At 45.7% G+C, this 288,358-nt stretch overlaps 2 protein-coding genes, 3 long non-coding RNA genes, 22 other non-coding genes and 7 pseudogenes across 49 annotated transcripts; 2 read left to right on the top strand and 32 right to left on the bottom strand.

Annotated features, from left to right (window-relative positions):
- Positions 1-43,650: 43,650 nt before the first annotated feature.
- Positions 43,651-59,545, bottom strand: LOC147822868 (uncharacterized). Of its 2 annotated transcripts, XR_015445178.1 has the most exons (3): positions 58,671-59,545; positions 48,769-58,580; positions 43,651-48,584 (listed from the first exon to the last, which is right to left on the bottom strand). It is a non-coding gene; the product is annotated as an uncharacterized LOC147822868 (long non-coding RNA). The 2 variants fall into 2 exon arrangements; XR_015445177.1 differs by having other exon boundaries at positions 43,651-58,580.
- Positions 59,546-102,355: 42,810 nt separating this feature from the next.
- Positions 102,356-222,638, bottom strand: LOC101698669 (uncharacterized). Of its 5 annotated transcripts, XR_015445174.1 has the most exons (37): positions 218,153-222,638; positions 214,091-214,160; positions 213,866-213,990; positions 210,619-211,920; positions 204,307-204,413; positions 203,519-203,590; positions 200,804-200,875; positions 200,285-200,388; positions 197,644-197,726; positions 193,284-193,362; positions 191,074-191,160; positions 178,299-178,385; positions 176,126-176,309; positions 174,646-174,721; positions 173,159-173,233; positions 167,421-172,825; positions 164,196-164,246; positions 161,067-161,151; positions 157,741-157,799; positions 157,424-157,508; positions 156,142-156,170; positions 154,962-155,048; positions 153,136-153,225; positions 151,190-151,274; positions 141,412-150,215; positions 140,068-140,131; positions 139,124-139,216; positions 136,752-136,829; positions 135,903-135,980; positions 127,832-135,316; positions 126,968-127,044; positions 125,994-126,063; positions 122,419-122,504; positions 115,338-121,662; positions 107,527-115,233; positions 106,487-106,538; positions 102,356-103,025 (listed from the first exon to the last, which is right to left on the bottom strand). It is a non-coding gene; the product is annotated as an uncharacterized LOC101698669 (long non-coding RNA). The 5 variants fall into 5 exon arrangements; XR_015445172.1 differs by having other exon boundaries at positions 127,832-134,426; positions 135,192-135,316; positions 139,124-150,215; XR_015445173.1 differs by having other exon boundaries at positions 140,068-150,215.
- Positions 113,755-113,821, bottom strand: LOC147822867 (small nucleolar RNA SNORD113/SNORD114 family; annotated as a pseudogene).
- On the bottom strand, positions 114,761-114,832 carry LOC147822866 (small nucleolar RNA SNORD113/SNORD114 family). The gene has a single exon (XR_015445255.1). It is a non-coding gene; the product is annotated as a small nucleolar RNA SNORD113/SNORD114 family (small nucleolar RNA).
- Positions 115,905-115,975, bottom strand: LOC147822865 (small nucleolar RNA SNORD113/SNORD114 family). Its single transcript, XR_015445227.1, has one exon. It is a non-coding gene; the product is annotated as a small nucleolar RNA SNORD113/SNORD114 family (small nucleolar RNA).
- On the bottom strand, positions 117,694-117,762 carry LOC147822864 (small nucleolar RNA SNORD113/SNORD114 family). Its single transcript, XR_015445229.1, has one exon. It is a non-coding gene; the product is annotated as a small nucleolar RNA SNORD113/SNORD114 family (small nucleolar RNA).
- On the bottom strand, positions 118,660-118,730 carry LOC147822863 (small nucleolar RNA SNORD113/SNORD114 family). The gene has a single exon (XR_015445257.1). It is a non-coding gene; the product is annotated as a small nucleolar RNA SNORD113/SNORD114 family (small nucleolar RNA).
- On the bottom strand, positions 119,766-119,833 carry LOC147822862 (small nucleolar RNA SNORD113/SNORD114 family; annotated as a pseudogene).
- On the bottom strand, positions 121,928-122,001 carry LOC147822861 (small nucleolar RNA SNORD113/SNORD114 family). The gene has a single exon (XR_015445254.1). It is a non-coding gene; the product is annotated as a small nucleolar RNA SNORD113/SNORD114 family (small nucleolar RNA).
- On the bottom strand, positions 122,885-122,963 carry LOC147822860 (small nucleolar RNA SNORD113/SNORD114 family; annotated as a pseudogene).
- Positions 126,567-126,637, bottom strand: LOC147822859 (small nucleolar RNA SNORD113/SNORD114 family). The gene has a single exon (XR_015445228.1). It is a non-coding gene; the product is annotated as a small nucleolar RNA SNORD113/SNORD114 family (small nucleolar RNA).
- On the bottom strand, positions 127,447-127,522 carry LOC147822858 (small nucleolar RNA SNORD113/SNORD114 family; annotated as a pseudogene).
- LOC147822857 (small nucleolar RNA SNORD113/SNORD114 family) lies at positions 127,992-128,066 on the bottom strand. Its single transcript, XR_015445258.1, has one exon. It is a non-coding gene; the product is annotated as a small nucleolar RNA SNORD113/SNORD114 family (small nucleolar RNA).
- Positions 131,243-131,303, bottom strand: LOC147822856 (small nucleolar RNA SNORD113/SNORD114 family; annotated as a pseudogene).
- Positions 132,648-132,726, bottom strand: LOC147822855 (small nucleolar RNA SNORD113/SNORD114 family; annotated as a pseudogene).
- LOC147822854 (small nucleolar RNA SNORD113/SNORD114 family) lies at positions 136,375-136,447 on the bottom strand. Its single transcript, XR_015445253.1, has one exon. It is a non-coding gene; the product is annotated as a small nucleolar RNA SNORD113/SNORD114 family (small nucleolar RNA).
- On the bottom strand, positions 137,320-137,392 carry LOC147822853 (small nucleolar RNA SNORD113/SNORD114 family). Its single transcript, XR_015445261.1, has one exon. It is a non-coding gene; the product is annotated as a small nucleolar RNA SNORD113/SNORD114 family (small nucleolar RNA).
- On the bottom strand, positions 139,672-139,743 carry LOC147822852 (small nucleolar RNA SNORD113/SNORD114 family). Its single transcript, XR_015445249.1, has one exon. It is a non-coding gene; the product is annotated as a small nucleolar RNA SNORD113/SNORD114 family (small nucleolar RNA).
- Positions 147,763-147,834, bottom strand: LOC147822851 (small nucleolar RNA SNORD113/SNORD114 family). The gene has a single exon (XR_015445250.1). It is a non-coding gene; the product is annotated as a small nucleolar RNA SNORD113/SNORD114 family (small nucleolar RNA).
- Positions 150,069-150,143, bottom strand: LOC147822850 (small nucleolar RNA SNORD113/SNORD114 family). Its single transcript, XR_015445262.1, has one exon. It is a non-coding gene; the product is annotated as a small nucleolar RNA SNORD113/SNORD114 family (small nucleolar RNA).
- On the bottom strand, positions 151,609-151,678 carry LOC147822849 (small nucleolar RNA SNORD113/SNORD114 family). The gene has a single exon (XR_015445224.1). It is a non-coding gene; the product is annotated as a small nucleolar RNA SNORD113/SNORD114 family (small nucleolar RNA).
- On the bottom strand, positions 154,553-154,623 carry LOC147822848 (small nucleolar RNA SNORD113/SNORD114 family). The gene has a single exon (XR_015445251.1). It is a non-coding gene; the product is annotated as a small nucleolar RNA SNORD113/SNORD114 family (small nucleolar RNA).
- Positions 155,767-155,839, bottom strand: LOC147822847 (small nucleolar RNA SNORD113/SNORD114 family). The gene has a single exon (XR_015445252.1). It is a non-coding gene; the product is annotated as a small nucleolar RNA SNORD113/SNORD114 family (small nucleolar RNA).
- On the bottom strand, positions 156,480-156,551 carry LOC147822846 (small nucleolar RNA SNORD113/SNORD114 family). The gene has a single exon (XR_015445223.1). It is a non-coding gene; the product is annotated as a small nucleolar RNA SNORD113/SNORD114 family (small nucleolar RNA).
- Positions 158,282-158,350, bottom strand: LOC147822845 (small nucleolar RNA SNORD113/SNORD114 family). Its single transcript, XR_015445256.1, has one exon. It is a non-coding gene; the product is annotated as a small nucleolar RNA SNORD113/SNORD114 family (small nucleolar RNA).
- LOC147822844 (small nucleolar RNA SNORD113/SNORD114 family) lies at positions 161,605-161,675 on the bottom strand. Its single transcript, XR_015445226.1, has one exon. It is a non-coding gene; the product is annotated as a small nucleolar RNA SNORD113/SNORD114 family (small nucleolar RNA).
- On the bottom strand, positions 163,390-163,461 carry LOC147822843 (small nucleolar RNA SNORD113/SNORD114 family). Its single transcript, XR_015445260.1, has one exon. It is a non-coding gene; the product is annotated as a small nucleolar RNA SNORD113/SNORD114 family (small nucleolar RNA).
- Positions 166,772-166,845, bottom strand: LOC147822842 (small nucleolar RNA SNORD113/SNORD114 family). The gene has a single exon (XR_015445221.1). It is a non-coding gene; the product is annotated as a small nucleolar RNA SNORD113/SNORD114 family (small nucleolar RNA).
- LOC147822841 (small nucleolar RNA SNORD113/SNORD114 family) lies at positions 174,267-174,339 on the bottom strand. The gene has a single exon (XR_015445230.1). It is a non-coding gene; the product is annotated as a small nucleolar RNA SNORD113/SNORD114 family (small nucleolar RNA).
- Positions 177,659-177,734, bottom strand: LOC147822840 (small nucleolar RNA SNORD113/SNORD114 family; annotated as a pseudogene).
- LOC147822839 (small nucleolar RNA SNORD113/SNORD114 family) lies at positions 184,917-184,988 on the bottom strand. Its single transcript, XR_015445222.1, has one exon. It is a non-coding gene; the product is annotated as a small nucleolar RNA SNORD113/SNORD114 family (small nucleolar RNA).
- On the top strand, positions 222,585-229,922 carry Rtl1 (retrotransposon Gag like 1). The gene is given in 5 exon segments (XM_004837470.3): positions 222,585-225,971; positions 225,973-226,379; positions 226,381-227,117; positions 227,391-227,477; positions 229,684-229,922. Coding segments are annotated over 5 exon segments (4,857 nt in total).
- A 13,380-nt stretch (positions 229,923-243,302) lies between these two features.
- Positions 243,303-277,625, bottom strand: LOC101698902 (uncharacterized). Of its 18 annotated transcripts, none has more exons than XM_021244251.2 (8): positions 277,528-277,625; positions 275,089-275,195; positions 274,171-274,919; positions 272,513-272,619; positions 267,770-267,907; positions 258,666-258,750; positions 258,205-258,373; positions 243,303-243,617 (listed from the first exon to the last, which is right to left on the bottom strand). In XM_021244251.2, the coding sequence occupies exons 3-8, from the start codon at positions 274,349-274,351 to the stop codon at positions 243,536-243,538; spliced, it is 762 nt and encodes a 253-aa protein (XP_021099910.1). In that variant the 5' UTR covers positions 274,352-274,919; positions 275,089-275,195; positions 277,528-277,625; the 3' UTR covers positions 243,303-243,535. The 18 variants fall into 18 exon arrangements, 4 of the variants coding, with proteins under 4 accessions (XP_021099910.1, XP_021099918.1, XP_021099932.1 ...); XM_021244259.2 differs by having other exon boundaries at positions 274,195-274,919; XR_015445163.1 differs by having other exon boundaries at positions 258,283-258,373; positions 268,034-274,919.
- Positions 277,626-277,782: 157 nt separating this feature from the next.
- LOC147822838 (uncharacterized) lies at positions 277,783-280,279 on the top strand. Its single transcript, XR_015445171.1, has 2 exons — positions 277,783-277,950; positions 280,131-280,279. It is a non-coding gene; the product is annotated as an uncharacterized LOC147822838 (long non-coding RNA).
- The last annotated feature ends 8,079 nt before the right edge of the window (positions 280,280-288,358 follow it).

The raw sequence follows: 288,358 nt of genomic DNA, 5'->3' as shown, positions 1-288,358 counted from the left end.
CCAACAGAGTGAAAAGACAACTCAGAGTGGGAAAAATTTTTACCAGTTATTCCTCAGACAAAGGACTAACATCCAGAATATATAAAGAACTCAAAAAATCAGACCCTCCAAATTTAAAGACCCAATCCAAATATGCACATCTGAAATGAATACTCATTTCTTAGATGAAGAAGTACAAACAGCAAATAAATACATGAAAAAATGCTCAACATCACTGGTTATTTCAGAAATGCAAATTAAAATAACACTGAAACCCCATCTCACTTCAGTATAAGTGGCTATTATCAAGAAATCAATGAATAACAAATGCTGGCAAAGCTGTTGGGAAAAAAGGACCCCTCTCCATTCCTGGTGGAGTGTATACTAGTACAAACAAATACTAGTACAAATGGAAATCAATATGGAGATTTCTCAAAAAAACAGAACTAGAGGCTCTACTTGACCCAACTATTCCCCTTCTACGTATCTTCCCAAGATACCTATGTGCATCATACCATACTGATATATGCATACCCATGTTTATAGCAATTTATAATAGCTACATCTTGGAAACAGCCCATATGCCCATCAAAAGATGAGTGGATAAAAAATGCATTTATACACAATGGAGTACCACTCTGCCATAAAGAAGGATAAGCTGGTGTCATTTGCAGGAAAGTGGATGCACCTCAAGACCACAATCTCAAGTGAGATAAATTGGGCACATAAGTTTAAATATCATATGGTTTCCCTTGTATGAGAAACCCAAAGGGTAAATAAGGAGCATAATGGAGGATAGATATTGGGAAGTAAGAAGAACATGTTCAAATGGGAAGGAGAACATGGGAGCAGGGAGGGGGAAGGGAAAAGGAAAGAAAAAGAGAATGGAGGGGAAGAAATGGAAACAAAGCTTTTGTAAATGGGAGAGTGCTTGCCTATATCTATAACTTCAAGTGTTATTATTTTATCTTCCAGTAGGTTCATGGTTTCTATTTTAATGTTAAGATCTTTGATACACTTTGATTTTAGTTTAATACAGTGAGAGATATGTGTCCAGCTTCAATCTGCATATAGATAGCCAGCTTTCTCAGCACCATATGTTAAATAGACTATCTTTCCTTCAAGGTATGTAAGGATGCTTCTGTATTCTCTGTTCTCTCCTATTGATCCATATGTCTGTTTTATGCAAATACCATGCTATTTGTTTTTTATCGCTGCTGCTTTGCAGTATAACTTGAAGTCAGGTATTGTGATTCCTCTTGCTTTGCTCTTGTTTCCCAGGACTGCTTTTCTTTTCTATGCTGGGTCTTTTCTGGTTCCATATAAATTTTATGATTATTCCCTCTTGTCCTGTGACTAATGCTGTTGGTATTTTGATTGAGATTACATTAAGTCTTTACATCAGTTTTGGGAGTACGTCCATTTTGACAATATTGATTCTGCCTACTCAGGGTCAGGGGACATCTTTCTGTTTTCTCATGTCCTCCTCGATCTCCTTTTTCAGAGTACTATAGTGCTTTGTTGCAGAGTTCTTTAACTTCCTTGGTGAGATTAATCCCTAGGTATTTAATTTTTCTTGATACTATTAAGAATGTTATTATTGTCTTAATTTCATTATCCTTGAGTTCATTATTGGTATACATGAATGCTATTGACTTTTTGAATATTGATTTTGTATCCTGCTCCTATGCTGAAATTGGTTATTAATTCTATGATTTTTAGTGCAATTCTTTGGGTCTTCTCTATAGACTATCATTTCATCTTCAAGTCATGATAATTTGACTTCTTCCTTTCCTGCATGCAGCCCTTTCACTTCTTTCTTTTGTCTAATTGCTCTGGCAATGTTTCAAGTACTATGTTGAACAGAAGTGGTGATAGTTGGCATCCTTAACTTATTCCTGATTTTAGAGGAAAAGCTTTCAATTTTTCCCCATTTATTATGATGTTGGCTATTGGTTTGCTATAAATGGCTTTCATCAGATTCATGTAAGGTCTTTCTATATCTATTTTCTTTAGGATTTCTATCACGAAGTTGTGTTGTATTTTGTCAAAAGCTTTTTCTGCTTCTATTGACATGACCATGTGTTTTTTGTCTTGCCTTCTGTTTAAGTGGTGTATTACATCTATTGATTTGTGTATATTGAACCATTCTTGCAATCCAGGGATGAAAGCTACTTGATCATGATGTATAATCTTTTTGGTGGTGCTTTGCATTCTATTTGCCAATATCTTATTGAAGATTTTTGCATCTGTGTTCATTAAGGAGATTGGCCTGTAGTTTTCTACAGTACTCCTTCCCTGTTATAGTTTGTGTCTAGATGTCCCTCCAAAGTCTCATGCAGTCAAAGGTGGGGCTTTTCAGAGGTGGCTGGATCTAGAATGTGTGATGCTGGGATAAAGGGCATAGTTCTGGGTAGGATTAAAGGTGCCTCATTCTGGGTGTGAATGCTATCCTCCCTAAGGTTGGGTAGCCTGGATAGAATATAAGAAATGGTAAGAGGGCTGCTGTGCTTGCTTGCTACTTGTTGCTTCTTAGCTACTTCACTGCTTTCCTGCCTTCTGCCTGCCATGAACTGTTTCTTCTCTGTGATACCCAACTGCTGTGCTGTGCTACCTCGCAGCCAGCCAACTATGAACTGAAACTTCTACAAACTGAATGACAATAAATCTTTCCTCCTTTAACTTTGAGAGTTGGGTGGTTTGTCTCAACAATGAGAAAAGTAACTAAGACATTCCTTTTGAATTTCATTGAAGAATTTGAGGAGTATAGGTGATATAAAATCCTTAAAGGTTTTGTAGAATTCAGCAGTGAATCTATCAGGTCTTGGGCTTTTTTAATTGGTAGGAATTTTATTTCTACCTCAGTTTCATTGCTTGTTATTTGATTGTTCAAAGATTTTATGTCTTGTTAGTTTAGTTTTGGTAATTCTATTCATCTAAGAATCTGTCCACTTCTTTAAGGTTTTCCAATTTGTTGAAATACAATTTTTCACAGTAGTTACTAACCATCTTCTGGATTTCAATGGTTTCTGTTTTGGCATAATCCTTTTAATTTCTAATTGCATTAATGTGCATCTTTTCTCTCTTTCTTTTGGTATATTTGGCTAAAGGTTCATCTATTTTGTTTATTCTTTCAAAGAAATAGGTCTTCCATTCATTCATTCTTTATATTGCTTTTTTCAGTCTTAATTTCATTAACTTCCACTCTAATTTTTATGATTTCCTTCCATAATTATGGTTTAGGCTTGGGTTGTTGTTGTTTTTTTTTAATATCTTGAGGCTCTTCACTGGCTTATTTTTTTTAGCTCACTTTCTTAAAATGCGAGCATTGATTGCAATAAGCTTCCCTCTTAGGATTGTTTTCATTGTGTTCAATAGTTTCTGGTGTGTTATACTGGCATTGTAGCTGCTTCTAGAAATTGTTCAATTTCTTCCTTAATTTTATTTGTTACCCACTGGGTGTTCAAGAGCGTGGTATTAGGTTTCCAGGTGTTTCTAAATTTACTGTGTTTTTTTCTGTGACTAATTTCTAATTTCATCCCACTATGGTCTGCTAGTAAACATGGGGTGATTTCAATTCTTTTATATTATTTAAGCAGGTTTGTGGACTATTTTGGAGAAAAGTCCATGTGCTGCAGAGAATGTGAACTCTGTTGTAGCATAAAACAATCTGTAGATAACTATTAAATCCATATGTTCAAGGCTGTGGTTCAGTTTTTATATTTCTTTATTGATTTTTTGTTTAGTTGATGTATCTGTGAAAGCTGAAGGTTTCTCAAATCTTTTTTTTGGTACCAGGGATCGAACTTGGGACCTTGCACTTGAGAGGCAGGTGCTGGAACCGCTGAGCTAAACCCCCGGCCCCGGCTTTCTCAAATCTTGAGAGAGCTGCATGTATAGATCAATGCATCTCAAACACACTCAAATAGATTTAACTTGAAATGTTGTTTCTGGGGCTTATTATAATCTAACTATTAAAAGTTAAAGATAGAATTTAAAAAGCCACAAGTGAAACATGTCAAGCCACATTTAAGGTAATCGTCATTTCCCCATCATCATATTTCTCAGCAAAAACTTCAGACCAGGACCCCTGGGGAAATGGTGGAGTGGTAGGCAACAATAACTCAGCCTCTCTGAGATTCAGAATTCAGACACTGGAAAATAACTACCTGGAGAAGAAATAAGACAGAGAAGTAGACCCTTGGGAACCAAGAAATATCTGACAGGAAAATTAAAACCTACAGAGAAATTGAAGAGGCAGAAAACACTGTGGAGAAGAGAAGGAAGAGAAGGAACAGTCTGCACTTTCTCCCTGGCTGCTGGCTCCTGGCTCACAGGAAAGATAGACTAAATCTACAGAGACAAAGCAAAAGCTGGGGACTCCAGGGGGCTTCAGGAAGAAATGTGATGGTAGGGCAGATCAGGGGTTCTGTAGGCTGCAGAGAGAGTGTCGGATTCTACTCCAATGTGAGTCCTCTGATAGGCAGCAGGCGGTGAGTGGCTTCAGTCCACGCACCTACCATATCCCCTGGCCTGAGTGCTTGGTGGGATGGCATTCAGGAGGAGGGTTGTGAGCAGCCTTGGAACAGCTTCAATTCAAGGCTCTGAATTAGAGTTCCATGATGCCTTGGTGAGAGGAAGCCATGATAGACACCCATGGCCAGGGGGCTGAGTCACCCTGGACGAGACCACCTGAGGGATTTAAGCTACAGGATGCGGATCCTACCTCCACAGACACAGGCCGGGCTCAGCCCACATTGCTCTGGCTTTGAGAGTCATGGCATTCATGCACATAATAATCCTACTGCCTGCTGGTGCTTGCATCCCGCGCAAATCTGGGGTCTGACTTGGACACTGCCCCAAAATGATAGATCCTAGAAGAAACACAGGAGTTTGAAATCACAGAGAAATTTTTTTGTTTTTTTGTTTGTTTGTTTGTTTTTCAGTACCAGGGATCGAACTCAGGACTTCGTGCTTGCGAGGCAGGCTCTGGCACCACTGAGCTAAATCCCCAGCCCTACTTTTTGTTTGTTCATTTTTAAGTGTTTTTGCTTTTGCTTCCTGTGTGTGCATTGTTTTTAGTCTTTTTGAATTGTGTTTGCTTTTTCCTTTTTTTCTTCTTTTCTTTCTTCCTTTCATCTTTATCCGTTTATTGAGGTGTGAACAATTTTCCTTTGTCCTTTCTTGCTTCTTATTTCTTTTGCTTCTCTTTTCTTTCTTTATTTTGTATCTTTTTTAAAATTTTTCTCCATTTAATTTTTTCCTCTTTTGGGTTTACTCCCTATATAATTTATTTTTACCTTTATTTTCTCTTATCTTCTATTTTTTCCTTTTAACTTTACCTAATTGTATAAACATTCTTCTACTGCCTAATAAGATCCTTTGTATAAGATCATATAGCTTAAGATTTCAAATTTTTCCTCTTGCATTTCCCCATTTCCAAACTCTATATCTTTAGCAGTGTAGCTTTGAAGCTTTGCTAATCCTTTGATTGCTAGCTAACTGTAAAATTATTGTGAATTTTTTTTCTACCATTAGTAGAGATATAACTGTCATGTTTAGTACATATTAACTGTAAGTCAATACCTGGGTTATCTTAATGTTTACAGCATAAGTGTGGATTTCTCCTCTAGGTTTAAGAGTTTTACATAATTGGTTCTTGTGGTATATTAATATTCAATTTTTCTGTGACAATACTACTGTGGTTGATTTACTTGATATTACCAGAGTCACATAATTGTCACTATTTGTGTCTAAGCCAACAGTCAGTTTATCTTTTTCACATTAAAAATACCAGAGAATGTTCCCAGAGAACTCAGTTGTTGGGCTAATTACACTGCATCCTTTCCTCCCAAATGAACCAAAGTGGTTTGATCTTAGGGCTGAGGCAAAGGACAATATTGAGCCACACCCAAAGTACATCACTGTAAAGCAGCTAAAGAGATTTCTATGCTAACAATGAAGTCTTTACACAATAAGCATCCACAAACCTCAGCACAAAACAAATACCCAACAAAATAGAAACATGAGACAATAAGGGAACGGAATGCCTCCTTAAACTCCCAACTCATCTGAAGCCAATACAAGGGGCACCTAGGGGCAGAATAGCATTAGCCATACACCTGAATTACTCAAAAGGATAATAGAAGTTAGGAAACAGATCAAAGAGATACTCAGTGAGATCACAAAAGAGAACTAAACAAATAATGAAAATAATAGCCAAAGTTATCCAGAGCACCGCATGCCCAGAACAATCCTGCAGGCACCAGCAACCCAGGAGCATGCTGTGCAGGCCGCTGGGTATCTGAATCCACACTTCAGAGGCATTGGGGAGGCCATAAAGGCCATGGTTATGAGCTCCAGAAGATAGAGCAAGAGTGAACAACAGAGAGAGGGCCTCTGTGAGGCTTCTCAATGAAAAGTGCCCACTGGGAAAGTGAAGAAAATCTCTGCAATAAAGGCACACTGGACCACCGTGGTTGGTAAGTTGGTGGGATCAGCACCTCCCATAGAAACCTGGAGTCACTTAGCGGGAAGGACAACTGGAACCTACAGGAGAACCTTGCAGAGTTCAGTCCTCCAGGAGGTCATGGACCTCAACTTGGCCCTCGCAGCCAGAAATCAGCCTGAATGTCAGTGGACTACAGCTGGCTTGCTAAAACTGACCAACTTAGATTTGCACACTGATGCCCATGTTGTCTACCAGGACAACAGAAACATACCCTGAGGGAGGTCCTTTTATATATAGATAGACAGATTTCTTTTTTTCTCTCTCTCTCTCTTCTTGTTCTGCATTTCTCTCCCTCTTAGTTCCTGTTACTGTCCTAGATCAGATTGCTTTTTCTCTTTACTTCTCTCAACTGTCATTATTCTTTCCTATCACTGTTATTTTGTTCTATTCTTGTCTTCCTTCACTCTATCTTTCCCTCTTGTCTTCAACAGTTTCCCAAAATTTGTGTGATCTTCCTGTGTCCTCTAGCCTCACTTCTAACCTTTTCCTCTCCTTCTATCTCTCTATCCCTTCCTCCCCAATTCCTTCTAAATTCTTATCCTGAAGGGTAAATCTGCGATATTGAAGGGTTTATTTACTACAAACACATTTTGGGCTGGTCCTCAATTTTGATCTAGCTCACTTGGTTAAACGTGGCAGATTAATTTCTACCACAAATTGTCATTTTCTAAGCTGTGTATGATGCTATTGTTGATGCTGATTATGTCAATTGGGCTAAGGTATCATGATTGATCTAATCAGATGTCCTCCCTGGTATACTGAAAATGAGATTGCCTAAGAGTCATTACAGACTCAAAGCCTAAAGACCAGCTATACCTGGAAGATACCTCTGAAAAGCAATCTTTCCATAAGGGTTCTAAATACAAGCAATAAAGAAACTCACAATAAGCAATATTGAAGTATAAGCCCAGGAATTAAACCAAAAAAGAGCACCAACAACAAAAATAGAAATGAGAAGACACCTTAACATGGCACAAACCCAGACTTCCAGCTCACCACAGGCAAATTCTGTGGGGAATGAACTGGAAAGATCTCATAATCAACCACCTGGACACCCTGAATTGATAGCATGGGAAGTAACAAAACAGATGGATGAGGCTCTAGAAAAATTCAAAACAGAAATAATTTCCCAGATAACTACAGACATGTTGAGCAGAATGAAAGGCATGATTAGTGACTCTAGAAGAGAAATAAATAAAAAATAGAAGAGCTCAGGACCATGATGGAAACTATGAATGCCCAACATAGGAAAGAAATGGAAACCTTGAAACAGATTCAGACAGATATCCAAGAGGTTAAAAACTCCATTGAAAGTATTCAAAGCAAATTGAGCCAATGTGAAGATAGAATGCCAGATGTAGAAGACTGTTTTAAGAAATCTCTCTTTTCATGGTCACTAATTGCAAGTGATACCTAAAACTTTGAAAAACTCAATTGCTGATCAGCTGGAGACTGGATAAAGAAAATGTGATTTTTAAAAATAAAATGGAATATTACTCACCAATAAACAATGAGAAGCTTAGGCTGGGGATTTGGCTCAGTGGTTCCTCTGCCTGCCTCGCAAGCACAAGGTTCTAGGTTTGATGCCCAGTATCAAAAATAAAAAAAATATTTTTTAAATAAAAATAAAAAACAAAGCGGGGTAAAAAAAAAAAGAATGAGAAACTAGAGACATAGCTAAATGGATGTACATTGAGGCAATATTCTTAAGTGAAATAAATAGGACACACATGTGTAAATATGGAATAGTTTCTCTAGCATGAGACACTGAAAGTGTAAATAAGGAAGAAAAGAGAGATTTCTTAAAAATAGTAAGATCCAGCAGCTAGATGATGCAAAAAAGAATAACATGAGACTAATAGGAGTCCACAAAAAAGCAGGAGAAAGTACAAATGACATAAACTGTTCACAGAAGTAATGGCAGAAAACTTCCCAAACAGAGGAAAAGAATTAGACATACAGATAAGTGAGGCATATAGGATTCCAACTAGCCATGATAAAAAAAATCTACACCTAGACAAGATCCAGAAACCCAACAGAAGAGCAAAATCCTACAAGCAGTTAGAGAAAAGAAATAAATCAGATACACAAGAAAGCCCATCAGAATCACAGCAGACTTTTCAACATAAACCCTCAAGTCAAGGACAGCCTGGAACAAAGTTATTCCAAGCCCTAAAAGAAAATAACCTCCAACCAAGACTGTTATATCCTGAAAAATTGTCTTTCAAAATCAATGGGGAAAATTGATACTTCCATGACAAAGAACATGAGTAACTTCATGAATAACAAACCAGCACTCCAAATAATTCTAAGCAATATCCTAGAAAAAGACAATGAACATCATAACTCCATGAGGCATAAGAGCAAAGTCATCAGGCAACACAAGAAATTAAAGGGAAAGGGAGAAAAACAAAAAAATAAAAGAGACAACAACAGTAAAATATCATGACAAGGATGTGTTAATACATATCAATAATAACCATCAATGTTAATGGCCACAATTCACCAATCAAAAGAAACAGACTGGCAAAATGGATTAAGAAGCAAAATCCAACAATATGCTGTAAGAAGAAGCACACTTAATTAAAAAAGAAACTCACAGACTGAAAGTAAAAGGATGGAAAACAACTCTCCATTTGACAGGAACCTGGAAAAAAGCAGGGGTAGCTATTTTATTTGCAAACAAGGTAGATTTCAAACCAAAACTAATTAAGAGAGACAAAAAAGGTCACTACATCCTTGAAAAGGGAACAATCAAAGAGGAAGAAATGACAATCATAAATATATATGCACTAAATACTAGTGCTCCCAACTATAAAAAACAAATATTAATGAACATGAAAAACCAAATAAGCAATAAGACAGTTGTAGTGGGGGACCTCAATACCCCACTATCACAAATAGACAGATCATCTAGACAGAAAATCAACAAAGAAAAACTAGAACTGAACCAAACTTTTGAACAAATGGCCTTAATTGATTTCTACAGAGTGTCCCAAGCCACAAAATCAGAATACACATACTTTTCCACTGCACATAGGTCATTCTCCAAAATACACCACATGCTACCTCATACAATATGTTTAAGTAAATGCAAAGGAATAGAAGTTATCCCCTGTATATTTTCAGACCATAGTGCAATTAAACTGGAGATCAATAGAATAAGAAACTGCAAGAACTTCGCAAACACAAGGAAATTGAATAACACCCTCCTGAACAATCAATGCGTCACAGAGGAAATTAAAGAAGAAATTAGAAAGTTTCTACAATTAAAATAATGCCAATACAACATACAGAAACCTATGGGACACAATGAAAGCAGTTCTATGAGGGAAATTAATAGCAATGAATACTCATACTAGGAAAACAGAGTGAGTTCAAATAAAAAAATCTAATGCTGAACCTCAAGCTCCTAGAAAAATAGAGCAAGACAAACCAAAGTTCATACAAGGGAGGAAATTATAAAAATCAGAGCAGAAATAAAAGCAATGGAGACTACAAAAAATCAACAAATTGAACAGATGGATCATCAAAAGAATAAACCAAATTGATAAAAATTCAGCCAACCTTATCAAAAAAAGAGAAGAATAGGCTCAATTCTATGCATTGAGGAAAAAAGGGGTGAAATCACAAAATGTCTCACAGAAATCAAGAGCATCATCAACATCTACTTCAAGAACATATACTCCAATAAAATGGAAAACACAAAAGAAATGGACAGCAGCCTACATACATATGAATTACCAAAGTGCAACCACTGTGGTGATTAATATGGAGATACCTCACAAAACTAGGATTAGAGGTCCCATTTGACCTGGCTATTCCCCTTCCTGGTATCTTCCCAAAAGAGTTAAAAGAATCATAGCACAGCAATGTATGTGCAGCCATGTTTATAGTGACATGGTTTGTAATAGTGAAAACTTGGAAATAACCCAATTACCCATCAAGTGGAGGCTGAAAAAGAAGATGTGGGGTGTTTTTTAATGAAGTGAAGAACTACTCAGCCACAAAGAAGAAGAAACTAGAGTCATCATGGATAAATGGATGCACACTGAGGCGGTACTCTTCGGTGAAATAAATAGGACAGACATGTAAATAGTGAATAGATTTTCCGGTGTGAGCAGATGAAAGTATAAGTAAGAATCACAATGTATAATAATAATCACAATGTGTAATCACAGTGTATAACCCCGAGTCACAATGTATCATGTGAAAGAGGAAGAAAAGATCTAATGGGAAGGAAGAATTGGGAGGAGTAGGGGAAAGGAAAATATAGGAGAAAAGGAAAAAATGGAAACAGATTTTGTAAAAAGGGACGGGTGAAAGGGTTGAAGGGGGGCAGGGAGGTGGGGAAAAGTAAGAACTAAGATATATCATGTAAAGTTACAAATTCCCACTGATGTATGTCATCACATTGTACACCCAAAATGAACCAATGAACTTAATGAAAAACAATCCAAAGTGATCCAGGAGCTTTTAGAAGACACAAATAAAAAGCTAGATGAGCTAACCAAAATGATACATAACATAAATGATGAGGTTAGCAAGAATTAGAGTCCATGAAAATGTTTCAATCAGGAATCCAGGAGATTCAAAATTGTACTGGAAGTATGGGGAGCAGAAGGGACCAATATGCAAACACAATTTCAGAACTAGAAGGACAAAAAGGCCTTCAGAGAACACCTACTCAAAACCCGTTAAAAATCAATACGAGAAATAGAAGATGGATCCAACAGCTGCTAGATGATGCAAAGGACACTAGGAATAACTGGAATAAGTAACAATTAGAAGACAACATATATGGTGTAAAAAAGTTGTTCACAGGAAAAAATGGCAGAAATCTTGCCAAATACAGGACCAGAAATAAACATACAGATAAGTGACACATATGGAACCCCAAAAGCTATGGCCCATGGAGAAACTCTCCTTGCCATAGTCTACTCAAAGTACCAGACGTGTATCACACAGACAAAATCTTAAAATCTGAAAGAGAAAGACAACAGATCACATGTAAAGGTAAGCATGTTTAGAATTACATGGGACTCCTCTACAAAACGTAAAGGTGAGGAGGGCTTGAAGTGAGTGTTTCACGGCCTTAAAGATAACAACTTCCAACACCGAGTCATATATCCTGCAAGACTTTCATCCAAAATTGACAGAGAAATAAGTTACTTTCATGACAAAAAGCTCCTCAAGCAACCCATGACTACCAAACCAGCATTACAAAATGTACTCAAGGTTGCCCTAGAAAGAGACATAAGGACAACAATGTCATTCAGTTTGAATCCAAAAGGAATGCAGAGAGGCCCACCCCAATACCATCAGTAACTGCATGGAGACGCCAGCCAGAAGCCCACGTGAACAACAGCAGCGTGAGTGGCCAGGTCCCAGCCAGAGCCCCACCCAGACACCAGCTGATTGGGTGCATGAACCTCAGCTGAAGGTCTGCCTGGAAAACAGCTGTGCAGGTGCTTAGGCCACAGCCAGAGGCCTGCCAAGATACCACTGGTAAGTGCAGGCCTCCCCAGCCAGAAGCCCGCTCAGACAACAGCAACTCAGGTGCACAGCCCCCAGCCAAAAGCCCTCCCACACAACAGCTATGCGGGAAGCATGCCAAGATACCATCCTAAGTGTGTCCAGGCCACAGCCAGAACACTACCCAGACCACAGCCCAGTGCAGGGATCCTGAAGGGCACCATTCTGAACTCAGTAATTGGCACAGTGGTGAGCAGCAAAGGGAAGGCTGCTCTGAGGCTTCCTGAGAATTGAAATTCACCGGGCAAGCAAAGAGTCGCCTCAACAAAGGTGCAGCAGGCTGCATCTGTTGAAATGAGAAGACATGTAAACAAGACTCCAAAACAGATTCCAGATTACCTAAGGAAACCTAAGGGGAAATGAGATGGAGCAATCTGATACTCAACCATCTGGACTCATTGAACTGGCAACGAAAGAGGATCTGGAAAAAGTAAAATCAGAAGTTATTTCCCAGATAACACCAGAGATTCTCTCCATAGTGAAAGACATGATTAATATATCTAGGGCAGATGAAGATTTAAAAAAAATGCAGGAGCTAAGGAACATGATGGAATCCCAGCATAGGAGATAAATGAAATCCATAAAACAGATGCAAACAGATATCCAGGAGATTAACAACTCCATTGAATTTTTACACAGCAGTATAAGACAATGTGTGGAAAGAATATGAGATATAGAAGACAGGACTGCAATTAGTGATCAGGAAAAGAAAAATTTACTTTAAAAGGTGAGGGATCACAAGAAATCAACCCAGCAGCGGCTAGATGATGCAAGGAAGAATAACATATGACTGATTGGAGTCAATGAAGAAAGAGGAGAGAGTGCAAATGACAGGAAACAGCTGTTCATAGATGTAATGGCAGAAAATTTCCCAAGCAGGGGAAAAGAATTAAACATACAGATAAGTGAGGCACATAGGACTCCAAATAGCCGTGATCAAAAAAAATCTACACCTAGGCATACAATTGTCAAGATTCCAAAAACCCAACAGAAGAAGAAAATACAACAAGCAGTTAGGAAAAAGAAACAAATCACACACAAAGAAAAGCCCATCAGAATCAGCAGACTTCTCATCACAAACCATCTAGACAAGAGGAACCTGGAGTGAAGGAAGTCAAGCCCTAAAAGAAAACCACACCACACCCACATTGATGTACCCTGCAAAACTATCTTTCAAAATCGGTGGAGAAATAAGATACTTTTGTGACAAAGAACACCTGAGGAACTTCATGAATAACAAACCAGCACTCCTAAAATTTTTAAACAATATTCTAGGAAAAGACACTGAAGGTCACAACCCCAGGAAGCCCAGCAGATTGAATCCATCAGGCAAGACAAGAGATTAAATGCAAAGGGGGAGCACCCAACAACAGGAAAAGGTCATGACAAGGATGAGTCAATGCATAGTAGTTATAACCATCAATGTTAATGGTCCCCATTCACCAATCCAAAGAAATAGACTGGCAGAATGCATCAAGGAGCAAGATCCAACAACATGCTGCTTACAGGAAACACACTTAATACAAAAGGAAATTCATAGGCTGAAAGGGAAAGGGTGGAAAACATTACTATGTGTGACAGGAATCCCCCAAAAAGCAGGAGTAGCTATCATATTTGCAAGTAAAATGGATTTCAAATTAACACTAAGAGAAATTAAGAGAGCCACTACATCTTTCTAAACGGAGCAATCCAGGAGGAAGGATGAAAATCATAAATATATATGCACTAAATACTTGTGCACCCAACTTCATAAAGCAAATATTAATGGACATTAAAAAATCAAATAAGCACTAATACAATAATAGTGTGGAACCTAAATACCCCACTATCATGAATAGGTAGATCAACTACACAAAAAAGAATCAACGAAATTCTAGAACTCAACCAAACTTTTGAACAAATGGACTCAACACTTGATTACACAGTGTTCCACCCCACAAAATCAGAATACACATTACTTTCAGCTGCACATGGGTCATTCTTCAAAGTAGACTACATACAATGTTGCCACTCATACAACATTTTTAAGTAAATTCAAAGGAATTGAAGTTATCTTGTGTATATTATCAGACCATAGTGCAGGGAAATTGGAGATCAATAGCAAAAGAAAGCACAAGAGTTTCATAAACATGGAACAACAGAGACATGGAACAACCCCCCACCAAAAAAACCAAGGGGTCATGGAGGAAATTAAAGAAGAAATCAGACAGTTTCTACAATCAAATGACAATGCCAGTACAACATATCAGCATCAAGGGAACACAATGCATTCTTATGAAGGAAATTCATATCAGTGAATACTCATAGTAGAAAAACAGGAAGAGCCCAAATAAACAACTTGATGCTGAGCCTCAAGCTTCTAAAAAGAGAAGAGCAGGACAAACCCAAAGATTATACAAGGGAGGAAATTACAGAGATCACAGCAAAAATCAATGTGATGGAGACTTAAGAGAATGATACAAAAACTCAATGAAGCAAAGAGTTGGTTGTTCAAAAGAATAAACAAAATTGACAAACCCTGAGCCAACCTTCTCAAAAAAAAAAAGAAAGAAAAGACCTAAATCCATCACGTTAGGAATGAAAAGGGTGAAATTACAACAGACTCAGCAGAAATCCAGAGGATCATCAATACTTACTTTGAGAACCTATATGCGAATAAGATGGAAAACAGAAGAAATGGACAGCTTCCTAGGTACATATGAATTACCAACATTGAATGAAGAAGACCTAAATATTTGACACAACTCAATATCCATCAAGAAAATGGAAAATGTAATTAAAAACTTAATGACTAAGTGCCAGGGATTTAGCTCAGCACCGTAGCACCTGACTGGTACAGGTGAGGTCCTGAGTTCCATCCCCAGTACCAAAAAACCCACAAAAAAACCAAAAAACTTGCCAAGGAAGAAAAGCCCAAATCGTGATGGCTTCACTGCTCAATTCTATAAGACATTTAGGGAAGAGCTAATGCAACTACTTCTCACACTGTTTAATGAAATTGAAAGGGAAGCAATACTCACAAACTCTTTCCTGGAAGCAAGCATCACCTTGATCCCAAAAACTGAGAAAGACCCAACCGAAAAAGAGAACTACAGGCCAATTTGCACCAAATGAACATAGGTGCAAAATTCCTCCCTCAGATACTGGGAAACAGAATACAGAGGGTCATCAAGAAGATCATACACACTGACCAAGTGGGATTCATCCCAGGGATGCAAGGATGGTTCAGCATAAGTAAAACAATAAATGTAATACAGTATATTAACAGAGCAAAGGGCAAAAACCATATGATCATCTCAATAGATTCAGAAAATACATTTAACAAAATCAAACGCCCATTTAGGATAAAAAAAAAGATACAGAAAATGGGAATAGATGGTCTCTATCTCAGTCTGATAAAGGCTATCTATGAAAAACATACAGACAACATCATACTAAATGGTCAAAAACGGAAAGCTTTCATGCTAAAATCATTAACAAGACAAGGATGTCCACTATCCTCACTCCTATTCAATAGAGTTTTGGAAACATTAGTCATAGCAATTTGACAAGAGAAAGAAATAAAAGGGATAAAGATAAGAAAGGAAGAAGTTAAGCTGCCAATATTTGAGGATGACACAATACTCTACATGCAAGACCCCAAAAACTCTGCTAAAAAGCTTGTAGCCTTAATTGACAGATTTAGTAGAGTAACTGGATACAAGGTCAACACTCAAAAAACAATAGCCTTCCTGTACACAAGCAACAGACTCACAGAAAGAGAAATTGGGGAAATAATTCCTTTCACAATAGCATCCAACAAAATGAAATATCTAGGAATCAATCTAATGAAGGAAGTAAAAGGACCTCTACCTTGAAAATTACAGCACTCTGAAAAAAAGAGATCAAATGGGATATCAGAAAATGGAAACATCCCTTGCTCCTGGGTAGAAAGAATGAATAGAGTGAAAATGGCCATACTTCCTAAACTGCTATATAGATTCAATGCAATCCCAATTGAAATCCCAACTGTATATTTCACAGAACTAGAGAAAACAATCCAAAAATTCATTTGCAACAAGAAGAGACCTAGAATAGCAAAAGCAATTCTTGGCAACAAAGACAAGGTAGAGGATATCACAATCCCCAACTTGAAACTATACCACCAAGCCACTGTGATAAAAACAGCATGGTACTGGCAAAGACACACACCTGAGGATCAGTGGAACAGATTAGAAGATGCAGACACAATGCCAGACATATTCAGCTGCCTCATCTTTGACAAAGGAACCAACCACCCTCACTGGAGGAAAGATAGATGGTCTTTAGTAAATGGTGCTGGCAAAAGTGGATTTCAACCTGCCACAGATCAAAACTAGACCTATATCTCTCACCATGCACTAAACTAAAATCAAAATGGAGCGCCGCGAATTTAGCTCAGTGGTTCCCACACCTGCCTCGAAAGCGCAAGTTCCCGAGTTCAATCCCCGGTACCAAAAACAAACAAACAAATAAAAACATCAAAATGGATCAAAGATCTAAATATTAAAATAGAAACATTAAACCGGCTGGAAGGGAGGTTAGGTAGAACTCTTGAACACATTGGTGTAGGAAAAGATTTAATGAAGTAAACCTCAGTAGCATGGGAACTAGCACAAGGTATCAACAAGTGGGATCTCATCTTATTAAAAAGCTTCTGCACAGCAATAAAAACCAACAATCTGGGACGGGGATTTAGCTCAGTGGTTTCCCCGTCTGCCTTGCAAGCGCAAGGTCCCGAGTTCGATCCCCAGTACCAAAAAAACAAATAAAAACCAACAGTGTGAAGAGATAACCCACAACATGGAAAAATATCTTACCAGCTGTTCCTTACACAAAAGTCTACTGTCTAGAATATATAAAAAAAGTCTTGAAACTCAGACCTCCTAAATTTAAAAACCCAGTCCAAAAATGGGCATCTGAAATGAAGAGACATTTCTCAGACAAAGAAATAAAAGCAGCAAAGAAATATATGAAAAAATATTCAATATTACTGGTCATTTGAATGGTGTAAATGAAAACAACACTGAGATTCCACCTCACCCCAGAAAGAATGGCTGCTATGAAGGAAGAAAACAATATCAAATGCTGGTGGGGTTGTGGGGAGAAAGGAACCCTTCTCCAATATTTATGGGGCTGAAGAGTGGTGCAACCACTGTTTAAATCCGAATGGAGATACCTCAAAAAACTAGGATTAAGGTCCCATTTGACCCAAGTATTCCCCTTCTGGGTATCTTCCCCAAATAATTAAAAGAATCATACCACAGCAATATGTGTGCATCAATGTTCGTAGTGACACAGTTTGGAATAGCCAAATCTTGGAAACAGCCCAATTGTCCATTAACTGAAAACTGGATAAAGAAAATGTGGGGTTTTTTTAATAAAATGGAGTACTACTCAGCCATAAAAAAGGAGAAACTGGAGTCATTTATCACTAAATGGATGCATATTGAGGCCATACTTTGAAGTGAAATAAACAGGATGCACATGTTTAAGTATCAAATACTTTCTCTGATTTGAGAAACTGAAAGTGTGAATAAGGATCAAAATGTATAATAGATAATGTGAAATAGAAAAAAAAGGTCCAAAAGTGAAGGAAAGTGGGAGGGTAGGAGAAAGAAAAGAAGGGAAAGGAATAAAGATGAGGAAAGGAAAAAAATGGAAACAAAGTCTTTGTAAATAGGGAGGGATGGTGGAGTTGAAAGGAGGGCAGGAGAATGGGGAAAAATATGAACCAAGATATGTTATGTAAAGATACATATTCCTAATAATGAATGTCAGCATATCATATATTTATAATTTACCAATAAAATTAATGAATTTAAAAATGAATACAGCTAAGCAAAAGGAAAAAAACTTAGGAAATCAGCAACAGGAAAATAATGTAATGTCAGAAATAAGTCAGCATCTCTCAGTAACATCTCTCAATGTGAATGTCTCAATTCCTTTTGAAAAGACACAGATTGGCAGAATGAATCAAGAAACAAAACCCAATGATATGCAGTATAAAAAAACACATTTATTTAAAAAAGACTCAGAGACTAAAAAAATCAAAAGACGGAAAAAACATCCCATGAAATGATAACATGGAAAAAAGAAATAGCGGCTATCCTAATTTCAGATGAAGTGTATTCTGAGCCAAGACTGCTATGAAGAAACAAGGATGGTCCCTACACATTGGCTCAGGGAACAATTTAACAGGAAGAGATACCAATTATAAGCACATACACACCGAATACTGGCATGTCAGACTTCCTGAAACAAACACGAATGGACATGAAAAGTCAGATAAACACCAATACAATCGTAATGGGGACCTCAGTTACCACACTGTCACAAATGGCAGGTCAGCTAGAGAAAAATTCAATGAAGAAATATCAGAGTTGAACCAAAGCTTCAAACAAAAGGAATTATATCTACAGCATGTTCCATTCAACAAAAAGGAATACATATCCTCAGCAGCACATGGGACTTTCTCCAAAATAGACTATTACTGCTTAATATTAGCCCATTAAACATGCTTAAGTAAGTGTAAAAGAATCAAAATTATCCCTCCGTATTATCAGATCACAGTGCAATGAAACTAGAAATCAATAGTAAAATAAACCACAGAAACAATGTAAACAAGTGGAAATTTTTTGTTTTTGTTTTTTTGAGACAAGGTCTCACTATGTAGTTCGGGTTGGCCTTCAATTCACTATATAGCCCAGGGTGGCCTTGAATTCACAGTCATCTTCCTGTCTCAGCCTCCCAAGTGCTGGGATTACAGAGGTGTGCCACCATACCACACAAGTGGAAATTAAACAATGCACTCTTGAATAATCAGTGGGCCACAGATGAAATTAAAGAAGAAATTAGACAGCTCCTACAATTAAATGACAATGGCAGTATGCTATACTGGCACTAAAGGACATGAGGAAAGCAGTCCTAAGAAGGAAGTGTACAGTGGTGAATTCTCACATTAAAAAAAACAAAACAGAGTGAGCTCAAATAATCAAACGATGCACCGCAAGGTCCTAGAAAAATAAGAACAATCCAAATGTAAAGCTAGTACAAGAAGTTATAAAGGTCAGAGCAGAAATTAATGAATTTGATAGTAAAAAAAATACAAAGAATCAATGAATTTAAGAGTTGATTCTTTGAAAGAACAAACAAAATAGATAAACACAAACCCTTAACAATCCAACCAAAATAAGGAAAGAAAAGATTCACATCCATGCAATTAGAAATGAAAAAGGTAAAATCTCAACAGATTCTGTGGAAATCAAGAAGATCACTAGTAACTACTTTGAGAAACTGTATTCTAATAAAATGGAAAGTTCAGAAGAAATGGACAGTTTCCTAGATACATATGAACTACCAAAGCTGAACCAAGAAGATATAAAAATCCTGAATAGTCCAATATCAGTCAATGGAATTGAAGAAGTAATAAAAAATTACCAACTAAGAAAAGTCCAGGTCTTGATGGATTCATTACTGAATTCTACAAGAACTTTAGAGAAGATGTAATGTCAATGTATCTCAAACTCTTTAATGAAATTGAAAGAGAAGCAGTACGCCCAAAGTCATTCCTGAAAGCAAGGCTTACTCTGATTCCAAAATGAGAAAAGGACCCAACCAATAAAAAGAACTATAGGCCAATGTCTTTAATGAACACCGATGCAGAAACCCTTAATATGATACTGGCAAGCAGAATGCAGCAAATCATCAAAAAGACTATACATCATAACCAAGTAGGATTTATTCCAGGGATTCAAGAATTGTTCAACATATCCAAATCAATACATGCAATAGACCACATAAAAATAAGTAAGGACAAAAATCACACAACCATCTCAATAGATACGGGAAAAATATTTGACAAAATCTAACATCCATTCATAATAAAAAAATGAACAAAATAGATATAAAAGGTTTTTATCTCACCTGATTAAAAACCATCTTTGACAAACCAACAGTCAACATCATACTAAATATAGAGAAGCTGAAATCTTTCCCTCTAAAATCAGGAACAAGACAAAGATCTTTGTTATTACTACTCTTGTTCAATATAGTTCTCAAAACATTAGAGCAGTTAGATAAGAGAAAGAAATAAAAGTAATATGGATAGGAAAAGAGGAAGTTAAATTATCATTATTTGCAGATGACATGATTTTCTACATAGAACACCCCCAAAGAGGCCTAGAATTAGTAACCAAATTCAGTAGTATGGCAGGATACAAAGTCAACACTCAAAAATCAATAGCTTTCCTGTAAACTTTTAATAAACTCACTGAGAGAAATTAGGGAAACATTACCTTTTACAGTAGCATCAAGATAAATAAAATACTTAAGAATTAACCTAACCAAGGAAGAGAAAGAACTTTATCATGAAAACTACACTGCTCTGAAAAAGGAGACTGAAGAGGATATCAGAAAATGGAAAGATAGCCCTTGTTCCTAGATAGGCAAAACCAATATTGTCAAAATGGCCATACATACAAAAACTTTTATAAAGATTTAACCTAATCTCAATCAAAATGCCAAAAAACATTCCTCACAGAACTGAAGAAAGAAATCCTAAAATTCAAATGGAACCAGAAGAGAACTAGAATAACAAATGCAATTCTGGGCAATGAGGGAAGGCAGAGGGCATCACATTGCTAGACTTCAAGTTATATTACAAAGCTACAGTGATAAAAACAGCATGGTATTGGTAAAAGAACAAAGTTGTGAAACACTGGAACAGAACAGAGGGTGTACAAACAACTTCAGGCACACTCAGCCACCTTATCTTTAACAAAGGGGCAAATATTTTCACTGGAGGACAGACAGTCTCTTTAACAAATGGTGCTGGGAAACCTAGCTATCCACATGCTAAAGATTGAACCTAGATCCATGTCTATCATTAGGCACTAAACTGAAATAAAAATGGATCAAAGACCTAAATATTAAAACAGAAACAATCTCCTGGAAGACAAAATATGTAGGTAAAATTCTTGAAGCCATGGGCATAGGCAAAGACATTCTGAACAGAACCCTGATTGAATAAGAAATAATACTAAGAATCAACAAATAGGATCACATCAAATTAAAAAGCTTCTGGGGTCGGGAATTTAGCTCAGTGGTTCCACCACCTGCCTCGCAAGCACAAGGGTCCAAGTTCGATCCCCAGTACCAAAAAAAAAAAGCTTCTGAACAGAAAAGGAAACCAACATAGTAAAGAGACAACCTACAGAAGAGGAAAATTTTTTGCCAGCTACTTCTCAGACAAAGGACTAATATCTAGAATATACACTATAAATACTATATTTACTTTATCCATTCCTATATTGATGGACATATGGGCTGCCTCCAAGGGTTTGCTACTGTGAATTGTGTTGCTACAAACACGGGTATGCACACATCACCATGTTATCATGTTTTTAATTCTTTTCGCAAGATATCTAGAAGGGAAATAGCTGGCTCAAATAGAACCTCTAGTTTTAGTTTTTTGAGGACTCTCTGTAATGGTTTCCACAGTGGTTGTACCAGTTTACACACCCACCAAAATGAAGAAGAGTTTCTTTTTCTCTGCAGCATCTCCAATATTTGTTACTGGTTGATTTCTTGATAATAGCCATTCTTACTGGAGTGGGATGGAACTTCGGTGTTGTTATAATTTGCATTTCTAAAATGGCTAGTGATGTTGAACACTTTTTCCTTTATTAGCCATTTGTATTTCTTCATCTGAGAAGTGTGTATTCATTTCAGATGACCATTTCTTTATTGGTCTTTAAATTTGGGGAGGGTCTTATTTTTTTACTTCTTTACACAGTGAACCCTTGACTTCTGAACTCAATTCATTTGCAAGGGCTGGTTGTAACTCAAGTTGGTTGTAAGTCAAGACTGTTTTTCCTATAAGAAATAATGGGAATACCCATAATGGATTTTGAACTTCCCAAAGCATCCCTCAGCTAACCTTTTCATAATAAAAAGGCTGTATAATGTGCATAATTTACCAGAAACATCAATAATTTTCCTAATGTATTCACCTGAAAGTTATAAAATGTGCCCAGCTTACCAGAAACAACAATTTCATATTGTCCTCACCATTCAAGTTGACATCTTTGACTGGCAGGAAGGGAGGATGAATGAAAGGTGGTTATGGTTTGGAAGGAGAGATACCTTCCATTAGAACATCGGGAATCTGGCTCACTTGGGAGTCTGAAGCCCACTAGGACCTGCTTCTGGCTCAGTAGGTCTCAACCTTTTCAGAACTAAAAACTGGTCTAAGGCTGTCTGCTTCTGTCTTTTCTTTAACACTGTTCTATAGTATGACATGACATTGTCATTAAGCAAGTGAATGCAATGATTGGGCTTTTCTCTGTCTGGGTGGGTCTTCTCTACAAATGTTTGTAACTCTGTCCATTTTTTCAAAATTTCCTTTATTTCAGAGGAACTTTGCTGTACTGATTGTTGATGCTCCCCCTCCTCTTCAGAAAGCTCCTCAGCTGCCATTCTCTGCTGCTCAGCCAGGAGTTGCTGAAGTTCCTCTGAAGACAAGACAGTTCCTCTGAGTGTTCCTCCACCAGGTCCTCAATATCACCGCTGTCTACCTGCAAGGCCATGGACTCTGCTACAGTGACAGTGTCATCAACCTCAGGGTTAACTGAAAGCTCAGGCTCCTCTACACAACCTTCAAGGTCTCCCTCCTGTATAATATTAAGCCATGCTTTCTTATAAGCAGATCTCAGTGTCCTTAGGAGAGACTGGCCCAGGATTTCTCAATTAACCCCACACAGGAAAGGATGTTGTAATGTTCCTTCCAGAACTCTTTAAGGGTTAAATCTTTATCTGAGACCATCTGGAAGCACTTCAGGAACCATTCCTTGATGTATAGCTTCTTAAACTTAGCTGTAACCTGCTGGTCCATAGGGTGTAGTGGAGGGGAGTTGTATTGGTGGGAGGAACTCGACTGAGAGCCATGGGAATTCTTCAGCCAATTTTTCTTCCAAACCTCATGGGTGAACAGGAGCATTGTCCCTGATGAGGAGTACCTTGAGTAGTAAACCTCTTTCCTCTAAATATTTCTTTTTTTGATTGTGTATTTGGTTTAATACTTACATTGTTTCAATAGCACAATTATAGCAATATTTAAATTTAGTTTTCATTACAAATATTTGTCAAGTTTTGTTTCAGAAACATTTTTCCTACTCTCTTGCACGTGCACCCAGACACACTATAAAAAATTCATTCATAACATGGTAAGGGCAAACATCATTCATGTAAACATCTTCCATTAATTTCTCATGATTAAAAAAACCATAGACTTACAGATATTGAATAAGGCTCATGGATTTAGCCCAAATTGCACAAAAGACCAAGAATGTTTGTTGACTCTGTTGGGGTTCACTTTTGGTTGCAATGAATGCCAAAAGCAGATCCCTGGCTTCCACTCATGAAATGTAACCGCTCAACCCAGTACATGCAGTTTTAGGATAAAAAGAGAACATAGAAAACCAAGGAGGAAAAATTTTTGCTGCAGGGAGCTTAGAATCATGGACGTAACTTTCTTATGTGATAAGCAGTCATTTCATAGTCCCTGTAGTTTTTCCATACGTGAATCAAGACTAATTCTAGTGTTACCCAAAATGTAACTGAGTAGATGGGTTACGATACATTGGCGTGTGTGTTCATATTGCTAGTACACACAGTGAAAATGTCATCATACTCATCATTTCATTATATCCAGGACCAAAGTGAAAAAACCAAAACAAAGCAACTCGCTCAAGTCAAATATCATTAGAAAGTAACTTTTTTTACCCCCCAAGAACACAAGTCAGGAGAGTTGAGAGGTATGTCTTAGGGACGCCATAGTGCTGATATTCAAATGACTTCAGGCTGTGTGTCCTGTGTCCAGTCATAGGCAGAGGCAGCGTGGGGCTCTGTGACCCAAGGAAGTATGTGTCTCTCTGTTGGAAGTTTGGTGTCAAGGTGTGTGGTCATCTGGGGAGGAGACAGGAAGCGTGCTGAGGGCGGGCTCTGACCAGCAGCAGCTGCTCCTCCTTCCCCCTCTCTGGAGGAGGGTGGCTGGCAAAGGTGGCTGGCACGACTGTGAAGCCCCCCACCCCTCAGGTTTGGATGCCAGCTCCACCGAGGGCAGCCTCCCTGTGGCGTGGCTGGGCAGGAGGGTGGCAGGTGATGGTGGCCAGGGAGCCACCTCCAAGGGTCACAAGTGCACCTCTGTTAGCACCAAGCTGACTAATAGGCAGTGGCTGAGGCACTGGGGATGCTTACAGCTCTCTCCACCTGGATTGCCACCAGTTAGAGGGACTTGCAGGCTTTGATTTTTAAAAATTGAAATTGATTTGCATTGTAACTCAATAGACTCAGAGAATTCTCACCAAAAATGTTTGTGATGTGTTTAAATAGCACTGGAGTAATTCAACTTCATTTAAATATATTCATTCTACCATGAAAATATTTCATACAAACATCTATTTACATACAAACACATTAAAATTTGTGAAAAGGATTTCCAAATCCTTGAAATAATTTGATTGCTCTGAATATGTATACACACAATTTGGCCAAAGAAAACTTTGAAAATTTAGTATTTTTTAAATTAAAAGCAAAACAAAACCTGGCATCAAGGCTTCAAATTCCTGAAGGGGGAAAAGATCCAAGAAAAAAAATCTATCCAGGTTTACCTCAAGTAGATATAAATTTATTTTGTGAACCTGTGTCCTCTAGATATTTCTTAACAGTAGGACAGAAAGCCTCCCGGATCCACTCGAGAAGTACTCTTGTTACCAGGCTTTTGTGTTAGATCTCCACATAACCCCAGGCCTATTATTCATGGCGTTATGTTTTCTGAACACTCTGGGGCTCTCAGGGTGATAAACCAAAAGAGACTTTATCTTGAGGTCACCACTTGCATTGATACATCAATAAGTGTAGCCTATCCTTCACAGGTTTGTGGCCTGGGATTGTCTTCTCTTCCTGGGTAATGTAAGTTGTCCTGGGCATTTTCTTCCACAAAAAGCCAGATTAAAAAGGCAGTTTAATCACAATTGAAAGCTTGATGAGAGCAAACGCCATATCTCTGTGTCATGTTTTTGAAGTGGTGTTTGTAATTTTCAGCAGTCCTTTTTCAGCACTGGCTGCTTCACTATGCCTAGTTAGACTATGAGTCCCAGTTCTTGCTTTAAAATTGTGAAACCACCCCTTACTGGTACAAAGTATTTCACCATTATCATTCGTTGATGGATTGTCCTTTACAAGTTCTGCATTTATAACCCTAGCATTTTCACAGATGATAGACTCAGATAGGCTATCACCTACCACCTGCCTTTCATTTATCCACATTAATAGTAGTCTTTCTACCTCATCTAACACTGTTGATTGTGACTTACTAACTTGAGTAACACCTTTAGCAACACTAGCTTCCTTATACAAATCTTTTCTCCATAAGATTGCTGAAATGGTGAATTTCGACATGATGTGCATATTAGCAAGATTGATCACATTAACACAACTCTCATATTTCTTCACAATTTCCTTCTTTTTTATTGTGATTGCTTTCTGTACCTTCCTTAGCTTCTTTACTAGCTTTTTTGCTGGGGACATTTTGATAGTAGTAATCAAAGTGATTGCATAAACCACTGACTAAAATCATGTCCACACACATGCACAGCCAACATTCAGGTCATAACTCAAGACTCTGGTCATAAGTTAAAACTAAAATTCCAGTTGTAATCCAAGGTTTTCATATGTGAGGCCGGTTGTAACTTGAGGGTCCACTGTATACCATGGAGTAATAATAGTAGTACTCTTCCACAAATGATAAACTCAAGTCATTGTAGGAAAATGGATGCACCTGGAGACCCTAATGATAAGTGAAGTAAATCAGACACACAACCTTAAATATTACATGGTTTCTTTTATATGAGAAACTTGATATATAAATAAATACAAAATAAAAGACAGAGGATAGAAAAAGAGAGAGAAATAGTTAAATAAATAAACAAAACTGACAAACTCAGCTAGACTAACCAATAAAGAGAAAATTCTAACAACATACCCAGAAGTGTACCTTGATTTAATAGTGTGGCTGTTAATTTGTATTTGAGATAATTATCTTGATAGGAACTTATAAAATAAATGAATTAGTCTGATGCTTGCAAAATGTTTAAACATGGGGGTGGAGAGGAAGGGGATAAAAAGAATTGTGACATGTAATGTACATGTACTAACTCCCCACAATAAATATAATCATTATGTACTGCAAATATGTACTAATAAAATTAAAAACTTGTAAAAACAGCTCCAGACCAGGAGAAGATGGGAGAATATACTCAAGGTGCTACAAGAAAAAAAAAAAAAAACCTGCCAGCCAATGTTACTCTGCCTCACAAAATTGTCTTTTGGAAATGGAGGAATAAGTATTACACAAGGTAATGCTGAACAGATTCATCATTGCTAAACTGGCCTTACAAAAAAAAAATGCTAAAGGGAGTTCTTCCTCTGGAAATGAAAGAACAATAATTACTATCATGAAAATATATAAAAGCATATAAATTTCTGGTAGAGGTAAATTGATGGTCAAATCCAGATTATTCCATTACAGTGGTGATACATAAATCTTTCAGATCTGCAGGATACAGTTGAAAGTCAAAATGGTCAGGCTGGGGACTTAGCTCAATGGTTCCGCTGCTTGCCTTGCAAGCGCAACGACCCAAGTTTGATTCCTGGAACCAAAAAAAAAAAAAAAAAAAGGTCAAAAATAACTAAGCTGTCAAGGACATAGAGTATAAAAAAGACAAGTTAAGGCAAAATATCAATTATGAAAAAGATTAGTCTATAGTATTTTTATATAGTCAATGTTGTTATTAGGTTAAAATATCCATTACAAATTTTTTAATTTTAACCCCATAGTAATTGCAAAGAAAAAACTTACAACAGATGCACAAATGAGAAAAGAAAAGAAAATACATATCAATACTTCAGAAAACCCTCAAGCCACAAAGATAAACAAGAGAGGTTGAGAGTAACAAAGATCTGAAAAACAACCAGAAAATAAATGATAAAGTAGTAGGAGTAAGTTTGTATCTATCACTGTGATATTAAAGACATGCATAGACTGAAAGAGAAAGAATGGAAAAAATATATTACATTTAAATAGAAAAAAAAGTGAACAAAAGAAGCAAAATTTATATCAGATAAAATAGACTTTAAATAAAAAATCTAAAATGAAATTTTTAAAAAGAGAAAGCAGTCATAATACAATGATAAAAGGATCAATTTAGGAAGATTAACAATTTAACCAATACCAGAGCACATAAATATATGAAGCAAATATTACACCCAAATGGAGAGATACTGCAAAGCAATAAGAGTAGAGCACTTTTTCTTTTTGGTACCAGGGATTAAACTCAGGACCTTGCACTTTCAAGGCAGGTGCTGGAACCTCTGAGCTAAATCCCAGGCCCAAGAGTAGAGCACTTTAACACCTCACTTTCAGTACTGAGCAGATCATCCAAACAGAAAATCAACAAAGAAACAACAGATTTAAAGTGCACTCCAGACCAGTGGGACCCAAGAGACATTTCCAGAACATCCCATCCACCAGCTGCAGAACACATACTCTTCTCAAGTGCTATGGATCACTCTCCAGGATAGACCATATGTTTGGCCACACAACAAGTTTAACAAATTTAAGATGATAAAGATAATATCAAGTATCTTTTTGGAACACAATGGCATAAAACCAGAAACCAATAACAAGAATGTTTGGAGACCTAATATATACATGGAAATTAAAAACATGCTTCTGAACAATTACTGAGCCAATGAAGAAGTTAAAAGAGAAATTAAAATTTTTTCTTGAGGCAAAAAAATTAAATAAAAGAAGCCCAACACATCAAAACCAATTCGATGCACAATAGCAATTCTAAAAAGGAACTTGTAGTGACATATGCCAATATTAAAAAAGAAGAAATACTTCCTTCAATACTCAGCCCAACATCACTCAAGGAACAAGAAAAACAAAAGCAAACTAACCCTTAAATCAACAAAAGAAGGAAATAATAAATATCTGAGCAGAAACAATGAACTGGAGATAGGAAAGCATTACAAATGATCAATAAAATAGTCATTTAAAAAATAAACAAGACTGACAAACTCAGCTAGCCTAACCAATAAAGAGAAAATTCTAACAAATAAAGTCAGAAAAGAGGTTGCACTACAACTAATATCCCAGAAATACAAAGTATTGTAAGAGAATACTATGAGTTAACCAACAAATTAAATAAGCTAGAAGAAATGGACAAATTTCTAGAGTCTGAACAGATTAATAATAAGCAATGAGGTTAAATTGGTTATAAAAATCTCCCATCAGAAGTAACAAAATTTTTAAAAAGATGTGATGGCTTCATTGTTGAATTCTACCAAAATTACCAAATACTTAGTAAAGAGCTAACAGCATTCTTTTTAATCTATGTCTGAAAATTGAAGGTGAGGGAGTCCTTTCAAACTCATTGCATGAAGTCAGCATTAGGCTGATAACAGCACCAGATAAGGACAGAAGAGGAAGAAGGCAGAGGAGGAGGGAAAAAGAGGAGGCTGGGAGAAGAAGATAGGGAAGAGAAGGAAGAGGAGAGGGAGGAGAAAGTAGGTAAAAAAGGAAGAGAGGAAGAATAAGAAAAGTAGAATAAAGAAAGAAGAGAGGAGGAGGAGAGGGAGGAGAGCAGGGGACACGGAAAGGGGAGCAGAAGGAGGGGAGGAGAAAGAGGAGACTGGGGAAGAGGAAAAAGGAGGCGAGGAAGAAGGAAAAATAAGAGAGGAGAAGAAGGAGGGGAGGAGCAGGGGATGGAGAGGGGGAGAGAGCAAGGGAGAGCGGAATGAGGAAGAAGGAAGAGAAGAAGAGGATGAAAGGAGGAAGAATGAAGAAAGAGGAAGGCAAAGAAAAGGGAAGAGAGAGGAAGAAGAGGGTGAAAGGATGGGGAGAGGGAGGGGAAGGGGAAAGGGGGAGAAGGAGGGCAGATGTAAGAGGAGGAAGATGGGAGGAGGAAGAGGAAGATGGGAGGAGGAAGAGGAAGATGGGAGAAGTGAAGGGGAATGGCTGGTGGAGAGGTGGACGAGGAGGAGGAGGAAGAAAGAAGAAGAAAAGGAGGAGGAGATGGAGCAGAGGCACAGGAGAGGAAGGGAAGAGAAAGAGGGAGGAAAGGAGAGGTGTAAGGGAAGGGAATGAGGACAGGGGGAGGAAATTGAGAGGAAGAAGAAGGAAGAAAGGGGAAAAGAAGAAGAGGAGGACAAGGAATGAGGAGGAGAGGGAAGAAAGAGCAGAGGTGGCGAGGATGAGGGGGCAGGAAGCAAAAAGGGAAGGAGAAAGGGAAGGAAGGAAGAGGAAGGGGGAAAGGAAGAGGAAGAAGCAAAGGGGGAGGAGAAGGAGAGGATGAGAGGGGAGGAGACGGGGGAAGAGGAGGAGGAAAAGGGGAGAAAATGAGAGGGGGAAGAGAAGGATAAGATAAAAGGAAGAAAACACAGGAAAAGCAAAGAGAAGGAAGAAGGGAAGAGGAGGAAGGAAAGAGGAGGAAGAATAGAGAAGGAAGCAGAGAAGGAGGAGGAGGAATACAAAGAAGAGGAAGACAGGGAACGGGAGAGGAACAGGAGGGAAAAGAGAGGGAGAAAGGTGAGGAGGAGAAGCAGGAAGGAGAAAGGGGAGAAGGAAGAAAAAGAAAAGGGAGAAGAGATGGAGGAAGAGAGTGAGGAAGAAAAGGAGGGGAAGAGGAGGGAGAAGGAAGAAGCTAGAGAAGAAGAAGGCCTGGAGGAGAAGAGGAGGAAGTCGGTGAAAGGGAGGGAATGAGGGGGAAAGAGAGAAGAATAGAAAGAGAAAGAAAAGAGGAAGAAGAGGATGGCAAAAGGAGAAGAAAGAGAAGAAGAAAAAGGAGGAGGAGGAAAACAATGACAAGGAAGATGAGGAGGAGGAGGAGCAGGAGGATAAAGAGAGGATGCATGGGGGAGAGGAGCAGCAGGAGGAGGAGGAGGAGCAGGAGGATAAAGAGAGGGTGCACGGGGGAGAGGAGCAGCAGGAGGAGGAGGAGGAGGAGCAGGAGGATAAAGAGAGGATGCATGGGGGAGAGGAGCAGCAGGAGGAGGAGGAGGAGCAGGAGGATAAAGAGAGGGTGCACGGGGGAGAGGAGCAGCAGGAGGAGGAGGAGGAGGAGGAGCAGGAGGATAAAGAGAGGATGCACGGGGGAGAGGAGCAGCAGGAGGAGGAGGAGGAGCAGGAGGATAAAGAGAGGGTGCACGGGGGAGAGGAGCAGCAGGAGGAGGAGGAGGAGCAGGAGGATAAAGAGAGGGTGCACGGGGGAGAGGAGCAGCAGGAGGAGGAGGAGGAGGAGCAGGAGGATAAAGAGAGGGTGCATGGGGGAGAGGAGCAGCAGGAGGAGGAGGAGGAGCAGGAGGATAAAGAGAGGGTGCACGGGGGAGAGGAGCAGCAGGAGGAGGAGGAGGAGCAGGAGGATAAAGAGAGGGTGCACGGGGGAGAGGAGCAGCAGGAGGAGGAGGAGGAGGAGCAGGAGGATAAAGAGAGGGTGCACGGGGGAGAGGAGCAGCAGGAGGAGGAGGAGGAGGAGCAGGAGGATAAAGAGAGGATGCATGGGGGAGAGGAGCAGCAGGAGGAGGAGGAGGAGCAGGAGGATAAAGAGAGGGTGCACGGGGGAGAGGAGCAGCAGGAGGAGGAGGAGCAGGAGGATAAAGAGAGGGTGCACGGGGGAGAGGAGCAGCAGGAGGAGGAGGAGGAGGAGCAGGAGGATAAAGAGAGGGTGCACGGGGGAGAGGAGCAGCAGGAGGAGGAGGAGGAGCAGGAGGATAAAGAGAGGATGCATGGGGGAGAGGAGCAGCAGGAGGAGGAGGAGGAGCAGGAGGATAAAGAGAGGGTGCACGGGGGAGAGGAGCAGCAGGAGGAGGAGGAGGAGCAGCCAGAGAAGAAAGGGGAGGATGAAAGGGAGGGGAAGAGAAGAGGAGGACAGCAGTGGGAGGAAGACAAAGAGGAAGAGCAGAAGTGGGAAGAAAAGAAGACATGGAGGGGGAGAGTAGGAGAGGGAGGAGGAAAAGGAGAAGAAGAGAGAGGGAGGAGGAATAAAGAAGAAGAAAGAGGAGGGGAAGGAGAAAAGGATGAAGAAACTCAACTACACACAACAGGCTTCATTATCATAGGTGTAAAAAATTGCAACAAAATACCAGTAAGACAAATTCAACAGCATATTAGGGATTATTCACTGCGATCGATTGAGGTTTATCCCACGGATACAAGATGATTGAAATATGCAAATTAACACATGATGCATCACATTGACAGAAAGAAGTAAAAAATTATACAATCATTTCCATAAATGAAGAAAAACATTTGACAAAATTCAATATCACTTCATGATAAAATCTCTAAACATATTTGGCATAGAGAGTACAGACTTCCACACGATGAGGGATTAATAAAATCAAACCAGAGCCAGCCATAATGGTGCATTCCTGTAATCCCAGCACTCCAGAGGCTGAGGCAGGAGGATTGCTGCTAGTTTGAGGCCAGCCTGGGCTACATATTGAGTTCAAGGCAGTGAGAACTTATCTCAAAAAAAAAAAAAATCAACCCGCAGCTAACATACTAAATAGGGACAAACTGAGAGATTTTCCTCTGAGATTGGGAACAAGATAAGGATGCCCACAGTTATCTCTTCTATTCAGCATAGTACCTGAAGTTCTAATCAGAGCAAATAGACAGGAGAAAAAGATGAAGGATCTAAATTGGAAATCAGGAAGTAAAATTTTCTGTGTTAGCAGATGACATGATTTCATATGTAGAAAACCCTAATGACCCCACCAAAATGTTAAAACCAACAGATTCAGTAAAATTGCAAAATATAAAAGCAATATACAAAAATCAGCAGTGCTTCTATAGGATAATAATGAACTAGCTGAAAATAAAGAAGAAAGTTAACCCATGTAGAAGAGTTACAAAAAGCAATTTATGTAGGAATAAATGTAACCAAAGTAGTAAAGAACTTTACACTGGAAACTATAAAACACTGATGAAAGAAATTGAATAAGACATAAATAATAGAAAGGCATTCAATGTTCATGGATTGGAAGAATTAATATTATTAAAAATGTCCATATTTCCCAAAGCTATGTGTAGATTCAATGAAATCTCCATCATGACATTAGTAACAATCTTCAAAAAAGTAAGAAAAATTACAAAATTCCTGCAGAACCACAAGAGACCCCAAAATACCAAAGCAATCTTGAGCAAAGAGAACAGAACCGAAGGCATCACAGTAACTGCCTTCAAAATATACTAGAGATGTGGCCCCGCTAAACTCAGCTTGAACATGCCCCCATTGACTGCTGATGGAATGAGCCCCCATGGATCACAGATGGAATCTGCTCCTGTGGAGTTTGCCTCCATCAACTATGCATACATGGATTCTGTACCCAGGCTGTGGCCAACAGCCAACTCCAATCCTGCTGCATTTTGATTCCCCTTGGCATGGGGTAGCAGAGGCACTGAGAAATCAACTAGCCTGATTGTGGATGAAGCCAATGCCTCCAGAGAGAAGGTAAGCCCTGGTGAGTAAGCAGCTCCAGGGAGAAATTATGGAGCAGGCCTCTAGTGCTACCCCTAAGCAAAGCCCATATCTATTGTAAACTACAAAAACAGCATGAGGTTTCACCCTGAAAGTGACTCCTGCATGGCAGGCTAGAGTTAGAGAACAAACCCATCATATTGCTAGAGAGGGTTTAATCAGTCACCAATTTGGGGAAGGATTAATTGTTTAAGGCTGAACCACAGAATGACTACAGAACAACTCCACTTCAGGTTTTCCAGTGTTATTTTTCCATGGTAACTGGGTGAGAGACAGCAATGGGAAGACAGCTACAGAGAGGATGCGGGCTAGACATAGACCTCACAGAGAATCTTAAATTCAATCTGGGAAGGAAACTGGCCCTCTCCTCTGTGGTGAGAAATCAGGCTGAGCATGTGTGGCTTTCAGAGATGGTAGGATCTGAAAGTTCAGTCATAAAGTTCACCAGTCTGCTTGAACCCCTGCCCTACTGTCAATATGCAGCATAGATCAGTGGTCTGATTGCTTTCCTCATTTACCAGTGTAAGTGAGGATACATCTGCACATGGATGGTTGCCACACTCTGGGGTGCACGGATAGAAGAGCCTTGGAGCAAGGGGAGAGGTACCTCACAAATACACAGACCATAAAGCTAGGCAGAGAAAATCATGATTTGCTCAATTTCAAGACTGCGGATCCCAGAAAGAAACCACTTATTGAAAAAGACAGAAGAAGTTTTCTTTGGGCTCATTTTTTTCTTTCATCTTCCTTCATGTGTTTTTTGGGGGGGAATTCCTTTCTCTTTTTTCTCCTTTGACTTATTTTCTTCCTTCTTTTTTCTTTATTTTACTTTCTGTTTCTCTTTTCATTTGTCCTTTTCTGTTCATTTTTATCTAATGTTAATACTAATTTTTATCTAATACTAATTTTATCTATCTAAAAATATTAGTTTTTATCTAATACTAAAGATCCTCAATGGGATATTTTATCTCATTTTTCTCCTGTTTATTATCTTCCATTGCTTAATCTTTCAACTTCTACATTTTTCATTCTCCAGTTCCCTGCTCCTTTTATCTTTACTAATTTAACCATTAAGCTTTACAAATTGTTAGATAATTAACTCTATGCTATTACTGTTTAATATTGTTCTATTGCAAAAGTATAGTTGCTACATTTAGTAGATATTTCCCATGTGTCTATATTTGGTTTGTTTTAGTGTATATACTACAATTATAGATCTCTTTTCTATGGTGAAGGGTGGTACATTACTGGTTCTTAGGGTTTGTAAATATCCAGTTTATATTTGATGATATTAATGTTTCTAGTATTATTGCTCTTGCCAAGGTGGTGTAGCTGTTGCTATTTGTTGGTTTTCTCTGTGTGCCACTATCTGTACTGCCTTTGGGTCATTAACGATGCTGAGTCCCATTATCAGAGAACAGGGTGCTGGGTCAAGTATACTGCACCCTCCCCTCCAAATAAATGGAGGTGGTTGAATCCTGGGACTAAAGCAAAGACCTATATTTATCCTTGTCCAAAGTACATCACTGAAAGGCAAAGCCTAACTACAGAAGTCTCTTTTCTAGCAACAAAAATTTCCATTATAATCAGCCCACAAATTTTAACACAAAAGAAACAGAAAGAATACAACAGAAACATGAGAAGACAAAGCAACAAAATAACTCCAAAAAGTCCCACCACACCAATGCTGATCCATGGGACATTGAGGAGGAGGAGGAGTCAAAAGCCACATAGCTGAATTATTCAAAAGGATAACAGATGAGATTTAAAAATAGATCAATAGGTTGCTCAACAGCTTCATGAAGATACAACTGAACAGATAATAGACTTATTGAATAAAACAATAAGCTACTTTATAGAAGACACTAATAAAAAGCTAGCTGTGCTAAACAAAATGATACAAAAAATGAATGACCAGTTTAGCAAAGAATTAGAGTCCAAGAAAAGGTACCAAACAAAAATTGAGGAGGTTAAAAATTATTTTGAAAGTGTGCAGCAGAAGTGACTAGTGTGAAGACAGCGTGTCAGAACCAAAAGGCAGGGATTCTTCTGGAGACCAACTGTTGAGAGATATCTTAAAAGCAAGAAAAGAGCAAGAAAAATGGACACAACGTCTGCTAGATGACACCAGAAAAGACTAATTAAGATTAATTGGAATTAGCGAAAAATCAGAAGACAGCATGAATGGCAATGAAAAGTTAATATTAGCAGGAAATAATAGCAGAAAATAATAATATAATAGCAGGAAACTTTCCAACTATGGGGACATAGAGATAAGTGAGGCATATAGAACTCCAAATAGCAACATTAAGAAAAGCACCTTTCCACAACATATCATAGTCAAAATCCCAGAAATCCAACAAAGGAGAGAATCTTAAAAGCTCTTAGAAAAAAAGCAATGAATTGCTAACAAAAGTAAACTCATTAGGATTACAGCAGAATCTTCATCATAAACATTAATGGTCAGAAGCCCTTGAAATGTTTCAAGTCCTACAAGAAAACAACATCCAACACAAACTATTATACCCTGAAAAACTATCTTTCAAAATTGATGGAAAAACAAGGTATTTCTAAGACAAAGAACACCTTGAGAAATTCATGACCATCAAATCAGCACTCCAAAAACTTCTTAAAAATATCCTAGAAAGGCACAATGAAGCTAACAATGCCAAAAGAATTATAGACTAAGTACACCAGGTGTGAGCAGTTGAGTAGAAGGGGGAAAAATGGGAATCACCAAAAATAATGCAATAACAGGAATAAGTCAATATCTTTCAGTAACAACTTTCAATATGATAGTCTTAATTCCCCAATCAAAAGACATAGATTGGCAGAATGGAACAAGTAACACAATCCAATGGTATACAAGAAACACATTTAACCCAAAAGGAAAATCAGATTAAAAATCAAAGGATGGAAGACAACATTCCATGAAATGGAAAAGAAGCAGGAGTAACTCTCCTGTTTTCAGAAAAAGGAGAATTCAAGCAAAAAATTATCAGAAGAGGCAAATAAGGTCATTACATATTGGTTAAGTGTCTTGGTTACTTTTTCTTGTTGCTGAGTCAAAGTACCTGACACTCAAAGTTAAAGGAGGAAAAGTTTATTTAGCTCACAGTTCATAGAGGTTTCAGTTCATAGGTGGATGGCTCCAAAGCAGGGTGGCATAGCAGAGGGGTATTGCAGAGGAGAAACAGTTCACAACAGTCAGAAAGCAGCAAAATAGTGAAGAAGCAAAGCAGCAAGACACAAGAGACCTCAGAAGCCCTCTTTCTGTCCCTTATATCCAGACTACACACCCTTAGGGTGGGTAGCACTCACACCAAGTTTGGGCCTTCCCATTATCCACACTCAGAACTATACCAAACCAATCAGTGAACTAATTTAGCAAACACACACCATTAATCCCAGCATCACACACTTTAGATGGAGCCACCTCTGGGAAAACCTCAACTATGACCTCATGAGGCTTTGGGGGGACATCTAGACACAAGCCATAACATTAAGGGAACAATTTAAAAAGAAGAGATAACAATTATAAACATACACACACCAAATACCAGCAACTCAACTTCATAAAACAAACACTACATAAAGGATCAGAAAAGCATCAACACAATTATAATGGGAGACCTCAATACCCCACTGTCACAAATAGACCAAACACAAAAATTCAACCAAAAAATATCAGAGTTAAACCACACCTTTGAGTAAGTGAACTTAAGAGATATTTACAGTGTTCCATTCAGTGACAACAGGATACACATTCATCTCAGCAACACATGGAACCTTCTCCAAAATAGACTACATATCACAATAATACATGCTTCACTAAATTCAAAAGAACCAAAATTATGCAATGCATATTATCAGGTCATAGTGCAATGAAAGTAGAAATCAATGATAAAAGTGCCACAGAAATTATGCAAATCCATGGAAATTAAACAATACACCCTTGAGTAAAAATGGGTCACAGAAGAAATAAAGAAAGAAATTAGACAGTGCCTGTAATCAAATGATGATGCCAATATAACATACCAGAAAATAGAGGGCACAATGAAACCATTCCTAAGAGGAAAGTTTATAACTGTGAATGTTCACATTAGAAAGATAGAGCAAGCTCAAATAAATAACTTAAGGTCCTAGAAAAACAAGAACAATCTAAATCCAAAGCTAGTATGAGGAAGGAATTTATAAAGATCAGGGCAGAAATTAATAAAATTGAGACTAATGAAATAATACAAGGAATCAGTGAAATAAAGAGGTAGTTCTTTGAAAGAATAAACAAAATAGACAATCTCTTAGGCAATCTTACCAAAAATGGGGGAAAAAAGACCAAAATCAATGTAATTAGAAATGAAAAAAAGCAAATTCACAATGGACACCGCCCAAACCCAAAAGATTATGAACAACTACTTTGAAAACCTGTACTCCAATAAATTGGAAAATTCAAAAGAAATAGTTAGAGTTCTACATACATATTAATTACTACCAATTACCAAAACTGAATCAAGAAAATTTAAAGTCCCTGAATAATCCAATAACAGGCAATGTTTGAAGCAGTTACAAAAATTCTACCAACTAAGAAAAGCCTAGTTCCTGATTTCCTGCTGAATTCTACAAGAACTTGAAGGAGATTTAACACACACTTCAAACTGCTTAGTGGAACAGAAAGGAAAGAGCACTCCTAAAGTCAATCCTATAAGCTAGCAGTACTCTGATTCCAAAACCAAAGATCCATCAAAAGAGAGAACTACAGACCAATCTCTTTAATGAACATAGATACAATAATCCTAGACAAGATACTGAAAAACAGAACAGAACAAATCATGGTAAAGATCATATATCATGAGCAAGTAGGCTTCATTCCTGGAATGCAAGGATGGTCCAACATATGCAAATCAATAAATGTAATGTGCCACATACAGAAGCAAGCACATAAGTCACATGGTCTCAAATATATGCAGTAAATGCTTTGGACTAAATTCAACATCCATTCATGATAAAAACCCTGAAGAAAGAAGTGCTAAAGAAGCTTACAGACCAATATCTCTCTTTTCATTTTAGTACGAAACCAAAGTCAAAATGGATCAAAGATCAAAAAATAAAAAATAAAAAATAAATGGATCAAAGATCTAAATATTCAAACAGAAGTACTTAATCTGCGGGATGATAAAAATGGATAAAACTCTTCAAGACATTGGTGTAGGCAGACTTTCTGTCTTGTTTTGTTTTGCTTTGTTTTTTGGTACTGGGGATCAAACTCAGTACCTTGCGCTTGTGAGGCAGGCAGTGGAACCACTGAGCTAAATCCCTGGCCCTGGCAAAGACTTTCTGAACAGACCCAGGCTTCCACAAGCAATAACACCAAGAATCAACAAATCAGATTATATGAAATTAAAAGGCACAGCAAAAGAAACAACCAAAAGAATGAAGAGACAACCTACAGAACAGGAAAAAATTTTGCCAGGTATTCCTCAGAGGAGTAGATTATATGAAGAACTGAAAAAAAATAGATTACCTCCACAATAAAAGACCTAGTCAAAAAATGGGCCTCTGAAATGAATAAACACTCCTCAAAAGAACAAATGGATAATAAATGCATGAAAAAGTGTTCATGATCTCTGGCCATTAGAGAAGTGCAAATTAAATCACCAAGATTCCACCTTACTCCTGAAGGAATGGCCTTCATCAAGAAATCAAATAATAAGAAATGCTGGTGAGGCTGTGGGGAAAAGAAACACTTCTACACTGTTGCTGGGAATATAAACTAGTACAACCACTATGGAAATCAGTGTGGAGATTCCTCCAAAAACCAAAACTAGAAATTCCCTTAGATCCAGCTATTTCCCTTCTAGGTAGCTTCTCAAAGTGTTACAGATACCATATTACAGTGATGCATGCATAGTCATATGTATAGTAGCACAACTCACTCATATTAGCTAAATATAGGAAGGGCCTATATGTCCACCAACAGATGAATGGATCAAGAAAATGTGGTTTTTATACAGAATGGAGAACTGCTCTGTCATAAAGAAGGGTAAACTTGTGTAAGCTGTAGGAAAGTGGATACACCTTGAGACCATAATGTTAAATGAAATAAATCAGACACACAAGCTTTAATGTTGCATGGTTTCTCTTATTAATAAATCTCAAAATATGAATAAAGAGCAAAATAAAGGATGGAAAGTAGAAATAAGGAGTTCGATCTTTCACAAATGGGAGAGAGACCAAGAGATAGAGGGAAGGAAAAGCTAGTGGAGGGGAAGGGAATGAAAAAAGAACTGAAATGTGTTATGTATATGTACCAACTCCCCACAAAGAATGTAATCATTATGTGCTGCAAATATATACCAATAAATATGAAGACTGAAAAAAATACTACAAAGTTATAATAACAAAACCAGCATGGTGCTGGAATGTAAGCAGACACAAAGTCCAGTAGAACTGAATAGAGAACCCAAAAATAAATTCACATTTCTACAGCCAACTGATATTCAAGGAAGATGCCAGAACACAAGGTGGGGGGTGGGCAGCCTCGTCAATAGGAGGTTCTGGAGAAAATGAATATTCACATGCAGAAAAATGAAGAAATGTACACTTCAGAATAGCTGGAAGAAAAGGTTTTAAATGTCCTCACTACAAAGAAATGAACAAGTTTGAGGTGATGTATATGTTAATGACCTCAATTGATCATTGGACAATGTATGCTTGCATTAAAACATCCCATACCACCCGTAAGGCCTTGGATTCCCGCTCCAACACAACAACAATAACAACAACAACTTACACATGGTGCTGTGATGGTGAGGACATGTCACACATTAGTCCAAACCCACAAGATGTGCAACAGGGAGAGTGAAGCCACATGTCAACTGGGACTCGGGGAGACAGTGACATATCTGGAAGTGCATCCATCTGTCCTGTCCAATGTACCACTCCAGTGGCAAACAAGGATAATGGGATAGGCTGGGGTGGGGGCGTATGGGAAATCTCTGTTCCTTTAATTTTTCTGTGAACCTAAAACTAATCTTTCAAATCTTTAATAAAAAACCAGTGAGACTTAGCAAGCCACCTAATCCCAGGATGAATGGCTTCTGACAGCATCCAATCTGAAGTGAACCCCCTTAGACCCTTTCTAGTGCTTAACCAGACCCAGGACACTCACAGGCTCTTTCTGACCCCTGTGAGTACCACTCCAGGGTCCCCCATGGTATGTGTTCTTCCGCAGAGTCATAAGCCGACTTTGCTCAACAGCAAGCATCCTAGTGGCCTTGCCTGGAGGGCGGTGGTGGCAGCTGGGTGGCTCTGTGTCCATGCTGCACCACTTTGGGCTCGCGTGGAGTTGGGTGAGATGTATGCGGACATGGAGGCCAACCCTGAGGGGCACCTGCATATGGGGCCACCCTCCTCCCTGGGGACCCCTGGTGTGGCTGCTGGTCAGCCCTTGGGGACAGCATGAGGGAGGGTCTCCTGAAGCTCTCTTCTGCTCCCAGGAGCACCCTGGGCAGGGGCCCTGCCACCAGGGAGGCCAGGCACAAAGCAAACCTGAGTTGTGGCTGCTGCTTCATTTTGCACTGTGAAACTGAGCTCCAAGAGCCCCCACTCTGGAGACCTAGAGTTGAATGATGTCTCTGAGCAGGAACAGTGGGGTCCCCTAGAGATATTTAGGCCTAAGGGCACACAGGTGGCTCTTGGTGGTTCTTGGGGCTAGCCATGCACTCCAGACTGCTTCATTTCAAGCATCAGGAAGCCACTGTCCCGACCACTGTCATTCACAGTCCCGTTGATACTGGGTCTGGTTTCAGAAGCCTCAGACAGGGAGGTCTAAGTTCCCCTTGGCTTTAGGAGGTGGCCACTTCCCTGCGTGATGTCAGGAGTAACAGGGGGCAGAAGAGGAGGCCCATGGAGACCCTCAAGGGGGCTGGTGGGGAAGCTGGAGACAAGCGTCTGCCTCCCTGGCCTGCTGTGTGTTCCTCAGGGTTGAGAGGAGTCCAGCAGCTCTGTTCTGGGAGACCTGGGCCAGTGGAATGGTAGGGGTGGGGTTTCCTGAACTGCCTCAGGGAGACCACCTGGAGACTGGAGGCCCAGCGAGGGCACGGCCGCTCAGGGTCCCCCAGCTAATTCCCGGGGAGCCAATCGGGCCGCAAGTCCTCCAACCTGTGTCCCAGGACCCGGGCTGATGCTCCTGTGCAGTACAGGGCAGGCTTTACCTTCCCTGCAGCTGGGCACCTGCTCTGCCAGGTACCGGCCCCCACCGAACCCCGCCCAGAGTCCAGCGGGCGCATAGTGTGTGGCTCCTGGACTTGTCTGTCTCCCCCTTGGGCCATGGGCGCAGATGTCAGAGACCGCAACACCCCAGGGTCATTTCTCCAGGAGCCCTTTCCAGAAGTCCTCACCGCGCCCCCCATCCCCCGCCCCCAGCCAGTGTTTCTGGGTCCCCTGCATGCAAGCCTGGTCAGGACCTCCAGCAGCCCCGCCCCGCCCCCGGGGCCGTCCCTCGCTGTCCCCCGCCCCCTCGCTGTCCCCCGCAGCTCCGTCCAGTCCTCACCTGGAGGCCGCGCGCACTTCATTAACTCAATAGTTCTGGGCCTGAAAATCACCCGGCTAAACTGCATCTCATTTTCCCCAAGCCCATTAGCAACCGGCGGCTGAGGCTGCCGTCCCCTCCTCTCCTCTGGCCCCGGAACAGTACCAGCTTTTCTTTCCGGGCCCGAGGAAAAGAGCTTTGTCCTTAGAGTTCTCGGGGAAGGGTCTGCGCTCTGGCGGCGGGGATACACCTAGCTGAACCCAGGCCACGACCCGCAGGCTCTGTCTAGACGCTGAGGACGGGCGCCCACGCAGGGCACCGAGCAAAGCTCCCTGGGTGGGGACGCCCGCGGTGCGTGGAGACCAGGGTGCTGGTGATTACTGTTCCTTCCAGGTTAGGGCGTGGCCGAGCAGGAGGGAGAGGCTGGGCCCCCGGCTGAGGCCCCTGTAACAATGTCAGGCTCTCGGAGAACCTAGGGAGCCGCAGGGACAGCTGCCCGCCCTGCAAGCGGCGCTCGGGAGGGGGCGCTACCTGGGGACGGCTCAGTGCCAGCCGGTGGGGGACTGAGAGCCCCCGCCCCAGGAGGCGGGCGGCTGCGTCTCTGCCCCAGGCCCTCAGCGAGGCTGAGTCTCAGCTTCCTCCTGGACCCAAGGAAAGGTCAGCGCTGAGGAAAACGGCAGGGGGAGGGTGACTGCAGAGCGCTGAGAAACAGCGCCCCCAGCCCTGGCTTCCTGGGGCCGAGCCACCGGAGTCCTACGGGCCCAAGCCCATGGCGCCTCCGCAGGGAAGAGGCCAGCGCCCAGAGCCGTCCTCAAGCGCAGGGGTCTGCCCTGTAGCCCTGACATCCCGGGTGCCTACCCCAGGCCAGGGGTGGAGGAGCACTAGCCATCCACAGGTCCTCCTCCCAGAGCCCAGCCCTCTGGTAGAGACGCTGGAGCTCAGAGGGGTTAGGTGACTTTCCCAAGGTCACCAGTGCATGTAAGCAGGGCTGGTGGCTGGGTTACGTTGAAGCAGGGGGCTTTGGTGGCACCCATGTCTCCTTTCCCGAACCCCACTGCTAAGAGTGTTACCCCAGCCTCCTCGTTGGGACTCAACACTTTCTCCACTGCCCGACAAAGCTGGGGTAGGAGCGGCTGCCCGGAGTCAGCTGCTCTGGCCGCAGGAACGGCTGGTGAAGAGCCCACCCCAGAGAGCCAGCCCCACTCTGACCCTGAACCCCCACCTGGGGACACTGACTGGCTGAAGTGTCCCCCTTCCTCGGATGCATCTGACTGTGTGCACACTTGGACGTACCCAGGTCACTCACAAACATGACATTCCTCAGCCCTATGAAAGTTCGTGCTCATGCTCATTTCACAGCTGAGAACACTGAGTCCCAGTGCAGGCCAGTGGCTTCCCGGGGTTACCTGGGACCGGGGTCCTGATGAGCTCTGTGTCCAGGTGTGTGGGGACTTCAGGATCTGGGGGAGCCTAACCAGGTGTGGGAGGGAACCCTTCAGAGGGAAGCGGGCATGGCCAGGCGATGCCTCGAATGCTGCTGAGGGGAAGGGTGGTAAAGGCCACTTTGTAGATAGGGAAACCAAGGCTCAGAGACAGATGGCCACAGTGCTGGCAAGTGACAAAGGCAGGATTTGAACCCACGTCCTCAGACTCTGGAGAAGGGGCTGGAGAGCTGAAGCCCAGTGGGGCAGCCTGGGGCTTGGGGGAGTCTCCCAGGAGCTGGGCTCGCCAAAGGGTCCCCCATGCTGGTCACTGGTACCTGCCAAAGCCACGTGCTGGCCATGGGATCGATGGAGCCAGGAGAGAGGCCCCCGTGCCTCAGCTTCCTCCTCTGCTGTCTGCAGCCACCCATCCTGAGGCCACTGGGGGGCTTCAGAGAGAGGCTGAGGTGAAGGCTCCCCCCAAGCCCTCCGTGTTTGCGCAGAGCGGGGGTGGCAGGAGAGCAAGGCCGAGTGGGGGCCCCCTCCCTCTGCCCAGCCAGCCCAGGCGGAGGCGGCTGCACGCGGGCGGGCTGGCGGAGGCTGGGGAAACAGTGAGTCATCGGCGGGAGCATGTCCCTCCTGCTGGCTGGCGAGCGGGCTGCAGGTTTCCTAGGTAATTATGTAATTCTTGTGGCTCTCACCCGGGGCTGCGTCTGAGTCAGCCCGGCTGTGTCGTGACCAAGCAGAGGCTGGCAGCACCGAGTCGTGGGCATGAGCTGTGCCCTGGGCCCTGGCCTCTGCCCCTCGGGGGCCCAGCAGCCAGCCCCAAGCCCAGCGTGGGTGGACAGTGGGCAGCCTCAGCATGTGGGGCTTGGAAGGGTGGCAGGGGCAGGAGCGAGCCCTGCCTTTCGGGGGTGCTCCCTGCATGCTGCTGTCAGGGCAGAGGCCAGGGACCTCTGGGCCGTTCCTTCTGCAAGGCAGATGGACCCTAAGGCTGCACCTCCCACTTAACAAACCCTCTCTGAACACAGGACACATGGCATATTGACATCGTGTGAAGCGCGTTTATTATCCAAGTGGCTCCACAACGCTCAGCGTTTGAAAGCAGGGGCAGTGGGAATTCCTTCCTGCCTCCCCAGGCCTCTGCTCCAGAGGATAGCAGGTCACCTGCATGGTCACTGTCCTCTGCTGTACCCAGTGTCCATCCCGCAGCCCTCTGGTCCCCCGGGGAGGGCTGCTGGTCCTGCCGAGCTCCCATCTTCAATTAGAGTCCTTTATATATGGCAGGTGGACACGGTGGTGGGCTTCCGTCTTCCCAGGACCTGGGGGGCACCGTCCAGGGTGGACCCCACCTCCTCAGAGAACAGGAACAGCTTGGAGTCATTTGGAGCAGGAGGCTAGAGATGGGTCCAGGGACCGCAGAGCAGCACTGGAAGGGGAAAGAGTGTGTCAGAGGAACCCCCCAGTTTTCCTGGGGTCTCCCCTAACGTCCTATGGCTCTCTGCCTTAGTTTCCCCATCTACATGGCAGCCACCTCCCAGGACAGGAAATCCATGGAGATCTGGGGCTGCTGGGGAGTCGGGGTGTCAGAGGAGCCTCTCTATTCCTTTCTTCCAGCGTTTCCTCTCCCAAGCAACCCCTTTCCCTCCAGGGTCTCCTTTTTATTTTTCCTGACTGAAACCACTGCACTGGGAAAAGAGATAAATAAAAGAAAAACAACCTCAACTGTGAAAAGCAGCAGTCCAAATCAAAATTCTCTTCTGGCCTGCGTTAATTACACTATAAAATGGCATGTTTACTGGCGGGGTGGGGTTTGAGCTAGCAGAGACTGTGTCCCCTTCCCAGCTGCTTGTACAGTAAGCTCGGCAGGCTGGCGACTCCCCCAGGCCTTGGCAGGCCCTGCTGCCCGCTGCCAGCCGCGGGGCAGAGCAATAGAGAAAACTACGGTAGATGGCTGGAGCAGGGTGGTTTCCCGGCCTGGGCCTGGAGGCCCTCCGCTAAGGTTCATGCCCCTGAGGATGGTCAGAGAGACTCTAATAACAGGCTTGGGGCCCCCCTACTCCCATGAGCCCTGGGAAAAGCCCATCCCTGCTCCCAGTGGGGGCTGCCCAGAGGGGCCCCATGTGGTCCCCAACTCATGGTTGATCAGCTGCAGGCTGTGCCCCTCCCAAGTCCAGCCGACTTGCAAGGGGAAGACAGGCCCACAAGCGCTAGGGGGCACATCACTGCCCACAGAAGGCCCAGCAGCAAGTCCCCAAGGGCCCTGCCCAGAGGTGAGCCTCTGCATGCAGAGGGAGCCAGCAACCTGTGGAGGAAGCAGGGAAGGCTGCTGGGGGCAGGCCTGGCGGTGCTCTTGCCGTGTCCCTCCTGCTCCCTGCCGGCCGCTCGGCCCAGGGCCTGGTCCCTGGGGCAGACAGCGCGGCAGGGCCCAGGTGATCTCTAGGATAATGGGAAAATGACAAATGCGCCTCCATCAGCCCTGTTCCCGGCCCGAGTCGAGCTTGCCCGTGATAAACGGCTCCTCCGCCTCCACAGGGTCCTTTCAGTGGCCTCCTCTGTACAGCCTTGGCAGCTTTGTGGAGATTTATGTCTGTCTTCACTGGGTTCTTCCATGTCCCTCGGCCTCTTCACTCCCTCCAAGAGTGTGGTTTTTACTTATTCATTCCACAGACGTTCCTAGGACCTCTGAGAGCTTTGTCCGGTGATAAGCAGTCTGGATTCATTACCCCTGGCATGGGAGCAGCTACTCTGCACTGGTGTCTGTGGCTGGAGGGGATCCTGGGAGACGCGCTGTCACATACTGGGAGCTGACACTGCAGCTCCCAGAGGGTCCTGGCCAAAGGGGGCCCCCAGGCCGGGGTGTAGATGTCGCCCACCTTGACTTGGTCCCTCGGGCCTTCTGTCTCCACAGCAGAGCACCTGCAGACCCACTGTCCTGCCTGCCCAAGGCTGGGAATAGAGGGAGAGGCCTAAAGTTTGGGGTTCTCTGTGTCCTTGAGGACCCCGAGGGTGGTGAGCTGAGTGGGGGCCCCAGGACTGCACCAAGTGAGTGCACAGGAGGGAGAGGCATGGGTGGGGTCTGGGGTCCCCCACCCTCCCGATCCCATTCACAATGGAGGGACATGGCCAGCACTGTAGGGCAAACCACACAGGTGGGTGTGTGTCTGTGGTACCCGGGCCCTAGGCCCCTGACAGAGCCAGCAGCTCTGTCCCTGGGTGGGACACAAACACTGGCACCCATCTCCAACCACCAGTTTGGAGAGACTCCAAGTGGATACAGAAAAACCCTCAGGAGAATCCTGGAGCCCAGACTGGGGCAGAGCCTCGGTGCTCTTGTGGGAGTGGCTCTGACTCTCCGAGCTCCGTCTCCAGTCTGTAAGCCAAACCTCGACCGCTCTCCCTACCATGGCTGATGGGGCCCAAGACCCAGGTGGACACCTGGCAGGACACTCTTGTGCTTCCTCTCTTCTCAAGTAGGAGAATCAGGATACAGGTCCAGCTGGTCAATTTCCTGGTCATGTGCAGGAGATGCGGTGGGGCATGCTGGGCCCTTGCACATGATGGGCACCCAGGAGATGACGAGCACCCCCTGCACTTGGACCGTCGGCTGCGTTTACACACGGCCTTGGAGACGGGCCCAGGCTTTGACCCTCCGGCTGAAGGGTCCAGTGACTTTCCTCCAGCTCCCTGGGGGACAAACATTTTCATCCGGTTTGTTGGACCAGAAAGGCCTTTTGTTTATTTTCTCTTCTCTTCAAACAATAGATAAATCAGTCATTTTGCTTTTAATGAAATTCTGTACCAAACAGCACAGGGTCACCATCTTTGGGTCTAAAAATGCGTTTGGAACATGCAGGCTTCTGACTGCCTGGTAGTGCAAGCTGACATTCCATCTCATGCATAATTCCCCAGTGGCAGATGAGGTACCCAGCCCTCTCCCAGTCAGCAGCAGCCCCAGGGACTTGGCGGTGGCCGTGCCTTCGATCCCTGTGGTGTAGCTACGGTTACATTGGAGCAATTAGGTGAGGCTAATGTCGGTCTCCCTGCACACACGTTTAATATATTCTGAGGATGTGTCGGTGCATTAACAGCAATTTTCATCTCCAAATGTTCCCATTTAGTCAGCTCCATGCATAATCTATTAGCCTTGACACTGGGCTCTGGCCCATTGCAGACAGGGCTCCCCAGAGCATCCAGGGTCTGCTGGAGAGGTGTGGGGTGGCGGGGGGCACACTCCAGGGGCCTGCTGGGACCTCCGGTGGCACAGTGGAGAACAGATCCCAGACCTCCTTGACCTGTCGCTGCTGCTGCAAACCTCAGGCTCTCAGGTGTCACCCTGGAAGGGCTAGGAAGGGCTGGGAAACCAAACAGCTTTTAACAAATGTGAAGAATTTCTGAAAACCAATTACCATATTCATGTGCTCAGTCACCATGTCTTACAGAGTTCTTGCTTCATGCCCAGCACTTTTCTGGGGATTAACCTAATATGGTCTATGCCCTTGGAGACTCTATTAGTCAATCAACAAATATTCACTGTTCTGCTACTATGGGCCTGGCCTGAAGTCCTAGGGCTGGGAACACAGCAAAGGCTAAGACAGAAAAAAAAAACAACCCTGCCCCGAGAGTTGGGGGGTGGGGTAGGCAGCTAAAGGAGCAAGCAGACATTAACACAGGCAACTCTGGAAAGCAGGGGCAAGGACAGAAGCAGCAACAGAGTGGCTGATGGACTGAGGGTGGGCTGCTCTGTCGTAGTGCTCGGGGGTGGCCTTGTTGTTGAGGGACATTCGATCCCCTTGGGGACCTGGACCCTGAGACGGGGATGTGTGGGACACAAGATGGAGAGGGTCAAAGAACAGGACGGCCCTGGGCCTGGAGCACAGGGCTGGCCACATGCAGTGACCCAGGTGGCCCTTGCCCCGGGGAGCTGTCCCCGCAGGAGGAAGAGAGGCCGGCGTGTCCCGTGCGGTGGTCTGGGCCAGAGTGGTGAGGCTTGCCAGGGCTGTGGCTGCAGGGCCAGCGGAGGGCGGACGGAGAGAAGGAGGTGGCCTTCAGGGCTGGGGCTGGGAAGTCTCTGTGGGCATGGAGGAGCCTGGCAGACTCTGCCAAGGTGGGGATGATGCGCGCTCAGCTCAGAAAGCACCTCTGTGGTCTGGGAGACAGTAAACACCGAGCAGCTTGAGCTCAGCCCTTGGACGCTCCCTTGGCCCCTGGGCACGGGGAACCACTTTCTGGAGGTCTAGAGTCTCCAGGCCACTGTGGTCATCTTGCCAAGGTGTGGACAGAACCAGGTGCAGATGTGCGAAGAAGGGCAGCGTGGGCCCTGCCTGCTGGAGCAGGGGCGCAGGGGTGGCACCATGCCTCCTAGACCAGGTGTCCTCTTTCCGACCTTCAGAGGGGACCAGGTGACGGGTCTCACACAGAATTCCGGGGCCAACCTGAGCAGCACGGACGGCCCTGGCATGGGCATCGAGAAGCAGAGGTCGACTGAGGTGGGATTCGATGCCGGAAAGAGGTTGACTGTATAATATTCATCGTATAAAAAGTGAACACCTCACAGGCAACCTATTTCAGGTACCACCGAGCAGTGCCGACTCCAGACAAGAGGATGCTTCCTCCAGGGTGGCTCCCGCCTCGCCCAGCCAGCTTCCCTGGCACATGGGACGCTGGGGTCCCGGCTTCGAGGCAAGCACATGCGGGGCCTCCGCCCTCCCAACCCCAGCAGCACCCAGGCAGCATGCGAGACGGGATCTGGTACTGAAGAGAGGTCAACCGTGTATTGTGTATCATGAAGGGTGCGAAAGTGCCAGGGCCGACCTCTCCTCCGGAACCACGGGGAGCGAATGCGCAGCTCGGAACCGGCTCTGCCGAGGGTCTCCACGGTGCGGGATGCGGGGGAGGCACCCAGGTGCGGGGCAGCAGCTGGCTGTCAGCCTTGGAGGCCGCTGGAGAAGGTTAGGCTGCGGGAGTCCTCTGTCTCCATGGCACTGAGCACAGAACATGGACAACGCCGGTCATCACACACTAGGCCAAAGCTCCCGACCAGCCTCCCCCAGTGCAAAACCCCAACCTCTGCCCAGTGGAGGTGACCCCCCGGCTCTCCTGGTGGATCTGGAGCTGAGGATGGCGGAGAGGGTAACGAACAGCACAGAGAGACCGTGCATCACATACCCTGTGGGCCGGCACACGCCGCTGTGTGGAGGTGGTACTGAAAACAGGCCATCTGTGTTATATTCGTCATTAATAAAGCGAACCCATCACAGACAACCTCTCCTCAGGTACCCAGAGGGACGCTGATCCCAGGACCTCGGTCGCAGTCTTCATGGTGCTGGTATCACCTTCCAGAGCTGTCCTGAGGATGGATTGGATGGGAAAGGTGAGAGCGGATGGGGTAGGCGCCGCACACCCCACCCAGCCCACACAGTGACCAGGCCTCTGTAGGGTCCCCTCGGAGATGACTCCCGGCCTCATCCCACCCAACGCCCAAAGGGCTGCATCTCCAAGAGGTCCTCCAAGGTGAGATTTGGTACTGAGAAAAGATCAACCATGTATTATTCGAAGTCCAGAAAGCGAATATAACACGGTCGATCTCCCATCAAATACCAGCAGCACAGGCGACGAGCTGAGTGGACCAGGTGAGGAACAATTACTTTCCAACTGGTCAACCATCCATCCCGAACCCTGGAGCGGAGCTGATGGTGGCATTCTTCTCCAAGGTGCCCAGCCTCTGGGTCAGCCTCCCTGGTGGAATTTGATACCGAAAAGGGGTTCACCGAGCAACATTCGTCATCCAGATGCAAAGTTGTTCGGGTAACCTTTCTCCGAGTACCATGGAGAGGCTCGGATGCTCAGACTAAAGCAGATGTTTTGAGGTGGCCATGCTTCCAGGAGAGTCTCCTCAAGGGAAGCTCAAATGCTGGACATTCGGGGACCCCAGCTTCACCTGCCCAAGGACCTCCCCTGTGGCACCAATCAGCCCATCACCTCCCTGAACGAATCTGTCAGTCCGTTCAGCCAGAATGAACACTGGGACCTTCCCAGAAGGCGACCCTGGGACCCAGGCGGGGCACCAGAAGGAGGGCACCCATGCATGGGCACTGCTGAGGGTGAAAACAAAACCCTGCTCACACCCAGCCCCCATTCCCAGCCCTAGAGCGAGGCGAGGCAAGCCCTGCACATGAGCACTGCCACTATCCTGGAGAGGAGCCCGTGGGGCCACAATACCAGCAGCCAGCAGCGTGACCTCCTTGTTCCCCCCAACCCACCTCCTGCCCCGCATTGCGATCCCCAGCCCAGAACCCCTCAGAGGCGACTCAGGATGTAAGTCACTAGCATGCGGCAACTTGATCAGCCCCATAAGGCAAAGGAGGCATCAGAGTGAAAGGGGTTAGGGAGAGGAGAGGGGGAAGAAGGCAGAAAGGGCAGAGCAGCCCTCCTGAGGCCAGAACCCCAACTGCCCCCTGAGCTGCTGTCAGGTCCAGACATCCCCACGGGGGATGAGCAGGCCAGGCTGGCCAGGGAGGGTCCAGACCAGATGACATATGCCACAAGCAGAGTCCGGATTCTGTGCCCACCACCCATTTTGTGAACTTTGGAGTGGGACCGAAAACAGAATACTTTCCCTGATGTTGGCACCAGTTTGGAAAGCCCGCAGAGCCTTGCTATGGGTGGAGCAGAAGACCAGCCGCTCAAGCCTGTGACAGAGAACAGGGCACAGGCAGTGTGCTCCTGGGGCCTGTGGACACCGACCTGCAGCTCAGAGGCTCCCCCCAAGCCGGCTTCGCCTCCTGGAAGTGCTCCTGAGAACGGCCCGGGCAGCGACGGCCAGTGGACAGGGTGGCATACGTCGCCAACATGCTCAGGCAGTCCAGGGACACTGGCCTGCCTGCCCAGAGAGGGCTCCAGGGAGACAGCCCTTGACTGCATCGCACCCAGGACATCCCTGGGCAGGGAGGGACAAGGCCAGGCCGCCCACGTCACTGTCCTGGCACATGCTCGCCTAAGAACACGCTCCAGCACAGCTCAACGGCGTGGCATGCTGAAGTCAGCACGTCTTTCCGGGAAGCTCCCTGAGGAGTTCGGGACAGAAAGAAAAAGGTTAGACCGGATTCCTACTGTCTGCTTCAAAGACACAATGAATTTTGCCATCAGAATGGATACTGCGCCAGCACTGATTTTCATAAAAACAAGTTTTTCAGGGTGAATTCTATTAAACTAATCCAATTCCCTGTTTAGCTTCTTTGACGGCACTGTTGAGTTGTTTTCATTTCTTATTTCCCTTGTTATTTTCCCCAAATAATTTTCATTAGGATCAATTCTTTTCCATTTAAAAATCTGAATGAAGATTTGATGTCTCCATGCGCTTTTGTCTACATCAAATATTACTGTTTATAGCAGCAGCTGCCATGAACTTCCTCGATGGCCACCATGTCTACAGTATTCCATTTCCCCGGATCAAAAGTCACAGCTGAAATGTCCTCAAGAGAAATGGATTCCTCTGCCAATTTGTAGTCAATTGAAGATATTTTCTTCGGAGTGATGTCAGTGGTTTCTACTGTTACTTTGTATAGATGATTTTTTATCACTGCTATTTAAGACACATGGGAGAAAATACTGACCCTCTCGATCATTTCCTAACCCATCTGAGTATTAAGAACCATGCTTGGTGAGGGGATAGAAAGAGAAAAGGTGGGGCACAAGAGGAAGCCGAGAGAGCCACAGTGCTTTAGTGGGAGAAGGGAGGTGCGGGAGAAGGAGGGGGAGGCTGCAGCATCACAGTGACATTGTTCAGCGCGAGCCCTAATTTACCCACTCTCTGTGGAGTCAAACTGGAGGGTCCAAGACGGTGATGTGAGGAGAAAGGGTCCAAGGAAAGAACGAAGCTGAGCCGCCACCGATGCCCTCTTCCACAGGCCCGACGACCCCCTTTACGAATCAAGCTTGTGTTCTCTGATCAACTTCCGTTCTTGTCCAGCTGTCGACCCCTGTGTCCACACCATTCACTCTTATTGTGGCAGAGCTTGCCACTGGGTCCCAGAAGCCATCTCAAGCAGAATTTGATACTCAAACAAAAGTTGCCTTTGTGTGATTCAACATAAATAAAGCGAATTCACCAAGGGCAACCTCTACTCAAGGATCAAACATCAGCACGCCAAGAACACCGACAGGACGCCTCTTCATCAAGGCGGCACTGCCCGGCGGTCTGGCTGTGGGCATGGGCTGCTCTCTCTGGAGAGGCTGGCACTCCCTCCAGGGAGCCTGAGGTGTGGTCAGAACACGGGCTGTAGTGGGCCAGCTCCCGGGGCTTTGGAAAGGTGTGGGGAGAGTGTGTAGCTGCTCACTTACCCCGTGAGCACTGCAGCCCTGTCCCCACAGCTTGCCTCCCCTCCAGAAGTCCCTGAGGGGCGCTTCCACAGGAAAGGGAGTTGCCTTTTTCCTGTGACCGAGGCATGGTCCATCCAGCCCACTGGGGTCTCAGGAGGGCTGACCTGACGCCAACAATGCCTCCACCAGGGCGGCATCCTGGGGCAGCAAGGCTGCAGCGGCTGTCCACCAACTACTCTGGCTTCCTGGAGGCCTCAAAGAAGATTCAAAAATGAATACTTGGGAGGCTGAGGCAGGAGGATCACCAGCCTGGGATTCATAGTGAGTTCGAGACCAGTGAGACCACATAGCGAGACCCTGTCTCAAAAAACAAAAAAGAAAAGAAAAGAAAAAAAGAATACACGTGGAGCTGTCACCCGCTCCTTCATTCCACATCACGTCTACCACGTGCATGTAAGGGAACAGTGTCGAGGTGAGAGACAGAGATTCTTCCCTCAGGGAGCTGGCAGTGTGCATCAGAATAACAAGTACCAATATCACTCCACTTTCCTGTGTGCCTGCCACTGGGTGTACGCTGAATATTCATAACAGCATCATAAGTAGTGTTAACCCTATTCTACGGGTGAAAAAAATGAGGCACAGGAGATGACAAGGTAAGTGACTCATTCAAGGTTGTCTCACTAGCAAACACCAGATAGTAAGACATGCTATGAATGATTTTTCTCTAGCACCAGGGACAATCGTATCATGTCTTCAAATGCCATTGATTCTCCCACACCAGCGGCAGAGCGGGCTCTGCTCCCGGAAGTTGCTCTGAGGAGCAGGAGGGAGTATAGCAGATGAAGTACAAGTGTGTGCTCAGCATTCAGCCAGGCACAGCCAAGGAAAGGCACAATGTTGCCCCTCTGTCCACGATGGCTTCACACCTAGAAAGAGTAACTCAGTGCGCCTTACTGCCTTAGGAGTCTTCAAGGAAGAGAGGTAACCACGATGGGAAACCCACAGCCTCAATTGAGACATCAGCCTCTGGGAAGTCTTCCTCCTCCAACCACTGGGTGACATCAGTCAGACATGAGCCTGACTTGGGGAAATGACCAGTGACCCATTTCCTTACCCTGTAAGGGTACCAGCTGCAATTTCCCCTTGTGAAGTTTTCCCAAGAAGATCTGAGTACCGAAAGGAGATTGGCCATGTAATACTCATCATAAATAAAATGAACACACCATGGACAACCTCCATTCAAGTACCTGACTAGCGTGCTCACTTCACTGTGTCCCAGACAGCATGCTTAAGGGCAGGACACTGAGGTTCAGGAAGCTGGTGACACACACCACTCAGAGAACACTACTTGTGCTTAGCACCACGCCCAGGAAGCCATTCAGACAGGTCAACAAGGATGTTTTCCGAGCCCATCTGCAATGCATCCCAAGAGAGTGGGGAGACCTCTGGACAGAAACACGGTGACTATCCAAGGGAACTGCCACCTCTTCAGGGAGGCCGGTGTGATGATTAATTAGCAAGCCCGGAGGGTGATGCCACGCAAGACAGGGAGGACAGGAATGGCCTGCACGGGCAGAGATGCACACTCTTGGCTTCAATGTCCACCAAGTTGTGTGGTTGTCGACTCTGGTTCCTGGGCTTGGGATTACCCCATAAGGGTGCTTTATGGCCGGTTTTGATACTTAAGAAAAAAGCCAGCTATGAATGATTTATCCAAAATTAAGATGGGTGTACCATGGAAGACCTCTCCCCAACTTCTGCCCAGTAGCTCTGGTAAGAAAAGCCCCACTTCATCCTGGAAGCTTGCACCACCTTCCAGGAATTCTCCAAATGTGGGTCACATGTAGGGCTGGGACCAGGCCATAGAGCCTCAGGAAAGCACATGCTCTCTGGTCAGCTCTGGTCATCAGGCTCTCCACTTACCCTGGAGGGGAGCTGGCACCAAGGTCCTGCCCTGAAGTGAGACTCCCCTCCAGGAGTCCTCCAAGGAGGGATCTGGTACTGGAAAATAGGTCAACCGTGTATGATTCAACACAAATAAAGCGAAGGCAACACGGATAACCTATCTTCAAGTACCATACATGCACTGGCTTCTTCTCCAGAGTTGGCTTCCTCCAGGAAGTCCCCCTAAAGACAAAGTGAACACTGAGGGTTAGCAGACTGACTGCAAGCAGGCCAAGAAGATAGCATATGCCCATCCTCAACCATTCCATCCTAGATTCCACAGTAGTCTAGACTGCAATGCTGCTGCCAAGGTTGGCTGGGTATCTAGGGAACATTCCCAAGGGGGGTGGATGTTAGAAAGGTCAAGTGCACAAGAAGTCTATTATTTTGATCACAGCAGACAGTATTGCTTCATTTTGCATTAGCCTGAAGGCCAGCAGCAATGAACCTTTCTTTAGATAGGCCTTGTATCCCGGAAGCCCTCCAAAGCTGGAATCTACCACAAAAAGGTTTGACTCTGCAATACTGATCATAAAGAAAGGGTTAGGATTGAAAGCAAACCTTGTTATACCATAGCATGGCATTAACCTCAGAACTATGGCCTCATCCCTGATGGTGTCTTCCTAAAGAGATTGTACACTTAGGGTCAGTGGCCCAGCAGACATGTGAACAATTACAACCACCAAAAAACTTCCTTTGTCAGTAGTAAATTCACATACCTGCCAAATGTTTCTGGTTCCATGTCCATCCGGGAAGTTGGCAATACAATAAGTTATCTTGGTAATGTAGCAGATGACACTGAAAAGGGGGTATTTGGGCATCATCTTCTTAAATAGACAAATGCAAACAACAACCGAAAGACTTGAATGGGCCAGATTTCAGATTACACAATGAAATAGATCATTTAATCCAAGAAAAGACCAACACATGGAAAAGTATTCATAGAAATAACAGAAGAAAATATCCTTGAATGAACAACTAAATCTAATAAAGACAGAATAATATGATTTAGAGAAAAATAGTGACTGACTTCATATCTGATAAAATCACCAATATTCAATATTAAAGAAAGAATTAGGATCTATAAATAGAAAAAAACCAATTCAGATATCCAGGGGAAAGCAGACTGTGCTCAGGCTTGTCCACAGCAATGTTTCAGTGCCAGAGTGTAATAGAACAGAGCCTACGAAGTTCTGAGATAAGGAGACTGGGACAGATAAATGTCACCCCAAATTAATCCATTGTTAATCCAAAGGCTTGATCCCAATAAGATCTGACAGGAAAACGTCTCCACCACAAATGGAAAGCAATGTTGGATAAAATTCAACCACAGTCAAAATCAATTAGTAAATAAATGCAGAGCTGAAAGAAGTAAGGGAAGAAAAACATCAAGTGCAAATGAAGACAGAATTTGATTCAGAGCAACAATCATTTAATCTGACCCAATGGGCAGAGAGGATACTGTACTGGCTGAAGGCTCTCAGAGTCTGTAATTATAAAGTTGAAGGACAAGCAAGAATAGGAAATGTGACCTTGGGCCCAAGAGAAGAGGACCTGTAACAGGAAGAGAAACCAGAAAACCATAATGGCTCAGGGAATTGGTAATAGAGTTTAGATCTGCCCAGGTGTTAGGTTGAACAAGGTCTCCTATCAAAAGCTCTAGGGCAATGGTGTGGCAAGGACTTATACAGCAATAAGGCACAGGGATCCTTGAGCCCACAAATTGAGCAGGAAAACTGGTGCAGGTAGTGCGATTCCTGAAGTGCACAGAATCAAACATAAACCCATGATATATGATTTCTATGCTTAGGGAGCAAAGCAAAAACACCTTAATCCTCAACTGAGAGTAACCTCACAAAACCATGGAGAAAACCATATGAGAGATGGTCTCAACAAAGAAAGACTCAACAAAGAAAGGATGTGTACCCATAATGCTGAAAAAAATTATATAGAAAGTAGTTTTAAAGTGACTGGATGCAGGGAACAGGGGAAGGGGACGTTACCAGAACCTCTGCAGTGAGTCCTGGTCTCCTGCGAGCCATGGCAGCACATGGAGAATTACAGGAAAGGTAGAAAAATGAGACTGAGAAGAAGCTGAGCTTTGGGTCTGATCAGTGCTGCTCAGGGCAGCACAGACAAAAGCCCCCAGCTTACCTCACCTTTTATTTAGTACTCAGTACATTGGGAGAAACAAAGTGTAACAAGTGACTTGCAGAGAGTTCAGTACATCCTGTGTAAATAAGATGTAACAATCCAAGAACAAGGAGGAACTGAGTAGATGTTTGTTCCTCCCAGGATGTTTTCAGCTCCCAGGATGTTTCTTGTCCTGCAGAATCCCAGCATCACCGGATCATTGAGGTCTCAGTTGTGACCCGAGGCCAAAATGCAATTATGTCTCGGAATTCCATAGCTGGGCTGTAGACAGGAGAACTAGGCTAACCAAATGATTTTTCCCTAAAATTATGTAGCATTGCTCCTGACAACTGGAGAGATTAAAGAGACTCAAGGAACTTAGTATCTCGAAAGCTAAAAACAACAGTGTGGAAACAAAAGGTAGGCAAGGAAAGCTCCCAAAGTGGAAGCCAAACATTCTTAGAGATGAACGATCTCACAGTGTAATCCAAAGTCTCTCCAGTAGAGTATACAAAGATACACCAGATATGCCTGGGCAGGTAGCTCAGTGGTGGCATACTTGCTTATCATGCACAAGGCCTTGGGTTCAATCTCTAGCACCACACACCTATGTACATACACACACACATACACACACATAACAATACAGTTCAGGTAAGTAAGAGTCCCATCAAAAGGGTTAGTGAAATGCTCAGTGCAGAAGTCAGTGGAGAAGTATTGTTAAATTTCTGAGAAAAATTTTAAAAATAGGTTGAGAATTTTATACCTAGCTAAATTGTTCACTTTTTAAAAATAAAAATAGAACTTCCCCCAGCCAGACATGGTGGGGCACATCTGTAATCTCAGCACTTGAGAGGCTGAGGCAGGAGGATCGCCACAAGTTCAAGGCCAGCCTGGGCTGCACAGTAAGTTCAAGGCCAGCCTGAACTATATACTGAGGACCTGTCTCAATAATATAAAGTACTAAAAATAAAGAAAACTGCCCCACCATCACATTTTGCATGGTCTCAGACTAACAGTTGTGGTGAATCACTGGCTCACCCCAAAACCTAAATCACCCCAAAAACCTGCCGAACAAATGACCCCTCCCTAACTTTGCCAATATGTCTAAGAAGCCCTCCTCCCAGAATAAGATTTAACAGTAAAAGGAAGGGGAGGTATTCCTTGTTTTTCTTTTTAAAAAAGAGCCAGAAGCACAATGGGGACCACCATGTCCTTAGTCCCCGAGGATATTAAGTCTAGGTCACAAGCTATTTTCCCTTCTCCATGCATGGCGTGGAGGAGGACATGGAGCGTTAGAGCACCTGTCCACCAGCCCCAGGGCCAGGTGTGTGATCAGATACACTGGGGTGGAATCCAGAAAAGCATGGCTGAGTAGCAGGTCCAAGAAGACTCCTGGTGAGATGTGATACCGAAAAGAGGTCGACCGTGTATTGGGCATCATTAAGTAATGCGAACTCACCACGGACAACCTCCCTCCGAGTACCAGGAGGTGGCACTGTGTGTGCAGCATCCTGCATGTTCCACTGGGCCACTGGGCAGCTTGGGAGTGGCCACTGAGAGTGGATGGGACCCTGAGGATGAGTGGACCATGTGGCTCAATTCCCCAATCAAACTCATAATTTCCGGCCACCCCTGGTTCACCACCCTGAGACGAGCGGGGCCAGGAAGGCCAGTTACTGCCCCTGGTCGGCCATGCAGGCAAAACTTAGAAGCACAAAGGTGTCAGCGCCACACGAGTCATTATAAATGAAGCAAGTCACACGTTTGCCAAAGCATGTTTGCCTCCTTGGTGCACCTGGGATTCCCTTATAAGAGCTTCCTGCAGGGTGGGACTGCTGTGGGTTAATAAACCAAAGGTCACATAAACCCTGGCTCCTGTTCTCTTCTATATTCTGAGGGCTCATAAAAGATGCTTCTGGATGCCCCTCCATGGTTAAATTGGACAGTAATTAAAAGGGAATTAGCAGTGTAAGTCAGGTCACCCCAACAACCTCTCTAGGTTTTCCTAAAGCTGGTAGTGCCCCAAGAGGTCGTCTTAGGGTCAGCTGGGACACTGGGGATGCAGGTCAGCAACATGCATCCTGGGGAAGGCACTGGTCACAGGTGCAGCCATCCAGAAACCCACCTGGGAAACAACACTGGCTCAGGGAGCCCTCCGAGGCAGAATCTGACACTAAAAGAGAGGAGAGCCATGTATGACTCGCTTTGATGAATCGAATTCATCACGGCCAGCCTCTCTCCAAGTACCATTCGTGAACACTGGTGGGAAATCCACTGCCTCTCTTGCAAAGCCGGCTGCTCCTCTCGGAAGTCCTGTGAGGGATGGGTAGAATGACAGTGGGTAGTGGGCCGACCCGAGTGACATACCCCTGCGTTAAGTGCATGCTCACCCGAGGCGCACTTACGTGAAGGGAGTGCTGATGACACTGGATGTAGTTAGACCTCCTAGACAACAAGATGTGCCATTTCCCAGCCACCATGAAGTGTGCACATTCTGGTCTCTCGATGTAGTGATGGAGTAAGGCTGTTAGTAGAATGACAGCCGCTTCTCAAAGCTGGCATCAACTCTATAAATTCTCCTATAGAAAGATGGGATGCTGGGGTTAGAGGAGCAGGAGATACAGCTAATAAATAAAGTTGAAACTCAGAAGGACAATTCAGTCACACACCCAGGAGAGGAGCTGACCCACTTCTGGTCCCTCATGGGAAGTCAACATCATGTCCAACATCTGCAGTCAACACTTCAAGGATGCTGTGATAGTGATGGAGGAGCTACCAAGGATGACTTATTGCATTTTATGCAAACATACACCCCAAGACCATGGTTCATCCTGGTCCACTGAGCAGTCACAGCCAGCAAGTCCACAGACATTTCCCCACGGTCAGCAGGATCTCCAGAAAGTCTTCCTGAGCGAGATTGATGCTGAGGGTTGGTGACTAGGTGGCTCACAGGGTGAACAGAGTGCATGCCCCTCTGGTCAACCAGTCACACACCCTGGATGGTGCTGGCACCAACATCTCTTCTGGAAGTTGGCCTCTTTTCAAAGTCTTGCAAGATGGTTGATGACAGACCACAGCTGTCTCCCCAAGGCTGGCATGGCCCACATGGAGGCCTCCCACAGATGGATCAGATGCTCAGGTTATCAGACCAGGTGACTTACAGCTATGTCAAGCATTCAGTTCATGGCCAACCATCCATATTTGGCTTCTCTACATGGTTGACACAAAGATCATCTTTCTTAAGTTTCCATTGTGTCCAGGAATTCCTTAGAGGTAGCATTTGGTACTGAAAAAAGTGTTGTCCGTGAATGATTCGTCATAAGTAAAGCGAATCCACCACGAACAACTTCTCTTCAAGTACCACAGAAAAGCAGAGACAAGATAAAAAGGGCCCCTCCCACTTCTCCAAGGGCCATGGCCTCCAACCTTCATCCTATAGGCAGAGCAGACAGAGCATTAGCAAGGCAGGAGACCCGTGTCCTGAGAACACAATGGAATGGGCTGCGGCATCCACTTACCTCTCCCGCAGTGATGCATGTGTGCACAGTGCTTCTGCCCTGGCCCTGAAATTTCTTTCTGAGTCCAAACAGGCAAGACTTGGAAATGAGAAGAGGGAGGGCAGCTACCTCAGGTCTGAAGTCCCCCGCAGCTGTGTGGCCCCCAAGGATTGCGAAGTCCAGCAAGCACATTAAGGCACCAGCCACGCTCCTGTGGGGCCCACTGAACAGAGCAGGCAAAGTCCTGGAGAGAGCCCTCCAAGGGCTGCCACTACGAGGGCTCCTGGACAGTCCACCCAGTGCAGGCCCCTAGCTTCCTTAGGAGGATCTGAGGTTCACTGAGCTCCTCACAATCCCAGGAGACTCCTACTCCCTTCCCCCTCTTCCACTCCACTGCCATCTTACCCCCCAGAGAGCAAATAGCTCACCCACCTTGTGCCCAACAACTTCACTCCAACAAGACTGAGTTCCATTTCCCAGGTTCCAGTAGATTCACCAGCAGAAGCTGCTCAGTCCCCCACGACCTGGTTGCAGTCCCCAAGAGATCACCCCAAGAACCCATCTCCACCCTCCCATGTCCTCCCTGCCTCTACTCTTCCACAGGTCATCTGTCACCAGCAGAGCCCTCCCATCCTCACTTCACCAAGAGCCCCACCTTCTGCCCTGATGGAGGTCTGGCTCTTCCCGAGGACATGGGCTGCCTCTGTGGAGGCTGTTTATCTTCTCATTTGCTACCCCACCTGGGGGTAGACCATGGCCTGCCCCCCTTGCTTTCTTCTTGGTAACAACCCCCATGTTGATGTGCCGCTCCCATCCATCCCAGCATTGGCTGCCTGATGACCTCCACTGAACCTACCTGCACCTTTACCCCAGTGACCCTCTAGACTCCAGCCACCACCTCAGTGTGAATCATGGCAATATTGGCCATGACACCTTCTCCACACCCACGGACTCAGCAATGAGTGTACTTCAGAGTCCCTGACCCCTTCTCTCCCTGCCATCTCATGGCAGACATTGGCGGGGCTCACCCGAAGCTTCAGGACACCCCACATCTTCCATGTCTCCAACCTCCATGGTGGCTCCCATCCTGGTTGAGGCCTCCAAGAGTCCCCCACAATCTGCACAACAACCTCAGACAGACTATCGACCTCCACCCTTACGGCTGGCGGGATCTTCTCTTCTCAGTGTTAACCACACATTGCTCCCCGCTTGCCACTTTGCCCTGGCTCCATCTCAGAGCAAAACTCAAGTCCTCCTGAGCCCCCATTACCTGCATCTGGGCCACCTCCTCTTCATCCCCATTTCCCTCCTCAAAAAGAACTTTCCAGAAGATGCACGGAACACAAGTGTCCTTCTGTCTCTTTCCGGCACCCATGTTTTCCTTTTCTCTGTAAAACTTAATGAGAAAGAATTACGTGTCATGATTCATTATTTCATCATCCATCTGTCCCACCAGAACGCAAGGTCCACATGGGCAAGGACTTCATCTGGTTTAGAGCTATGAGAATCATCTACTCATCCAGCACACAGGTTGCCCTCAACCAGGATTTGTTCCTGTTGGTCGATCAATTCACGGACCACACACTTAGGATTATAAGAAATCTGATTTAAAAGAGGAAGGTTATCCAAAAGCATCCTGGCAACCAGATATCACTTCCCCATGGCAGGTACAATGACAGGGTGGACATAACTCTCTTGTGCAAGTAAACCAAGGGCAATGCTCAGAAATAAAACTCTCTTCACACGCACAAGATGGTGGGTGCAAGGCTCCTGACAGGGTGGCTCTGCTCTCAGAAAGCCTTCACAGGCAAGATCTGACACCCAGTCTCTTCCTGGAGCAAGGTTTCACATTGGCATGTCTCTGGGGATTCATCTTACCGAAGGACCAGGTTGGCTTGGAGCAGGGGTCACCATTCTGTGTGAACAGGATTCTCACTGGTCAACCGCCCATCAGCATTTGGTGTGGACACCAACACCCTTTGCAGAACACCACAGCCTCCCTAGGCAAACATGCTCCCTGGAGATTAGATGCTGGTGGTGTTGCAGCACACCAGAAGCGTGTCACTGTAGTCAACTGTCCATAGACATACCTGGGATGGGTACTGAAGCCAAGGCCTCCCCTTTGAAGGTGGGTACCATCCAGGAAGCCCTCCAAAGCAGCATTTGATACTGAAAAACTGGATGTCCCTGTATGATTCGTCATAAATAAAGCGAACACAGCAGGGATAACCACTCTTCAAGTACCGAAGGCGAACAGTGAGGAGCCAAGTCTTCATCAGGGTCCTCCTGAGGATGAATTGGGGACTGAGGGTTAGGAGAACTGCTTGATGAATGATGTAAAGCAAGCCCACGCTCTCTGGCCAAGCATGCACTCCTGGCGTGGAGAGCCTCTCAGGTGAGGTTAATGCTCACAACTGTCCCTCACAAGATTCACCTTAAAGAAAGCAAACCCTGGCAGGAGATGCCAGGAAGCAGCTCCAACAGCGGCACTGCTACCTCTTCCTGTGAGCTGGTGTGGCTGCTGCATCTGTCCCGAGAAGTCACTGGATAGGTAGGGACTGTGGATCAGTCGACATACATCACTTGTAAAATGTATGTTCTCTGATCAACCATCCACTGCCCTATCATGGACACCCTGCCTCTGCTCGTCTTGCCGAGGTGTGTCTCCAAGGAGTCTGTCCTGGAAAACGGAGGCTCCGTGGGATTAGCCACAAACACCGTGTCGGCCTTGGAGCTGGTCTGGCCGTCCCTGCCCCAGGCATCCCATGCCTTGACATGACAGCCAGGGGACTGCGAGGCTGAAAACTAAGCGCAGGACCGGGGAGGACCGTCCATCCAAGTTCTTGGAAGCCCTCTAAAGATGGACTGTACAGGCTGGGGGTCACGGGCCCCCAGTGCACAGGTAGACCCTGCCCTGTGAAGGCAGATGTGGTCTCCTCCCCCTGCAGCTGGTGCAACCACACGTGGCCCTCCACGTGTGTGCAACAGGGTCCCTTGTTTGTTCGCTGCCACAAATGCCACAAGAGCACCCTGGTGGTCCCTCATCAAGACCCATGTGGTGACACTGGTAAGGACATCAGCATCCTGTCACCAGCACTTGCATCCCTTCGCGCTTCTCCCAAGGGTGAGTGGACCAGGAAATAGTCATCAGCACGGTGCAGGCCCAGGTCAACTCTGCACCGCATACATTCGGCAAAGGCTGCCGGTTTCCTTACTGTAAAGCTGGTGCTCCCTGCAGGCGTCCATCCTGACACTCCCTCCAAGGACTCAGCCGTGCTGATCATTGCAAATAGAACCATCCAGACCGTGGGTAGCGGGGCTGTGTGGCAGTTCCAAGATGTCAGCCTCCACAGGGAGGATGTCCTGAAGGTGGGGGACCCAGGGAACACTGTCTTCCAGCAAACTGGAGCTCTGGGCTGTCCCCCTTTCCAGTAAGCAATGGACATCCTGAGGGCTGGGCTCTCTTCCCGAAGCAGACACCACATGCCAGAAGGCCTCTGCTGTGACACCGAAGACCCACAGCAGGGGACTGGCTGTGTGGTCTCCATGAGGAAGGAGAGCAGGAAATTGGGGTTTCACATGCCGCAGGGCAGCAAGAGGCTCAGGGGGAAGGGGGGTCGGGGCTTCCTTGCGCCTGGGGAAGGAAGTGCGCACTGGGCCTGTGGACCTCAAAGTGGAAAGGGAGGACAGCTCAGTGGGCCTGGCCCTCGGCCACCTGGGGAGCCACTGAGCCTGCATTGCCAAGTTCTGACCATCGGAAACACGCTGTCCTCAGAGGCGTCTTCATGGAGGAAGAGGCTGCTCTTCCTCGAGAGCACACTGGGGCAGAAACCCTTGTCCTCTCACCAGAACACCATCCTGCAAAGAACTGGGTGCAGAGATCACTACTGGGGCCCCAGCTCTGGCTTGGCTCACCCATTGGGTGCAGGTGACACCAAAAGGGGGTGGGGTGCGACTTCATGCAAATCAGAAAAACAAAGGTCACTGCAAACAGGCCACAGCCGCAAAGGCTCTTCCCCCACCGCCTCACTTCCGGGAAGCTTCCCTAATGTAGATCAGACCCGGCACCAAGCACACACTCGCGTGTCCTGTGCAGACGGCCCTCCGAGGCAGAGTCTGATATTCAAAAAGAGGTTAACCATGTATTATTCATGACGAATGAAGCGAACATATCACGGATAACCTCTCCTCAAATATCCTCGAATAGTTCTGACACGAAAAGCATGGCCTCCGGCCCACTATCATCTTGGCCTCCCATGGATTCTTCAAGGATTCACAAGCCGAGTTGGGGACGCAGGCTGGAGACCTGCACAGAAGGCACATGTGGAGCATCAGCCGCATCGCAGTCTCACAGCCTGGGCTGACCCAAGCTCTGCAGGTGGAACCGAGCTCAGGAAGTTTTCTAAGCCCGCTTCTATCCCAAAGAACAAAACAAGCTCTCCTGCAGGCAGTCCCAAGACATGGGATTTGCCAACAGGAAGTCAGCAGGTGAACTCGGGTCGCGGATGCGCTGAACCTTCCTGGAAGATACCTTGTTGATCACATGGGACAGCACCGACCCCTGCAGACAGGGTCCACCCCAGAGATGGTCTTCTTATGACCAGCTGGAAACAGAGGGTTACAGAGTCAGATGGCCTAAGGCACGCTCTGGAGGACCAGCCTCTGACCACCTTGCAGTGACCCCAGCAGCCCCTCCCTGAAGGAGGCCTCGTTTCTAGGAAGCCCTTTGAGGCCTGATTTAATTTCAAATAAGAGTAATCTTATGCCATTTATGCAGAAAGTGAACCCATCGCAGATAATCATGGTTCAAAAACCAAACAGCAGCATGCTGATGCCAAGAAAGACCCTCATGATGGATGGCATAGGGAATATGGAGAGACAGGAACACATGTCACAAATAAAGCACATCCTCTTCAGCCCCGAACTGCTACAAGTGTTGTCCACAGACCAGCAGCATTAGCATCACTTGAGAACTTGCTAAAAATGCAGAATCTTGGTCCCTGAATCAGAATCTGCTTTTTAACAAGATCCCTAGGTGATGAAAATCTAGAAGCATTTTTAAATGTGAAAACCACTACTCTAGCCAACAATTCATACACAGGCACACACCCCGGCCCTCTCCCAGAGGTGCTGTTGACCCACATCTTATTCCTGATGAGAGTCTAAGATGAGGTAAATCTTAAGAAGGTGTGAGGCCACCTCATGTCCACCCAGGGTAAATATATATATAATACATCGAGTACCTGCTTACAAATGATAAAAAATAGTCATGATGGGAAATGGAGCCATTAATGTTTGCATCCCCTACAGGAAGTTGTCCATGCTCACAGTGAACCCCGGGGATCAAGGGACACTCGACTCAGATGCCTTCTGTCTGCCTAGAGAGACACTTGACCCCAGCATCTTCCCAAGGGATTGCTCATGGCTAAAATTTTGTAACAAGACAGTTGAATAGTTGTCAATAACTTCCAAACAAAACACTATGGCCCCAAACCTCCAAATGGTGCTTCCACCCCAAACTGGCATTAGTCCAAGGAAATCACACAGGTGCTTGACATTTCTGGGAGCACTGAATTAGTCATTACAGTTATTTATAAAGTTGCACTCCGTGGTGGGGCAGGCGTTGATGTCATTCGCTGAAGGCAGCACTGTCCTGGAGAACCCTTCTGAAGCAAATTTGGGTACTAAAACAATGGTTGTCCGATATTAATCATCATGAATATAGAGACCACACTACGGACAGCCATTCTTTAAGCACCAAAGAACTGCACCATCAAGAAGATCTCAGTTCTTCTCCAAAGTCAGAGTCTCTTCCAGAATGTTCTTCTCAGGTAGTCCAGGGCATGAAGGAGAGCAGGTCAGCCTCCCACACTGAGGCAGACACATGCTTGGCGCTGAGCCAGTCTCAGGCAGAAGGGCTCTGAACCTGATGACCTGTCCTAAGGTTTCCATGTCCAAGAAGGCCCTCCAAGCAGCAGGATTTGATAAACCATGAAAGCAGGGTCCCCACGGGACACGCCCATGACCAGGGCAGCCTGCTGGCCCCTGCCAAGCCTGGCCCCGCCTCCAGGATCCTGAGGTCAGAGCCCAGGTGCCCCAATCACACACCAGCTCCATGTTCTCATCCCGCCCCTGGGCAGGGCTGGCACATGTGATTCTTTACAGAACCCAGCATGGCGTCCAGGAAGTGGGCCGAGGCAGGATTTGATACTCAAAAAGAAATTGTCCTTGTATGATTCATCCTAAATAAAGCAAACACACCAAGGATAATTTCTCCTCAAGTATGAAACAGCAGCACAGACAGGAACACCAGCACCTCCAGGTCTCTGGTTCGATGTTCAATGGTGCACCCAGCTACACACATGCATGCACACACACACAAACACACACATGTACACACACATGCATGAGGCATGCACTGTGGATGATATCTCCTAAGTACCAAGGAGGAAGACACCACAGAATCCACTCTCTGCTCGGCTTGGCAGTGTCACTCACCTGTTCCTCAAAGATGACAAAGGATGAGGTCAAGAACCTAAGCACTGTCTCTCTTAAGTGAAGCAAATGGTCTTGGTGGTCCTGCTGACCCCACTGCCCTGGGCGCCATGTTCCAGAAGCCCCTGGAGGATGGGCTTAGCAGCTGAGCCAAAAGAGCTTTGGGACCTGTGGTGAGCACAGCACCGTGGGCTCCAGGATCCGTTCACACACCTGACAGAGGACACAACCTCTGGGCCTTCACAGGGCCCCAGAAGTCCAAGGAGAGATTTTAATAACGGCACCTCCGCCACCGCCAGTCATATTTCCTAGCGCACAAGACCGTGGTGACCACCTAGGGAGGGCTGAGTGCCAGGCTCTGTCATGAGCTGTGTACAGTGTGGCCTCATTTCACCCCCGAGGCCCTGTGAGGCAAACGCTGCTGATACGATCCCCTGTTGACACGAGAGATGGGAAGAGCAGCGTGATGATGTCCTGGCCCAAGGCTGCACAGTTAGGGAAAGGCAGAGGCAGGATCCGAACACAGGAAATTGGGCTCCAGAGTCTGCGCTCTTGATACTGAAAAAGTGGATGACCCTGTACGATTCGACGTGAGTAAAACGAACAGGACAGGGATAACCACTCTCTAAGTACCGAAGGTTAGCACGGAAAAGAAAGCCACTGCCTTGGGTGGACTTGCAGTGTCTTCAAGGCGGGGTCCTGGAGATGAATTAGACGCCAAGGGTTAGTGGACAGGTCACGTACACCGAGCATAACATGCGCACTCAGTCGCAGTGGACAGGGAAACCAGTGCCCCACAGCAGTGTGGACCCAGCCGCCAGTCTCCAGGTCCGGCCTGGTGACTGCCCGCTTCAGAAGCAGGGACCCAGAACACACACGGCGCATGCATTGGGACCACCCAGGTACGATAGGACGGGGACCTCCCCAGGCCTTCCTTGTGTTGTCCCTGTGTCCTTGAAGCCCCCTCTGCACTGGTGACCCATGAGCCATCTGCCACACACAGAAGGGACGTGCACAGTCATGCACACACATACCATGTCCCTTGCTGAGTGCAGCCTGGGCCCAAGACAAGGTTTGATACTCACAGAGAGCTTGCCCTTGTATATTCTGTGTCAATAAGCCGAATATACAAAGGGTAACCTCGCTTCAAGTAGCAAACGGGCAGGCTCAGCACTATCATTCCCAGGGTCGGCCTCGGCTCCCGGGTTCATCCTAGGGATGGGTGGGAAATATAGAATCAGCAGACCAGGTGGCAAACACCCCTGCCGGGTGTGTGCCCAATCGCCAGCTCTCCATCCCAGGGAGCCTAGGGAGGGACAGACTCTGGGGCCCTCCACTGACATTGTCATCATGTGCGGGTTTCCCTCAGTTCAGGACTCACTCTGCCACCCTGCCGGCCTCCCTGCAAACATATTCAGCTCAGCTTCTTGCTTTGGGCAGGGAGACCCTGGAAGGCCAGCCCTCAACCCCTGTACCCCAAGCATGCCACCAAGTAATGAGAAAGTAGCCCCATGGTTTTCCTCTCCGAAAAGAGGCCCTCAATTAAGAGAGAAGCAGGTGGGGACTGTGCCAGGTGAGATCAGCAGGTGATCCATCACCAGAGTGTGCTTGCCTCATGTCCCAGGACGGTCATGTTCCTCAGCACCCCTCCTGACTCAGGCTCACGGTCCAGAAGACCTCAGGGAAGGCAGGGTGAGGAAAACAGAGTCACATGCGGCCCTAGAAAGGCCACCAACACAGGATCAGACTCAACCTGAGCACCCAAGGTCATGCCGCTGTCCTAAGGGTGAACGGAATGCGGGCCATGAAGGGCGAGACACAGACATCCAGATGCAGGCAGGGGCCCTCCAAACTTCCAACATCCGCACCTGGCGCGGGGTGGAGGCCCCCACAGCCTGTCCCCAGAGCTGGCTTCCTGTGCGGGACACCACCCCAGGCAGGACTTGAACAACAAATAGCTCCAGCAGATTCGTCTCATGGACCCTGTGCCAGAGAGCATCCACCAAGCATCACAGAGAAGTGTTGAGGAGCAGACAAAACTCAGACACTTCCCAAAGCCAGATGCCACCTGCAGGGAGCCCTCAGGATTTGGTTGGGGTCATCAGGGCTATACAAAGGCAGTGCTCCGAGGCCCATCCCCACTTACCTTTAAGTGGTCCGGTATCGTGGTTTCTAAGGTTCATACCCTGAGCAGGTTCCTCCGGGTTCAGCTTGGTACTGAGATGGGCAGGTCCACCGGAGATCAGTCCTTTAAGAAGCAAAAGCCACATCTGCTTAGCAGAGGCAGTTGCATGCACTTGTGTTCCCTCTCCTCCCCTGACAGTGTAGTATGGCATCCAGGGCCTCTTCCAAAGCTGGGACCTGGCACGGAGGGCCCAGGAGCACCAGGGACCAGGAGCAGGTTCTGGCACTGGGAACCAGGACATACCCTGGGGGCGGACATTGGAGGCCTGTCCCAAAGCTGCAGCTGGCCCAGGCGCCTTCCCAGACAGAGTCTGATATGGAAATAAGTCTCCCCTGTATATTCGCCATTAATAATAAAGTGAACATACAAAGGGCATCCTCTCTTCAAGTACCAGAGCGGTCAGAGAGCGAGTGAGCAGCGGGTGGGTGGTCATCAGAGTGGAAGTCTCCATCTGTGGGCCTGGGATGGGGATGGGGGCAGGTGACAGGTCTCATCTGGTCAGCCCCGGGGCTGGGCCCTGCACCCTACATACTGTGACCCAGCCCTGAGGCTGGTTTTCCTTCCCAGCATCCTCCATGACAGGGCTGGTGTCTGACATGCAGAGTCACCCTGCACACTGACATCCCCACTGGCCCAGAGCCACTGCCTCCAGGAAGTCCTCCAACCTACAGGGGCAAATGTGCACTAACATGCAGCATTTGAAGAAAAGAAAGAACAGAAACCAACACTTCATGCCCACCACCCATTTGCCAGCCATATAGCCACGCTAAGGCAAGGGCATCTTCCACCTGAGCCTGGTGTTGCTACCAGAGGCAGAGACAGAGGTCAGCTATCACACCAGAGCTCTCATTTAGTGCCAGAGCCTGGAGAAGGACAGGAAATCCCCAGGGCCAACTCTCTCTAACTAAGCAGATGATGACATCAGCATGCACGGACACCATGCCAGGGCACCTCTGGACAAAGAAAAGGCCTGTGGACTAAGGTGTAGTGGTCCCACTGGACTTTGGTGGCCACTCTTAATCAGGACAGGCACCAACAGGCCCTTCTGTTAGGTGGGCATTGAGGCCAGGTAGGGCTGGGCATAAAGTGTGGAAGGGGCAGCTGACCCTTGTTAAAATGTGTCCCTGGCTTCCGGCTGGCCAACTTCCGTGTGCTGAGGCTAAGCTGTGCTCCTTTCCCAGAGGCCAGGGCCATATCTGGAAAGGCGTGGCCAGGCAGCAGCCCTACGGATGCGCTGTCATCCATGAAGCCACCAAGCATGGTCCTACTTTCTAAACCAAACTATATCTACATCATCTCCAAAGTCAGCATCTGCTCTAGAGTTTTCAGAAACATGCATGGGCTCTGGAGGCACAAGGAGGGCAGGGCCATAGCCCCAGGAAGAAAGGGGCCTGGCCCTGGGCCCGGGGGTCGGTGGTCAGTGTGCGTGGCCCCAGCGGGCAGCCGGACCTCTCACAGGCCTGTGCGGTCGCATTGTTCTGAGCACCTTCCAGGCTGAGTTTGCTCCTGGCAGAGAGCTTGCCCTTGCATATTCAGTGCAAGTACATCAAACACACAAAGGATAACCTCTCTTCAAGTAGCAAACAAACAAGTGGAACTGGCGGTGGGAATCTCGTCCTCCGGAGCGGGCCTACCAGACAGATGGGACAAGCAGAGTTAGGAGCACGCTGAGGGGAGAGTAGGTACCACAGGGTACATCCACACCCATGCATCCTCCCCCTCTGTGTCCCTCGGGGTGCCATCCTCTGCTCCTGCCCCTTCCTGTTATTCCCCAAGGTGGAACAGGTTAGGTTACAGAAAAGGAAGTCGATTACAGAGAACGCTTTGTAAACACGGTGAACGCACAGACAGCAGCTTCTCTCAAGATTGCTAAGCACAGCCTGGTCAGGACACATCACGCGCCTCGGGCAATCAAGCAGGTGCCACAGATCACCCAGCATGGCGCACTGTCTGTCCTTTCCTGTGCCCGGACAGGCGTGGCTAACATCCTCATTTCCGTGGGGACGTCACATCCTTGGTGGTTTCCAAAGCAGCATTTGATACTGAAAATGTGGATTTTCCTCTATGATTAATCGTAAATAATGTACTCATAGAAGGAGAATCTACCTTTTAAATACCAAAGAACGACTCCATCCAGGAAAACGTGAACCTGTGATCGTGTCGTCGAAAAACGAAAACTCCCTAGAGCGTTCAGGCTTCCCGAGTGGCCGGGGCGACAGACCCTTGTCCAGTTTCCCACGGTGGCTGCTCGAGTGCCACCTGGGTGACCCCAGTAACAGATGAAACATGGGTCTCAATGGTCTTCCCGCGCCCTGGTGTCTCTTGGAGAGATTGTTCCAAAGCAGCATTTGATACTGAAAACATGGATTTTCCTCTATGATTAACCAGGAATCACGTAAACATAGAAGGAATATCCACCTTTTAAATACCAAAGAAGGAGGCCTTCTGGAGACGACAGATCTGTAGCAGGGCTCTTCCAAGGCAGACAGATAGCAGAGCGACCAACACCACCCAATCTCTTTGCCGGGCGGCCTCCTTCACGAGGGCAGGGGGCGGTCCCAAAGGTGATGGTCAGCAGACATGCGGCCCGAGGTCAGCACATGTTCCGCGGCCCACCAGCTTTCCACTGTCCCCAGGGCTGCGTCTGGCCACCTCCCGTGGGAGCCCAGTGCACCCCCCTCCCCCAGCAGCGTTTGGTACTGAAAACGTGGATTTTCCTTTATGATTAACCAGCAAACAGGTAACCATGAAAGGAAAATCTACCTTTTAAATACCAAAGGAACCTTCGTCCTGGAAAACATGACCTGGGCACTCCATCAGGAAGCAAAGTGATGTCGTGCGGGACGACTGCGGCACTGTCATGGAGAGACTGTGCCAGGACCCCTCACGGATCAAGCACGTGCTCCGGGGCCCCGCACTGCCTCTTCCCTGACAGAGGCTTCAGTCCAGGCCTGTTTCCCAGCAGCATTTGATACTGAAAATGTGGAATTTCCTCTATGTTTAACCACAAATGACATAAACATCGAAGGAATATCCACCTTTTAAATACCAAAGAGGGTTTAGATCCGCTTAGCACAGTCCATTGAACCTGAAGGTCACTTGGGCCAGGTGGCCTCAGGGTGGGGCCCTGGGGCTGTGGGAGTTACGCCGTGCCCGTGGACACACTCGGACCACAGCCCTTGCTAACGGAAGCCACATCCTGGATTTGCCTTCCATTCGCTCCCCAGGGTGGGCATGGAGGGTGAGAAGCTTCTTCTCTCTTCCCTGAGGGATTTCGTGTTCAGAAATGTAAAAGCAACTCGAGATACCAAAAATGTAGATCTTCCCTATGTGGTCAACCATACATCTCATAAGCTTCAAAGGAAGATCCACTTTTTGGTTTTAATTTTATTTGTTTTGGTGGCACAGGGGATTGAACCCAAGGCTTTTGCACTGAGCTACATCCCCAACCCTTACTTTATTTTTTATTCTGAGACAAGGTTGTGCTAAATTGCAAAGCTGTCCAAGCTGGACTCCAATTTGCAATCCTCCTGGCCCGGGCTTCCAGGGTGCTAGGATTACCGGTGTGCGCCACCATGCCCACCTTGACTTTTTGAACATCAGAAATTGAACCTCTCTGAAAAGCCAGGTACTGTTTATCAGCACCAGGAGTCGAGAGCTTGGGAGCCTGTTGTGAGTTCCGGGCAGGGACTGTGACTTCAGGCCACAGGCAGACTTGGGACCAGAGAGAGTCCTTGGGGTCTGCCCCACTGTCACTGATCCTGCAGGAGCCACCTTTATGTCTCCCACAGGGAGAGCTCACGACCAGGAGTCTGCCCAAAGCAACTTTCATTCTGGTAAAGCAGTTGCATCAAATGTTCACAGCAAGTTCAAAGCCAGCCTGGATTACAGTCTGAGACCTTTTCTCAAAAACAAATACACGAACAAACAAACAAGTTCACTGTAAATGACACAAACAGACTAGGAATTCTATCCTTTGAGTTTCCAAAAACATCAGACGCAAAGAGGAGCCCCCACGAGATTCCCGGAGCCAGGATTGTCTCCACACGTGACAAAGGTCCCATCAAAGCGTGTGCTGGAATATTCCTTCACAGACCTTGGGGGTGTGCACATCACAGAACCTTCTGGAAGCTGAGGCTTGTGTCCAGAAAGCTCCAACGGGCAAGGCTCAGTACACTGATAGATAGGCCTCTAGGAGCCGGCGAAGAGATCACAAACAGCCACCCGACAAATACCACTGGGTCACCAGCACAATCCCCCCTAGCCACGCCACACCCCCTGCACCCCCAGGTGAGTACGGCTTCTCGAAAGTTGACTGTGTGGAATCGGGAGCAGAGGCTCTCAGGAATGACTGCTGTGGCCCCTTGGCCGCCTGAAGGAGAGAACTGAGGCACCAGAACCCCAAACGCGGTCCCTGCCGGCAAGCTTTACCGTCACCCCCAGGAAGTCCTCCGAAAAAGAGATGAGTGCCCAGCAGGCCGGAGTCCCCCCAAGCACGCTTCACTCTGAAGAAGCTTTCTGCACACACCAGCAGGGGCAGAGCAGAGCCACTTCCACGTCTGCAGCCAGCCGCCTCAGGAAGCCCTGTTTGAGAACAAATGAGACGGGGCAGGTTAGAGGGTCCGGCAGGGGCGAATTCACTTACTGGTATCCAGTAAGTAGTCTCGGTGACCCAACACCATTCACGTACCCGGCAGTGGCTCTTACTGTTGAGGGGTAGTTTCTGTTGAGGTCTTGGGGTTGTGTGAAAAAAAGCAGCAGGAAGAGGCTGGGCAGGTGTGGTGATAAAACTCGGGGACCAAAACAGGGCTTCTGCACACCACTCTCCCGCAGGACCCGGCGAGGCGGCCTGACGGTCCACCTGAGGCTCAGTGTCAGGGGGCAGGGTCCACTCCCTGGGCCATCAGCCCTGAACGTCACTCAGCTCAGAGGCCCTGGGACCAGGCTTCAGGCACCTTGCAGGGGACCAGTCTGAGATCCCCGAGCTGTGCCTGAAGCTCCTCCTAGAATGGCCTGGGGCACTGAGGAGCCCAGCTTTGCCTCAAGAACAGGGGCATGGGGGGTTGAGCTGGAACCCAGGGCACCTGAGGCCTCTGCCCAAAGACCATGGGGACTCTCTGCCAGGCTTCTGGAAATTCTCTCACATGCTAATAGGAATTTGACCATTTCTTTAAAAAAATTAAAGTTTTCATTAAAATTAACATTAAAATACATGTTTGCAGCCGTTACTTTTTCAGTGTCTGTCTGCATCTGACCTATTTCAGAGGCCAAGCTCTGGAAATCAAAGGACTGCACAGTGCATGCACCAGGATTTTTTCTTAATTTCAAAAACCACGTCTCAGGTGTTTCCCCCCCATTTCTCCATCAATTCTTGAAAGGGAAATTGGTGCTGCAGAACCTAATTTTTTAATGTACAGACTCACCTCAAGAAACAGGATTCCAAGGTGCTTCATCCAATCAATTCTCAAAGTAAAAAAATAAATAGAGGCAAACACCTGCCATCTGGCTGGCCATCTGCTCACAGCCCCCCACCAAGGGGCCGACGCCCGCCTCCTGTTCCTGCCCTCCGAGGAGGCCAACCTTCCTACCTGCCAGGTAGCGATGCCCACGGACAAGGTCGCCTTGAGCCTCTCAGACCAGCTCTCGCCCCTCCTCCTCTGCTGGCCCGTTCTCCCGAGAGTGGGTGCCCAGAGGACACTACCGTCGAAGACACAAGGCTCCCCTCTCAGGGCTTGGCTGAACCTACCTGGGCTGGTGCAGGAGATGGTGACTCTTCCTGGAGGGGAGGGGAGGCTCCTTCCGAGAGACAACGGGGCCTAGCAGGTTCCCTCAGGCGCCGGACCAGCGACTCACTGGACAAGCGCTCTTCCTGTTCTTTGAGGGACTAAGGACCAGAAGGTCCATGGGCTGAGGGCCCTGGGCCAGTGGCACAGTCTCACGTAGAAGCTGGTGTTCTGTTGGCCAGGCCTCACGAGCTGCAGCCGGGCCACCACTCCACAGGCAGCCTTTCTTGACGGGCCTCCTCCATGGAGATGGCTGCTGTTTCTCTAAGGAGACACAGACCCCGTGGGTGAAGGTATGCTCAGGGGCCCCACAGTGCGAGGGCTCAACTTGGGGCTGCCATTAGAGCTCTTCCTTGAAGTCAGTGCTGGCTTGGTGACACTCTGCACCTATAATTTTTGTCATAAACAAAGCAAAGATACACGGATGACCTCTACTAGAGTACCACAGCCCCAGGCTTCCTCTAGGGATGGCTCAATGGACCAGGAGGCCAGTGCTGTAGACACACACAGCCACCCACACACTGGGTCTCCTCCCTTCCCCACCCCTCTCCAAGCCGGCTGTCATTCTGACAGGAGGTAGCTGAGAATCCCTCATCATCAAGAAAAGGAATCCACTGAGGGAAACCCGTATTTGGGTGCCACAGAACAGTGCCCCGGGCCCAGCTGTGCAGCATCTGAGTGATTGAAGTCAGCATGCTATTTCCCAGGCCAGATTTGCAGTGAATACCAGTGGCCACCTCTGATGGTGGCATCAGGGGCATCCTGCTGAGACATGGCTGGGACTGGGTGACCATCAGCTGGTCTAGGAAGCTTCGTCTCCAATGAAGTGACCACTTTGACAAAACCCCTGTCCCCTGTGATTCTACCCCAGGATCACAGCAGCAGCTGCCTTCTGCCACAGTGGGTGTCCCCAGGCAAGTCCTCTGTGGGTGTAGGGTTGACAGTCCAGGTGTGACACACCCTACTTAACACATATGCAGCTGATGACCAGCCACTCACATCTCTGGGACTGGTGATGATTCCCTTGTTTCCTGGCTTCTGCTGTTGCTGCTGCAGTTTAGTTTTACTGCTTTTGTGATGTCCTCATCAATACTTTTTCCTCAAGTTGAGGAAACTTCACAGCAGACCCAGAAGCCCGCTGCCACCCTCCAGGGAAGTAGGGAGTGTGCATGGGACCCAGGTCTGGCCGCCTGGGCCACTGGAGAGGTGGACATGGCCTGAGGATGGGCAGACAGCGAGTGGCCCTGAGCCCAGTGCCACACAGAGCTGCCTCTGGGTACATCCTCCAAGTGTAAATGGAGAGGTGGTGACAGCCAAGGTCCCTTCCCCCCAAGTTCCGTCCGGGCCAAGGAGCTCTTCAAGGTGACATTTGATACCGAAAAAGAAGTGCACCATGTTTGTTTCGTCACCTATAAAGCGAAAATAACATGGGCAACTTCTCTTCAGGTACCAGAGGTTGGCACGCTCTCCCCTCCCGCAGGACACCTGGCTGAGGAGGGTCCCCGAGGGCAGGTTCAGAAGAACAAGCTGCACCTGGGATGTGATAAGACTCTGCCCCGAGCTGGTGGTTCTTGGGAGAATCCTCTTCTTGGGATGGGAAAACACAGACACTGAATTCAGCGGCACAAATCCCAGGGTGGCTTTAGCTCACAGCCAATGGTCCATCCATGTTCCTGGCATGGTTCTGATCCAAGACAAGAGTCTCCTTCTCATTCCTTGGAGCCCAAGTTTGCTTCTCAGACACTGGCAGTGACTTGTGATGAAAATGGCAAACCCATCTCCGACAGCAGGGACATCAGGGACAAGGAGAGGACACTTTCCCACAGGCAACACCACTGGCAGGAAGCCCTCCAGGATAGGAAGGATTCTGAGGCGAGGGGAGACACCCTGCGTGCGCTGTCCTTCAGGTGACCTGGAGACAAACACATTCACTGTGCCTTGGTGCTCATAAATGCAAAGATTGTGACAACGCATTTGAAGTTGAGACACAGCAAATCTGCAAGAACTCACCGTGGATGGGACAGGGAGGCTCGCTGCTGCAGAGAATGAGATGGCTGGAAGAAAACCAGGCACACGACTGTAGCGTGGGGTCCTCTGCACCCAACGCAGTAAGATCAACTCTAGCACAGACTGTCTTAAACAATGAAGCGGTGTATAAACAAACATAGTAAAAGGTACAGGGGCAGGGGAAGCTGCAGGCAGGGTCAGACCTCATTCCAGACCCATCCCCATTGCCCAGGTCCCCATCTTGGTCCCTCTCCAGCCCTCTAGTCTGCCTTGCATGGTACAAGCCCCCTCTTCTGTGTTGCCCAGCCACATGCACTCTCCTCTTGTCCTTAAAAGGCTGTGAGAACAGAGAGGATTTAACCTGATAATAGGAAAGAAAGAAGTATTTCCTTTCCCAGCAGCCTCAGTAAACATTTCTTTACACCTCATTGGTCCAGTGGAGTCAGGGCTCATTTCTAAGCCAATCACAGTTACAAAGAATCACTTACAAAGAATCAGGTCCATGTTCTGATCCACTTGAACCTGGGCTAGCAGAGGAGAGGAGAGGGTCCGTTCAACCCTAACCACAGAGCAGGAAGAAGTAAGTTCCACCCCGATAAGCAAAGTTAGGGAAAATTTTAAAAGGACAAGGAGTGGCAAAATCTTCAGATACCGTTATGCCTTCCTTGAAGATGGCAGCACAAGCAAGAAGTCTTCGATGCAGAATAGGATACTGAAAAAGAAGTGCACCGCGAATGTTTCGTCACAAATACAGCGAAAAAAACACGGGCAACTTCTCATTAAGCACCGCACGTCAGCACCCATCTGTGGCCGCCGTCCCTGCTGAGCAGACTTCCTGGGAGTGAACCAGATTGTCAGTATATAGACAACATAAGACCAAGACACAGCCTAGCTTTGAGGACAAGCCCAGCACACCTTTGTACCTTGAAGTCTCTGACAGGTATGTTCCCCCTGCCCTCAACAGACAGCACTGTGTCGGGGTCCTCCTAGGCAGGATTTGTAGGTCATTGGCTTGTTTGTAAGTCTCCCCAGATATCACAGAACAACGACACAGAAATGCTGACTCTGCTTGCCCTTTGGGAACAAATGAAGGATGAGGAGAATCATGACTTCTCCCACTGCGGCTGACCACCTACTCCACGAGAGGTGGCTGGCAATGTTGCACCCCTGGGCCAAAGAAGCCTCCAGGAGATGGCACCAGAAGGATGTGCTGATGTGGGTCAAGACCTGTAAGTATCTCTGGACACTGCGGGGAGCAAGAACAAACTCTGGTGAACAGGATGTTTCAGTGACATAGGATGGCTACAGCCCCAGCACAGGGTCAGGCCTTAGCTGGAGAAGTGCTCCCCAGGGCAGGCAGGGAACTGGAGGCGAATGAGTTGTGGATGATGACTAACACCAAGCACACCTAGCCTCTACACCAACCTGCCCCCATACCTGCATGAGACCTCCACAGGGTACAGCAGGCCACCCCAGCTGGGTCCAGGGCTTGGCCCTGGGACGTGCTTTGGCTAATGACCAACAGGGGCAGGAAAGTGCAGCTGTCAGTGTCACTCGTGAGGATTCTGCTTTCCACTTACTTTCTTTGCCTCTGTCATCACTGTGAGAACATGCCTTCCGAGGCACCTGGGGGAAGGTGAGGGGCATGGAATGGCACCTTTGCCCTCAAGAGTAGGCCTTGTAGCTGTCATCCTAGATATGGAAGGGACATCTAGGATCAGTGGACCGGGAGACACACATTGTAAATGCAGTGCTTGTTCTCAGTCATTAAAATGCTGTGCCTCTCAACTGATGATGACACCAGTGTCCCTCTCTGAGGCTGTCATCTCCAGAATACATCTGACCCAGAGGCTGGTGGTAAGAAGCACCCAGTGTATCTGGGTCCTCATGACTCAAGCCAAGCTGGACCAACAGATAGAGATGCGGGATGACGATGGCGTCTCGTCTACCAGCAAGGCGGGACAAGGGCTGGGTTCTGAGTGACAGGGACCTTGGAGGGTCACATGGTCTCTCCAATGCAATGCACACATCCTGCAGTCGACTTGTGCTGTGGTTGGGAGAATAGCCTCTCGGGCAGGATGGGACACTGATGACTTTAATTTTAAAACGGTGGGCAGGGAGCCTCTTACAAGACAGCCCCTCTCACAGACTGCAGGTTCCCCCTGGCCTCCAATTCTCCCACATCTTCTCCAGTATTGCCATGCGCACCAAGATGGACTGGGTGCCGATGGATAGTGAAACGGGTGACCTACATCATAAATGAAGTGCACGTCACCGGTCTACCATCCCCTCAGCTACCCTAGAGCATGGCTGGCGCTACTGTCCCTTCAGTGACGCTGCTGGCACGTCCTGAGAGCCGTCGGAGCAGGGCCTCACACTAACAGCCACCACCCACCAAGAGTCAGACAGAAACCATAGTAAGCAGCCTCCCTCCATGACAGAGACCCTGGCCCTTGTCCAAACTTGACTTCCTTTCCAAGGAGCCCTCCATTGGAGTGGAGTTGGCCATGTCCCTTCCCTGAAGGCTGCATCAGGAGCAGGAAGTGCCTCCAGGGTGGGATTTGATACTAAAAAAGAGGTTTCCCGTGTATGTTTCATCATAAATAAAGAGAAGACAACACGGACAACCTCTCCTTCAAGTATCGAAGATTAGCACTGATCAAAAACCAAACAAAAAGAAAACTGCTGAATCTTCATCGCTGCTGCTGCCTCTCCAGGGAGTTTTCCCAGGACAGGTCTATGCTGCACCAGGTAGACCAGATGTCTTACGTCTCATCTAAGAGGAGGGTCTGGTTTTGGTGTCTAGCTTAGTGGTTTCTGGAGGTCAGACAGACCTTTAAGACTTGATATTACAAAGAAGTCATCGCCCTTGAAATGTGTGCTCTTGTTATAGAGCCCATCTGTTTGTAACCTCTCTCCAGGTATTGGAGCTTTCCAGGTGTGGCACCAGGGTCTCCTGAAAATCTGATAGGGCCCCTGGGATTATTAGTTTGCATCCCAGAGTCAATGCATCAGGAGAGTTCTGGAATAAATCTTGAATTCTGTGGTCCAGAGGCAGGTGGGTGGTCAGGAGCGAACCAGCAGCCAGGCCCCTGGGTGGAACTGGGCGTGGGTCCATGCAGTTTTCCATGCCAGGTATGATTCTAAAAACAGATGTATGGTATGGGTTAGCTGGATGCAAGTGCATCCCTGACAACCTCCTGCCCCTCCCCGGACCCAACAATGAGAAATGCCTTCTGCTGCCTACTGCTTAATTCAGTGGAATTAAGAGATAAAAAACAAATTTCCTTTCCTGAGGATTGCTTGCCAAATATTTGTGCCAAACCGAGGTGGCTTTTCTGTTTGCTATAAAACCTTGCTGACCATAATTTTTTCAATGTAGGGGAATATGGATCTCCCCAGACTCACTTTTATTACAACAGACAGAAGTTGTACAATTTGAAGTACAGCCACCAAACAGGTACTGTGGGCTGGGATAAACACAAGCCCATCACAGAAAATGGAAAAGACCAGCCATGCCCCAAAGCAGGGATGGATACTGAATGAGGATGGCCATGTATCCTTCAGCAACAACAAGTTGAATGCAGTGGCAGATGGCCTACCAACATGTTCTGGGGCTTGGAGACCTCATGGCGGCCACTGTCTTCCCTCCAGCTGGCATCCCAAGTTAGTCTAGAAGTCCTCCTAAGAAAGGAGAAGACATGGAGGGTTAGTGGAATAGGTGACAAAAGTTAGCCATAGGGGACAGGCTTTGTGGTAAACCATTTATTCATGTACATTTATTAATATCCCCAGCTAAAGCTGAGGTCTGGACCCCAAAGCCTCATTTGTGTGATCTGATACTGGAAAAGTATCAGATGCCAACCATGTGTTTCACCCTCACTAAAGAAACAGAAGCCCAGAAATCTCTCTCCTGCTACCACCAATTAACACCGACAAGACCACCCAAACTTGACATTCAGTCCTGGCAGTCCCATTAAATATGGATTGGACAGTGAGGGTTAGTAGAAGAGGTGATATTAGAAAAGGTAATAAGGTGCAGGCTCCATGGTCAGCCAGAGATTAATGTCTACTGATGGATGCTGACCAATAATGTCCTCCCCTGAAGCTGAGGTCTGGACTGGAAGGCCTCCGAGATGGAAACTGATACTGGAAAAGAGGTTGACCAGGTGTGTTTCATCCTCATTAAAGAAACAGAAACCCAGAAAACCTCTCTTCATGTATCACCAATGAACACTGACAAGACCATCCAGTCCTGGTAGTCCTGTTATATATGGAATTGCACACTAAGCATTGATCAGTTTGCTGGAGGAAGCTATTCATCCACTGCACACTGCCCACCGACTGTACTCCCAGCACCCAGTACAGGAGACTCACATAGCATGTTCTTGAAGTTGGCATCATGGCCAAAAAGTGGTGACACTGTGGACAGAGGCTGGTCCTAGGAGCTGTCAGGCTCATGGTTATCCACCAGGGCAATCTTTCCTGTTATGAGATGCCCCAAACCAAGGCTGACTCCACCAACGGTCCTCCAGGGGAATCATTACAGAGGTGCACTGGGCCAAGTGACCTGTGTCACCAATAAACTCCACACACTGTGGCTGGCAGTCCCCTCAGGTGTTCTGGGATGGTGTAGTCAGCGTGTGCCTTGCCCAGAGTGTGGATGACCCCACATGAAGGAAGCCCTCCAAGGAAAGAGCACTGAAAACACATCCAACTCTGTCACATTTGACATGTGTCACAAACACCTCGAAGACAGGAGTTCTCTTCTCCGAGTCTAGCAGAGTGCAGCTTATTGTCTCTTCCCCCAAAAGTTGACATCTCTTCCAGGAATTTCTCCAAGGGAGGAGCAGATACTGAGGGTTAGTGGACCAGGTCACAAACGGCACAAATACAGCGTGTGCTCTCTGGTCAACCATCTCATGTATCCAGGCACGTGATGATGCCACTCCTTGTCCCTGCCCTCGAAGCCACCAAGCCAGAGCAGAGAAGAAGGCTTTGCTGAGAAGAAGGCTTCCACATGAGGGTTACCATCACACACAAGACAAACAAGTCACAGATTGGCACTAGTGCAGACCTAGCGTCCCCACCCTGCAGTTGCTGTTAGCTCCAGGAAAGCTTGCCAGGCGGGATTAGATACTGCAAAGAGGTCGACCGTGTAATGTGCGCCATAAATAAAGCGAACGCGCCACGGACCACCTCTCTCCAAGTACCAAGCAGCAGCATTGTCACCAGGACAGTGGCTCTTCCTCAAAGCTGTTATCGCCTCCCGGAAGTCTTCTAAGGCGAGATGTGATATTGAGAAGAAGTAGACCATGTGTCCTACGTCATAAATAAAGCGTACACACCATGGTCAACCGCATCTTCAAATACCATGAGTGACGCAGACCCCACCTCTTGCCCCTTAATTTAGTATCACCTCCAGGAAGCCTCCTGGTATGTGTCATGAATAATCAGCAATCACAATGTGGCAATGATCACAAGGCTGTGTCCAACACCACTACCACTTCCAGGCTGCCCTGTAAGGCTGGGACTGGAGGCCAAGCATTCGTTGAGATAAAGTGGCCAACGTCAGAAGGAAAGAACATGGTCTACAGACAACTACCTGGTGACCTGTGCCTCACAGCACCTAACACAGGCTCTGCTCACAGGTCGGCATGGTCTACCTGGAGCCCCTGAGACTGATGCTGAGTTGAGTGGACCACATCACATACATCATAAACAGCATGTATACTTTAGGGTCTTCCTTCTCTCCAGGTACTGTGGACTGGTGCTGGAGCCAGACCAGGGAGCCTCCCACGAAGTTGGCTTGGCCTCTGGGAAGCCCTCTGTCATTAGATTTGATATTGAGAAGACGTGGACCATATTACATACGACACCGAGCTAGCGCATGTCCTATGGTCAACCATCTTTTCAGGTACCGCAGAGAGGGCAGACATCAAAACTGCTGTCTCTTTTCTTGCATTAACATCACCTCCCAGAATCCCTCTGAGGCTAGGTGCAGTATAAGAAGAGGCCACCATGCAGTGTTTGCTATAGATGCAGTGAAGGCAGCAGAGAGGAGCCTCTCAAGGATGCAAAGTGGAGAGGACGCCAGGACGAGAGCAAAACCTGATATTTAGTACCACCTAGAAGAAGCCCTCAGGTGCATTTGCTGTTATGAGAGGGTGGCCCAGTGACATGCATTGTAAGTGAGGCTTCTGAAGTATGGTCAACTTCTCCTAAGTGACCCAAGGCACACCCAGTGCTAGAACTGGTGCCTTGTCTCCTGAGGTTAACATGACCTCTATGGAGACCTCCAAGGCTGAATTTGAAACTTTACAAAAGTAGACCATGTCACATAAGCTGTTAATAAGATACATACAGTGTGACTAAACCCTCTTCTGGTACCGTGAGGTTGTTGCAGGTGCAAGATCCAGTGCCCTGTCTCTGGGGCTGGCTGCATCTTCAGCAAGTTTTCCAAGGATGGACTGGAGAAAGGGAGGAAGCAGGCCAGGGGTTGTGCTTCATCTGTAAATACACATGGTGAGGACAATCAGGTCTTCGAGGAGGATCAGAGCTGAGTGCAGAGCTGGGACATCTTCCTCCATATGACTAGACTTGATAGGGGAAAAAGATACTGAACACCAATTGCCAATGACAAAAGTGACTGGGTCTTCAAGTACCTGGAACAGCTCCATCTCGGGCACCCATATCTGCCCCTGCATGGGTATCATGTCCTGAGGTCATCTGGGCAGCACTGAGGATAACGAGAAGCAGAGCGTGTGACATCTCGATTCATGGACATTTGCACAATCAGCTAAGGCTTCTTCAAATCTTATGGGGGGATGCACCATGACTGGAAGCAGGACACCTTCTCGGAGGTTATTGTCGTCCTGAGAAAGCCCTTGGAGGCTGCACTGGACACTGAGGAGAAGCCCATCGCAAGCATTAACAGATACAGCACACGTCTAACGGGCTACAGTTCTGCGAAGTATGTGGCGTGTCGAGGATGCTGACACAGCATCTCTTCTCCAACTTCAAGCTCTCTCCAGGATGCTTCAGATGGCTGGGCTGGATACCAAGAAGCGGTTTACCGTCCCACATACATACCCAAAATGTATGTGGGACGGTAAACCATTTCTTCAAGTACCGCACAATGGCAGTGATGACCCAAAGAAAGCTCGTGTCCACCAATTTGCCTCAGGGCCCTCTCTGAGGCTGTGTTCCACAGAAGTGGGTCTTGGTGTCTACTGAACCGCAGCTGTGTGGTCAACCATGCCACTGAGGCCATGGACCGGCGCTCATCACAGAAAGAATTAAGGTCTCCCCAGAGATGGTGAGACTTCCCAAGGCAGTGCTTGGTACAAGAAGAGGGAGCTTATGTCATTTCCCGTCATACAGGAAAGATTACATGCCCTGGGGAAACAGCTCTTCAAGTTGCGCGGAGAAGCCCCGATGGTGGGTTCCATGGTGCCTCCCCGCAGACAGCGTCGTTTCCAGGAGCCTCGGGGATGGATTTGATACTGAGGGTTAGTGGACCGTGTTACATACGTCACAGATAAAGCGTACGCTATACGGTCTACTATCTCTCCAAGTACCACACAGAGACACCGAGGACAAAGGTGGAGGACACGTCCCGAAAGCCCTCTGAGGCTTAGAGCTGGCTGGTGAAATCAGTGGGCAGGTGGAGCACAGCACATGCATCATGCGACAAGCACACATCAGGCTAGGAGTCTGGTCTTCAAGGGCAGGGTCGATGCCAACACCGGCACCAGAGACTCATGCCCCAAACAGGCAGCTTTTCCAGGAAGCCCTCCATGGCTAGGAGTCCCCAGAGCAGCTGTGGACAGTGTTATGTATTTCATCATTCCAGGGGTGCTGAGGCAGTGCCCATGCCCATTTTGGAGGGACAGGGAGGTGGGCACAGCAGGAGGGAGGGCGGCCATGGCATGGAGTGGACAGAACTGTGGGTGGGGGAGTAGGGAGCAGCATCAGAAATATAAAATGGAAGGCCAGTCAGGCTCAACTAAGAAAGCCAAGCAAATATATCAGGGTGCAGGAGGCCCAGGCCTACCTGTTTGTGAGCCTTTGTCTTAGGCATAGAAAAATCATGCCACAAGGAAAGGTTGATGGCAAGATCTGCCTCAAAGTCAGGGGCCTAGAAAGTTCTCGAAAGTTCTAGAACTAGAAAGTTCTCTTAGGTTGGACTGGAATCAGGGCAGCAAATATCATGCCATCTTCATGAACAAAGAAGGTATTGCTCTGGCCAATTGCCTCCCCGATGTGAGAACCACCCTCCCAGAAACCCTCTGGACGGAAAGGAATCTTGACAAGAGGTGGACCTTGGTGCTACCACAGGACACATCAACAGAGGGAAGCACCTCTCCAATGCCAGAGCAGGAAGGAGGCTGGACAGCTGGGTGGCCTCAAGATTTCACTGGCTCTGGGAAGCCTCCAAGGTGGCCAAGCTATAGGGATGTGGTAGCCCTTATCACACAAATCATTCCTTGTGCATCTGCCACATGGAAGACCATCTCTTCAAACACCATGGCTGAGGCTGGAGCCTCCAGAAAACTCCCCAGAGGGTGCATGGAATGCCCAAAAGAGACAGGACTTGTGAGGGAACTGGATCAACACAGGCAACAGGAGTTGCACAGAGCAGAGGCAAAGCTGAGCCCAGCGTTCTCTTCCCTGTCGTTGGCAACACCTTCAGGTGCCCTCCGAGGATGGATTGGATACTGAGAGTTAGTGGACCATGTTACATAGGTCAAAAATCATAACGCCTACGTTCCATAGTCTACCATCTCTGCAGGAACCATGAAATGGTGCGGACCCCAGAACCAGGGCCTTGTCCCTGATGTTGGCATCACTTCCAGAACTTTCTGAGGCCTGACTTGGCCCTGGGAAGCAGGATGTGGTGAGCACGTACAGTTCCCTCTTCAGCGTGGGTGAGTGGTGCTGAGGGGAGGAGGTGCCTCCCCGGGGAGCAGCATCCCCTCCAGGAGGGCCAGGCCAACTCGGAAAGATGGAGAACAGGCTAACTGCGGTGCCGGCCCTCGTGGAGTCAGCCCCCTGGGAGCCACAGTGAAGGGCAGTGGTTGGCTGTGCATAGCAGAAGGGGACGCTCTGAGAGCAGAGCTCACTGCATGAGAAGTGACGACCTGCCCAAGCTCACCTAAGCTGCAGCAGTCTTTGCCACACACCGTGCCACTTCCTAGATGAAAATCATGAAGCTGAGAGGGCAGGGCCTCCCCATTCCTGGTCAGAGTCACCACAACCCGGCTGTCCACAGCAGCAATCCACAGGAAGGGGACACAAAGCCATGAGGTTGCCTCCTTCCCCAAATCAGCCTGAGTAGGCTCCTCTGGGGCTTGCCTGTTGTCCTGCAAAGCCCGGTAGAGACTGAGTGACCAGGCCCGAGATCCAGATGTTGAAGTACAAATTCCGTACATCGGCCTTGGAAGTTTCAGTGTTCACTGCTGTCATCCTGCCTTGCTCCCAGCATGCACCTGACAACCCAACCTAGCAGATCCTCCCTTCCCTCCCTTGCTGCCAACCATCTTCTGAAGGCCTCAGAGGCATCTCATGCCCAAGCCCAGTGGATGCTGCTCCTTCATCCACAGAGGCACTGGAGCAGTGGACAGGGGTCCCTGCCTTCCTGTAGCTTTGAGCTGAGCATTTAACAAGAGGATCTCACTGACCAGGGAACCTTTTTGGAAATATTGGAGTAGAAGATGAAGGATGAAGAGACAAAGCCAGGAAGAGAGGTGACAAGAGTGGAAATGCAAGGACAGAGGAGGGCCAGAGGGACATGGACAGGGCAGAGCACAGGCTAGATGCAGAGCCCTGAGCAGAGCATGGCAATCAAGGGGCATCAGTGTGGATGGTGCCAGGGAACCAGAAATGCCTGGTAAGAGTGGGGAGTTGGGGATGCAGATTAGGCAAGGCCTTATAACAAAGGTAAAAGACCATGAGCTTCATCTTCAGGCCAAGAGGGAGCCATTACTAGCTGGTAAAGGACATGGTAAAATTAACATTGTTGTGATTTCTCTTGCAGACATGAGAAGAAAGGGTGGCTGGGGTCAGGGAGGCAGGAGGGAGGAGCACCAGAGCCCAGAGCCAGAGCGTGCCACCCAGACAGGGCAGAAATCACAGAGATGGGCAACTGGACTATTTAGGAAGCAGGGCCCAAAGAGCCTTGACAGTATCCACTATGTGGATGGAGAATGATGAGCAAGGATAAGAAACCATCAAGAATCCACGCGGGTGTCAGGCAGGGAAGCTGGCAGAGGGGTGCCGCTCAGAGTCGAGGTGGAACAGGGAGTGCTGGGTGGGCAGGAGGTTGGGGAGGAAACCTCAGTGGGGAGACCAAGCTGGCAATGGGATGAAGTTGCTGGGGATTTCACTTTCGGTGGAAGGATGAGCTCCAGAAGGCAGATAAAAGTCAGGTTTGGAGACACCACCAAGAGCTAGAGGGAGGTAGCCAGAGTGGACTTTTTAGATTTTTAATTTTAAGGGGTCTGTAGCATTGTAAGACTCCAGAAGAGAGGGGAAGGACCGCAGTGTAGGACCCTGAGGAGCTGGAAGATGGAGCCTGAATTTGGGGTCAGCAAACCAATGGGCTCACAGCAGGAATCACCGTGGGAATTGGGAAACAGAAACAGGGCCAAGAGTGGTGGTGTGCGGCTGGGGAAGTTGTCTTGGTCTTTGCTTTCTCTGCAGCCTCATTAGCCAGGAAGTCACAGCGTGTCTGCTCTGGAAAGGGAGGGACCACATGAGCTCCAGCTCTCCCCTGCCCACCCCAGGGCAGGCATCCCACGCAGGCATGAGGAACAAAGAGAGCCAATTCCAAAGGACAGATCAGACTCCAAAAGCATGTTTGTTCTCCCAGATAAAGTGTCATGGGTCCCTATTCACTTCAGGGGGTCTGGAGAGGTTAGGGAGCCCAGTGTCCCACCCAGCATCCCAACATCTGGGCACCAGCCGAGGTTTCCCTCCCCTCTGTCCTCCCTCCACCCTCCCGTGGAGCATCGTGGCACCCACGCATTCCATCCCCTACAGACACGTTCCACCGCACACTCCTGGACGCCTCGGCGACTACTCTCATTGATTCCAACACTCAGCCACCGAACACGTGGCTCTGCCTTCCAGGAGCTCACATTCTGCACACAGAGCGATGGCTGCCCAACCTAACACCAACGAGTAACAGGAGAGGAGCAGCAGCTGTGGCACAGGGGTCTAAACCACCCTCAGTGCCAGCAGGAAGGGGGCAGAGCAAGGCCCTTGGGGCCCCACACATGGCCCAGGCTGCAGGAGGGAGGTAGGGAAGGCAGTGAGAAGCCCTTACCATGTGGGAGCATGTGAAGGGGGACTGAAGGGAACCCACAGACCTACATTTCATCACTGCTCTTAGGGCAGAGGCACAGAATACGATTTCATTTGTTACCATAGAGAAATATAGATGAGAGCCTGGCTTTAAGAGGCTGAAATGTAAGCATGAACAGACTTCAGGAGATGGCTGTAAGCTTTCTGAAACACAGGAGAAGATGGAAATAAAGAAAAATGCAGTCTCCATGATATAACAAAAGATTGCGGGGGGAAAAAATAAAACAAGCATGAAGAAAAGGGAAAAAAAAACCTTTTGAAAGCCCAAACGTGTCAATCAAGAAAACAAAATGCAAATTAGGTTATATTTTCTTACAAAAAGGATTTTCAATTAGGGTCAAAAGCCTCAAATCCAAACTATATTCTGTCGATTTCAGACACATTTTAAACAAATTAACTCAGAAAATTTCAAAGCCAAGGGATGGCACAGAAAAATAGGAAGGCCCCAATTTTCATGCATTTAACCTTCAGGCAGTGCACACAACCATGCACGGGCATTTCGGAAACCGCGGAATGGAGCCGGCAGCTGACTGCCAGCAAGTCCTTCTCATCAGCAGCACACCCAACTCGGCACGGCAGCGATCTGTTCAGTTTGCTCGTGCAGTTGTTGGAATATGCTATGGCAAAGGTTTTCTGGGCATGCTTGGGAGCAGGTCGCACGAGGCGCTGTAAGAAGGGTGGTCAGCTCTCACACTGGGCATCACTGTCTCTGCCGCTTCCAAGCAAGGCAGCTCTGCTTTATCTACCAATCAACTTCCGGGTAACAGTTGGTCTCATAAGGAGTCTAGCAGCCTTTGAAAACCAGTATTTAATTAATTTTGCTTGTGTTTTTATAAATAAGTATAAAATGAAAGAATAACATTGCTGATGCCTGTGCTGAGAGCATACATCTCATGTCTACAGACTTACAGGCCTGAAGCAGTGAATGTTTAGCTTCAGTAACTGAATTTAAGGCAGTCAACTGTGTGTTTGGAGAGAGAGAAACTGGAGGACATCCATGGTATGGTAGACTTTGCCTGGGGAAGGTGCAGAACGGTGGTTCTCAAGGGCAGAATTCTCTGGACATGCAAGGCTCCAGTTCAACCTTCAAACAACACTTTACTCCATTTCAGGGTTCCAGAAACAATTCTATGAGAATTGGAAAGTTAGCTACCTTAGGGATACGAGCAAAAGGAAACAGATGTGCTTCTGCAATTTCAAGTCATTAAACAAATCAATGGAAACCACTTCTCAGAGAAGGAAGGTACAAACCTTTGTGTGATACAGCACTCTCAAACACTCCCACTGGGAATAATAAAGCATCCCCAAATTCAGGGAAATAGAAGAAGTCTCAGGACCCCTGAGTACTAAAATTATCAAATAGACCAAAAATAAAAATGATATACATACCTCAAATCTAGAAGCAACATCATACTTAACAGAAAATGAGAAATAAAAGGTGCTCACTTCATCAATATTGTTATACTACCCCACAATTTCTAAGGCATGTAATTAAACAAACAAAAAATAGATGGATGCTATCAACTATTAGAATGAGATTAAAATTAGTTATTGATTTCATAATCTTTTACTAAGAAAATCCAAAAGGATCAATTGAGAAGCCGATAAAACTAAACATCTTTACATTCAAATCTGTACCCTATAAACAAGTAGTACATCTTACTTCAATGGCCCACAAATCATTTACAAAACTGATTTTATTATGAGCAAAAGAAATATCAATAAATTCCTCTAAAGTGGAATTTGTATGTCCACGTTCTGTAGTCACAATAATATGACTACATTTGAATAAAAAGTATAAACAACAACACACAACTCAAATAAATTAGAAGTCGATTTGAAAATGAGTTCTAGTTTTTCCCATTTGATTCAGACAATCATCTCTTCTAAGAACAAGAAGAAATGAAAAACATAATAACAAATACTTTCAGATACTCAAAAGACTATATATTAAAACGTAGGAAATGCGGTCAAAAATTGCAGCCAGAGGCAAATTCATACCATGAAATGTTTGTGTTACTGAAGAAGAATAACAACAGAGAATATATGGAAAGATCCACTCTTAAAGAGAGTAAAGAATCAGAAAAGATAAAAGCTGATATTATCAAATTTGAACATATACAAAAAGTTGAGTTGATCAATTATTTCAAGAACTGATTCTTTGAAAAATCTTTAAAATAGATAAAATCATCTAATAAAAAAGATAAAGTATGCACATACAAAATTAAGGATGAAAAAAGTGATATCATAAACTAGATAAAAATTATATTACAACAGAACACTGTTTATATCTCTATGCTAATATATTTTTAAATCTCAGAAAAATAGTTTATTTTCTAGGATTAATCATAGCTAAAAACAATTGATGAGCATGATTTATATGTCAGACAGTGCAAGATACTTTATCTCTTGTTCCTCATATTGGTCCGCCTGGGCTCTCACTTTAACCATGGAACAAATGAGGAAACTAAGAATTTAAGTTGGATACATGATTTTATAAAAGTCACATGGGAAAGAATCTGAAATCAATTTATCTGATTCCAGTGCCCATGGATTTAACATTGAAAATGAAGCCAAAATTCTAAAGATGGAGGAAATCTAAAGACTTCAATAAATACAAAAGAAATAGAGTAAGTTATCGCAGGACAATTCTTTCAGTTTTTTATGAAATATATCATTCAAATGATATTCATATATGGTACAGAATATAGAAAGAGATGGAATGGTCCCTAATTCATTTTACAAATCAGCATAACTTTGAAACCAAAATCCAGTAATAGATTTGAAAAATCCTAAATGAATAGGAAAACAAACCTTATAAAAAGACAATACACCACAATCAAGGAGAATTTGATCCAAAACTGTTTCAAAGTTATGAAACATGATTATAATTCATTGTTATCAGCAGAGAAAAACAGAGCAAGTATCTTTTAGACAACAAAAAACATAAAATTCTAAGTCCATTCACAATTTTAAAGTCATATATGAACTATGAATACTTCACTAGCATTACAAAAATCTAGATTGATAAAATGATTTGTAATCATTCTTAACAGTGAACTAGAAGCAAGACAAGATTTCTATTATCACAAAGTTAATATTTTAGAACTAACCAATGCTGTAAGACAAGAAAGAGAAACTGACTAGATAAAATGAAGAGACACAACTTGTGTTGTACAGATATAAATGATTCTACCTACAAATTCCAAAACACTCAACTAAAAGCTTTTAGAATAAATAATAATAATTCAGCGAGACAGATAGTAACTATAAATATATAAATACTTCCCTACATACCCATAACAACTGGTAGAAAATATGAAGGGGATGGACTAAATTTACAATAGAAGCAACACTTAATTTCTTGAAATAAACTTAATGACAAATTGTAAATTTGCCAAATTCAGAAATAATTTTTATGTAAATATAAAACTATAAAATATCATACAGCGCCATAAAAATATCAACCCCTTTAGGTTAATTGACAATTTTATAAAATTCTACAGAAAATCTATAGGGTTTTTAACTTATAATATTATCACTAAAAGAAGAAATGAGACTAACCAAGAAAATTTTAAAAAATAAAAATGAAGGAAGACTATTGCCATTGAATTATAAAACATAATACCCACATAATATATTAAAACAAAGCAATATTGGTGAAAAATTAACAAACAGATGTAATAATAGATAGCCAGAACAAGAACCAAAGCTGTAAAAATATCATGTGATAGATGTGGAAATAGGACAAATAGTTATTTCTCACAATGGTTAAATTGATGGATGAAAGTTTCAAATGTAGAAGAATAAAGAATTAGAAAAAAATTAAGTTGACTCTTTATATGAATTCTATTTGGGAAAAGACTTTCAAAGCAGAAAGTAAAGTGCAAGTGAAGAAAATATAAGAAAAAAACTAATGATAGATTTTTTTTTTTTTTTTTTTTTTTTTTTTTTGGGTACTGGGGATCAAACTCGGGTCCTTGCTCTTGTGCAGCAGGTGGCGAAACCACTGAGTTAAATCCCCGGCCCCAATGATAGATTTTTAAAACAAAAAAAATCAATAAACAAAATGGAATGGTAAAAAAAAAATAGGAGAGGAGAGGGAACACTGGTAATATGATTTTAAAAAAAGAACTGTTGTTCTTGGGGGGTTTTTGTTGTTGTTTTTTTGTACCGGGGATTGAACTGGGGTCCTTGCACTTGCAAGGCAGGTGACAGAACCACTGAGCTAAATCTCTGGCCCTGTTGTTCTTGTTAAAAAGGAGTTAAAAAATAAAAATAAAAGATGAATTCACCAGCCAAGAAAAATGGGGAAGAAAGTTCGGAGTCAAGTAGTGAGCTGAATGTAGATGTTACCCTGGAACCTGTGCTGAGTGAGAGCGAAGAGATTTCTGTGTGAGCACACACATGTGCAGGAGAAGAAACACAACGAAGAGGAGAAGAAAGAGGAAACTGAAGACTCACCTAGCAGCAAGGAAGGCTGAGCAAAAGCCTAGGTATTCACTGAGCCCCCCTAAAATGTCAGTAAGGGACAGCACCACCAACCTGTAGGTGTGGCAGAAGATCTGGGCCCATGTAAGAGCAACTAGCTGAAAGTGCATTAAAGAAGGAAGACCCATATAAAATAGGAAGACCCCATTTTCTTCACCCACTGCGCAGAGCCCTCCCGAAGCCTGAGTAGACTGAGAAAGGAGGACTTGGAGTAGGCAAATCAGAGGGATCTGGAGCAGACAGCAGGTGCCTTGAGGACAAGGGTTCCAAACCAAAAAGAGGAAGAAGGCAGAATTTTATCAGCTAGATGTTGAGAACAACAATTATCCTCCACTCATCACTCAGAGCACCAACAGCCAGAAATATATTCTAGGTCAGAGATGGAAGAACCATCATCAGAGTGTGGGAACAGTCCAAAAGAAAAGGCTTAAAAGTGATAAAACTTGCTGGGCATGGTAGTGCATGCCTTTAATCCTGGTACTCTGGGAGGCTGAGACAAGAAGATTTCAAGTTCAAGCCCAGCCTGGGTAACTTAGTGATTTAGCAAGACCTTGCCTCAAAATTTTAAAAAATAAAATAAAATTTAAAAATAAATAAATAAGGGCTAAGATCCAGCTCAGTGCAGAGGCATCAGTTCAATCCCCAGTAACACACACACACACACACACACACACACACACACACACACACCTGCTAAAACCTGGAGTTCTTGGTGGAAAGATAAGCTCACATTGTGATAGAACAATGTCTAAAGTTTGATAAAAATTACAGATAGGAAAGCAGAAATAAAAACAGGCTAAAGGGAATTCTCTTAGAAAGAGAACAAGAAACTTAAGAGTGGAAAATGAGAAGGAAGATATGCAAATATTAAATAAGCAGTCAAAGAGGCACAACATGCAAGCAATCAAAGTGTTGGGAAGATCAGTCATCCGATTTGGGAAAATTAGCCAAGCAGTTGTTGAAGAAAAGAATTTTCTGATACAAATTTTCATATCAAAAAGGGCCTGGCAAATGGATTCATGGATCCACATTAAAATCAAGCACATGAAATCTTGAAACAATAGAAAGTCCTATAATCACAAAGGCTCATGACTTCTTACCAATAACCATGGAAACTAGAAGACAATGATTTAGGGTTTCAAATTTAGAGGGTAGCAGTGCCAACTTAGAATTTCATACCCAGCTAAATTATCATTATCAGTGCAGACACTTTCCTATTCATATCTGTTTCCAAAATTTACCTCCCATGAGCCATTTCTTCTGAAACTGCAAGGAGATACACGCCAGCAAACCAGGAGTAATGCAAGAAGAATAACACGATCTATGCAAAGTCAGAGGTCTACCCAGGGGGAGAGGACTAAGGGGATCCCCAGGGGGAGAATGTTGAGAGGTCCCCAGGAGTCAGCAGGAAGCATGAAGATCAAGTAACCTACATAACAAACACCAAGAAGATTCCAGAAAGAAATTTCTTCAAAAATATAAAATGTATCTCATAAAACAATAAGCAAAGCAATGCATTTGAAAATAGAGGCTTGGAATACATATGAGCTATATACAGAAAAAAAAACAACTGATGAGAAAAAAATGCCCATGCACTTATGGGCGCACACACACAGACATACATACTCAGACACACACATGGGAGAAGTATTAACTCCAGAAGAAAATGTAAAGGCTGTACAGAAGAAACATAGTGCTATATTGTTTAGCTCATAAGAGTGTTTATACTCATAACTATGCAAACTCTGAGTATCGAGCAAACCAAGAGTTTGAAATAAGTGTATTGAGAAGATAACACACAGAGGAATGTCATAGGGTGAAACCAAGGGCATATGTAAAATCCTTGCCTTTTATAATAGAAAAGATAATGCCTAAGTTTTTAAAAGGAAAAAAATGAGGAAGTAGAAAAATAATAATGTTCCTCAGAATTACAGATGCAAAAATGTCAAGAGAATCAGTTAAAGTAGTTATAAGCTATTGCTTCTTAGTACAGAGAATTCGGGTGGGGCTGAGAGGGCTAATGCTTCCAAGACTATCTCACAGAATTATTTGACTTCTAAAGTGATGTGTATGTATGACTTTGACAAAAAATAAAAACTAAATGAAAAGTAGAAAGTACTTGATCTGGCAATTTAAATACAAATAACAAAAAGAAATGGGGAAAAATCTGCTATGCCACAGGTAACAAAAGAACTGCAAATGAAAGAGTGAAATGCCATGTTTTGACAAATTGGCAAAGGTTAAAAACTTTGATAATTCCCAGAGAAGCAGGCACCTCTCAAAGTAGTTCTGAAATGTAAGCGGGCATGAAGTTTATGAAAGGTAATTTGGCCATAATATGCTCATGCCTCCTGACAGGGGCACTCCACTTTTAGAATAAACTGCAGGAAATGAGCCAATATGCAAAAATTAATAAACAAAGATGCTTGCCCTGACACAATCCAACTTTTAAACATATCTAAGTACCAATAAAAGGAGGCCAATTAAAATCAGTTACGATACAGTCATTTGCTAGAATTCTGTGTAACCATTAAAAAGCATAAGATAGAAAATTACTTAATGGCGTGGGAAAATGGTTCGGATACATTGTTAGATGAAAGCAGCATGAAAATGATGAGCTCGATCACACACACAATCACACACACACACACACACACACACACTCACACTTTAAGCAAACTGAAGGCCAGAGACTGGTTACTAAATGTTGGCAGTGGTTATTATCTTTGAGTGGTGAGACTTGAGAGATTCTTATTCTTCTATTTGTTCTTTTCCATATTTTACAAGTTTTTGCAATAAACAAGGATGTCTTTTTTCATAAAAAAATTAATTTTAAAAAATTATTGAGTAATAAATTTACTGGCTTAGGCTCTTTGGTGGGGAAAAGCCACGTGACTTCTGGTGACTGCTCTCAGTGAACAGAATGCAGTTGTCTGCATCACTGTGAGAAGAGACTCAGGGCAGGGGAAGGGTGGTAACCCCTGCGGCGCAATTCAAATGCTGGCAGTGGGGATGCTGAAGGGGTGCTGGTGTGTGGCGAGCCACAAGGTCCTCGTGGTCCCTGCACTGTGGATGGGGCCGGAGATGAGGGACTTCTCCGGGCAGTGCTGCTTTCCACTCGGAGAACGGGGTTCTGGCCAAGGTGCAGCCTCTGCACTTGGCTGCCCTGGGGAGGGCATGGCTCTGGCCTCACTTGCTCTGTGACCCTCATACCTGCTCAGCCCTGCTGACCAGCTTGTCTTGGAAGCCATCAGCCTTTGCACCTTCCAGCCCCAGTCTGGCCCCCGCCCCAGGCACACAGCATCACTCGGCCCAACCTGGAGATGCAGAGCTCACTCAGCAAGGTGGCGGTGCCCCTGCAGCTATGAGCCTATGGACACCCGCGCTTGGCAGCCAAGCCTCCGGGCTCCTTGCGGGGGACCTTCCAAGACAAGAGAGCCAGCTCACAGAACAGAAGTCCCGCAGCCCCAGAGCATGTCTGGTCAGCAGGCCCACGGGGTCCTGTCACATGTTCGGAGAGGGAATTCGGAGTGACAGCTGTCTCGGCACCGGCTCCACTGGCCAGATGCCATGAGCAGGAGCTCAAACCCGGGGAGAGGGACATGTGGGGCGCTTGGGGGCTCTGCCGTGAGCAAGGGTCCGTGGGACCTGCAGAGTGGCCCAGGTTCCAGGAAGTGTGAATTAGGGCCTTGCAAGGATCTCAGCGAGTCAGGAGCAAGTCGGGAAGGGGCAAGGACAGAGGGGACAGCAGGATAGGGCCTGGGGGCCACAGGAAGTTTCTCTGCAGGGTACAGTGGGAAAGGGAGAGCAGATGAGGGCACGGACCTGCGGGCACAGCTGGGAAGAAAGGGGTGGGGCGGGAGGGAGGCTCGGGACGGCACCGGCAGGACTCGGGCCTGTGTGAGGCTGGAGGAGAGGCAGGAGGTGCAGCGGCCAGGACGGGGAGGCTGAGCGAGACCAGGGCCCCACAGGTAGGACAGGGTGGCTGAGGCCCCACCCTCTCGGGCCAGGCCTGTCCTACCACCACGGCCACTGTCCCAGCCGGACACAGAGCTGAGCTGACCAGGGTCCTTGCTGATGACATCAGTCAACTGGCTTACGAACGGCTCCTCCAGGGCTTCTGCCCTGGAAAACCACGTATCCCAGCCCCTTGTTAATTTCTATTTTGAGACAGGATCTCCCTAAATCAATAAATTGCCCAGACTGTGCTCAAACTTGTGGTCCATTCTCCTGTCTCAGCCTCCCGGAGTGGTGAGATTACAGCACCATCATGCCTGGCTTTCATCTGACTTTTTACGGAGGCAATGAGCGTCTGTAAACCCGGCCCATAGGTACCTGAGACGCACCCACAGGACTGCTCCCTGGCACAGTGCTTCCCGAGGCCTCAGAGGTCTGAGCCCTGCCAGCTCCACCTTCATCCTGGATGCGGAGCCATGCTCGGCACAGTCTCAGTCTCGGCTGCATCAGGCGGGCTCCTGCCATGCCACTGGGCCCTGGAGGAGCCGGGCTCCTTTCTAGGGAAGAAAGGGACAGCTGTTAAGGACTGGTGGGCACCGCCAAGGCCTCCAGGTGGGCAGAGGGGCAGCCCTGAAGCAAGTGGGCACCAAAGGCAAGGTTCTGGGGCCGGCTCAGCTGGGCCCACAGTGGACCCACATGTCCAAGGAAGGAACAGGGGGTTCTGGTGGGCAGGACTGGCACGTGGTGGCTGTGTGCTCCAGATGTGTCCTTGCGGGGCTTTAGAAAAGCTGGTCAGGCTCCGTCCTCCTGATGAGCAAGCCATGAACTTGTGCTATAGGGCTGGGGACTGAAAGTTCCACTAAGAAAGAGGCCCTCGAAAGGCAGCAGCACCAGGGACAGTGGGGACACAGGACACATCCTGCATTGGGCTGGCTCCCCTTGCTCATGGGAAACCTGGTGCCCTTCACTGGTGACACTGGGGCCAGCTGCATGGCAGGGTTGGGAGGGACACACTCTGGGAACCCACAGGGTCACACTCAGGGCCTCTCCTCCCTCCTTCCTGGGTCACAAACCTTCCTGGGGGCCCATCTGCACCCCAGAGAACAGCCACCATCAGCCAAGGCCTCACTCACTCCCCTGCCATCCAAGCCTGTCACAACACAAACCTGGGCCACACAGCAAGTCCCCAAGACAGGGCGGTGAGGAGAGCGAGCTCTGGGGGAGCAGCCAGGTGGCCTGAAACATGAGGCCATCAGACTGGGCAGACCTGTCCTAGGCAGCCCCTTCTCCTGTCCTCTTATAGGTCTGCAGGGGCAGAGTGGGAAGTTTGGGGTACAGTGCACAGGACTGGGACAGCAGGGTGGGCAGGGTCACAGCAGGAGGACCCTATGAAAGAGGGGTTAGGCAAGCTGCCTTGTAAGAAGTCTGACTTCTGGGGCAGGGTTCCCCAGAGAACCCCCCAAGAAGCTCCATCAGTGAACAAGGCCAGGAGCCGGGAAGGGCCACAGGTGACCAGCTGGCCTCTGGGCGGCACTGTCTGACGGGATGGGGCTGGGCGCCCAAGAAGCTGGGCTGGCCTTTGTCCTGTTGAAAAGAGCATAAGCTACTAGGAGCCTCGAACCCTAGGGAAAGTAAAATCCATCAACAGGCTCCAAAATTAGGAGCGAGGGTCGGGATGGGTGTGGAAGGACAGTGAGGAGGGGTGACAAAGCAGGTCCAGTGGTCAGAATGGTGCAAGAGGACATCACCTCACCATCCCTTCCTCCTCTTACAAAGGGAGAAACTGCGGCTGTGGTGGGCAGTCACTGGCCAAGGCTCAGACGAGGGCAAGAAGGAAGTGTCCTGTTCAAGGTCAGTGGGGACACTGAGGTCCCGTGAACCTGGGAAGTGGAGGGACTCTGACTGGGCTGTGGGTGGAAGGAGCCAGGGACATGAGACTGTCACCTCGGACCAGGCATTGTCCACCTGCCCCCTCCACACTGGTCCCAGGACAGAGTCCCATGTCCTGGCCACATGCTCCCTGTCCCTGTGTGGCCCGTGGTACAGCAACACTGTGATAGGAGCCAAAGAAACCAACTTCCCTTTGGTGGTGAGGGCCCAGGAGGGTTCTTCACGGGCATCCTCCTGGCAGAAAAAAAAAAGTCAAAAGAAAATAGGAGAATGAGATCTCCCTGGCCTAGAGGCCACTCAAGGCCCCTGTCCACGCACTGCGGACAGCAGGGACAGTGGAGCAAGAGTGCTGCCGGCCAGGTGTTTCCAGCCGCCTCAGCTTCGCCTCTGCTCTCTGGCCTCCTCGCTGGCTCTGCCCCAGGCACCACTTGCAGCCTGGGCCCAAACTCCACTCGCACATCCATCCCATGGATTTCAGGACGAAATCATACTCCCTGCTGGATTTGGGTGGAATCGAGACTTCAGCCAGATGCTTGAAAGAGGAGCTGAGGAGGGGATGGAGCTCGCTCGAGTTTCAGCAGAGAAGCAAAAGCTAACCGCAGGATTCTGCTCTGCGAACAGCCCGCTGCTGAGAGCCAGGCCTGTGTTTTCCATCTTCCCTCCCTGGCCTTCGTGAGACAGAAGCCCCAGCGACCCTGCCAGTCAGACTCAGCTCTGGCCAGTGGCCATGGGGTTTCAGATTTTGAAAGAGGCCTTTTGCAAAATGTTCAGTTTCAAGCCCTCGTCCAATTGCCCACATCCTGTCCAAGCTTCTTGGGGGAGTGAGATTTATTTGAGAAGGGAATGAAATCCCCGTGTTCATGCCACTGAGTGAAAACATGCTCTGTCCCAGGCCATTTCAAGGGTTAGGGTTACATGTCTCCTAATGAGCCGCAGGCAGGGGATAGAGTGGGGCTGGCTGGGAGAGGAGACCAGCTCAGAGGTACTGCTCCTCAACGCCAGGAACCTGGGTCCTTGCCAAGGTCATGAATTGTTTCTAGTATGGCTTCACAGTCATGCTTTTGTGCATTCACTCATTCCTTCACTGCGCCAGCCTGCCTACTTCTCTCCCAGGCTCTGCACTAGACATGAGGGTCAAGGATCGAAGACCAAGCACCTACCTGGGGGCGCGAGGTCAGCTCGGGGTGGCAAGCAAGGAGATGTTCTGAACAGGACTCAAGTTCATGGGCCAGGAGCGGCTGTGAGTGTGGGTGAGAGAACAGGTGGTGGCAAGAGAGGCCGAGCCAGGAAGAGCTTGCAGAAGGAGGCCAAAGAGCTCGGACCTCATTCCTGGGTCCTGCAGGAGTACAGACACCTGGGTGTGCATTTCAGGGAGACTCCACCAGCCCAGAGGAGGGCAGATGGGGGTGACTTAGATGGCACAATGGTGTCGGTGGTGATGCTGGTGGCAGAGCATGAAATGAGAAAAAGGGACTCGTGCGTGGGCTCCCAGGAGACGCTGAAGGGAAGGGGGGGTTCTGGTGGGGAATGAGCTGCGGAGGCCATGCGAGGAGACACTGGGGGTGACGGCTGACACGACGCATGCCCGATGGCAGGCTGGCACAGAATGCTACAATACCATTGCAACAGAACTGTTTCTCTGGCAACCATCTGAAGAATCTCACAACGAAATGTCGTAGAGGGAAAAGAAAAGGTCAACTCATAATCTATTCTACCCTTAGTCTGTCATCTGGCAAAACATCTAAAACAAATACTTGAGAGCTAAACCAGGGAAGATGAAACACTTAGTAGAGCCTGCTTTCCTCTTCATCCGCACAGTGCTCGCGTGAAGTGCGTGTGTGGCTGCCCACAGCTGCTCCAGAAGAAAGGAGCAGAAACCCTTTACACTCATCTGTCTTCCTTCCAAGGATGTCCCAAGACCCAACCGGCCTAACTCCAGAAATCCAAAGCCAGTGGTGACTTCCAAGCACAGCTACACCCTTGTTCCTCTTTCAACTCCTCCTCAAAGGCATGGAAGCAGGGAATGGGACATGGTGGGGGTCAAGAAAAGCGCCCCTGGCCGGGTTCACAAAGCCCCCAGCACCTTAGATTCATAGCACTATCACCAGTGTAATTAAATAATTTTTACATGGACCTTTGTTTAAAATTTAATTCCTACCCAGGACTTAGAGCTCCCTGAGGGCAAAGTTGATGTCTGTCTTCTTGCTAGTTGCTACACAGACTCTAGATGTTAGCGAAGACCCAGCATTTCTGAAATAAATGAAAGATGGCCAAGCATCGCCTGATGTCCAGACCTTCAAGAAGATCCTGTTCTCAGGAAGTGCAGAGGCCTCTGGGAGAATTGGCAGCTCACAGTTAACCACGTAACATGGGATGAATGAGAATGGGTGGATTTACACAGAGGGATTGGGAGCTAAGAAAGAGGGCAAGGGGCTGTGAAAGTAGGAGAGATGGGTGGCTCTGGCTTAGGCTGAGAACAAGCAGGGCTGGGTAACATCGGGGGGGATCCAAAAACGAAAATTAACTGGAGGTCGCTGAACACTGTAAGGGCGTTGTGGTTCCCTCACCTATGGACTCCGGGGGTGAGCGGGAACCTAACTCCTCGGTCTGCACACTTTCCAGCTGAGTTGGAGATTCCAGTGGAAGTCCTCAGTACTGTATTGCTGTCCAGCTGCAGCAGGCAGAGGTGTAACCTGCCTCCAACTCCTTCTCAACCCTTCTCCAGAGGAGCTAGAACTTGCCCAAATGGAAAAGAGCCAAAAGTGACAGGAGTCCAAATGAGTCTTGGGTGTTCAAAATCAGCACAGGGGCATCTCTCTGACTTGTTCTGAAGAAGGAAGACTCGTGATTTGAGCCCAAATCATAGTTCGTGGAGGAGTCAGCTGCATCTCATATCAGATGGCTGAGCCCCAATCACCGGGCTAAAGGAAGGATGCAAGGTTGGGTCAGAAGCCAGCCAAGGCAGAGAGGAAGACGGATGGTCAAGACCGGGCACATGTGGTCCTGGACACACATCTGCTCTCAGCATGGGGAGGGCGGTAGAGAGGGATGAACAGTGGGTGGGTCTCGGGCGAGTGCCTCTTGGAGCCAGGGTGTCGCCAACTCACTTTTCTTGTCGTCTGCTCCTGGTAAAGCGACAAGTTATACTGCTTCTGTCAGGGTGCATGGCCTGATCAGGCCTGGCTCATCCAAACTGGCCTCCCTCCCAGAACTGATTTGAACTCTTCCGTCATCCAGAACAGGAGAATTTGGGAGCGTCTAAATAAGTGCAGATGAAATCATCAGATATAATAGCTACTTCGGGTAGAGATAGAGAAGGGTGACCTGTACCATTTCCCAGGTGCAATGACATGTACACGACAAGGATCAGGTCATCTAAGGGCCTCAACGATAAGCTTCTGTTAAAAAAGGCACAAGCCCATCAGATGGGCTTCCTCTGGCAGATGCTTAACCTGAAGTCCCCCAACAGGAGTTGGGGGCAGGGGTCAGTTTGCTTGGAAAAGCAAGGACTGGGCCCACTCACTGGAGGTACATAAAAAAGACAGCGCTATTTTTTATCTGTCTTGGCAGAGGCAAAGGCAGCTTTCAGGAAGACCCAGGGCTTCCATTCCTGCATGCCAAGCCAGCACTGCCCAAGGACGGGCCACGGGCCAGGGCAGTCTGGACAGCCACTATTCCGTCTCATCGCCAGGCACAGGAAGCTGGACTCAAGCATGAATCTGGATTCCAAGGGAGGATGCTACAGACCATCTGACACACACATGCTTCTCCAAAGAACAGCTCCCAGGCCACGCAGGTCCCACCAAAGCACTTGTATTTTTAGTTACTTGCTCATTCATTCAGCAATAATTTACTGGGCGCCTACCAGGCTCAGAGCTGAGCAGGAGCTAGGGAGACAGATAATTTGACCCAGTTCCCGGTCCTCAAGGCACTTCAGCTCAGCGATGACAGGAATACAAAGGTCCAGAGTGGAGTAGGCGGGTGCTGGGCTGGGAGTGGCTGCGTTCTTTGTAATATTGGGATGGAGTGGAGGTGCAGGAAGCTCACGCACTACTGCCTTGCACGTGACCAGTGTACTCGCTCACCCATTTACTGAGTCACACTTCCACTCACGCATTCACACTACAGAGCACTTATGCTTGGTCACACACACACTGACTCATGCACTCCCCACTCCGTTCTCCCTTCCTGAATTGTAATGCATTCATTCATCCATCTACATGCCTACTCCTTTCATTCATTGCTGGATTTATGTCCTCAGTGGATGTAGTTAGCTCTTCCTCTTCCACTTATGTGTGCCTTCATTCACTTACTCATCCTTGACTTAGTCGCTCATTCATTCATTTGACATACATGGACTCATTCCCTCATCGATAGACTCATACATGGGCATTCCTTTATTTCCACTCCACACTCATTTTTCATTTCCTGACCCACTGATCTATTGGTCTCTCATTCATTCACTCAGGGACTCATCAGTCCTCATCACTCAGTGTCGACCTCTTTCTGTACACATGACCTCATCCGCTCCCTAACTCACCATGCCGTCATTCACTTCTTGATTTGGTCACTGGTGAACTCATGGATTTGCTCATTTGCATCACTCCTCACACTCCCATTACCACATTTATTCATTCCTTTGTTTCTCAAAGACTCATGCATTCCTTAATTGACTACTTCACTCATTTAGTCTTCTTTTATTCTTCTACTCATTCTACAAATGTTATTGAGTGTGCTCTATGTATGGGGCACAAAGGGCATGGTAGTGATTCAGGTCAGCCTAGTGCTTTTGTTATTGGCTCAAGATTCATCTCTTCCACAAAGCATCCGGAACTTAAAACTCAGGCAATAGGGCTCTTTCTGCACTTCTGGAAAGCACATCCACAATACTGAATTGTTGGCTTTGTAAGCAGGTCTCTGTCTTATCCGCTAGAGCTACTTGAAGACAGGATTAGATGCATACGTGAACTCCATGCCTGACACAGGATCTGACAAGGATTCAAGACAATAGCTGTTGAGCTGAAATTAATCCTGTAAAATCAGTTATTTTAGCATTCTCTCTGATACCAAGTGCCAGAAAATTTTTTTAAAAATTTAAAATAGGATACAAAAGCCTCTTACCTGCAAATAAATAAGCTCAGTACAACTAGTGTCTGAGACAGAAAAATAATAATCCATGTAATAATCCATGAAAATACCAAGCAAAAAATTTCATACTAGCATGGTACTCTATACTATCTCCTATTAAAACAAGGATACAAAACATTAAGTGTTTCTTTCACGGTGGGCTGGGGATTTAGCTCAGTGGTTCCACCACCTGCCTTGCAAGCGCAGGGTCCTGAGTTCGATTGCCTGTACAAAAAAAAAAAAAGGTTCTTTCACAGACGTCAGTGGTGTGGAACTAATAATTATAATTCTTGCTTTAAAACGCATTTGAATCTCCGGTCTATGATTTGACCACTTCTAATTTACTTTTTTTTTTTTTTTGGTACCGGGAATTGGTAATTTACTTTTTTTAGATTGATTTACTAAATAATGATAATACAAGACAATGAATTTTTAACATGTGTTTCTGACTTCTTTATATACAGAGGTAACAGATTAAATCTTTTTGGTTAAATAGATTTCAAAGAAGCAAAATTAAGTTGATCATTAGTCTTACTTCGTGAAAAATTTTATTATTAGAATAATCTGTCACTGAATTTTCTCTACACATGAACCTTTCTTTGTTTATTAAATTAATCATTTTCAAAAGCAAAGTCAACATTGGTGTAGCTTTCCTCTACACCAATGACAGACTCACTGAGAGAGAAATAGGGCAAATAATTCCTTTCACAATAGCATCCAAAAAACTGAAATACCTAGGAATCAACCTAACGAAAGAAATCAAAGACCTCTTCTCTGAAAACTATGGCACTCTGAAAAGAGAGATTGAAGATGATATCAGAAAATGGACAGACATCCCCTGCTCCTGGATAGGAAGGATTAATATAGCGAAAATGGCCATACTTCCAAAACTGCTATATAGATTTAATGCAATTCCAATTGAGATCCCAGCAGCATACTTCATGGACCTTGAGAAAACAACCCAAAAATTCATCTGGAAGAAGAAGAGACCTAGAATAGCAAAAGCAATTCTAGGTAACAGAGACATGGCAGGGAGTATCACAATCCCCAACCTGCAACTATACTACAAAGCTACTGTGATAAAACAGCATGGTACTGGCAAAGAAACAGACCTGAGGATCAGTGGAACAGATTAGAAGATGCAGAAACAATGCCAGACACACTCAGCCATCTCATCTTCAATAAAGGAGCCAAACACCCTCACTGGAGGAAAGATAGCCTCTTTAATAAATGGTGCTGGAAAAATTGGGCTTCAACTTGCCAAAGATTAAAACTAGACCTGTATCTCTCACCATGCACTAAACTAAAATCCAAATGGATTAAAGATCTAAATATTAAAATAGAAACTCTGAACCAGTTGGAACAGAGGTTAGGTAGAACCCTTGAAGACATCAGTGTAGGAAAAGTTTTTATGAACAAAACCTCAGTTGCCCGTGAACTAGCGCAATCAACAAATGGGATCTCTTCTTATTAAAAGGCTTCTGCACAGCAAGAGAAACCACCAGCAGTGTGAAGAGACAACCCACAATGTGGGAAAAAATCTTCACCTGCTCTTCCTCAGACAAAGGTCTACTATCTCGAATCTATAAAGAACTTAAAAAGATCAGACCTCCCAAATTTAAAGACCCAATCCAAAAATGGGCATCTGAAATGAACAGACATTTCTCAGACAAAGAAGTAGAAATAGCAAATAAATACATGAAAAAATGTTCAACATCACTGGTCATTCGAGAGATGCAAATGAAAACAACGCTGAGACTCCACTTCACTCCAGAAAGAATGGGTGCTATCATGAAATCAACCAAGAACAAATGCTGGTGGGGCTGTGGGGAAAGAGGAACCCTGCTCCACTGCTGGTGGGAGTGTAGACTGGTGCAAGCACTGTGGAAATCAGTATGGAGATACCTCAAAGAACTAGGACTGGAAGTCCCATTTGACCCCGCTATTCCACTGCTGGGGATCTTTCCCAAAGAATTAAAAGAATCATACCACAGTGATATATGTGTGCCCATGTTCATAGCAGCACAGTTTGTAATAGCTAAAACTTGGAAACAGCCCAAATGCCCATCAACTGGAGACTGGATAAAGAAAATGTGGTTTTTTAATAAAATGGAGTACTACTCAGCCATAAAAAATGAGAAATTAGAGACATTTATAGCTAAGTGGATGCACATTGAGGTGATATTCTTAAGTGAAATAAATAGGACACACATGTGTAAATACCGAATAGTTTCTCTGGTGTGAGAAACTGAAAGTGTAAATAAGGACTAAATGTATAATAGGTACTGTGAAATAGGAAGAAAAGGGGCAAAGGGGAAGGAAGTGGGAGGGCTAGGGGAAAGGATAGAAGGGAATGGGATTAATATGAGAAAATGGAAAACTAGGAACAAAATCTTTGTAAATAGGGAGGACTGGAGGGGTTGAAAGGAGGGCTGGGCAAGGGTGAAAAATAAGAACCAAGAGAGACTATGTAAAGGTGCAAATTTCCAATGATGAATGTCATTATATTGTACACCTAAAATGTACCAATGATTAGAACGAATAATCAATAATGTAAAATAGGAAGAAAAGGTCCAAAGGGGTAAGGGTAGTGGGAGGGGCAGGGGAAAGGAAAGAAGGGAAAGGAAAAATGATGAGAAATGGAAAAAAATGGAAATAAAGTCTTTGTAAATAGGGAAGGGTGGAGGGCATGAAGGGAGGGCTAGGAATGGGGAAAAAATAAGAACCAAGATGCATTATGTAAAGGTACAATTCCCAATGAGAAATGTAATTGTGTTGTATACCTACAATGTACCAATAAAAGAATTTAATACAAAAAAAAAAAAAAAAGCAAAGTCAACAATAAAGAATCTATAGCCAAACAAGATGAAGGATATTGACTTCCTAAGTCTTTCTAGGGACTCTTTGCCCAAAGTTAAACAAATCCTACCTTCATGATATAATCTCATGACTGCTGTTACAGCTTGTATCTCAGTGTCCCCCCAAAGCCGAATGCGCTCATAGGTGGGAATCTGGGGAGGTCACTGGATCATGGGGGTATGATAATCAGTGGAGTAGCCCACTGATGAGTTTATAGTTAACTGATTTGGGAGGTGGAACCTACTGGAAGGGGAAGGCTCAGTGGGGGGTGGCCTGGAAGGCCCATCTCTTTCCTTCCTCCCGTGATGGCCCTGCTTCCTGCCTGCCATGCCATGAGCTGTTTCTCTTCCACAATGCTGCCCTGCCTTGGAGTCAGCTGACAATGCACTGAAAATTTTACACACTGAGCCAAAATAAACCACTCCTCCTTTAACTTGTGGGTTTCAGGTATTTCATCCCAGCCAAAAGAAAGTAACCCTAAGGGGGCTGGGAACTTAGCTCAGTGGTGCTGTTGCCTGCCTTGCAAGCGCAAGGTCCTGAGTTTGATTCCTGGTACCACAAAAAAAAAAAAAAAAAAAAGAAGTAACTAACTAAGATGATTGGCCCCAATGAACAGCATTTTTACTTGTTTATGTATTATTTTCAATAGAATCATAAAACCCAAGGGAAACACAAGCCAGGAAGATCTGTGGCTAAGACTAGAATCTGTCTAGAGTCTTAGCATTAGACATAGTCTAAACCAGTTTTTTTTCATGGATCTCAGTTTATCAAAATGAATTAAACGTGATATTTGTCAAATCACATTCTTACGATTGGACTATACTCACCCTTGTTTCATCTTATGATCACATTGAGTCACTTATTCTTTTTAAAGATGATCTGTAATAAAAAGGCCAACCAAAAATAAAAATGTACACTATTATTACGTAACCTGATCTACACAGACCTTCAACCTTAAACAATGATTAAAGATGACAAGATGCATCTGTTCTGTAGGTGCAGAGCAGATACAAAAGAGAAATTAAGTATCCTCATCACTGGGATGTGCTCTGCTTTCATTCACTTAGTTTACCATTCATTTGTTTAACTGGCTTTTTTTCCCTTATGAATCAAACACCCAGAAAACGACACCAAATGAAGAAAAAAACATTAATTATCGAATATACCCAGCTGCTTGTTGCACCAAATGCTAACAACTTTAACCTGCTTTTCCTTCCCAGTAGACTCAGACATTTCTGAACTGAATTCAGAGAATTCCTTGCTTTCTTGTTTGGACCTCTTTTCCTTATGAATATATGTTTATCAGTCCATTCATTAATTATTCATCATATAAAATCAATTTCTATGAACTCTAGAAATAGATCTTTGAACCCTCCTGAAATCATTCCCATCAAAGTTAGCCACAAATTCTTTGTTGCAATGGACCTCAATTCTCAAAAGATGATTGACTGTCATTTTCACTCAGATACGCTCCACTTGCATCACAGATCCAGAGGAGGGCCTCCTGCATCTAATCTGAACAACACACAGACGTCTCAGTCAGCAGCCAGGAGCCCACTGTCCCTCAACCATGGGGGTTCTGACTCTCTAAAGGACTGACAGCCCAGATCCTTATCGGCAGAAGAATGTTTAAATAAATAATCAAGAAAAAAATCTTCACTTCTCAAATTTAATGAAAAAGCTGAATTTTTCGCCTCATACTTCATTTATATTAAATTGGATTAATTTTAGCTCATAACACATTCTCATCCCAAGCCTATATGTGGGCTCCTGAAATTTAATTATCTTTTGTAATGACAGTGGAGACCATGAGCTAACGATCCAAACCAAGAACTTTATTACTTACAATACAAGGTATTCTCCTTACCCAGAGGGACAAGGCAAAGATCTTCATGATTGGAGAATAATTTAATCAGCTATGGTGCACGGATCCTGAGGAATATAAAGAGGACATTAACAAATGAAAAGCCCAGATCTGGGCTTAATTTAGTGAACATGAACTACCCATCCCAGAAATTAATTATAAACAATGATTTATGCCACATTCTTATCTCTGGCTCATGGAAAGGGGCCTGCATTTTATTACTTAATGTATGCAGTTATCCATTTTAATAGCACTGTGAACACCCTGAAAGGAGCCACCCAGCATGAGAACAGTGAGTGTTATGAGCCCCTGACGCCATGTCCCCACCTAAGCTGAGTGCACAGAACTTCTGCCAAACAGCTCCTGCTGGGCGAATCTCACGCTGGGCCTCTCAGGCCTCCAGTGAGCATAGCCCATGCTCAGATCCTACCCTGAGTGCCCTAAACAGACCAGCCCCGAGAGACAGAAGCATGGGTTATTACACTGATCCACAAAAGACTTCATCACAGTGGTTATTAGCTAAAGTGTGTGGAGTTAAAATTAGTTAAAGTGTGTGCAGCTAAATTCTGTGGAGTTGAAAGGAGATGACGAGAGAGGAGAGAGAGAGAGAGAATATAAATCCTTCATGACTTTAAAAAATTTTAAACATATATCCAAGAGTACCTCTTCAAAAAAGGGAGGAGATCCGAGTTCGATCCACAGTAACAAAAAAAAAAAGAAAAAGGAGGGGAATCTGGGGGAGTAAGCTAAAGTCCTCCATTGACCCATATTTTCCCCTTAGTTTACTCAATTGGGTGTGGATGAATTCATGAAATTATTTATTCTGGGTTCTCTGAGTAAACTTAAGCTCACCTGTCTAGATCAGGAGACTGTTACTGTTCTTTGTCTACATGACCTTTACCCGAGCAGGGAACGTCCCTAATTGATTAATTTGTTAATGAACCTGAGTGCTCCAGGATGCTATTAAAATAATATAATTCCATAGTTATATGAAGGCAGTCATCCTGATCTTAACCCTTGGTGTGTAACATGTTTTCATCCCTGATTCTCTTCAATGCTGTGTATGTGTGGAGACATTTATCCAGCTTTTTAATGACACAAAGAATACCTAGGAACAAACCACCCAACCCAAGGACAAAATCTCTGTGCATTACTTACATGGGTCTCTCTGCTTTGTAGCCAAGGGCTCACAAGCCAAGATGTTAGTCACCAGGGTCCAGTCTGGAGAGTACAAAGCGTTCAAAGGAATAATCCAACAGACTGCATTTTCACTTTCACAGTCTAGTGACTGCAAGGTAAGTGGATTTACATGAATTGTAAATTTTCAGTCATACCCATTTGCAGCTGGCCAAAAAGCAGCCCCCGCTTTTTTGTCGAACTTACCCAGTTATCAGTTTTGCATTAAAAGTGGGACACATTTGAATCCACTCATCTCAATCACAACCAAGCAGAGTCTGAATCCTCCAGCTCCAACCCCTCCACCATACACACAACCACTTAGCTCTCTCGACCCTGCATGTGCAGAACTGCATTCATCTCAATGATTGCTTCAAAGAAATTTTGTGCCAATGAACAATATCTCGTCCTATTGTTTTATTCATCCATGGATGAAATAATTTGGCCATCAATTTATGCTTTTTTAGTATATGTGCTGCCGAAGCGAGCACAATTTATGCTTTTTGAAGAGGTAAAATGATGTTTAAACTCCGAGAAACCTGAGACATGAATGATTGTGCATAAATCTCTGCATTCTTATCAAAAACCTTGTAAGAGCCAAAATTTTGTCTGAAAAAGAAAATAATCTCAGGAACTGGTTAAATCAGAAACATTACTTCAACACATGCTCATTATCCCCCATATTGTCTTCCTTTTAGCTTTCTGATTATTACACTTACTCATTTGTGCACTGTGAAGGTAAAAATCAGGGTCTTTTACATACGGAAGACAATAGCACAGACAATGGTACCGCATGTACAGCGCTTCTTACTGAGGTGATAACAGACAATGTCACTTTGTAAGGAAATTTAGTGAGCATAATCATTCTTGTTATCTAACAAATTTTTGTCACTGACCACCTTTAATTTCAATAATGTTTAGTCTTTTATCATGTAAATGACTTCCCTATTTAGTAATAACATAACCAGCCAACCAAAGACAACCAAAATATGAACAGTGAGGATTCACACACCTGTCTACATGTTCCTCATTCTGAGAAATTAAAAACAACAAAAACACAAATGTCAACTCATGAAAATCAGATTACTCTAACAACTTGTCTCTTTAAATGTGTTATGGTTGGGCCGGGCATGGTCATGTTCTTATTCACTTAATCCTGTTTCTTGAGCTCTTTAGGTACTAAGTCCCTTGTAATAATATAATCATCCATAAACCATACAAGTACAAGAATAGGTAAGTGGGTATTTTACAACTGGCTACAGAGGTTGTTTCCGACAGAATAATAGCCTAGGTTTCTTTTGTGCTACAGCTGTACCTTCCTGAAATACAGCCTTGCTCACCCCGACTCACAGCCAACCCTCATTACCACTCACCCACGATGATGAACCTTTCTCTTCAGTAATACTTTGTTTGCTATTTATTCATTAATTCACTGCTTCATACTAAAACAATATATATCATTTGGGGCAAAAACAAAACAAGACCTATGATATTCCTGACATCTTTCTGTAGATCATTTGCCACCAGAATTTGATCTGTTTTTCGATCTCAATGTTTACCAGGTATTACTCATCATGATGTTTCATATTAAGTCCAGGTTCATGGGGGGCCATAGTTAGCCTCTTTGATTATATTTCCTACCTGTTCGCAACATCCAAGTGTTGTGGTTGCGATTGAGATGTGGCTCCACAGCCTCATGAGTGGGGTTTGGGGAAGGTGCTTGGATCGTGGGGGTGGGATGCTCATCAGTGGATTAGTCCACTGATTATAGCTGACTTCCTGTGGGGAGGTGGGATCTGGTAGGCCAATGGAGACATGGCCTGGAAGGGTCTGGCTCTTCCCTGCTCCTCACTTCCCTCTCTCTTGTGCTTCCCCACCACCATACAGTCCCTCCTCTGTTATGTGTCTCTGCCATGCCGCTCTGCCTTGGAGCCAGCTGACTGTGGACTGAAACCTCTACAACCTCGAGCCAAAATAAATCTCTCCTCCTTTAAGTTGCAGGTGTTGGGTATTTTGTCCAAGCAACAAGGAAAGTGACTAAGACAACTGGAAACTCGTAAATGGCCCGAACCAAAACAAGAACCGTGACAAGTCCTCACCAACAACCATGGCACAGTGCCTCAGTGGCAGTGCCCATTCTGACGTGCACAAGAGAGTGGAGATAGAACCTGAGTTTTGAGTCCCCCGCCCCACCTTTCCTTCAATTAAGTCAGTTAGTGTTCATTTATGATAATAATTGCATATTTTTCTTATGGGAAAAAGTGTTGAACTTACAATGGATCCACAGCAGTAACACTGATTATTACTTAACAACAGTGTTTACCAGTGTGACTCTTAGCCAAGAAGTAAAGGTGTTGGTCCACGTAGGACCCATTCCAAATTATTCTAACAGTATTTCTTCCTTCGCCACATAAGTTAATAAATAGAATGGAACTTACTCTGTTCATCTTTAATCACATTAACATTTTGTTAACTGATTTTCACTGATTCATTTATAGTGAAATAATCATAATCTAAGCACAAGATCTTCCGCTATCGCTAATATCGACCCACATCGCTACAGACATGAACTATTTATGATCCATGATGTCACCACCACCATGGCCTTGGGATTGGGCCACATTTTCTTCACTCATATTTACAGGTTTCTATTGATTAATTCAGCAGTTCAATAAAACATTTACCTAAGAGTCACACAAACTCAAGAGTAAGATCCTAAATTGCCAGAGCTCTAATATCTTTCTATATAATTATTGCTCTCACAGCAATAAAATTATCTTCATGTTGTACATATGAGTTAATCAGAATGCTGCACTATATTAATCCAAGTTTTACAGATGGGTCAGCATTTTCCCTCAATGATTATATTTCATACTTTTTAAATAATACTGTGACACTTTAAAAAAAAACAGTGGCAGCGAGAAAAGAGCTCTGGCTATTGTTACTCACATGGGCTTCCTTGCTTGTGATGCATAAACACACACCTAGATCTGGCCACAGAAGAGTCTCACAAGAGAGTGTTCATTCTTAGGAATACACACAAAAGATGATTAAAAAAGAAAAAAAGATTGAAGCATTATCCACATTGATCTTCACATTGTATCTTTCATTTGATCATCAGTTAGGTCATTTGAAATGCCATTTATTTTATTTTCTCTCACATAAACAAATAGTACCTGTCATGGCATGGACACAAAACACGATGACTGATATTTTAACAAACAGACATATATATGAAGTGTGAGCAACAAATATAGCTCAATGCTTAAATTTAAAAAATGTATTACAGTAAAAGATGTATTATCATGAAATCCTTCAAAATACTTCCCCTCAATTTGTACACACCTAGTCCATCATTCTTGCCCCATTCTGGAGCATTCTAGATGTCTTCTTCATTTGGGAGTATCTTTAGTTGCATTGTCATGAATGTATGAATGTCCTGAATTGAAATGTATATCTTCCGTGGTCATTTTGACTTTGGGAAAAACCCAGAAATCCTTCAGCACCTGATCCCGTCAACAAAGTGGAAGAGGACTCACTGTCATGTTTTCGTGATCCTGCCTTTCTGTCGATGGCCCTAGGCATCAGTATTCATTGTATTTTTTATTACACCTTGTGAACACACTCACAAAAGAGGACTTTCAGAATGGCTTCAGAATGTAGCAAGAATGACGGGATATCCTGAATTCAATCCCCAGTACCAAAAAAAAAAAAAAAAAATGACGGGATAAGTGAGTGTGAAGTGAGGGGGAGGATTTTCAGGGGATTAATAGCAATGTGTCTTTTATTATAATAATTTTTAAAATGTAAACATTCACCATATATTTTGATCACCCCTCATGCATTCTCAACTGAATATTTCATCCCCACTTGATCACTGCGATACAGTGGCCACTGCTGATTATACTGTGCACTTTTTATTAATACATTGAATATTCTGCATACCACCCAAACCAAGACCAGAAGGCTGACTGCACTCACACAGGTCCACATGCCCAGTGGGCAGACAGAGCACTGACCATGGAAGAGTCCTTCAACTCACCCAATACGTCCATTCTAAGTAGCAGAGAGCAGAGAAGATAGCAACAGAATTGAGACCTTGGCACTACTGAGCTCCGATTTTCACCTATGTCTACCTAGTCATTTTGATAGTCATTCTTGGGAATACATCAATTTCATTTTCTTTTTAGAAAATAAATAATTGTAAATTTGTCATTGGCCTGGAAGTAATCATCTGCAATTTACATTGTCTCTACTGTCAATAACCAGAGAGGTTACAGGTACATAACATTTACTTCTCTTTGTAGATCACTGTCTTCTTCAGATATCAGTGTAATTCTTGCCTTTCCACATATCTTTAGAATGGACAATTACCAGGCAATCATTATATATATATTTGTTTATTGATTTTCGCACTGACTGGGTTGGTCTTCTTTTTCTCCAATACTTTTTATACTGTCTGTTGATTCATTCCTTAATTTACTAATTATAATCCCTATGACTCACAAAATCTAAAAAGAACTTCTGCTATTCTTCATCTACATATGGAATCATTCTAACATTGATACATCTGGTTCATTAAAGACATTCAGTTTTTCATACACACATTATCGGTAGAATACTTCACATCGCTCCCACACATATCACTGGGAAACAGTTCACCATCACTGATTATAGTATGTATTTTTTTGTAACTCATTAAGTACTTGTACTCAAACCACTGACACCAAAATAAGGATAACTATTACCCACAGGAGTCTTCACACAGAGCACCTGGCCACGGAGGAGTCCACCAATCTTAAAAAGTATGGCCATTCGGAGGAGTACACAGCAGAAAGGTGATAACAAAATTAAGGCCTTCACAATACCACAGTATTTTTAAAATTGGACAATGCTTTATACATTTTATTTCTATTTATTTATATATTTGTTTATTGATTCTCACTTTGACCCAATTATAAAAACAGAATGAAAATATGTAATCACAAGTAACAACAAAAACATCTTGCTACAAGATCATTTAAAACAAAGAGAAAAGATCAGATTTCTACGATGATGGACCTCAGAGTTCCAGACATGTACTCATCGTCTGACTCATGTCACCATGGTCATCATCGATTCAGGATTGGCCCTCTCCTTTTCCAATCATTTTTATATTTTTCTCATAATTAATTCATTTACATACTACTAAAAATTGAAGACCTATTATTCAAAAAGTCCCAGAAAAGCCTTGCTATTCTTAATTTGTATACGGAGGCATTCTAAAACCGATACAGCTATTTAATTGTACTCAGTGCTGCCTAAGTAATGGAATGCTTCACATTACTCTCCTGTGTTTCACTGGGATAGAGCAGCCGACTTTGAGGATGTCATACACTTCTTAATAATACATTTGAATCCCCTTAAGCAAACTCCCCAAACCAAAGCAAAGATGCTGAGTATACTCACGTAGTCGCCCCCTTCTCCGGGGAGCACGTGAGCAGAGAAGAATCCTCAAATCAGTGAAATTCATCCAGTCTAAGAATACAGAGCAGAAAAAATGATAATGAAATTCAGACATTTGCACTCTTGACCCCTGATTATTGCCTTCATTTAGTCAGTAATTTAAGAGTATACTTATTTCATTATCTCTTAGATGAATAATTTCAAACTTGGTAAGGAACCAGAACATGAACGTTGCCTATAATTTATCTTGTCAATATCATAATGAGCCAAAGAGACAGCAGATATGTATGACTCCACTTTGACCTATATAGAATTTCTTCCCCACGTATTTTTATAATTGAACCACACTTAATATTATTAATCTCTATCTATTTATTTACTTGTTTATTGGTTCTTATATTGATCCAATTATAAGAATAGGATGAAAAATGCAGGAAAACAAAGGCCAGAACAAATCTACCTGTACTGTTGACATCTATCAATACAAAAGCAAAACAGTGAAATTTGACTTTTGTAAGGGACCTCAGAGTGGGCCAGGGATTTAGCTCAGTGGTTTCACCACCACCTGCTGTGCAGGCACAAAGACCTGAGTTCGATCCCCAGGACAAAATAAGAAAAGGACCTCAGAGTTCCAGAGTCATATTCATTGTTTACCACTTGTACACCACCAGTGGTCATCATAGATCCCGGGCATGTTCTCTTCTCTCTATTCATTTCCACAATTTGTGATTGGCTTATTTCACTAGCAATCTGAAATGCTATTATTCCCAAGCCCATGAAGAGTGCTGACTTTCCTAGTCTGTGTATGGGAGGGTTCTAGCATGGATGTATCTGCTTCACTCATCGGCCTTGCCTCCATGCATCCATTCTCAACACAACACTTCACATCCGTCCCTGTATCTATCCTGGGGATAGAGCTGATCCTCTCTGATGATATCATATGCAGTCTACATTTCATTAAGTGACTGAAGAAGCTCCACCCAAGCCTGGACAAGGAGGCTCATTACTCATGCAGGTCCACATACGCTTCCTGGCAGGTGCAGAGCACCCAACTCTGGAGAAATCTCTAATGTAAACACCATGTCCACTCTGAGGAGAGAGCACAGGAGATGACAACAAAACCTCGTCACTACTCATTCTTGATTTTCACTTATTATTAGTCATTTAGTCAGTAGTTTTTAGAGTACGTTTACCTCATTATCTTTCAGGAAGATGAGTAATCTTCATGTATCTTTCACCAAGAATATGGATACTGTCTGTAATTCATTCCATCTATATCACCACTAGAGGGATCAACCCAGTGACAGTCATCCATTCTTAGAAATAAAAAGCAGAAATGAACAAACTTGTGACATTCTGATCATTGGCCCTGATTTCCCCCCTCCCTTATCTAGCCACTAATTTAGGCAATGATTTATACAAAATTATATTTCATTTTCTTTTAAGATGAAAAATTTCAACCAGGCACATGAGCAAGAACATGATATTGTCTATAATTTGCATTGTCTTCTATCATTAGCCAAAGAGATGACACACAGGTACAATTTGGCTTTGAACAAAACTGATTTCAATATGTACAAATAGTATTTTTTGCCTCACAATATATTTTTATAATTAGACAATACTTACTTTTACTCATTGGCATATATGCTATTGAGGCATTCTAAAAAGTGAATGAAAATTCGTGAATACACAGACTAAAAACAAATCCAACATTGCTGTCATACTAATAGCATTTGCAACAGAATTTGACCTTTGTTAAATACTTCAGACTTTCAGGAAAAAATATTCATTTATAATTCATAAGCCAGAAGTGGTCATCACTGATGCAGGGTTGGTTATCCACTTCCACAATATATGTTAATTAATTCATTATTTCACTAAAAATTGTAACACCATTGTTTGTAAAACTCACCAAGCCCTGACATTCCAGATCTGTATATAGAATTGTTTGAACATTGATGCCTGTTTCACTAATTAACCTTGGGTTTTCACATATACATTATCGATCAAATAGTTCACATAGCTCTCCTATCACTGCCATTAGTTGGCCACCATCAATTATATTATACACTTTTAATGCTACATTAAATAATCTTGAACACACCACCTACGCCGAGACAAGAGGGCTGGCTGCTGCTCACACTGCCACCTGCCCCTGAGCATGGGGGTCCTCCCACCCCCCCAGCACAGCACGTCCACTCTGTGTGGAGAATAAAGACGCCCACAAAACTGCCACCTTCCCCATCTTGGCCCTTGCTTTTTACCTCTCATTAGTTGGTAGGCAGTCATTTCTCAGAGAATATCTACTTCATCATCTCTTGAGAAAATGGATAATATTGACCTGCCTCTTGAACACTGTCTGCAATCTACACCACTGGAAGCATCATTTGACAAAGAACTGAGAGGCCTATATGATTTTTTTAAGCTTCAGTCTTCACTATTTTCTATATCTATATTAATATATTTTGTTCCTCAACACATGTTTTTAAGACTGGAGACTATTTTATTCTTCATATCTACTTAAATATACATTTCTTTATTAAGCCTTGCATTGGTTAAATTATAAAAATAGAGTGAAAATACATAACCAAACCGAAACAAATACTTTGCCATTTTAAAAGTCTGTCTGTAGGGTTATTGGAAACAAAAGGAATGGGTCAGATTTCTTTGATGATGGACGTCAGCGCTACAGAAATACACCCTTTGTATCTGACTCCCGTACGACTGGTGGTCATTATCAATGCCATTCTGTGTGTTGATTGACTCATCAATTCTTTAGTAATAATTTTACCCATTGTGACTCATAAAATTCCAATAACATAGTTAATATACCCAAACCACATGCAGAATCATTCTAAAATTGCAATATTAGTTTGATTAAATATAGTTGGGTTTTCATTACATGCAATATAAATAAAATACTTCATACAGGTACTTGGTCTTTCACTGCCCATCTTTATCAATAGCATACAAAACCGTTCAAGACAAGCCAAGAACTTTGGGTATTACCCAGATGAGTCAGCGCACTCCCAACCAAGATGCTAATGGAGCTCTTCAGCACAATCGATGCATCAGAACAAGTCCGTTCTTCCTGGGAAATTCAGAGCAGAGGAGGTGATAACAAGATGAACGCATTCTCACTAATGACCCTTGCTTTCACCTTTGCTTTGCCCATGAAGCAATTATATCTGCAGTATATTGATTTTGTTTTCTCTTAAGTAAATGGACAATTTCAACCATGCCTCTGAAGCAGAACATGAGTATGACCTATAACACATAATGGCTATGCCATCATTACCCATGGAGGTAACAGGCATGTAAGATATTTCTTTGGACTACATCAGTTTCAGTATTCACGATATTTCTTACTTCTCTGCTTATTTTAATAGTTGGATAATGTTTAATTTTATTTATCTCTATATATTTGTTCACTGATTCTCAAATTGAAAAAAAAATGCATGAACCCAAAGACCAAGAACAACTTCCTTCTGGGTTTCTGACAGACGTGAACAGAACCATTTGAAACAACAAAATTTGACTTTTTTTATGAACTCAAGAGTTCTAGACATAGGTTCATCGTTTACTCATATCCCAGCAAAAGTCATCACTAACACAGGGCCGATTCTGCTTATCTCTGTTCATATCTATTAAGTTTGCTAATAACTTCATTATTCCACTAATAATTTCAAACACTGTAGTTCACAGCCTTGATATCCCTAATCTGCACAGAGAATCATGCTTAACATGGATGTATCTCTGTATTAATTATCCTCAGCTGTTTGCTTATGCACTGTCAAAGGCACACTTCATGTAAGCTCTCTATCTGTCATAGGGACACAACGACCATCACTGATTACACGATACACTTTGTAGTAGCACACTGAACGCTCTGAAGCAGCCAACACAAGCCGAAAGAAGAATAGTGACCACTACTTACACTGCTCTCACTGCTCCTTGCCCGAAGGTCCAGACAGGGCACCTGACCCCGGGAGTTCCTCCTCGAGCCCCACAACACATCTGCTCTGAGGAGCAGAGAGCACAAAGGATGACAACAGAACTGAGACCCTCTCACTGTCCAGCCCTAATTTTCACCTATCATTAATCAGTCGGGCAATCATTCCACGTAGAATATTTCTTTTATTTTCATTAACGAAAATGAACAGTTTTGACCTGCCTATCACAGAGTTGTCTATTGTTTGTATTATTTATAACATCATTAGCCAAAGAGGTGGCAAGCACGGGCCGTTTATTTCTACTGCGATATCAATGTTTTTAATATATTTCAATACTGATCGTTGCCACACGGCTACACATTTGTATTTGAATTGATCAATGTTTCACCCATTGATCTCTATTTAATTATATATTTGTTTATTGATTCTTGCATTGACCTGATTATGAAGATACAATGAAAATACGTAACCACAGCAAAGAATGAAGACATTCTTATAATTCTAAAATCTGTTCACGAGATCATGTGAAACAGGGGAAACTGGTTAGATTTCTTTGAGGTTGGACCCCAGAGTTCTAGCACATATTCATTGCCTCTGACTCATACGGCACCAGTGGTCAGCATCGACCCAGGATTGCTCCTTTTTCTCCAATTATTCCTACTTTGTCTACTAATTAATTCCTTGATACACTAATTATAATTATAAGCCCTGTAATTCACAAACGCTGAAGAGCCTTGCTGTTCCCAAGCTGGATATAAATCACTCTAACATTGATAAATCTATTTCATTAATTGTCCTAGTTTTTCTTATATGCATTATCAGTTCAATACCTCCTCTTACCCCCACATTTATCACAGGGATCGAGTTGACCGTCACTAATCGTATTGTACACTTTTCAGCAATACAGTGAATACTCTGAAGCAAACCCTCAAACCGAGAGCAGAAGGCTGACTACACTCACACTAGTCCACATGCCCATCCCAGCAGGCAGACGGAGCACCTGACTGGGAGGCGTCCTCCAGTCCATACAATCTGTCCATTCTGAGGCATAGAGAGCAGAGAAGATGGTAACAGAATTGAGACCTTCTCACCCTTGATCCCTGATTTGCCCCTACCATTGGTCAGTCACTTAGGCAATCATTATTTTGAGTTTTCTTTTCTGTCAGGAAAATGAATGGCTGGGCATGGTGGCAGACACCTGTAATCCTAGCACTTGGGAGACGGGGGCAGGAGGATCACCACGAGTTCGAGGGCAGCATGAACTACAAAGTGAGACCCTGTCTCAAAAAACAAACAAACAAAAAATTTCAAAAAGAAAATGAACAATTCTAAACTTGCCAGTGAACCACACCATGAATATTGTGTGTAATTATTGGGCAAAATGATAACAACTATGTACTGTTTACTTCTCCTTCTTGATTATTATTCATTATTTTCAACATATATTAATAGTATTTCTTGCTTCACCACATTTTCATAATCAAAGTTTTACATATTCCATATTTATAGATAATGCTTTGATTATTGTATATTAATATGTGGATTCATTCATTGCGTTAATTATATGTGAAATGAAAATTGATGAACTAAAGTTCAACAGCAAATATATTCTATACCCTACAACTATCTACAGGAGCCCCGACCGAAGGCTGGATATTTTAGGGGCTGGACCTCAGAGCTCCAGACACATGCTCATTGTCTCTGACGCATACACCAGAAGTGGTCAGTTTCCAACCAGGATGGGTCCTCTTTTTCTTCCATTCACTTCTATATTACTTAGTAATACAGTGGACCCTTGACTTACGAACTCTATCAGTTCCCGAAGGTTGGCTGTAACTAAGTCAGTACAGCTGAGATCTGGACATTTACCTGGGTACCCGCTAGAGATAACAAGAGGCAGGTGAATCTTCCATTAACCTAAATAACCCAAGTTGTCTTTATGTCAGGCCAGTCATAACTTGAGGGTCCACTATAATTTTTAGTCCTTAATGAAATATACCCTCATATATGCATTATTAATATACTGCTTCAAATCACTACCATATCTATCACTAGAGGATAGTGGACCATCTTTGATTATATGATACATTTTTAGTAATACATATATATACATTATGAAAAATGATTAAATACCTGCATGATTAAGTTGATGGCACATGAAAAGCAAGAATGATAAGGATAAGTGTTCCATTTATTTCTAGTCTCTGTTGTTTTGTACTCAATAGAATGGACACATTGGAGCTCATGGAAGCCTTGCTCCATGGTCACTTGGATTTTGATTGCGGCAAAAGTCTACGTGTTAGCAGCAGAAGGACCAAGGTACGTAATAGACAAAATTCTTGGTGTAGCTTGCACGATTGCTTTCTATGTGTCATTTACTTAATCAAGCAAAAACTTAATCATTTTACATAAGTAAATATAGTTTTTCTTAACAAAAAGTAATTCAAACTTGGAACTGACCCAGAATAATGAAATTGACCCCTACCTATCAGTGTCTCTGATCCTGAGCCAAAGAAGTGGTGTCCTTGATCTTATTTTATTCTTAATGGACATCAGTGTTCTCGGGTTTTATTAATAAGCTTCCTTATATCAACACATATCCTCATAGTTGAACAATGTTTACCCTTCTTTCTCATCATTCTCACCCACACTCCTTTATCAATTTAATATCTAAATAAGGAGATCTGTAAAGCCCAGGTGCAGTGGTCTGTGCTTGTAGCCCCAGCCACTTGGGAAGCTGAGGAGAGTGGATCATTTGAGCCCAGGAGTTGGAGACCAGCCTGGGCAGCATAGCATTGCAAGGTCCCATGGAAGAAAGAGAAGACACATAAAACACACACGAAGAGCCTAAATCTTTTTCACTGACTGAACTCTGTGTCTTGGTTATATACAAATCAAAGTAGTATTTCCTGGTGATACAGTAAACATTGGCACAGGTGGGATTTGAATCACTAAAACCAAGACATGAACATTACTCGCGCTGGTCTCTCTGCTCCTGGGACTCTGAGGATATTGTGACCAGAGATGGAAAATCCTTAAATCGGCCTAAGTCTGTCTTCTCTGAGTACAGAGCAGAGCAGATACTGACCTATACATTCCTCCATCTACTCATGAAGTCATTCAGGTATTTATGCATGGTTGATAACATTTATTTATTTTTATTTTAACAAATCAAACAGCAAATATGCAAGTAGTCAAATTGAACATTATCTGTCACTTCCTCTTACTATACTTAGGCAAAGACAAAGTAGACATGATGAAATACACTTGCTGCATTGTTATTCATTCCATTTTAGGGTTCTATTATTTTCCTTATTACATATTTTAACAATAAACATATTCTCCAATTCTTTCTTCATTATATATTTATTTAATCTATCATTTATTCCCTATGAGTTTTAATAATTCACAAACACAACAGCCAAAATCACGATCCTTGTATCATTGGGACATTAATTTTTTGGATGGTGTGAATAGCAGCAACGGGCTGCACACTCACCTTAGCTGTCATGCTCCTAACTCTCAGATACAGCTGCAGCCCTCACGCTCCAGGAGGCACATTCTGAAGAGCACAAACCAGAGCACGCGATAACAAAATTAATACTACCTGCCATGGACCTTTCTTTTGCCCTTTCATTTAGTCAGTGTCTTAGGCAGTCGTTATTTAGAATATATTTTCTCTTAAGAAAGTCAACAATGTTGAAACTGCCAGTGATTCAGAACATGATCTTTTCATTCACTCTGTGTCATGCATGAGAACAAAGACCAAAATCTAGGTCCTTCTGCGTGCCTGACATCTCTCTACACGACCCTCCCTAATGCGTGCGTTGGCCCTCAGAGTCTCAGACATGTGGTAGTCATCATCTTAACTCAGACACCACCAGTCCTCATCACTGGCCCAGGAATGGCCCACTTCTCCATTTATTTCCACCTAGAATATTGCTTAATTCAGAAAGTAACTTAAATAACTTTAAGCATTGTGATTCATATAACCCTAAGAAGAGCTTTAAAATTCCTAAAATAGGCCAGGGCTTTTAGCTCAGTGGTTCTGCTACCTGCCTCAAAAAGCGCAAGGACCCGAGTTCGATCCCTGGTACCCCCCAAAAAATTAAATTAAATTTAAAAATCCCTAAAATAATATAGGCTCATCCTCTGATTCATATCTCCTATACTAAATATCTTCGCAATAAGATACTTTGTGTCAATTCCAGGTTGATCCATGGACTCTATCGGCCTTCTTTGATTACACTGCACAATTTTTAACACTACAGTGAATATCCTTAAGTTAATCAGTGCAAGAACATTGAGTATTACTCACATGAGATTCTGAGTAACCGTAGAATAGGAGCCCTTGGAAGAATGTTGAAATCGTCCTGAGTCCATTCGGAGTTGTCCAGAGCAAAGCTGTTGATCAAAAAATTGAGACTTTATGTCCATTGCTCCCTACATGACATCTTTCCTTTTCTCGGTGATTTAGGTATTTATTAATTCAGTGTATCATAGACAACTTCAAGAACATGAACTAGAACAAAATGAATGGCTTCAAATTTGCCACTGACACAGAACATTATCTGCAATTGATCCTGTCCGCGTCATCATTAGCCAAAGAGGGACGGCCAAGTGTCATTAATTCCTCATTGGCTTTGGTGTTTCCAACACATATTAGTCCTATTTCCTGCCTCATCACACATTGTTTCATTCGTTTTATCTTCATTCATCTACTTGTATAAACCTGTTCACTGATCCGATCGTACGGACAGAATCAAAGCACACGAGTCTTTCCTTTTGGCCTCAGAGTTTCAGACACATGTCATTCATCATCCGTGACTCACTCATGCACCGGAAGTCATTAATATTGGCCAGGGAAGGCCACTTTTCCTTGCTTCACTTTGAAACAACTTCTTGATTAATTAATTAAATTATCATTGAAAAACATTATGATTCACAAAATCCAAGAGGCCTAAAATGCCCAATATGCATCTAGAATCACTCTTGCTTCAATAGATCTCTTTCATCACTCATCACTAGCATTTCATTTGTACAATAAAGAATATAATATTTTACATTAACACCTTTGTCACTAGGCTATGGTTCACCTTCTTTGATTATATTTCACTCTTCTAATAACACAGAAAATACAGTAGTCTCCCTAGTCTACGATTTCATTTTTCGCAGTTTCACTTAGCTACAACCATTGTCTGGAAATATTAAATGGAAAATTTAGAAAAAACAGTAAGTCTTTCAATGACTTCTACTACAGTATATTGCTACAGTTATTCTTTTTTATTATTGTTGTTAATCTGTAACAGTCCTAATTTATAACTTTCTTATAAGTATATATATTATCTACCTTCGTGCTCTTTAAATTATTTTACTTTGGGTTTCTCATAAGCAAGACATCATGAGGTATTTAAATTTCTGTGTCTGGTTTGTGTCACTGAATTCATTTAATACTTTTTAATAACATACTAAAAGCCTTTCAGAAGTGAACCAGCAAAGGCATGAACTTTGTCCCAAGGTCTGACGCTGAGCTGCAACAAGACAAGTGACCGGGAAGGGGAGCGTCAGCCACCCCGCCTGTGCCCACGCTGTGGAGCCCACAGCCCAGTGGAGGGTGACACAGGACACGAGCCTCCTCTGCTGACCTTCCCTGTCACCTGTCACTCAGTCATTCCTGCAGGCAATCGCTACTTTCCCCTCCTCATGAAATAACACCTGTAAGCTTGCCACCAACTCACACTGCAAATACTGTCTGTGATTGCCACTGACTACAGCTTTAGCCAACAAAGCAACCACTGTGTACCACTCTTCTGTCTCTGGAGTTCTGTGCTTTTAATTATTCATTAAAGGGGTTTCTTGCCTCGGGTTGTAATTATGTAACTGGACGATGCTCACTGATTTTTTTCTGTAATGAAGATTGAACCCAGGAATGCCCCACCACTGGGCTACATCCTCAGCCCTTTTTATTTTTTGAGACAAAACCTCAATGAGCTGTCCAGATAGGACTTGAACTTGACATTCTCCTGTCTCAGCCTCCCTCGGCATTGGGGTTACATGTTGTTGTCACGAACCCAGGAATGCTTACTGATTTTTATCTCAAATCTTTGTATATTTGCTCATTGAATCATTCATTGATGCACTGTTAGGACAGCGTGAGACACACACTCACCAAGACAAGGTCTCCTTTGGGCCGGATCTCAGAGCTGCAGACGTGCATTTGTCGTCTGACTCATTTGGCCATTGGGGTCACCAGCGACCCGGGCTCGCCCCTCTGCTTCTCCTCCCATGTCTACAAGGTCTGTTGACTTGGTCGCTAATTAACTAATAAAAATTGAAAGCCCTATGACCCGCAGCACTCTCAGAATTGCTTGGATTTTCCTCATCTGTGTGAAGAACCATGTGCCATCACCGAGCTTCCTGCAGTAACGTCTCGGGCAGCTTGCGCGTGCATAATTCAGTACTCTACTGCCTCTTAGTTCCATTTTGGAATTGGGTAACTGTATTTCATTCTTTTAAATACTGCAGTAAACAGCCTCAAACAAATCACTTGAGCAGCAGGAGGATCTCTGACTGCTACTTATGTGAGTCCCAAGTTCGATTGCAGAGCAGTGACTTGAAGCTGGTAATGCTGAGGAATGCAGAGCCCCCCGGGGGCATCTGCATGGAGGAGGCAGAGCAGGGCAGTGGGTGGAAAGTGACACACTTCCCCCTGGGCTTGCTTGTCCACTTGTCTTCCATTCTGGACCAGCGGCGGGCAGCATTCCTGGTCCTGGAAAGGCTCATTTCACTCATTCCTGCCTTCCTTGTATTTTGTTTTGTACCAGAATCGGCCTTATTTTTCCATTAGTTTATTAATCATTATTTCAGTTGTACCAATTCATGGAGTACAGTATGAAAATTTCACGCTGAATTTATATAGTATGTAATGATTGAATCAGAGTAGTTAACATATCTTTTGCCTGACACTAAAAAGTTTTGACAAAAATAATTAATACATTTCCAACCCCTTGTCGTAACTCTGCATTTGAACCTTTCAGCTGATTTCCTCTTATTACTTATAAAATATATAATAGGTTGTTTTAAACCATAGTTATATTAATCTACAAACTGACTATTTTTAAAAGGCTATTATTCACAAGACACAATAGGAACATAGCTGTCTATAATAGTATCCAGCATTAGTCTCACATCAATATATAATATTCATTAACTATCCTGTTTTATTATTAATACAAATTGTACCTCAGTGGTTTTTTAATATAGTAATGGTGTGCCCTGATGCACTATATATTTTCACTATTGAATAATAAATACTTCCTTAATTGATCGATGGATGCTTTTGTTAATCTACTGATAGTGATAGGAAGACAAAATGCAAACACGAAGGTCAACATCGAGACCCTCAGCTACCCACTGCATCCCGCTTGTGCTGGACATCTAAGTGAGACATTTCATCCGTCACCTCAGGTCCATACCACACAGTCACCACTGCAATGTTTGACTGCATTTTTCTCATGTTGGACATTAAAGTCTAGGCACATATAGTTCCAGTCAAGACCATAGGCCCATGGTTTGGTCTCCTAATTTTTTTTATTTTTGCTTCTGCATTTTTGATAATTAATTAATTAGAATAAAATAAAAGCGTGATTCACCAAAAACTAAAGAATATGATGCTTTACAAATCCAAAATCTGCCTATTGGCTCCTTTTCTGCACTAGACTATGGGTCTTTCATTAATCAGTATCTGTATGGCTCACAATCCTAGTAAAAATGACATTCTCTGTCACGTTTATTATTAGGCCGTGGATAATTGTGATTAATTTACAAATGCTAACAATACTGTGATTGCCTTTAATCAAGTACCCAAACGAGGAAAAGAATTTTGGCTCTTACCCACAGTGGTTTCTTTCCAGCCTCAACGGTGTCCTACAAAGTTGTAATCCTGGCAGAATTCTTACACCAGCTTCACACAGCCATTTGAAGTGCACAAGGCAGAAAAGATCATAAAAACAGAAAGACATGATCACCACTGATCTATATACTCAATCAGTCATCCACATCCTCATTTTGGCTTTTGTTAGTTTATAGTAAGATTTATTTATTTTTCTCTTAATAAGATAAACGTCAAACTTGCAATAGAGCAAGAACAATAACTATTGTCTACACTTGTCTGTGTCTGTCATCCTCAGTAGAAGAAAAAGTACACTTGACCAATTCACTATTTTTTATTTGGATTTATTATTTATCAATCTGCATTGATATTCATTTTTCTTTCTATATATTTTCGTACTGATCAGTTCTTCACGCCTTTCATCTGTTTGTGTTCGTACATTGTTTATTCATCCACCCGTAGTTCTTTCACTGTAACACCACTGAAATCCATGAGGAGAATGATGAAACACGAGAGTCTTCTATATCCTGACCTCTGAACATAAGATGCCTTCACAGGGGAGATACACAGCTGTGCTGCACCTCAGAGCTCCAGATGCATGGTGCTCATCATGTGGGACTCACCAGCAGCCATAATCATTGGTCCAGACTGGCTCTCTTTCACCTTATACTAACATAGATTGGTCTACTCAGCAATCCATTAATAAAAACATATGCACAAATCACAAAATGCAAGGATAATGACCATAAAGATCTGCAATATCCACTGAGGATACACTGTATCACAGACTAAGTTCATCCATTACCATCCTTGCTGTTGCATGCATACAACAATCACTCAAATGCTTTCATTCATCTGATATTAAAGATGGAATGTGTGGACATTTTAGATTATAGATATATTTTTTAAATACACTGGATACTAGTTTTAGAAAATAAACTCCAATAAAGAAAACAACATTGACTATATCACTCACAATGGTTCAAGGTATCATCCAGAGAGGCAGGCAACGGACTTCTGTAGAGCGCATAAATCACATAGATAGCATCCATTCTGAGGAGTACAGAACAGGACAGACTATGAAAAATAAGACACTCCTCCACTGACCTTTACTTACCATCTTCCATTTAGTCATTTATTTAGGCAATCATTATGTGAAATATATTCATCTCATTTTCTTTGACATGAACAACTGTGACCTGACCCCAAGAGCATAATAACTGTCTACATTTATACTGAGTACATATCTCTTAGCCAAAAGTTAATAGTCACGGGGAATTTGCCTCAGGGTGTTTGATGTATACAGCATTTCTTGCTTCATTGAGTATTTTACAATTCAACAATGCTTTACCTGCTTTAACTTCATTGATTTCTATACTTATTGACTAATTTATTCATTGATCAAATTGGACTGAGTATGAAACACTGGACATTGAAATCAAGTCTCTTTTTGGGCTGGACCTCAGAGTTTGGGATACACATGCATTCATCACCCCTGACTCATTCGCCACTGTTGGTCACTATGGATCCAGGACTGCCCTTCTGATTCTCCCTTCCTTTCCACCTTGTCTGTTAATTCATTGATAATTATTGAAAATTCTATTAGTGAGAAAACTACCAGAAATTGTCTTCATATTCAGCATCTTCATGAAGGACCATCTCTAATTGATGTGTCTTCTCTAATAACTATCCTGAGATTTCACACATCCAATTCAATGTACTATTTAATACTAGTTCTGGTTATAACATCCTCAAGTGATGATACTTCACACTTTTTAACAATGTAGTCAGTACCCTTAAACAATTCAACTGAAATCATGACAAAAAGCACACTACTCACATTGGTCCCCAGTTGTAGCACAGTGAGGAAACTGTCCCTGGCTGACCCTGGAGGAATGAGAAGCCCTCAGGAGCATCCATTCTGAGGAGTACAGAGCAGAGCTGGGGATACAAATGGCATTTTCCTCCACAAACCCTGGGTACCACAGGTATCTTTTATCCTGGACCTCTGAATTGCAGGCAGATTTTACTCATCACATGACACTCATACACTGGTAGATATCATCACTGGTCCAGGAAAGGCCCATTTGTCTTCATTCTTATCTACATTTTGTATTGATGAATCCATTGAATCACTAATATTTTTTAAGGCTTAAGATGCAAATACACTCAAGAGGAATATAGCTATATCTCTGGTATCTGGGATGATGTTCACAATCTCATTAATTATGTTCATCTCCTCATTACATGCATTAATCAGTAAATTCATCTGAATCCCAAATTGACACTGGATACAGGAGGTCGATTATAAACATATTTTACTGTTTTTGAAAACAGGATCTTTCCCTAAAACCACCCCAACCAAGACAAGAACTATGAGTGTTGCTCACATTGATCCCAGGCTCCTTATAGAGAAGCAGCATTGAGTGCTGACCTTGAAGAATTCTTCCTCAGCTCAAAGAAGTGGAGTGGCAGGACCATAGAGTACAACAGATTAAAAAAAAGAAAGAAAAAACTGAGACATTTATTCCATGAAGCCTTGGATTTCACATTTCATTTGAAAGTAAATATTTTTTTCTCTTAAGAAATAAACAAATTCATGATTGTCACATACCAAGAGAATGAGCATTATCTGAGACCAACACTACCTATGTCCTCCTTAGCCAAAGGAAAAACAGTCATGGAACACTATTGCTAAGTGGACTTCAGTAACAGCATTCCTTCATTGCTCATATATTTTTGTAATTAAATAATGCTTTGTTAATAATTGTTTGATTCAATTTAATTATAATAACAGAAGCAAAATGTACAGACATAAATGTGAAAATCATGATCCTTGGGTAGTTCTAAGTACGTGAAGAGGAACTTCTACCAAAAAAATGGTGTACATCACTTTTTACTTTTTAGGGTATTTTATTTTTTGAGACAGGGTGTTACCAAATATTTCCATTAGGCTGGTCTTGAACTCACTATGTAGCATGAACTGGTTGGAATTCTCTATTTTCTTTTTTTTTGGTACCGAGAATCAAACTCAGGTCCTTGCGCTTGCAGGGCAGGCGGCGGAACTATTGAGTTAAATCCCAGACCCCCATGGTTAGAATTCTCTATCCTCCTAACTCAGCTTCCTAAGTGCTGAGATTACAGGTGTGCACACACCTGCCATGTAACATTACTTTTGTGGGACAGAAATGTTTTCTTCTGTGAAGGACACATGTGACACTAATTTGCCTAAATTTCATATATTTCTACATTTTTTGACTAAGCTATTAATACATAGTAATAAAATAACAAGATGGTTCCCAATAGCCTAACAAATCAAACTTCAGTCTAGAGACCTCTACTGCACACGAGACTATATGTCTTTCATTAATCAGCCTCTACATGGCTCATGATCAATTAACAATCATAATGTTCTCCATTGAATTCATCATTAGGCATTAGCAACTTTCATTCTTGTAATTTATATGGCTGATTAGTATTGCACTGTACATAACAACTTCATTTTCTTTATCCATTCATCAGCCAATGGAGGCTTAATGGATTCAGAAAATGGCTCTCTATGTTGGAGAATGTGAACAGTGCTGCAGTAAGCACAGGAGGACAGGTGTCCTTAGAGACATCAGTATACTGTCTACAGCATTTATATCCAGTGCTAGACCAGGTGGCCCATAAAACAGGTCGACCTTTAATGTATAAGGAGCTTCTACACTGCTCACACAGTGCAGTAAAGCACCTTTCACCAATGGCAGGCAAGAGTCACCTGTTTCCACCTCCTCTCCAACACTTGTGATCTTTCCTCTTTTTCCTAATGCTCATGTTTACTCGAGTGAGGTGATATCTCCTGGTGGTTTTGATGTCTATTTCCTTCATGATTAGTGGTGTTGAGATTGTTTTCATATACATTTTGGTCATCTGTATGTCTTCCTTTGAGACATAGGTATACTGCCCATTGTTTAATTCAGCTCATGTGTTTCTTTTTTGCTACTGAGTTAAGGTCCCTAATGTACTATAAGTATTCCCCCTTGTCATATATTACTCAGCCATAAAAATGATAAACTCTTATAATTTATAACAGGGATGGAACTGGACATTATCTGGTAAGGGTGGAATGGGGACAGATAGTGAGGAGGGCAGCGAGGAGGGGAGAGACCGAAGTCCCGCTGTGGTGTGGCACACTCAGGTGACAAAGGGAACAACGATGCAATGTGTCTCTAGAAAAGTCACAGAAATTGATGTTAAATGTGTGATCCATGTAAAAGATAATTGGGAAGATTCATATTTAACCTATTATAAACATGACACTATGGATACATATATCAGAGCAGGGCTTGGCACCTAATCATCATGTATAATTTTTATGTTTTATGTATCAATTAAAATGAAATAAAGAAAATATCTATTGCTCTTTTGCTTTCTTTCGTTTTTCTAATCTACTGTGAAAACCATCAATTATGCATTTCATTGACACTGTTTTTTTAAAAAACTGAAAATGAGTAAGTGTGTAGATTCTATTTGAGCTCTGACTCGCGATGATCTTGGAGATGACACAGAGGGTTCACAGGAAGCCTGGGTCCGAGGGACTTCTTACACCAACTCAGGGCTTCCTTCTAAAGCGGGCCACACAGAGAAGGGGTAAGAACACCGAGACAGTCTCTCCAGGGATCCATATTTTTACCATTCATTAGCACAATCTTTTAAGCTTTATCAGTATATGACAATAATCATTAAATTTCTTCTCATTAAAATTAACTTCAAATTCACAATTGATATACAGCAAAAAAAAATTTTTTTATCTTGGAGACAAGATCTCGCTAGATATTTCAGGCTGAATTTGAACTCACTACGTAGCCCAGGCTGGCCTGGAACTTACAGAAATTCTCCTACCTCAGTCTCGATGGGCCACCACGCCCAGCTGATATAGAGCAAAAATTAATCATCATCTATCACTGTTGGGCTGGGGATGTAGCTCAGTGGTTCCGGCACCTGCCTCGCAAGCACAAGGTCCCGAGTTTGATATCCAGTACCAAAAAAAAAGAATCTATCACTGTCGATGTCATCCTTAGCACAATATATAACCTTTATAATGAACAATCTTTCCCCTTCTTAACCTCTGTTAATTCTACACTTTATTCTTTTACTTTAACATTTTTAAATTGATGGATACAAATAACAAAAAAAAATCTTTGCCTATCTGGACATCTGTCCACGATGTCCCAATGGAAAAGCAGAAATGGACAGAATTCCCTTCATGTTGGACACAGGCTGCTCCATCATGCATGACTCACAGGACACCAGATGCCATCATCGGTCCAGTGTTAGCCCGCTTCTTCCTATTGCCATCTGAACTGCTATCACAGAGAGCCCATAAATCCCAAAGGACAAGAAAAATACAGATAATACCCTAACATCTGTCTATACATATGTTGGGCAAAGGTAAAGTCCCCTCTTTACTGTCCTCACTGTTTCTATATAGAACCATCACTATAAAGTTTTTATTATTCTGATATTAAAATTGACATGTTTGGACTTCTTTGATAGTATTCAATAGCTTTAATAAGGTAGTAAATACCTTTTCAAAAGCAACCACAACACAAACAACAAGGTTGACATTTACTCACCATTGTCCAAGGTATAATCCAGAGAAGCAGCAATGGGCTGGTGACCGGGGAGGAATATGGGGGTCCTCATGGGGGGTCGTCCTGGAGCCTCCATTCTGTGGAGTACAGACCAGAGGATACAAAATAACAATTGCCTCCCTGACCTTTGCTTACAATCTTTCATTTAGTGGTTCATTTAAACAATCATTATTTCCAGTGTTTTTATTGCATTGCCCTGTGAAATGCACATCTGTGACCTTGAGCCCAAGCACAGCGTCTGTCTACATGTAAGCCAAGTATGTGGTTCTTAAGCAAAGGGCCAGGAAGCACGTAACGTTTACTTGTCCTGGGAATTCTGTATTTTCCATGTAAACTGACAGAATTTCTTGCCTCATTAAGTATTTTTATAATTGGACGATGCTTTACCCAATTTAAATTGGTTTCTTTGTGTATCATTGCTTGATCTTTTTATTGATCCAATGATAGGAACAGTATGAAATGCATGAACATCAAGATTCTTTTGAGCTGGACTTTGACTCAGACGCCATTGATGATGGTCACCATCAATCCAGGATTTGCCCTATTTTTGTCCTAGTTTTTCTATCTTTCTACATTTTTTGTTAATTTGATTATTAATTCACAAATAATGAGTTTAAACTCTAGTATTGAGAAAAATTCTAGAAACAGTGCTGCTGTACCTAAGTCATGTAAATGTGTCTCCTCCCATCAATATGTCTCCTTCAACAACTATCCTGAGATTCAAACATGCATTACTTGATATTTTACTGCATACTAATTCCAAACTTGTCTTTCTTGATATTTCCCTATTGTGGTCACTTCTCATTTCTAAACAAAATCACGAGTAACCCTTAAACAAACAACATACACCATGACAAGATCTTTACTACTCACATTGGTCCCGAGGTTTGATGCAGAGATGTGACCCGGACTAGAAAAAGGAGAAGTCCCCTGGGCAACGTGCATTCTGAGGAGTCCAGAGCAGAGGATGAAAAGTGACACATTTCTCCTGAGACGCCTGTTCACCCCTTATCTTACGTGGTGGACCTCAGACATGCAGATTCGTATTACTCATCATGCCCTTCAGACTCCTACACTGGCAGATAACGTCACTGGTCCAGAAAAGGCCCACTGCATTCATCCCTTTCTTTTGTTTTGCTGCTTATTCCAACCAACATTATTTTCCAATGTTTTATTAATTATTATAAGTTGGCCAAATTTATAGGGAAGAGTGTTAAAAATTCTGACTTTTTATAGTGTGATTCTCAAATCAGTCATTAACAAATGTTTCATCTGAAGCACTTTTTACATTTTTGATTCATACGTGATAATCACATGAATTTCTGTGTGTGGTGTCCTTTCAATACGTTCACACAATACACACTGTTCAAATCAGAATAATTAATGTGTTTCCATCCACCTATCCTTAGTTTTCATTTGGAGTTCTTTGCTTACTGTTATTTATAAGATATATAATGGGTTGTTGTGAACTATAGTCATAATTGTCTATGAATTAATTAATAATATCTGCAAAAGTTTATTGTTCACAAGCCCACCATGTGCATAACTAGCTATAATATGTATCCAAAATGATGCTCATGACAATATATAGCTTTCATTAAATGTGCACTGATTACAGTAGTTCTCATAGGATCCTTTTTTATGTGTATTAAAGTAAAGTGAGTTGGCCTAAATGAACTACCTTCCTCGAGATAAGAATTATGAGTGGTATTCACACTGATCTCTGGGTTCTTCCCTCAGCTCAGACCGGTGCACCGAGAGAACCATGGCATAGAACAGAGGATGAAAACGAAGAATTAAAACTGAGAGATTCGGAGCATGAACACTGCCGGAAATCTCCCTGCCTTGTATCACTCTTAGCTAAAGAGAGAAAAGCCAGGGACATTATCGCAAACTGGACTTCAATACTTTTCTCATATAGTAAAAACACTATTTGCATCAGTTTACATTTTTGTAACTGAAAATACTCTGCTAATTGATTGGTGCTTTCATTCATGTAATGATAATGAAAGAAGCAAAATATACAAATACAAAGATTCTTGGATATTCCTACCTTGGTCTAGATGAGCCCTTGTAACCAGAAAATGGCCTGGATTAGTTAGGCCATCACTGCATAGACCCACACAGCTTGTCATGCAATGGCTCAAATGACATCAGCCTACATCATCAGACCATGTTTTGCCCTGATTTCATTTATTCCTACATTTATTTTGAGTAAGTTATCAATTAAGGTATAGCTATGAAATAACAATGATTCCAAAAACATGGTACTTGAGAAAACTAACATTTGTCCACAGAATCCTTTTACACATCTTACTGTGTATCTTCCATTGACCAGCCTCCTTGGGGCTCATGATTAATTAATAACCACAATATTTCAATCATATGCATTATTAGGTTTCTATTAATTTAATCTTTCTGGCTAAATAGTATTCCTCTGGGCCGGTCTCCTGAATTTTCCTTTTCCATTCATCACAGATAGATACTTAAGTTGAACCCTTGGTGAATCTTGGTGAATGAGAGTGTGCTGTGATAACCGTGACCATGTAGCTATCTGTTAGGTTTACTGCTACCAAGACCTTGGATCTGGACCTAGTAGTGCAATGGATGGAACAGAGTGGCAGTTCCGTGTTAAGTCTGGAGGCATCCCACACTGTTCGCACAGTGGCTGCACTAACACACCTTCCCACCGACGGTGTGCAAGAGTCGCCTTTCTGCACAAGCTGCTCAGAGCCTGTCTTTTGTCTTCTTGGTAACAGCCATCCTCACTGGAGTGAGCTGACCTCTCAGGTGGTTTCCCTGGTGATTAATGACACAGAACATTTTTTTTCATGTCATTTATGTATCTTCTTTCAAGAAATATCTGTTTAGATCTGTTGCCAATATTTTTATTCTACTTATTATTATTATTATTATTTTGCTATTTATTTCTTTGAGTTGCTAATTTATTCTGGGCAGCTATTATAGGTATTATGCCTGTTTGAAAATTTTCAGGCATAAAAAGAGAATAAAATCTTGCAATTTACAAAACATCAATAGACTTGGACACAATTACGTTAAGTGAAATAAACCGTGAAGAGAAAGAAAAGCACAGGATGATTTCTCACACACATGAAATATAAAAGCTGATCTCCTGGAAGGGGGTAGGAAATGGGAGCTACCAGATGCAAGGGAGAGGAGAGCGGAGGGAAAGATGGGGGCAGGTCAACCAACTGGTAAGAAGAGACAGCTCGAATTCAGAAATTCCATGTTCTGTATCCCTCAAAAACCAAATGAAAGAAACACTAGATGTTTGAATCATGCAGAAATGCTAGCTGATGGGGAAGCTGACATTTATCCCGATTAATCCTACATGATATATACATGTGTCAAAGCATCACAGGTATCCCATTATATGGATGCTTTTGATGATTTCCTGAATCAGATAAAATAAAACAAAATAAAGAAAATATCTAGTGATTTAGTTCCAAGCTCTCTTCTTTTGTGCTTCCAATTTGCTGCTAAAACCATCAGTCAATGTTTCATTTTTAGTGTATTTTAAAAATATGGAAATAAATACTTAACTAAATAAGTTCTAATAATATTGTGAATATCTTTCATCAGGTACCAAAGGAAGATAATTTCCGGCGGTGACTCGCAATGCTCCCTCTCCTCATACAAAGCGGATTCTTACCCCGGCCCAGTGCTCCCTGCCGAAAAGGACCAAGCAGAGCAGGGGGAAAGCATGAGAGAGTCTCTCCAACAATCATATTCTTCACCATTCATTAGCATTGTCTTTTAGGCTTTTATCAATTATTATAATATTTATTCATTTTCCTCTAGTTCAAAAACTTCAAACTTAGAATAGGCATAGAGCAATAATTCCCTATTACCTATTAGTTTATGGCCTCCTTCATCCAAGATCTAATACACTTGATAAGTTTCTTTCCTATCCAAGTTCTAATACATATTAACAAATATCTAACACTTCTTAGCCTTACTATGTTTTAGTAATAAACAGCTCCTCACCTTCTTTACCTCTATATATTTATACAGTATTCATTCTTCCCTTTATTCTTTTAAATTAATATATTCAAATTTATATTTACATTCATAATGTCTATAACATCCTTCAGGCCCATCTATAGATCAAGTTACATGTAACAGTCACCATAATGCGTCTACTAATCTGACGCTACCCTTGGCATCTGCGTACATCTATGATACTATTTAACAGTGTAGTAAATACTTTTCAGAAAAGCAACTACAACACAGATGAGATTGATGTTTACTCACCATTGTCCAAGGTATAATCCAGGGAACAGCAATGGGCTGCTGAGCAGGGTGGGACTGGGGCCTCCGGGAGCCTCCATTCTGAGGAGCACAGAGCAGAGCAGAGGACACAAACCACACTTTCTTCCTTGACTTTTGCCTCATTATCTCTCATCATCTTTCATTTCAAGGGACTTTTTATGTCACTGTCCTTGCCCGTGTCCTGCATGTGACCTTGCCCGCAGAGCATATCAGTGTGGGCCTTTACATGAAATGCATGATTTAAGCCAAAGGGCTCCACCCATGCACTCTGTATTTCAGTGTTTTCAACGCATGTTAATAGAATTTCTCGCATCCTTGCATATTTTTATAAATGGACAATCTCTTGCCCATTCAATAGTCATTGATTTCTTCATTTATCAATTCACCAGTTTTAGGAATTCATTGGAGAATAACAAGAAACATGTGAACATCAAGCACGACCAGGTCTCCTGGGCTGGATCTCAGAGTTCCAGGACAGGTATTCATCGCCTCTGACTCATACCCCACAGGTGGTCATCATTAATCCAGCCCCGGTCCGCTCTGAACTTCCCTTCCCCACAGTTCGGTGGCTTCATCATTCGTGTAATTGAAAGCCTAGTATTGCTAAATGCTCAGAAAGGCCTCGATGCCTCTCATCTATGTCAATAATCATCACTTAGCAATATGTCTCCTTCAGGAATTAATATCAGGTTTCACACCCTACTTTTTATTAATTCTGCATTTGTCATTATTACATGTGGCCTAAGGTAACCATATTCCACACTATCATAGTGCAGTAAATAAGCTTAAACAAATCCCCTAAACCACAAAATCTCTCTCACCACTACTCACATCTGTCCCAGGCTCCACCACATGACACTGTGGCTGGCAACCTTGGAAGAACACATCCATGTCCTGGGGAGCATGGTTCTGAGGAGAACAAGCAGAGTAGAAGATGAAACACGATGCATTCCTCCACAGAGCTCACCCACCTGCCCACTATGTGGACTCATGGATTATTCACCATGCAACACCCACACACAGCAGGATCATCACTGGTCCAGGGAAGGTCCAATATCCCTTCATGCATATCTACATTGTTTATTAACTATCCATTAAGTCATTCATAATATTTCTAAAAGCCTGTGATTCACAGGCACCCAATAAGATCAGAACTGTCACATGTGTCCAGAATGGTGCTCACAGCAATATACAGCTTGCATTAATTATCCTCAGCTTTTGATAACATGTGTCACTCAGTGTAAAGATTTATCTCTCTGCCAACTTTACACTAATTACAAGTGGCCTCACATCATTAATTTATCAAGTAAAGCTCACACACGACATAATTTTACATCCTGCCATACATAGTCCATTGGACCACCTCGAAACAAAGGAACTAGACAGGATCCTGGCTGTGCAGGACCTTAGTTCCAGACACATGGCACTCATCAAATACAACTCACACGCTACCAGCCAGCATCACTGGTCCTGATTGGCTGTCCTTCTCTATTACCAACTACATTTATTGGTTCATCAAAAATGAACAAACACCCAATAATAAATGTAAACGAATTGTATACCTAAAATGTACCAATAAAATTAATTTAAAAATAAAAAAAATGAAATACACTAGAATCTAAAAATATGAGATGTTAAATATTATTAAAATCCATCTCCACAATCATTTCCACAGAGCCCCAAATTCTTTCATAAACCATGCTCTGCATTTCCCATATGGGCCTTGCTGTAATGTTTAATATCAATCAGATATTTCACATTGACGTCCCCCCCCTTTTTTTTGGTACCGGGGATCAAACTCGGGACCTTGCACTTGGCAAGGCCGGCAGAGGAACCACTGACCTAAATCCCCAGCCCCATTTTCCCCTTTTTTGGTTAAATTTAGTACTTTGAAAAAATATAGCAAATGCCTTTCAGAAAAGTGAAAACATGACATCATTATTACTCACATTGGCTTTCATGTTCCTAACACAAAGACGTAACCAAGAGCTCCAAATCATAGAGGAACGTGTAAATCAGCTCCAAAGCTGCAAGTTTGGGCTTTACAAAGCAAATTGGATCATTAAAAAATGAGACATTTCTCCTTGGTTTTTGCTTAACACCTTTGTTTTTGTTGGTCATTGAAGAAGTCATTGTTTGGAGCATATTTCATTTCTTTTGGTAAGAAAACAAACTACTTCTAAGTTTCTTTGACATAGATGTTGAACATTATCTATTAATTATACTGTCTACATCATCCTTAGTCAAATATTTTACAATAATTGAACATTTATTTCCATTGAGTTGTCAACAATTTCTCTGCAATATTATCTTGCCTTACCACTTATTTTATAATTAGGTAATTCTTTCTATATGAATATATGTTATTCTATCTATCCAAATATAATGAGAATAAAAATGAATGAGCATACAGATAAAAACCATTTTTATATCACTGACACCTGTCTAATAGGATCCGTTCAAATGGAGAACAGAGATTGCATTTGTGAAATATCTGGGAGCTCTAGGCACACACTCATCATCTGTGACTCATGCCACAGGAACGTCATTATGGATCCAGCCTTAGTCCTCTTTTCCCAGTGATTTCTGCTTTGTCTATTGATTAATTCACAAAACTCAAAGAGCATTGTTATTTCTTTCTTTTGAGACAGGCTCATGCTGGCCTTGAATTCATGCAATCCTCCTGCTTTAGCCTCCTCAGTGCTAGGATTATGGCTGTGCACCACCATGCCTGGGTTTTTATTTCTAATTTGTATATAAAATCACTTCAACATTGATATATCTGTTTCATTAATTATTGTTTCATATATGCATTATCAATACAATACGTCATTACTAAGCAGAGATGGTGATATACACCTGTAATCTCAGCATTCTGGGAGGCTGAGGCAGGAAGTTGTAAGTTGGGGCCTATCATGGGTAATTTAGCAACACAGACACATAACAATAATAATAATAATAAGTGCTGGAAATAGTAATAATGATTATGATGATAATAAATAATAATAATAAAAAGTAGCTGTGCACTAAGGCCCCAGGTTCAATCTCCAGTACCACACATATACCAAAAAACACTACATATTACTCTCCTATTGATCAGTGGGATACAGGTAACCACCTCTGATTATGTCCCATACCTTTTAACAATACAGTAAATACTCTTAAGCAAACCACACAATCAAGACAGAAACACTGTTACTCACCCTGCGTGCAGCACCCGCTCCTTCCAGCAGGTGCAGACAGCAGTTGAGCGAGGAGGGGCCCTGTGGCCCTGCAGTCTGCGTGACATGGCCACTCTGAGGGGCAGGGCAGAGAAGGGACAACAAACCTGAGGCCGACTCTAAGGAACTTTGCCTGCCCTTCCTTAGTCCTTCGGCAATCTTTTGTCAATATACTTCCTTCATTATCAAAACGAATAGTTTCAATGTTGTTTCTGTCCAAGACATTAAACATATTCATGTTTAATTTATACTATGACATTATTAGCCAAAGAGATGAGAGGCATCTCTTTGGACATCACTGTTTTTCATATACATATTAATATATTTCTTGTTTCAACACATTTTTATAACTGGACTAGACTCAGGCATTTTATGTATTTTATATGACTGATAGTTTATTCATTTCTACATTGACCCAGTTATAAAAATACAATCAAAACATGAATTAAAAAAACCAAATGCATTCTGTTTTTCTAAAATCCACCTGCAGGTTCATTTGAAACAAAGGACTGGACCAGATGCCCTGTGTAATGGACCTCAGAGTTCCACACATGTATTCATCGTCTACGATTCATACGCCACCAGGAGTCATCACTGATCGAGAACTGGTCTTTCTTTCTTAATAATTATTTCTATGTTGTCTTTCTATTCATGAATTTGTTAGTAATAATTTTCAAGCCTATGATTCACAAAAACCCAAGGGAACACTTGGTATTCTTATCTGTATCTAGAAATCATCCAAAAATCACTGTCTTCACTGATTATCTTGTTTTCTCATAGACATTAATCACTGTGATGCTTTTTACCAACCCTGTATTTGTCACTGAACTTCAATTAATCTTTGGTTACACTTCACACTTTTCAACAATAGTGAGTGTCCGTAAACAGGTCACCCAAACCAAGATGAGAACTCTGATGACACTCACACTGGTCCTCAGGCTCCTGGGTAGCTGTCATCAGGGAAGCAGCCTCCAGCCTCACACACATCCCCTAGGGTTATAAACAGTACAGTCACAGAGATCAAGATTTCACATCTGCTTAGTCCTCCTTTTAAAATTTATTCATTCATTTTTGTTAAGATATATTTTTGTTAAGATATATTTTTCTTAACCAAAACAACTCAAACTTAAAACTAACCCAGAGCAATAAAATTGACTGAGATAAAGCCTCAGTATTTCTTCTCCTAACAAATGAATGCAGTGCTCACCACTGACTCCGAGCAATAATATTCACTGTTACTTCTCACTACCTATATGTGACATGGCCAGAGAGGTACCTCCCAAGATTTACTTAGTTATGGACGTAAGTATTCATAGCCATGGCAAATGTTTAAGCCAGCTCAGAGCATTCATGAGGAGGGGTACAAATAATGCAGGTAGTAGGATAGTGAGACACTGTTTCCACCACTAAATGCCTTTCAAATTCCATTTTGTTAGTTATTTAAATGCTTATCATTATGTAGTGTGATTTATTTTCTTTTTCTGTTAAGCAGAAGAACACGTGAACCCAAGCATACATTACTGTTCTGACTCACTGCCCTGCCCACTGAGACATACCCCAAAACGCAAGCTCTTCAGTTGATGCTAACTTAGTAAGCTCCAGGGGTACCAAGTTATTATTAATAAAAATTCTTACCTTACCACATATTTTCATGCTCAGATATGCTTCACTCTCTTCATCTTTACACACTCCTGTATTTATTTATTCTTTCATTTATTGACTTTTAATAATAAAATCAAAATCTATGAAGCACCAAGGACTGAAAACGTGAGGCTTTAATATCATCAAAAAACTGTCTACAGGCTCATTTCCACAGTGGTAAACACACAAATCCCTGTTTGGAATGGACCTTGGTGGGTCATGGTGTTTTGATTATAAAACTCTGATTCAGAATGCATCCTTTCCCATCACTGGTCCTTTCTTGGTCTTTTCTCATAGAATCTGTATATTCTTTCTGTGTGGAATGGAACCACCATAAAACTCAAACACTGACAAGTCCTTACATCTACCAGCTCCTTCTGCATAATACAAACAGCTTAAACCTCTATCCCTTAAGGAACATTTAGGGGAGATCTAAAAGAAAACGTTAAAGGCTTTTAAAGATTAGTGACATAGACTTGATCTGTTAAAAAATAATCCAAATGCAGAATCTTATTAACCAGAAACTTTGCTTCCTTGTTTTTTTATGCGCTTACATTTCTTGGAAATTATTCAGGCACATTGTCATCTGTTTTTTGAAGTATGTACAGGGAACACCTTTAAAAACTCACATTAAGAATGAGGAATTTAGGGCCGGGGATTTAGCTCAGTGGTTTCGCCGCCTGCTGTGCAAGCGCAAGGACCTGAGTTCAATCCCCTGTACCAAAAAAAAAAAAAAGAATGAGAAATTTTACAGGTGTATTGGGTTCTAAACTCTTAAACCTAAAGGTAAACTAGAGAGCTTGGTCTTTTTAGGTACATCTATTGTGTGCAATATAGAAATGATGTTACAAGAATGAGATATTTTCTCCATGGCATCACAATTTTCTTCTCTGATTCACTTAATTTTTAAATAATTATTGATTAGTAAAGTTGATCCTAATCACAGAGCCCATGAGATTTCATGCTATCCCTTTTTCATTTATTCAGACCCTTAAATATTTGTAAGACAGTATCACGATTAACTTGTTTATCTAATTTAAACCAAAATACTTGGAAAATATCACTGTATTAGTCACTTTTCCATCACTGGGACAAAAATACCTGATATCCAAAATTTACAGGAGGAAAGGTTTATCTTGGCTCATGGTTTTCAGAGGATTCAGTCCATGGTTGAATGGCTCCAAGGCAGAGACAGCATGACCGAAGGGGACAGAGGAGGAAAGGTACTCGAGCTACGGCAGGCAGGAAGCAGAGGGCAAAAGGAGGGCCCGAGGGTAAGAACACACCGTCCTAGATCAGGCCCCCAGTGACGGGCATTCTTAAGTCAATGGACAGATAGATCCACTGAAGACTACAGTCCCCCATGATCCAATCACCTAGCAAGAGGCCCCCCTCTGAAACTTTTCTTTTGGTGCCAGAGATCGAACTCTGGACCTTGGACTTGCCAGGCAGGCGGCAGCACCACTGACCTAAATTCCCGGCCCCCACCTCTGAAATCTTCAGACTTCTGGGACATATTTTAGATCTAAACCCTAAAAATAACTCATCTAAATCAAGAGCCTTGACTATTATGTACATAATTCTGAATCATCTTTCAGATGCCCTATTTATTTTTCAAATGGAGCTTAGTTTTCTGATGCTATTAACAAAATTTCTTTTCATAATATATTGATAATTGGTTCAGTTGTACCCTTTTCCTCTTTATTGACATTTTCAGAGATTCATCATAACACTGGAATCATTATGCAGCAACCCACAGAATCAGATCTTGGATTATTGGTGAATGCTCAATAGGGGCTCATTACCACCGACTCAGCACACCAGGTCCCCTCTTTAAATGGATCACAAGGGTACAAAAGTAAATTAATCACAAGACAGATTCAGAATTATTTCATTCTTACTGATTGGTACTCAGTCCTTTTTCCACTAATTTGTTCAATCTTTTATGATGTAATGTGATCACCAATTCAACATTCCATTCAGTATCTAAAATGCTGATGTAATACCTGACGACACATTAATGTAGACAACACTGCATGTCTTAAGTCATGTGGAAGCTGGAAAGGGTAATGTCATGGGAGAAGAGAGTGGAATATTCCTCATTGGAGGCTAGAAGTTCAGCCAAGCAGAGGTATGTTGGATAACAGGTACCAAAGCCTAATTAGACAAGAAGAATAAGTTCTAGTGTTCTGTATCACTCTAAGGTGACTAATGCATAAGCAACTTATTGTATATTTTATAAAGCACTACAAGAGAGAAGTTTGTTAGACCCCCCCACACAAAACACTAGGTTTTAAAGACATGGAAATGCTAATTACCCTGATTTGATCGTTACAAATTTTCAACATGTATTCAATTATCATACTCTAACTATGCATGATTATCATGTAGAGAAAACTTAAAATAGCGAAGCCTTAGAGCTAATCCATAAATATTTATAAATCAAGAAATGCCATGTAACCAGGGAAGAAAAGTAAACTGAAACAACACAGAGCCATGAAATTCAGTGGGAAACTTTGATCTCTTTTTAAACTGGGCCCTATTGTACTACAGTAGGTTAATCAGTTCATAATCCCTGCCTTAAAACACAACCTCAGGACTGCTCGAAGCTTAAGTCACATTCACATCCTTACTTATGATTTGATTTGGGTATTTATATGACTATTTCTAATTTACGGAAAGACAAAGCAGATAAAAACTCAAAAGCACCTGAAATAAAGACACTATCTGCACAGCCAAGTACATGTTTACTGCAGATGTGAGTCACAGGTTTGGTCTATTCTTAGTCGTGGCCAACAGTGTTTGAGTCATACAGTAATACTTCTTACTCCAAAAACTATGGTCATAAAGAGACCATCCCTTAACAGATTTTTATATATTCATTCGTGATATTTATGTTTATTGGCTCACTTATAATAAAATTAATACTAACGCACAACCCGGCAAAACCCAAAGTAAATATTTTAAGTATTTCTATCATCTGTCAATGGGCTAATTTCCAAGAGAGGTAATAGACTATTTTTTCTTTTCTACTGGACTGTAAAAAGGGATAGAAATATAATGATGATGCCTTAGTAAATATCTCACTTACGTCTTAGTACAGATTTCATCCCATTTATATCATCAGTCCATGTGTGATCCATTCTTATTTAAATTATGCATCCAATTAAGATATATCAGTAAACAAGAATGTACTTCTCTACCCTACTATGTTACTAATAATTTCTTTCAAATATGCTTCTTCCCCGTACAATTAACAGACTAGGCCATTTAACACTACAGAATATTTATGTAAACTATGAAAATTGCTAAAATGAGATATAACTGCCTTGTAAAATGACTAAATAGCATCAATATTCATATTTTCAAAGTTGTCCACAGTTGTACTGAGTTAGACAGTTCTACTCCTTACTATATAAAAAATTCTTATCTTCTATGTTCTTTGATTTTATTTAGGTAAATAGCCATTCATGCACCTTTTACAGGACTGTGAACACAATGAACCAGACACACACAACCCAGGGCAAGAATGTTGGGTATCATCTACGTAAGTCCACACGCGTCTTACCCAACAGACAATACCACCTGTATTACAGGCTGATCAGGCAGAAGTAGGCATCACCTCTGAGAAGGACAAAGTCAATATGAAAGAGTAGAAAACAGCCATGATTCAGGTTCTGTTTCTTTGAACATGAAAAGAACAAGATTAGAGTCATCATGAACATTGGGTCATGAAAAATTCTATTCTAAACTAGGGCTAACTCTGATTTATTGAATTACTTAAAGTATAAATTTTACAAAAAGTAGTGAATATTCTTGAATCTGTCACCTTCAGTAAGAGAAACAGCTGACTCCAGGTAGGCCTCGTGGCTTCTCTCTAACAAAACAACCTTCATATTCTCTACAAGTGGACATCATCTTACAGAAACAGAGTCATCACATTCCTGGTTTCACAACATGTTCATGTGAGTGGTCAGTCTTGACCTTATTCATTAATGCATTCATTATTAGTGTGAATGGATCAGTTAATAATTCATGAGCAAATGAGTTAATTTGTCCAACCATCCATTCTTTTTGAAGAAACTGAACATATTTACATTCTCTGACTATAACTGAACTAAATATTTATAATCTCATAGAGAACAGAAATGCTGTTTTTAATATCTGCCTATCTGATATTGATAAAACTAGTAGAATCCAAGAATTTTATTTTTTCTAAACAAGGGTACCATTACAAATGGCATTAAGTCCACTCTTTGTTCTATTTTTCCTCCCTTATTCATAACTGGTTTAGTTATTCATGCATCAGTTAACTTATGAAAAGGCAATTAATGTCATGAAATAAAGTTTTCTATATACGTATATAATATATATGTATACAATCAATTCTAAGGAAGGGAAAAATAAACTCTATTTCTTTTCACGTGAGACCCTAAGTTCCTGGGCTGGGGGTGTAGCTCAGTGGGAAAGCTCTTGCATAGAAAGCATGCCACACTGGGTTCAATACCTAGCACTGAGAAAACAATCCAGACATGAATATTCATTGTCTCAAACTCTTAAACCACCAGCCTTCAACATAGGTCAGGTTTGGCTCCTTTAGGGGCTGGAGATTTAGCTCAGTGGTTCTGCTGCCTGCCTTGCAAGCGCAAGGACCCAAATTCAATCCCCGGTACCAAAAAAAACAAGCAAAAAATGAAACCAGATTTGGCTCCTTTGTTCTGCATTTATGTCTACATTTGTGGATTGTTTGAATCATCAATTCACTAATAAGAATAAATAAATATCCAAGAGTCACAAAACTCTAGCAAAGAATTTCAATATCTCTAACATCTGTTGAATAAATTATTCCCCACAAGAACTAAGTTTCTTTTCTAATTGACCTCAGTGTTTCACATATAAATAGGCTAACATAAATTCTATAAATCGGATTTTTAAGATTTAGCTCTTGGTTGGCCTTACCTGATTATACTCCAAGTTTAAAATAAAGAAGGATAAATTTGAGTCATATGTGGGCAAATGGATGTACCTTGAGATCATAATGTTAAGTGAAGTAAATCAGACACTTAAGCATCAATATCACATAGCATCTCTTATACGAGAAACCCAATTAAAAATAAATTAAAGAGCAAAATAAAAGACAGATAATGGGAAACAGAGAGATAGATCTTTTTGCACAAGGGAAAAGGACCAAGAGATGAAGGAAAGTGGGATGGAAGATAGGGGAAGGGGAAGTAAAAGGAATTAGGTGTTGTGCACATGTACCACCTCCCTACAATAAATGTAATCATTATGTACTGAAACATGTATAATTAAAATTAATGAAATTTTAAAAACTTAAAATAACACACTGATGCCTCTTTTGGTTTGTTTTTGGTACTGGGAATTGAACCCAGGACCTCCCAACTGAGCTTCCTTCCCAGCCCTTTTTTATTTTGAAAGGGTGTCACTCAGGCACTCAGTTGCCCAGGCGGGGTTCACACTTGCAAACCTCCTGCCTCAGCCTCCCAAAATGCTGGGATTATAGGAGTATGCCATCATTCCCAGTGCATACCTTAAAAAAAATTCAAACCACAACAAGAACCTTAATTATTACTCATATTGGCCTCTATGCAGCTGTACATAAAGGCAGTCATGTGCCCTGCAGCCATGAAAGGGTCCATAAACCAACGCCACTGTACACACTCTAAGGAGAAACCAAGCAGAACAGTTGACTTTAAATATTGGCAACTTCACTCCATTCGTATTTGCCTCCCACGTCTCATTGATCCAGTCAGTTAAGTATTTACTGTTTCTTCCTAAAATATGCTTTGCTTAACAAAATGAATTGGACAATGACTGACCCAGAGCAATATAACTGACTCTTCCTTCTCTGTGTCTGTGATCATTTGTCAGAAGCAACATCCTTGATCTATTTATGTCTTAATGACATTAGTGTTTTCAACTTCCGTTACCAGCGTACTGTTCTTCACTTTATCTCCTATATTTGTGGTTGAAGAATGCTTCAGTATCTTCCAATTTATTGAATTATGTATTTAACACTGCCATCAAGGATCAATTTATAATAATAATACAGGATCGAGGGCTGGGGATTTAGCTCAGTGGAGGATGGATAATCTAAAATTAAAGAACACTAGAATTTTTAGCATCAATCCATCAGCTCATTTGCAGATGATCCCAGGAAATCGACCATAGTTCTTTTTCTGCAGACCGCACAGTCCCACACTTATTATTAACTGTAATCACTGGCCCAAATTTAGGTGTCATTTTCTTCATACAAATCTACACTCGTGTATTGAATAATAATTACCATGAGCCATACAATCTTAAGGAAAAGAAAGATCCCAAAGTATTCATCTACAGAACAATTGTGTCACTGAATACACATATACCCCTTTTACTAGCCATTCTCATTGTTATAACAATTCATTTCTCTTACATGAGAAATCCAAAGTATAAATAATTTAAGAGCAAAACAAAAGATAGGAAACAGGGAGATGCACTTTGTGGTGATAGGAAGGGGAAGAGGGAGGCAGTAGGGAGGGAAGGGTAGTAAAAAAGGGATGGGAAAGGGAAGCAAAAAGGATCAAGAACTGTTATGTATATTAACCAATTCCCATCCATAAATGTCTTTATGATGTAAACATATACCAATAAAAAAGGGAAGAAAAGTAGACTCAAAAAAACTGACTAATGTTTATAACGTCTCATGTCAAATTCGTATTTATCACTGGGCCTTGATTGGCCTAATTAGATTATTTTTAATACTACTTGTGAAGACAATAGTCTGTGATTCCCTAAACAAATCAGCAAAAGCAAGGACCTTGGCATGACTCATATCGGTCTCCACGTTTCTGCATACAAGGGCAACTGAAGCTCAGGGGTGTGTGTATCCACGCTGTGAAGTACAAAGCAGAGTAGATAAAGGCAAGATTGAAATTCTTGCCATTTCCAACAAGGGTAAAACCTAGATTGTTTTCTTCTTGGACCTCAGAGTTCCAGACATGTATCCATCATCCACAACTCACACGCCACCAGTGGTCATCACTCATCAATGTTTGAGTCTCCTTTTCATCATGCATTTTTACACTTTTATTGAATTTGTTATTTAATCATTGACAGTAAAATGAAACATGATTTGAAACCCAAGAATAAAAGATCTGAATTCCTAACATACTTTGATCTTTGATTAGCTAGACCCAATCAATGTTCCTCATTAGCCGATAATCAGCATGATCTTTCATATTGCATTTACCATTGCACCATAGTTAACTTCTTATTAGATTTAACAATTTTTAATAATACCAGGAATATTTTGAAGTGAATTGCCCCAAACAAGAACTTTGACTATACTCACCCTGATCTAACATGGATCACAGCACAATGTTCAAGTTGGTTCAGTGCATACATTCTGAAGCATGGAAAGCAGAGAAAATGATTTTTTTTAAATGAGAGTCTTTGCATCGACATGTATTTGTATCTCTTATTAGTTATTTAAGTATTTATTGCTTTATTATAACATTTCTTCATTTTTATCTTAGTCAAATGAATATCAAACTTGCTTCTGACTAAGAGCAGTAACTACTGTCATGGTCTAAATCATTGTGTTTCCTTACTATATATTTCAGCCACTGGCCATACATCATTCTCTTCATTATTATTCATGTTTGTATGTATTTGTTTATTTACACTACCATTGCTATTTTAATAATATCTTTCTCAAAATTCAGGAACACAAAGACAAAACAGGGAGCCTGGAGTAGGTATCCCCTGGATAGGACCTCAGAGCTCCTGACAAGAACACACCGCCTCCTACACCATGAGGGGGATGATGCTGATTTTTTCTCTATTAATTTCTACATTGTTTGTTAATGACTGTCCACTTGCTAATAATAATAAAAATAAACATTTATAAATCAAAAAAACTCAAAGATAAAATCCTTAAGTGTCTCTATTATCTGTGTATACAAACATTTTCCTAGATGGCTTCCCCTTCTCCGTGTGTGTAAATACCTACTAATCTACATAACAGTTCATGCGGATTTCATATTTACTTTCGGAGCATGGTTGGCTTCCTTTGATTATATTTAATAGCTTTTTAATATTATACTGAAGGTCCTAAGCAAACACCTCAAACCAAATAAGAGTGTGACGATTCCTCACATTGGTGTGCAGGCAGCCTGATGTAGGGGCAGTCTGGGTGTTCCTGATGACAGGAAGTGATTAGTGAGTGACAGCTCAGCAACTCCAAGAAGCACAAAGCAGAACAGAAGATAGCAAAATTGAGATGTGCTTTCTGGCTCCATCAATCTGATCTTTCACTTAGTCATTTAAGTGTACATGAATGTGGGGAAATACTTACTAATTTTCTTTTAAAAGAACAATAACGTTCTTCTCTGATCCTCATTGCCTATATTATCATTAATTAAAGAATTAAAACACAGGAAACATTTTTAATGGAATTCAGTGTTTTCTATATACCTTTTTAGATTTTACCACCTCTCCACAAATAGGAAGAGTAGACAGGCATCACACTGGACATGTCTCATCTTCACTTTCCTGTGTTTGTGCATTCAGTCTTACATTGATGCACGTATGATAAAAGAGCCATGATTCATAAAAACAATCCAATAAAATTAGCTTGAATGCATCCATTCTATAGACTACAAAGCAAAGTGGATGATTAAAACAAAAACTAAGACTGTCTACTGAGCTTCTTTTCCACATTTTCCTCACTCAGTCATGTAGGTATTTATTAGTTGTTTATAATGGAATGTTTTTCTCTTAACAAAAGAAGCAGCCTTACACTTAGAAAGACAAGCCCAGAAAACAAAAATGACTCTTACTAATTAGAATCGTGTGATAATTACCCAAATAAGTGCTATCCATGATGCATTTCTTTTTTTTAATCCACTCACTGTATGTCTTAAGGGGCATTAATACTTGTTTATTATTTTGAAATATTGGGGATTAAACTCTGGCCCTTTCTTATTTTGAGACAATGTCTCCCTAAGCTGCTAAATTGCCCAGGTTGGGCTCAAACTTGCAATCCTCCTGCCTCAGCCTCCCATAAAGTGTTTAATACTATCATTTCTTTCATCATCACATACAGTCACAGCTGGATTATGATTTACCCTCTTCTTTACCTATTTCTACCTGCTTAGTCATCCTATCATTGATCCCCTAATAATCAATCTAAGTCTATGAATCTAGAGAATATTATTTTGGACTTGTCTGATATCTATCCACAGGATTATTTCCAACAGACCAAACTAATTTATGTTTTGTGTTGGAACCCAGAGTTTCAGATAGATAACATCCACCGTCTCTAACTCACATTCCACAAGCAGTCATCATTGGACCATGTTTGGGTCTTTTTCTTCATTTGTTGAATAAGTCAATCATTCAGTAATAATAACAATAGTCATATATGCTTCTGCAAGGCACAAGAACAGAATCTTTGAGAATCCCTAACATCAGTCCCTGTAGCCAGTTCCCACACAGACTATGTATCTTTTATTTGTTAATCTCAATGCTGCATATTATCAATTAATCAACACAATGTATCATGATTTATCACTGGGCCATAATTTAATGCTGATTACTAACACCACTAACACTCTCAAGCAAATGACCCCAAATAGTACACTTTTCCTGTTACTCATTTTGCCATAATAGGAAGGCAGCCTCATGTTCAGCACCGGAAGGTGTTGAAAGTGGCTCAGAAGAGTGCGAAGCAGAAATCACGATAAAGAAAAGGTGAGACATTCTTTACACTGACCTGTATCTTTCATTACTGCCATGGTCACATACACATTTCTAAACTTCCAGTAATATGTACTCATTTTTCTCTTACTGCGACAAATAAACTTGCTCTTGACTCAGAACAGTAACCATCTCCATTGTACTTTAATAATAGTATATTATACAACTCATAAATGCAAAGATGAGAACAAGGTCCTGGCATTGTAAACTACCCGTCTTACAGGATCACCTGAACAGACTGCTTTGGTGTTGGACTGTGTGGTTCCACACACACACAACGGTCACTGTCTACAACTCGCACCTAACCTGTCATTATCAATGATTCAGGGTTGGGACTCTGTTCTCATCTACATGTAGTTACTGCTCAGTGTATTACCACGCTAATCATAATAAAATAAGTATCAATCAAAAAATCGGCACAAGATCTTAGGTATTTTAAATCTGTATAGAGAATCATTTCTTGCCTTAAATGTTCTTGTTTCATGTTGCACATATCAATTAATCAACATAATGCCATGGGGCAGCTCCATATTTATCATTAGGATATGGTTACTCTTAGCATATGTTTAGTACCTTCTTAACTATTATAGTGAGGCCTCTAAACAACCCACCCAAAGCAAGACAATGACTTTGCCCAGTACTCACGGTGCTTGAGTGCCCCTATACACACAGGGAGCCATGGGACCCACTGGAGTGTGGCTCGTGTTCAGTGCAGTCAAGCGTGTTCATGCTAAGAAGTAAAGCAGAGTGCAAAAAAGCAGGACTGAAGTCTTCTCTATGCATCCAACCTCACACTTCGCAGTCATATCAGATTTAGTAAAGTGGGAAAACGTGCATTTGTTTTCTGTCTACATCATTCCCACCCAAAGAAGTAGGACATATGTACGCAGGTTTTTAACCTAACTTTAGATATGAAGAGAAGACATGCTACACTGCGTTCACCTTATTGATGTTTGTACACTGATTCTTTATTTGAACCATTTCCAAGAAAGTGATCATTCTATTGTCCTAATATCTATCTATAGGTTCCTTTAAACAGAGGCAATAGACCATTTTCATTGCTATTGGACCTCAGAGTCATGGAACATTCATCATTTACAATTAATAATATCACCAGTTCCCATAATTGGTCCAGGCTTAGGCCTCTGTTTCTTCATTCTCATCTACATTTGCTTATTGATCAACTCACTGACATTACTATTTAGAACTAAAATTCAGCTGGGTGTGTTGGCACACGTCTGTAATCTCAGCACTTGGGAGGCTGAGGCAGGGATTGCCTTGAGTTTGAGGCCAGCCTGGACTACATAGTGAGTTCAAGGCCAGCCTGAACTGCCTAGTGAGACACTGTCTCAAATAAAATAAATAAATAAACAAATAAATAAGTTTCAGAAAATAGGATTCACAAAAACCTACGAATAAGAGAAATAATAGCATGCATGTCCATATTTTCCATATTCATGTATCTTTTTCATTATCATGGTATGTGGATTTATATTTCCTACTCATTCCATATTTAACATTGTCCATGGCTATCCTTATGGATTATATTTCATACTTTCAATAAGACTGTACAATAAATCCTTTAAGAAAAACAATCTCATGGAAGATATAGATTTTTAGTGATTAGTTACATTGGTCTCTAAGCCCATTGTGTTGAGGCGATATAGAGCATGTGCTATACAGGAGACTAAAATCAGCCCAGAAGTATCTTTTTGGGGAGTACAAGACCAAGAAGATGAATAAGAAGGCGCCAGCAACTGGAATATTTATTAATTGCTCATAATGTAAACAATTGCATAAAATATATACTGAAATGAACGTTTTTGTATGCGTGTGTGTATGTATGTGGGTACATTTGAATATACTTAGGTAGAAAAGTATATAAAGATTTGACTCATGCTTACAAAATTGAATATTGCTCATCAGTGTCATTTCCTATATGATCCTTAGTAACAGAATCTTTTGTCCATTTGGTTCTATAGCATATATTGGTTCTACAGTTATATATAGTTTATATGAATAATATTCCATGGCTCACTATATCACATGCATAGTTGAATAAAGCTTCCTTCACTTATTTGTGTGTATATATACTTGCTCACTGGTCAACAGATAATGAATTTACATTAATAAAATGAAGTACATCAACAAAAGATTTTAAAATTTCCTGTATATTCCTAATAATCAGCCTTAGGATTTTTTATAACACAAAATTAAACAAGTTCTAGTTTAACCAGATTCCAGACCTGTAGCATTCATTACCCATGATTCACCATTGACCCAGCTTTGGGCCTCTCTTCATTCTCATTGATTCACTAATAATAATAAACAACCATGAACTGCAAATACTCATGGACGAGTTCCTTCTGGGACCCATTTGTCTTTGGAATCATTTGCCTAATTTATTATACCTCTTTCATTAGTCACCCTTATTATTGCAAATATCAATTAATCAACATGTTTCATACAATCCTCATTAACTCACTGGACTACAGCTGGCCCTTTTAGAATTATACTTAATATTAACTGTAAATATTACAGTGAACACCTGGAAAAGCTACCTAAATTTAAAAAAGCACTGTGACTATTACCCTCAGTAGACTGAGTGGCTCCTACACACTCTGGCAGCTGCGGGACTCGTGAGCATGGCAGATGCTTCAACCAGGTCAGGGGCGTGCAACCTGAGAAGTGCAGCAGAGCAGACATTAGCATATATTGGTCATACAGATTAATGGGCTGCATTTTGACACATGCATACATGCACACAACATACTTAGGTCATTTTTACTCCCATCATTCCCCTGCCCAAGTTCTCCCCAAGTTTCACACTTTGCAGGGCTCAATGAATATATTTTGATCAAATCTAGTACCCCATAATCCAAAAGAAATATTCTGAAGCCATATCTTTCTTAATTAACTTTGGGGTTTCTAATTTCTATTAATATTCTTTTGCTTCATGAAATATTTTCCTGATTGGCTAATCGTATACCTCCTGATATTTATTTATTTATATTTGTTTATTGATTCATTTACAATTATATGTAACTATGATAATGGAATCAAAATCGATGAGCACAAAGACAAATATCATAATCCTCATATATTTTCTCATCATCTTGTTAAAAGATCATTTTCAAGAGAGGGAGTGTGTAGATTTTCTTTTGCATTGGACCTATGTCAGATATGGTTTTCGTCATCTGTAACATCAACAGTGATGACTGATCATCATTATTGGTCCAGGCTTAGGCCACATACAATATTTCATATAGTTCCACATTTATCATTTATTTTGTTGTACTAAACACATCATATGAATACATGGAATATCTTCTAAGAAAATATTCAAAAAGCAGAACTGTAGCTATTACCACATTTGTACCTATGCACCTAACAGCATAGGCAACTGCAGAGCCCCTCACCAAGGGGAATCCATGACTCAGCCTGAATGTGCCCATTCTGAGAAGTAGAGAGCCCCACAGATGATAAAAGACTGAGATACTCTACATTGATCAATCATTCCACAGTTCAATTAGTTAATTAATCATTTAGGCTTTAATTTGGAGTACTACATACTTTACTTTTCTTAAACACAAAATTGAATTTTCTACAAACAGAATAAGAGTATAGATTTTTAGTTGTATAAGCTCTATAATCATTAGAGATGATAATGAAATCATTTATTTTTTTACAGAAAGTATGTTTTCAATACATTCAAATAGCCACTCTTACCTTTCTACAAATTTTAATAATAGTTGATACATTTGTTCATATTTAATTCTATCTTAGGTCCATTTTTGATATAATCAAAATCCATTAATAAAAACCATAAGACCTTGCTGTGGATTTAGCTCAATGATGCCACCGCCTGCTTCCAAGTGCAAGGACCCAAGTTCAATCCCTGGTGATCAAAAAAAACCAAAACCAAAACCAAAACAAAACAAAAAACCAATAAGACTATACTCTAGAGGACCACTTTCAATGACAGACGTAAACTAGACTTCTTATGGTGTGGACCTCAGACTCCCACAGCTTAGTCACCATCCATGACTCATACTCCACCAGTAGTCATCATGGATCCAAGATTGGTGCCCTGATCATTCTTCATTAATTCCTGTATTTGTTTATTAGCTATTGAAGACAATATTAATTAGTTGATAATAACCACAAAACTTAATAGCATACTTTAAGCATAATTTATACCTTTTGCCTTAAGATTTTTTGGCACACTGATTATATGGCTTTTCTTTGTCAAACTTAATTTTGCAAATATTAATTAATCAATATAGTGTTTCATGGCCATGGCACATTTATCTTTTAGTTTTGTGAGTCTGCCAGGATTATAGGTAACAATTTTACCAAATGGAGAATCTCTTTTTAAAGTCACCTAAAACAAGATGAGAACTTTGACTATACTCACATTGGTTTCCGTGTCCTAACACCCACAGGAAGCCACAGACTTCATGTCCAGGAAAGTTATGTTTCAACAAGCTTGGGAGCATCCATTCTGACAGTATGAAACAGAATAGATTATAAAAGATTGATAATTATCCATGCATTCATCCTTTCATTTCATTGGTCAATTAAGCAGGAATTAAATTATGATTTTTTTCTTTGACAAAACAAACATTGAAATTTGGGTCCTGACACTAACAAGGACATAGGTCAGTAGTTTTATTTTATTTAACATCCTTTGAAATGGGAGTAACACATTTGAGCATTTTATTTCTACTGGTCTTCTGTGCTTTAAATACACATAATTTATTTTTGTTTACCATATATTTTAATGATTAGTCAATGCCTCACATTATCTCTCTATTGACACAGAATAAGATATACTCTGAGCCACTGATATAGGTGGATAGGTAGATACTGCCAAAAAACATATGCACACTTCAGCAGTTTGCCTTACTAATAAATTTCTGAAAGCTAATGGCCTCTACTTTGAGCACGTGCTGTACTTATACAGGCCAAATGTAACATATTAATCTCATGATGGCTCAACAAATTTAGTATTAAAATATTTATGCAAGTTTTGTCCTGATATACATTTTTTGGCAGATTCTTAATATATGTGTTTGTGTATGTGTGGTATGTAATGGTTCTTTCTTTGATCCAATTACTATGATATATTAACACTGCATGAACACAAGATGAAGAACATCTTTGACTATTCCTAACATCTATCTGTGCCAACAGAATACACACACTAGGTGTCTTACAGTGTGGACCTCTCAGACTTCCAGAGCTTAGTCACCATCTATGATTCATACACCACCAATGGTCATCATTGATCCAAGACTGGGCCTCCTCCATTAAATTCTACATTAGGCTCTTGCTAGCTAGGAATTACACACAGTTAAAAATAAGATCCTGAGATAAAATTTATAGCTATCAACAGGATTTTTAACCACATTGACTATGGTTTTTCTTACTCTTAATTTTACAAATATTGCTTAATTGAGAAAGTGTTGCCTAGCCATTTCAATTTCTCCTAGGACCATTCTTGATGTTCTTGGACTCATGTAATATTTTTATCAAAAAAATGAACATTCTTTAAAAATTACCCACACAAAGACAAAAACTTTGACTATACTCACATTGATTTCTTTGCTCCTAATGCAGAAAACTAAGAAAAATAAAATATTTAAATCAGTTCGGAAACATCCATTCTGAGAGTACAAAGGGAAACACATATAAAAACACATCCATTATCCTTCCACCTATCCTTCATTAGTCATTTAAGCACTAGTGAAACTGTGATGACATTTTTTCCTTAAGAAAGCAAACACGATGAATATGGCCCTAACACGTGCCCAAGGATTAACCCAATTAGAAAAGTCAGTGAAGATTTCATAAAGACAAGGACTAAAACATCCTTGACTATTACTAACAGCTATCACTGGGATCACAAGGTACACACTGGATGTCTTATGATGTGGAAATCACACTTCCAGACTTATAGTCACCATCCTTAACTCATATGTCACCAAAGATTATTGGTGATCCAAAACTGGCCCTCCTCTCCATTAATTTCTTTTTTTGCTTATGGACTATCTCATTGACTACTAATAATCAGATAACTAGAAATCACAAAAAATTAGGAACAAGATCCTTAGGTACCCTGTAAACTACCTACAGGGTTTTTGTCACATTTGTATATCGTTTATCTTACTGTTAATTTTATGAATATTGATTAATTGTAACAATATATCCTTTGAGAACAAAGACTGAACACTTGGAATCTGACCTGTAAGGACTTAGGCCATCATTTTCACTATATTGCCATCATCTAGCAACGGTCTTATAACTTTGAACTTTTTATTGATGAATGAACTTCCATGTTTCAACATAAACTAATGGGTTTTTTCCCACAAGTTTCTTTTCATAATTGGCCAATGCTTTACTATTTATTTATACATTTGATCCAATTACAAAAATAGATTGAAAGTTCATGAACACAAAAAGCAAAAACATCCTCGACAAAAACATTCCTAACACCGACCCCTCGCGTCTGAAGGTACACTGAGTGTCCATGAGTGATTCGCCACCAATGGTCATCACCAAAACCAGGCCTCCTCTTCCCTATCATGTTCTACATTAACTTATTGACTATAAATTTCACTACTGATTTTATAACCAGGAATTACAATATGTTAAAGACAAATCCTTAAGGACACATTATAGATATCTATAGGATCTTTTCCAACACTGAATTTCATTCATTCATTTCATTCATTGCTGCTAATTTTCAATAATGTGGCCATTTAATATTTCTCCTTGGGCCATGGTTGAGACGTTGCATCATAACATAACAGTTTCACTACAGTGAATACCCTGGAAATTCCACCCAAACAAAGATAAGAACTTTGATGTACTCACACTGGTCTCCATGCTCCTAACACGGTGGGAACCACAGACCTCACGACGAGGAAAGAATGCCTGTGTCAGCTTGGAGGCATCCATTCTGAGTACAGAGCAGAATGGGTTATAATAAGATTGACATTGTGTCCACTCTTTTACTGCTCATTGTGTTACTCTTGTACTGCTCCTTTTATTTTATTACTCATTCAATGTGTATCTAATTATGTTATTTCATTCTTAAGAAACAAACACTGAATTTGTTTCTGACCTGAGTAAGGATTTAAGCTCCATTTAAAAACCACCCACACCAAGGCTAGAACTTTGACGGTACTCACATTGATCTGCATGCTCCTCACACACAAGCAGAAAGAGATCCTGCGACCAAGGATGAATGCTGTAATCAGTGGGAACACCATTCTCAGTACAAGGCACAAGAAATTACAAAAGGATTGAGATTATGCCTACTTAATCTTGCCTTTCTCCACTGATTTTATTGATCATTTATGTAACAGTTAAATTATTTGGGTAGTTCTTGAGAAAATGAACATTGAGACCATTGTTTCAGTTTTATCTACCATCCTCAGCCAAGATCGCAAAATGTTTGAGGTTTTTTCTTTCTTAAGGGATTTCCATGCTTTAAATGCAAACATAATGTATTTATGTTCGTTATATATTCTCACCTTTGGTCAATGCTTCACACTCTAGCTTTATTTATTCATATGGACATATTTGTTTATTTATATATAATGGTTATTTCACTGATCCAGTTAAAAAGCAAGCTGAACCCTCATGAACACAAAAGGTCGTCCTAGAGCATCCCTGACGATGCCTTAAGCCACCCTAAGGTCACAAGGTACACACTAGATTCCTTATGGTTTGGACCTCAGACATTGAGCGTAGTCATCATCCATGACTCATACGACTCCAGTGGTCATCACTGATCCGAGGTTGGCCCTCTTCTGCTAACTTCTACCTTAACTTACGGACTACTTGTTTCCTTAATAATCTATATACAGAAAGTATCTCTAGCTATATAAAAAGGCTGTCTCTAGTGTGTGTTTGTGGACTCTGTCAAAAATCAGATGGCTGAGGATGGATGGAGTTATTTCTTTAACTGTTGTTCCATTTTATTGTTCCATGTGTCTGTTTTTGTGCTATCATCGCACTTTTTTGATACTATATTCTTGTATCCATTTTATTTCTTTTCCTTGCCTGATTTCTCTGACTGAAGTTTTAAGGTCTATACTGAACAGAAGTGAGAGTGTCACCCATGTTTTCTCCCTGATTTTAGAAGGAAATATTTCAGTTTTTTCCTGTTTAGTATGATGTTGCTTCTGAGTTTGCCATACATGGCTTTTATTATGTTCATCAGCTTTTTTGTCATGAAGGGATGTTGGATTTTGCTGAAGGCATTTTTTTTTGCATCTATTGAGATGATCATGTAATTTTTATCCTTGATTCAATTTATGTGGTGGATTACATTTATTGATTTGCGGGCCAGGGATTTAGCTCAGTGGTTCCAGCGCATGCTTTGCAAGCGCAAAGTCCCGAGTTCAAGCCCCAGTACCAAAAAACAAACAAACAAACAAACATTTATTGATTCGCATATGTTGAACTACCCTTGCATCCCTAGGATGACAACATGTGAGCATGATAGTTATGATGTATGATCTTTTTAATGAATTATCCAATTTTGTTTACAAGTATCTTATTGAGGATTTTTATATCTATGTTCCTCAAGCACATTGAATTAACTCAATCAAGAAATGGACAAATTAGTTGAATTGACACTTTCTCAGATGAGGAAGAATGAATGGACAATAAGCACATGAAAAAATGTATGACATGTTCAGCCATTAGAGAAATGCAAACCAAAACACCTCTGAGATTCCATCTTACCCCAGTCACAATGGCTATCATCAAGAACAAAAAAAAACCAAATACTGTCAGGGATGTTGTGGAAAATGGACTCTTCTACTTTATTGATGGGGATGTAAACTAGTACAGCCACTATGGAAATCGTATGGAAACTCCTCAAAAAACTAAAACTGGAAATTCCATTGACTCAGCCATACTTCTCCTGGGTATATTTCCAAAAGAATTAGACATCATTCTATAGTGATACATGTATACCCATACTTATAGCAGTACAATTTACAATAGTTATGCTCTGGAAACAGCCTAGTTGTCTGTCTACAAATGAATGGATAAAGAAAATACGGTATATGTAGAAGGGAATGTTAGTCACCCATAAAGAAGAATGAAACCATGTCACTTGCAGAAAAATGGGTGGAGTTTGAGACCAAAATACAAAATGAAATAAGTAGACACAGAATGCTAAATATTGCATGGTTTCTCTTACATGAGAAATCTAAAACATAAATAAATGACTAAAATGAAGGGAACATGGTAGGAAACAAGACAGACTTTTGGAAGATGAGGAAAGGAATCAAGAATACAAGAGAAGAAAGGGAGAGGGAGGTAAAGAAACAAAAAATGATCAAAATATGTTATATACATGCAGTAATTCCTGAAAACTAAACTGGAAACATACACTAATAAAAACATAAAAATTAAAAACTATATAAGTAATCACAGAAAAGTTAGTAGCATCCTTATGTACACTTTATCTACAGGAACTTCTCCTACATTGAGTATATCTCATTCTGTAGTCTAAATTTTCCAAATATTGATTAGTAAACAAAATGTTTGTCTGTGGCCCATGGTTGACATTCTTGAGTCACATATGATGATTTTACAATATGGTGCTCAGATTTTAAAAGCCACCCAATCCAAGAACTTTACACCTCTTGACTAAGGAAAAATGCCCAAGTTCATTCTGTGAGTACAGAGCAGAACAGATTATAAAATGATTGATATTTTCTCCATTTCTTCTTGTACTATTCCTTTCCTCTTATTACACATTTCAATGTGTAGCCAATTATGTTATTTCCTTCTCGGGAAAACAAACACTGGTTCTGTTTCTGAACTGAATAAGAATTCAGGCCCATTATTTATCATGTATACAGCATCCTCAGAAGATGATGCCTCTGATCCATTTATTCTTAAGGAATTTGTGTATTTTTAAAAAACAGTATTAGTATTTCTTATTGAAGCATGCCTTAATCTTTATCTTTATTTACTTTATTTACTTTATCTACTTTATCTTTATTTACTTTTTTATTTAATTGTACATGTAGAATGAAAAGGAATGAACTCAAAAACAGAGAATGATATCCCTGACTACTCCCAGGACATATCCCAGGGACAACAAAGTGTGGCCCTTAGACTTCCAGAGTTTAGTCGCCACCAGGGGTCATCCTTGATCCAAGACTGGGCCTCCTCGGTTAATTTCTACATTTCTGGATCCACTAATTCATCATTTCACTGGTCATTTTGTGATAACTATAAATCACAATTTCCTAAGAACAAGAGCTTTAACTGTACTCTCAAGCTATGTATAAGATTTTTTGCCACATTAAGTATATCTCTTTCTTTAATAACTCTTAATTGTGCAATACTGGTTAATTAACACAAAGTTTTACAGCCATGTCACAACTATCATTCAACCACGATTGACCTTTTTTTTATTATACATAATGCTTTTCCCAATACCTCTCAAAAGCCACACAGCCAAGACAAGAACTTCGTAGATACTCACATGGGTCTCCATCCTCCCATACACAGGGTCAACCACAGACTTCATGTTCGCAGAAAGATGCTGTAATCTGCTTTGGATCATCATTCTGGGAGTACAAAGCAGAAAATATTGTACAGATTCAAGTTCTGTATATTTATCCTTCATCCCTCCTTACATTTTACTAGTCGTTAAGTAGGAGAGACATTGTGATGACATTTTTTCTTAATAAAATAAGTAACACTGGACAAAAGGGGGACTTAAAGCCATTGAAATTTATTCTCTATAAAATGCTCAACCAATGTTGTAATATTTTGATGTTTATTTCATAATAGATTTTAGTGGGGGGTTTTGTTTATAGTAGTACAATTTTTTGGCACATATTTTTTCATAACTGGTCAATGCTTCAGACACGTTCTATTTATTATTTATGAATTTGTGCAATGATATTTTCATTGATCCAATTAGAAAAATAGAATGAGCCTTTCTGATGGAGAACCTCCTTCACCATTCCTAAGCTTTCTTCCTAGGATCTGAAGTACACACTAGATGCCTTACTATGCTGGAACTCAGACCTTGGAGCTGTGGTCATCATCCATGCCTTGTCCGCCACTAGTGGTCATCACTGATCCAAGACTGGCCCTCTTTCTCCATTGATCTCTCCATCTGCTCACGCACTATTCATTTCACTAATAATAATCACATTACTAGGAATCACAAAAAATTAAGAACAAGATCTCTAGCACACTGTGAGCTGACTGCAGGATCTTTTGCCGCAGCAGATAGATCTGTTTTCTTGGCCAATCGTAATTTTGCAAATATTGATTCATTAAGAAAGCACTTCATGGCCATTTTGTATTTCTCCTGTCACCAAGTTGACACTCTTGGATTACACATAAGACTTCTAGCAATACAATGAACCCTGCTTAAAACCACCCAAATCACAATAAACCTTTCACTGTATTCACACAGAACTCCATTCCCCTGGGAACCAAGATGTCAGGAATAGGAAGAATGCTCAAGTCAGCCTGGGAGCAGCCATGCTGAGAGTACAAAGAAGAAAGGGTTATTTTTTTAAATGATATTTGTTGATTCATCCTTGACTCCTTTATTTTATTAAATCGGTCATCTAGAAAAAAGCTAAATTATGATGATTATTTTTAAGAAAACAAGCAACACTGAACATGGCCTTGTCCTTCTACTGTCTGTGCCATTCTCTAGAAAAGAGCTCAATCTTAAACACCCTTGAATCATTCATTTCTTAATGGAATTCTGTATTTTCCATATATATTAACATTTCTTGTCATCCATTTATTTTCACAATTGGGAGATGCTTCACATAATTTATCTTTATTTACATATTTATGTTATGATTCATTCACTGTGCTTACTACAGAGTCAAAATTCTTTAACACAAAGATCAAGGATAAGGGCCAGGGATTTAGCTCAGTATTCTGTGCCTGCCTTGCAAGCACAAAGTCCCGAGTTCAATCCACGATAACAACCCCATCCCAAAAAAAGATCAAAGATAAGATGTTCACTATTCTTAATAACTAAATAATTAAATAATTGGGGGAAATATTAACTTATTTGTGCATTATGTTTATATTAACACTACATCTGTAATTTCACAGAAACTACACAATGTTAATGTGTACCTGAATATCTATTAGACACAATAAAACATCAGTACACTTTGTATTTTTTAATTGAACTGAGAAGCTCAATTTAAACATAGTGAGGATGACTGGATTAATCGCAACTGGTTATATGACATATTCTTTTTTTTTTTTTTTGGTACTGGGGATGGTATATAACATATTCTTAACACAGATCTATAAGCCCTCTCTCAACAAGGTAGCTATTTAATAAATAATTAATATAAAATTTCTTCCCTTTTCTTAATCAAACAATCTAATCCAGAACATAGACACTAACATCTATTGATCTAAATGTTCCTTACCCAAAAGGGCCAGCTTTGATCAATTTATGTTACTGGAATTCAGTGCTTCATAAATGTACTGTTAGTAATGGCTCTTATTCCATTAAGTATTCTCATATGGGGACCAGGAATAATACAGATCAGTTGTCTGTATTTATTTATAGGTTTCTTTGTTTATTTACAAACTGTTTCACTGAAAATAATAACACCAATCGATACTCCGAAGTCCAACAACATGGTCCATATTATCTTTTTCTTTTTTTTGGTACTGGGCATCGAACTCAGAACCTTGCGCTTGCAAGGCAGGTGACAGAACCACTGAGCTAAATCCCCAGTCCTCCATATTATCTTCAACTCCCCGAATAAACCGATGCCCCATAGAATAATAAATAGGAGTCTTCCGTGATGGATCTCAGAGTTACAGGATTTAGTCAAAGTCCTTGATTCAAACACCCCAGGTTACTCATCATTGATTCAGGATAAGCAATCTTTATCTTCATTTGTTTATTGATCCATCTGATGCTTTGCTAGCAATAACAAAATCAATACTAATGATTTTTAAAAACAAGACAAGAACAATAACCTGGAACACACCAAGATCTATGCTGAGGCTATTTTCCCACTGACAAGACATCCTCTCCATAGCCAGCTCTCTCTCTTAGGGCTCCTCAGCACAGCAAGTAAGGGCCAATTAGCACCTTTGCTTTGTCACATCCCGCCCCTTGCACCTCTCCTCTCCTGTCTCCTTCCTAGCTCAGGGGCTGCCTGGTAGCTAGCACTGGGTGTGAGAAGCAAAGGTGCTTAGAACCGCCTTCTCCAGAACAGCCACACGCAATTACTTCCCTACTGGAAATGTGAGAGACTGAAGATAAAAATTCATTTAAATATAATGACCTTAAATATAAATAGCCGCGTGTGGATGTGGCAACCACTTGGGCCTGGCAGCCCTAGCTTATATAACTGAATAAATTTTCAATTAAATGCAGTGCAAAAATAAAATGAGTTTTTAAAATGAGAGGAAAGTCTCTGATCTTAGAGTTTAACCCCAATTAAGCTTAAGCGGATAAATCACAAACTCCGTTTCAGAGGACATTCATATCGTTGGTCTATTTATGGCTTAATACAAACAATTCAATGAACACTACTGAGAAATCCACCCCAAACAACAGGATTCTCTGACTATTCTTTATTTTCGTCTCTGCGATTCTCACCGAAGAGGGCAACAGCCCAGCGTCTTCATTCTGTGGTATCAAATACCAACTCTGAAAAGAATAAAAAGTGCAGATTTAGATCATCTTCAAAGATACTAGCTGTGTACGAGAGTAATCATAAAGTTGACTCGTCGCTTTTCATCAGTGACCCAATAATAGGACACTTTTATTTATTGATCCATTAATTTTAAAAAAGATAATAAACATTATTAAAGTCATCACCAAAGCCAAGATTTGTCACGGTTACATACTATAGATCTCTATCCACAGAGGCAAGAGCACAAATAATCCTTTGATGGAGTCAATTTGTGAAGAAATAGGTGAATTTATATTCATTGTTGATGGCTTATTCTCCCCAAAGGTCTGTATTTCACACTACTTATATACATTATCGCTCATTGGCCTAGTTTCTCCTTTATAGAATGACTCATGGAATATCTGATTATACATGCATATGCATTAATGGTCAACCTAGGAATGACCCAAAACAGAAATGATTTCCATTTTCAAGTATCTGTATTCCCATATCCAAACTATGAAGAGAGCATGATTCTTATGTTTTTGTTTGCTTTTCTTGGTTTATTTGTTTGTTTGTTTTTGTGGTAGTGGGGATTGAACTCAGGACCTCCTGCATCCTAGGCAAGTGATTTACTACTGAGCTACATTGCTAGTCTATCTCACTTCTTCTGAGGGTGTGTTTTGCCTTATTTTTAAAAACTTAACCATGATAAGGACATACTGTATTCAAAAGTAATCATTTATCAATATATGAGAAATAACTAATGTTTAGACAAAAACCTTGAATAATATTGTTATGTCCCCATATGTTCATTACATTGTCCATGGAGATTTAAGAACCAGATGCATACATTTGAATACAAACATTAATATGTATAATTAACATTAGTGAATCAACAAAATAAATTTAAAAGCAGATGTTCTTTTTTATTTTTAATAAAAATCAAATTTGGATTAGTAACTCTTTCCATAGGAATAATCTCAAGATGAGCTATGCCCATTCTTTTTGTCAACTAAATAACTGATTAATCTGTTGTTTTTTTCACAATTTTCTTCTAAGTACAAACAATCAGCAAATACTTGCCTACATCAAACTATGATATTGACGCTTACATCTAGTTGTCGTTCCTTTTAGAAAGGGGCAACTACCTTTGTCAATATCTGTCAGTGGGACTGGCTGGAACAGAGGTTAGATAGAAATCTTAAAGACACTGGCGTAGGAAAAGATTTTATGAACAAAACCTCAGTTGCCTGTGAACTAGCACAAACAATCAACAAGTGGGATCTCTTCTTATTAAAAGGCTTATGCACAGCAAGAGAAACCACCAGCAGTGTGAAGAGGCAACCCACAATGTGGGAAAAAATCTTCACCTGCTGTCCCTCAGACAAAGGTCTACTATCTCTAATCTATAAAAAACTTAAAAAGATCAGACCTCCCAAATTTAAAGACCCAATCAAAAAATGGGCATCTGAAATGAACAGACATTTCTCAGACAAAGAAGTGGAAATGGCAAAGAAACATATGAAAAAATGTTCAACATCACCGGTCACTTAAGAGATGCAAATGAAAACAATGCTGAGATTCTACCTCACCCCAGGAAGAATGGCTGCTATCAAGAAATCAACCAATAACAAGTGCTGGCGGGGCTGTGGGGAAACAGGAACCCTGCTCCACTGCCGGTGGGAGTGTCCACTGGTGCAACCACTGTGGAAATCAGTATGGAGATACCTCAAAGTACTAGGGCTGGAGGTCCCATTTGACCCAGCTATTCCCCTGCTGTGTATCTTCCCCAAAGAATTAAAAGAATCATACCACAGTGATATATGTGCACCCATGTTCATAGCAGCACAGTTTATAATAGCTAAAATTTGGAAACAGCCCAAATGTCCATCAACTGGAGATTGGATAAAGAAAATGTGGGAGTTTTTATAAAATGGAGTACTACTCAGCCATAAAAAATGAGAAATTAGAGACATTTATAGCTAAGTGGATGCACATTAAGGCAATACTCTTACGTGAAGTAAATAGGACACACATGTGTAAATTCTGAATAGTTTCTCTAGTGTGAGAAACTGAAAGTATAAATAAGGACTAAAAGGTATACTAGATAATGTGAAATAGGAAGAAAAGGGACAAAGTGGAAGGGGAAGTGGGAGGGGTAGGGGAAAGGAAAGAAGGAAATGGAATTAATATGAGAAAATGAAAAAAAGGAAATAAAGTCTTTGTAAATAGGGAGGCGTGGAGGGGTTGAAGGGAGGGCAGGGGAATGGGGAAAAATAAGAACCAGGAGAGATTATGTAAAGGTGCAAATGTCAAATGATAAATGGCATCATATTGTATACCTAAAATGTACCAAAAAAAAAGGATATACAGTTAAAAAAAATATGTCAGTCGGATTCAGCACTACTGAAATGTATAGTAATACTTCATACTGCAATGACATAAAAATCCAGTCTACATTCCTAACTGTGAACATGGCTGATCAAGATACCTGAGTAATCGGAACATCTGCTACAGGCTCATTTCCACAGAGGAAAGAGTGAGGCCACTTTTGAAAATGGACCTCAGAGTGCCAGATTGCTCTAATCAAAATGTTTTATTCAGACACCCTCCAATCTCATCACTGGTCTGTCCAGACTTGGCACTTGTTTTCTTCATCCATTAATTCTAAAGAACAAGACCCTCAATACCACTACAATTCGTCACTAGGCTCAATTCCCACACAGCGTCCAGATGTGGAAAAGTCAATGAATCTTGGTTCCTATCAGTCTTGTCGATATCAATGCTCTATGACTGAGCCATGTCTGTAGGACCTGCCTTTTTCTCAAGATAGTATAATGAGCAAACAAAACCCACAATGGCACCCTACCACTAGAACCAAACCACATATGTCACCTCAGTTTCAAAGAGAATTTTCTAAATAGTTAAAAGTCTGGATTGTTACCAGTCTGGAAAGGCTAACCATGTTGCAGAAATAATATAGACTATCAAACACTTCTGGAAATTATCTAAATGTCTTTGATCTTTTCAAAAAAGGAACCTTGGTTCTGAAATAGGTTCCTACCACTTCCCGGCCTGTAAGACATCTCTACAAGAGGTCCATGGTGGGTGCTCTTAGGTTTAATTTGTGGATATAAAGTCTTAGGTTCCATGACTACAGATAAACAACAACAGAAATTCCAATTGTTGTTAACATTGCTCCTTACCCACAAGAGTAACAGCCAAGATTTTCATCACAGGAGAAGTCCAGTGTGGGGTGCTCATTCTGGAGTAAAAAGCAGATTGCCAAAGTAAAAATATAAGATGTTAATAGATTATTAAGTAGAGGTTAGAGCTGTACTACTAGATTAATCACAAACACTGGTTTGTGTCACATTTTCATCAATAGTCCATCTGTGACATCCTTTTCATGCACTAAAATACTCCATTTTTCATATGAAATAATATGATTAAAACCATTAAATCTATCACTCAACAAAAAATCAATGAAGACTATGACTACCTACACACCTCTGTCAAATAGCACAAAGGTTACATAATTTTTAAATGGTGGAAACTTTTGCAAAATGGAGTGAATGTAAATTTGTGTTTCATGACACAAGTGAGCCATGTTGTACTTTAATTCATTTATTTAATAACTCTGAGGATAATTAAATTATCTACTGTTTTTCCCTAAAGAAAACACTAAACAGTAGTGCCATCTGCTACCCAAAACTAACCACCATTTCCTGCAAGTGAAACTGTCCCTGTGTGCACTAATGGAACTTTCTTGTTCTCTGTCCAGCATATGAGCCCCTGGCCACATGTGGCTTGGAATGTGCTAAGTATGACTGAAGAGCTAAATTTTCTTTCTCATTAATTTGAATTTAAATGTTAACAGCAAGATACATCTACAGACGGGATCTATATAACTCCTCCATCAATGGACCTCATTTGTTTAAATAACCTTCAAGAATGGAGGTTCCCCAGAACCCGGAAGGAAGCTCCCTGCCTCCATCCCAGGCTCCTAGGGCAGAGAAGCTCAGCCGGTCCCAGCACCCGGAAGGAATCTCCCCCGCTGCCATCCCAAGCTCCTAGGGCAGAGAAGGTGAGCCACATGGATGCCAGAAGCACCCCTTCCCGTGGAAATGAGAAGACACATAAACAATTCTCAAAAACAGACTTCTGGATCACCTACAGCAACCCCAAAGGGAAATGAGATGGAACAATCTGATACTCAACCACATGGACTCTCTGAACTGCCAACAAAAGAGGATCTGTGAAAAATGAAATCAGAAATAATTACTCAAATAACAGCAAAGATTTTGCTCATGGTGCAAGACATGATTAATAAGTCTAGAGAGGACACAGATTAAAAAATAGAGGATCTGAGGAACATGATGGAATCCCAACATAGGAAACAAATGGAACCCATAAAACAGATACAAACAGATTTCCAAGAGATGAAAAACTCCATCGAAAGTCTGCACAGCAGAATGAACCAAAGTGAGGATAGAATTTCACATATAGAAGATAAGATTGCAATTAGTGAGAAGGAAAAGAAAAATTGCTTTAAAATTGTAAGGGAATACGAGAAATCAACCCAGCAGCTGCTAGACAATGCAAAGAAGACTAACATAAGACTGATTGGAGTCAATGAAGAAACAGGAGAGAGTACAGATGACACAAAAAAACTGTTCACAGAAGTGATGGCAGAAAATTTCCCAAGGAGGGGAAAAGAACTTGACATACAGTTAAGTGAGGCATATAGGACTCCAGCTAGCCTTAATCAAAAAAAATCTACACATAGGCATATAATAGTTAGGATTCCAGAAATCCAACAGTAGAACAAAATTCTACAAGCAGTGAGAGAAAAGAAACAAATCACATACAAAGGAAAGCCCATCAGAATCACAGCAGACTCCTCAATGCAAACCCTCAAGGCAAGAAGAGCTTGGAGTGATGTATTTCAAGCCCTAAAGGAAAACAGCCTCCAACCCAGATTGATGTACCCTGCAAAACTATCTTTCAAAATTGATGGAGAAATAAGATACTTTCATGACAAAGAGCACCTCAGGAACTTCATGAATACCAAACTGGCACTCCAAAAAATTTTAGACAATACCCTAGGAAAAGACAATGAGGTTCACAACCCCAGGAAACCCAGCAGAATGAATCCATTGAGTGTGACAAATTAAATGCAAAGGGGGAGAATTCAACAAAAAGAAAAAGTCATGACAAGGCTTTTAAAAGTTTTGACTTCATCTCCCTAATGAGTGTATAATTCAATCATATTATTGTATTGATTAGTATTTTTCTGATTCTAGAATTGCACACCATTCTTTGTGCTATACTGGCTATTTATCATCTTATGTCTACATTTTAATTGGGTTGTCTATTAATGAGCTCTAAGAATTCTTTATATATTCTGCTCATAGGTTATATGCATTGTAAATATGGCCTGTTTAAGGACTATTTTTCATTTTAATGATGTCATTTAAAGTTCTAAATTTTGATGGAATCTCATTTATCATTTTTTTTCTTTTATACATCATGTTTTTTGTATCCTAGGTAGTTCTTGCCTACCCTGAATTCATAAATATTTTCCCTTATAATTTCTTCTTAAAGTTTTATACTTTTAGGCTTTCTTATTTAGGTTCAAAGATCCCTTCAAGTTATTTTCATGTATGGAAAAAAGGGGTTGAGGTTAATTTTTTATATACGGATACCAGGGTGTTCTAGTGCTGTTTGCTGAAAACACTATCTCTTCCTCGGCTCTTGAATTGAGTTTATATTCTATACAATGCTAATGTTAAATAATCTTTCAAAACTCAGTGGACCATATATGTGTTGTTCTATTTCTAGATTCTCTGTTTTATTCAAATGATCTATATGTCTTTCCTTACACCAACACTGCCTTGATTACTGTAGCTTTAGAAGTCTTAAAATTAGGTACTAAACATCTTCCAACACTGTTTTTGTTTTTGTTTTTAACTTTTCTAGGTCTTTTGTACTCCTACATAACTTTTAAATTTCAATATCCAATTCTTCATTTATAGTAAGTATACACAGACCTGAATTTTTATATATACCTTGTATTTTCTAATCCTGCTAAATTCAAGTACAAGTTCTAGGGGCTCCTAGAGATTTCTTAGTATTTTCTCTGTAGATGATCATTTCATCTACATATAAAGATTTTGCTTGTGCCATGCCAATCCTATCCTAGTTGTGTCATTTTATTGCCAGACTATTTTGGTGGGGCCTAGGTTTCAAAGTTTAATGGACAGATAAAGAGTAAGCATATCTGCCCTTGTTCCCCACCTTAGGGAGAAAGCATTGTATCTTCTCCATTTATATAAGGCATTCTCGCTGGAAGTATGGAGTACATGTCTTTAATCTGTTGAGAAGGTTCTGTTTTACTTCTAGGCTTCTGATAGCTTTTACCATGAACAGCTGTAGAATTTAGTCCAATACTTTTTCTCCAAATAGTGACAGGATAATATGGCTTTTTCCTTTCCTCTGTTAAAATGATAACTTTTGGAGGTGGATCTTCCAATGCTGAACCAACACTGCCATCCCTATAACAAAACCATTTTCTACATCCTGCCAGATCTGACTTCCAATAGTTTGTTTTGTTAAACAAATTTCTATCTATGTTCATACTTTTTTCTTCTATTATCTTTATCCAGTTTTAGGATTAGCACAATGTTGAGTTCCTAAAATGAGGGGAGAAGTGTTCCTTCTTTTTTCTGCTTTAATTGTTTGATATAATTTATCAGTTAAAATATTTATGAGCCTGCTGTTGTCATATAGGTAGATTTTCAAGCTAGAAATATACTTTCTTTTATAGGTGCTATTCAAACTTTATATTTCCTCCAGAGTTAGTTTCGTTAATTTGTCTTCCAAGGTACTTCTTACAAGTTGTCAAATTTATTTCAAAACAGATTTTTGTAATGTGCTTTATATATCCTTTTAAATTCTGTAAAATCTGTGGTAATGTCTCCTAGATCTTAATATTGTAATTTTAAAAATGTATAACTGATATTGTGTAACAGGAAGAAAAGGTCTAAAAGAGCAGGGGAATTGGGAGGGGTAGGGGAAGGGAAAAAAGGGAAAGGAAAAAATATGAGAAAAGGAAAAAAAATGGAAACAAGGTCTTTGCAAATAGGGAGGGGTGGAGGGGGTGAAGGGAGGGCAAGGGAAGGGGAAAAAAATAAGAACCAAGATACTCATGTAATGGTACAAGATCCCAATGATGAATGTAACTGTATTTTATACCAAAAATGTACCAATAAACTTAATGGGGAAAAAAAAAAAAGAATGGAGGCAGGATCAATGACATCACTTCAAATATTATATATGCTTCCCACAGATATGAGCTTATTCTTTCATTTACTCACAAAGACAGCAACAGTGTTCATGTCCCCTAAGGACAGTGGACAGAACCCTCAGTGACACTAACATCTTTCCTTTCATTTATTAATCACAAATCATCCAAAAATATATTCACATTTTTCTTTTTAAATAAAAATCAGTGACTACGAGAGGATGTGTAATGATTATATTCACACTTTCAATGTTCACATTCAGACTTTTTCCATGTTTCAATAAGGAGCCATTAGTCTTTCAGTTTTTGTTAATTACAGGAAGTTGTTTATTAAAATATTCTTATAGTAATGCATTAAGCATGATTTGCCATATTTATTGCCATAATTATTTAATGTGCATATTTTAGTTCAATTTATTAAATATTATTGTGCTAAATGTATGACTTAATTAAATAAATTCTGTATCACTTTTAAAATGAGAGATGCAGGCCAGGGATTTAACTCAGTGGTTCTGCCACCTGCCTCGCAAGCGCAAGGACCTGAGTTCGATCCCCAGTACAAAAAAATAAAATAAAATAAAATAAAATGAGAGATGCATTGAGCAACTCCCTGAAACCCAAAACAACAAAATGGAGAGGACGTCCAAGTCCTCTCCCAGGGGGAACACTTTAGTCTGTTCCTCGAACTCAAAACTTCAGAAATGAACACCAGTCCTTGACACATCGGCCCCTTCAAAACTGGACGATGTGTACCTGTCCTTGACTGTATGCATGCATGGATTCACTCTGAACAATAATGTCTACATAAATGAACAATTAAAGATGATAAACACATTCCCTGACAGCCCTAACGCCTGTACAAGCAGATTTCCCACAGACACACAGGACCTCAGGTTACAGACTGGATTTCAACAGAGTACTTGATTCAGATGCCCCACGCACACTCATCATTGTTCCAGACTTGGTATTCTGTGCTTTAATTTGGGTGTATTGTTCTTTGTGGATACACTAATAATATAGCCACTGTCCACGGATTAGGGGGAAAACAATCCTTGATATGGATAGGTCACATTCCAGGTGTTGCAAATATGAATTAATCCATTTCCTTGGACCACATCCATTTGCTATTGGTCACTGGTCCATGCTTGGGGCTCTTTTATTTCATATCCGTGTTTGAAAGATGATAGCATGAATGACCCTCTTATGCCACAGCCAAGGAGAAAGCCAGACTCTGCATTTTCTTGTCTTCTCCTCTCAGTGGATTAACAGTCTATAACAATGCCAAGGGAGAAGTGTTGGAATTCACTGTAGTATAAAAATAAAATACCTTGTTAAAAACTCTCAGAATGGGCTGGGGATTTAGCTCAGTGGCACCGCACCTGCCTAGCAAACACAAAGTTGGTACAAAAACAACAACAAAAAGAAAGAAATCCTCAAAATGGCAGAAATACCACTCATCTTTTTGTCCTAAGGAATTCAGCTGTGCTGAATTGGATTAATCATAATTATAATTCATAAAGAATTTCTATCATTGGTCAGCGCATGACCACTTTTGAACTTATTCCTTTGAAATAATTCTGTGAATACTGTGATCAAGACCCTCCCCCAGAAAGAACACAAATTTTTATTCTTACTTACATTGATATTTTCTCTCCTTAAAAGACAAGGTCTTCACCAGGAGATAATAATTAAAACAAGTAGACTGGGTTCACTCTGCAGAGCAGAAAACAAAGCTCAAATCTACTAAAATAGTCTGATTTAGCTGTTTTAAATGAACCACAGTTAGGTAGCAATCAAATAACCATAAACTTTGTTTGTGTTTTATTTTGAACAGTTCGGAAGACAGCACTACTTTACATTTATTGTTATGTAATTTGAAAGAGAGAACAATATATTTATTAACTCATGTAATTATTGCTTTAAATAAATAATTAACACTACTGAATTAAAAAACAAGGAAAATTACTGTAATTATTAGGGACATCTGACTGTACTTTTTACATACAATAGGCAAGAGCAAAGTTATCATTCTGTTGGACTTTGGACAAAATTGGATACATGGGAGATTTAACACATGGCATAACTTGCCAATGTTTCAAGCTTGACCATTCTTACTATATTTATTATGTCTCTCACTAACTGAGGCATTTACTAGGGATCGTTTTACTAACAGAATTGTTGTAAGCTTACATTCACCAAAACAAAATCCATACACTGAATTAGCAAAAGTCTGTATGGCCACGGAAAAGGTCTAGGACTCTGCCTTCCTATGGATGTCAATCAAGAGTAATGTGACAAACCAGGAACTCTAAGTCCAATTGCACGCTTTCCATTGGTACTTCCATCACCAGCTTTCTCAAAAATGGATTGAGACACAAATAGTTATGTATGTAAATGCATTTCGGTTTACTTAAAAAAATAATCAGTGGACAGCCTGCCTCAACATGGAATAAAACCATTCACTCTCTAGTACAGGGGACCATCTGGTTTCTAAGAGTCCTAAGAGCCTTCACTGCTAACTTCCTGGGACTAAGAGTTTCGAATTTAATAATAACCCATGTTTTATTACATGTCTTAAGAAGTAAATACATGCATAACTCTTATATTCTTTATTTATTGATACATTCTGTATGAATGGCTAGTTTTATTATAGTTAGGTAATTCATGCCCACTCCCAAACCACAAAAGCAAGAACAAGGTTCTGGGGATTCATTTTGCATGAAGAGAATACAGGTATCTCCTTGCTATGGACCTGAGTGCCAGGTGGGTTTAATCAGAGTCCTTGTTTCAGAAACCCCATGCTATTCATCACTGGTCCATTCTTGACTGTCCCATGAGACCTATCAGCCAAGATCTCTGCCCGTATGGGAATGTGGAAGTCAACCATGCTATCAAGAGAACAGAAAAATGTCCTGATAATAATTTAATAACTTCTACCTTCTTTTAAAGTAATTTCAGTTGTTTTAATTTAGATTAAACATAATTTGTGATTATTACACATTCCAATTTTTGGTCCCTATCTGGAAGGTTTTATTTATTTTATACATGTAGTTGCTACTTTGAAATCCTGCAGCTAGTACCATGAACAAACCAACCAAATGAAGATCATGAACTAAGAGACTTGCCTGTATTATATCTCTGCTCCTTATTCTGGATGACCATTCTTTATTAAACGATTAAATCAGCTGTCCTGTATTCAGCCTGGGGATAGGAAAAAATTGATTTAGATTTTGTAATGAGTTAGTCAAGCAGAATGAGATACTTATAACTTTGGCTCAAAAATACAATTTTTTTTTAGTCTAGGATAGAACTTTCAGTTTTAAATAATATGATAAACAGTACTGACTACATCACCTGGTCCAAGAATAAGACCTACAGCAATTACACATATCTGCCAAGATAAACATCTATTAAGAAAATGGTTATTTAGTGGGATATTAGTTGATGCACACATTTTCCCTTTTGTAATTAAAAAAGTGAACAGCAAACTCCAAAAAACTGTCTCAACTACAGATACTAGAATGCTCTGCATAAGAGAGAATCAGAGATTCCATCTGTTCATTTTACTTCTATTTAATAATTGCACTTGTTGTGCTTGCTTCAGCAGCACATATAATAAAATTGGAATAATAATTGCACTTGTTTTATGGCAAGTAATAATATTGACAATACTTGTTTTATTGTACTTCACTAATTGTTCCCTAAATAGGCCTGCTGATCTTCTTTTGTGTGTATATTTATCTGCTTACTTATGTATTGATTCCCTTGAAATAATATATTCCATATCTTTAAAACACAAAATCCCAAGGGCAGCTCATTGAATTTCCCTGACTTGTGCTCTTAGGGTTTCTACAGAACACCTTGCTGGCTCTCATTCTGCATCGGACCTCAGAGTTACACAGAGGGCTTAATCAAATGTGCTAGTTAGCTCAGACCCCTCCACTGATATGCTTCATTGATCTGGGCTTGGCTCTCTGTATCTCTGGTTACTTAACCTTCTCAGATTGATTTGGCCATATATGGATCCACAATAATTGCATAATCAATGCCCTGCAATGACAGAAAACTGAGAACAAGAGTCTTTAATGGAACTAAAATCTGTTCATTGCTCTCTTCGCTACAGAGCAAATGGATTCTGTCACTTCTCACAAGAAACTTGGCTCACACATGCGGGTTGATCATGGCACTGCTCTTCAGGTCAGTCCTTTCATAGGACTGGGGTCTGCCCTTCCCACAAGGCTCTGTAATCAACACCATGGACCTACAAATTAGCCACAGTATCAGAGCTGACATCTGCTACCTTCTGGGCATTCCTGCTGAGGTGCGAGTGAGATGCTTCCTAATGAGGGGCCGTAATAAGCAACTGCAGTCAATGCAGTAAAGGAGAAGTTAAATACGCAAAATGCTCTCTGTAGCTTTAGTAATGTCCTCATTAGGGTTGAGATGAATTAATCAAACTTTTTGTCCATTGCTATAACAAGTCTGTGATTGGCATTCCTTAATTTCATATATTATTTAATAATTTATTGTATGGAAATAGTTTAGTGGGCATCCACAAAGAAATGCCATTCAAACACAGAATTGAACTTTGAAGTATTTACTTACACCAGTTCGTGATAGTGATGCTCCTCATAATTAGACAATGATAAAATCTCCCATGTGATTTGCAGAGGAACCAGTATTTTTTAAAATATGTTCTTGTTTTCTCAAGAGCCAAATTATTACAACTTGAAAAACTCCATGTGCATCTTTCAAACAATTGGAGACCTCAGAATTTTTCTTAGAATACCTGCCAGAGAAAAAACCACGAATCAGCACTGTCATATTATAACATTTGTCCCTACTTGGCCCATGGTTTGCTGACCTTTAAAAAAATAAATTGAGACGTAAAATCATGTCTTTCTTGAATACAAAGACATTGATAACTGTCCCGTCACGGCAGGAGGCCACAACACTGAAAGTGCCACATCGCTTCTTTTTAGGGTTTTCACAAGAGTCAGTAAACATGAAAAGACTGGATTAAAATTCTCATCGTTGGACTCTGTTAGTCTCGCCATTATGTGGTTGTTTAGCAATTATTTGTATGAGTAAATGTATTTCATTTCCTTTATAAAACAATCAGTCAGCAATCCATTACCAACACAAAACAAAAACTTTTATATACAAATGTCCCTTACCAAAATAGTAAGAGCCTTGACTACTAATGTATTTGGAGTATCAGATAGGTTGTAATCCATGGCTCATTAAATTCTTTTATAATAATTACATAATTTGACCTCTTTTTTCATTCATACATGTTTTTTGTTCATAGGCTGACTTTTTTTTTTGTATTAAATTCTTTTATTGGTACATTGTAGGTATACAACACAATTACATTTCTCATTGGGAATTGTACCTTTATATAATGCATCTTGGTTCGTATTTTTTCCCCATTCCTAGCCCTCCCTTCACGCCCTCCACCCTTCCCTATTTACAAAGACTTTATTTCCATTTTTTCCATTTCTCAGCATTTTTTCCTTTCCCTTCTTTCCTTTCCTCTGCGCCTTCCACTACCCCTACCCCTTTGGACCTTTCATTCCTATTTTACATTATCGATTATCCATTCTAATTATTGGTAAATTTTAGGTATACAATATAATGACATTCATCATTGGAAAACTGCACCTTTACATAGTCTCTCTTGGTTCTTGTTTTTCACCCTTGCCCAGCCCTCCCTTCAACCCCTCCAGCCCTCCCTATTTACAAAGATTTTGTTCCTATTTTTCCATTTTCTCATATTAATCCCATTCCCTTCTATCCTTTCCCCTAGCCCTCCCACTTCCTTCCCCTTTGCCCCTTTTCTTCCTATTTCACATGACCTATTATACATTTAGTCATAGGCTGACTTTATAAGAAAAGTAAAATCTAGGATGAGGGCATAACTCAGGAACAGAGGGCAGGTTGGGTTTGACCCCTAATGCTGTGCACACACATACATACATACACATTCAAGCACGTGCACATGCATGTGCGCGCGCACACACACACACACACACACACAGGCACACAGTAAAATCCATCCAAAAAACCATGAAAGCCCAAGTACATGTTAGTATGGGCTCATACCCCAAAGAAAGAATGATTACATGTCTTTTTGTAACAGACCTCAGAGATCCATTCGGGTTTAATCAAAATATCCTGTTTCAGATACCCCATGGTACTCATCATGGGTCCAGGGCACATTTTTCTTCCTTAATTTATTAGTTTATTCATTCACGAATAACATTACAGTCACGAAATTCTAAGAACAAGATTTCCCCATTGGTTGCGGTTCCTTCCTAGACTAGATCTCCTCTCACACTGGACCTCAGAGAATGTGTGAGATTAACTAGCAAATCTGTATTTGCCAGTGGTCCCCGGTGGCCTTTTTTGAGTCAATTTGCCCATGTTTTAAAGATGGTTCAATGAAAAGTGATGAGACTGCCATCTTCAAATACTTGAGGTAGATTTCACATTTTCTCCAGCTGTCTCATGAGGGGTTACCAGCCAGGATCACATCAGTAGGGAAATGTGTAAATCATTTGTGGTAGAAAATAAAACAGAATATCAAATGTTTCTGAAAATTAAACAATGACTAAATCATCTCCAAATGAGATCAAACATATTTTCGGTTCATTACACATTCCCATCATTGGTTCATTCTCGGAGATTTTGTTTCTTTTGTAGACATGGATTCCATAGAACTCCACTAAACATGAACAAAGCATTCCACAGGACTTGAACTTGAGGTCTTACTTACATTATTCTCTATGTTCCTTGCCCACAGAGCTAACTGCCAAGAATTTGTTTCTTAGAACAGCTGAGTAAGTCAGCACTTGTGGACATTCTGTGGAAGAAAAGTAGGCTTAACCAAATAGGAATAAACATTGGACCTTTTTAAAATAATCCAGCATTTTATTTTCACTTTTAAGTAATGTAATAGCCACTGTTGCATCTACCATCCAAGAATAATATCTATCATTACTACAAGTATCTGCTACATAAATACTCTACACATATTGGTAACAGACTACCTTTTAATGGGCCTTAGATGGAATTTAGTAATAAACCCTTATTGCACAACACATTCTCACTATGGTACAGAATTTACTTGGTCCCATGTATTCTTTGATGTGTACTTAAATCATTTGTATATACTACATTTGTACATCCTATGATCCTTCGTCACCAAAATAATCACGGAGGGTTCATGGTTAGAGATTGATTAAAGCAGACATGCGGTGTTTAAAATACACAAAAAGAGAGAAAGAAAACTGATATGATGAAGTAATATGGGTTTAGGTTACTTTTCAACATTTATCTGCAGTACTAGATTGATCAAAACCCCTAGTTTATACCTAATTTTCATCATTTCCCCAAGAATGGTAGGTTCTCTCACTTATTTTTAAATAACAGAGTGAATACTACGGACTCTACCATCAACTAAAAATAAGAATTATCTTTCAAAATATCTCTGTATTTTAACAGCTTTAACAAATAAAAATCACTTTAATGGGTGTTACTTTTGCTGAGTTTGTAAACATTTAAACCTTTATTCCAATTCCTAGTGATGAGCTATTTGATTCTACCTTATACATTCATTCATTTATTCGTTTACTTAATTGCTCATGGAATTATTTGGCATGTTTATTTTCTAAAGAATAGCTGAAATGATAACTCAGCCAGTAATCCAGAACTGAAATACTATTGTGTGCTACGATCTACATGCAAATTAGGTATTTTTTCTATGACTATCAGCACTAAAAATCCAAATGAATAATTACCATTATCTTAGAAGACATAATCTTCATTGATCTGTAGTTTTCTTCTTTCAAATAAATGTAAGATTTTATTGATTCATTCAATTATAATAATAGGGGTTACTACAAAGAAACTAGAAATGAGTCCTGAATAACAGTAACATGTCTATTCCTTATTCAAATAAATGGCTGACTAGATCATTTGGGGGTTGTTAATAACATTTAATGAAGACAGTCTGATCATTCTGAATTTTTCTCATCTGAAACATGGTCAGTGTGTGCCCATAACTGCTCCCCACCCAATTGGACACATGTTCAATAAGGCATTTACATAAAGTTTCCCTTTTTATGAAAAATGAACAAACAATAGATGCAGTGAAATTAATTAGACAGAGGGAAATTTATATCATTGAGTACATAGATTAAAGAAATGAAATGCATCTGAATAGGAAAGGAAGATGTGAAACTGTCTCTATTTGCTGACAATGTGATTGGATACATAAAAAACCCAAGACTCCACCAAAAAAAAAACAAAACCTGTTAAAACTGATAAATAAATTCAGTAAAATTGCAAGGCACAAAATCAACACACAAAAATCATTAGTAACTCTATATACTAACCGAAAGAGTAAATTAAGAAAATTTTAAAATCAAATAATATACATAGAGGTAAATTTAGCCAAGGAGATAAAAAATCTGTGTACCAAAAACTATAAAACACTGATGAAAAAAATTGAAGAAAACCCAAAAGACTGCCATATGATTCAGCAATCCCACTTATATATCCAAAGGAACTAAAATTAATATGGCAAAAAAAAATCTACATTCCTATGTTCACTTAAGCATTCACAATAGTCAATTTATGGAATCAACATAAATATCCATTAGTAGATGAATGGATAAAGAAAATGTGGTATAGGGCTGGGGATTTAGCTCAGTGGTTTCGCTGCCTGCTGTGCAAGCGCAAGGACCTGAGTTCGATCCCCAGTACCAAAAAAACCCAAACAAAACAAAAAAGAAAATGTGGTATATATACTCAATGGAATACTATACAGTCTCAAAATGGAGAGAAAGTCTGTCATTTGTGACAATATGGAGGGGACATTGTACTAAGTTGTAAGACAGGCACAGAAAGACAAATACCACATGATCTCACATTTGTGCAATCTAAAAACATTGAACTCTTAGAAGTAAAGAGTAAAAGGGAAGGGAAAGTGGGGGAGGGGAGAAAGAAAAAGAAAAAATATGAGAAAATAAAAAAATGGAAACAAAGTTTTTGTAAATAGGGAGGGGTGGAAGGGAAGGAAGGGGAATAGGGAAAAAATAAGAACCAAGATACATCATGTACAGGTATAAATTCCCAATGATGAATGTGATCATAATGTATACTTAAAATGTACCAAAAAGAGTAAATGATGGTAACCAGCAGGTGGAGTTGGGTATGAGGGAGACAACGTGGAGTCATTGTTAAAAACTAGAAAGATTCAGATGGACAGGAAGAATAAATGTGGAGATCTACTGCACAGCAGGGTGACCATAGTCAGTAATAATGTGTTGTATATTTCAAAATTAACACTGAGAGAAAATTTCAAATATTTAATAATAAATGTTAGGTAAGTGAGATAAGAGATTAATTAGCTGGACTGCTTCATCCCAAATTGCATACATATATCACAACACCATGTTTTGTCAATTAAAAATAATATTAATCTAAAATAGGCCCAGGGATTTAGCTCAGTGGTTCTAGCAGCTGCCTCGCAAGTGCAAGGTCCCGAGTTTGATCCCTGGTACCAAAAAAAAAAAAAAAAATTAACCTAAAATAAATAAAGATCCAAGAAATTGACAATTTACAGGTCCCACTTTAAGAAACTACAACAAGAAGAGCAAATTAAGTCCAAAGTAAGCAGAATTAAAATAACAAAACTTTAGGCAGAGGATGTAGCTCAAGGGGTCGCACCTGTCTGGCAAGCTCAAAGTCCCTGCCTGGCAAGTGCAACGTCCTGAGTTTGATACCTGGTACCAGGAAAAATTTAAAAACATAACAAAAATTAGAGCAGAAATCAATGAGATCATAGGAAAAAAATCAATGGAAAAAAGCTGTTATTTGGAAAACTCAAAGAGAAAGAGCATAGATTATTATTATGTGAAATGAAGAAGGGACATTACTACAGATCCCATGGATATTAAAAGTATATAAAAGGAATGTTTCACCCACAAATCTGACAACCCAGATGAAATGGATCAGTTTTTTTAATAGACTTAATCTAGCAAACTCACACACAGAGAAAAACAATTTGAATGGGTCTGTATCTATAAAAGAACTTGAATCAATAACTAATAACCTAAAACAGAAACCACCAGGCCGAGATGGGCTCAAGGGTAAATTTCCTCACATAAGGGAAATTTAAAGCAAATCTACAATTTCTTTCAAAAGACAGAAATGGAAGAAATACTTTCTAACTCATTCTAAAAGGGCAGCATTACCCTAATACCCACAAAAGTAAAGGTACAAGAAAGAAAACTACAAATCAATATTTCACATCAACATATATACAAATATCCTCAAAAATGTGAACTAATCAAATACAACAACATATAAAAAGCATTGTGCACCACAATAAAGTGAATTTGTCTCAGGTATGCACGACTGATTCCAAAATCTAAAATCAACTAATTAAACCCATCACATCAACAAGAAAAAATGCATGCGATCATATTAGTAGATACAGAAAAATAACATTTGATGAAATCTAGCACTGATTCATGATTAGAAAGAAAATGTTCAAGTAAGAATAGAGGGAAACCTGTATAACTTCATAAAGAATATCCAAAATAAAAAGAAAACAAAACAATAACCCCATAGCTAATGTTATGCCTAATAGGAAGAAATTTAAACCTTTTAAAGTCACATACAGGACAAGGATGGGCTCTCTCACCACTGATTTTCAAAACTACATTGCAAGTTCTGACTAAATCAGTAAGACAAGAAAAGGAAATAAAAAATAAACAAATAAGAAAAGAAGAAATAAAACTTTCTTCTCTGGTGCCACGTAATCTATATAGTAAAATGGAAAAAAATCAACAAAAGTCTTGTAGGACTGCTACGTGATTATAGAAGGTTACTGGAATTCCACTCTTGCAATCAGTGTGAATTCTATTCCTTATTATCTGACATACTTCCATAATTGAGCCAATCACAGCTTTCCTTTTCTTCATTTTTTTACATATTCTTTCATTCATGCCTTGATTTCTTATAAGGACATAATTTGTATTAAAGAATCTCAAGAATAAAATCTGACTCCTCCTCACTTTTGCTAAAGCTCATTTCCCACACAAATAGCAGTTCTCCTTTTTTAATGGATCTCAAAGCTATAGGGTTTAATTAAAATTCTTGTTCAAACCCTGCAAGGTATTAATCACAGGTCTTGGCTTGTTCACTTCCTTCATTTATTTGTACCACTGTTTACAGATTCATTCATTGAATCATTAATAATAAAATCATCTGACAGAAATCCCAACAACAACAACCATGATATTGTTTAGATCTACAAACCTGATAGACTATCTTCTCTTCCGTGAGGAAATTTAAACTAAATGTGTGATACCAAAGTAAAATGAAATGTATTTAGCCCTCTGCCTTTCTTTGCTTTAAAAGTCTCAACTGTGTTATACTGGAATATAATAGTTCTGTTTTTGTTTCTAAGATAGTACTATCACGGTACAATGCAAAATGCTTTACAACTTTATTTACATATGTACTGATTTACTTCTCTAAAATAATAACATGAGGGGACAAATTTATCAAATCAGAACATAAAGGTTGACTGTTATTTACACTTGTTCCTACACTTTTTAATCCCCCGAAGTAACAGCTATAATTTTCACAATTGGAGAAAAATTAAATACATTGTGTGGAAGAAAAGCAGATTTAAGAAAAAGCAGCCTACATTTAAGTATTTCAAGGGATATCGGTAGGATTGTACCGATTAATCATTAAGTCTCAATTCATGCTACATTTTAATGGCTAGCCCACAAATGCCCTGGAACATTTTAACTGACTTATCTAGCACCTACACAAGAACAAGAAATGACCATTACAAGTACCATTTGTGTATCCTCTACCAACGTGATAAAAAACAGTATTTTTCCTGCTAATGTGTATCACTTATACAGAGTTAGATATTTAAGAACACTTTTTTTGTATCGGTGATTGAACCCAGGGAAGCTGCATTGATCTACAGTCCCAACCCCACCCCTTTCTGAGACAGGGTTTCACTGAGGCACTAAGTTACCAAGGCTGGGGTAGAAACTTTGGACCCATCCTCCTCCTCAGCGCCCCCCAGTGCTGGAATTATGAGTGGCACCACCACACCTTGAAGTACACTTTCCAAAACACATTATCACCAGTAATCCAGTCTAGAACCACTTTTGTATTTACTCATGCACTGTTTCATTGATTCATTTATTTCAAGTACTCACAAATAATATGAATACCTATTTATTTTAAGAGAAAACACAGTATGTTCAACCAATTAACAACACAAAATTACAGTACAGTTAAATACAAACTAGTCGTATGAACCTGACTGAAAGTGGGAAGGGCCTAGTTTTGGGGGGATTTTTTATTTTTCTCATCCAAATATCAGTAAGGTGTTATAGGACAAACAATCCACATTGTGTTTAACACATGCTGCTTACTGACCTGTGCTTTACCCCTGTGGTTCTCAACTAGGGGCAAATGGTGCCCCTCTGATGATATCTGCCAGTGTCTGGGGACATTTTTTGTTGTCACAACCGAGGGTGGGGGTCAAACAGCCATCTACTGAGTAGAAGCTGGAGAAGTTACTAAACTACTGCACACACTAAATAGATAAATAAGTATCAAGGGCAAAATATCAATGACACTGAGGTTAAAAAGCACTGATGGCTTTACCCTCTTCAAAATAACTGGCTGAAAGATGGGAGTGGATTTACATGTGCACTTGGAACACCACCGTTACCGGTGGGCTTACAAAGTGCATCTGAAATGTGAATAATGGGGCTGGGGGCACTGGTCAGTGGTTGAACCCTTGCTCAGCATGCACGAGGCCCTCAGTTCAATCCCAGCACAAAAAGAGCGATAAGGAGAACACAAACAACTAGCACCACCTAACCAACTAGCACCAGCACCACCTGAACAATGTAGGACGATCACATTAATTTCTTAGTATTGATCTGTCTGCTCTTCTCCCAAGTAAGTATGAGATTTAATCAACATGTGTTGGAAATGACTGCTTTGGGATATATTAGTAATAATAAAAATACTTCACACTCACACTTTGGGCCCATATGGCTGGCTCACCTTTAGGTTCATTCATTTATATATCTGCTGTAGCATCATTTACCATAGAGGGATCACCATAGTCGTGTGTGTGTGTGTGTGTGTGTCAAACTGAATGTGGAGCCTTTGCACTGAGCTATATCCTCACTTTCTTGCTTTTTTTTTCTTTTTTTTTTTTTTTGAGACAGAGTCTTGTTAAATCAGTAAGTTGCCAGGCTGGGCTTGAATTTGTGATTCTCCTGCCTCAGCCTCCCTCCTTGCTGGGATTACAGGCATGCGCCACCACACCCTGCTTGCAGTAGACCTCAGAGGTATAGGGCTTAATCAAAATCATTGACTCAGACACCCCAGAATTCTCATCATTGGTCAAGGCTTTGCACAGAGTTGAGGCAGGGTCTCACATTGCCCCAGCAGGACTCAAACTTGCAATCCTCCTATCTCAGCCCCAGAGTGCTAAGATTACAGGTGTGCACCACTCCTCCTGGCTTTGGCTCTCTTTCAATCTGTCACTCACTGAGTTATCAATACTAATAAAGTCAATATATATTAAGCAGAAACCTAAGAGCAGGACACTTAAATATCACTCAGATGTAGCCTCCATACAACTGAGAGGTAGCATCTTTTCAGTGGATCTGAGTTATACACATAGATTACTCATCTTTCTTGCTTCATATCAACTCTATATTGACATTTTTCCATGATGGTCCTTTTATTTCATCTATCCATATCTTAAAGTCGTGCATGTGGCAGCTGGCCTCCAAGATGGTGCCCAATGGTGCATGGCTCCTGGCACCCATGGATTTGTGTTGTCTCTGACCTCAATGAATCTTTGCTGTCTACATGACCAAACACCATGCAGGCAATGGTTTGTGCTGGGTCATAAAACACACCAAGCATCCCACCCCTGTCTTGGCTCCATAGCTCTGGAGGAACAAAGTTGTCCCACTGTGAGACTCCTACAGCTGCCCTGGGGAAATATCCTCGTGGTCCTACCCGCAGTCAGCCACGGGTGTGAGCCATGGCAGCAGACCCCTGACACCTGGCCTGCAAACCCATGGGACCCACACACACACGGTCACTGCACCTCTCCTGGATTCCTGCCCATGGAAACAGTGTGGAACATCGGCGGTTTACTGCTGTTCTGACCGCTAAGTCACGGCCCAGTTGATTACACACTAATAGATACCCGATCCAATACAGGTTGAGTAGCACTCATTCAAAACATTCAGGACCAGAAGTGGTTCAGATTTTAGATCTTCCAAATTTTGGAATATTGGATAGCTCTTAGGGATAGGACTCAACCCGAAACACAAAATTCATTTATATTTCATACACATCTTATACACATGGCCAGGAAGTAATTTTATACAGTATTTTCAGTGGCCCTGTGTGGTGACCACAGTCCACTATGTGAGATCAGGTGTGGTATTTTCCACTTGTATATGTTGGTGCTCAAAATTTTCAAGTTTTTCTTAAATCTTCAGATTTTAGATTCTCGGATTTGGGATGCCCAGCCTGCACAACGACTTCCCATGAGCCACCAACTTAACACCCACCGCGGCCACATAACCTTCGCCCTTCCTGTCTGCCCCTACCTTAAAAAGATGATGGTCCAGAGCTTTATCACCTGAGAAGTGTTTAAATCAACAACGGGACAAAATAAGTCACAACATTAAAAACCTCTAAAGATGGCTAAAAGCCCTCCATCATTATGAACAGACTTCAGTTGTGCTGAGTTGGATTAATACCAAACTTTGGTTTATTTCCCTCACTGTTGGTTCCTGTATGGCATCCTTTTACCTATTTATATACCTGGCCATCTATTCCTTTGACACAATGCAATGACTGACAAACCATCTGGACCAAGAATATGAAACGTGACTGTGCTCAACAACAACATCAATGCTCTTTACCCACAGAGCTCAAAACTAAGGTCTTTGTTATTATGGAATAATTGAGTCATCATCTATGGTGTTTTTGTTCTGGGAAGTAAAATGCACATTTGATAAAGAATAGAACACCACAGCCTTAACGTCTTTTAATAGACCTGAGTCATGAGGGATTAGATTAATCATAAACTTTAGTTCCCATCACATTCTCATTACTGACTCAAGAATAACTTGGCTTTTTATGCACTGATTTATTTACTGTTTAATTTTTAATATAATGAATATCATTATATTATATAAATAATATAATATCACCCAGTATAGGAGAAATAAATGAAACTATCACATCTATCCATCTATATACTCCCTCACCACGTAGCCACCCTAACCTCATTAATCTGCTTCAGAGGACCAAATTATTCATTGCTGAGAGTCCCCATGATGCATTGATCCACACTTACCCTAATTTATGCATTAACAGACTCACTTGTGATTTTTATTACACAGAGAATCATTTGACCCTCTTCATGTTTTTAAATAAAAGAATAAAACCCACCAGCAATCCAAGATTGAATACAATTTCCTGCAACTCCTGATAGACATTTTGTCCAAAATGCGATGAGTCTAGATTTCTTTTGTCTTCATCGAAAAATGTAGATTAATCATACCTTTGTTTGATGACACCTGCTCTTCACCAACCCACAGTTGGTTGAGATATGAACTTACTCATTCACTTTTACCAATGCATCAGAATGAATACAAGCCAAGACAGTGGATTGGAGCATCAACTAATAATACCAGTATCTATCTATCTACCTATCTATCTACCTATATATGCTCGTGGCTCACAGATATATAATGGACATGGTGCTTTTTTAAAAAATTATATTCAGCAAACAGAACTGTGTTAATAATACTATCACATGGACAATATAGTTCATACTTGGCCTTCTTTCTATTAGGCAATTATTCTAAGCATCATTTTTTATATAAATGATTTGGTTTTTTTTTCTAAATAAAACCAAAAAGTAGCTATATATCCTGATCCAAACAACCTGGATGTTCATGGAACAGCTACGTCCTTTATGGAAAACCATAAGAAAGACCTCATCTATTTATTATTATGAGACCCAGTGCTTTAGCAAACAGCAAGAAATAATAATCCTTGTTTCACTGCAAAATTGCAAAATCAGCCATCCTTTACACATCTCTATTTTTGCACTGGTTCATTTATAGTATAATTCAGACATGAAAAATTAAGATCCAACTCCTTGACTATCCTTAACTTTTGCTACAAAGCCCCTCTTCCACAGAAGAAATATGGAGGTTCATTTTTTTCTAATAGACCTCTAAGTTAGAGTTTAATCCAAATCTTTGATTCATGCATCTCAAATAGGTATTATTCTACACTTGATATATTTTCTTCCTTTATTTGTACATTGCTCATACTTTTAGTCAATGACTCACTAAATAATTATGAAAAATTCTCATGAAGCAAAAAGCAGAACATGCTTGAATATTTCTAGTCACAGTCTAAATGCTTGTTTCCCACAGACCTAATAGTTTAGAGCACATTTTGTAATGGATGTTCCTATTTTGCATATATAAATTAACATCCGTGTTTCATAATGGATCCATGATAGCCGTTGGCCCATGTTACCCTTTTTCATTTAAAGATAGTGCAAAGAATAACCAAGGAACTATAATCTTACTCCACAACCAGGGAGAACACTGACAATATTATCCATCTTCCTATATGCTTTTCCCTCAAGGAATTAATATCTTAAATCTTTGTCAGTGGAGAGGTACTTAAATGAATCACAATGCAAAAATAAAACAGAATATGAAGCAGCCATGAACATGAATGAAACATCTTGCATCTTTTTTATTGGATTTTACTAGTGCTAAATCAGATTTATCATAAATCTGAAATCTGAGCACATTCTCATTGTCGTTGCTGGTGTTAGTTGGTTTTATTTATGAATATATCCATTTATGACTTTGAAAAATGCGGGCAACACCCATAAACCAAACTTCAAACCCCAGAACATTAAACTCTAGCTATTACTTACATAAATCTCTTCTTTCCTTACCCACAGAGGTAAAAGCCTAGACCTTTAGCATTAGAGGGTGATTAAATCAGTGGTGGTATATTCAGCTGGTGAAGTAAAACACATACTTTCAAAGGAAAGAAAGAGCCTATATAGTTAGATTTTGTTAGTGGAAGTATGTTTGACAGTATTAAATAAATCAAATTTGTGTCATCGCACAATTTCATCACTACTCAAGAACAGCACTCTGTAATTATTAGCTTCTTGATTTTAATGGATCTCACTTGGACAAAATTGGATAAATGTAAATCTTTGTTTCATGGCATTTTCTCATGAGTGATGTGCAATTTTTCTAATTTACATGTCTAGTGATTCATTCATTTATTCATGACTATAATTTGCATGGAATAAATTGATTATCCACTTTTCTAAAGAACTGTTGCACACACATTTCAATGGGCACTTTACTCAAAGAAGGAGAAACCTCAAGTTCTAATAAATTATCTGGGCAACATCTGGGTGTAACAAGAGTAATCATTATCTTTGGTTTATAACACATGTTCCTCATTGGCCCTTCTACATAACTGATCTAGACATGAACACATTTTTCATCCTTTATAACAATGTATCAATAGTGAGCACAAGGGACAAGGGCATTGAATAGCTGACCACCTAAATCCTATTTTGATTTCTTAAATAAAGCTCAATGATATATTTAATCCTAATCCTAGTCATATGATTCATTCTCAATATTAGGTCCAGTTTGGCTCTTTCTCAATAAAAAATAGTTAAGAAACCTGTCTTCGAGAATTTAACCTGCATTCTAGGCATCTTGATCCTGTTTCCTCCTCGTGAACATCAGCCGGGCTGAGCAGGCCTAGTCATTAGCCTTATTCCATGTCACACCTGACATCTGCCCACAGCTGGCTGTCTTTTAAGTAATCACTGGAGATATGACCATATTCATTCAGAAACTTCAAACAATAAAAGCACCTTATGACCTGAAGCCTTCTTATCTGAATAATATTAATATTAAATATTAATAACGGCTTACCTGCTCAGTGTCCACAGAGATACCATCCCTTTTTGTTTTTTAGGATTTTTTTTTTCATAAAATTCAGTGAACACGGATTCATCGCAACTAGTGTCATATAAGTCATTCCACATTGGCCCACTCTTGTTCCTTCTCAACTACATAGTTAAATAATCATTTGTTTATGTAAATATTTCTTCCTCCTTCTTAATAAGACCCAAACCCAGCAACCTCTGCCTAATCCAGGATTCCAGCATGGATAGGTGGAGTCACCTGAGCAGGTACTTCTCCATGTCTTAAGTTCCTATTGCTCCAAAGGGGACAGTAGTTTTTATCTTTGTCTGATACGGAAACTCAGTATTAAACAAATACATTACTTGGAGTACTTGTTTCATAACACACCCTCACAGATGATCCACACCTAATAATCTTTATTTTCACGTACACATTTATTTATCCACGTACCCATTTATTCACTCTTAAGCCCTACCCAGGAACTACTGAAGCCTAAAAGCCAGATCCCTGCTGGTTTGAATTTCTAATCTCACTCTATTCCCAGAGGAAGTACCTTGGTCTTTTTTAGTGGACTTCAAGTTAATGTTGAACCAAAACTACGCATTCATACGCCCACGCCCAATTACTCATCATTGACCCAGGCTTAATACTTATTCTTCATTTCCCTGTCTATGTATCATTTATTGATTATTTCCTGTTTCCGCCAATTACAAATATTAAGAACCATGCATCACAAAAACCCAAGATCTTTGCCCACTGCCCAATGCTATTTCCAGCGCGTTTCACACAGAGACGGGAGTAGTGATCTCTGCAATGGGATGGACAGTGCTCATTGGTAATGCAACTTCCTCCCTGCCCGAGCCTCACTGCTCAGCCTGGGGATCATGAATTTCATTTCCTCACCCTTCAAAGTGCAATGAGCTACCTGGCATCGCACTCCTCTCCAAGAACACTGACAGCACTTCGCACATTCCTAGGTAGGCGTTTCCTCCTCAGCGATTAGAAACCTACATCTTTATTGATAGATAAACATGCACCACAAAATCAGAATGGGATTTTAAGTGACTATGAAAATGAATGCAGCACACTCTAATTTCATTTCTACTGGATGTCAGTTGTACCAAATTCTTTAATCTTAATGCATAGTTCATTACACATTCCCAATATTGGTCCATGCCTAGCATGCTTCGATTTTTTAACTTTTACTTTACTTTCAATTGAAAGATAAAATGGTATGCATTAAGCACGCATAATGTGATGTTTACAAGTATACAAACACTCTGGAATGGCTAAGTGTAGGTAACTAATGTATGCGTTGTCTTTAGGCGTCATCATTTGAGGGTGAAAGACATTTCCCAACCCCTCATCCTTTATTTATGTTTGCAGGTGCCATTCATTTCTTTGAGATGAGTCTGTGGACAGCTTGAGCACTCCCTGCAAACCAGAACCACAAACACAGTGACTTACATGAGTTCTTTTGTTGCTTCTCCACGGAAGTGACAACCAAGCTCTGCAATTCTGGGCCATGAAGAACTCAATCACAGAGCATTGTATCTGTGGAGTAAGAAGCGCAAAATTCAAGTACAAAATTCAAGAAGCAATGGAGATTTGGATTTTTTTTAATGAAACCTTAGTCCTGCATCAAAGAACCGAATTCTTTGACCACATTCCCACTGTTAGCCCCCAAATGGCCATTGTCTTATTTATGATTTTTTATTAGTAATTTATGTAATATAATTAAACCTTCTAAATCTACATTTATAGAAGAATAGGAACTTTGCCTGCTCCTAATTCTGTAGATTGAACACCATCTACACAGGTGAAAACCTAGATTTGTTCTTACAGGTTCGGTATGAAAATTGCTTTAATTTGGGCCAGGGATTTAGCTTAGTGGAGCCGCCATCTGCCTCCCAAGTGGAAGGTCCTGAGTTCGATCTCTGATACAAAAAAAATTGGTTTAATTTACTTTATTTTATTTCTTGACATATTCCCACCAATCCTGTATATTTGACCTTAATCAGTGAATTTATTCAATTACTCAGTTATGTGTTATTTACTAATGGTCTTAATATGTGTATTTTCTTTTTTTCAAAGCAAATGGAGAATGGTCTGAAATATTACTACAAATAACTGTCTGTATATCCTTAATCCAAAGGGCCAAGCAACTTGGGCCCCTTTTATTTATATGGACATCGGTAAGGTAGAACTGATAATGGTTCTTGTAATAATGAACTTTGATGGATTCTGTTTGTGTTGTGGTTTTTTCCCCAGCACTGGGGATGGAACCCAGGACTTTATGCTAGGCTAATGTTCTGCCACTGAGCTACATTCCCAGCCCAATAATTAACTTTTTAAATGACATATTACTATCATTGGTCCATGCCTTCCCTCTTTGAAATAATTCCTTATTTAATTGGGTTATAAAAATGCCATCAAAGGCTAGGGATGTAGCTCAGCAGTAGACTGCTCACCTAACGTAAGTTAGGCACCGGGTTCAATCTCCAGCACTGTGTAAAACACAAATCAAGCCGAGCATAGTGGCACAGGTCACTCTTGGAGCATGGGGCAGAAAGATCACAAGTTTGAGCAAAGCCAGGGCAACTTAACAACTAAGTGAGGCCCTGACTCAAAGTAAAACTTTTTTAAAGTTTGGGAATGTAGCTCAGTGCCAAGGCCCTGGATGAAATCCTCAGTACAGTCAATCAATCATGCCATCGATATTTATGAACCTATATAACTTGAAAAAGAGCTCTAGATAACACTAATACTTTCCCATAAGCTCACTACCCACAGTAAACAACTAAATGTGTATATTTCTAAATGAATCTCATTGACCAGAACTGATTTAATCACAACTCCTATCATATAACACATTCTTAACCTTGGCCTATGCGTGATCTATCAGTTATGTAGTTCTGAATCCTTTATTATGTTTTCTTTTTTTTTTTAAATGAAATGCTTTGGATCTATTTTTCCTCTTGTGGAGCTCAGAATTAAACCCAGAGCCTGTGTATGTATGCTAGGCATGTACCCTACCACTGAGCTACACCCCCTGCCCTAAATAAAATTGTTAATAAAATTAACCATCACCAAGCCACTGAATTTGACATACATCTATGTACCCATGTGTTCCTTAACCAATGTGGTGACAGCCTTGAACTATGTACTTGTTAGAACCCTGCTCCTCTTAAATACTTTAATAATTAATATCTCATTACATCTGTCACAATTAATGAGTATCTAGCTCCCACTGTCTTCATTCACTGTCATCTTTCTTTATTTACGTGTGCTCCGACTGACAATAACAGCATGTGGACCTATGGTCTACGAGAGCCCGGGAGCAAAATGCCTCCACACCCCCACGAAAGCCCAGTCTCACTGAGGCAATAAATTAGGTTTGCTCATATAACAGACCTGAGAGTTAGAGGTTTAATCAAAATCATTAATTCAGATGCGCCAGGGTAATTATTATTGGTTTCGGCTGGTGACATTTTTTCTTTATTCATTTATACATTTGTTAATTGATTTACTCATTGATTAATTTATGATTACTTATCAATATTCATGAAACACCACAAAGCAAGAACAAGATCTATGAAAATCACCACCTTCTGTTTTCGGTCCCTCTCCCAGAGCTGTGCCCGTCACCCTTCCTTGGGGACCTCACTGCCACACACCTTTGGCATGGCGCCTCCTCACACTCTCCCAAGGGCAGAAACTTTCTTTTGTCTTCTTCCTTTGTCCAGATTTCACGTACTAAATAAAGAACATGCAGGGCCAGGGATTTAGCTCAGTGGTTTCGCCGCCTGCTGCACAAGCACAAGGACCTGAGTTTGATCCCTGGTACCAACCCCCCGTCCCCCCCAAAAAAAGAACATGCAGACAACTCTCCTTCTCCTTCAGTGACAGTATTTTCCCTCTTTCCTGGTCTTTTCTTTCTTGGAAAGTCAGAAACTTCTCTCTTTAGAATTAGTAAACCAACAGTGGTTAAAAAGAAATGAAGTATTAAACTACGGTTTCTCACTCCCATCTTCTCTTAATGGCTCCTACTTGTTCCAAATCAAATGGATTTTAAATTGTTTCATGGCTCATTTGTCCTCATGGCTCATTCCTTAAGTATTATTTTCTTTTTCACTGACAATTCATTCTGGGCATTGTTTGTATCTATATCTACTTGTTTAATATTTAATTACCAGATTAATTTAGTCCTATATCCATCTTCTAAAATACAATTAAGAAATGAAAATTCATCAGCTGCGCAAACTTAAACAATATAACATGAATTTATCTGTGAACCTAAAACAGGAGCCTGGATGTTTGTATGGACATCAGTAACATGAATGGCTTTATCTCAATACTTGTTTCATAATTTATGTTTATCCCTGGTCCATCATCATCTCTCTCAACTAATTATGATAAAAACACTCATTCCCTTTCAAACCATAGCTGAGAAACCAAAGAAAGCACTCAAAAATTCTGCATAAAACATTTATAAATCTATCCCTGACCTCAGAGAGAAATACTCCACATTTGTTGGATTAATAAAAATTCTTACCACCTAGTAATTCTCAGCAGAGGTCTTGCATTATCTTATTTATGTGAAAATCTCACTGTTTCTTTAGAAACAAGAACAACCATTCACCCGTGCATGTGTGCATGCATGCATGCATGCATGTGTGCAAGCATTTCCATGCACTCCCAGCTCCTGGGACATATTAATAAGGATTCTTGTTTTGCTGCATGTTCTGGTCTGCATGTGGCTCTCTTCATTCATTCCTTTATAGATGTCTAATGAATTTGTTTATCCATTTATTCAATTTGCTTAATGATTTATTCATTGACTCACTTACAGAGTAATAATGAGCTACGAAAGTCTAAGACCAGGACCCAGCAATGTTCCAAGCCCTAGCTGCAGACACCTGTGCCACAGAGTGGAGGGACCAGGCCTCTCTGGAGTGGGCACCCGCTGTATCTGTTCTGCTCCCTCCCTGTCCTCACACTGCGTTTGCCACCACACATGACCCGCGACCATTTAATTAGCCATTTGCTCGGGTAATTCATTATCTCTGAAATAAATAAATACAGGACAACTAAACACGAGCAACACGCCATGAACCCAATATAACAGCACTGCTTAATATGTGCACCTGTTCCTAAACTGCTCACCGAAAGTAACTAATCATCCTTCATTATTTTTATGGGTTTTGGTACTTTAAAAATATTTAAAATTGGGCTGGGGATTTATCTCAGTGGTTCCGGCACCAGCCTCGCAAGCACAAGATCCTGAGTTTGATCCCCAGTACCCCCTCAAAAGAAATTATAATAATCTTTGTTTCAGTATATACATTAAAATTTAGTGTGTATGATATCCCTTTTTCTCATGCATTTATTCACTTTTTCCTTGATTCATCAGGAATCAAGGGCCCATTGACAGCCTTTTCTTTTAATTTGTCTCATGTTTCAAAGATGGCCCAAGAGCCACTATGAAGCCACCATCTTCCTCTGTAACAGATATGAATTCACCCTTCCTGCTACCTGCTCAGAGAGCTAACAGCATAGGTCAGTGGACTGTTTAAATCCAAAGTGGTATAAAATTAATATGAAATATTAAAATGCTAATAAAAATGACCATGCTGTATTTTTGGGCCAGGGATTGAGCTCAGTAGTTCCAGTGCCTGTCTCAAAAGTGCAAGGTCCCGAGTTCGATCCCCGGTACCAAAAAAAAATGACCATGCTGTACTTTTAATGGAATTAAGTTGTGTTGAGTTGGATTAATCCTTAATTGTGACCTTTGATACTTATCATATTCTCATAATTGGTCCTTGCAATAACTTCATTAATTTTTCAATTCATTTTTGGTCATAATGGGGATTGAACCCATGGCGTTCACACTGAGCTATATCTCCAGCCTTCTTTGATTTTTTGAGACAGGATCCTACTATATCCCCAAATTCCGCAGGCTGGGCTCAAACTTGCCATCCTCCTGCCTTCAAGTACGGAGGCAACTAGCTCCTCCCATCTCTATGCTCCTCACTAACATGCCACCGAAGAGACCTTGTACTTACGAACGACACTTGTGTATGAATTAATTTCAAGCCCTGCTTCTGGGTACATTACCACCCTTGCACCATGTATGTATTCTAGTATTAGTTCATCATTTTTTCAAGTAAATCATTGAACAATATAATGAGTACTCTCAAAACCACTATTCAACACATACACTACAGCTCTGACAACTTTTTGATCTTCTTCTGTCAAGACACATAGATCTTCGTCACTGGAGACATGTTCACACAAACTGGAGTACACATCTGACCTAATACTTAATAGTTAATAAATAAAATGAATAAGCCTATTTCATAGTTCCATGAATCAACCAGTTTTTGCCAGCATGCTTTGCACAGGACACTTACTTATCCTGACACCAGTCTACTGCCTAGGACACCTCTGCTAGCCTGGTGTCCTGCTCATGGGGAACCTGGCGGATGTTCTTGTGATTCTTCTTGTCTAACCTGTGTTCAATTTACCCCAACAAGACAACCCCTCTCTATAGAGATCCCTAACCTGGAAAGAGCTTAGATTCAGGTGTGTTGGTCACAGGAGACACAACTAAGCATGGGGGATGGCAGAAGCAGTTTGTTACTTGCACGTCCCAAGAGACCAGGGAGGCTGCCTCACATGGTCAAGAGGAAGAAAGGTGCTTGATTGGGGTCCACGATGAAACCCAGGCAGATTTTCTGGCAGGATTTAAAGCATATTGGGCGGGTTGTGGGGGATGGTGCTGCGTTTAGCAGTCTCACAGGGATGTGCTCACAGAGAGGCGACCATACCTGAGTCTCCCCCACTAAGGAACCGGAAGGAGGTGGAGAGCTAGAAACCATGTCTAAGGTGACTGAGCCCTGCTTCTGGTCTGAGGAAGGGAAGCTCACGTTCAAATGGATGCCAAAGCAACAGAAGCACTCACTACCATGAGATGGTACTAACGTGTCCCGTGTCAGTTCTCTCTTCATTTATTCATTAACTTGCTCATTCATTAACTCACTTACCGATGAATACTCATGAACAATGGTCCAGCCAAAGATTTTGGAACACCAACTATTATTTAAATCTTCTTTAATACCTTGTTTACTCAAGGGAGAGTCAAAATCCTCAAGAATACTGCACGTGTGCAGAAACTATGAATAGTGCAACAGAAAGCAACTTTCAGAAAAATGAACACCCTGGACCATCTGTGAATGGCTCCCACTTGTAGAATTGAAATAAGCCTTGGTTTACAGAATATTAGCTTCACTGGTCTATCCTTAGAACTTATCCCTGAAGGACACCCATTAATCCTACTCAATTCAAAGAAAACTACCAATGTTTTATTTCCCTCTATGAGCTGCTCTCCAAGTTAATATCCCAATAGGGAGGTGTCTGTATAAGCCATAGAATGTACATTAACAGTAGAATGCTACTACAATAAGTGAAAAAGGGCCAGGGATTTAGCTCAGTGGTTTCGCCGCCTGCTGTGCAAATGCAAAGACCTGAGTTCGATCCATGGTACCAAAAAAAACAAAAACAAAAAAACAATAAGTGAAAAAGCATAGATATTGTTGTTTCAAGACCTCTAACGTTTGGGAAATTGTGTAAGTATAAATTGTAGTCATGATATATTGTCTTCCTTAGTCCATGCTCAACCCTCTTTGATCTTATTCCATAAAAAGGCATGAATCCACCACCAGTACGAAAACAAGAAGAAACAAGAGATGCCTGTGACACATGGGTGTGTGTAAACAGGACATGTAGAGAGAGCTATAGAGAGAAATATATAGACACATAGATGTGTTGCTTTTCCCTTTGCTATTCCTACACAGAGGATGGCCTAATGATATTTTGCTTGATTTGGTGCTGGTTATGCCTAATTGGGTTAATTGTCCTCGGTTCATGACAGTCTCATCTTTGATTTTATGTACAGAGCCATTCCTGTTTAATAATGCAATAAACACCCATCAGCCAGTCATCCAAGCTCAAAATTATAGACTCGCTGTTACTCACAGGGTCAGGTTGGCCCACTGGTCACTGGTCACGTCTGAGGTGCCCGTCAGGAGTGGCATCACAACAACTACAGGGCTTCCTTTCTGTGGGACACAGGGTAGATATTAAAAAGAATCCAAAATTTAAAAAAATAAAATTAATGAGATGGCCATTAGTGAACAGAACAGGATTAACTATAATCTTCAGTTCATGACACAGCCTCCCCCACAATTCTCAGTATTTCTTTTCATTCGTTTATTCATTTTTTTATTGTTACAATGAATATGCATGAATTCGCCACCCAAATCCAAAACAAAAACAAGCACTATTACAAGCATCTGTCTGTATGTTATATCCACACATGAACCACAAAACTATCCTTCCTGACACTCAGATACACAGAATTAAATAGCAATCTTTGATTCCACATATAATCTCATCATTATTTCCTATTCTTCCTTTTTATTTATCTTTTAAATACAATAAGCACAAATGAACCCAGCAACAATCCTGAACAAAAACATTGATTAGTCCACCCAGTCGCTTCTCATTCAGAGGTAAAAGTCTTCTGTTGTAGTCAACAATTATACCTAAATGGCTGCATCTTAATTCTTAGTTCATAAAACATCATTTTGGTGGCCCATTCGTGACCTTTTTCTAGTTTGTCATTTATTCATTTAGTTCATTTTTTAACCATACAGCAAATACATTGAAGCCACTGCCCGGGCTGAGAGCAGTGACATTCCATATCCCCATGTCCTGCCCACTGCCTCAGCAGCCGAGAGCTCATTGAGAATTTAATATCCACACAGAGCCAGAGTAGAAAGGTGGCTAATGGGGCTCAGTGGACGAGAAAAGTGGGAACAAGCAAATCAACAGCTACAACTTTTAGTTGTGAGATGGAAAGTTGTGGTGACCTAAAGTACAGCAGGGTGACCACTGTTAATCATAGTGTATGCTTGAAATTTGCAAAGAAAATGGATCTAAAGTTGTCTTGGCACACGCCCAAAGAGGTAATTACGTGTGGTGACATGATATGCTGATTAGCTTGATTGTGGTGATCATTTCACAATGTATCCGAACATCACATCAGAAATACATGCAATTTTTATCTGTCAATTGAACTGCAATGAAGCCGGAAGGGGTAAAACCCCTTCGCATCATTGGTCCACGCTTGGCACTCTTTAATTTTACCTCTGCCATGACTTTTACCTACTGAAGGGACATCATTAAGCCCGGCTTTCACTTGTCATAGCCTCCTCTCTGGCGGAGGATCCCCAGGGTGTCCTTTTGAGGGACACAAAGCCATGCTGAAAGGAACAGAGTCACCTGCTGGATCATTTTTGTTCATTAATGTCAGGTTAGCAGACCGGAATTAGTCACGAGTCTTTACCTAGCAGATTCTCAACTGTTCTATTCAAGGACTTGATTACATTATTTCTTATTCCTTTATTATTTTTAATAATAAAATTAACAGCCACACACCACTCTGAGCTCTTTCTTTATGTCTCTCGGTGGTGGGGAATTAATCCCAATCCCTGGCTTCTCCTACACCTTCCTCCCTGCTGGCGGGCTCGCTCTTATTTTACCCACTGCTAAAACCACTTGTGACAAAGCCAGCCTGGCTCCCTCCTCCAATGTCCCCCCTCTTACCCTCTCTTCCCTAACGCTTTAGCAATCACTCCCAAGTCTCCAGGATGCCCTCCCCTTCCCCTTTTACATGTGCAAATTTTAACACAGGTGTGTATTGGCTGGGCGTGTGGGGCATGCCTATCATCCAGCGTTCAGGATGATGAGGCAGGAGGATCACCACAAGTTCCAGGCCAGCCTGGACTACTTAATGAGTTCTAGGCCAGCCTGACCTACATAGTGAGACCCTGTCTCAAAAACAAAAACAAATCTTTTCCATGTGTCCGTGGCTTTCGGGGCTCATGCAGGATGGCACAACTGAAAGCCAGAAAAGTCAAACTGGAAGAGTGAAAGACACAAGCTTGACTTTGAAGCTCACCCATCCAGGTTTCCTAAAAGGACTCTAAGCCAGGCTCTTGTGCTCTACACCACTTCCAACGACAGTCACAGGGTAGTGTGGCCCCCTGGTCAGAGCACAGACACTGCTCACTGCAGCACCACCTGCCAATCCACCCTCAGCCTCCGACCAGCGGTGTGACGCTGGGAGCAGACTAACCACTCCCTGCCCATTCCCTATCTGCAGCACTCACATCACTTGTCCTCGAGCAGTCGGTCATTATTTTCATGCCAAGGCCAGCCTGGTGAAAGCCCTCGCACACCACCTGAGCCCTTCCAAAGCTTTGCTCCCTCTGCAGCAGCGCCCGAGCTGTGGTGCTAGACAGACAGACAGACCAGGTTCCACCCCAGCAGGCACTCGTGAGCTGTGTAACTGCAGAGACGTGACCTGGCCTCTCTATCTTGTGCCCGACTTGTGCGACTGCAGAATGAGGACAGCAACACCCTCCTGGTCCACCATGCGGGTGAAGGACAACGGACCGACCGACCGACCAACTAACCGACGATGGGCAGAGGGACCCATTCGCGGGACCCCCAAGCAGCCCTGCTCTTCACACACCCACGGCTCCCCAGCACCCCCCCTCCGCCCTGCCCCCGACAGGTCACATGTCCCGACCAGGTGAGAAGAAGGAATTACCTCGATGCTTGGGCCATGCGTTTTGGGAACTATGGGCCTCAGGCAGGAAACTGTTGGGGTCTGTTCTTTTTTTGGATAAAGACATCAAAGCTTAAACAAGTGTCCTGGAAAAACCCAACCAAGGGGTGTGCTTCAGAAAGCCAAAATCTCTAGCATGAAAGGGGGGCTGTCTCAGGGGAGTCTACACCTGGGGATTCTTGAGGGCCACATCGTTCCAGGAAACCAAGAGGCTTTTACTGACAAGGCAGTTTCCCCCACCCTCCCAGGAGGGCCCAGGCAGGTGCCCAGCACACTGGCCTCAGAGCTGCTCAAAGAGGTGAAAATAACTGTTGATTAGGTGTGCATTATAAAATGTCACATCCACACAAACATAGCTATTCGGGGACCTCTGCAGAGGAGTCCTTGAAAGACCACTGCTGTTGGGACCTGGGCAGTCCTTCCCTATCCCTTCCCCTCTGTCCTCCTAGCCCACAGTTAAGGGCAAGCCCCTCCCAGCAGCAGGGAGTATTAATATTGTACCTCCTGGACCCAGCACGGAGTGTTCGCAGCATGCGTTAGCATACATTATCTTGTTTGATCCTCACAACAGTCCTGTGAATTAGACATGATAATCATAATTAGCCAATATTTATTGAATGCGTACTCTGAACCAAGCGCCGGCTGCCTGCTCTGCTCGAGGTGGTATTTCTCGGGCGTACAGACGATCCTTGGCTTCATCCTTTTTTCCCCTAAAAAGTTGTTAGCTCACTTAGTCTGTCCTAGGCACTGGGACTGGCACTGGGCACACAGGAATGAATGAAGCTGACAAAATCCTGTGAGAAGGAATCTCCCTGTGGACAGAGACAGGAGCAGAGAACGAGCAAAATAAACAAAGACTACAGTACAGAGGCTGGAGGCAGTGAGGACCTGGAGCAGACGAGAGCACTTGAGGAGAGAGCGAGAGCTAAGCAAAGACACTGTAAGTCTTACTTCACGCTTGGGGAAACTGAGTCTCGGACAGGTGGGGACTTCCAGGGGCTCATGCATTCGGCTAGCACAGCCTGGCACTGGGATGGGAGCAGGCGCGCTCTTTCCACTTAACCCCATGGTCTCATCTGTGCAGCATGTGAGCGTGGGATGTGGCAGTGCGCTGGTGTGTGCCGGGGGGGGAGGCTGGCATGACACTCCAGGAGGCACCCAGTGGCCCGTGGGGCCATGTCACCTGCACCTCTCAAAAGAGCTGCAATGCTCCCAGCGCCTGCAGGGCTCGCCCGGTCTCTGGAGCCAGGCGATGCCAGGGTCACGACTTGAACCCAACACAGGCCAGAAAGTCAGCGCCCATTCTAACCCGTCTCCCATCTCCAGGCTGTAGGTGTCCTCTGGTAACCTTGGGTCCCTGCCACAGGCACCCACTGCCTCCCAGGTGTCCTGCCCCAGCCGTTGGAGGAGGAGGCCCCATCCTCGTGCTCCACATGGTGTGCGACTCAGCGACTATGCTGAGCAGCCACCCTCAAAGGAGCAGTCGATGAAAGACTCCTAAAGTGACAGCCTGCCATCCCCGAAACCAGGTAGGGCCAGAGTCTGGTGAGAGAACACGGAACCGGGATGCTTGGCCACTGCTTCTAACACCATGACGTTTGGCCAACTCTGACCTCAGGAATTTCACTTTGGAGAATCTGTATCGGGCACCTTGCTCTTTACCTGCCCTCTCCTCCCCAGCTCCCACTGCCCATGGTACAACTACCTGTTCCACAAGGTGACGCTGCTCAGGGCTAGCTCTTCCCTTCAGCAGGCTACATTCACTACTGGAAGTCACATCTTCCGGACTTAAACTTATGTTTCTGTTTCTATTTCACCAAACTCACTCTCCAAAGCCGAACTCCATGCCTGTCGGAATAACTGTTCTGCTCTATAAAATGCAGATGCTTCTTCACAAAGGTATTCAATGACATTGCGATGGGAATGTTACAACAATTATAATTTTAATTATAAAAAGTATTTATTGAGTGTCCACACCATAGGACTCACTCTTCTAAGGACTTTATATGTTTGACTGACTCATTTATTCCTCCATGACCCATTAATATGAACCTATTGGGATTTCCATATTACAACCGAAGAAACTGAGGCACAGAGGTGAAATGCTTTGTCCAAACTCAAAAACCAGTAAATGGCAGAGCTGGAATTGAAATCTCAGCCTCTGGGATGTGTGGAACAGTTTGCCCTTTAGGTTCTCAGAATGTACCTGTTAAATCTCAGGCAGTTCTGGAGGAAACTTTCGGGTTTGCTTCTGTTGGACCCCTCCCTCCTAGCCCCACACCCTTTGGGCTCTGCGGTCGTGTCCACATATGCTTCTGCTAGCATTTCAGAATACTAAATGTCAGCAATCTAATTTGCCTGAACTAATTATACTGTGAAATGCCAATGGCATGTGTGGCCACTGTTGGCATGATGGTGGCAGACAGGATACACTAGACAAGAAGTTACTTGAGAAATAAACTAGGAGTTGACTGGATGACACATGCAGTTCACGAGGGTGAACATGGGTGACCCCTGAGGGGGTGCAGAGTGTTTTCAGGCACAGCCAAAGAAAACAGGAGCCGGTGGTGGTAGAGCCTGTAATCCCAGCACTTGGGAGGCTAAGACTCAGCTACACAGAGAGTTTAAAGCCACCTTGGGTTACACTGTGAAGCCCTGTCACAAAGAGAGTCAGAGACAGAGAAAGACAGAGACAGAGAACATAGGATATAGATCAAAGGGGTGGGTTTAAAAGGAAGAAGACCCGGTTCAAATCTTGGGTCTGCATTTACTTCCTATATGACTTTGGCAAGTCCTTGTCATTCCCAAACCTAAGTGTCCTTGTCTCTTCATTGAAGACAGCAATTGTGACCACAGGGATGACTTAGAGCAGATAAAATAACACCAAATGCTAGAGAAGGGCTGGGCATGTGGCCTGGCTCAGGGTGCAGTTGTCCAGAACAGCCAGTGCTGTGCAGAAGCAGCGGGAACTGAGAGCTGCCAGAACCGACCTGCTCTAGCCCACAGCTGGGACTTGGTCCCTGCACCCTGGTTGCCCACCTGCTGTCACAGAGCCACCCAAGGCTGTCAGTGTGCCCAATCAGGACAGGCCACCTGGCCTCGATCTTGGGGAGAGGCGACCTGTTCTCTCACCCATCTCCGGTCACCCATCTGCACTTCTCCAGCACACGTCTTACCAAAATCCACCTCTTGATTTGACAAAGGAATCAGACAAACCTGAGCTGGAACTCAAGGTCCTGCATTCTGGCCCATTGTGGATGAGTCACTGACCTCCCGAGGCCCTCTCATCTGTAAAGAGACAGGAGGTGTAGCTGGGCTGTGGATCAAACAGAGCATTTACATCCCAGTGTCTGGCCTCAGCAAACTGTCTTTAAATGCTCATTCCCTTTGCCTCTGCTATCGGGCTGGGATTTATGTCGGAAGAAAACTACTGCAACCTGCCCGCTGTGTTGAGAAATGCTTCTCAGAAACAGTCTGCAGTGTTGTAATGGTGTGCACTCCCCGGCAGCCCCCATGGCCAGAGCAGTGTGGGGTATTGATGGCCCTGGACTCTCAGCAGAGAGCACCACCCAGTGGTCTGGCACCCTGCGGGACTCCCCTGTTGGTCCCTGATCACCAGAGTCTGCTACTGGGCAGCTGAGTGGGAAGCTGCGAGGTCCAAGCAGACTGCAGCCACCCGTGTTGAGATGGGGTGTACATACTCTTAGGAGCCCTGGACTACCAGGAGCCTTTGTGTAGTGGACAATGGCCAGCTGTTTTTACCCCAGCCCAATTCTGCTTTGGAAGTTCCTGGGAAAAAAATTCTAGCAAGCAACCGTTTGCTGAGAGTGTATCACGTATGAGACAGGGGCCAGGGATTTTACAGGTGTCGTCTCCAACCTGCAGGAGCCCCTGGAGATGCCCATGACTTGCCCACTCCCATGAGAAAACAGGTTGGTGAGGCTGTGTTTCTGATCTGAGGTCTGGGCTCATGTTCAAACCCCTGAACATATAGCCACACTCACCTTTCTAGACCCCCATGAGCCCTTTGGAAGTGCAGGAAATAGTCTGGACACAGATCTGAACGAGCCGACTATAAAAGCATCATGATTCCTTCAGGAATATTTGAATGCTGAATAGAGGTTGGATGACATTAAGGAAAGGCTGTTAATTTTTTAATTGTGATAATGGCATCATGCTTATATTTTCAATGAAAGAAAAGAGTCCCTTCCTTTTTAGAGAAACATACTCCAGAAATGTTCAGAGGATCCAAGACAGTGTCTGGAAATTGTTTCCAAACGTTCCTTCAGTGGGCTGGAGAAGGGGGCTATGGTTTGGTGTTTACAGGGAACAAGAGGGACCAGGATTTAATGGTGACTCTGTCAGAGCACTGGTAGGATAGCATTTAGAACTGTGATTTTTGAGGAGTGCATTATTTCATCTATGATTGTGTTGCTTCAATTCCCATATTAGATTTTTTAAATCTCTAAGTAAAGAAACGTGCAGGAGATGAGCAGGTGCGGCAGAGGGGGGATTTGAAAACAAAGGGGTGTAGGGTCCAAGGTAAATGCTGGGGAGTGTGAGGGGCGGATTCACACAGAAGAGTGGCCAGAAGGGCGAATCACTCCAAGTTGACCTGTCCTAAGGGGAACAGCACCCACGAGCTGTCCCCAAATCCAGCTCTCTGCTGGCAAACCTGGCAAAAAGCAGCCCTCAGACCTTCCCTGGCTCTCAAAGAGCGTCTGTGGGCGTCTCTGCCTTCACAGCACGCTGGCCACCTGATGCATCCTTTGCTCTGATGCTAGCATCACTTTGGTTACCAGGACAACGCTGTCAGCCTTCAAGACACGCTTCAAAGAAGATCCTGGAGTGGTGGGTACAGCCATGCTGGGAAGCTTTCTGCTGTCCACCTTTCCAATGTCTTTTTGCTCTTGCTTTTATTTTTGTTTTTTTGGTTTTTTGTTTGCTTAGCCTTTTTGGAAGTACAAGAATTGGTGTTTATTTCCCTAAAACTGTGGGTCAAGCTGCTCCAGGCTTCTCAGCCCTTCTCTGTGCTGTCAGTCACGGTGCAGCAGGGACCTGCCCCTGGTCCTCCTGAACCCCGCGCCCACAGCTGTGCCCTCCTTGTCCGCACTTCCCTGGCGCTTCTGCAGCAAGTGGAGTCCTGGCCCCTGCACTTCCGCCTCCCTGTGCGCGCAGCCACCGCGCCCCTCCCGAGAGCGCTGCTTCCAGCCTCCCTTCCCACTTTGGGGAGCGACACCCACCGGACAGCTCCGACCCTCTGGGCAGTGCGGCAGAGGGTCAGTGCTGCGTACACCACCGCGAGAGTCTCCGGCTGCCCTCCAGGGCGCCCCCTGCCCAGGACACAGCTGCGCCACCTGCCTGCACACCCGCGTCTGCCAGTAGGACTAAACGCATCACTGCCAAAGCCAAAAGCTCCAGTCCCTCTTGACGTCTCCCCCTCCTCACTTTCCCATGGACTCCAAAATGTGGCCCAGGCAGCCCCCTTGTGGCACTTGGGGGCGCCACAGACTCTTGGCTGGTGTCTGAAGAATTCAGACTGTGATTCCACCGCACCGTGAGTTGGCACAAATCTTCAGTGGCCCAAGTCCTGCCAGCTTCAGAGCTCCACTCTCCCGCTGCTCTGAGTCGGGACACCTCTCCTGCCCTCCCCATCCACACTTCTCCCTCCTGCCTGCTGGAAGAAGGGAACTCTCCTGTTGAATATTGCTGTGACAAGCAGACAGATAGATGTCTGGCAGCTGCCAGGGGACGTTGTGGGAACAGGGTCTTTGCCAGTGATGACGTTTGGTTTCCATCTCTAGCTCACAGGTGGGAATCTAAGGTGAGAGAGGCTAGTGGTCCCTGTGTAGGTCAGAGGAAGGGCTGGGGACCCTCTGCCCACCAGTGGGACGGAGCTGGAGGCACTCCCCTTAGGCCAGGGGCTGCCTTGAAGAGGGGCCCACTGCCAGGCATCCAGCCTCAACCCCTCCAACACTGGGTCTTTCCACTGGGCTCCCCAAGCGCCTCTGGATGTTCCCCATGCTCTCCGACTCTGGCCACATAAACAAACCCCAGCCCCTCGATCTGCACCTGCAATCTTCTTGCAGCCAGGCAGAGCCCTCTCCACGGCAGGTTACTGATGCCACTTTCATAAGCCTCTGCCCATAGGTGCTGACACCTAACTTTGAACCTGCCCTTCAAACGGATTGGGCCACAGAGGAGCTAGGAGCTCAAGCACCGCTGGTAGGTGCTTATTGATCAGTTGATCAATCCAGCCCCTGCCCACCCACACCCCCCAGCACTCTGCACAGCCTCGCTGAGCAGTCTTAAGCTGCAGGCTGTGGTAGGGAGCCTCAGAGAGCCTGGGTTCCATCCCATCCAGCCTTGCACCAGCTGAGACTGTAAGTATGGGTCTTCCCTTTCTGTGCCTCAGTTTCTTCATCAATCAAATGGGGATTCTGAGACCAGGGCTCGGGCTTATCGGGTTCTAGGCAGGAAAGCCCAGCTTAGGGCTTCTGGAACTTAACTGCTATCACCACCCTGATCCCTTTCATCTGGAGTGACTCGTCCCCTATAGCTTTCCACCAACAGACCCAACAGACCTACAGAGCTTTGGGGACAGGAAGCCGACAGGCACCTCCTCATCCCCAGCTCCACTCTCTCTTGGGTCCAAGCCCAGGGAAGGTAGGTGCCCTGTGGTGTCTGAAGGATGAATGCATGGAGGGTGGCTGGTCCCCAGTCTAGGGAATGCCTGGACCCCTCCCCAAGCTGGCCCTGCAAGCAAGTGGCAGGGGAAATGTTCCTTTTTGCCTTTCTGCTCTACCGTGGGTGCTATGATACACAATGCAAATTGTTGGTCTATTAAATGCAGATGTGGGCTCTGCATGTCATTTCTGCCACCTGCTGCATCTACTGTGAGTTCCACAGGCCAGGGGCTGCCTCCGGCTGACTTGATTTGTGAGATCTAGCCAGCAGAGGGGCCTCTGCCAGGAGAGGCTCTGTTCGCGTGCATAGTGCAAGGTCTTGGAAGGCCAGGCTGCTTTCTTTTATGACACTTATTACATGAGTCTCTCCCTCCCCTGGCCCTACCGTCAACTCCACAAGCACTGATGAAGTGTCTGATGTGTGCGGGGCTACTCTTATCTCACTGCACCCTCACTTCAAGCTGGAGAGAGACTCTCTCATCTCCATTTCACAGGGGAAAAATCCAGACTCTGGAAAGTAAAGGGAATTTGCTGTGGTATCACAGCTAACAGAGCCGGAATCAAGCAGGTCTGCCTGGCTTGGGAGCCCCCAGTCCTGCGCTGTTGCCGCAGTGTACTGCCCAAGGCCAGGCAGGAACGGCTCCCGCGGAAAAGGCAGGAGGCTTTGCATAGAGAGCTTTCTCCCTGGCAACTAGTGAAGGGGCTGTAAAAAAACCCAGGAGGACTCAGAGCTGCTGAACAGATAAGATACAGAGCAGCTCAGGAGGTGAGCACTGTGCTCTTTCCCTGGGCTTCTGTCAGAACAGGGCAAAGGGCTCTGTCCAGGTCAACCCAGAGAGAGGTCCCTCGGACAGGCGTGGAGGTCTGAAGTCTCTTCCCACGCTGTGAGGGCTCTGGAGATTGTGAGCTTGCTGCCTGCACAGATCTGAGGGCAGAAGGGGCAAGGGTTGCTGTGGAGCCACAGAGGCAGATGCGAAAGCCAGCAGGGCTTGGTGTGCGAGCCTCTCGGTGGGGGGACTGAGGAGAGGGAGCTCGAAAGGACTCTGACCTTGGAGGTGTGCTTTGCCCCAGGTTCAACAGCAAGGGCACAGGAACGATTGGCAGAGTGCTCTGTCCCAACAGTGAGGGAGAGGAGCAGTAATGGAGGCTGCTGCTCGGGGAAGGGGGGCTGCCCCCCAGCCAACTCCCCTATTAGGGGCCAGCCACCTGGAGTGGCAAATTGTCCACCCCACTCCCTGGCCCAGAAATGGGGCAACAGGTTGGCAAAGTGGGTGTGGGAAATAGAGAGGAGGCTGGGAGGTTGAGGTGCTGGCCAGGCACGGAAAAGCAGGGCACAGCCACAGGGGCAGCTGGTTGCAGGGGTGAGACTTGTGCAAGCCCCCTCTCCAGGCCATAGGGCTGAGGGTCCTGATGTGCGTGAACTCAACGTCTGCCTGCACGGAGAGCTGCCTCTCCTGCCCATTCTCGGGGTCTGGTTCCCAGGGGCTGCAGGTGGCCAGGGCCTCTGTGAGGACCTCTGCTAGACCAGCCTGTGTTGTGCAGTTTCTAAAGGGGTTTCTGGCCTTTGGTTCCCATGCAGGCCCTCAGCGTGTTAATGTGTGTGCGAGCATGTGCACATGAATGTGCATGGGGCAGCTTCGAGGCCGGCTGGGGTCTCTTGTCTATGAAGTGTCCTGGGGGCTCTGGCTGATCTGCAGGGGCAGGGACGCACCCCATGGGGCAAAAGGATCTCGAGCAGGGCAGTCACTGAGGAAAAGGACCCTGGGCCCTGGGCACCTAATTATCCTGTTCCTGACAGCCGTCAGTCAGCTCGGGTGGCTCAGCTGGGGCTCCGGCCCACCGAGTGGGGGCACCAGAGCTCCGAAGCTCCTGGGCCCCAGATGGCCAACCCTGGCCGCCCACCCCGCTGGCTTTCGGAGTGCCTCGGGGTTTGCTGTCCTGCTGTGGGTGCTGCTGTTTTTTGACATATTAAAGGACTGATCTCAAACTCTGGGTGTGGACGTGTTGGGAAGCATGACGTTTACAAGTGCGCCAGCGCCCCTGCGGCACCGCGTGGGAAGGGGGCGCAGGGGACGCAGAAGGCGAAGGCGCCCACGTGTGGAACTTGAGAAGAAACATTTCTGCTAGGGATGGGGCGGGCTCTGAGAAGCTTTGGTGAGAGTTTCAAATGCCTCTTCCCCAAATCCCAGACCAGGAGCAGAGAGTAAGGAGTCCTGTGGCCCCTGCCAGGCAGGGAGAGGACACTGCTGCCTGCCGCCAGTGATTCCTTCTGCTTCAGGCTCAGGGGGCTTTGCGAAATGGGGTTCAGCAGTCAGCACCCACGCTACTGCAGAGCCGGGCAGGGCTACCACAGCCGCAGATAAGCGCCCCGTGGGACTTGTGCCCCACCAGGCTCACGATTCGGAGTAGAGAAACCAGAAGCCCGGGAGGGAGGAGTGAGCTGCGCCGCTCGCAAGCCCGCGCCCGAGGCGAGCTCAAGTGGAGCCAGGAGTTTCTCCAGCAATCCTGACCCCTGGAGACCGCTCTGTTCCTAACCATCGGCCGTGCCAAACCCTATAAAACATGAGCCTAAAAGCCCTGCCTGAGAGCAGCCTGACTTTTTATACACGTATTTACATAAAAATAAACTAAACTCTCACCAAACTTTTCCGGAGAACCCAATTCAAAGTGGCAGGGGGAGCCCCTTCCCCGGACCCCAGGTGCCTGGGATAAGGCACACGTGTGCTGCGGGCAGGGGGTGTCCGCGAAGGGCGCAGAGGGGCACCTTACTTCCCCGCGTCTTCCCTGGCGCTTTGTTTTCCGCTTTGGTTTCAGCTCTGAAAAGGAGGGGCGGCCTCTGCCGCGGGCGGGGCCCGCGGGATGGATGAGATGCGGCCGCTAATGGTTTTGCGGGCGCTCTGTGCTAGCTACTGTGCGGGATAATTTATCTGCACGATTTTCTCGTTGAAATCTCAATAGCCCTGTGTGCGGGAGATTATGATTCTTTCTTTCTTTCTTTCTTTCTTTCTTTCTTTCTTTCTTTCTTTCTTTCTTTCACCAGGAAGCCAAGGCACAGAAACAATTGGGGAAACGCCAAGGACACACAGCTCTATAGCAGGGCTAGCCCTTGGGATGGCTGGCTTGTTGGCCCCCTCCCACTTGTCTCCCGGGAAAGAAAGGGGACCAGACCCTGAACACTTCTGGTGGCTCTCATTCTCCCCCAGCACACACACACACAGACATGCACACACAGACACGCACAGACCCGTGCCCTCCCCTGCAGATGGAATCCTCTGCCCCAAACTGATGCAGCATCACAGCCCCTGAGCCCCTCTGCTCTGTTCCAAAGGGAGAAGACTTTGCTCTCCACCCTGTCCCTGCCCCAGAGCGCCCTCATCGCCCTCTCCAGCAAGGGCAGCAGATCCATTTATTTGCCTCTGTTGAGTGGGAATGGCAGACAGAGCCAGCCGTTTCCAGGCTGCTGTTATGCACCAGCATCACAGAACTCCCCACACTGGGGTGCCTCCGCCTCCTGGCCCGTGACCCCAGGTTGTGACCCAGAGGCCCAGAGCAATGTGGAGCAGGGGGGTGGCAGCCTGTCCCTCCCCTGAAGGCACGTGTGCTTAGTTTTGCTGGGATGGGCAGACTTACGGGCACCACGGTGCAGGTGACAGGACCTCTGACATGACCGCGGGTCCGGGAGAGACTGCAAGGTGGCTCTCGGTGAGACCAAGTCAGGTTCAGGGGGCTTCTGGAGAGGGACAAAGGAAAGCGAGTGATGAACACTTGTCCACTGTTATCAGGTTTAGAAAAATGCAAGTATTCTTTTAAATTATGACGGTATCAATGAGCGTGGCAGTTCCAGGAGCAGAGCCCTGGTGAACTGTTGCACACAAAAGGGTGCCTCGCAGGAAATGGGCTGGAGCGAGGTGGGTGTACTTCAAGCCAGACCCTCAGGGAATTCTATGCCAGGCAAAGGCTATTTTTTTCGTTGCTTTTTTTTCGTGGATCACGTCCTGGAAGCTCGGGAAGTCTGTTGGAGGACTGCTGAAGGGAAGACAGTCACAAGGTCAAAGTGGCATTTTAGAACGATCACTCTAAGAAAATACACTTGTACAAAGCGTTTAACCCAGCCAGCCCACCTCTAGGAAGTTAAGGTAGACACAATCAGGACCGTGTTTACTGATTTAGCTGTGAGAATGCTGCTCTCTGTAGAGTGGTTAGCGATGACAAAGAGTGGGAACAGATCAGATCGGTTTTATCAGGCATCAATCTAACAGAATCCTATTAATTAAAATGTCAGTTTGTGACATGCCCTCCTCACCAATCTCCGCAGACTTCCTTTTATTTATGTACTCATTTTTATTTCTTTATTTTTAAATGATACAATGGACACGCTGGAACCCACAACCTCACCCAGCCGACTAGGACTTTGATCAAAGCTTCTATCTGCACACATTCTCCGCCCCAGAGGATATACAGCTGCGGTTGTAACAATAGAGGAGCTGCCATCGATAATGGTGCACATGTACCCCGGAATATTAAACAGCTCTTAAAAGGAATGAAACAGCCGAGCCCTACTGTCTTTTCATGGACCTCAGTATTTTGTGCACAACTGGTTTCATCACAATAGACACTTTATCGTCTTGGATCCAGGAATATCCCTTTTAACTTTGCTAATTTATGCATTCATATATTCATTTGTAATAATGTCACTGAGAAGCCCGCTCCCCAAATTCAGATCTCAGCATTACTTACACCTGCCTCCACAATCCAATCCGCTCCCATCAGGGAAGGACCTGCGGCTTTCAGACCAGGCAGCAGCAGCGAGGTGGTTAAACAAGCTCCCCTCTGTGTAGATTACTGGGTACTGAGGTGCTGTTATAAGGAAGGGTGTTGATCTTTATTTTCTTCGAGCAGCTCCTCCAGGGAAGAGAAACAAGCTGATGCAAACTGAGAAAGGAAACGCACACTATGCTATACATTGTGTAAAAAAGAAACAAAACTAATGTTTTAGAGGTGTATTTATACACATCTGTGAATGCACGGAAAAATAACTGGAAGCTGGAACTGATCGCAACAGTTAATTGGGGGAGGGGGCTGCAGTTGAGGAAGGGTTAACGATGGCTTCAGCTTCCTTTGCATGTATGCTTTTTACTAATGCGTATACTAATTATCAATGCGTTTCTTGTATAATTAAAATAAACATTTCGTGGGAGCTTTTTTGGGGGGGGTTTGTTTGGGGAATTGTTTGTTTTTGTTGTCATTTTTTACAGATCCAAACAGCATTTCAGCTGATGAATTAGAAGCAGGTTACATATGTCCAAAGCACATTTGAGAGACACAAGGGGTTCAGGTTTTTATCATCCCTTTTTTTAATTTCGTACACTCTGACGCTGGAGCCCCTGGCCCCTGAGCAGCCTGCTGCGCCTGGGGCTGTGATTTCACCACCCACCCACAGCCCCAGATCCCTCCCAGCCCGGCCCACCAGTCAGAGCTACAGTGCACCCACAAGGGAGCGCCTTCCTTTTTGGTCTCCAAGAGGCCCCGAAAGCTAATGCCCTGGTCCATGTTCTCGAGGACGGGATGCCTGAAATGAGAACTCTGGGGGAATGTGCCATGAGTCAGGTTCTGGAGAAGGGAACACAGGGCTCTGGAGAACAGGGACATGGCAGCTCACGTGCGTCAACAGCCTGGCCAGCTTGCTGGCAAAGAGCCAGCCAAGGAGCTGCTGGATTCCCGGGCAGAGCACGAAGTTGTGGTTTACTCCCAATGCTAACCAAGGGGGACTGGGGCTGACCTGCAGCGCCTCCAGCATGAGCAGCGATTGCGCTGGTCACTGCTCTTCTCCACCTCCAGGGTACACGCTGCACCCCGACCCCCATCCAAAGCCCTTTGATCCCCAGGGTACCACACATCTTGCTCCCACACTAAGCTGCAGCTCCGAAGATCCAGAGCCCCTGCAGGTGTCACAGGCTGTCAGAATCCCTAAATGCGCACTCAGCCAGGCTGTGACAAGGATGCAATGATTACACTCTCGTCTGCAGAAAAAGACTCGCAGCTCAGAGACCCTGTGTGCAAAGCTAAAGCCACTGTAAAGCACCGCCCTGCAGCCCAGGCCAGCTTTGTCCTGGCCTCCATCCGTACAGACCACTAACTGATTAATTGGTTAAATGTCTCCGCTCTGCATTCATGCGGACAGGGCCTTTGGAGAACCCACTCCCCCTCTGCCAGGCAGAGGCCTATTTTCAACCGTGACTTTGGGGCGGAGAAGTGTGAGATGGGTTAACTAGTCCTCTGCCCGCATGCCCAGGCCCTCGTCACCACGCCCCATGAGAGGCATTGCTACTTGTTACATGGCATTCTATTACAGACTGGCTCCGGTCCGTAATAAAATACCTTAGTGATAAGTAAGAATGAAATGCAATGCCTAGACCAAACAGCAAGCTAGGGAAATTCAGCATGCACACAACCGACCCTCACAGGGCCTGCACAAATCCAGGGGATGCCAGGTCCCTGCTAGAAAAAGACCCCTGCAGCGCCCTTCTCACGCTGGCCCCCTTGTTTTCCCCCTGAATTCAAAGGGACCCTGATGGGACAGGCCCACCTAAAATAAGAGCCACTTTCACCTGTGCCAGGCACTTTTCATTCTTTTCCATTTAAGGCAAAGCAAAACTTGAAAATTGCAGTCCCTGTCCCATGGAGGAGGGGAAGGAGGTTACTGCCACGTGTCCTAGCAGGGCAGCCTGGTCTCCCAGCACCATCTCTGCATCATGGTCCTAGATTTTAAGAGCACCCTTGGTCACATACAACAGACACATAACACTCACAGGATTCTGATGAGTTCTCTAACCTGCCACTCCTCCCAGAAGAGGCGGCAAGTGTAAAAGAGACATACCTGGTGAGATACTGAGTCTGGGGTGCTGTTTTCCAAGGTCGGCCTAGGAGGGCAACCATCCTGGGAGGGGCCGGGCTGCCTCGGGGTCCCCCTAGCTCACTGCCCAATGGGGGCAGTGAGCCCAGCTGTAGAACAAAGAGCTCAGGTTAGTTCCATTCTAAGAAATTTACAAATCTGCAAAATGTCTAAATTGACACATGAGGAGAAAACAGATTTTTTTCAGACCTTTGATCTGATCCTGGGCCAGGCATCTGCTCCCTTCCTGAGAGAAGGCAGGTATCTTACCATCAGGCCTCTGGGAAGGGAGAAGAGAAACCATCAGCAGGTGTGACTGCCACAGGCCCAGCCCTTGCTGTGAGCCCCACCTGCTGCCAGCAGCCCTACTATGTGCCGGTAAGGAGGAGGCTAAAGGCCATGAGCATAGGCTGACACCAGAGGGCAGACAGAAGACTTCAGGGTCCCTGTGCTCGGGGCCCAGCATGAGGAGGGGACACCAGCCTGGGAGAGGTCATGGACCATGGTCCACAGAGGCGTTGGGAGAAGGAAGGGGAGGCGCAGGGAGATTAGAGATGGCCTCAGAGTCCCATCCTCACATCCATTTGCTGGAAAGCAAACAAGGGGTCCTCCAAGAATGAGGCCAGAGGTGGGACACAGGTCATCGGTGAAGGTGGAGGATTGGCTGACCCTTGAGCTGCAGCAAGCTGGATGCTAGGTCCTGCTCAGTCCCCGCTAGGACAGTGAGGTGTGATCCTGGGCCTCAGGTCCCTTCTGAAAAATGGGGTGAAGGGTTGAAAGAAGTGACATGGGGAGGTGCTGGCACGAGGACCCAGCACACAGGAAGCACTGGAGAAATATGGCGGAGGGAAATGACGTGGGCGATGGAAAGCTCCATCACCGTGCTGTGTGTGGCAGCTGTCGTGCACAATGTGTGCGAGGGAAGACTGGACTTTCCCAATGATGAAACTATATTTACCCAATAACCTCTTAGAGGGAAGCGCGGTTCCAGCGGAGCAGAACAGACAGAGGTCTGCTTGGACACTGACAGTCAAGGTAAGACTTGGGGTGAGGGGTCCCATGCTGGCCGCCCCCTGGGGACGGGGACCAGGTTCCTGGGGTGCCTGGGCCATGTGCAGGCTGAGGCTGCTCTCGGGAAGAAAGGTCATAGGTTGGTTTGTCTGTTAGAAGAAAAGCTACGACATGGTCAGGGGACTCAATACCTCTCTTCAGACACTTGAGCCACTATAATTAGCAGGTCCAGCCAGCCAGCTGTCTTGTCTCTCTGCCGACACCAAATGAGCCCAAGTGAGATGGCAGTGACAGCAGGAGACTTTTGGGGAGATAGAGGCCCCTACCTGTGATCTGGGCACTGGTCAGGGCACAAGGGTGGTCACATGAACACCAAGGGCTAAAGTTACCCTCTTGGGCCACAAGGGTCCTTCCAGGTCCCTAAATGACAACCCCCAGACCCCACCCCCGACGCCTGCACCTGCCTGAGCCACCTACCAGGCAGGAAGGGTAGCATCTGGCTGTGAACCTGCCTCTGCCTCCTGCCCCCAGATTAACTCCGTCAAACAGGGGATCCTACCTCTTCAGCAAGGAGAGCTTGGGGCTAGGGTCAAGGGTGTGTGGGACACAGAGCACGCTGCACTTTCAGTCGGGGGCTGTGGGTGTGATGCAGCCACATTGTGTCTGGCATCCACACCCGCTCCTCACTGGGGAGCCGGAGGCCTGGGTCCTTGCACTGTTGACACCAATAATCAGGGCTCCGGAGGGGTCCTCTCCCCTCTGGCCTCCCCAATACGCACTCTCAAGGCAGGACTTCACCTCCTCGTGGGACTAATGGGAAAATTAAAGCTGATACCATGCGTGAAATGCTGTCTACATCTTGACCCTTACAATTATCGTGTATGTTCTAAAAGCAATAATCATGAGTCCTAATGACAGAAACAGCCCGGGATTGGTCAGAGCCTTCTGACGTTTACAAAGCGCTCCTGGGAAGGAAGGGCCCCTCCATTCTGTAAATAGTGGAACTGAGGGTCCTGCTCAGGCCCCAGATCCTCCAGCCCCAGGAGGGGGGGGCCTTGAAGTCACCGCTTCCAGGCTCCCAGGGCCTCCATGCCTCTTGGCCTACAGCCACCTAAAAGGGTCCACACCGCCACCAGAGACATGGATGGGCAGAAGGTCAAGGCCAATGCTAGGCGAAACCACGTGGTCTAAGCCTGCACCCACCTTAGATGGTGGGACACAGGGGGTCTACAGTTAGGATCCCTGTTCACAGCAGCAGCTGGTGAAGCTGAGCAGGGCTGGGAGTCCTGAGGTCCAGCTGCTCAGCCAGCTCCCACCTCATCACTGTTCTCCAGGAACAGCCTGCAGGTGCCTGTCTGAGAAGACACCCACTCAAGGGGAAACTGAGGGCCCAGAGAGGAAGGTCATGGTGGAAGTCAGGGCCCTGTCCCTGCCCCCTGACTTGAAAGGCAAGTCCAGGCTGGGAGCAGCTGATTGGCTCTGCCATCTGAGCAGCCCAGAGCGGAGAGCCACCCTCCTCTGTGACCCTCCCAAAGTCACCTCTCTCCCCCTCCCAGGGTTATTCTGGGCAGAGTGAAGCAGCTGCCCCTGGAGCTGCCAGTCAAGCGTGGAGGGAAAGGGACACTGAGTGGGTCATGCACGCTGTCCTTAGTGCAGGGCGTAGGGAAGTGAGGGCTGGGAACCCTTCTGGCAAGCCTTTCCCCGCCCCCTCCCCCCGTAGTCTGGGATCCCAGGAGAAGCCCTGGGCTCAGCCCTCTGTCTGCCCCTTCCGGGACACACTTCCCCCATCACTGCGGTGGTACCCAAGGCCCAGAGGCCTGATGCGCAAGGATTCTGTCCAGGTCACCAGGAAAGGAAGACACTTACAGATGAGCTCCCTCAGGTGAAGATACGAAGGCTCCCCCACCCATGAGGCCAGCTCAAATTTAAGCACAGGCCAGAGTTGGACGGCCAAGGAGAGGGTGCTGGGCGTGCCCCACGATGGGCTGTACCAGGCCAGCTGGTCCTGCAGCCTGCACAGCCCCTGGGGCAGGGGACCTGAGCCGAGCTCCTCACAGAGATCCGGGGAAGCCATGAGTCCACGCATCGTCTCCCACCCCCAGCAGGCAGGCTAACGAGAAGAGGACCCTTCCCAACAGCTTGTCCCCACCAGAGAAAGCACACTGGGACTCTCCAACGGCACATCTTACCCGTGACATCTGCCTAATGAAATTCATAAGGTCACTGCCCTGTGGCCCAGGCACTGCCCTGGCATGCCCACCCCCTCCTGCTGCTTCTACTCCCACTCATGCCCCAGTGAGGGTGACGGACAGCAGATCGGGATTTGTGCATTTAGAGGCCACTTAGCCCCTGTGACCTCACTGTCAGGTAGCTCTGAGCATCACTTGGGAGGCCAGCACGACAAGGGAACACACCTGACACCCATCTTGCAACCCGGGGCTCCAGCTGTGACCCATAAGTGCTCAGGGCTGAGGAAGGGGACATGGACAGTGTGCCGTAGGGGCCACGTGTTGCCCTCACTTCCCTCCCCGCTGCACTGGCTCTACCCTCCTGTCCAATGCCGGGGGGACCTCGGGACCCTCTGCCTCCTCCCTGTCCTCACCTCTCCCCTAAATCCTCCACCCCCACCCCACGCCCCACGCCCCACGCCCCATGCTCAACTCTGCTCCTAAATATTCTCTCATCTCCTCTTCCAAGCTCTATTTTTAAAATCAGATTTCCCTTACTGTACAGGGAGAGGTATTCACAGAGGGATTTGCCCCCCGCCCAGCACCTGTCAGAGACGCACATTGGCAGCTCTGACCCCTGGGCCACTTGCTTACAGGCAGTCAGGGAGCTGACCTGACCTCGGCTCCGGGCACTGGCGGTGGTGAGGCTGGGGTGTCTGTCTGAGCGTTGGGGGGTAGAAGGTCCCGTCAGAGGCCTGAAGGGAAGTTCTGACCCCAAACACTAAGTCCAGATTCTTTTTCCTTTCTTTTGGGCAAGGTGGGAATTTCAAAAGCAGTAGCAGTATTTCTCAAAGAAATTGTCCTGAGGTTTGAGAACAACATTTACACAGACGCATTTGAAGGACTGAGCATATGTGTTCTGCAGGCCTAGAGGAAAGGCAAGGTGGGCTGATTGGACAGAGGCCACACAGGGAGCCCTAAACCACAGCAGTACTGGGCGCAGGGCTGAGGCTCTGAGATGCCCACAGCCCACCCACAGGAGTCTCAGAGGAGGTGCAGAGGGGCCCTCGCCCTGCCCCAGACCTGCTCTTACCTCCGCCAGGCCTCAGTCCCAAGGATGTGGGCCTCGTCTGCTTGCTGGCCAGGACAGCAGGGCAGGGCAGGGCAGGGCCACCTCTGCTTCTTACCTGGGGTCCTAGCTTCGTGCCTGGCCCAGGAAGAAAACAGAGACGTGTTGCTGTAGGAACTAATTAATTACCGGTTTTCACAAGTAGAAATATCTGGAAACAATAAGATCAAGATGTGTTTGAGGTAAGGGGATGAGAAATCTGGTCTTTCTAGAGAAAACCTGAGGAGGCACAAGCGACTGAACCCGCAAGTTAAAAATTTTCTTTTCACACAAGGGGATTTAAGCTTTATCTTTCAAATAAAATGCAACCTAAAGATTTTCAACATGAGATACACTTGCTCTAAATTCCACTTTAAGCTCAGACATTTGGATTTTACGTCTCGGGCATGGAACCTGAAAAATCTGAAGTTGAGAAAGGTAGGTTAAACTGGGTACCCTGAAAAGACACAGAGATCTTTCGTGGATGATGAGATTACATTAAAAGATTTTAAGCCGAGGGTTTCATGAATAGATTTGGGCTTGATGGGAAGAAATCTGGACTTTTATTTTAAGGGGTGAAAGAATCAGAATTTTATCTCATGCTAGAGAGTTTGGATTTTCACCAAAGGGTTTAAGAAATATCATGGTGAGATTTTTGTTTAGGAAGATAGGCCTGCAGGAAAACACGATAAACTATATTTTATGGCTAACAGCATTGGATATTATATTTCAAGCAACAGGGAAACATGGAAAAACTGTAACTAGAAAAGAAACAGGCTCACACCTAAACATTCTGACCTTGTAAGTTGGGGAAATACCAAAGTCTGATTTGCTGAGCATGCCGCCGAGATGTGATTGGTGTTGACACCATAGTTGAAAGAACTGGAGCTGTTACACGATCATTGCTGTGAATATGCAGAGAAATTTAAAATTTATTTAGAGATCTGGACACGACGCGATCCTTGCACATGCCTGGGAATTTGATTTAGCCAATAAAAAGTTCTAACAGAGTGACATGGTGAATTTTCTTGTTTGATAAATAGCACTCCGAGAAATTATAAAATAAAATACATGCTTTATGCCAAGAATCTGGACTTCTATGCCATACACAATTAAGAGACATTATAGGGGTTTAAGGTAGAATTACACGATCAAGTTTAATATATTGTACTAGGAAGTGCAAATTTTATTTTAAGGGATAACATGATCAAATTTTATATCATGCTAATGAGTTTGGATTTAAGACCATAAAGGGCTTAAAAGAGTGACAGGGTAAGATCTGGGGTTTTTCATAAACCAGCCTGGTGATTGATACATTACATGGCAAAATGATGCATTTTATGTTAAGTACTTGAGACTTTATGTTTCAGTCAATGAAGAAACTTTGGAAAGTTTAAGCTGAGGTGTATCATGTTCCAACGTAGGCACTGCGACATGGCTGAGTAGATATTGCGGTAAAGATAATATGATTGAATTTGTAGGACGTGCTGAAGATATGCGGCTTTCTGTGTGCCTTGATCGAACTGGCATACTCGGATTTGAAGAGTGAGACGATGCCATTTCGAACCCCCATGTGGAGGTGCTGGAGTTTAGCCAGCAGAGTTTAAGGTGTGAAATGATGAGTTTTGTCTCCAGAGGAATTAGATGGTAAAACATGCTTTATGCGAAGGTGTCTGGTTTTGCTGAGCCAGGTGATACATGGGCAATGACCGCTCCACAGCAGGAGCACACCTTTGGCACAGGGCACCCAGTGTGGGCTGTGCTGAGGGGGTGGGTCATTTGAAGACTAGACAGACAGAAGGTACACGATAAATTGACACGGCATGCTCAGAAGTTCAGACAGTTCGGAGCAATGACAGGGTTGCATTTTATGCCACACTGAGGAGTTTGGATTTCAGCCATTAAGAGATTTTCAGAGAGTAATATGGTAGTTTTTGTTGGATGGTGCAGTCTGAAGAGAAATTAGAGTGAAATACATTATTTTATACTAATGGTTCAGACCTCATCTCAGAGCTAATTCAGAAACATCATAAAGCGTTGGGCAGAAGTTACAATAGCAAATTCATGTACCTTGCAAAAAATGTGAACTTTTATGTTGAGAAAATAACATGGCCAAATTTTCATGGCATACTAAGAGGTCTGGAATTAAAGCCAATGAAAGGTCTCAGGAGTGGTCTGTGGAGGTTGTAGAGTTTGTATTGATTGATTGGTAAATAAAATGCATAGTAAAATTTTTTATTTTATTCTAAATGGTTGGAACTTCCTATCATAGACAAAAAAGAGGAAATTTTATATGTTTTAAATGGTGGAATTATGGGATAATTTTCTATTTATTTTGCTAAAAATTTAAATTTTGATGTTAAGAAGTATTAAAATAAAATTTTTATAATATGCCATGGTTGAAGGTTTAGGTTGAAGGCAGGAATGTTGAAAGATTTAGTCATCTACACATCAAATTCATAAATCTCTTATGAAGTATAGATTTTATATCAAGAAGGTGTATAATCTGGGTTTTTAATTATATTACTAAGGAATTTAAATTTTAGCCAATAAAGATTTTTAAGTGCTAGACATGCTGAGATTTTCATCTGTGATAGATGAGTCTGCAGATGAGTTACTTAGACAAATTTTGCATTTCAACTACAGTTTTATTAGAGACTTGAAATTTAAAATGATACATACCTTAGAGAACTTTTATGAAGAGAAAATGAGTTAATTTATTCAGTGTGTCATGCATATGGTTCGATGATGATGATGATTGTACCTAATTTGTACCATGCTAAAAAACAAAAAAATGTGAACTCTACCTTAGGGAATAATACGTCAGAATTCTATATTATGCTACACCCTTTACATTTTAGCCAGAGAATGGTTTTGGTGAGTTTACATGTCATATATGTTTATTCTAAAAGGTTTGTATTCAATATTGCAGACAGTAAATAAACATTGAAAACTTTAATCAGAGGGACTGCATGGTCAAATTTAAGTGTCATGTTACTTAACTTTGAGAAACAGCAGATCTGAATTTTGTATCCTGTTGGAAAGTTTGGATTTTAGCCAATAAGTTTTACATAAGGGGATGCATTCTGTTCTTATAGATCAGCATAGTGGTTTTAAGAAAAACACTGAGAAATAACAAAAGGTGTCAAATTTATAAAGAGAAATAACTGTATAGCTAATCTATTGAATAGCCAAAGCTCCATTTGCTCTGGCCCACAGAAAACAAATGTGCAAATAATTCCAAACCAGACACCTCTTGAGATTCAATCTAAACCCACTAAAACCACCGATCACTAGATTTTCAAAACCTCCAGAACAGATTTCAAAGATGTATCATGCCCTCCTCTACTCCATGGCACTCTTATGTTGGGGGAGGTCAACCAGTAACAAAGATAAGGGAGATCTGCTAGGACGAGAGCAGCCTTGGCCCTGGAAGAAAGGGATTTGGGAAGAAAGGACTACAGAGGGTGCAAATAGGTCCACGTGTGCAAAATTGAGGCCAGATGTGTTAGTTCTGCGAAACTTACAGAACAAGGTAGGGATCCTGGGCTGTTTGACAGTCTCCACCATAGCTTAGAGCTTGAAGCACCATGAGATTGGAAGACCAACTTGAGAAAGATAAATCCCTAAAAGTGTGACCCAGGATCCAGTACCTCATGTGCCAGTATCCAACATACAGGAGGAATTTTAAAAACATGTATGGGCAAAAAATAAAAGAGCCAGAATCCAGGCTTCTGTGTCTCTCTCCCACATCTTTTGATCCTGGAGAGGGAAGTAAGAGCCATTCTGCGATGCTGACCCAATGGGGAGGAGAGTGGCCAAGTGCCCCTCTTCTCCTCTGGCTCTGACCGACTTATAAAACAGTGGGTGCTTTGCTAGAAACTCCCCCTTTCACACCAGAGCACAGCACAGCACCAGCCGGGGTGGATCTGAATGCCACTGTGATGTGGGGCTTTCAGGTGGCCAAAGAAAGGAAGGAGGATTGACCAGGTACGTGACCTGAGAGAAATGGGGCATCCTGCCATGGCAACCACTTGGGGCCAGGTGCTGCACAAAATGTATAGGTTATGAACTTCTCACACCATAGAGGAAGCAGGGAGGCCAGGCAGACAGATAAATGTCCAGGAGGCAGCTCAGGGTTGACTGAGTTTGTGTCCCTGGGGAGGTCCCAAGTGGCCAGCCCAGGAGGAGTTTGGACACAGGAAAGATTTCCCTGGTTCCTCTCTGTTCTGATTGCTTGAGATTTGTTTTTGAGAACCTGGCCCTGACCTCTAGAGACCCAAACCTAGTGCCTTCACTCCTCACCCCACCCTCTCTGCCCTTAGGTTCTGATCTCCAAACCTCCAAGGTCCCAGTGACTGACCAGATGCAACGTGACCTTACCAATCTTCAGGAAACTCTCCTTCCAACCGACGAAATGATAGAACCCTCTGAAGACTCATTTGAGACGATGATGGAGCGTAAGAATCCATCATCAAAACAAATGGAGTCCTCTGAGGGCTCATCCAACACCACTGTGGAGACGGAGGGCAATGCAGTGCAGGAGAAGGCAGGACCAGCCAAGGGCGGAGCCCAGGAAAGCAAGGAGCCCCCCAGTGGCTCTTGCCAGGAAATAGAAGAGCTGCCTACTGATCTACTCCAAGACATGGAGGAGCCATCCAGTGGCCCACATAGGGAAATAGAGGATCCACCCAATGACCTACTCCAAGACATGGAGGAGTCATGCAATGGTTCTCACCAGGCAATGGAGGATCCACTCAATGATGTATCTGATGGGACGGAAGAAACAACGGTAAACCCATTAGGATCCCAGGAAGATCAAGACGACATGACTAACCTGGCATCGGAAGGGTCAAGCCTTGAAGAGGAGACCCAGAGCGAAGGTCCTTCTGAAGACATCAGGACCACAATGTGGTCCATCATCTCTCTGTACTTCCAGATGCAAGACCTCAATGAACAACAGAGAGTAGCAGAAGAGATCTTGGTACAGGGGATCAATGATGGCCAACTGCCCTCCCCAAAACCCTTCTCAGGTGACTGCAGAGAATACTACGAGTTCATTGTGCTCTGCCAACTGATCTTGCAAAGCTACCGAACAACGTTCTGCAGTGACCGCCTTCAAGTGAAGTATGTCATTGACCACCTCTCTGGCTTTGCCCTGGAATGGGCTGAATCTCTGATCCAGCAAAATAGCCCCGGGTTGGAAAACTTCTCAGCCTTCCTGGAGGCCATGTCAGAAGTGTTCGAGTACAAGTACACACGGCGTGTGGCAGAGGAGGCCATGTTCAATATCAGGCAGGGGGATCGCACTGCCACCAAGCATATCACTGAGTTCCAGCGTCTGATACCCACCTTAGGCTGGCCAGATGAAGTCCTGCAGGCCCACCTGTGCCTGGGGCTCTATGAGGAAATCAGGCATTTTCTGTTCCGGATTCCTCAGCCAGATTCCCTGGATAGCCTGATTGTTCTCATCCTGCAAATAGAAGACAAGCTGGAAGAGAGAAGCGCGATCTTCAGGCTGCCTCCTGAGGCCCGCCCATGGAACCTGAGCTTGATGGACTCACCTGCGGCAGAGAAGTGGACGGTGGGCAGCTGGCTGCCCTATTCGTTCCACCCAGGCATCAATCGCACCCACGTCTTCCTGCTGCTTCTGGTGAGAGTGAGTCCCTACCACAGCATCACGGTCCAAGCTCTGGTTGACTCGGGATCAGAAGGCAACTTCATGGATGAGAGGTTTGCCCAAGAGCACTATGTGGAGCTGTATGAGAAGCCCTACCCAGAGGTGATTCAAACTGTGGACGGCTCATTGATCGGCGAGGAACCTGTCTGGCTCTACACCGAACCCCTGGTGTGCAGGCATCAGAATCACCAGGAGTCCACCGAATTCGACATCATACCTTCACCTAACTTCTCTGTGATCTTGGGCATCAACTGGCTCCGACTCCATGCCCCTGACATCAACTGGATTCAAGGCCGCTGCACCTTCCACTCTCCCTACTGCCTGAAGAACTGCTTCAGCCCACCCCCACCATGCATCGCACTGGAACAACACAGTGTGAGCCTGCTCCCCGGACTGCCGCACCTGTATTCAGACCTGGCCGACGTGTTTAACCCGAAGGAAGCAGATGATGAGACTTCCGACCAGCCAAGCTCAGACGGATCCGATGATCTTTCTGAATCAGAGCCCTCTGAGCTTCAGCAGGCTGGAGACAGTGATCACAGCAAGATCTTTTACGAGTGTCCCTCTACCGTGCCTTGGGAACCTGTGGGTGCCAGGATGCAAGAAGCCAGGCAGCTGGAAGAATACTGGGATCTGCATGACATGCTGACTGACAGACAGGACTACATACAGATGATTCCAGAACTGTTTGACCAGTTACATGGAGCAACATGGTTCACAAGACTGGAGCTGCGTGGGACCATTGTGGAAGAAGGCGTGAACAGAAGCCGAACAGAAGACAGATGGAAAGCAGCATTTGGTTTAGAACTGCAAGACATGAAGAGCTACCAGCCCTTTACTCTCTCTTCGTACCCTATCATACCCCAGAACGTGATTCACTTCATCCTGAAGGACATGCTAGGCTTCTTTGTGCTCTCTTTTGGGCAGGAAGTCCTGATCTACTCAATGTGTCAGGAGGAGCACATCCAGCACGTCCGCCAGGTGCTGGTCTGCTTCAGGCACCACTGAGTCTACTGCTCCCTGACCAAGAGCCAGCTCCACCGACAGAGCGGTGAGATCCTGGGCTTCCTCGTGACCCCCAAAGGGGTGAAGATAAACAAGGCAGTCATAGATGTCATCATGGATTACTGTAACCCTAGATCCAGAAAGGAGCTCCAGAACATGATTGAGTCCATGTTCCCCTACCGCCACTTTGTGGAGCACTTTGCCATCATCGCAGAGCCACTGGTGCAGCTGCTGCTGAGCTTTGAGCCCTTCCACTGGGGAGATGAGGAGCAAGAGGCCTTGGAATGCCTGAAGAGGGCATTTCGCAGGGTGCCCCTTCTCTACCACCCCAAGCCCCAGAACCCATTCTACTTGGAGATGGGCATCTCAACCTCTGCTCTGCACACCTCCCTGATCCAAATCGATGAGGACACCGGCAAGACAGTCCCCTGCTCTTTCTACTCCCGAAGCCTCTCCCCTCTGGAGATCGACTACCCCACAGTGGAGATGAAAGTCCTTCCAATCCGGGCTTCCTTCATGGTGTGGTGCCGCTACCTGGAGAACACCGAGGAGCCCATCATGATCCTTCTCAACACAGAGGATCTAGCCTCTCTGAATAATGACAGGCTCACCGTACTTCTCCCCGGGCATTGGGTCTTTTTCTTCTCTCACTTCAACTTTGACATCGTGGAGTTGCCAGTCCTGGACAGCAGCTGGCCCCCGCCAGCCTGGAGAAGCTGCAATCAGAGAGCCCTCAGGAACAGGGTCGCTCGGCCAATCCTTTTCTTAGCCACGAGGGGTTGCCTCCCGGATGAGACAAGCGACTCTGAATCCGAGGAGAGTGACCACCTGTCTGAGCAGGACGGGCTGAATGAGCCGAGCCTACGGCAGGAGCTTCCGGCCCTCATACCCACTGATCACATCTTCAACAGCTTCTTGGCCAACTTCAGCATGGCCCAGATCTGGTCAGTTGTGCTGTACTTCTTCCGGGGCATCTTGCACTGGAAGAGCCTCCTGGCACCCGCATCCCTTCTGGTGATGCTGGAGATGAGGCAGCAGCCCGAGCTGCTGCCCACCCTTCCCATGCAGGTGGTCTGGCCCCAGCCGCGGCACTCCCGGCGCCTCATTCTGGACTCCACTCTCCCTCACCGTGAGCAACAGCATGGCCACAGCCATCACCCAGCTGTTCAGCCAGTTGCCACCCTTTGTGGGCGCCAACCCTATCCCACCCCAAGAGCTGGCCGACCTCTTCCTGGGCCCCCAGCGCTGGCAGCAGAATGCCCTGAATGCCCTGCCCCCTTGGGGCCTGCGCTTCACTCCTGGCTTCTGGCTAATGCTCTGTGAGTTCTTTGGTGTCAGGGTCAGGCACGCAGAGCGTGGCCCCCCTGCTCTGCACCACCCCCGCTACTTGGAGCTGCACGTCGTTGGAGATGAGGATGTCGTCTTGCGAGAAGCCCTGCAAGACGACCTGCAACGTTACCGTCAGTGTGGCCTGCATGACGGCCTGCAAGACACCTCGCAGGACGCGCAGGACAACGACGTGCAGGAGACACTGTGCCTCTCCCAGGCCCCACTCCCCCCCATGCAACCTGATGGAGCCCGATGTCCTTGACATCCTCAACAGCTGCCTGCTCTATGTGCCCGGACTGGATGGCCGGCTTAGCCTGCTCAGCAGGGAGCAGGTGGCCCAGGCCCTGACCGAGTTCCTCACTACCATCTACACTCACTTGGCACGTGCCCCTCCCGCTGCTGGGGACCAGCCCCGGGGAGAAATGAGCCGGAAGAGCTCCCCGACCTCCAAGATGACGACCTTGACTGAAGATACCTCCTCCCCAGCCAGGAGGCCTCTCCTTCCTTCTCTGACCCAGCACCTGCCAACCTCTCCGCCACCTCCCCGTGCCTCAGCCAGCTTCTCGCAGACCCAGTGGCCCCTCCTGCCAGTCCTGACCCAAGGGGAACCCACTTGTGAAGGGCAAAACTTCTTCAATTCATCAAACAGCATCATCTGTGCTAAAGGGCTATCCAACCCTCAGAGACCCAGAGCTAGCTCAAGGCTACAACACAACCCCATCTTAATTTTCCAGGTCCCAGGCCCTGAACTGGGAGTGAATCAGAGAGAGGAGAGTGCAGGGATGAGCAGAGATGACCCCATGACCCATGGCCAGATGCAGCAGCAGCAGCAACACAGCAGGTGCAGCCAAGCAAGCAGATGCTGGGACCCCAACCCCCGTGCATCCTGGGACACTGACCTTGGGCACTCCATGGACTTCTTCGACCTCCGCCTCGGTGCTTCTGCTCCCCTGGGCCCCACCCCACCCTCTCCCAACCTCCCGAGGTCCTTGGTGTGGTGCCACCCACCACCCTGTCCCACCCCGCAAGCAAGCCCACCCCACCGTGTGGTTCCACTCCCTCCACATGGCTGCATCTGACCCTGAGCTCTTGTCCTACTGACTGCCACTCCAGAGTGTCCGACGTGCCAGTGCCTCTTACCTGACGTCCCCAAGGCCCAGGGACTCCCCAGTGGGCAGCTGAACTGAGCGGGCTCCCCTCCCCTGCCAGCATGGACACTGGACACTGTGCAGCCTCGAGCTGCCATTGAGGGAGGGGACCCGGGAGACTGCGGAGGCGCCAGACGCCCAGCATCCGGTGCGAGGGGCCAAGGTGCTCCGACCCGAACCCCGCTTGTTGCCATGGGGAGGAGACCCAACCTCGCTCTTTCCCACCCTGAAAATAAAGCAAAACAAGAGAATCTGACTTTGTGGTTTGTTCCAAGAGGTGGGGCAGGTGGAGGCAGACAGGCAGGGGAGGGGACAGGCTGTGGTAGAGGGACAAGCAGGTGGGAAGGGTGGGCAGTGCAGGCCCATCAGGGCTCCTCTGAAGGTGCCCGCAAGACCCCGAGGCTCCCCTCCCCTGGGGAAGCACCCCACTCCCACATGGGCTGGTCCCCACTAGCTCATCCGAAGGGGGCCTTCAAGGGTGCTGGGAGCTGCTGTTGCTCGAGAGGGGTACCCAGAACCCCAGTTCCCTCTGGCCCAAGGCTTCTTGTCACATGAGAGATGTGGCACAGCCAGGCTGGTCCGAAAGCCTGGGCTCCAGAAATTGCCACACTTCCGACCCCCCCACCCCCATGAAGAAGGCCTGAGTCCCTGGGGCCGCTACCCCAAGTCAGGGGAGCAGGAAAGGTGACACTCAGCCACCACTCCTGTCCACCCTTGCCTGGCCACATCCCCCATCGGGGTGACCTCTGACCTCCCAGAGTGTGCCGGCCTGCCCCACCCCTCCACACAGGGACCCCAGCCGGGACCACACCCGGCTGGCCTCCACTCGAGGAGGCCCGGGACCTGTCCCTGAGTCTGTTCCCCACCCCACCCAGCAGGAGGGAGCCTGTGGGAGGGCCCTTCTCCGTGCCCAGGAGTGCCTTGGCCCTACCTAGCTACCCCACCTCTCCCAGAGTCACTGGACACAAGGGCAGGAACCCCAGGCTGGTCTCCGGCCCCTGGGGGTGACTGGCTGCCACTCACCACCCACCTGGCTGTCTGAAGACCCTTCCCCCGACACAGCATCCAGAGATCACATCAGGGTCTCCAGGCTTAAGGTCAGGGGCTCAGCTTCACCTCAGGGCTCTGCCCTGCTGCTTCAGGAAGTTGCCTATGGCCCCGCCTGGCCACCAGCTGACCAGCCACCCTCCCAGCCTCAGTTTCCCTATCTGTCCCTCAGACCCATGAGGGCTGCTATAAGAACTCACAAGTAAGCTTGGGAGCAGCCCACACTCGGAGTTCCCACTCTCCACCCACCTTGTCCAGAAAGAACTTGGGGACATCAAGGCCCAGAGAGGGCTGCAGAGCTGAGGACAGAGCCAGGACTGGGCCCCTCCCTGGTGGCCTTTGCCCTCTCAACAGGGCCACACCATCTGTGCCACCTGGGGTCACAGGCCCAGCAAGTAACTCCCACAACCTGCTGGCATCACAGCAGCTGCAGGGGCCTGGGCTATCACCCCGTCTGTCCCCTGGCACTCACCCCAACAGCAGCCCTAAGACGGGCAGCATGGGTCACACCCACAGGGCGCCACCCTTAGTGACTTGGTCATGGGGGACCCTGCTCCTGCCTTGCTGGGTGCCCTCAGGGAGAGGCCATCCACCTGCCAGCTGCTTTCCACTATCAAAGGGAAGGTGGGGTTTCACCAAGGGCCCCTGGCCCCTCACAACACTTCTGCACCCTGCCTGGCCTCCTATGGGTGGAGCCTGGGCCCTGGGGGTGGGGGCGAGACCAGCACTGAGTCTCCAACGTGGGTCCCATGGAGGCCACTCCTGGGGACCCCAGAGGCTTCCCTGGGTGCAGGTGGGGTGAAGGGAGAGCCCTGTGCCCCCCGGCCCAGAAGCTGTGCCCACCCAGCCTTGCTCGGCTAAAGCCAGGAGCAGTCACCAAACAACAAGCCCGCCCTGCAGGGGGAGCGGACGCCCCCGAAGGCGGGCATGTTCACCCACAGAGCACACACGCACGCACTCGGCACCAGGGCACCAGTTCACCTGCTAACTGTGGCACCATCAGCCCCGTCCATCCAGGGACTTGGTCACTAGGCCGAGGCCGACTGACAAAGCAGAAGCACCAGGTTAGTCTGCCCCTATCTTCCTGAGGAGAAAAAGTTTTAAAAGACTCAATACATACTTTATTTCTCCTGAAAAAACAAAAGGAGGAAGGGAAGGAGAAAGAGAAGTTGGTGTTAAAGGGCTGCTAAGCAAGGACCCTGCAGCCACCACAGAACCGCGAAGGCGGCTGCAGCCTGGGCCGCCCGCCCCACCAGCTCGGCGCACGGTGCCACCGCCTCCACCGGGAGCCCGTGTCCCCCGCCCAGGCCGCGGACACCCAGCCAGCTTCGACAGTGCCCCGCGGCCCAGGAGAGTCCGGAGCTACCCCTGGGCGGACCACTGGTCACCTCCGCCTCAGGCACCCCTCATCATGACCCAAAGGCTGCTGGGCACACACCGGGTGATTTCTGGAACCCACAGCGCCACCACTCACCTGCACCCGGGCTACTGCTCCTCCGGCCTGCGCACCAGGCCTCCGGCAGACGGGTGCATGAGGGGACCCTGACGCAGGGCCCTGTGCCAGGAGCTCTGCCAGACCCCGAGAGTCCGGCCAGGGCAGAGGCGGGCGGTCCCCTCTGGGCCCACCCAGGGACCTGGTGTGCTCCCAGTGAAAAGGAGAGAGCGGCCACGGAAGCCGGCACCCAACCCACTCCCACCACCCCTCGCCCGTGGGTGCGCTGGCCCTGGGCGCGCTCGGCACGCCCCACGCACGTCACGCGTGCCGTCAGCCCAGACAATCCAGCCTCCTCCGGACTCTGTCCCCGACAGCGCAGGGAGGGGGGAAGGAGGGGTTCAGAGGGGATGGGGGGACAGGCAGGGCACGGCAGGGTGCAGGTTCCTCTCGCCCACCCTAAAGCCCCACGCAGTAGGCTCGGCCACCCCACCCAGTGCCCCTCTGTGCCTGGGCTGGCTGCCTTGGCTGGTTATGCGGTTAATGACGCCAGGGTCCCCTCTGCCATGCAGGGCCTGCGTGGGTGGGGGAGGCAAGAGACAGAGGGCGCGACGCCGGCTGCCACCCATGTCGCTGGTGCCTGGCAGCACCAGCCTGGGCAAGGGCGCAAGAGGAAGAATGGGGTCCCTGCAGACAGCTGCTGTGGACCCAGGTTTAGGGGCGTGGGGCTGACGGGGAGACTCTGGAAGGAGAGAGTAAGCAGCCGCCTATGCGGGGCCTCAGCCTCCTGGTCATGAGAAAGTCCTGGGTGGAGGCAGAGACCCCTCAAGGAGACCCTCCTCAGGGACGCCGCCAAGGGGACCGCCTCTCCTGCCTGCCCACCGTCCTGTGAGCTGGGTCTCCTGGACCGCTCCCTGTGGGCACAGCACAACCCCAGCTGGGTGGGGCTCTGCCTCTGCAGGGTCTAGGGGGACCCTGGGCCCAGCCCCCGGAGGGGTCCCACTGGGAGCACAGCCTTCCCTCCAAAGAGGGGACCTCAGGCATGGCCCAGCCCTAGGCCCACCCCTCCAGGACCTTGGGGAGCTTCCGGGGAGGAGGGAGAGGGAGGGAGGGAGGGAGAGAGACAGAGCCAGCCCACAGAGCACGCCAGGACAGCCGCAAGCTGGAGGACACGTCCCATGCAGCCGAGGGTGCAGAGGAGGGTCCGGGGGCTGCTTGTGGTTGAAGGGGATGAAGAAAGGCATCATATAGGAGCTGAATAACTGTGCAATCAACTCCTGTATGAAGCCGTTCCCACCCCCCAACTACTGACTACGGGCCGCGACCCTCCTCCCTGAAGCCCAGCGCAAGCGGCCAGAAGCCAGGTGGGAGGCTGCTCCTAGCGGTTAGAGCAGCAACAGCAAGGCCAGCCGGCCCAGGCACTGGGCAGCACCCACCCCACCCTGGCCTACCTCCTAGCCCGGACCTGAGCCCAGCTTGGCTGGGCCCCCACGCAGCCCCAGGAGACAGTGGAACCAGGGCAGGGGACAGAGGAGAGGGTGTGGGGGAGCCCGAGGGTGCTGGCCCTGGGTCTGGGGACAGGCGTCTTCCTCGAGTCACCTGCCATCTTGCCTTGGCATCTGAGTGGGGTGGCCAGGGGCCCCTCTGGGGAATTAGCAGGAAGTACATTTCCCAGGCAGCGGGTGCACCCGGGGCTGCACAGAGCAGGGCGAAGGTAGGAGGGGCAGCTGCTGGCTGCCTGGTTTCTTTGAGAGTGACAAGAATGATCCCAGATTGGCTGTGGCGGCAGCACACATCCACGAACAAACTAGCATCCATGCACTGTGCACCTTCGGAGGTAGATCACGCGGGCGTGGATTGTGTCTCCATGAAGTTGTGTCCCCGAAGACCTTCTCTCCTCATGCACAACTTCCTCAACCACTGCATCCTCCTTCCCCAGCCTGCACTCCCCATTGTCACCAGCCACTGTCACAGCCACAGGGACCACTGGGGAGGTGGGTGACTGCATCTGGGAATGAAGACCCAAAAATGACACAAGATTCCCTGAGGCCTGTGGGGAGGGAGCTAAGGCCCTAAGGAAAGGGGCTGGCAGGGTGAGAGGAGAAAAGGACTCTGGGTGACCCCATGGGGGGAGGGGCTGGGGCACCTACTGGGGCTGAGCCGAGACCTGTGGCCCACGTGGAGGGGGCACCATAGGACACAAGGAGAGGAAGGTGCTCAGTATGACACGTGCAGAGGAGGCGCTCCATGACAGGAGAGAGGAGGGACCCAAATGTGACAGAGAATCCATGACACGTGAGCAGAGATTTACTACGGCACACAAGGGAGGAGGGACATAGTGCACCTGGCGCTTGGATGTGAGAAGCTTCCTGTGACACAGAAGCGAGGAAGAGCCCAGTGACACACGTGGCTGGGGTGGAATATAAAACCCACAGGGGAAGGGGCCCAGGTGATGTGAGGGAAGGGGCTGGTGCCACCCCTGAGCAGGGGAGGAATCCAGTGTGACACGTGGATGAAAGGGACATTCCACACGACATGTGCGGAGGAAGCTCTTGGGTACCACGGATCGGGGAGCCCAGTGTGAGGGGAGGAAGTCTGTGACACACGAGTGAAGGAGGCTCTCGAGGTGATGTGGACGGGGACCCTGTGTGTAATGGGGTGTGTGCATGACACAGAAGTGAAATGGAACACCCCTGTGACACACGGGCAGAGCAGGCTTCCACAGTGACACAGGGAGGGAGAGCAACGTGTGAGGGGAGGTGTCTGTGAGACCTGAATGGAGGGGCACTCCCTGTGACCCATGGGCGGTAAGAAGCTCAGTGGGACTCATGGGCACAAAGATGTGCTCCATGTGACAGAGACGCGCTGGGGGTGACTCAAGAAGAGGCATGCACTGTCATACGTGTGTCCTGCGGGGGTCCGTGTGGCATGAGCAGTATGGCACCTTGACTGGAATTCGGGTTTGGGGACAGCCTGTGCATGACACGTGGGGAGGGACGGGGTAGGTGACAAATGGAATGGAGGGAGAACTGCAGGAAGGACCCAAAGGGACACATGCAGGGGATGGGGTTTAGGGACACAGCAGAGGAGCTCAGTGTGACTCACCGCTGTGGAGGGGCTCTGGGTGACTGACACGGGGTGGAGAGGGCTCTGTGAGACACCTGAGTGGAAGGGCTCCATGTACACGCGTGTGGGGAGGTCGTCTGTGACACCTGAGGGGGGATCTGGGCCAGCCCATTAGAGGGAAGAGCTTCCCGTGACCCAAGGTTAAGGGCAGGCTCCTTATGAAGAAGGAGCAAGGAGGAGCTCAGTGTGACTCTGGGTGGCCAAGGGCTCCAGGTGGAGACGCCTAGGACAGTGCCTGAGTAGGAAAGGGGCCATGTGTGACCTGAGGGGCTCATGTGACACAGGACAGAAGAGGACTCTGTGACACATGTGGAGGGGCTCGCAGGGAGGAGAGGGGCTCTGTGTGACACACCAGGGAGGGGAGGGGCTCTACGTGCACACAGGCGAAGGGAAGCCTTCTGTGTGACACAGATGAAGTGAGGCGAGGGCCTTTCCTCGACACTCGGGTGAGCCTAGGGCCGCTAGGTGACAGAGCTGAGGGGAAGGGCCCTGCGTAACACACAGGTAAGTGGAGGGGGCTCCATGGGACACACCACGAGGGGAGGGGCTGTGTGATACAAGAGCGAGGGGAGGCCAGCTCCGGTGACACTTGCGTGAGGAGATCCTCTGCCTGTGACACACGGTAGGGTATGGGGCTTTCTGAAACACCAGGAGAGCTCACTGTGACACAGGGAGTCGCACATGAATGGAGGGGAGCGTCACGTGCCCCGGGACTGGGGAGGGTCCTGGGTTGCAGGGACAGGGAGGAGCTTGGTGTGCAGGCAAAGGCTCAGTGGGACAACAGGCAGGACAAGGCCTGGGGTGACCTGCGGACGAGGAAGGAGTGTTAGGGCACAGAGCAAATGGGTCCCTGTGAGCCCCGCGGGAGCTCCCTGTGGCTCGGAGGGGAGGGGCTGCACCACACAAGAGTGGGGTCGGTGCGACACAGGGTACAGGAATGGCAGAGGTGCTGGGTATAACTTGGGCAGGGAGAGCTCCGTGTGGCACATGAGCAGGGAGAGGTCAGAGGGCGCTTGGCGTGACACGTCTGTAGAGGAGACTGCATGTGACAACCGTGTGGGGGGAGCTCATGGGACACACAAGTCAGGGAGGGAATCGGTGTGACCGGTGGCCTTGGAGGGGTTCAGCATGACAGGAGGTCCGTGAGCTATGTGGCTGCAAAGAGGACTTGGCGTGATACAGGGCGACAAGCCTACGTGTGCCACATGAGGGGGGCTCAGTGTGACACAAGGTGGGAGGGGCTGGAAGTGACAGGGGGCCCTCAGTGCCATGCACAGAGCAGTGGGATATGTGGGGGTGCACGCTGTGGGAGGAGGAGCTACGTGCGGCCCATGAGAGGGTGAGGCCAGTGTGACACATGGGGAGGTCCCGGATGACACGTGTGCGGGAAGTGCATCTGTGACCCGTGGCTGGAAAGGGGTTTTCACATCAGGAACATCCACTGAACCCCTCCCACGGGCACAATGGTGTCCTGGGTTGAAGGTAGGAGGCCCAGGGTCACCCGAGCCTAGCAGACCCCAAGGCCTCCTCCGGTGCCACCCGACTGACTCAGGATGAAACAAAACAGGCAACCACACAGCTCTGGGAGGCTCCCACCTCTCGCCCACCACCCTGCTCCCCACCCCACCCGCAGCCCTGGCTAGCTGAAGACCACCCAGGCGCCAAGACTGGGTACACCGGAGCCCACCCTTCCCAGACCAGCCTCAGGGGCTTCAGAAACACCAGCTGGTCGCCACCTCGGGCTCCCCAGACTGAGGATCTTCCAAAACGGGTTAGTTGACAGCCAACATGTGGCCAAGACCTGCGTGCCAAGAAACACAATTCCCATCCAAACCTCTGCGCCTTCAGGCCCCAGAGTCCATTCGCCGTTGTGGCCCAAGGACCCCAAAAAGCGTGGTGAGGAATTGGGGTGCAGAGTGCAGGGAGGCCCGGCTCCAGGGGGCAGGAGTCCCACAGGGACCCGGAGTTGAGGACCTGGAGCAATCGAGCAGGGACTGATTGCTGAGGCCCTGAGCTCCGGGTGCCTCTGCGAGATGCAGGCCCTGGGGAAGAGAGGCGACAGTGGCCTCCCCGTCCCGCATCATCCTGGGCAGCCCAGCCCGGGCCCTTCTGCTGTCCACTGGCTGGCGTGCGTCTCCCAAGGGCAACATCCATCTACACGATGTCTGGACAGGGCCTGGCACACAGTAGACCCTCACCGTATGTGAAAACGAGTGAATGAAAGCCTACTATGTACAAGGCCCTGGAGGCCAGAATGAGCCGGAAGCGAGGATGATGAAGGTGAGGTGGGTGATGGAGGCCCGAATGGCCACAGATGACAGAGGCTGGATGGAGGTGGCAGGAGCCATGACGATGGAGTCCACGGTGACGGGTGTGCATGAGATGTACCCCGGGATGGGACAGGAGGTCGGGCGGCGGCCCCAAGTCAGGGTGGGCCACACCTCCACCCGCAGGCTCACACCCTGGGGCACGAGCCCTGCCCGGAGGGGAGGTCGAGGCTTGCAGGAAGTTTGGAGACCTCCATTTCTCCCCCACCCCTGCCTATTTTCTTTTAAATTGTTTCTTTGTTTTAAATCCAGACTGGAGATTGAACCCAAGGCCTTCACACCGAGCTACATCTCCAGATCTTTTCTATTTACATTTTTTTTTTTTAATTTTGACACCGGATCCCACTAAATCACTAAGTCATCCTGCCAGGGCTCAAACTTGGGACCCTCCTGCCTCAGCCTCCGAAAGTGCTGGGGTTATGGGTGGGCAGCCGTGCGCCACCATGCCTGGCTCCACTTTGATTTTCACATTGGTAATAAAATTTCTATACCAAGTTGAAAGTGTCCCAATGCGTTGGCCTCCGGCACACCACCTGGTAGATTTACAACTGGTGTGTAAAACTGTCATCGCTACAGATGAAGTTCACATGATTCATCCACTCTAACCCGCACTGGCAAACCAATCAGGCAAAACACACTTTGTTCAGAAAAACTCCGAGGTTATTTTTGACACTTCTCAATTGAAATCAATGCGTTCACACACAACGAGAAGACAAACGTTTCCTGCCTGGATTTGGCATCACCCGCACGGTAAAGCACTAACCTGGGGCCAGGCGGCAGGCAGCATCTCCGAGGAGCGAGCAGGTCCCAGGTGGCAGCAGCGGGTCCAAGCCTCTGCCGAAGGTTTGTCACGACAGCGGAGCCCTGGCCGGCTCCGTCAGGAGCCAAGGTGCCCAGGCCAGCACCTCAGGACTCAGAGGCACCTCGCTGGTGGCACACTTGTCCTGGGTGCTGCCTGGGAAACTGAGGCAGGACTAAGGGATGGGGGGGCTGGCCAAACCCCGAGCAAGGGGTCTGAGCTGGGGGGGAGGGCGAGGCAGGGCTCATTCCAGGCCGCAGGAGGACCAGGGACCAGGCAGAGCTCTGTGGTCCTGCCGAGAGGCAGTGGCGGAAGGGAAGGGACCGTGAAGCCCTGACCACCTCTCCCCACTGCAGTGGCCCTGGGCACTCTGCAAAGAGAGTCTGGAGAGCAGCAGCCGGGGAAGACGCACTGCGGACATCTGGGAGTCTCTTCTCACTCCATGCTCTCTGCCATCTGTTGTCCTTGCCCACTCACACATGCACACACAAGCTCAGACTGTGCACACACAAGCACTCACTGGCACACACACCCAAGCATGCCACAGAGGCATGCAGCTGCCCTGACTGCCACACACTCGCCTGGGCCAACACAGGGTGGGGGGCAGAGGAGCCCGTCCACCCAGCACACAAGGCACCTCACCCATGCAGGGGCCCTGGGAGGACCTGGGGCACAGTGAGGGGAGCTCATCTGCACCAGGGCTCGAGTGGCAGAAGCCTCCGGGAGCAGCACTTTGTGGTGGCATGGGCACCGAGCTTGCAGGCCACCCTGTGAGTACCCACCATTCTGGGGCTCCCTCGATTTAAGTCAAGGGAGGGAAGTCCCAGCCAGGCTAGTAGATCCCAGGCCCAGAGGGCCAGGTCTGGGGTGTATCAGGGGCCTTTCTTCCATGCAGGTTCAGAGAATGCCTTCTGGTACTCAGAACCAGGACCCTACTCCCCCTTGGACACCTGAGAGTCCCGATTGGCCTCTGCACCTCTTGGAGACAGGGTCTGCACTCGGACATGGGCACTAACCGGCACTCAGCTCACAGGGCCACCTCCATTCGTGCCTTCCACCATCCACAACACCAAGCAGACAATAAAGTGCTTTGTAAAGTGCAGGTATATAGGTAATGTTCCAGAACACCCGGCCAGTGCCAGCCCCCTCCCAGAGGTCCTCTTCTGTTTGAAGAGCATGGGCCTCGGTGCACCCCACCCAGTGTCCCCCTTAGTGCCCCAGCTATGCTATGGCAGTGTCACAACATGCCAGCACACAGTAGGTGCTCAATAAATGCCTGCTAAGCTGAGCTGATGCCAAGAAGCGACCCCTTGGTAAGGGCAATTCAGTCCCAGGGGTTCTTTCCAGAGGCCCCCTGGCCATAGGAGGCAGCTGGTGACCATCTGGGAAGCTACTGCTATCGGAGGGCGCTAACCAATGTCTAGGGGGCACTCTCCCTCTTTTGCTGATCAACATCTGGCTTGAACAGGACCCAGGTCTGGGGCAGCTGGCCACCCAGCCTCTCCACCCACCTCCACCCTCCTGGCCACTCAGACTCAGCCTTCGAATGGGGCACCTGCTACCATTCAGACGGGCATCTCCGGAGGCCTTGGCTGGGTTTCCAGTTCAGTCAAATAAAATGCTCTGTGGGTGGGTGTAGAGTCCAGTGTGCTTTCAAGGTGTGTGGGGCAGTTAGCTCCTGTGGCCACAGGCACGTGAAAACAGCCCGTTTAAAGGGGGTCAGGTGAATGCACCTGCCTGCCTGACCCTTTCCAAACTCCAGCTCTCATTCGGCAGCCACAAGCGAGGATAAGAGGGAAAAATTACAGTCATTGGAGCAAAATTGCAGTCCAAAGCATCTCCGCTCCCAGATCCCTCCATGAGCTGAGTGGGCAGTGTCAGGGAAACCTGGGGCTCAGCTCAGCCCCTTCTGCAAAGGGAGAAAGCTGTGATTTCCCTGAGTCATCATCTGCCTCCCTGCCTTGGGTCCCTTTTGCTCAGTGGCTGCCCTTCACGAAGCTCGCCGGGCCTTTGGGTCTGTCCCCTGGAGGCCCCCACTTGGCCCCAATCTGGTGGCTCTGGGGTCTAGGTGAGCAGTACAGACTCCACACCTGTGGGAGAACACTGCTCCAGCAGGCTGGAGGACAAAGCGAATGAAGGGGAAACTAAGTCTCTGGAAAAAGGGGCAGCACTACACTGGGGCTGGGGCTGGCACCCAGACTCCCAGACTAGGTGAGGGCAGGCACCACATTCAGGCTCTCTGTCTGAAGTCAGGGCTCTGCTTGAGATTTCAGTTCATCCTGTCCTGTTAATGTGATTAAATTCTACTTCTGAGCCCTGCTCCCTGAGGCCCATGACTTTATGGAATGGATTCCGCATTTTCTTCACAAACCTCACAAGCTGGGATCATCATCTTGTTTGCATTTGGCTTCTGAATCTGTCGTGGGGACTTCTAGGAAATCAGCAATGAGTGGTTCTAATAATTGCTAATTCTTGGAAAGAGCCTACAACAACTTGGCCAAAGACAATGGGTGGGGCGAAGCAGTCCTCAAAGATGACATTTCTCCTGCATTCCGTTCCAGGTCTCCAGTTCCAGTTCCTCATAAAAAGTTCTGTGTTGTTCCAAATTTCAGGGATTTTTCAGGAAAATCACCAAAACGATGTCAGCATCATTAGGGCGCGTTTTTCAAGAATTCCTTCGAGCTGCTTCCTTCCCTCCAGACCCCAGCCAAATAAAATAAATCGTTTTCTAGGATGCATTATTGGAACCCTGTAGAGCAGCATAACTGACAAGATCGTATTCTCAGGGCTGGAGATGTAGCTCAGGGGTGGAGCACTTGCCTAGCATGCACAAGGCCCTGGGTTCAACCTCCATTATCAAAAAGAAAAAACAATCAAATTCTCAGAAGACCCTGCTCTAGAGCTTTCAGAGTTCATAAATCCAGAATAACATTTAGGACTCTCTCCTCCCAGTGTGTACTTTTTCATCACTTTAGATCGACCCATGATGTCCTTTCTGTTTCTGAGCAAGTCAGTACTCATCTTATGAGTTGGTATTTTTGGCCTTAATTCCTTGTCATCAATCAGCTCAGTGGACAACCTGGAATCGACCAAGTTCCTAGAGGACAAGAGATACCATCTAGTTGTGCAGGGCACAGCTCCAGCCCCAAATGCAGCTCTTTGTCTCCCATATATTTGAGGGTCTCCTTTGATGCTGTTGCTGCCTTCACACCCACCATGATGGCCTAGCTCTGTCCACAGCTCTAACCTCGATGAATTTCCATTGCTGGAAGGAGGCAACCAGATCTGACCAGCTCCAAGGTCACAACTTCATGCCAACTGGCAAGTGGGCGTTTCACACCTTCCACTGGGAGAGGAGTTAAGCTGCAGAAAGTAGCTTGAGTTACATTCCAGGGTCCAGCCAACTTGGCAACCCCATGGGTCAAGGCTGGTGTGTGGCCAGCACTAAGTTCAGCACAACTAAAAAGCATAAATCAGTGCTTCCCTGTGGCATTACATACTCAGTACCTCTGCTACCATGCTCTTCTTAATACTTTTCTTCCTCCTGTCAGGAGTCTCCTCTCCACATCTCTCTCCTTCTGCAAGTGGAGCCCATCTTCCATGTTGGTGTTGATAGTAATGAATGCCATGGGCCATGATGAAGAACACAATGTCCTCTGCCCCATTCAATCTCAAGTTAAACTTTGGCCACAGCCAACCCCGCCCAGGCAACCCCACAGTCTTGAGGTTTTCTCACCAGTTCTGGATATCTGAGTTTTTGTCAGAAATTGGAGATGGGAGTCTCAGCTCTACAACATCAAAAGCTCTAGAACATCTTTCCAGACATTTGAGCATCCTCAGAGGCTAGAGATGGAGTCTCAGCTCTAGGAAATCAAGGAGATCCCTCTTTCTGGACATCTGAGCTGCAGATGGAGTCTCTGCTCCAGAACATTGAGGGGAGTCCTCTTTCTGGATATATGAGCTTCACTGGAGGCTGGAGATGCAGCCTGAGCTCTACAACATCAAGGAATTCCTTCGTTCTGCATATCTGAGTTTCAGAAGCAAGAGCCAGAATCCCAACTCTACAGTGTCAAGCAGCTGACACCTAAACATCATCAAAGACTAAAGCTCTAGAAAATCAAGGACATCCCTCTTTCTAGACATTTGAGCTTCATCAGAACTGGAGCTAGAGTCCCAGCTCTAAAATATCAAGAAAGTACCTCTTTTTGAACATTTGAGTTTCGTCACAAGCTGGAGCTGTAGTCTTGACTCTAGACCACCAAGAAGGTCCAGAAAGATGGACCTTCTCGAAGCTTCACTGGAAGCTGGAGATGTAGTCCTGGCTTCACTGGAAGCTGGAGATGCAGGCCTGGCTCTAAAGCATCAGTGAGTCCCCTGTTTCTGGACATCTGGACATCTTTGAGCTGGACATCTCAAAGGCCAGGTCTAGAGCATCAGTTTCCTCTTTGCAAATATCTGAGGTGCATCAAAGGTATGAGCTGGAGATCTGACTCTAGAATATCAATCAGGTCCATCTTTCTAGACATCAGAGTCTCACTGAAAGCTGGATATGCAGTCCTGGCTATAGAGCATCAAGGAGTCCTCTCTTTCTGGATATCAGAGTCTCAGAGGCTGGAGTTGGAATTCCAGCTTTGGAATATCAGAGTTTTCTCTTTCTGGGTATCTAAGCTTCAAAAGCTAGAGCTGGAGTCCTGGCCCTAAAATATCAACTTGTCCACCTTTCTAGATATCGGAGTTTCACTGGAGGCTGGATATGCATTCCTACATCTGGAACAAGGTGTCCTCTTTCTGGACATCTGAGTCTCAGGCACTGGAGCTGGGATCCCAGCTCTAGAACATCAAAGGAGTCCATCTTTTGGAACATCTGAGCTTCATCAAAAGCTAGAACTAGAGTCCTGACTCTACAACATCAAGGAGGTCCCACTTTCTGGATATCTGAGCTTCACTAGAGGCTAGAGCAAGAGTTCTGCCTCCAGATCAACAAAGAGGTCCTTTTCTGAACATCTCAGCTTCACTGGAAGCTGGGAATGCAGCCAGCTCTAGAACATTAGGCTGGTCCATCTTTCTGGATGCTTGAACTTTGCCAGAGGTTGAGGTAGAGTCTTAGCTTAGAACATCTAGGAGAACCCTCTTTCTAGGTGCCTGAACTTCACTAGAGGCTGGAGATGGCTTTCAGCTCTAAAGGATGAAGAAAAATCTTCTTCTACACATATGAGCTTCCTCAGGGCCTGGATCTTTAGTCTTTGCTTTAGAATATCAAAGAACTTCCTATTTCTGGACATCTGCACTCCACTGGAAGCTGGAGCTGGAGTCCTGGCTCTAGAATATCAAGGAAGTGCTTCTTTCTGGATGCTTTACCTTTATCAAAGGCTAAAGTCAGGGTCTCAGCTCTAAAACATCAAAACAGAGGACTCATTCTGAATGTCCATGGTTTGTCAGAGGCTGGAGCTGGGGTGTTGGCTGTGAGACATTAAGTGGGCTCCTCATTCTGGATGTCTAAGCTTCATCAGAGGCTGGACCTTAGCTCCCAGTACTGGAATGTCAAGAGGGTATCCTATTTGGGGCAGAGGCTGAAGGTGGAGTTTCTTTCCTGGAATATCAAGGAGGTCCTTTTTGGACATCTGAGCCTCATCAGAGGATAGAGCTGGAGTCTCAGCACTGGAGCACCAGAAGGGAACTCAATCTGGAGGGCTGAGCTTCATTGGAGGCTCTCTCACCACATGAAAGACTTTCCTGGACTCAGCTGGTCACGGACTCATCTAGATTAGGCACCGCTAGAAGCCATCTCCTGCTCTTCTCTCTGCTGCCTGCACTGTCACTCCACACCATTCATTCCAGTCTCTATGAGGGGCTGAGGTTACATCTTCTAGGCTGGGTCACAGCCATGATTCTCAAGGTAGGTCTTTTCCTTAACAAAGGGGTCATGCTCAGTCCTTTGCACTTATAAATGGACTTGCCTGCAGATCTCGAGGTCGCTCTCTGTAAGGAAAAGAGGGGAGGGGTAATGGGGAAGGGAAGGAGGAAGAGGAGGAAAAGGAGGAAAACAAGGAGGTGGACAGAAAAGAGGAGGGGGGAGAAGGAGGACAAAAGTGGAGGGAGGAGGAGCAAGAATAAAAGAACAGGGAGGAGGAGGAAGGAAAGGATAAGGAATAGAGAAGAGGAAGAGAGGGAGGAACAGGGAGAGGTGGTAGCAGTGGCCATGGTGACCACTGTGATGGTGATGGCCATGGTGGCAGCCTTGGTGGCAGTGGCCATGGTGACCATAGTCATGGCGATGGCCATGTTGGCAGCTGTGGTGGCGATGGCCAAGATGGCAGCCTTGGTAGCGGTGGCCATGGTGACCATAGTCATGGTGATGGCCTTGTTGGCAGCTGTGGTGGCGATGGCTATGGTGGCAGCCTTAGTGGTGGTGGCCATGGTGACCATAGTCATGGTGATGGCCATGTTGGCAGGTGTGGTGGTGATGGCCAATATGGCAGCCTTGGTTGCAGTGGCCATGGTGACCACTGTCATGGTGATAGCCATGGTTGCAGCTGTGGTGGCGATGGCCAAGATGGCAGCCTTGGTTGCAGTGGCCATAGTGACCACTGTCATGGCGATAGCCATGGTTGCAGCTGTGGTGGTGATGGCCATGGTGGCAGTAGTAGTCAACTCCTCCTCGGTCATCTCCTCCGACTAAGCCAGGTACAACAACCTCCTTGGTCCTCACTGCCTCCCCCGGGGCTGCCACATGCTGCTGCAGGACTGCCCCTGTCAGTTACATGGGCACAACGCTCACCTCCCCAAGCCCACTGGCCAGGCAGGGTGGGCTGAGGAACTATCTCTGCGACTCACACAGAGACCTACTCAAGACTGAGTGTTGTCCCAGGGTCCTGGTCAGGCTGGCTTCTCAGCCATGGTGGCCCCTTGGCCAGGCCCCTAACATGACCCTGGGGAACATAGAAGGAGGAGGAGGAAGAGGAAGACTTGCAGCCCTGGAGAGACATCCGCTCTAGGCTCCAGGGACCAGGGCAGTGAGCCCTTCCCCAAAGCCAGACTCCCTCCACTTCCTGTCCTGCATTCCTTTCTGGAGCATGGGAAAGTTCGTCTGTCTGAACACCCTGGAGTCCCCATTCCGTAGGGCACTGGTAGCTTCCTGGGTCCTGAGCTGGCTCCCACCCGTCCCCCATCATGCTGCAAAAGGAAGCCCCCACCAGGCAGAATGTCCAACTCCCCCTCCTCAGATTAGTAGCACATCACTGCTTTGGTTAAGACAAGAAACATTTATTGAGAGCACGAGAAGTCGAGCCCAACCCGGCGTTTTGGAACCACATCCCAGTGCCTCTTGGCAGCCCTGTGATGGGAGGCAGGTGTCCGAGCCCACTTCACAGAGGCGGGCAGTGGAGGGTCCTCAGCTCCCCCAAGTCTCAGCGTGCAGGGCTGGGTGGCTGACCCCGGGGTCAGCGCAGTCCATCGGTCAGAGGGCGCCTCTCTACTCAAGGGGAGGCCCGGTCCAGAATCTCTGGGTCCAGCCTCTCCCGTGGGAACGTGCGCTGGGCGTCCCCGTGGCTGTGAAGGCTGAGAAAGACACAGTTGCAGATGAAGGCCACCTGCTCCCGGTCCCACAGAATGACACGAGGTCTCATGCAGGCAGGCAGGCCGGGGAGGGGGGAGAGGACGGCAAGGCCCTCTCTGGGGAAAGCATGGCCAGCCACGGTGGCAGGGGGGCAGCACACACCTCCAGCTCTGCCCCAGCCCAGAATCTAGGGCGCTCCAGCTTCTAGAAACCACACCCAGCCTCTCACCCCTCTCCTCCCCTGTTACACTCACAGGTTCTTCTAAAGCCCCACCTCAGCCTCCTCTGGGTGGCTTCTCAAAGTTCTAACTGACCCTCTCACCTCTCTCTCTGTACTGGGGATGGACCCCAGGGCCTCCACACTGAACTACATGCCCAGCCCTTTTTAATATTTTTCTTTTGAGACAGGGTCTCACTGAGGCTGAGCTCCACCTTGTGATCTTCCTGCCTCAGCCACCCAGAGCATAGGGACGACAGGCATGCACTGGCACACCTGGCTCTGCCTCCCCTGCCCCTCCACACTTGCTGACTCTTAGTATTTAAATGCAAATCTTTCTCCCATTCTATCCGCCCAGTGCAGGCTGTGTGCTGCCCCTCCAAGCCTTCTGCTCTGCCCAGCAGAGTTTTGGGGAGTACAGTGCATCTTTACCCAGCTCCACAGCAGCCAGGGGCCCCCGGGAGGGCAGGGCCAAGAGCGCCTGTGTACTAGGTAACAAAACATTTATTTCCACGTGAACTGTCTCATGGAATTCCACAATAACCCAGCCAGGTAGGTGTAACTCTTTCCAGGTTACAGGTAAACAAACTCGCCCACAGTCAGTTAGGGGGCAAGGGCAGCCACAACCCCAGACCTTGATTCTCATGAGCCAATGCGAGCCACACAGTGAAGTTCAAACCTCATGCTGGCTGCTCCCAGCCAGACTGGAACAGAACCAGTCAGTGCCAGTGACTTCCATTTCTTCAGGAGGCAAAAAGGAGGCTCAGGATGTCCCAAGCAAACTGCCCAAGGGTGCTTACCGGGGCCAGAACCCAGATGGGCAAGGCACTGGAGCCCCAGCCCTGGGCATGAGCCCCTGCCCTGGTTTGGGGAGGACAAGAATGGAAAAAAAGGAATCAAGGTCTGGAGTCCAATCACCTCTCACCTCCGGACTGCAGGGAACCCGCCCACAACTGCATGCCAAACCCGGCCCACATCTCACAAGCCCATGCAGATGGCACCGGTGGTACAGACAGACTTTTTGGGCCCCCAGGGCAAGGGCTCCCAAGGCTTCGGGAGAGGGCTCGGGCATGGCCAGGTCATCCCTATGGTGTGGTACTTGCCAAATGCCACATAATCAAAATCGCCCAGCCATATCACCAACGAGAACATTTTAGCCCATATGATGCTTTATTCTGGATATAAATATTTCCCGAGTTGAATTTGCACCACGACGGACCTCAGTGGCTGCCCGTGCCCTGATAGAGGTCTCAGCACAGGCAGAGACCCCTGGGGCCTCTGAGGGGCCTCTGCTGAGAACACACACCCTTTCCTCTCAGAGGAAGGGCAGAGACATCAGCCAAACAGTCCCCACTGTCCACCCGGTCACCCCTGCCCTCTGCAGCAGAGAGCAATTGTTAAGGCACCTAACAGGGCAGGAAGCAGGGTAGGAAGGGTCACAGCAGCATGGGCCTTGGACGGGGATTGCGTGCAGTTTAGCCATGACCTCCCTGCCCAACCCGGAGGGCCCAGCCCCGGGCCCCACAGGCCTGTCCTGAGAGGAGCCAAGGCCCACAGGAACAGATGTCAATCCCCAGACGCTGAGCCCCCGGGAGGAGGCCCATGTCCCTCTCCCTACTGAGGGCCCTGGAAGCAGGGAGAAGGCCCTGCATGCTCCCACAAGGCTGCCAGGGTCAGGGATGCAGACCCCGCAGGCTATGCTGCAATCCCCTGGCCCGCCTCGCCACAAAGCCCGAGGGAGGGGACAACCAGGGAACCTATGCTGGTGATCTGGTGGCAGGTGTCACGGGACAGAGGAGTGGCAGCCACACATAACAGGAAAAGTAGGGCTCCTGCTGGAGGAGGCCAGGTGGACAGGACCAAGGCCAGACAGGCGTGAGGGCCCGACCACAGATGCTGGGGAGCCAGAGCAGAAGGAGGGAACCTGGGGGTGTCTGGGGAAGGGAGAGCAGCATGGGAATGGGAAAGCTGAGTATTGCTCCCCACAGAGGCAAGGACTGGAAAGGGAAGTCCATAGCGTGATGGAGAAACCCCCATCAGAACTGACCTGAGATGCATCCATTTACCTAAAAATGTCTCAAGTGTGCTCTTCTTTATGGCAGAGTAGTACTCCATTGAATTTAAATACCACATTTTCTTTATCCATTCATCTACTGACGGGCATCTGGGCTGTTTCCAAGATTCAGCTATTATTAATTGTGCTGCTATAAACATGGGTGTGTGTGTATCACTGTGGTATGATGCCTTTAACCCTTTCAGGAAGATATCAAGAAGGGGAATAGCTGGGTTGAAACTAGGGGAAACCTCTGGTTTTAGTTTTTTGAGGAAGCTATGCTGATTTCCACAGTGGTTGCACCAGTCTACAATCCCACCAATGGAGAAGGGTTCCTTTTTCCACACAGCCCCGCCAGCATTTGTTATTGGCTGATTTCTTAATGACCGCCATTCTTTCTGGAGTGAGATGGAATTCTCAGTGTGGATTTAATTTGCATTTCTCACATAACCAGTAATGCTGAACTTTTTATTTTTTGGTACTGGGGATCGAACTCAGGACCTTTCACTTGCGAGGCAGGTGCAGCGCCACTGAGCTAAATCCCCAGCCTGAACATTTTTCATGTACAAAGTCCACCAAAAAATGTATACATAAGGAAAGAAAAAGTTGTATAAATATTTTAATATTGAATTTACTGAGACATCATGAGACTAATACAAGGTACCTTTGGCCTCTACAATCACAAGGGATGCTCAGCGTGGTGACTGTGAGCTTCCAGACAGCTATTAGTACAGCGAATGCACAAAGAGCTGCAGTGTGTATACATTTTTTGTCAGACTCTGTATTCATCTGCTGTTTGTACTTCTTCATCTGAGAAGTACCTGTTCATTTCAGATGCCCATTTTTGGATTGGGTCTTTAAATTGGGGAGGGCTGATTTGTTTTTAGTTCTTTATTCTAGATATTACATAAATGCATGCACCTCAAAATCACAATTTTAAGTAAAATAACTCAGACACAGAAGTGTAAATATCATGTTGTTTTTCTTGTGTGAGAAACCTAAAGAGAAAATATGGAGCAAAATGGAAGACAGATATTGGGAAATAGGAAAAATATGTTCAAATGGGAAGGGGAACAAGAAAGGGGAGAAGAAAAGGTACAAAAGGAAAAGGGATTTTTAAAAAGAGAATGGAAGGGGCCGGGGATGTAGCTCAGTGGTTCCGAGTTTGATCCCCGGTACAAAAAAAAAAAAAGAGAGAGAATGGAAAGAATGGAAACAAGGCTTTTGTAAATGGGGAGGTGAAGAAGTTGAAGGGTGGGGAGGGGAATAGGAAAAAAGAATTAAGAAATATTATGCACCGGTACAAATTCCCTATAATGAATGGGATCATTAAGTATGGTAAACATGTACTAATAAAAACAAATTTTTTAAGAAGTGACCCGAGAGGGTGCCAGGGCTGACCAGAAGCCCTGAAGAGCTGTGGCCTGCTTAGGGACCCCGCACCCCATCTGCACACTCAAGGAAATGATGGGGTGATGAGGGGAGTTGGACTGGCTATCCACGCAAGACTGTGACACCCAGGCCCTGACACCCAGCATCCCGGTTCTCAGCGTGCCCGTCAGCTGAGTGGGCCCCACACCACAAGGATGGTAGGTGGCAGAAAGTGAGCCAGAGCCCTGCGCTTGGTGGCTAGCCAGGGAGAGGGGGAAGGGGTGTGCTGAGGTCTCAGCCCCCAGAGATGCTACCTGAAGCCCCCACCCTCTCTCTAAGCCACCCCTACTGTCCCTCCCAAACCGAGCACACCAGCACTAGCAGGGCACCTCCCAGCAGTCAATGGCCCCCGCGGTCCCCAAAGCTGAGTGGCCCAGCCAGCCCAGGAAGCAACAGCCCAGGAAAGAAAGGGAGGACAGGGGGCAGCGGGCAGCCCTGAGCAGGGGGAAAGCCACCCCACCCATAGCCTAGACATTTACCCTGGGGCCCCACAGCCGGGCACAGGCAGCCTGCTCGGCCGGTGTGTCCACTGGCTGTTGGAAATACAGCCTCAGCATGAGGGCGATGCTTTTTATTCACTTACAGCTAATAAAGGCATCATTAGTGCATTCCAAAACACACACGCACACGCATGCACACACACACACGCACACACAACCCACGTGTGACCTTCCCCATAAAACCCGCGTGAGCACTACCACAGCCACGGTGGACCCAGCCCTTGGCCCTCACAACCCCGTGAGGTGGGCTCTCTAGGGACTCACACCTCCGAGAAAGACACTGAGGATCAGAGGCAAAGGGACCTCCCAGGACTGCTCCAGTGAAGCAACTCCGAGGTCTGCCAGGTTCCAGAGCGTGGGCTCTTTACAACAGCGGACACAGGCTCTCCTCACACGCCGGAAGCCTGGTTGTCCAACAGCATGGCGCAAGGTGTAAGATACAGCGCAGCAATTGCTAACAGGTTCATTAAGGGCAGGATACAATGTCGCGACAGTGGCCACTTGACAATGTTATAACATGGTGAACAGCTGTCCACACAGGGACGGGGATGGTGGGGCAGGGGGGAGGGCAAGGCCCTGCCACGGGCCTGGTGCTGTGGGAGGCACCCAGATGTTGTCAGGGAAGAAAGGATGCTGGGAAGGGGACAGTTGACAGCGTGTGCCTAATACACCGCTGGGAGGGGACTTTGGAGCGGGACTAAGTGGGTGCCACCCACAGGCCAGTCAGCAGCGTGGCTCAGCACAGTACCAACCCTTCACGGGGGCTGTGAACGTGTACCGGGTGGGGGGAGCCAGGGGCACGGCCCGAAGAGTTCCCAACCCATGTCCTGAAAGTTCCTGCCCAAATGACTTCTATTTCATCCTAAAATTCCATACAAATTTAGCATCGTACCCCACGATGTTCCCTGCATATTCATAAAAAATTATTTCCCACTAAGCTGCCAGAGGGAGGCAGCCCCTCTTGGCCTGGTGGCCCAACCCCTTGGCACACACCTCGGGACACACACGCCACCTTCCAGAGCCACAGAGTCACGGTTACCCCGACCCTCACAACAGCCCTACAAGGTAGGCACCCCACACACACCAAGAAGACAGGCTCAGGCTTTCACAGGAAGGCTAAATACACGCAATTTCTCCAGCTCTGGGGCCCTGGCTTCGCCCACTACAGCCCCACCTCAAGCAAGGACTGAAACACAATTCTGCCACAGCCCCAAAACCTAGGCCTCTTTCCACCAGGCAGTGTGAACTAGAGCTCTCCTGGGGCCTGGACCCGCACCTAACCAGCACCAGGTCTGCAGTGGACTGCTGTGCGGCCCCCTGCCGGGCATGATCCCCACCCCCACCCCCACCCGGCCCTCCCATCACTATGCAGGCAATCATGGCCTGCAATTTTCTCTAACAAGAGCCCAGCATTAGCTCATCTTGAAAGGGGCGGGGTAACTCCCAGTCTGCCTCCGTTAAGATGGGAGTGTCCTAGGCCCTTGGAAGCCCACTCAATCACAGACCTCGAGCTCACCATCCGGCCTCTTGAGGATCTGAACTGCCCTTCTGAGCACTCAGGGAGCAGTTTGCTGATTACTAATCAACCTAGTTTTGCAAGGAACGAAGCTGGAGAGAGCCATGCAATTTGCAGTGGAAGTCTGAGCTAAATCAAGGATCTCAGTTTGTTGCGGAAAACACACAAACACAGCCCCTTTAAAAACAGGGTCAACTTTCTTCCAAAATGTTGGAAGGAGGCCTTGGGGGCCAGCTCTAATGCAGCACTGGCTCGTGTTTTCAGATGTTTGCTGACTGTAAGAGAACAAATGAAGGGATGAAGGAACGGATGTCACTGCCTCTGGTAGAGGAAGCTACGAGGCTGAGGGCAAAGCTGGTGGTGGCGACCATGTGCTAGGCAGGGTAGGGGCTGGGGAGGGTCTCTCCCCGGGTGGAGGGGGCTCAGCCCCAGCCTCTCTCAGACCTGTCCCTGGATCACAGTCATAGTGTGGGAGGGGTGGAGAAGCACCATGGAGGAAAAGCCGTGGGGGTGACCATGGCAGATGAGACCCACCTGACACATGCACCGAGCAGTGACCCAGAAGCAGAAGCTATGAAGAGAGGTGCTGGCTTCATGACCACAGCCTGTGGCGCTACACAGCCCACCCGGAAGAAGTTTGCTTTCAGGAAAAAGAGAAAGGCCAAAGCACCAGGTCAAGAAATGGAGGTCAAGGGCGTGACAGATGGACAGATGGAGGTCATGTGGAAAATCTCCAGTGGCCTCCTAAGCTTCAATGCCAAGATAAACATGGGGTGGGGGGTTCTGACATAGGCACAGAGTGCTCAGTGCTATAGTAGAGGGTGGATGGGAAGAAGCAGCCCTCTGTAAGAGGAGGGTGTTAGGAAAGCAGGGTGGGCCCTCCCTGGGGGCAGCAATGGCCTTGGAGTCCTGGCCTGCTTGGGGGTTGCTGGGAGAGTCCTAGGCCTCCTCAGCTTGTGGGATGGAATGGCACCCATTAAGAAAAACTGAAATCCTGATCCACAATGTCCCACTCATCAGTGAAATTCCAGAGACCACCCTGGAGGCCAGGACTTGGGGATGTTGGCTGACCCATCACAGGACCCTGAGAAGCCTGTTCCCCTAAGAAGTGGGAAATGGAGGTCCCAGGGCCTGACAATGTCGAGGACTAGTGGGGCAGGTGACTGGGCTGACACAAATTTGCCCAGGGGGGTCTGTGTGGGACTTTCTGGACCTTGGTGGGGGGTGGGGGGGTGGTCAAGGAGATATTACTGAGCCACAAGTTACAAAGGTGAGATCAGACATACCTGAAAGCCAGTGAGGACAGCCCCACACCACTATCTGAATCTCCACAAAACTAACCTCCCCCAAGTAGCTGCCTGGCCAGCTCCTTGATTCCCCAGTGAGGAAGCTCACTTCACCCTCAGGACACCCTCAACCAGCCTCTGCAGAAAGCCATGACCCGGTGGACTTGGACAAACAGTTCACAAGAGGAGATAAGATACAATTTGTTAACAAACATAGGTGGAAAATGTTCAGCCTTCATTAGTAATCGGAGCAAGTTAAAATGATGCAAAAGCACTTTTTAACACAGAAAAATAATCAGGCAATTCAAAAAATTGTTAACACATTGCGGGCATCATAAAGGCTTCTGAAATTAACCAATATCCACACAAAAATCCCTGCCTTTTTTGCGCAGGAAGCTCAGCCCCCCAAAGTTCGTTTATTCAGCAGTCATTCATCCACTCATCGATCCACTCATCCACCCACTCTCTTATCCACCAGCCAGGCTCTCACAGCTCTATGCACTCATCCAGCAGACACGGATGTACAGTCTACGGTATGGCGGGCACCAGAGATAGAGACCCACTTAACAAGCTCCCTGCCCTTCAGGGGCTCACAGTCTAGCAGGAGAAACTGGTATGGAAAGAAGCAATCATTTCTGGGTGCGAGAAAGCACTGCACAAAAATGGGGAAGAGAGTGGATATGCAAAGCCGTTAGTTATGACATACTCTGTAATGTTAAAAAAGGAGATGACTTCGGCATAAAAGTAGCAGGATGGCTTGTGAATGATGCCATTCAGTGGAACCCGAAGCAGGGAGATTATAAAGACTATGGAACCAAGGAGAATGTTGATAGCGGAATATTAAGTGGAAAAGACAGGAATGCAGAAAAGCACACGTGGTGAACAATGGCAATCAGGTTTTAAAAAATTAAATGCTCAAAAACAAAATAGATGTTATCAAAAACAAAAGCAGAAAGAGTGCCCATAAGACAGCAGCGTGAGGGCCGGGGATTTAGCTCAGTGGTTTCGCCGCCTGTGACGCAAGCGCAAGAACCCGAGTTTGATCCCTGGTACCAAAAAAAAAAGACAGCAGTGTGAAGGGCAGGGAGAGAGCAGCAGCAGCGTGCGGCTGGCGTGGGGTCCTGCCCTCCTTTACATGAGGAGCAGCAGGGCTGAGCCCCAGGGGGCTGGGAGTCAAGGGGGGCCCGAGGAGCACAGTCGCTCTTGGCATCACCAGGGAAAGCATTCGCGTGTGCAGTCAACTCGAACTTTGGCCAAAAGACAAAACTGTCACATTTTACCCAGCTGATGAAAAGGAAAGGCACACATGAGCTAGGCCCGGCTCCCTTCCAGCCTCTGCGTAGTCAGCAGTCTGTCCTGACCCTCACGGTCCCCAACTGGAGGCCCTCGGGAGCCCAGCGCCAAGCGCAGCCTCGGAGGAAGCAAAGACCCCCGCCCCAGGCCCGTCCCGGCCTGGGCATTCCCAATACACAGGAGTCACGCAGTCCTCACACCCGCCCTCTGGGGCCTCGGGGGGCCTCCCGGGTTGCCTTCCCCTTGCCCAGTTCAACCCAGGGCGACTGCTCGGAGCAACAGCCCCATGGGGGGGCGGGTGCAGACTTTTCTGGAGGTCGGCTCACCCCAGCCCCACAGCTGTGTCCTCCCAACTTTCCTGAGTATGGTGAGGCCCCCTCCTGTCCCCCCCTTCACCACCTGCCACCCTCTGAGCTGAGTGACTTTTAAAACCCCCCACAAGCTTCTCCCCAGGACCCTCCAGTCTCTCTGTCCTGAGCCCTGATCTGCGCTTCCCCAGGGACACTTGGACTCCTAGAGAATCGATCTTCAAGCCAACAGGTGTCCCAGGGGCCCCAGATTCTGAGAGGCGGCCAGCAAAGCCCTGAGGCCCCAGCCCCGTCAGGCACACGTGACCCTGCTCACGTGACCCAGACCTGTGGTGCTGGGGGCCCAGAAGGTGGCTTCTGACACATGAATTCTGTGTCCTCCACATTTTGAAGGCCGTCCCACCCACCCAGGGCCTATGTGACAAGCAAGGGATGCACCTGGTCTTCCACTCCTTCCCGGGCTTCGAGTCCACCAACCGCAGCTCAGCCCTGGCTGGACTAGAGCAGCACTGCCCCAGCACTGCCCCAGCCCAGCGGCTCCGGCTGCACCCGCCCGGCCTGCGTGCTCTCTGGGCCCTGCCAAGTGTGCTCCTCCTCCAGCCTGGGCACGCAGCAAGAGCATTCCAAATGGGAACTGGGATGTCAAGAGGGACAGTGCTCCTTGTCGGCACATGACCCACGCTGTACAGATCTTGTCCAGAACAGAGAAAGGAAACAGGATGGGAGAGGGGTCCCTGGGGTAGGGACGTCAGGACTAAGGGCTCTCTGGGTGTCCCCTGGCCCAAGGAGACAGCTTCGAACAACGTACATTGTGATCCACTTTCCACCCAACACAGAGTACATTGTCAAACAGTTACAGAGACGGGCCTTGAAACGGGCTCAGGGGAGGCCACCTCTGGGGGCTAGGATCCGGGACCATGTCAGTAAACCTGGGCTCAGGCGGACCCACCCAGGGACCCCCAAGTTGACAAGGCAGAGCCCCACCTGGGCACCTTCGGGAGTTGCCAGAACAAGGTTCCTGGTGCTTTTCCCAGGGCTCCTGGGCCACCACCCTACCAGCCCCTGGATATGACCAGAAGCAACACCCAGGATGGCACCCACTGGGCGCCCAAGCTCCACCCAGGGCCTTCTGCTCCCTAACCTTCTGCTGCCCCCTTGTGGGTAAAGCCTCCCTCACAGGGTGCTCACCTGGGTGACCCCCGACCATGAAGGGGACCAAGACACCACTGGCCTCAACACCCCTTGTTCAGGCAACTTCCGCAGAGCCCAGGCTGAGCCCCAGCTGCTCATCCGGGCCAGAACTGAAGATGCACAGGGCATCATCAAGGGCAGGAGTGAGCATATCTCCCGGGGTTCACCCAGGCAGGGAGCTGGGGCCTGTCCGCATGAGGAGCCAGAGCAGTGAGGTGGCCCACACAACAGGAGGTGGCCCTGGCACCCGGACTGCATCTTCCAGCCAGCCCCTCCCCGGGTGAACCCCCTCCCGATTTTCCTTCTTGCCTTCCTACGTTCCTGCCACCCTTCTGCCAGGTATCCGTCCACTCCGGGGTCACTGAATCCATTACAACCCCTCTCTTCACAAGCCCACTTATTTATTCATGTTCTTTCTATCCCTTAGTCCCCTTATTTCTTCCCAAAGCTTGCCTTTCTCCCTCAGTCTCACTTTGCCTTATTTTTTATCATTTAGAAACTCCGGTGCCCAGAGCTGTAGGAATCTGGGCCCGTACCCCACACCTGCCTCCCTGCGCCTTGAATCAGTCTCGGTCTTCAGTCACTATCTCGACACTCGCGAGAGGGTGCTTCCAGTCTCCTGTTTTGGAATTTTTCACTTGTCATCTCCGGGGAACATAACTGCCTTGGTCTGAACCCCATGCACAAGGCCAACTCCAGCAGCCCCTGGACAGGACTGCATCTGCTGACTCCCTTCCCTGCCTGCAGGCACCTTTGCTATTTATTCTTCCATTCATGGACCTCAACTGCATATATTTTGTTACAGTAGTAGAAAGAAGATGCAGCCTTGTTTCAGAGCCTGGGATGTTCCTATTTTTTATTTATTCTCTGAAAGATGTAACGCATTTATCTATTTAAGGAGGATGTATGCGAACTCATTATAATCCCTGTTCAGACAGCCTCTCTTAATTTTCCATTTATCACTTGATTAGTAGTCTATTAGAGCTCCCCTTTTTTGCTTCTGGTTGTTGTCTTTGTTGTTTTTCTGTCCTCCTTCCTCCCCCTAGGCACCTGGGTCTGGATTACCTGCTCCATCTCTAGGATTCAAGGCAACCTCATTACTAATCCTGAGACTCCTTCTCAGATACACCCCCGCGTGCATGGGTTCCTTCTCATTGTCTTATCCCTTTCTCTTCCGTTCCATTTCATTCCGCTTTCCTTCTCTCTTCTTTTGACTCTGACAGTTTCTTTCTTCCATCTCTTCACTCCCAGGGACCTCAGCTGCCCAGAATGAGAGGGGAATCCCATGGGCCGCTCTGTCTCGCCTGCCCCAGCCATGTCCATTTCGAATTCAGTCTTTCACTTATCCATTCATTCTTTCTGCCACTCTTTTATTTCAATATTTATTCTATTCTTTATGGACCTCAGGTGCACAGAACTGGATTTACCGTAATCTGAGGTTCTCGGAGCCATCTTGACAGCAGTCCATTCGGGGCTCTTTTTTGTTCCTTAATTTCTTGTACTGCTGCTCTGGTCTAGGACTCATTTAACTATCTCAGCAGCCCAGTTTTGAGTTAGTCATAATTCTTGCTCCCTTTTCCCTTTTTATCCCTGTATGGCCTTCGCTCACACATATTTGTGTATGTATTTATGCATTCAATGTGTTTTTATTGCTTATATCCATCTTGTCACAATTTTCTATATTCCTTCCTTCCTTGCTTTTTCTTTTGCATTCTCTTATTCTGATGAGACTTGGGTGCAAAAGGGAATGATTTAAAAACATCACCTCTCACTCATTTATGGTCACTCCCTAAGTTATCCTTTCCCTGTGATATTTGCTCTTTTATTGATGAACCTCCACCATTACTATTTATTACATTTAATAAACAGTGTTTACTCATTATATTTAAAGGCTCATCCAGGCAGTGCTTTTCCTTCTGCATGTCTACTTTCATTTTGTTCTACATTTTTCCTCCCCTCATTCCTTCAGTTTTTCCAGCTCTCTTCCTTGCGCCCCCAAGGAGTGCAAACATTTATTCCTTCAGACTTTCGCTTCCACTGAATTGTTTTACTAGCGATAGTCTTTAGGGCCACAATCTTCCTTGTCTTGTCTGTTTGTGGTTGTTTGTTTGTTGTTTTGTGGTGGCAGGCTGGAAGCCAGGGCCTCACACATGCCAGGCAAGGCTGCACTGCTGAGCGAGACCCCAGCCCTGGGCCCCCATTCTGAATTAATGTGGATGACTTGTGCTGAACAAGCCCCCTTCTCATAGACCTCATTGTTCCACTTACTATCTTTTCCGCTTTTTCTTCCACTTCCATTTTTTCCCATCTTATTGTTTCTCTCTATCACTGTCTTACCCTTTTCTTCCCCAGTTTAACACCCAGGCTCAGTGGACCCTCGCCTGCTCTACACCACCCCCTCACTGATGAATGCAAATTTTTTCTCTTTCATGCATTCATGCATCCAATCCATTCAGTCTTCCTTTCTATTTAAATACTTATTTCCACACTTTCAGAAGGCAGGTGCACCTAATTGGACCCATCGAAGTCTGCGGTCAATGACCCCCACCCCCCGCCCCATGGACTCCTCTCCTCCCTAAGGCATCCACACTCTGAACTGCCTCCTGGTTAGCTGGGTACTGGTCCATCCCAGGAGCACAGATGTGAATGAACCGCATGGGCTTTCCTAACATGGTGTGTCCTCTCTCTCTCTCTCTTTCTCTCTCTCTCTGTCTCCTGCATTGTTATCTGTCTGTGTATAGTCAATATATCACCTTTCTTCTTCTTAGCTAGTCTTACATTATTTTTCATTCTTTCTCTTTCTCGATCCTCTGGGTATTCTCTCATTCTCTGGCACTCAGCTCCCATGCCCTGCTGCCTCACTAACCCACCTGCAAACACCTTTCTCTGACCTATGCAGCTCCTCAATCATTCACTAATTCCTTCTTTCCTTCACTCATGCACATCACCCTTCCAGCCTGCCTTCTTTTTCTGTAGGAAGTACTTAGTCCTCCCTTCATGGGATTAGGTGCTCAGACTGAATTCTAGCCTAACCCTCACGCTCACAGATCTATCCATTCATCCCCCTAGTAGCTCGTTTCTGTCTGTCTCTCTCCCTTTCATTACAGCTCTCCCCCTAGCCCCGGCCTCTCACTGCCTGGTCTTATTTTCACAGAGCTGGATGCACAGATGGCACTAATTACACCACCAACACCCTCTCTGAGATCCATCCTCACCTCCTCCTCTCTGTTTCTTTAGATGCTCCCTGGTTTGCTCCTTTACTTATTATTTTACCCACAGATGTGGCTTAGAAGTGAATGAACCACAAGCCGGGACTCAGGACAGTCTCTCTCACCATTGCCTCCTTCCTGTCCTTCAGGTCTTTTATTTGTTTGTCCAGTAATGTATTTCTGCAGTCAACAGTCGTTACATTTTGCTCTTATTTCTTGATTTTAACCCATATTCTATTTCATTTTTTTTTCTTCCTTCCTATGTCCTTTCATTGAAAAGATCTCAATTCCCAGACCAAGCAACTCAACAGCCCTGAGGCCCTTTTCCCAGCCTGAGATACACACATTTCTCCTGTTTACTCAACCACCTATGTTTGTTTTTTTTTTTTTGCTTTCTTTCTATTTCGGTATTTATTGATGTGAAAACTTTGGATGCCCAGAGTAGTTAACTTTTGCTTAAAGTACACTCTCATCCTTAGTCCACTGTATCCCCCTCCTTTCTTCATTCTTCTTTGAACTTTTTCTGTGCTTTACCTTTCTAGGCCAGGAGCAAATGTAACTGTGCTAACATTAACACCTGCCTTATAATAACCTGATATGGTCTTCCTTACATATTTACACTCCCTAATACTTTCCTCTTTCTTCCTTTGTTTTCACTTCTTTTCCTCTTCCTTTTCCACTTATCTCTTATTCTTCCTGCCTTCCTTTTTTTTATTTTGATGGGCCTCAGAAGGTCAAAACAAGGGGCTAGAGATGTAGCTTAGAAGTAGCCCTATCATGTGTAGGGCCCTGGGTTCGATCCACAGTACTTAAAAAAAAGTCAGCCTTGGTTTATGTATTTCCACTTCTCATTCATTCATTTGGGCTTTATTCTCTTATTGACAAACCTCAGGGGCCTGTATTTGAATGGCATACATTCCCTAGCCCTCGATAAGCCTGTGGCAGTTTGGATATGGCCCTATGCACTTACTGACTAAATGTCTTATTGATTTATCTGTTTATCGCTTGTGCATCAAAATGAATGCATAATCAATGTACTTCCTCACCCGACCTGCTAACTTCTGTCCCTACTTATGTTTCCTCAGTCCTTCCTGGTTTGTTCCTTCATCTAATCATTTATTACAGAATGTAATCGATACCAGGGAAACAACCTTCCAACCAGAAAACCACGACCCTCTCAGCTCTCAGTGTCCTAGACCTTCCTGCTTCCTCCTGCTGAGTTCACCGCCAAGGTGCACAAACCCAGAGCCCAGAAACACACACACGTGGCAGATGCGGAGATAGTGCATCAGGTCCTACCGGGCTCCCACTCCAGACAGCCTGGGGTGGATCGGAGACTGGACCCCCACCCCCCAGCCCCTTAGCAGGGCAGGCATTTCTCACTCTCCTCCTGGACCCCAGTGAATGGCCATCCCCATGAGAAGCCTGTTTCAAGACCCCAGAATACACAGACACACATGTTACATAGCCTTCCCTGGTGGGAAACGACAGACACAGAGTTCATTTGCAAATAGGTGGCTTTGTCTGTAGCAATATAAAAATATTTTGGCCTTTCAAGGCAAATACAAAAGAAACTCCCCATTACCATTCCTGAGTGTCCCAGTCCCAAACAATAAAGAACTTGAAGAGGTTTAGCCGGAAACTTTGAAGACAGAAAACCTGCCCATTATGTTTTCCAGACATTTCGAGGGGGTGAGCGCAGGTCACCGGAGTGAAGCCCGTTTGAGAGGCGGGTCCTTCCATCCTCATCTGCCCTGCCACATGAGAGCCAGAGGGAGACTCAATGATGAAAGAGCCATTCATTGAGGAGAGTGAAAAAAGAAATTCTTTGGGGGTCCCACACTCGAAACTGCCTACAGAATTCCTTGGCCACAGAGACAACAGCAGGAGGGACCGGGGCTCTTGTCTTAGAACACGAGCCCAGGTCGACACCCACCTGGCTCACTGGGCACCGCACCCCTCCCGCCTGGCAGTGTGTGTGCTGGTCCAGGGGTGACGGCCCCCTGTGTCAGCGACAAGTGTGCTCATTATGCTCTGGCGACTTACGATTCGGAGCTGGGGGGCACTGGGGTGCCAGGCAAGGTATCCGAAGTCCTGTCCCACGCAGGTTTCCCAGTGGTGGTAACTTTGGCTGCAAGGAAAGAGTGGGAGATGATGGAAACTGGGTGGGTGAGGAGGAGGCTGGCCACCTGGGTGAGAAGGGTGACGGCTCTGCCAGGGGCACAGGTGGCCCGAAGCAGGGACTCCCCAGCTCCTAACAGGTGTGGAGTCTGCGACGTCAAGCACTTCTCTCGTTACACTGAGCATGGGGTCGATTCAGGCCCTGCAGAACAGGGAGCAGGGTCCCCAACCCCGGAGGGTTGGTGCTGCCTGCAGGACAGAGGCCCCTCTGTGGAGCCACAAGTTGAGGGCTGCACACACAGGTGAGGACCACACTGGCACCCTGAGGTGGTGGCCCACTCCCTGGACTGCTGTGGCCTCAAAGGCAGGATATCCGGACATCCGCTGCACTGTGAGAAGAGCCAGGAGCCCAGCCAGGCCCAGCAGAGAAGCGGAGTGAGGACAGCAGGCCTGGGCTTGGGCCCATGCCAGGGTTGTGGGCAGTGTGAGCTACACCACAGCACACAGTGCGAACACAGGGTGACATCAGCCGAGCCTGGATAGACATCTCCACTTCACAGGGTGCACCTTGTAAAGACACCCAGGGGCACTAGGACCAGGCCCAGCGAGGCTAGGCATCAGCCTTCGCCTCACACTCTGGTTCTAAAAAGCAAGGTCAGCAAGGTGAGCATGAAACCCTCAGAATGTGCAGCGAAGTGAGCCCCGAAGGTGTGGACACAGACGAGGACTTTACACGGGAGCCGGGCCCTGCCTAGTGCTGTCTCATCAGTGACACCAGACCAGAAGATGTCCCCGAGAGGGGAACTGGCAGGGGAAGGGATGGGAAGTCTGGATTTCCTTCAACTTTTCTTAAACTAAAAACTACTTGGAAGGAAAAAGGCCATTAAAATATTTTTTAAATGACTTGACTTCAAAAATCTATTACTAGAGCCAGGTAAAGCTGAAGAGGTGACTGGAAGCCAAGGAGATCTGTCATTTCTCAAAGAAGTAAAAATGGCCAAGGCGTTCGTGAAAAATGTTCACCAGCTTCTGCCACCATGGAAACGCAAACCACAACTGCAGATGAGACTCCTTCTTGCCCCTGGCAGAAGGGCCGCCATCAAAACTACAAAACACAGTAAGAGGGCGGGGGATTTAGCTCAGTGGTTTTGCTTTCTGCTACGCAAGCGTAAGGACCCGAGTTCGATCCCTGGTACCAAAAAAAAAAAAACACAGTACGTGCTGGCACGGACGTGGGGTGGGGCCCTTCTACACTGCTGGTGGGAATGCAGATTAGTACAGCCATTATGGAAATCAGCCGAGGTTCCTCAAAAACTAAAAACAGAATTATTGCAGACCCAGCTATACCACTCCTAGGTAAGGTATATACCTGAAAAGATTGAAGTCAGCCTGCTATAGCGAGACTCACATACCCATGTTTATTGTGGAACAGTTCACAACAGCAAAGATATGGAACCAGCCTAGTGCCCATCAGCAGATGAACGGATAAAGAAAATGTGGTAAGTATATGCCATGGAACACTATTCAGCCATAAAGAAGAATGAGGCTGAGGCACTTGCAAGCAAATGGATGGAACTGGAGTTCATTATATTAAGCAAAGTAAGCCAGGCTCAGAAAGACAAGTACCGTGTTTTCCCTAATACATGGGAGATTTTTTTGAAAAGACATGAACCTAAAAGGGAGACTATTATTAGATTAGAGGAAAGGAATAAAGGTGAGGCCAGGGAGGTCTAAGGAAAAATGTAATGGGGGATGGATATGATCAAAATATATTCACGTATTTAAAAAATTTTGTTGTTTTTCTGAGGTAGGGTCTCACTCTGTAGCCCAGGCTGGCCTCAAACTTGTGCCCATCCTTCTGCCTCCACCTCCCCAAGTGCTGGGATTACAGGTGCGCACCCCCACTCCTGGCACTGAAAAAACTTTTAAATAATAAAAAGAAAATGAAGAAAAAAGAAAGGAGGTTCTGTGGCAGCAGGGAAAGTGGGGGCCAGGGCACTGGGGCAGGAGAAGAGCGATGCCCGTTTGGAAACAGCTCTCCTGGTGAGACACAGGTGGAGACAGGAGGTCGGAAGACCAGAGTGGAGGCCCCCGAGGCCTCCTGAGGGACAGAGAGGCAATGAGGAGGCACGAGACTGCAGTAGGCTTTGACACTTGGGTACAGGCTGCCAGAGCCCGGTCCTGATGGCCCACTAGTGACCAGAGAGGAAGAAACACCCACCAACTCTGCACCCCACCCAACATCAGCCACTGGGGGACTCGGCTGCCACCTTTCCCTCTCCACTCCAAGGCAGGTCTCTGGCTGGGGCCCCAAAACCCTGCCGGGGCACAGATGGGACATCTCTTGCTTCCAAATCATCCTACAAACTCTTCCCTTGCCTCTGCACTTCCCCAAACACACTTTTCCCATACAGTCGATGTGATAACCACAAAATACTAAGAACTCTTGAGAATGAGGGTCCACCAGGCAGCAGCCGCCTCCTGGGGGACCTGGGCAGGCAGCTCTGGCTCTCTGAAGGCTCAGGACCCAGGATGCTGGGAATACCATGGACACCATGCAGCCCGCCCCACAAGCCCTGCACGGCTCTGGTGATCACAGCCCCAGCCCTGTGCTAACAATGGCTCTCCAGACCAAGGACACTCAGCAAGACCGAAGCCCTGCCATTTCCTGCAGGAGTAAGAGCCTGTCCTTGGGCTTGTTGCTTCTGTTTTTATCTATTTCATTTTAATAGAGTAGGGAAATCAGAAGAAGCTCAGGGTATCTGGGTTTTTTTCTTGCTTCTGCTCCGGGGACCCACTCCACGGACCAGCAGACCCCAGGCTTCTGTGCTGTGATACAGTCCCCCCAGAGTCGTGTCTTGGTTTCAGAGCTGCATGTACTGGCTCCAGGTTTGCCCTGATGTATTAATCAGGCAGTGAGGGGCTGGAATCTTAACAAATGTCAGAAAAGCTGCAGTGGTGAGTCTGTCTGGAACTAAAGGAAAACACAAGGCCTCCTTAGAGAGTCTAGAGGAACCAATGTCACAAGCGTTTGGTCAGAAGACCTCACAGATGTGTGCAATGAGCTCACGACGCATTTGGAGAGTGTTGCAGACACGCCAAACCCAGTCTCGAGGCTTAGCAGGGTTAGAACACTCTAGCCCTGTGTTCGGAGGTTTGAAAAGTTACTCTCTTCCAGAAGTAAATAGGACCTGATTGATCCGGTACATCTTGGTACAAATATCATATGTATGTTTCAAACAGAGAAAAACATCAAAGGATTTTTTTTATTAAAATGTTTACTTCAAGAAATAGAGCCAGTAATTACACAAATAATCAGCCTTGCCTCTGATCTCCTACTTCCTACCTGTTGAGTGCATACTGCCCCCTTAGAACTTCCCCTGGCAAATGCAAGCTCTTTGCACAGCTGATTTCCTGTACCTTTGTGAGACTTGGGCCCTAGACATTACAGGCCCATTTATGAAAATGGGAGAGGTAATTGGGATATCTTTTGAAACTGTGTCCCACTCCAGCACGAGTCCCCCACCATCCCTCTGATTTCGGTTGGTCGGGTTACAGAGGATGTTTACATATGCTTCTTCCTGGAATTTCACCTCTTTGCTGCAGGAGTGGGCAATTAGAGAGAATTAGGGCCTATTTGGCGTATGTTTACCATTAATGGACAGAGGCTGAGGCAGCCTTGAAAAAGCAGTCTGCCGGTCTAATTGATGCTGGCAATTTTTTGATTCCTCATTTCAGTTCACAGGTATTGTAGCAACCAGGGTCACAAAACAAAAGCTCCAGCCCACCATGGTAATCACCAGGCACAGGCCTGCCTGAAGGTCCTGGAACTGCTTGTTCCTACTCTCAGGAGCTCCTAGCAAAAGCTGGAGACATCTGCAAAGCCGAGGAGGTGGGCAGCGGGAGCAGGATGCCTGCCCACCGCTTTTCCAGAAGTCCCCATCCTGATGGCTTTTGCAGAGGTCCCAGCTGAGCGGGCTGTGGTGCTACCGTGGGTGTTGCCAAGGTCTCCTGACCCAAAGGCACACAACGGGCCACCAGGATAGTACCGCCAGGCCACACCCTCCTGGGACAGAAGCCACAAGTCCTTATTACACAAGAGTCGCGCTACAGCCCAGAAAGGGTTTCCAAGCCTGGCCCGCGGCCCACTGATTTGGAACAACGATCCATAACATGCGGTCCCTGCACCACAGGATGAGGGACAGCCCCTGGGCCCTCCCTGAAGTCCCTGGCTCTGACCTACACCAAGATCTATGTTCCCAAAAAGCTGATGATGAGGACCTGGCTCATGACTATGACCCTCAAGCAGGAGCTGGAGGCTGGCACTGGGCTCCACACCACTGCCTGCCATCAGCTGGCTATGTGCCTGGAGTGAGGCCCTGGCCCTCCAGCATCTCCAGCCCCCTCATCTCTAAAGCAGAGAGACCGTGGGCCCGAGGTCTTTAAGGTCCCCACAACTCAAGACCGTGATCAGATACACAAACCTCAGCTAACTGACCCCCAAGAAAGCCTGAAGGAGCCCTGAGACCTACAGAGCTCCAAGGGCCCCCAGAGGACCAGAGGCCTGTTCCCCCTACTTTGCAGATGGGAAAATGAGGCCCAGAGGGCTGGGCACGGGGACCAAGATCCCAGGCACAGTCCAGGGAAGACTCTGGCTTCTGAGGTTTACAGTTGTTTTGTTCTGTTTTGTTTTTGCAGTGCTAGGATCGAACCCAAGGCCTTGGGCATGCTCAGCAAATGCCCTACCACTGACCTACCTCCCAGGCCTTGAACCTAGCAGCCATGGTCTCTCCTCTGCCACCTGGAAAATCACAGAAAGTGAGCCTGGCCAAGAGGCTAGTGGAAACCCAAACTGTTCTCTCCTGGGGAAAGCAGGGGCCTAACACCCTGGGCTACTTTTTACAGAACAGGTAGAATTCACAGGCTGCTGGCTCATGTTACAGAAGGGGAAACTAAGGCCCAGGAGCCCACAACAATGAACAAGACACTGGCCATGACTGAGGCCTAGATGACTCCCTCCTCCCTCTCTCGTGGCAGGGGTTGTGCAGAGTGGCCTGGCACCTAGGCCACACTGATGGCCTCCTATCGTCCTCCTAACCACACAATGTCCCTTGGATTCAGAGCCCCCACCATGGCAAGGGTGACGCCACCTGCACCCAGCCCCTACAGCATGGCCGGGAGCCAGGGCCAGAAGGCCAAAGGGCCGCACAGCTAAGCTAAGTGGCTGGCACGGAGGCGCGCTCAAATCTTGGCCCCTTCACTGTCTTCCTTCCCCAACATCCCGTCCCGTGGTTGTCCCCTCAGCCCTCTCTGACTCCACGGCTGTCATTCAGCCTCGGGCCCAGTTTGATCAAACCCCTGTCTACCGACACTATCACTGTGACTCTTCTTTCCTAAGAAACTTGCAGAAATCAAGCCTAGAATGAAGAGTGCAGCATCCTGAAGGTCACACAGAGAGCCGACTGGTTGCAGGATCTGTGCCCGAGGCCCGGCAGCCAGGACCAGGGCCCTGAGGCCCAGGGGAACACACGCACTCCATTCCGGGAAGGTAATTGAGATTTTCTTCTTTTCGTCTGAAGAAAGGGCACCTTCCATTGACAAAGTGCATTCAGGGGACCTGGGGAAACTCATCTGCAGCTTGTCCTCCCAATTATCCCCAGGTGGCTGTGCTCCAAGGGGCCCCCACATCCCTTTCTGCCCGCGCCTTTGTTTCCCGCTGAAGGGGCCCTGCGAGCTCCCAGGCTAAGAGTCTGCTCCTTAAGCCCCTGCCAAAGACCCTATTCACTGTGTAAAGGGACGAGATGCCAAGCACAAGGTGGTGGGGCACCCTCCTCCCTGCCCCCAGCAAGGGGAGCTAAGAACTCTCCATCTGCATTTTTTCTGAAGCCCAAAGAAACTGTAGAGCAATAAAGAAAGCCATGACTATACCCTCAGACCGTCCTCTCCTAATTAATTCCTCTCCCACACACAACCTATTCGAGCTGGGGGCAGGGGGCTCGGCCCCAAGCACCAGCCTGCCCTGCACACCAAACTCCAGTGGTCACCCGGGACTCGGGGGTGAAGGGAGACACCACCAGGGACCTCATGGCAGTCTAAGTCAGTTACAGTGGCCAGCTTTCTCACCTGGCCTCAGGACTGGACAAACGTAGAAGGCACTGGAAACCGCAGGGTTGGTGACCCCCTCAGACGGGCCTGTTGGGTGCCAGGAAGGCCAGGAGCCCTCGCCTGGTGTTGGCCTCACCTGTGGCAAGACCCCAAAGTGCCCCAACAGGGGTCACCGTAGAGGAAGCCCCCTTGTCCCCACTGTGCTCCCAGGGTCCTTCACCCCACTTTCTTGGCTCTGACTCACCCATGTCGCAGAAGCAATGCTGCTACGCACTGCTTCCCTTCCCTCAACCCCGACAACAGCCCGGCCTCTTTGAGGCCTGGAACTGCTCTGTGTGACCTGGCTGGGTGCAGTGGCCTCTTCTGGAAAGGTGCATCCTTCCAGAATTTTCTGACTGCTCACCACACTCGGATGGGAGAGCAAGCAGGACTTCCTTACTGCTCCTTCGGGATGGGGACAGCGTTCAAAGTGGCAGGGGGGAGGGCCCATTCCCAGGACTTACATTCCACCTTAAATCCCAGTCTCCTAATGAAGAACATGGTCCCTATTCTCCCAAGCTTTCCTGCAGGCCTCTGCCTGTAACCTGGGGGACCCTCGCCTGTCTCCCTCCTCCCCCTCTGTGTAAAGCTCCCTCCCTCTTTCCAAGGAAAGTTTCATTAGCAACCTCATTAAAAGATGGGTGCATTTTTTCCCAATGGTTTCTGGAAGTCAGATTCCTCATAAAGAACACATTTAGGTTACTTCATGTAAATGAATGAATAAGAAACACATGCATCCTGTTGTCCTTAAGTCTTGCCAGGTTTTGACATTATTTGGAGAAATGCACTTGGAGTTTGGATCACAACTCAGAAGCCATAAGGTCAGCGGCCCTAAAACCTGAACCAGCAACTCACAGATGGGACCTGGGAGGGGGCCGCTCTGTTCCTCTCCATGAGCAGAGTCTGCTAAGTTGTTTGCTTGTTGTCTGTTTATTTTTGCAGTGCTGGGGATGGAATGCTGTGTGCTAGGCAAGTGCTCTACACTGCGCTGCACCCCAGACCCCAGCTAAAGTCCTGATTCCCTCTCCTGTCTATCCAGGGGCTTCCAGACAAGACTGCCACCTTTCTCCTACATCTGTGCACCCTGAAGCCGCTGGGGACTACTGAGCACAATGAAAAATGACCAGAGACCCCCTCCCACCCATGGGCCCCTGGGGTTACGAGGTCCTGTGCACCTTGCTGTCTACCCGTCAGGGTCTCATTTCCGCCCTTTTCGTTCAGGGACTGACCAATCCATCAAAAAAGAATTCCCTGAAAATGATCCTGTCCTTCCACACTTAGCAGTGTGACCTTTCAGTAATTCCTGTGGTCATGTCTTCGAGGGTGACGTAGTATTATGTTTGGTTCAGCCTCGCTAATTGAGAACTTTCATTTGCCTGAGATCTAACATCCATAAGAGCCTGCAACGTGACTTAGTGCAATGGTGGCCCTGTCCCAAACTCCCAGCTGAACGGGGAGGCTGGCATCTGGGTGAGTGGGTGGGGGCTTGCTGGGCTGTGCCTGTGGCTCCTCAGCACCCTGTCACCCTTGCCCCTTGGCTCAGCCAAGTGTCCCTGAGGAAGGAGCCCAGGAGCCGTGGCCATTCCACTCCAACCAGCCATGCCTCTGCTTTGCGCCCCAGCTACGATGCCCCAGGAGCCACATCCTGCCTGCACGGAGCTCCCCTCCCAGGCCTCTCTCCACATCACTGTGTTTGCAGGTGGCTCAGCAAATGCCAGCCTGGAGTAAATGTCACAGGGCAGTGCCTTCTGGTACCCTGGGCACACACTCCCCACCTGCCTGCAGCCCGCCGGGCCCTCCAGAGACCAAAGACAAGCAGATGAGGCAGCAGCCTGGGCTGGGCTCCTCTGCCCTGAAGCCTGCAAGGCCTGCTGGAGTTTGTTTAAAATTACCATCCCTATCCCCGGGGAGAAGGGCAGGGCTCCAGAAGGGCCGCCTCCAACACATCTGTCTGATTAAAGAACATCCCAGAAGCTGCGTTGGAAAACAGAGGCCCCTGGGAAGGCAGGTTCACACACCTAGGGGCACTCAAGGATGGGGCCTGGCACAGAGCTCTGCCCAGAGACCTGGGCCACGAACAGGGCGGGGGCACCACATGGAGCCCCATGAAGGACATTTATCCGCTCCTCCCATCCTCCTGCCCTCAGCCTTCACCACACAGCCCTGGGCCCAGGCAAAGTGGGGCCTGGCAGACAGACAAGGTCAACCGCAGACCCCTGCCCTTCACGCACAGCCTGGTGTCCCCCACTTCCCCCAGCTCAGAGCCCTGGCTGCTTTGTGAATGCATCCTGAAGACCAGGAGGGGACTGTGGGACTCTAATCCTCGCTTTCTTCTCCTCCTCTACTATTACTGATTTTATTTAAACAAACAACAACATTCCCATCACACGGCAATTGCGAGGGTGAGGAAAGGGGCCAAGGGAAGCATGCCCCCCCCACCCACCCCCCGTGTAAGGACAGTGTCAAAGCCGGAGTGTGGGGTTCTCCCGGGATGGTGTTGCCATGGAGGGCAGGAGAAATGCCCTGGGGGCGGGGGGAGACAGCCCCTTCCGGGTCTCCAAACAGCCCTGCTGGCCAGCAGGGGCACCCAGAATGCATTTCCTCTCAAGTGCAGCTTCTGCGAGTGCCTACTGTGTCCCTGGCCCGGCTGTGCCCAGAGTGGAGTGTCCCCACTTACCGTGACCCATGTGGACTCCACGGTGCCACTCGGGTGCCTGCCCGGGTCTCCTCTGCAGGCAGGCCCCAGGCCCCAGCCCTGAGTGCAGGCGCGAGGTCGACGGATGTCCCCCTCCTGTGCCCCACCTGAAATGTTTACATTCCTGCTGACCCTAATAAAACTGTGTGTGTGTGTGTGTTTGTGTGTGAGAAAGACGCAAGAAACTCACCCCGAACCAGGACGGAGGCGAAGGAAGAAGAGAGTGGAGAAGTCTTGGGCAGTGGCTCCTGTGGGTCCTCCCCGTTACTTCCGTCCGAAGTCCTTCAGCCTGACCAGCCAAGGTCACAGCCATGGTGGAAAAGGCCAGCTTTGGGGATGGGCAGGGAGTCCAAATTATTGCAAAGTAAGAATGGGAAACACAACACGCGCATGCGCGCGCGCGCACACACACACACACACACACACACACGCACACACACAGAGCACATCTCACCTGCAGGCTGCTTTTCGGCGGTATGAGGTGACCGGGTGGGACGAGTCGGGACAGGAAAGGGTGGCCCCCCGAAACCAACACCAAGTGGCCAGCAGGGTGCCAGGAGGGGCTGAGCCCGGCCTCTCGGGGACATGGTAGTGGGAATGGGCAGAACATGACAAGGGGTCTCGGGCCCATCGAGGACCCTGGCCACAGGGACCTCGGAAGCTGGGCCCGAGGGAAGAGGCATCTGAGCAGCATGGTGGCCAGTGAGACATGGAGCCCATGGCACCAGGAACCTGTTGGAAACTGAGGCAACACTGAGCGAACTAAGGAGTCGAGTCTAGACCTGGGGAAGGGACTGAGGGCAGCAGGTGGGACAGGTGGCCACAGTGTGGGCTTGCAAGGACAGAGGGCTGGGCAGGGCAGACCACACCCAGTGACCAAGGCAGAGGGGCAACAACACGACAGGTGGGCACAGTGACCAGAGGCAGGAGCAGTGGAAGGCCAGGCAGGTAGGAGGACCAGTCAGAGGCAGAGCCCGCAGGCGACCAGGGGGTTCCCTGCCATCTGTCCTTTTGCCTGGGACATGGTCCCCACCCAGCAAGGATGTACCAGGGGGCTGAACAGGGCCCCCAGGGAGGAAGATGCTGAGGGAGGGTCCAAGTCACAGCGCCCCCACATGTCCTCATGTGCCAACACCTGGTACACCTCAAGGCCTTCCCCGTGCACCAGGCCGGGAGTCCACACTCAGTTACGGGGCTGGGTGCAGGGCCCAGGGACAGGCAGGTGTGCGGTTTGCGTGGAAGACCCAACAGGCTTCCAGGCTGCCCCGCACCCTCTTGCTGCCCACTACAAAGCCAGAGCCCGCTGCTCCGGCACCTGGGACAACCCCCCAGCTGCCCTCCCTGGGAAACAGAGGCCATCAAGGGACACGCTAAGTGGCAGGTGCCCAGCCCGGGGCTGGCGCCATGGGCACGCTCAGTTAGGATCAACTGTTGGCCGACGGAATGGACGCGCGGGTGAATGAGGGCCAGACCCACAGTCCCCTGCAATCGGGGCTGTGGGGAGCTGCCCACCCCCAGCCCCCACCCTGGTCCTGGCACTCCTGTGTGGCCCACTGCTGCTCGTAGTGGCGGTCGAGCCCGTCATTCACCCACCTGCCCAAACAGACGTCCCACATACTCTTACTGAGCCCCACTCTATGCCAGGCTGGTGCTGGGACACCCAGAGGAGGGGGGGCTGGCCTAGGGCACCCCAAGAGGACCACATTAGAATGGGAGGGAGAGGAAGAGACAGGAGACTGAGAAAGCAAACAGCACAGGAGCAGTGAAGGCAAAAAAGAAAAAAATAGCAATTCTGAGAAAAATGAGGGAGGCTTTCTGGACCCCACACATTTCACTTCCCATCTGACTGGAGCTGCCTCCCGCTGTCTCCCTAGGAGCCATGGAGGGGAAGGGGGGCTGTACCCATCTCTGGTACAGAGCCTCTCAGGAGTCTAGGAAATGGTTCAGAGTGCAGCCCTGCACCCTAGGGAGCAGATAGCTCAGATCTCGCTTGTGGCTTTAAGGGGACTTCCCAGGTGGGTTCTAAAGACCCAACCATGCTGGGCGTGGTGGCACACACCTGTGATCCCAACACTCAGGAGGCTGAGGCCGGAGGATGGCCATGAGTTCAAGGCCAGCCTCGACGACACAGTGAGACACTGTCTCAAAAAAAAAAAGAAAAGAGAAAACAAAGATCCAAGCAGTTAGAGTTGGGGGGTGGGCATCTCAGTCACCCTACACTGGAGGCTGGAGACCCTGGACGCCAGGTGTCTCCCCACCCTCCCCAGGCTGTGAACTACCCACAGGGCCACCAGAATGTCCACAGTAGCTCTGGGGCCTCTATCTGAATGGTTGATATATAGCAGAGGGCAAGAAGGGGCCTGTGGATTATTTTTTACTGCTTAAAAGAAGTCCTCATCCAGGAGTAGTAATGGAAGCCTGTAATCTCAGCACTCTGGGAGGCTGAGCCTGGGTGACTTAGGGAGATCCTGTCTCAAAATGTTAAAAAAAGGGCTGGGGGTACAGCTCAGCAGGAAGGACCTGGGTTCCAGCCCAGTACCGAAAAGAAAAACAAAGAGATCTCTCCCAGTGTCACAAACTGTTGGTTCCACTCTCTGGAGGCCGCATGGGTAAGGAGATGCCTTGTGCCACCCGCTCCCTGCTTCCCTGTCCTGAGTCCCAACACCTTCCTGGACAAGGTGGACGACTACATTGCAGGCGCGCGGAAGCCTCCCTTCCACAGGGTGGGGCAGAGGGCACCTGAGGCTCCGCTTCCACAGGAACACAGTCCACCTTGCCTCTGCTGGGATGTGGGCCAGATCTGGTGTTGCTGACTGAGAAAGAGCATCCAGCTCCAACCCATCATGAACCCACAGAACCTTGGGGCGGGGGGGGCCTCGAGTTTGGGACTAATAAATAACACTTTCTTGCTTCGGCCACCTCCCTTCTCCTCTAGTTTTTTTCCACTCCGATGAAGGTCTGGTGAGGGACTAAAGTTTAACTGGAGTGATCTAATCTTGATTGATCTGCCTTGGGGTAAGATCCATCCAGAGCTTGGGACAGACACAGGCCAGTCTCTTACTGGGGACAAACCTGCTCTACTCTGCCTCTAGGGGGTTCAAGGACAGAGGGCTGGCCGGGCGGGAGGGGGGGGTGGCCTTGGGGTGGGGGTGTCACATCCGGGTTGCTCTGCTGGGCGAACGCTCTGCCCGGAGCCGTGCCCCAGCCTCACTCTCACTCAGGTTTGGGCTTGTTTTTTGGTTTGTTTTGGTATTTTTGTTTGGAGACAGGTCTTACTATGTAGCTCAGGCTGGTCTTGAACCCTATAGAGCCAAAGCTGCCCTGATCTCCTGACAGTCCTACTGCCTCAGCCTCTGGCATACTCGGATTATAGGTGTGCGCCACCATGCCCAGCTCCCATTGGGGTTTGAGTCTCCCCCTAGCACTTGGTTGATCCATCCTGACAACCTAGTGGCCACCTAAGTCCCAGTGTCATCAGTATGTGGTACATTCTCCTGTGGGGGTCTTGGTACCAGTATCCCTCTCTCTGGACCCGAATGCATGGGTGCTGGCTGGAGGCAACCCCACTGGTGCCTGTGGCCTGGCACTCTGCTGCCCTGTTCTACTCTGAGGAAGCTCTGAGCTCTCAGTGGGCCCCAGGGCTGGTCGGGTGCATTCTGGGTTTGGAAATTGGTTCCCAGTCTGAGCCCAAAGCACCAATGGACACCCTGGACAGCACCAATGCACACCCTGGCTGCTTGCATGTGCAGCGAGGGGCAGAACAAAGCGACATCCTACAATGCCATCTGTCTTCAGCCCTTCTTTGCAACTTCCAACCCCACTCAATGGACTTTGAGCTGGGACAGAGGCGCAGACTTAAATGAGGGGGCAAGGGGACATCAGCTGCAGTGCCAAAATTAGAAGTGTGGCTCAAGAACCTTGCCCTGCGGACCCTGGCTCGCCTCATTATGATAATCAGTGTGTTTTCCCTTCCCAGACAAAGAAGGCTCTCCTTATGAGACGAATATTGGAATCCAGCAGCTACCTCATTAGTGTCTGCGGCCTCTTGCTTAGACAAGGCCCAGGATTAGCCCTGCGTTCATTAAGGGACAAGGGCAGAAAGTGGAATAAAACTGAAACCCCCACCTGGGCAGGGGGACGCTTTTCTGCTGGCCATTCATTCGTGGCAATACTGCTCGAACCTTGGGACTTAATCACCAGGGAGCAAGGAGGGGTGGGAGAGAAGGAGGTTAAACTGGATGGAAGGAGTTAAAATCCCAAAATGGGGAGATTTGATTTGAAAGCCTGCTGGGATTTGTCATTGGGGTAATCAATTTAAAAGCTTCCTCCTGTTTTCTTTCTTCTAACCCAATGCAACCTAAGAGGAAAGCTTTTTCCGGATGAGTTTTGGGTGAGTTTTAGTATTTTCTAAGTCTCCCTTTTCCTGCTTTTTTTGGGTCTTTAATGCCTTTATTAAAGTATTCTTTTTCTCTCTCTCTCCTATACCCCTCCTCCCTCTCTGCTTCTTTATCCTGTCTGTTGTCCTCCCGTGGGAACTGGTAAGAAAACTTAGACCCCAACTGCATATTCGCATGAGTGTTTAATTGACCTTCTCAAGCCCCTTCCCTAGTAGTGTCTGGTGCTTACATGTGTCAAAGCCTGCCGTACATAGCCTGCCGGGTAAAGACTGTTAGCAACTTGCTACCGTGACTAACAGGGGACTTGAGAGAGCTGATCTATCCCACAGTGCTGGACTCGAACCCAGGCCAGCCAACTCCCGAGGGCTCAAGGCAATGCCACAAGAAGCAGCAGACTTGGAAGCTGGCAGGTCTGGGTGTGTGAGTTCCCAGGCCAGGCGTCTCTGTGAAGTGTGTGTCCATGGAAGTGAGTCGGAGCCGCAAAGCCATGTGAGAGGAGGCACAGGGTGTGTGGTGTTGAGCTACAGAGACGTTACCTGGCGGGAGCCGCTGGGCGGAGCAGAGCGGGTCGGGAGGCATGGGTTGAAGAGGACATGGAGGTGAGGGAGGAAAGCAGTGGAGACAGGCCTTTCGAGAAGCTGGGCTGCGGAGGAAAGAGAGAGACTGGAGTGGCCAGAAGGGGACAGGAGGGACCTGGAACTCCAGGCTTCGAGGAGAGCAGAGTCAGGACAAGAAGGAGGCTGAGATGGAGGTGCAGGCTGGAGACAGGTTCACGTCTCCTGTTGAATCTTAGGCAATGGGGACCTGGGGGGGCTGGATCGGAGGAGCCACTTGACAGCCTCTGTGTCCCTGGGTGGTGGCAGGCCGGTCCTGGGTCAGGACAGGGAGTTGTGAGGATCAAACGAATGAACCATTGCAAAAAGAGACACAGCGCTTGCTCTGGCCTCTCACTGGGAGCAGAGACCCTCCCCATCAGCCGGGCTCTCACTGAGCCCTGGAGGTCACCAGCCAGGAGTTACAGGTCCTGAACATGAAGGATATAAAAACCAGTGGTGAAAGCTCCTGCCAGTCTCTGAAGACAAAAGGTCCCCTCCTAATAGCCTGAATTAACTCAAAGCAGGTCCCCACCCACTTCATTTGTTACCTTCTAAGCCAGCCTTCCACCTCCATTTGCCACATAATCCAATCAGGCCCTTCCAAACTCTCGGCAGCTATTGTCCACACCAAGCTGGGCTTCTCTAAAGCCACCCAGAGTTGTTTTTGTCTTGTCTGGACAAAACTGGTTGGCTCAAAAGGGGACCAAAGAAAGTACTGGCCAAATGAGGACCCCAATTAGCTTGCAAGAGATTGTTTTCATTATCTTTGTGTCCCATACCTAGCCTGGCACATTAGGCATATTGTCAGCATTTCAGAAAATGTTTGCTGAATTAATTCCACTTTTACTGATTCTGAAATTTATTTGTTGAGTGCAAACACCCAGAGGAACCTGCTGGGTGCTGCCTGTGATCAGGAAAGGAGCAGAGGGCTGGACAGGGGACACCAAGGGGTGGCCTGGATTTAAGTGTCCTGCAATTTCCACAGCAATTTACAAAGCACTTTCATTGGGGTTACATCATTTGGCCTTCAAAAGCACCCTGTGGGGTAAATAAACTAGGGTTGGGGTTTTTGAGTTTTGTTTTTTTGTTTTCAATCCCCATTTAGACCCATGAAAGGAACTAAAAGTTGGAGAAGTTAAGCAACTTGTTGAAGGTCACACCGTTATTAAGAGGTGCAGGCAGAACATGGAACCGGCCTTGTGGCCACTCAGACCCCAAGACCACCCTGGACAGCTGCAATTTCAGACAGGCTGCCCCACTGTCAAACGTTTGATGAAAAATAAAAGAACTCCAGGCCAGGGGCACCAGGAGGATCAGGGGCAGCTACAACACCACCCAGGGCACAACTCTGACCCCTTCTCTTGCCAGCAATGGAAAAAATGCTTACATTCCTCCCCTTTAGCTTCCCCTGCAAATGTGAAGACCTGCCCAGTGGGACAGGTCTTGAGGTAATCATCCTGCTCCCTGCCTACCTTTTTCACATTAAGCAAATCAAAACCAAATTCACCCAGGTCTGTCAGTAAGGCCACCTGGTGACATGTGGAGATTCCATATGAATCGTGCCATTTGTGCTATGTAGAAAGTGCTCTGAAAGTTACCATGTGCATAATTCATGTCCTTACTCAAGTCCACCCTCTGGCCGGTGTCTCTGTGTCGCCCCTGCCTGGCACAAGGAGATCCCCATGATGGGGGCTGTCGGAGTCTGTGGGAGAATAAATAAGACAAATAAGACCAAGCTGGGTGGGACAGAACACAGCTGGCAGACTGTTCAACAAGCATTTGCTGACCGCCTCCTCTATGCCCGCCTAGACCTGGGCTACTTTAGCTCATTTAATTCTCACAACCACCTAGGAGGTTGCTCAGCATCCCTGCTCCCCAGAAAGGACAGGGAGGTCCTGGGAGAGGTGGGCCTGCCATTGGCAGTCAGTCACATGCTCATTCCAGAAGCCTGCCCAGGGCCCTGGAGTTGCTCTTGGCCCAGGTCCCCCTCCTGAGAAATTCCCAAAGGGACCACTCCACTCGGGAAGGTGTGTGACGACGCAGTCAGTTGAGGAAGACTGACACCCCGGGGGAAGGAAGCACCAGTTGCCTTGCAGGTGGACACAGCAATGACACACAAGAGACAAGAGTCAAGCCACAGGCAGGGTGAAGGTCAGAGGGAAAGGCCCAGTGCCCCCTCACTAGGGCATTGGTTTAAGTCTTCAGCCCCGAGGGACAGCTGCTGGCCAGTTCCGGGCGTCTTCGTCCTGTCCTTGCAGCGGCTGGTCCTGGGGGTCTGCTGGTGGCTGCTGGGTGGGGTGAAGGGGTCCAGGAAACCATGCTCTTGGTGCCCTATCCAAATGAGGACCTGCATAAAAGCCCAAGGCAAGGTATTAGTTACAATAATTACAACTCATTAGGTAAAAGTTAATTGTCTTTAGTAGCAAATGGATCTGGGGGCGGTAGAGGAAGGATGGCAGGATCAGGCTTCACCCGCCATGTTGCTTGCAAGACCCAAGAGGTGGGGGCTGAGGTACCGTGAGGAGGAGGTGGGCGGCAGGCGTCTGGCATCAGCTTGGCATCCAGGGGAGGTGGTCCTTGAGGACAGGGGGTGAGTCCATGATGTCATCCCTGAAGAGACACCCTATAGCATGGGAGGGGGCCCAATTAGAACCATCTTGATGACCTCTAATGGCCAGCAAGGCCAGAGCAGCCAGCAAGCCAACGCAGGAACGTCAGAGAAAGGGAGGGGGCAGCTGGAGGGAAAAAGAGGCAGAGGAGGAGGGAGGAGGGAGGGGGGGTGGAGGGGACAGAGGGATGAGGAACATGATAGGGGAGGGGGAGAAGATAAGAAGAGAACTGGAAGGGAGGAGGGAGAGGAGACCTAGGAGGGAAAGAGCACTGGGAGGGGGTAAAGATGACTTGATTGACAGGTCACAAGTGTTAGCTGAACGCGCCTGCGCATCTCAAAGCCCCAAACTAGTGGGCAGGAACCACTTGCGCGAACACATCACTAGGGGGCGCACAGCCAGCAGCGGAGTCAGACAAACAGCGCAACCACCTGCGGCACCCCGCCCGCTCCAGAGCTCAGCTGCCAGGCCCAGGATGGCGAGAGTGGGCGCAGGGCGCCCAACAGGTCTCAGGCCCAGTGCGCACAGCCCACCCGGGCCCTCGTAGAGGACCGCTAGGTCTCCAGATGGCCTCCCCAGCTGCCGCCAGCCAGAACCCACTGATGACATCGGGCCGCGCCCCCCCCACGAGGGCCCAGGGGGTCTCCCGCGCCCCCTACCACCGGGGTCGCCTCGCACCAGAGACCTAGGACAGCAAGGAGTCCCCGCCACCGGGGTTCTCCTAGAGCACGATTCCATTTGCAATAAGAAAAACCAGACACCTTCGGCAAATCCAATTAAACATAAGTTAATTACCATGCAAAAGGGCCAGTTCTCAGCACACCATTTTGGCCTGTTTTTTGAGGTCTCAGCATACACGATATAAAATAAAATAGACCACCTTGGCTCTTCGTCCTTCGCCTCCACGCACCGACAACCCCCCGCCCCCAAATCTCATCTCCTCCTACGCCACAGACTCAAGACCCTCACTGAGACGCCCATTACCCTATTTCCAGCCTCGTCCTCCTGTTCAAAAGAGCCACACTTTCCGAGACCCCCGAAACCAGAAGACTCTCACGACACCCCAACGCGCACGACCTGAGCAGTGACGCATCTCTGCCAGAGCAAATCCTGCAGACGCTACACAGCAAACCCGAAGCCCGAAATCCGCTTCCCCCTCAGGTAAGCGAACCCAGAACCCCGCTCCCCAGTAACCTCCCCTCCCGACCCCTCCAGGAGAGGAACAAAGGCCACCTCCCCTCCCCACCCCGCCCCCCAAAATTCCACAGTGCCACCGGCGCCCTCTTGCGGCCAACAAGAAAACCTTCCAGAAACCTGCCACGTAGCAGCCCTCTTGCGCCCCCACCCCAAGCCCGCCAGCCCAGGGTGGGGAGGGGGCAGCTTGGGGGCCCTTGACTGGGACAAAGAACCTGGTAAAAGGCGATTTTGCCAAAAAGTCAAAGCCCGTAACACGTCAGAAGCTTCCAGCGACCATCATGCGCAAAGCTGATAGGACACCCCGTCCCCCCCAACTCCCAGCATCCAGACCCCTCCCAACACACCCCCTTTTCTACATTTCTCATCCTTCTCGGACCTCAACACACGGCTCAAGTCCTGTTTTTATCCCACCTGTGCCCCAGCCCCTTGGTCCTCCGCTGGACCTCCCCTCCCTGCCGAAGCGGTCCCTGCCGAGCTGGTCCTGGGGGGCTCCTGACAGGTTCGCACTTGGACACTGCGTCTCCCCACGAGCACGTTGCGCATCCAGGGGATCCAGCTTTCACGTTTTACTCTCGGTTTTGCCCAGACCCCACTCGGCACTAGATCTCGGCACTGGGATCCAGAATGCTGGTGGATAGGAACCTCCACCTCTCATGCCCACGGTGCGCCAGAAACCTGGCTGAAGACTAGGGGGGAAATATCCCCCGAGACCCCTCTCCTGGCTGCTTCCCCTCCATCCCGGGCGCCCACACTGCACCAGCGCCATGTGGCCCTCTCTGAGCATGATCCTGAAGGCGTTTTCAAACCCAGAAAATCGGGGTTTGGGACCCCAGTGACTGCGAGGAGGTTGGATCTGCTTCCTCCTGGTCCCCTTCGTCAAGAGTCGCTGCCACCCAGCCTGTCCTCTAGGACTGGACTGGTCGAGAAAAGGACCCTGATGCTCCCCCCCCCCCAGCAGGAAAATGTGCCTGAAGATTCCCCTCCTGACAGAATTTCATGTCCTGATGCTCAGGGACCAAGGCCAAGAGGCCACCTTCGGGACGGACCCTGGCATCGGTCGGCATCGTGTCCAGGAGGACAGAGCCCAGCCCAGCGGGGATGTCATCGTCTTTCTGCACACCCCTGGGGCAGGGATGGCCAACCACTCACCAGGTGCGCAGCTCTGGCATGGGCACCGCGCTCTTCGGAGGAGCTGGCCAGGGCTTCAGAGCCGAGGCGCGCGCTCCTTCCAGCTCGCCGCCATCTGCGCTGGGGGCTGGCTGGGTGGGTTTTATATGGAGGCGCAGAGGGGGTGGTCTCTGACGTCAGCGCATTCTGCTGCAATGCGCTCATTTCTCTAAAAGTGATTGGCCAGAAAAATGAGCCCCCCAGATTCTATGACAAATTGCTTTAGCCGCACCCAGATTGCAGCCGAGAACGGAGGAAAAAAATCTGCCGCAGTGCCCCTGGCCGCCATGACCAACACCCTGTGGTCGCCGCTGCTTGTCCCTCGGTGAGCCCTGGCCGGAGGGCGAGGGCGAGACGTGTGCACCAACTGTGGGGAGGCCACCCCCAAGGAAAGGTCGTCCCTAGGTGGGCTGAGAGCGAAAGGTGGGAGCCCGGGAGGGGGGCGGCCGACTGCACACCTCTCTGCTTCTGAGCACTGGTCAGAGGGTGCGGGCTGGGGAGGAAAACGACGCTTTCTGCTTATTGTTCTGGAAGATGAGCAGCCCCGGGGCAGGATAACTTGCTCCCAGATGTCGGCCTGAGGCCGTCGCCCCTTCTCCCCCACCCTGTTTCTGACGCCCGTGCTTGGACACAAGTGATTCGGTGCAGCATCCTGGGATCGCGAGCCTGGCTTGCAGTCCCGGGCTGTGTCGCTCGCAACCTGTGTACCCAGAACTGCGAAAGCGCCTCGTACTCTTCCCGGGGCTGCGGGGTGTCGCTTCCACTTAGTAAGGGGTACCCCCCAACCGGGACTTCCAGAAGTGGTGTGTAGATGTGAGCCGAGTCCACCTTAGAAAAGTACTTTTCCAGTGAAGACGGGGTCCTGTGTGAAGATGCCCGGAGCACCCCTCCAGAACTGGGGTGACTGCCACACACGCATGCTCTGACAGGGCACCCCCGCCCCGCAGCTCCGCTGCCGCCCCGCGCACCCGGGAAACAGGCAGTGACACATGTTGCTGCCGCACTAACTGCACAGCCTCGTGCTCGGGGACTTGGCACATGAGACTTAATCCTTAACAGGTGGCCCTGGGCAGTTCTGCCAGGCCCTGAGTGGCACAGTGGCAGTGCCGTCGATCAGATGTCCTCTGCAAAGGTCAGAATGCTGTTGAAAGGGACTAGGAATCTATCTTGGGGTGACAGGTGGGTAGCAGCCGGTGGGAAGGAAGGAGTATCTGATTATAGAAAAGGGACAAGAATGCGCTATGGACCCTAAAGGAGAAAGCCGCGGAGCCCCCAGGGTATCAAGTTAGAGAGCTCCCCCACACTTCTCTTGGGGGTTTCAGGCAGCTTCGAGCCAGACCCCATGCCTTGCGATGCTCGGCAGTGGCGTCATTCAGATAAGAGACCCCGGGGCGGGGCGGAAAGGAAGGGAGAGAGACAACTTCTAAGCAGGCGGAAGTGGAAGGTGACCATAAAATCGCCACAAGCCTGGAGCCCGGGACAGGGGGCACTTCCCATGTGATCTGTCATGAAGATGTGAGACGCTGGAGGACCTCACGGGGAGCCACTTGAACGTGTCAGATAACGGGGGGCGGGGCGCTCCATTTACAGCCTGTGGAGCATGCAAGGAGCCTCGGAAACGAGAGCCCCGGAAGCAACATTTGCAGAGGTAGAAAGGCCCAAACCAATCGCAGATATCAAGAAACCTTCAAAACATCATGGCTCCGAGAACCCCACTCAACAGGAGGACGTTTATTAACCACGGTATTAATAGCTAGGAAACAGCCAGAGCTGGCCGGGGCCAATCAGCAGCAAGAAGCCCCTGTCGTCAAGCCCCAGCGGCCAATCAGACACCAGTAGGCCCAGTTGCTAGCCTCTGGGGGCAGAGGCTAGGGGCGCGCTTTGTCACGGGGCTCGTGTTCGGGCTCCGCGGGTGGGAACAGAGGCGGCCACCAGAGAGCATCAGTAGACACGCACTTGGGGCCCTGGAGGTGGTCTTAGACCCCGCGCCTAGTGCGTCAGCCCCGAAACCCAAATAAGGAATGCGTTGATGCTCTGGTGAGCTCCCCAGGCCTCAGTTGGGGTGTCCCTGGGGGGCCTAAGAAAGAGGAACCTTCCCACACCCAGTGTCCAGTGTCTCCCCTCAAGGCCTGGCACCCAAGGGGAGAGTCGGGCCTCCCAGCCCAAGGTGGGCCTCTGCTGCCGTGGGGCCCCTGGTCCCTCAGCCCGCTGTGCAGACTCTACAGCAGCTCCACCCTGGGCCTCCCCGCCTTACTGACAGCCCAGGGTGAAAGACCCTCCATTTCTGAGGAAAGCATGGCGGGCTTGAACCTCAGCTCCGCTCCCTCCTCTCTGGGAGGCTGAGGTCCAGGCCCTTCCCCTCTCTGGACCCCTGTTTCATCATCTGGAAAAAGGAAAGAGTTGGACCAGAGAGTCCCCAAGGAGCCTTCCAGTCCTGCTTTGCTTGATTTGAATGTATACATCGGGCGAGTCAAATGTCTTCCAGAACATTCTGCATGACAGTAATTAGTATCAGGTGTATCCTGCAGTCCATGTGGTTATTTCATCATGCTGCTTTTCTTTCCATTGTATTTTATTTTAAACAGAACTCCATGGCAACATGTTTATCCTTCTGGCTTCCTAAAAGAAAGAGAAAGATAGAAGAGAAGAAAAAGCAAAAGGAAAAAGAAAAGACTGCTGTAAACTAATCTCCACAGAGCATGGTTTAACCACAATAAAAAAAAAAAATTCCATATGTTTAAATGTTTTTGTTGGCTTTTCTGGGGCTCAGAACCTAACTTTGGAAATATTTATTGGTCCAAAGGCAATGGAAGAAATTCTCCAAGAACCCAAGGCCTATGGTAGAGTTTGGATCTGACAGCTCCTCACTCTGGGCAATGCTGCTCCAACAGGACTCGGGAGAGCTGAGATTCGTATCTACAGGGGAAAACAGATGCGGAAATCCAGGGTTGAGCCGCAGAGCACTTTCTCTGGGTGCGTGCTGAGACCCAGCTCCACCAGCCTGGAGGGGAGCCAGTTCCCAGACGCAGGCTTAGCCTGCTGCTGCTGCTTCTCCTTCTTCTTTCATGTAGATCGAACTCAAAGCACACATTTTTTTCTTCTTTTTTTTTTTGACTCATACTTGGGAATCCTCAAAAGCCGTGTGAACAGTCTCCTATCCACACATACATACTTTCGGGCAAGAGTACAAACGTCCTAAGATTCAGCCAGGAAGTGAACACAAGGTCCTCTTTTTTATCTCCCCGGCATGGGCATGGGTAAATGTTCTTACTTCTCAAAATCCCTCCTAAGGCTACTGCAAAACGGCAGACCCCAGTGAAGGGCTGGCCTCTCTAAGCGACTTTCTGGGAATTCCAGGTCTCCTAAATGTTAGTGTCCCCATGCCCTTGCCACCTTGGCTTCTGCCAATTTAGCTACAAGCAATGCTGGTTGGGTCCTAATTGCTAGTTCCCATTCCAGCCTCTGGCAATTTAAGTTCCTCAAGGTCATAGGTCCCTGACCCCCCTCCCATGCCACCATCGACCTAGCCAAAGTTAAAGTAGCTGAGAACTCTCGGAGGATGTTTGTTTGTTTGTGGGGCCAGAGCTTGGCATTGCCAGCTACAACCTCTGTGCTTCCCAAAAGATGCAAGACTAAGCACCGACTAGTGAAGGGGTTCTAGGAAGTGTGGCTCAAACAGTAGCCCTGTCTTTTCGGGTCCTAAAAGAAAAATAAAGTTCAGTGTCTTTCGAAGAAGGTGGTGGATGAAATTGAATTCCCATAGACTACTGGGCTTCGAGGCAGCACATGTGCTTGAATTTGACCCATCACAGCCATTGCCAATGGCCAGTAGTCACCCAGGAGCAATGTCAACAGCTAGCTCCTTTCCTTCTTGATGCTTCGGGGCACACACCTGGGGGCAGGGTGGCTCCGCTCTTCTGGAAGAGTCTTCTTAATGAAGACCAGTGAAAATGAGCTGGAGGCCAGAATTCCCCAAATGGTCCCATTCCTTGTTCTGGGTGAAAAGATTTTTCTTCTTTCTACTTTTATGACTTTCTACACTGGCAAATACTGCTTTGATGTTGTGCATCTTTTTTTTAGCAAATGCACCAGCACAACAAGGCTGGCTGTTTTTGCCCCTTCCATAGGAACCTCAAATATAAACTCTTTTTCTAATAAATAAATAAACAAACAAGAGACTCAGGATCCATGGCCTGCATGGTGTAAGACACGTCCTGAACCGAGGTGCCCGCCCATGGGCAGTGGGCAGGCACGGGCAGCCGGGCAGCTGTGCCATGCTTCTTCAAAGGCTCCCTTGAACCCGACACGGAGTAAGATGGTTTCATCCCCACAAGAAGGGCCTAGAAATCTCCTCACTAGCATATTAAGTGTGGGGACTTGGTGAGGCTGCGGCTGCCTTGTGTTGGACTTTGGTTTTTTGGTACTGGGGATCAAACCCGGGTCCTTGCTCTTGCGCAGCAGGTGGGAAAACCAGAGCTAAATCCCCGGCCCTGCAATTGACTTTAGAAGTCACATCTTGACACTAGGCAAAGGTGGCCATGTCGACCCACTGTCCCCCACCCCGTCCCCCCTGGTTTTGGGCTTGGGCCAGACTTAGATACAGGCAAGGGGTTGGTTTTTTTGGCCCAACTCCATGGAAATATTTCAGTGCAGCAAAGAACTGCCTCATTCAGCTGCCTGCGGCTAGGGAGGGGGTGGCTTTCGCGGTGTTGACACAGAGCAGGAGGCCTGCGGAGGGACCCAGAGGAAAAGTATATTCCAGGTAGAACAAGACTGAAAAGTTTGCTTTTTTTTTTTTAAACTAAAAGATTGCTGACAGTAGAAAAACCTCCACCCCACCCGATAGGCTCCAGGAGAAGACAGTTCTGCGGCAAGGTCTAGAAACGTCTTGGTGTGAGAAGGAAGGGGCCAAGACACGCAGTGGAGACCCAGGGGCTGGAGTGGCCTCCCTGGCCAGGCCTCGTGACGTCCAGGACTCCGAGCTGATGGCGCTACCAGCTCCCTGGTGGAGAGTCCAGCGTCCCAGGGGGATCTGCCACAAGAAGCCAGGTGCTGGAGATGGCTGTCCCAGGCCCAACCAGAGGCAGAGACCGAGGGCGGCCCAGGTGGGCAGGAGGACGCAGCTCTGTGCCTCAGCTGTACCAAGAGGCTGGGTAGCAGTGAGCTGTGCACTGGATTCCAGGGGAGGCAAAGGGGAGGCACGCTGGCTTTCCTTCCCAGCCGGATGGTATGGTGGGTGGGTGAAGAGACCTTGTTTTCGATGTTCTTAGTATTTATTTATTTATGTATTTATTTATGTATTTATTTTTGAGACAGGGTCTCGCTATGTAGTTCAAGCTGGCCTTGAGCTTACTAGACACTCCAAGCTGGCCTCAAACTCATGGCGATTCTCCCTGTTGCGGAAATCTCAGAAATACACAGAAAGGGCCAGGGATTTAGCTCAGTGGTTTCGCTGCCTGCTGCGTAAGTGCAAGGACCCGAGTTCAATCCCCGGTACCAAAAAAAAAAGAAAGAAAAAGAAATACACAGACACAGAATTCGGATAAAATAATAAAATTTCTTTTCCCAAGCGGACCGAACGCCAGAAACCAGTCTGGTCAATATGCACCCCGCTTTGTTCAACATTTCCCTTTTTATATCCTTTTTAGCCATTATCTCATCCCTAGTGGTCTTTCATATGTAAATACAATTCCAGTTCCTATTTACAAGCCACAGACACAAGATAGGCCATATACATTGTAAATTCACCCTGGCACGGTAACTTTGTTAGGTTAATGAAGTTATGGGTTAGAGTCAGATAATCCTCACCTTAAGCAAGGAGTTACAGGAAAAGCAAATCTTAAAAGAACACATTACTTATTCTGCTTCTACAACTACCTTAATATTCAATCTATTAAGCTATCTAAAACTTTTCCGTATCATCCTGACTCAGCCACCTGAGTGCTGGGTAATCTCCCTGCTTGCGTTTATTTTATAAGAAGCATAAATTCTCCTTTCTTTTTCTGTGTATGTATTTTGAGATGAAGGTCTCACTAGGTTACCTGTGTTAGCCTCAAGCTCCTGGGCCACAGCCTCCAATCAATGCACCCAGATCTTTTGCAATCTTAAAAAACATTCCTCCAACACAATGGCTAGGTCAATGAGCAAAAGCTTGTATCTTCTGTGCTTTTGCCCTGATGGTGCCCTTCTCTCCCATAGGCAGGAAGGCTGGCCTCCAGGACCTTTCTTCTAAAACACCCTGCACAAGCACTGCTCCAGCCTGCAGTCTGGGCATGGGCTCTGCTGGTCGCCACCATGGAAAAGGAGAAGAGAAGAGAAGCCGACCTCCCACTCCAGCCTACTGCAGAGCCTTGGGGCCCTCAGGAACCAGCCCATGGGCCCGTGGTCACCCACAGGGCTGTGCTGAGCATGGGGCCTCAGATCTGGGGTCTGAGATGTACTTTGCAAGCTCAATGGGAAAACAGATCTTCCAGATGAAAACAGACATTCCGAAGCTGGTGTGTAGCTCAGCAGCAGAGCCCTCACCCAGCATGTACAAGGCCCTGGGTTCCGTGCCCAGCACTGCACAAAAACAAAAACCAAAACCAGATGGTCCCAGAATGTGGGTCTGCCTCCTTCCCTGCTTCACAGCCATTCTGGGGTACCTGCCAGGGCCAGGGCACCTGTGGCCTGTCATGGAGCATTTGAGAGCCAAGGAAGCCAGGTACATGGATGGCAGCACAGGCTATGGCATTGGGTGGCCTGGTTTGGGTGCTCAAGTCATCGCTTCCCACTGCTCACTACCTCCATCCACCTCCACCTCCTCGTCTGAAAAATGAGGGGAACCGTAGCACCTGCCCCGCCTCATGCAGGCTGCCCAAGCAGACCCAGGGACACCACCCTTTCCCCACAGACTGGAATCCTTAGCAGCCTTGGCAGTCTAGAGCTGTGAGTCTCTCAGTCCTCCCTTGCCAGCCTTTCCGGGACTCCTGGAGTTCGGGGGTGGCAGAGTTTCCGAGGCGCCCTCCACACCGGTGCCTGATGTGTGCATGTTTTAGAGCCACCCACCCCCCAGACTGTCTTGCACCCCACCCCACCCCAAAGCTTCCTGTCCTCTCATCTGGGCTGACTCCCCACCCGGGGTTGCTAGGCCTGGAGGGTTGCTGAGGGTTGAGAATGCTGCAGGTCATCTTGGGGCTCTGTGCTGTGCCCCCGTCCACCACGCTGCCCTGGCTTATGCTGTGCAAACGCTGTGCCCTCTGAGACAGGGGCTCAAAGGTTCAACATACCCTTTAAGTGTTTGCAGAAGGGATGAGCTTAAAGGCGCCTGCCTTTAGGTAAACGAAGCTGCCTTGTACGTCTGATGATAAAGAAGAGCAAACACAGGCAGCCTTCCAGAGCCAGCCTTGCTCCCCAGCTCCCTAAGGAAGGACGCCTTTGCCTGTGTGAACTGCAGAGGGCAGAAGGCCCGGGTCAGGTGAGGGATAGCAGTGGCCTCTGGGATCAGTCTTGCCACTTCCCCCTGCCCAGCCAGGTTTCCCCTCTGCAGAAATCTGAAAATTAATATTCATACCACAGGTTTGCTCTGAACACAGAAGAAGACAGATTGTTTTTAAACCTCCCACATTGCATTATCTGGTTGGAGAGGAACTCCAGGGGTCAACATCCCTTGCTGGGAAGGTGGGTAGGGGGGCCTTTGGGCTGAGGAGCCAGGCAGGGCACACTCAGAACTGGCTTTCCCCTAACTACACCAGCTAAGCCTTTGCATAGGAAGCCTGAGCTCTGTCAGCTTTAAGAGAGGAATTCAGACAGTTATCTAGATGCATTCATTCATTGGGTCCAAGAAGCACCTACTGGGCACCCCAGCACCCCAGGCAGTGTCAGGTGCTGGCGACCAGATGACAAGTGGTTAGGAAGCACCCTCCTCGTGGCATTCAGTACCAACAGGACAGCTGGGCTGCATACCTACTGTGTACTGGCTCCGCTCTGGGGGCCCCTGCTTGGACCCTCCCATGGGCCCCTGCTTGGACCCTCCCATGAGCCAACAAGTGGGAAATTGCCATTGAAACAGCAGGGAGAGCCGACAGAGGCCTAGGATGCCCATGGAAAGCTGGCACCCTTAGCCAGGGTTGGAGGAGGGAGTATCAGGACTCTGGCCCTCTTTGCCAACAGTCTGGCCTTATGTACATTTCCCAGAAATTCTCACTGTTTATACAGAACCTAAGTCATTCAAATCCTGTTTTCAGCTGTAAGTCCCTTTCTGGCTGGCTCAGGGCATAGGCATCTAGGAGTGTTGAATGTATGGCCACGTGGCCGCCCAGAGATCCAAGCAAAACTGTCCAGCTGCCCAGCCGGAGCTGCCCCTGAAAGGCTGCAGTGTGCACCCCACACCCTATCAAGCAGTGCAGACCCAGGCCCGAATTGGGGCTGCTCTGCAGTCCAAGCCCCGGTCCCCATCCACGGGGGCTAAGGGGCCCCACTGGGAAGGTCAGGAAGTGGCCGGGGCCTTTACAAGCTTTCCGCCAGCAGGAAACAGACTAAGGGTGGGGACAGGGAGATGATGGAAGGGACAAAGGGACCAAGGCGACACAGTGCCTGGCGAGGACGTTCAGACTGCCTTGCAGGTACTGCTACCAAGGGTTAGGCGGAGGCATGGGGTGCGGCTCAGCAGTTCAGCATTTGCCTCGCATGCATGGGGCCCCGGGTTTCAAGGCTAGCACCACAGAAAGAACAAAAGCACCACGCCCACCTGGAGCAGAAGCTGCTCTCTGCCCACCCCAGGACCTTTGCTGGAACTTTCCTCCCACTCCCATGGGCAGTGACAAACGGACTGGCCAGGGGAAGGGGGAGGCTGGGCCTCCATCTCTGATCAGGCTGTGGCAGTGGCAGGTTATGTGTGACACCTGTGACTGGGTTCCTAGAGAGCAAACTCAGAACACAGGGAGCAGGGCAACATGCTTTATGGGTGCCTATGTCCCGGCAGCCGTCCCTGCCCCAGTGGGTAACATGGCCAAGAGAAATGGGCCTATGGGTCATGTGCCCCAACAGGAGGGAACCCCTACTGTACAGCTGAAGGAGCCCAAGAGGCACAGGGCAGTTCCTGGTCCCTCAACCTCCCCAGGGTCCAGTCTAGGTCCTCAAGCATTCTGTGAGCAAAAGAGCCTGATGTGTGGTCCAAGAAGGCAGCCTAAGAGGCACAGCCTGTGTGTGCCCTTCCCACTCAGGAAGTGTATCAGGGAGGCAGGCAGCAGTGGCACTGTGGCCTTGCAGGCTCACTGCTGGCTGCCCTGGCTCTGCTGCTCCAGGCTCTGGGGAATGGGCTCAGTCGCTGGCAGAACCCATGACCTCCTTACCATACGTTGAAGATGAGGCTAGGCCTGCAGCTCAGACCCTGATGGACAGAAACGGGGCTGAGGTTCCCTCCACAACTTAGTGAAGGCAAGATGGCCTCATCCGGGCAGGCTGGGGTGGGGACTCTGGGGCAGAGATGTGAGACTAGACAGACCGGCAGCCCCCCACGTGCAAGTGGAAGCTGAGCAGAGCACAGTTCACACTCAAACTCAAGTTCTTTGAAATAAAGATTCACAGTCCCCAGCGAGATCATGCGCTGAGGCTATCTGGGCTTTGGGCACAGGACCAGTTCTGTGACTGTCTAGCATGGCTCACCAGAACCTACAGGCAGGGCAGCAGCTTCCCGGAATCAACAGCACTCGGTCGGCAACAACAGACAGCAAAGAGGGAACTGGCTTGATTTGGGCCATATCAGAATATCCCTGCAGGCCCTCATTCCACTTTGATCTTTTTAAGAGTGTTTTTACCAAACTGTTAGACAATATGCCATTAGAATGCAGCCTCACCCCACCCAGTCTCTCTTAGCAACCTTATAGTGTATCCGTAGCCCAAATGGGTACAAAATCTGGCCACACAGGCAATGTAGATGAAACATTTAAATGTACATGAGTCTCAGCGTGTCCATTTCCTCTCTAGAAATCATTCCTGCAGAAATGATTGCACAGTGCAAGAACAGCCAGGCATCTGGCCTGGCCATGCCTGCTTTGCAGATGGGAGACTGAGGCATGGACACACCGGTAAGAAGCACTTTTGTCTGTCCAGTTGGATTCACGATGGTCCCATCCCCTTTGCCCACAGGGAGGACAGAGACCACTAGACTTCAGTACACTGAACTGAGTTCATGGCCACAGGGTAACAGAGAGCCCCAAAGAAAGCAAAGGGGTCACTGGGCTCAACTTTCCAATCTGGAGGTTACCCTTTCCCGTCCAGGCTGGATAGGACCCAGCGACCTCTCTCATCTTTGCCCAGGAAGAGGATATTGCTGAAAAGGTTGCCAAAGAAGGGGGGCACACATGGACATTCAAGCAAGCTTTATTGGGGCGACAGTCTGCAGCCTGCTGGGCTGACTCACACAATGGAGACCAGCAACTGCATGGGCTGAGCTGGAAGCTTGTATAGGGATTTGCAGGTGGGAGAGCACTAGTCACTGGTGGGGGGTGGGTAATTGGGGCTGGGGTATGTAGCAACGGGTTTCAGTCCGGGGGGATGGAGTCACCGCTTTCGGGAAGCCCCTTCTCCCTGGAATATCTGACTAAGAATGCGGTGGGGCAGAAAGACCTTAACTAGGCAGAGTCACTAACAAAGGGAGGTCATGCCTTAGCTATGCAGAAGTTCCCTGTTCCTTGTGGCTGGAGTGGGGCAAAGGGAAAGGAGAGGAGGGGGCTTGTTCTGTGGGGGCTCTGAAATACCTAACACTGAGGACTTGCACCTTAGTGCACCATGGCTCCATGGCTTGGTGCACTGTGGACCCATCTGCCGCGGT

The sequence above is a fragment of the Heterocephalus glaber genome, unplaced genomic scaffold (genome assembly GCF_053883595.1).
Source record: "Heterocephalus glaber isolate CG9 unplaced genomic scaffold, H.glaber_assembly_v1.0 deba00001608, whole genome shotgun sequence".
In the NCBI taxonomy this organism is placed as follows: domain Eukaryota; kingdom Metazoa; phylum Chordata; class Mammalia; order Rodentia; family Bathyergidae; genus Heterocephalus; species Heterocephalus glaber.
This window is presented reverse-complemented; position numbering and strand designations above follow the sequence as displayed.

Bases quoted from the DNA above. Each gene is read 5' to 3' on its own strand.
- LOC101698902 (XM_021244251.2), bottom strand. From the start codon at position 274,351: ATGCTTGTTGAACAGTCTGCCAGCTGTGTTCTGTCCCACCCAGCTTGG. The intron at 272,620-274,170 runs GTAACTTTCAGA...TTTCCTCCGCAG, and splicing joins GGACATGAATTATGCACATG to CCCAGCTTCTCGAAAGGCCT. The intron at 258,751-267,769 runs GTGAGTTTCTTG...CTTTCCTTGCAG, and splicing joins CGCCTCCGTCCTGGTTCGGG to CCAAAGTTACCACCACTGGG.